The following is a 288358-nucleotide window of genomic DNA, read 5'->3' on the forward strand; positions in this document are numbered from 1 at the left end:
ATAGGTTTCTGGTTTATTGAACAAATACAATGAGATAAAGAACCCCTACCCCCCACCCCCCGTAGAGGAGCTAGCAGGCTGACTCTGGTCATCTCTTCTGTGCGTGAACAGTCACACATGTTTATTGTTCACATGGATCAACAGGTAGCTTTTCAGACATCCAAACTTCCACTAACTGTCGGATGCACACACTGGCCACCTGTCAGATCTGTGTTGACACTAAACATGCTCGTGTGTCTGCTGTGTGTCAGATGCCTGCTGGGACTCTTGCTTCGTCAGCAGTGCTGCTCCCGCTCTGTGAGTCCACGTCATGACTCTGGGCAGTTAGATAACACATCATGCCAATTCAACAGATGAACCTAGTACAACCTTAGTCCTCATTTCTGCCCTTTTTTTTTTTTTTACAATGGAATCTGAATATGTTACAGTCCACATTGTTATCTTGAAATATACAACATGAGGTCCCTATTATAACTAAATTGTGTTTACCATAACTTGACCTGCACTGGTAGAAAGGTTGCTCTTTGGGGGTTAATTTTTGCTTCCAGCTGGATGATCACTCTGTGATAAATTGCTGACTTACAGATGTGAAATTGTGGTTGTTTTCCAGCTGTTGTCAAATCAGTTTGACTTCCATGTGTGATACCAGCAGGTTATTTGAAGTTGTGATACTGTGAAATGAGTCATTTGTTACATTAACATACTGTTTTATGTTCTAGCATTATGGTAGGTGTTATGTTACAGCAACTGCTTATATATTTTATTTCCAGCGCAGTATATTCTTTTGTAATTTAGGCCAGTGTGTGCTGCTTAATATGTTCAGAGCAGTGATGATCAGGGCTGGACTTTTATCTCTCAGATTATCCTTAACAATCGTGTCCTTCTGAAAGTGGTCCTGATGCTTCCACTAAGACCAGGAGTACAGGACTATATGGAACACAGTATCAGTAGGACCGCCTCTGTCAGTAGCACAGTCTCTGTTCAAGTCACTGGTGAATATACCACTGTTTTGCTAACAGGCCACTGTTTGGTTTACATACCACTACGATTATGTGGTCTATTGTAAAGAATGGACAATCAGTTTCCATACTGACTTCACACCCACTACACAGCTGCACCTGCATATCTGAATCTAGTATGGAGGGTACAGTGTAGGGTATAGTGTTGCAAATGCATGTCAACTCCTTAAGGCCTTTTGCTACCAAAGCTGGGGCTGCGTCCAAGATATCTAAAAGTGCAGTTGAGACTTTTAACCTTTCTATCCTCCCCTTTTTTCTTTTTACTTTAGAAGCACTTTGAATGCAGCTCTGGTCTGTTCAGGATGATGGTTGCTAGTAGAGGTAGACCGATATTTTGATTTTTATTCTATATTGACAAGGTATGGAGGCTGAAGTCTTCAGAGGACAGGTGCGTAGGAGCATGAGGTACGAGTGAAAGAGAAAAAAGGTATCCCGCACACTGTCCAATCAACTTGCAGGAAACTTTAAGGTTTTTTGCAAGTTTACTGGATAGTGTGCGGGATACCTTTTTTCTTTTTTTTTTTTTTTTTCAATATTGGCCATCAGCCTTAATTTTTGTTTTAAAGCCGATATTTGATCAGTAGTAAAAATGTGTGGGCAGCATTTGAAGTTCAATAAAAGAGTTTTATGTGTACATATGTGTATTAATAATTTCATTTATATTGCTGCACAAAAATCTTAATTATCTGAGTGTTTTGATTGTATTTTACAGCTAATGTGCTTTTAAAAAAAAAAAAAAATTAAAAATCGGCCTTAAATATCAGCCACAAAAATCAGCTGTATATATCGTCCATCAGCTGACCAAATTTTTAAAAATTGGCATCGGCCTTAGAAAAAAAACATATCGGTCGACCTCTAGTTGCTAGGCTACTGAGGGAAATGGTTCAATTTTTGTCCCTTAAATGTGATTTAAGAAATTATGACATAAATTAGAATTGAAATATCACTCAGTTCCTGTAAAGGATTAATGACCAGTATGCTCCGTGATGGTTGTATAATATAATAGAAAGACTAAAGAAAAATGATTAACCTTTTATTTGGTATGCAATAAATCATCATGGGCATTAATGCAAGTCTGGTAAAATGGCATGGCGAGCCTTTTCTACAGCTTTGTGCATAAGAGCTTCTGACCAGAAATATGTCATATTTTCTTGTGCTGTCAGTCAGACTCTGCTGACGGGAGGACACATAAGCCAGTGATCGACACAGAGTCTGCAAAATGACACTGAGACATGACGTCAGCACATAAAAACACTTCAATAATGAAGAGGTTGCAGGTACTTTTAACACATTGTAAAACCTGGTGGGATTGTAAATGATGAGGTGCCCTCTGCTTAGACAGTGTAAATGGTTTTCTCCATGACTTTTACTCCGTGGTTCGAGTTGACTGAGTGCTTTACATGCTGCATGTTCTCTCCAATGAGCTTATTTGAGCTGGAATGGCACTAAAATACTAACTGAGGCTAAACTCAATCAAGTCAGGGCTAACAGCTCACCTGGAGCCCTGCAACGTCTTTCTCAGGTGCTTCACAGAGTGGAAATGAGGATCCATAGATGACAGACTACGGATTACACACAAACAAACATGGGATTCATATTTTTGTATCTTTGCTATTCATTTAATGGACATTCAAAATTAATCTGAAGTCATCTTAGGGGCTGTTTTTGCTACTAAAGTTACTGAAACTTATTGCAAAGAAAGCTATCTCTTGGCACCTCATCATTTTTGCCAGCGAGTTTGAATAGCTTATCACTGAAGACGGGCCACTGGTGGTCTATTACACTGTATGACCGCGCTATATGATGAAATCCTTACTAACACAACTTTGATACTGAAACGCTGTCATTCTTTCATTTCTTTTGTAAGTAAGAGATTGAATGTACCCATTATGTATGATAAAGGATCTTTTAAGGTTATGATGACAATGATTACATGTGGTTGGGTCATGCAAATTACCTTTTTTTGTGCTGAATGGTCTTATAATTGTGTAATCGTGCATGTGAAATTATGTTTAGAGTGATGGTTTGGTGGTGGGAGTGAAATGTGGTGTAACAACTGGAATTATGGGAAAGGATAATATCTCAGTTTGGATTTTAACACTTAGACTACAGGTGTCAAACATGTGGCTCGGGGGCCAAATCCAGCCCGCCAAAGGGTCCAATCTGGCCCCTGGGATGAATTTGTAAAATGCAAAAATTACACTGAAGATATTAATCATTTTAGTTCAGGTTCCCCATACAGACCAATTTAATCTTAAGTGGGTCGGATTAGTAAAATACTATCATAATAAGCCATAAATACTCACAACTCTAAATTTTTTTATTCATTTTACTGTATTTACACTAAAACAAACTAACATTTCACAAAAACATGAATAGCCTCAACAAATATAAACATTTTGAAATGTCTGAAGTGTAATTTTAACAATATTCTGCCTGTTATTAAATGTTTTGTGTATTTGTGGATCCGCTGTGATCTGTAAGTTGTAATTTACACATTTAAATGATAAACTGAGACATAATATTGTTAAAATTGCACTTAGTTTTCTTAAGACATTTCAGTTTGTTCATGTTATTCACATTGTTTTAAAGGATAGTTGGTAGATGGACACATTTTCATCACATAATTTTACTTTTTTTCCACTCTAAAACATAGAAGAAAGTTTAGAGTTGACATTATTTATATATTATTATGTTATTATTTCACTGGTCCGGCCCACTTCAGATCAAATTTGGCTTAATGTGGCCCCTGAACGAAAATGAGTTTGACACCCCTGACTTAGACCATGTCTGGTTTCTTATACAGGGTTTATTTTAACAGGCATCAATTCCTGTTCCAGAGGTTACTACACTTTAGATTTACTGCAGACTTCATTTACAATCAACAGCTCCATGCATATTTTCTATTTTGATCTGCTGTATCCCATTGTGCATGTGTAGAACGGTATTCTTTAACCTTAGAATCAAGCGGTACGTTGACATAAAGGCTGTTTGTTCAGAAACTCCATGCTGAGGTCACTTTACTTTGAAAGATGAAGATGTATTTTCATGTAAATAAAAAGTGCAACCTCAAAGACTGATGTAATGTGTGGGGTTTTTTTGTAGTCTTGTCATGTGTGATGCATTTCTAAATCAGAGTACAGTATATAATGTTTATTTGTTGAGAAATCCTTGTGTAGTGTGGGTTCTGCGCTCAAATATTCAGGTTGCTGGAAAAAAATCTTTGATGCTCATTGCAGCAGACATAAAAGTAAAATTGTCGCAGCGTGCTAAAGGTCCCTCAGCAGTGTGTGTGTGTGTGTGTGTGTGTGTGTATAAGCCTTATGTGAGAGGTACTGTAACTAAACTATGTATCCATCCATGCACACAACATAAGATGAGCCTCACTGAACAGACATTACTCTTCAGTTTTGTGCATAAGCAGCATCTGCTGGCCACGTCAAATGCACACCTTACTTCAATGGCTTGCAATAATGAAAGATGACCACAAGATGGCAGCACCATCAAGTAGTTTTTGTAAAGCATTTCCATTCCTGATTGGGAAAACTTGCATAGCTTGAATTGATTGTAATGTAAGTTTACATTTTGTTATTTTATTTGACACTATTTTAAATCTTGTCAAACCTTAAAAAAATCTAGACGTACTTTTGTGACAATTCCTGACTGAATTTCTCTCTCTATTTAACCTTTGCTAAGTGATTTCTTATCATTTTCTCACATTCTGATTATTTATTTATTTATTTTGCACACAACAAATCAAACATTGGGACAAGCAAAGAAATAGATTGTGCAGATGAGGTGAGAAAACCCCATTATAAAATGAATCTCACCTCATCACAACATTAGCATAAACAAGGACAATAAAAATAAAACAATAATAAACTAAGAACAAAAAACACTTCCTATTATCCTCTGCAGTTTCCATACCATGTAGAACATGAAAATGTAGATGTTCAGAAATGCTCAGAGTAAAGATGAGGGATATTATCAGAGGAAACAGTGAGGAAGAAGTGATTTATTCAGCAAAATATATCATAAACTGAAAATAAAAACAAGTGTCTGCAACCACTGGTATTTATTAAACTACATGGGTTTTACTGGGGAATCAGTGTTTTAAAAGATGATAGTGTTTCCACATTCACTGAACATTCAAATGAGTCTGGATCTGATGCTGCTAACAAGCACAGAGACTGTTTTTACCTGAATTTTTTCAGTGTATTGATAGGATTGGTGGATGAAAATGTATTAACCCATAAAGACCCAAACATCCACAACTGACCAGAACCATCTACTGATCTAAACTGTTTAATCAATGTTTATCCACTAATCCAATCAATCCATGTTAATAATTGTTGTAAAATGCAGTTTATCACCTTTTTTTTTGGTCATCAGATATGACCCATTTGGACGAGCAGAGGCTCTGTAGTTACCATGGAAACACCACTGTCTTCTATAACAATGATTCACCAGTAAAAGCCATGGAGTTGGATCAATGACAGGGGATGGACACATTGGGTTTATGTTCAGATTTTACTGAAAAAGTCATTTTTTTCTTCAGTTTTCTCTGTTTTTGACATAACCCTCAATTTTATTCTGAGTTTTGATGAACATCTACATGATCAGTGAATTAAATATGGCAAAAACACATGATGTACTCAGAAAAAATTCAAAATAAAGAGGATAATATGATAATAAATGTTGATAAATCACACCCCATGTGGGGTCGCCTGGAATTCAAATGGGGTCACCTGAAATTTCTAGTGATTGATAAAAGAAAAATAAACATAAAAACTTACTAATAAAAAATATATGGCGAGCTGAGAGAGACAATCACAATCCATAAAAGACCTGACAAACTGTGAAGCTGAAACTGAAGCACTGTGGTACTGTTTATCTTTCAAATGTTCATTGTGGTCAGTTTCAGATGCTGCAGCTCTTTCATAATTCATAGTTTGAGTTCTTGTTTGTTCAGTATTAATTGTCAGCCTTGTAAATCCAAGCTGGACTGACTGTACATATCCTGACCAAGGAAAATAAAATTCTCACTTTGTGCAGTAATCTACACCTGGCTTTTCTGCCTCTGTCCAAAATAATATACATTATATAGACTGTCATCTAAAATTAACGTTTATTTGCAACATAGTATAGCAAACTATTACATGATCAAAAACAAATTAATTTTAGCAAAAAAAATAAATAAAGTTTCTGTTTTGAATGTCTGGGATCACCAGAAATTTGTGATGTTAAAATGGGGTCACGAGCCAAAAAAGGTTGGGAACCACAGATATAGAGAGAAATTCATTTGGGAACTACCACAAAACTAGCACTGGGTCTTTATGGGTTAAACATTTCTGATCAGTAGATGCTTTTGGTTTGTGTCTTTGAGAGTTAATAGACTGTGTACTGTCCATCCTGATAATGAATGTTTTGTGGACGTGCAGTCATTTAAAACAGGTTATAATAATCTATTAGAATAAGGGTATTTTGTTAATTGACAGACTTAAGAAAAATGTGAAAGAACATGATTTTATTTTATTTTATTTTATTTTATTTTATTTTATTTTATTTTATTTTATTTTACACATGGAATATCTTTATTGTTGTAATGTTTATAGTACAGATGGACCAAAAAGACCATGGAAGACTATGTGGAGATCAGTTTTCTCTTTTTTTTTTTTTCTTTTTAACCCTTTCATGCATGCATTATGACATTTTTTTCTGACTATTTTTATTCCTCTTTAGGCATGAAAAAAAAAGACAAAACATGTGACTGAAAATTTCTTTTATGAACCTATTTTTCATGAAGTTACAAAAATGTCCACTCAGCTGGACACTATGTGTTTCATTTTTGAAGCGACATACTGTGTGAAAACTATGAAATAAAAACATTTTTAATGCTGCTAGTCTGATATTTTCTCACATTTTAACATACTATAATACTAGTTATTACACACTAATATGCAAAAAAAACAACAACATATATATATATATATTTTTTTTTTTATTTATTTAAACTGTTAATTACAGTCTAAACAATTAGCAGTTGATTTATACTCAAATATGTCACTGCAGATCAGGTTTATCAAGAACAGGAAAGTTACAGTAATGAGAAGAATTACAGTGTATGGGATGGTGTGTAAGCGTCCACTGTGTGTTGGCTGATATAGAACTAAAACAACAAATCCATGAAAATACAAGAGAACAGGTGTAGAATAACTGTCCACTGTAGTGACCGCTGTGCATGAGAGGGCTAAATTATAAAACTATCTATCTATCTATCTATCTATCTATCTATCTATCTATCTATCTATCTATCTATCTATCTATCTATCTATCTATCTATCTATCTATCTATCTATCTATCTATCTATCTATCTAAAACCTAGATGGACTGTTCTATCCATCATTGTCATTACATCTTTATTATTATTATTATTATTATTATTGTTGTTGTTGTTGTTGTTGTTAATATTATTATCATATATTATTATTATTATCATCATGTATGTGCTGCTTCTTTTGTGCATGTTGTGTCTGGTTGGTGGCTGGTTGTCCCCTGTCTGTGTTGGTACAGCTCAGGAGGAGGAGTCTGTTTACGTCATGGGTCTTGGGAACCTCACGCCAAGTGGCTCGCGTGCGCGCACACACCGCTCTGCGCCGCGGCCGGAGGATGACACCATACCGTCGGAGAGGTGACCACCGCCGGAAGCAAAGCACACTTCCCCCCTCGACAATGGAAAAATAAACAAATCAGCTCCATCTGATAAAAAACAAACAAACATGGCTGCTCTTCTTATTCCTCTGTGCGAACCGGTGAAGGGGAGGAGGAGGAGGAGGAGGTGAAGGCAGCGGTGGCTCAAGATAGAAGCGCTTTTCTGGGAGGTGTGGGGAAGGAGGAGGAGGGGGGAGCTCCGTTGTCTTGTAAGAGGATAAAGAAAAGGGAAATCGAGCTATTTTTAAGCGGACTCTTGGCCTGGGTTTGATGGCACCATGAGCGGCGCGCCGGATGAGAGCTCTGTGCGCGTGGCCCTGAGGTAAGGATGGAAGCAGGACCTTCCTCTGCAAAAAAGATGCTCCTGGAACACACCTGCACCCATACCCATATGCACATCATCCATATGCACCATGCACATTTAATGTTCTGCTTTCATGTGCTCTACATTATCTCCATACCCCTCCAAATCGACCCTTATTCTGCAAACCTGCCACTGAATCTATTGTTGCCATGAACATGTTATTTTCCATATGAAAGCCAGGAGGTGTTGTTTAATACGCTTTACATATTGAACACCTACCAACCCTGTGGCTTATGGTTACATGAGCTTCTTTTGTTAATACCTGCAGTGTCAGTACATGCTTTGTGTAGTGGATTTATGAATGAAGATCTATGTGCTAAGGAATTAGGCCAAGCAAAAGCCTGCTAGTCTTCTCCTCAGTGTGTTTTGTGAAGTTTTTTTTAACCGTTTACAAAAGATATAACGATTTTTGCAGTAGCAGGTGATAGCAAAACAGTAAAATGAATCAGGATTTGGTGCAGGGGTGTCAAGCTCATTTTAGTTCAGGGGCCACATTCAGCTAAATTTGATCTGCAGTGGGACGAAGCGGTAAAATAATAACATACTAATATATAAATGCTGTCAACTCCAAACTTTTCTCTGTTTTAGAGCAAAAAAAGTAAATTTACATCATGAAAAGGTTTACATCTACAAACTATCCTTTCAAAAGATGTGAAGAACATGAACAAACTGAAAAAATAAGTGTAATTTTAACAATATTCTGTCTCAGTTTATCATTTACACATGTACATTATACCTTACAGATCACAATGGATCTACAAATACACAAAACATTTAATAACAGGCAGAATCTTGTTAAAATTGTACTGATTTCTCTTAAGACATTTCAGGTTGTTCATATTTGTTCAGGTTATTCACATTTTTTGCGAAATTATACTTTGTTTTAGTGTAAATACATGAAAATATTTACATTTACAAAGAGAACAATTTGGAGTTGTCATTATGTATAGATTATTATGATAGTATTTTACTGGTCTGACCCATTTGAGATTGAATTGGTCTGAATGTGGAACCTGAACTATAAGAATTGTTAATTTCTTAGTGTAATTTTTGCATTTCACAAATTCATCCCAAGGGACTGGACCCTTTGGCAGGCCAGATTTGGCCCCCGGGCCGCATGTTTGTCACCTGTGATTTAATGCATTTGTATGGAGGTGTGTTGTATTTAGTATATTTTGGGTTGTAGTAGCCATGTTGATCTGACCTTTGTCCCTTATTCCAGTCTATGCTGTCACTTGAATAGCAAATGTGATGCAACAGACTGTGTCGTCACAGGTTTTATCGGTATCTTGCATGTGTTTATAATGAGATTATAGGGCACTGTGTGTGTGTTTAGAGCAGAAGGACAAGACAAAAAGAGGAAACCCAAACAATAAAACCCAAATCAATAAAGACATCAATAGAACAGTGTGATAGGGCTGCAGCAAAAACCAGGGCAGGTGGTTTTGTCTGTGTGTGTATATGTGTGTGTGTGTGTGTGTTTTGGAAAGACAATCTGATATGTCATGTGAACGGGATCAGTGGAAGACAGGGGACAAAAGCTTGTTCCTCTCATGTTTCTCTTCTCTCTCTCCTTCCAATCCTTGTTATTGTGCGTTTAGACTTTGACCCAGAACTCTGTTTGCTCAGCCAACTGGGTTTACTAGCCTGTCTCTCCTTCATAGATAATAAATAATCTGTCAGTATATCCCATCATGCACCCTGCTTATGCTGTACAGTCTCGTAGTCATATTGTACGCTTACATTTGTCAATTATGCAATAATGGTATAGAGTTACCTTTCTTTTATGTCAGACAAGATTTTAATCTTTGCCACACACTACAGTACACACATACATGAAGGTGACTAATAATGATCTATCACATTACACAAAGGTGTGTGTTTGAAAGGAAATTATTCTGGTATTGTATCTTCTTAGAAAGCACAGGCGTCATTATTTCGTAACAGCTCAGACCTTTTATTTGCTGCTCGAGCTTCCATATTTAGCCCTATTGGTGATCAGTCTCCTATGTACTGGTTTATCCACTCATCTATGTGTTGTGTTTTGTTTTTTTTTCCGAAATTTATTGATTGAATCAGCGTTTGATTGCAGTTGGAGTCAGTAACAGATGAGAGCCAGTCATGAGGTCAGCTGTGGGAGTTGAAAATGCTTTGTCATTTACCTCTTTTTTCCTTAAGTCATGCAGACGAGGCACATCTCCTGTCACTGAGGCTCTCCCTCCTTTAGCTCAACAATGGCATTCTGTCTCAAATATATGTTTAAAAAGCCTAAATGTACATGCAGACTTGTAATTCTAGCAAGGAGAACCAATAAAACAGTGAATCAGCTTCTTTTAACACGCCATATTGTCACAGACTGCAGGGCAAAACTGGGGAAATAAATAGGAAGCAAGTGTATTACTGTTATTCATTACACATATGCTGTTAAAAAAGTCTTCTGTGTTTTTTGTTGCATTTTTTTTTTACTTTAACATGTGCATATGCAGAAATAATGCCATGAACAATATTTCTGTGTCTGCATGAAACCCCAAAATAAAAAGTCATCCATGCTTTAAAAATATTGTCAACCATGCCTATTCAATCAATCAATCCATCAATCAATCATACTTATTTACATAACACTTTTCATGCAAACAGAGTGCAACAAACACACACATAAATGGGAAGACTTTGTAGTAGTAGGTGCTAAAATAAGAACAGCCTATATAAGAAAGGACGGGAGCTGAGGAAGCGCTAGCATAAGTGAGGAAACACCAGAGGCAGGATAAAAACTCAAAATAGAGCACAATTTTAAATCAGCCAATAAATAAGTAAATAAATAAGTTAAAATGAGATAAAATAAATAAGTAATAAAATAAAAGAATATGCCAGCTAGAAAGCAGATTACTAAAAGTAGACTAAATGAATAGATAAATACGCAATAATTGCAATAAGTACCGAATAAATAAAGAGGTAAAGTTTAATTGAAAGCCAGGCTTAAAAGGTATTATATTGACTTATCGACATATCAATTTTCCATGCACATTCCTAGTGGAAAACCAAGAATTAATTAGAGGTTGACCGATATATCGGTTGGCCGATGTATGGGGCCGTTACATTGATTTTTTTCGATATCGGCCATCGGCCTTAATTTTTTTTTTTTAATAAAGACAATATTTGATCAGTGATAAAAATGTTATCAGATATTTGATCAGGCACCTGTGTGGGCAGCACTTTAAGTTCAATGAATGTTAAAAGAGCACTATGTGTACGTGTATTAATAATTTCATTTATTTTGTTGCATCAAATCTTAATTATGTGAGGGTTTCAATTGTATTTTAGGGTCAATGTCCTTTAAAAAAAAAAAATTGGCCTTAAATATTGGTCTCAAAAATCGGCTGTAGATATCAGTCATTGGCTGACCAAATTTTTAAAAAAATTGCCATCGGCATTAGAAAAACCCTTATCGGTCGACCTCTAGAATTAATGCTAGTTTGATGTTATTCAGGTAGATACAGACATGTCTACAGATCATATTTCTCTAGCTGTCTGTTGCATAGGAAACAGCTACCACACCTCTTCAACATTGTATGTTGTGTATACTGTAGGCTTGTTGAAAGGCCCATGATTTATATTTCTGTCTCTGTAAGTCTGTCAAGAAGTCCCACGTCTAATATTTACAGTAAAAACAACATGAAGAGAAGCTAAAACGCACTCACACTGAGGAGAATGATGTATTAACAACCGGATTTTAGTTCAACAACAAACACATAGTTGGGGAAAGTTAAAATTAATAGGTGCACACATTATCTTAGGCTTGTTTTACCTCATGGTACTTGTGTTAAGGTGATCCGACAAAGACTGAAGAAAAGTCTGTTTCATCTTTTATTATAAGTGTAATTGTGATTTTCACTGAATAATTACTGGAAGTCAGCAGTTATCCTCCTTTTCATCTGCCTCTAAATCACTGACTTCATGCCTTTAAACATCAAACCGCAGTTTCATGTTGTTTTTTCAGCACCATTAATCGCCTTGGCAACAGTCTAATTATTTTGGAGCTGCAGCGTTGTGGGGAAGCTGAGCCTTAAAGCATCTGAAAGGCTTTGATAGAGCGACTCTCCAGGCTGTAACAGTTTAGTTAGCTGTGTATGTGTTTTGGGTAATCAGCTAGCAGGTTGCCATCCTGTACCTGCCTCAGCCTGTGACGCTAATGCCGTCTGTTAGCAACTTTCTAATCCTTCATCCCAGCATGTCCAGAGTGATGAAATGCTGCTTCATCATCCCGTTTCTGTCTCTTTTTTGAAGTAAAAAGCAGAAGAAGAAAAAAAAAAAAGAAGCTGGAGTCTGAATAGAGAAAAGTTGGAGTTGTTTTAGTCTTTTTGATTTATTGCTGGAAAGACGTACTTGGGCCTTGATGGAACTTCATTAGGGTTATTTAAACAGCAGATACTGTGTGGTGAGCTCTGCTGTTATCTTTTGAAGGTTTTTTACACGCTTGACAGCAAACAGATGGGGCACTTCGGTAGCACATTGCCGAATGATTTGACAAACACACACTGACTGACGCTCAGTGTTTTCTGTCCTGTGTGAAAGTGTGTGTGCACATCAAGCTCTGTGGTGCAGATCTCTGTTCTTATGTAACAGCCCATCTGTATATTAGTGAGCTGTCTTGGTTCATATTCCATGGAAAAGCAAAACAAGAAGTTAAACATTGATCCAAGAAGCAAGTCATGATGTTAGGAGCCAGTCAAGTGACTTATTAGTTTGTCAATATCCTTGAAGTACAGCTTTAATAATTTAGAGGTGACTGGCACAAGTAGCCAACAGCGTAGTTCACGTTTCAGATAGTTGAATATTGAAGTTTAAATACACTGTGAATTATGGTAACGCTATGATCATTTTTTTGACACTTAGTTTTTATTAATTATTTATCATTTTGTCATACAGAACATAACAAACAACAATCGGCAACAGATAATAGTCACGATCTAATAGTAATGATAATTTAGGTTACAGTTATGAAATAGCAATCAAGTTACCTAATTAATTAAATTTTAAGAGCAGCAGTTTATATAGTATTTCACAGGACTATGAGACAAACCACACATTTATTGTGTTTAAGTAAACTAATCCATTTTCCTCATGTTATTATGTAAAGTTCATCTTGCCGCCTCAGCATAAATGTTAATCTCTGCGTTATGTGAATTTCATCAACAATTTTCAACCAGTCTTCCAGATCAAGTTGAAGCCATTTACGAGTGACGCATTAGTAGATATTTATATATTTATATAGCAGGATAAGTGTTTTCACAAAATATGTATATATTTTTTTATGCTTTTAAATCTCATCGCCCAAAAGTAGATGGTCATGTACAGTGTTGACCATCAAGATGAAATAATTTCTCATGAACTGATTGTGACAACGGGATTTATTCTTGATAAAGTGCAACTGGGACTCATTGTAATCATTGTACCTGGTCAAAGGTGGTTACTGATGTGTAAAAATAGGAATAAAAAGAGGAATGTAACTGAAAACAAAATGATTCCAACTTTATGGGTAACAGTGTAGTTAGGTCATCAGTAGGACTGCATGATGTGGTGACAGTCATATTGAGGATAACATTGTGATTACAGTGTGTTTACATGGTTATAAAGGATAATGCACTTATTACTGATTGGTTTAAAATGTATATTCTCAAACCTGAAACATTAAACTAGTATGAACTATTCAAAACCATTAAAAAACATTGCAGGTGACTTTAATTTTGCATGTTTTACACAGTACCTCTCTGTTTAGCCAAAATATCCCCGTATACAATCTAGACCTTTAAATAGTGGATTCTTTTATGATTATATAATTGCACAGGGTGACATTATGAGTGCACTATGATTATTTGTGCAGCTAGTCTTCATTTTAGCCTGCAGCAGTTAAATAACTAAAACAAATTTTAAAAATGTAATATAAATACATCCCAAATGCTTTGCAAAATGATTCAGAGAATACAGCAAACCGTTCTGACTTCACTCTCTTACTAATACACATATGTCCTCTGCTCTTTGGGCTGTCTGTCTGACTTAAGCCCCTCCCCCTTGACCTCCATGGATTAGGTTTGAGGGTGAAGGGCTGTGTGCCTGCTGCTATGATACAACAGCTTTGTGTGTGTGTGTTCACATGTATGTGTGTGTGCAGTGCACGCATGCATAAACCTGTGTGCGTTCAGGCATATTCATGATAAATATTCATGAACCAACTCAAGTGAACTGCGACACAAAACAAAACAAGCTGAGAGCCATATGCCAGCTGCTGACATATGAGATTGCAGCTGCTGAAGTATTCAGTAACCTCTGTCTAACCAGCTTTGGCAAGCATCAGTTCACATTTGTAAGACAATGTGCTTTGAGATTGTTCCGCTTCAAAACCACTGATTTCCCTTCCAAAACTAGAACACCAACCTCAAGTGTAGTTCTTTGTGAGCCCTCCTATTTGAATTCATGCAAAACATGTTTTTACCTTTTATTTTTCCACATACGTCCCATGAGTGCCATCAATAGCTGGACTATCCTTGAAAAAGGAATGTTTCCATGAAGCTGGTATCAGATGTGGAGGACAGAGGTGTGTGTTTGATATCCTCATCCACCCCTCTGTAGCGCTCTGTGACAGTGACATCTCCATCCTGCGCCACCCTGTAGCCCACTTCCTGTCCAGAGACCTTTAACCCAGGAAGCAGTTAGAGCTGCAAACACTGATCCAGTTTTCCCTGTGGCAGCTTGTCAGAACCCTGTGCTTGCTGTCACCATGGTAACTGTGGGTCTTTTTGAGGCCTGGGGATGTGCAGTGACAGCCCTGTGAATGGACGGGGTTAGTGGGCCATGCAGAAAACAGGAGGGGCAAAGTCTGAGTCAGCAGAACATGCTCCCCTTTCCCGATCTTTGTCTCTGACTTGCTTTTTCTAGACATTATTCAGAAAGGACCAGAAATGAGTCTTGATGAACACTGATGGAAGGGAGGGGGGTCTTTGATATTTGATCCAGTGTTTGAGGATGTTGAGTGTTTCCACTTGTCAGAGGCATCAATCAGATGAAGTGCTCCAGTAGATTAAGTTGCACATTAATTTTTTATCTATTACTGGATTACGTCTTGGATGCAGCCTATTCAACCCTGAATTCATTAGCTTTCATAGCCTGTGCTGATGCTTTTCTGTGCCGTTAAACTGCAGTTTAAAGGGAGGTGTCCAGACCAGCTGACAATAGAGACACTGAGTGGCACTCCTACAGTGAGTTAAAACAGTAGAAGCTCTTTGTTTTCCTCATGGCACAAGGACCTCGACTGAAGTATAGCCACTAGATGCTGGTTCCACAAAGGCCAAGCTAGCAAACAATGAACATTCACTAAAGGGGCTGTTTGTTTCTAGTCAGAATCATCGAAATGCTACACAAAACAATGGATTAACCCATAGCAGAAGCTTCATTCATATAAAACATATTATGATCAGAAAACAGCAAATATAAGACAAAATTCATAATCCTTGCATCACAATGCAACCTTTTTTTTGCTCTTCCTCTGCTCATTCAGTGAGTTTTATCAGTAGAGAAACAATACTTGCAATCTTGAATGTGCTTAGTGTTAGCTTAGCGCTGCAAAGTTGGTGGCATTGGTCGTTTGTTTGATGAAATTATTCATGACATACGCTGGTCTCAGACTTTTAGCTTGTTTTAGATATTTGTCCTATTAAGTGCTTGTTGTTTAGACTGTGTTCTGTTGTCTGACAGTTGGTTTTGTTGAGCTTTTAGCTGATGGTATTATGCTAATTTGGATGTATAGCATGTGTAGCCTATAGTGGTACAAATGTCTTGAAGCATTACCGTGGATACTCATACAGAACTGGGTTGAAGAGGCTACAAAGTGTTCTAGTGGTTCACTTTAAAATGATTTTCTTATGATGGTGTTCAATGAAACATTTTGTTGGTGTTGTCAAAGGACGATTTGGGTCTTGGAACGATATGAGTCGTGCATGCATAGAAGCATTTATCTCTGTCCACCATCTTTTACAACTTGCTAAGGCAACATCACTAAGACAAATCATACCCTCCACTGCTCAGTTTCCCCCAGATTTAGATCACAAAGTTTGTCAGCTGTGAAAGAAACTAAAAGTAGGCATATAAATTGAGTCTCAAAATCACTTCTGATCGCTAGAAAGATACTCCTTGAAGCTAAAATCTCTGTACTTTAACAGTGATTTGTCCTAGCGAGTTTGTTGTAGCGAGTCATAAAAGATGGCGGACAGAGATAAATGCTTCTACGCATGCATGACTCACATTGTGCCGAGACTCAAATCATCCCTTGACAGGTGTCATTGCTAGGGAAAATAGCACTTAGCATTAGCTTGCCCATCATCCATGTGCTGCTTCACCTCCGCTTGTTTGTCTCCAAAAAGCCAACATAGCAAAAGCCAAAACCCATACTCCTGCCTTCAAATGTCAGCCCAAAACCCAATGATCGACATCACTGTATCTCGGTGTATCTTTATTTTTTGCATTTACGGAATCATACTTTTTACAGAAACACAGGCATTAAAGGGGTCATATTTTTCTAAACCCACTTTTATTAGACTTTGATACATTTATCTGTGTATTTGCATACCCTAATAATTCAAAAAGTTTGAATTTTAACCCTCCAGGTGCTGCAAAGCTATTTTTTTTTTACATCTATAACTAGTTATGTCACGACATTTGCACATATAAGGTCAAGACTTCGGATGAACATTTCTCCAAGTACGACATAATTATTTGTCAGCAGCAGCGGTTGTAGTCCATACTGAAAATATGTCCAAACTTGGAGACGATTACCTAAAATGTTTAGTTGTTGGTTGAACGGGACAGAGCAGCACAGCCAACAACCTGAAGGGGGCGTGGCCTGAAGTGGCTCATTTGCATTTAAAGGGCCAGCGCTCAAAATGACCTTTCTGGTGTCATTACTCAGAAATAGGGTTGAAGATGGACCTGTGGAGTTGAATTAATGAAGAATTCAAACCCAAGCATAGCATTTACAGTTTATGTAGACCACAGGGAAATGTTTTAAAATGTGTAATTCCATTAAAAAAAAAAAAGCTAAATATCACTGCTTTAAGGATGAAAAACACATATTTCACAGTTTGCGAGGTCTAATTTTTCTCATTTTATACATCCTTACATGACCTCACCTCTGTTTCTCAGCATGTCTTCTCATGCTCGGGGCAGCCATTAGACCTCATTCAACAAAACCATATTACACACACACACACACACACACACACACACACACACACACACACACACTATTGCAAACACACTTACACATGCACCTGCTTTCTGCTACGTCGGAAAAAGAGCCTTTTGATTCAGTGTGTGCACTTAAACAGAGGCTTTTGACTAGAGGAAAGACTGGGGCTGTAATAGGTCTGTGTGTGTCTGCTGAAATCTAAGTGCAGCCCTGTGGTCTCAGTTACACAAAAAACAGAGAACCAGTAGAGCGTGTGCATTCACATGAGTTTGCGGGCACCTGTGTGTTTGTGTGTAAATGTGTATGGAGCAGAGCGGTCGCTTATTAACTTCTGTTGGATAGCATTACTGTCATCAGTCCACATCTAAGGCATCTCAGAGGACTACAGTCCACCCACATCTTCATCAAAACACTCAGACATTCTTCAGCTGCTTAGTCTCATCTGTTCGTGTAGATTTGTATTCTGCATGTCCAACTCAGTATAATGCAATAATATTTGAAGATCTAAGTATAGAATAGAATAGAACTCTTGTCTTTGTTGTGAGACAGTGAGAAACAATTTAGCAACATCTACCTCGGCAGTCACAATAAAAAAATAAACATGCCTTACACTATGCTACATAATTTTTGGGCATGAACACATGTGTATGCTTACATGTACATATGTCTATAGGGGGATGTATATACGTCATGTTGCATGTTATATGTATGCGTGTATACATTTGTATTTGTATGTATGTATGTATACATGTTTTTTTTTTTCCTTTTTTTTCTCATTTGTCAGACTGATCTCATAAAATCGCGTTGTATGTGACACCAGTTCTTATGGCACTTGGTGTACTATACGTACGCATTTTCATCCTTTTGCGTGTCATTCAACGCCATTTGATCGTGTGTCTATGTACGCCAAGATCTCTGGTTTACATATCCATAACCGCTAACCCTAAGCCTAACCCTAACCCTAACTGCTAATCGTGCTAACTGCTAATTGCGCTAAATCACGTGTTGCGCTAAATATTACGTGGTGTGAACATACATGCGGAAAGCTTATCATGCATACAGATAACACGCCAATTAAAAGTGGTGTGTTATCTGTATGCAATTGTACCTATGTTGAAGTGTAACTTTGCGCCTTACAAACTCTGTTACATTTGTCCATGGGGATAGGTGGCTTGTTTTGTGGGTTTTTTTTGTGTGTGTGTGTGTGTGTGTGTGTGCATGTATGTTCTGTTCTGTATAAAAACAACAATTCCTATTGTTTAGACAATTTATTGCACCATTGCTGTTAAAAACTCAATTAAAAATAACCTTAGAAAAATAAATAAATAAGATTCATGTAAATGTCGTTGTATCTTTAAGACTTAACATTCTTTTATGCAAAGCAGAACGATCAATTGTATTTTCACTGTTACTGTGATATGACCATGTGCTATAAAAGCATCTTGAGATACTGTTTGTAATATAATTAATAATGATCATTTAATTTACAGTAATCATCCATTCACACTTGTGACCTCAGCTCCAAAATGAAGCCAATGCTGAAGTGTCTTAAAATTGTAATATCACTGACATTTTTTAAATTTTCATCTGTTTTATGTGGAATCTGTAATACATGATCTGATGCTCTATCTGTACAATTTCCTTTTTTTGTCCATGTCTCATGACAAATACTTAATATCATGGGGGCCTAGAAGATGCCTAACAAAGGACATGTGGATTTTTCTTCTGAAAGTCCAGTGATTACCTCAGCTATTATATTATGGTCTTTAACTGCATCATGCAAAAGGTATCTTCAGATATGATAAAATCCAAAAATACATGCAGTGAGGTCTGGTGATGAGTCAGTGTGCTCGTAGTGATGGGAGATGTAAAAAAAGGCCTGTTGTTGTCTGCTGCCTTTGGGCTCAGATGTTCCCTTCTGTCTGTTCTGGTTCTCTCAGTGCTGCCTGTGCTTGTGTGTGTTTTTAGTGCACCACAGCACCGACACGAAAATTAGATTGCTGTTTATTATCCCCAATAGGAAGGGATGATAAGTTGTGCTTTGCTGCTGTTTTCACTGATGACGCAGCGCTGTCAGCCGTATCCCAGCAGATTGGATTGATTGGCTGATTGTCAGGATGCGTGATGTCAGCATGTGAAGTGATTGGCTGTGTTTCAGGAAGGGTGATATCAGGATGTCGGTGACAGGCTGACTCATCCTCTTTTTATCACCGGTGTTTTGTCATTTCTCGTCTCTTCCAGTGTGTTTACTGGAGTCATTCAGTCAGCAGAGGGGTCATGCAGACCTGTTTTCCCAATGAACAAGGGGCCTGTTTGCTGAACTAACTTTGACCTCTGACAGTTTCAGTAAAGGTCTATAATATCTGGGTTTTCTGCAGCTTTGTGGTGTGTTCAATCCACCGCTTCTTTGGCTGTCACAGTAATCGCAGTAATGAGACCGAGAGCAAGAGCCAACCAGGACATGTCACATGGGGAGCGGCCGACAAAGCCCCTCTGTGTATGTTTTCATCTGTAAAGACTGTGTGTGTATTGGTGAAGGTATGTGTGCATGTGAACTGTATGTGTGTGATAATGTGTGCCTCCCTTTCATCTCAGAGGACTCAGTTAACTACAGTAAATTCCATCAGTCTCAAGTTTTCATATCACTCAAGTCATTCACACATTTCTCTTGCTTAAATGTTCATAACATGAGAACCATAAATAGTCTGTACAGTTCCATGAGATCTCTGGGTTACACTATTGTTTGCAAATGTGCTCATGAAGTGAAACAACAAAGCAAAACTCTGAGATTTATACACAGGGCAATTCACAGTGCTTTACAAAAATGGAAAAGAGATAGGTTAAAAACACACAATTACAATTAAAACATAATCAATAAAACATAAATAATAATCAATTAAAATAAAGTAAACGAGCAGAGTGCAGGTAGAACCCTTTCAGTTCTTCACACAGTTGAACAGAGGTGTTTTCAGCCTGGACTTAAACTCTGTCAGAGCAGACGCCTGTCTCACATCATCAGGAAGACTGTTCCAGAATTTAGCTGCATGGAACTGAAATGCAGCTTCACCCTGTTTAGTCCTGACTCTGGGCACCAGCAGAAGACCAGTCCCTGAGGTTCTCAGGGTCCCAGATGGTTCATATGGTACCGATATGTCAGAGGTGTACTTTGGTGCTAGACCATGGACAGACTTCTAGACCAGCAGAGCTGTTTAAAAGTCTATTCTCTGAGCTTGAAGTTGTGTGTGAGTGTGTGTGTGTGTGTGTGTGTGTGTGTGTGTGTGTGTGGGGGGGGTTACAGTGGTCTGGGGTCGGTCTGGCTTATATACGTTGCATAGGTAGTGCCCCCCGTGCCCAGACGTTACCACCGGAGGCGGGGGGGGGGGGGTGGGGGGGGAGTCCGTGACGTACCTGATTGTGTCACAAATTCACCACTGTCATAATAACATGCTACGTGATATTGATACTTATACAGACTAACAGCCCCTACTTCGGTCTCAGTGCCCCCCTCTCAGCTTTCTCAGCCCCCCAACGCTGTCCCAATGCCCCCTGGGAGAATCACTGCTTTAACTCTTTAAAACCTGACGTGTCATCGCTGACACACCCTGTGCATATGCAGTTTGGATGGTTGTAACTCTTTTACTGTTTGTGCAATTGGAAAACTTCCAATGGTTTCTGACACCTGAGATGTTGCGCTTTATAGGTTTTATTAGGTCATTACTGTAATTTTACTCACACCTGTACTAGAAGCTGGAGGAGAAGCTGTTTTAGCAGAATTATAACATGCAGAAAATTGTAAATGACTGCTAGATTTTGAAAGTTATAAGTGCTCTGGAAAAATGGGCAAAAGTACTCATTCACAACTTATTTTCTGACCTTTTTATCGTCATTATTAAAAAAAAAAAAAAACTCCAGACAGACCATTGTAGGCTTAGAGCTTAAAGGGTTAAAAACAAGAAAGTCTATAAAACACTAAAACTGAGGAACAGATTGTGTTCTTAAGGTTTTTCCCAACAATGAATACAAACATATCATCAGAATTTGATTTAAGTGAACATTAAATATCCTCTTGAGACCCTTTAAATAAAAGTTTTGGCTTTTTTATTTTAAATAATTGCCTTAATGGGAAACAGCATGATGCAACAGGTTTGTTCAGATTTTTTTTTTTTTTGGAATGTCCTTTGCAGTAGACAGGTTTTTTTTTTCCTCTTGGCCACTTCAGAGGACAAAAATGCATTGCTGGGTCTCAGGAGGATATTTGTTACATTTTCAGTTTTGCACAAAGCCAGCAAGCACAGTCAAAAATGTCCAAAGATTAAGACTTCAGTAGATGTACACTCTTTGCTCACAAATTATAATTTTTATTCCCTTCATCTGTCACATTAAGGACATTAGGACCTTTATTACCTCCGCCAGGTAGGTAGGAAATGTTGATACTGGTACAAGGAAGAAATGATTACAATTTGGTGGTGATTGGGGGGGAGTGGGGGGGCAGATCTGTCTTGGTGGAGGTCTGTGCTCTCTGAGTGCTTTTCTTGTTGTCATTACAGTTTCCCACAGCAAAATTATTTCCGTCTGTCTCACTGAAAAGATGCAGCATGTTACATAAATTAAAACAGCAAATAAAAACAGCAAACAGACATTAAAAAAACACAGTAGAAACAGTGGCAACAGCAGCGCAGCAAAGGAGCTACATGGCATTATTGTACAGTTCTTTGTAGAATCTGTTCTATATATTTAATAAATGGAAAAAAGAGTTAAGTGGTAAAGTCTGAAATCCCCTTTGTAAAAGTATCCACTTAATCCTGTCTCCTCCAAACATGTCAGTGTTTTTCTTTTAGTGTTCCCTTCAACAGACCGGCATTGTCATGGCAGATTAATGTGTCGAGCAGTTATTACACAAAGGTTTTCACATGGCACCTGATCTGAGAGTGCGAGTCTGACAATGGCCCGGTTCATCTTTGATACTGTACGTAACAGGTATTAAAGTTCTTTTACATTCTTGATCATATAAGATTAACAAATAATACTTAGACAGTAACAGTAAAGTTACTGAAAAGGGTTTTATAGAAAGCATTCAAAGTGTGCATTAAAGAAGCAGCAGGATTACGTTTCCTGGGGAAATAGTCTGCAAGGAGCCTGTGTGTGTCACTTGAGAAGGTGGATTAGTGCTGTAAGTCTCCGCAGCGCTGAAGGGCAGCCCTTATTCAGCCAGGAGAAAGAGTGTTTTGGGTTGAACCATAGAGTGAAGCCTGCCAGATGATAATCACAGTTAAAGTCAGTCTCACTAATAATACAGGACATGCTTCACACCTACCTTATCCCTCACCTGTTTCTGTTTAAATGAAATGTGTGAAGCCAGAACATGTATTAGTTGTGATAACACATAAAAGCACTTAGAACAGAGGTTCAGTGTACTGTTGTGCATGAGCAGTGAGGCTAAAACCATTGAGGCTAAAGCTAAACATGTGAACACAGTGTTACTATAGTAGGCCAAACCTTTAGTTAAACATGAAAAAGTAGACTAGTTTATATTTCATAGTATGTGCAATGTGTCAAAAGTTAAGAGCCTCAGAAAGATGATTCAATGTGTCTTTAACCCTAAAAGACCTGGAATTATTATAACTTCCAAATGAATTTTTCTCCACATTTAACCATTCCTAAGTGATTTATCACCGTTTAGTATATATATATATATATATATATATATATATATATATATATATATATATATATATATATATTTATTTTTTTTTGTTTTGTTTTGTTTTTTTCATTTCATTTATTTTGTTCATGGTTGTGCATTTCACCAGCAGATGTTCAATAATTGTCAGGTGAAAAAAACATATACACACCCATGCTCGAAAAGGAGCAGGATGAAGAAAATCTTATATCTCCTGCCCCCTTCTAAATAATAATTGCCTAATGGTTAGCTATACACAACTAGCTATAAAATCATACTGTATGAAGTCAGGCAAACCAAACAAAATACATCCAAAGATAATACAAAATGAATACAAAACCAAGTGCAAAACTACATGTCCAGGAAGTACAAAACAAACAAAACATAGGTAAATATATACCTGACGAAATGATGCAAAAAAAAAAAATTACAATACCAGACCAAAATAAGCAAATGAATATGTCACAAGATGCAAAACAAATACGAAGCAAAATGTAAAAGCTTATAACTGTTCATATAATCTCATTGTTCTGTCTTTGTACACTTTTTTCAGTTGGAATATGTTTTTACAGTCCTTCAGCTCATTATAAAGACAGTTCCAGACTTTAACATTATAATATATAGTATAGTTTAGTTTTATATTATCCCCTGCATTTTATATTTTTCCAGTGAAAACCAGGTGTTTTCCTTTATTTATTTTACTGATCATGTAGGTTTCATAACAGCTCACAGTGAATTCAAAGGTTATTATATCAAAACAGTTAATTGAATATAAAAACTAGTGTCTACAACCACTAATTTATCAAACTACATTGGTTTAATTGGTGACTCAGTTTTGGAGACCATAATGGTGTGTCCATGTTCACTACAGAGCCATTGAACATCCAAAAAAGATGCATCTGATGTGGCTGAAAAGCTAATAAACTGCATTTTAGAGCTGCACAATATATTGTTTGAGCATCATCATCGCAATGTACGTGTGCGCAATAGTCACATCACAGGTCCTGCAAATGTAGGAAGCAAATGCGCTCAACATGTTCTCATCTAATTTCAACCTGGGTACCTGACACACACTGTGCACAGCAATCCAGCAATCACAATCATTCTTAATCAGTTTGCTGAAGCAGACCACGCCCCTGCACATGGAGTGAGTCACTGGTAACAACATTGAAAAATATACAACGAAAACGAGAAAATCACAGAAAATGAAGACTTGGTGCCAGAAAAACCCCAATGTCAGTTATCTGGAATTATTTCAGCTACAAGAAGGATGATATTCAAACATGTGTTCTGTGTTGGTAGTGCCTTGCACCTGTTGCCTCAACGAGAGGAAACACAACTAATTTGTTTGACCATTTACATCAGCACCACACAGATATTATATCCTCCTGAGTATATCTTTATATCGCAATATATATCACAGTGTTAAGAAAAAATTGCGATGTCAGTTTTTCCAATATTGTGCAGCCGTACTTCATTTTACCTATAACCTTTACCTATAACACAGGTGTTAAACATGCGGCCCGGGGGCCAAATCTGGCCTGCCAAAGGGTCCAGTTCAGCCCCTGGGATGAATTTGTGAAATGCAAAAATTACACTGAAGATATTAATCATTTTAGTTCAGGTTCCACATGCAGACCAATTTAATCTGAAGTGCATTGGATCAGTAAAATACTATAATAATAACCTATAAATATTCACATCTCCAAATTTTTCTCTTTTTTAATGTAAACATTTTCGTGTCATTTTACTGTATTTACACTAAAACAAACTAACATTTCACAAAAACGCGAATAACCTCAACAAATATGGACATTTTGAAATGTCTGAAGTGTAAGTTTACCAATATTCTGCCTGTTATTACATGTTACGTGTGTTTGTTGATCCACTGTGATCTGTATATTGTAATTTACATGTTTAAATGATAAACTGAGACATAATATTGTTAAAATGGCACTTAGTTTCCTTAAGAAATTTCAGTTTGTTCATGTTATTCACATTGTTTTAAAAGATAGTTGGCAGATGTAAACATTTTCGTCACATAATTGAACTTTTTTCTCTCTAAAACATAGAGGAAAGTTTGGAGTTGACATTATTTATACATTATTTTGTTATTATTTCACTGGCCCACTTCAGATCAAATTTGACTTAATGTGGCCCCTGAACTAAAATGAGTTTGACACCCCTGACCTATAACCTAAAGCAAACTACTACAATAATACCATTCACATGCTATAGTTAATATTTTTCATCATCAGTTGCATGTGAAAACTGAAGGGGAAAAAGTACATTCAAGCCTTATTATTATTTTTTTTTATCTGTACACTGAGTCAGTTCAGTGCGATTGTCCTACAATGTGAAAGGCCGTCATTACACACACAGATAATAGGTCTGTGTGACTGGACTGGACTGAGGCCGCTCCCTAATGCCGCAGTTGTCATCAGTGTTTTGTCTGGACTGTAACCATTATGTTTAGTCTGTGTCTCCGTCTTTTTGTTTTCTTTATTTTTCTGTCTCATTATCTTCCTCTATCATTTCTTTATCTTTGTGGCGTTCTCTTTAGCCTATCCCGTGTCCTCTTTGCGTGGAAGCCACTGGGGATATCGTAGAATTGAACTAAATAGATGTCACTTGTTTTGTGGAAACAAAACCAAACCAGTCTGGACTTTTATGTTAAACTAAAACTTTATGATATGGACTTTTATATAATCTGCACTACAGTTAGGCTCCCTCATTTTCTCACAGAACAACTGATATTTTACTGTTACAGAAAAGTCTTTAGCTCCATATTTCATGTCACTTTTTTCCAGAAATGAGCAATGACTTAATGACTTAAATCCTTTGCTCAAAGCAGCAGTCTGTGCCTCTGCTGTTACACTGGGTTACAGTAATGGTTCTCTGTCAAGTTTTGGGAACGTGTCCAAGGAGATTAATGCAGATTCACCTCTGTAATGCCTCAGACTATTAAATCACAGTCTCCTTGGATGACCTAAACCCTGTGACTCTATGATAGTTAACACTAGTTTCACCTGGCTCAACATGTCTTTAAAGAGAATATTGCACTGCTTGTTATTGTGTCACATATCCTGGTGCTTTTTGTGTTTTTATGTTAAATAGAGTGTCTGTGAAATCTTCCTCTAGTAGACTGAAATTCAGTTTTACTAGATAAGTTGGTTAAACTGTATATTACTTTCATAATCATTAACATTTTTTAACAGGAAATTCACCAAAATGAAATGACTCTTGATATACTGTTGCCAATAAAGTTGGAATAATTCTGTTTTCAGACACAGTCCTCTTTTTATTCCTATTTATACACATCAGTAATCACCTTTGACCTGGTGTAATGATTACATACTGAGTTCCAGTTACACTTTATCTCTCAAGAATAAATCACATTGTCACAATCAATTCATATTTTATTCCAAATTTTTGGTTAATGGTGTATATCATTTTTTATTTTTCACTAATTACCTCCACCAAGTGTAACGGTGGAGGTTATGTTTTCATCGGGGTTTGTCTGTCTGTCTGTTAGCAAGATAACTCAAGAAGTTATGGGCAGATTTGGATGAAATTTTCAGGAAATGTTAATATTGGCACAAGGAACAAATGATTAAATTTTGGTGGTGATCGGGGGGGGGGGGGCTGATCTGCCTTGGCAGAGGTCTGCGTTTTCTGAGTGCTTTTCTATTTTTCTAATTTTTACTTTTTCATGGGTGGTTTAAAATTACATCAGTTCTTCCTGTGGAAGTCTTTCTTGCTAAATCAAAACTAAAAATGCAGCTGGTTTGTCTGCTGATATACAGTATATTCATTCACAATCTCTGTATATTAAAGTAGAAGTGGTTAGTTTACTGCGAAGGCACTGACTGTGATATCAGAACAACTTATTTTCAACTTGTAAAGACATTGCACAAAAGTATTTCTTATTCAAAATGTTTCTCTAATCATTGCCTACCAGTGGAGTTTGATTTTTATTTAAAAGTCTTAAAAAATTTTAACAAATGTTGTGCATTGGCATGCTTGGAAGTGTGGGTTTTTGTTAGTTGATTATTTTCTATAGATTTATTAAAGAAGACTACGTTTAAATCACATTTTATTCATTTTGGGTTCACAAAGGCAGGAAAAAAGGCTGATAAAATTGTGACTCCTCCATACCACTGAAAAAATTATTTTGTTTATACCATATGGCCCACATCTATGTGGATCCCCTTAATATAATTCTACAGTTCTATAGTTTTACATTAGTTTTTTTTTAAGTATTTCTACATGGTGGAATACCAGGCCATTGCATAATATTGCCATTAATGGTCAAAAGTGACTTAATTTTTCTGAGAAATGCGTGGCAATATTATTTTTTTGAGTCCAGTTCTCATGAAAATAGACCATAAACCATAGCATTATTGCTATTTTAAAACCCAAGTGGCCACTGTGTGCATATGTGTGTGTGTGTGTGTGTGTGTGTGTGTGTGTGTGTGTCCAGGGATTCACACAAAATCCATACAGAGCTGACTGCTGCAGTTTGTCATACTTACGTATTTTTGGTCAAAGAACAGATTAGCAAAAATGGCAAGTTGATAGGACCAATATTTTGGGAGATATTAATAATTGTGGAATACAATAGCCTTACAATCACGTTGCTATACCCAGATGCTTTGGCGGTGACTGCTGGACGAATGCGGTACAGCATGCACGAATACACAACAGCATAAAAACTAGCAAATCTAGAACCTGTGGATCCCCATGGGTCAATGCGCTAGTTACTATTATACAGCTAAAACAAACAAAAATATCCTAAATTTCAGAACTAAATATTCTGAATGGTCTAAGTATCTACAAAGGAAAATGATATTGTGGCATTCATAAAAACATTTCCTTTTGATGCCATGTGTTATATAATGTTTAAACTCCAGGTTTCAGTGACAAATTAGATTGACTCTGCCGTCCTCTGTCCAAACTGACAGTAACAATACCCGACAGGTGTCCAGTTGCAGCAGGTAGGACTGAGTGTCTGCTCCATCCGTCCTTTCCTGTCTCCGTCCTCTTTTCTCATCAGGGCTGTAATCCCAGAGAGAGTCCGCTAAATAGCTGGGATCTGATGTCACACACACAATGACACCTCTGTGGATGTCTGCTACTGTAGCCTCACTAGCCTCTACTTTCCTTTTCTGTGTGTTGCAATGGTGTAGCGGCTTTGTTTTCTTTCCACCCCCACCCCCTCTTTCTGTCTTTGAGGCCGCTCAGAGGTTCTATAGACATTTGCAGTGATAAATGGGAGAGACGCTTTTTTTAAGGCAGGCATTAGTTTGTATGGACACTGAATACAAAGTTGAATAGAAAGTTTATTCAGAGCTGACATAGACACAGTAAATGCCTGGCAGCAGAGAACAACAATAGCAGCCTTTAGTAATGATACAACTCTGTGATTCTCAAGTGTCTTAGTTACGTATCTTTCAGGTCCAAACCTCATTTATCTGACTTCATTCTGACACAGCGACAAGAAGCTGTTCTTTTCTGCATGTGAACATCTCATATTTCTGATATTTAAACGCTTCCAATATGTCCAAATATTTTCTTGCGCCTTCTCCAATATTTCCACTTCCTCTTCATGTGGACAGTGAGTTCAGTGATGAGGCAGCGAGGCATCATGGGAGGAAATGATGTCACGAAATGTGTTCATTTGACCAAGAGCAAACAGAGCGATTCCTTAATGAATCCAGGGTGGGACTGTTTACCCGGAGCTCTCTGACTCTGTGTCTGAACAGTCAGAGTACTGTGCACGGTGCCTGCTGGGGAGTGTCCTGGCACTGCATGGTCCTACACATACATACACAAATACACACACAAGGCATAGAAACAACACTGTGCCTCAGGCAACGTCTAAAAATATTACCTGTCCTGAGCTCTGCTGCATTTTACCAACAAACCTGGAATAATCAATAAGAGTCACAACTAGGGCTGTAATGATATGAAAATTTCATATCATGGTGATTGTGACCGAAATGATCACGGTTATCATTATTATCGCGATATTGTTGAAATTGTGCTCTAAATGTTCAAAAAGTACTAATACAAACACTGACATAATTTAACCAAGTTGTATTTTGAAATAATTAAATAAAATGTATAAATAAATAAAATTAAATAATAGCCACAATGTACTTTCTGTTGGCAGAGACATTAAAATATTAACATGTAAATGATCAAACATACAAATGTGCATTAAAGATGTCACTTTATGGCCATTGTTTGACCATTTTCCAGATCAAGTTTGAGTTGTTTTAGTTTCTTTTTCATAGATAGATAGATAGATAGTGCCTGGAATGCTGCTGCTTCTCCAGTAAATGTGCAGTTCCATTAGTTTTCAAAGTGCGGTAATCAAACACAGTTGTCATGATAATTCGAATTTAAACGGTAATACTAACCGTCAGGAATTTTACCACGATTTATCGTTATACCGGTAATCGTTACATCCCTAGTCACTACACAGTAATATCCCATCAGAGAGCAAATTTTAATTGATTGCCATTCCATCATTTATTTCAATATAAACTAGATCCTTGTTTTGGATAATCCCTTATGATCCACCTAAAGCAAAAATGATTTTAAAACTAAAAATGTGGGTCATTTAGCAACACTAATCTGTCAAATTGTCTCTAAAATGTCCCATCAGAGAGATTTCGAATACCGTGTTTTGACCCATAAATACTGTCTGGAATCTATCTATCTATCTATCTATCTATCTATCTATCTATCTATCTATCTATCTATCTATCTATCTATCTATCTATCTATCTATCTATCTATCTATCTATCTATCTGTCTGTCTGTCTGTCTGTCTGTCTGTCTGTCTGTCTGTCTGTCTGTCTGTCTGTCTATATCTATCTATCTATCATTAATTCTCTTTATTTGGCTTTCGATGTATACACAAATGGATGCACTGTTCCTGGAATAAACATCCGCATGATGTTATAAATGTGACTGAGGTTATAAAAGTCAAATGAAACCCATACAGTGTCTTCAGTTCAACCCATCACATGATCATAAAAAGTAACAAACAACCTTCAATAAAAGGAACAGTACTGGGATGTTAAAACACTAATGTTTTTTCTTTGTTTGTTCTTGTCTACTAGGATACGTCCTCAGCTGGCCAAAGAGAAGATTGAAGGCTGTCACATCTGTACATATGTGATGCCCGGGGAGCCCCAGGTGGTCCTGGGTAAGGACAAGGCCTTCACCTATGACTATGTGTTTGACATGGACACCCAGCAGGACGCCATCTACACCCACTGCACAGAGACACTGATCGAAGGCTGCTTCGAAGGCTACAACGCCACCATCTTCGCCTATGGGCAGGTCGGTCAACAGGCGTTACATTCAAACACAGAGTGTAAATGTGAAAAAAATACCTGATATGCATTTGTTTTTCTTTCTATTCTTTGTCTGAACACACATTGCTGCACAAACACACATTCACTGGCTTTTCTGAATTCCCCTGATTGAGTTGTTTGGGTCGAGTTTTTTCAGGCCTCATAAGATTTATGGTTCAGCGTGTGATATGAAGTTGATTTAATTTCATACCATCAGACGGCGATAAATGAGAGTGTACGGGCCTCACAGCTCTGTCAGTGCATCGGCTGACATGTTCGAACCTGCTCTCAGCTCAATATTGGCTTTGATAGATGGGCCTAAGAGTGAGTTTACTGCAGTTTGTGAACAGATTGCTTCACTTCATACCACAGAAGAAAAGTAAACCACAAAACCAAAACATCTAAAACACTTGACAAATGAAACATTTACCTGCCTCCTGTTGTATCTGCTGCAGTCGTTCTCTGTCCCTGCACTTACATTAAGTCAGACCCACCAGTTTTCAACATTATTAGATCAAATATCATTACATAACATTAGATCAGTTTACAGTCACATTGCTGATAAAACAGTTATATAATGTTTTATTTCTAACAGACCTTCCTGAAGTCTGACCATAGAACCCTGTTGGTCTCATGAGGCTTTGAAACTTCCAATTTATAACAAAAACTTGCACTAAAAGTTGTGAATTTGTGCTAAATTCCTATTCAAGAGCAGCTGAGTGAGTGTCCTACTGCCTCACCTGGAGGGTGCATACCATGGACCATGTACTACCACCGCCTTAGGTCCAAATCAGCCCAGGTCTTTTGCTGTAGATTTTCTCCTTTCTCTCCTATGTCTTTCATATTTGACTGTACTATCTGTCCAATCGGCTCGATAGCTAAATCTAGAATAGCAACTACTAAGCTGATGAATTTTGAAGGGCTAAAAGCAACAATTTCAGCCTCTCCATCCTGAGGTTAAAACATTATTTTGGTCTCTCATGAATGGTTTTCATGCTATTCGTTAAAATAATATATAGTTCAGGACATATCTGTATTAACTAAAAGTATCTAAACACATTAACTCCTTAAAACCTGACTTGTCATCACTGACACACCCTGTGCATATGCAGTTTGGATGGCTGTAACTCTTTCTCAGTTTGTGCAATTGGAAAAACTCCAATGGTTTCTGAAATCTGAGATGTTGTGCTTTGTAGGCTTTATTGGCTCAATACAGTAATTTCACTCATGCCTGTACTAGAAGCTGGAGAAGAAGCCATTTAAGCAGGAATATAACATGCAGTAATTTGTACATGATTGCTAGATTTTGAAAGATCTGGAAAAAAGTGCTCTGGAAAAATGGGCAAAAGGACTCACTCACAGCATATTTTCTAACCTATCTAAAGTTAAAATAAGAAAAAAAAGTTCAGGCGGACCATTTTAGGGTTAGGGTTTTAAGGGTTAAATGGAACTATATTAAATGGAACACTTAATCAGGCACAGATTCATCAGGAGCATCAGTATTTTTTAGTGTCTTTGGGCAAAAATTCCACAATGAACTTTCACCTCATTGTAATTGAAGTGGTCAGAGAGCAAATGAGACCTCAGCATTTACTGTTTGTCTGTGTTTTCAGGCTGTAGAAAATCTACTCTAGGGTACCCATACCTTATCACTCCTTTAGGGAACTTAAACACCTGACTTCTTTTAATGCATTACACTAGCTGAACACTGACTCTTGCACATCCAAAGAATACACACTCATAAAACCAAGAGACAAAAACCAAAGTAAAGAAAATCATAAACCCACAGGGTGGGTTGGTGGGGTGCCTGGGGTGAGGGTGCCTCATTAAGGGTGGGTTGGTGGGGTGCCTCAGGGCTCCATGGCATCGGTCATATCATGACCCACTCTTTCTGAGGCTGTGGATGCAAGACACATGCTAATAATCATTTAACTCAGAATGGTGATAACTATTATCATTGTTATTGTTATTATTTTTCTTGTTATTATTAGTATAGTATAGAAAGTATAGTATATTCCCAGATAACAACAGTATAATCCACACAGGGTAATTTAATGTGGTTTCAACAATGCTACTAATCTTGTCTTTGTCTGTGGTTATGGGGATCTCTAAGTATTGACACTGTTTTTTACATGTAAATATTTACACTTCTCAAAAAAAAAAACTTTCTGGGTATTTTCAGACAGGTAGGAAGGTTGAGTATGTGACTGACATCTGTAATTACTGATCACTGATCAGATCAGTCTACTGCTCTACAGTCATGACTGAATGTTTTGGCAATAACACAATTTTTGTCGCAAGCTGTGCAGCTTCAGTTTTTTTCCCCATATGTTTCTGAGGTGTACCGAACAACAATTGTAAGCATTTTATGTTAAGTTTAAAAAGACTTTTACTGGCAAATTAATTACATTTATGCAAAGAGTAAATTTGTGTCACTGCCATAAACTTTTGGCCATGACTCTGCACAGAATCTCAGAAAAGTGGCTTTACTTCTCCAATAACAGCAGGAAACAACATCAGATTTATCTATATTTGACTTTTAATTTGGACAGAGAAGAGATATCTGCAGAGGAATGGTGTATATTTACAAATTCTGGTGTTTTTTCCTCCTGATTTAGGCTTCTGTAGCTTCAACTGACTGCTGGTTTCCCTGTGAATTTCTGTCAGCCACTCAAACTCTGCTTTTGAAAGTTTGTATCATCTGGTGTCTTTATTCTTTTTTTTTTTTTTAAATATATTTTTTGGATTTCTAGAAGACTGGTCTCTGTTTTTCTGTGCAAATTAAAGTGTGCACAAGAATAGGTAAACAGAACCATATCTTCAGGGTTAAAGATGGATACTGAGGTTTCTGTGGCTGCTCTTGCAGCTGACATTCTGTTTAAACAACTGCACTTACTTTCCCTCCTCTTAACGTTTCCCACTGCTCCTCTTCTTTGTGTTCATTATTCTGTCCTTGCATTGTTGCTGCAGCCCTTGTATTCCTCTCAAAGAGTCTTTCACGGTACACAGTGGAAGCCGCACACAGCCAAGATATATGCATGTGCACACACCTAAATATCACACAGGTGCAGTCCCATAGAACGAAGCAAACACACTGTCTTTTGAACACACACTGGTACAATTTATCACTGAACTCCCACTCAGTCACACCAGCTCCTGTCAGAGTCTCTTTCAGGCTTTCTGGCGGGGAGGAGAGGGGTGACGCGTGAATTTGAACCCAGCATTGCATTCCTCTTTCAATCACCATGGTGACCACACAGCGGAGGAGTGGGGGGGTTCTGTCAGAGCAGCACCCCAACCCCTTCTCAACCCCTTAGAGGCGGTAGTCTGGTCTTCAAAGTTAGAACTGCAACACAAAAAGATAAAAAAAACAGGAAATAACACATGAACATGTCAGCAAAAGCCTGTATGTATTATTTATCATGTCTTACATTTGTGTCTTGTCCAGACGGGTTCAGGGAAGACCTACACCATGGGAACTGGCTTCGACGTTAACATTGGCGAGGATGAGCTGGGTATCATTCCCCGAGCTGTCAACCACCTGTTCAGAGGAATTGAAGAGCGTAGACAGGCCGCCACCGAGCAGGGCAGGCCTGTTCCTGAGTTCAAGATCAACGCACAGTTCTTGGAGGTGCAAACACACACACACACACACATACATACACACACATACACAGCCAGGGGTCGACAATAAATTTGGCAGGATTTAGTAAGACTTAACCCCACAGATAGCAAGTGTTAACTCTTTATATTTGTTTCCCTTATTCTAAACTTGCAGCTCAACTTAAAACCACTTTTAGTCCATTTGTCAGATATAGCTAGAACATGTAGACAGCAGGAGTCAGAGGTCAACAGAGGGTGAAGAGAGTTGAGGTCGTTATATAGACAGATGACCCTAGAGCCATTAAACTGTCATTAGCCTGTCTCCGAGTCCATCCCCTGGCTTTATTTTTAACGGCCAACAAGTGACTGCTAACAACTGGTGAAGAAGCAGCTGAGAGTACAAGAGGAAGGAAAAGTAGGAACAACGTCACTGATGATGGAATAAACATACAGGGACTACTCATGGAAAATGTCTTATTTTGGTTATTTTGTGTCATGTGTTCTAGCTGTATAATGAGGAGGTGCTGGATTTGTTTGACTCGACGCGAGACCTTGAGGCCAGGAAGCAGAAGTCCAACATTAAAATCCATGAGGACGCCAACGGAGGCATCTATACTGTGGGGGTGACAACACGCACCGTCACCTCTGCAGCTGAGGTCAGCGTTAAAACTAACTGTCCTGAAAGCACAACGTTAGCAGCACTAACTACACTGACAAGATGAATGTTCAGATGTTTTCCACCACTACTGTCACTATTTCAGGTTATTTTACTGCACTATTACTGAACACAAATGCCACTACTTACGCAGTTGTTTTTACATTAAATATGCTACACACGCAAACCTGCCGTGCCTTGAATTACCAGAAATAATCCTAAAACAAATGATTTAATCTATTGTAGATTTCCCTCTTTAATCGATTTAACTAAAGGTTCTCTGTTCCACTGGTAGTATGATTCCCTATATGAAATTAAAATCCTCTTCTCCCTTCCTCCCATCATCCCTTCCCTCCGTTTGCCTGTAACAGATGATGCAGTGTCTGAAGCTGGGCGCTCTGTCTCGTACCACTGCCAGCACCCAGATGAACGTCCAGAGTTCACGCTCTCATGCAATCTTCACCATCCACCTGTGCCAAGTTCGAGTCTGCTCTCCTGACAATAACAATGTATGTGCTGTAATACCCACACTATAAATGATACTGGTAACATCAGCAGATAAGATCACTGCAAAAAAGGTGTCCAAAAACAAGATCACTAAATCTGAGGGAAAAGGCACTCAAAACAAGTGAAATATCTGTCCATGCAGCAAGATCATTTCACTTGACAAGATTTCTTGAATTCAGATTGTTAAATCTAGAAATAAGCATGTCTACAGATGACTGAACCCTTCAAACAAGAAATTAGCACTTAAAACAAGATCAGTTATCTAAAACTTCTAAACTTCTAAATCTAAGTTTTTTTTTATCTTGGTAAGAACCAAATAATTTGCAGTGATATTTATTATCAGTAAGAGATTCTAAATAAATCCTGTTAACTGGCCGTTCTGTCTTTTCTCTTGCAGGATAATGCAACCGATAACCGCTTAGCTAACAACTCAGAGATAGATGAGTTTGAGACCCTGACAGCTAAATTCCACTTTGTGGATCTGGCTGGTTCCGAGAGACTGAAGAGAACCGGAGCTACAGGAGACAGAGCTAAGGAGGGAATCTCCATCAACTGTGGACTGGTGAGTAAGCTGAGAGCAGATTGTCTGCAATAGTTCAAGCTGAAGAAATATAATTGAATGGTCTATGGCAGTGGTTCTTAATCTTTTTCTCTCAGGCCCCCCTTTTGGGGACAAAAAATCTCCAGGCCCCCCTCAACCCCAAAAACATTATAACAGTGGTGCAATTATAACTTTTATTGAAAGAAACATCAATATTGTAACAATACTTTTTGCTTTTCTTTGAATAATTTGTTGTGCAGATTAAAAATAACTGAGATTTTAGCTTGAATAATACAAATGAACTCAACCAGGTTGCTCCCTGAGACAATATTTTTTTCAAATAAAAATAGGAAATGTGCAATTATTTTACAGCTATGACAATGAAGGTACTTTTTTAGAACAACAAACTAGTTTTGGTAACAAAGATGAACATTTTAACAATATCGGTGGCTGCAATTAGCCTGTTTCCATTGCACATCTCAGAACATTAAGGTACAGACTGTACAAACTGTGCAAAAACACAAACATGTCACATGTTTCTTTTCCAGTCCAATCCTTGTCTATTCTCCAAACCTAAACTCTCTGTCTAGTTTAGTGACAGATCACCAGTAGATTAGTTTGTTGTACGTCCCTAAAATGAGTCCAGGGTGCTCCATCACTAAAACATTATTTCCACCTGCTACATGTTCTAACCTGAATAAAAAAACACCCAGGAGTGATCCCATGACCCCCCTGAGGGGTCTGTCCCACAGTTTGAGGAACACTGATCTATGGGTTTCCTGCTCTCTTAAAAACTAATGTGTGATTATTCATCATATCCTCCACTGCAAAGGACATTCCATCAAAAAAAAAAATCTGAAAAAACTGTTGCATCATGCTCTTTTCAATCAAAACAATTATTTAATAGAAAAAGCCAAAACCTTTACTTTCCTGGGTCTCAGGAGGCTATACTAGGTGGACCCACCAGTGTCTGCAGGAACATTTGCTGGTATAAGATAGCCCCCTAGTGGATAAAACAAGAACAATCACTTGTCAATATGAAAAAGAATTGCCTCTTTCCCTTTTCACTGCTACTTCCTAGTATTTGTACCCACATATTTCCAGTTGTAATCACCTGTGTATCTCTTACCTCTTTTATGTCAGCTTGCTCTGGGAAATGTCATCAGCGCTCTTGGAGATCGGAGTAAACGCTCCACCCACGTGCCTTACAGAGACTCCAAACTGACACGGCTTTTACAGGACTCACTCGGTGGCAACAGGTTTGTAAAAATTAACGTAGCCCAGTTATGTTTGTAGATTAGTACAAGAAGTTAAAATCATTTTAAGAAAATCAAGAGACAATCTATTTACCTATGAAACCTGCTGTAAAATGTCAAATCTGTTGTTTCTGTCGATATGTTTATTTTTTTTTAGTCAAACCGTGATGATCGCCTGCATCAGTCCATCGGATCGGGACTTCATGGAGACCTTGAACACTTTGAAGTACGCCAACAGGGCCAGGAACATCAAGAACAAGGTGATGGTGAACCAGGACAGGGCGAGCCAACAGATCAGCGCTCTGCGGACGGAAATAGCACGACTGCAGATGGAGCTGATGGAATACAAAACGGTGAGAAAACAAAGCAAAGAGTATGAAATGGGAGTAGCTCAAACACTGTGGTGGCTATATAAATGTGACCTTCTGACCCCCAGGGGAAGCGCATGGTGGGTGAGGACGGCATGGAGGGCATCAACGACTTGGTCCATGAGAACTCTATGCTGCAGACGGAGAATAACAACCTGAGGGTGAGGGTGAAGGCCATGCAGGAGACCATTGACGCCCAGAGAGCCAGACTCACACAGATCCTCAGTGACCAGGCTAACACGGCCCTGGCTAAAGCAGGCGAGTGGGACAAGACTCATTCAACACAGAAAAATAGAAAAGCAATTTAGATGGACTTTAGGAATAAGTGTTTATATCTCACTGTTATTTGGATATAAACTATACTGTATTTATTTTACCAGTGTATACTATGCAATATGCACTAATAATGCATACTAATAATGTCTGGGATTAAATTACTGTTATTATGGTGTTTTCTCATAGATATATGGGTACACAGTGTTATTTTGTTGAAGTTTTAAATACAGAATAATAATGTTTTCAGCTGAGACAAAGATGTTTGAACAGTTCTGCTGCTCTGCTTATAGGTGAAGGGAATGAAGAAATTGGGACCATGATTCAGAACTACATCAAGGAAATTGAGGAGCTCAGGTATGAAATGTCCCCTTTTGTAATAATTTATTGAAGTATACATTTATTACAGTTATTATAGTTTCATGTAAATTAATTAAGGTACATACTCTTGTTTAATAACTGCATAAGACACACAATAAGTGTTTACCTGTACACATTAACCCTTTATAGTTCACTCATAAAAATACTCTGAAATTCAAAATTTCAACCTTAGTGTGTTATTGGAAGACCTAACAAGACTTTACTACTTTTGTGATACTTTAAAAAAAAATTTATTGTTATGTAGAAGATCAAGGTTAATGAAGTTACCATATTTGGTTCATTACCCATAAGTGACAAAAAAGTCTAAGAAGTAAATTTAAAAAAATACAAGAAAACCACATGAATATTACTTTTAGATCATTCCAATTGCTGATCCAGACCCCTGTCCGCATCCACATTAACCCTGTGAACATCATTCCTTACATTAGTACCATTACTTCATGGTACCTAACAAAGCAGGTACACTCACTGTTCATGCAGAGGTGGACTTTACGGACCCTGTAGACCACATTGGACCTGAGATTGGTGACTCACTGTCCTCACTGGAACTGCTGATGTCACTGTCTTGAAATGCATGTGGAAATTTTCAAAAACAGTCACTTGCCCAATAAAGGGTTAAGAGACCTGACATTGATGAAACTGCATATTCCTTTGAGCGTTCAGTAGGATTATGGATATCATCATTACTTCTCTTGTCAGTACTGCTTATTGATACAGTACTATAATGATACTGTTAACAGTTCACTTTTAATTTAGAAAGACTGTGCAACTACATTGTTTTTGAAATAATCACTATCATAGATTCAGATTTAATTCATAATTAATAAATAATTTATTACAACAAAAGAGTCTTTCATTCATTATTTTAAGCATGAAACTGTATGCAGGACTTTTTCTTCTTTACTATTTCAACAGAGCAACAAATCAGATGATGGTCTGATCATTTCAGATTAAATGTATGTGCTCCAGGCTGCTAGCACACATTCAGTATGTTAAACGTAGGGGAGCAGCCTTTGACACATAACCACGTAGTCAATCTGCTCTGCTCACACCATGCATTTCTCCACCTGTACTTGAGAGACATTCACTGGGTTTTGAGACCTGAACCCAGGTCTCCGATCTGGATCAAAAATCACAAAAAGGCATCATGAAGGTCTTACTGAGAAACCGAGTTAGTGTGAAAAGTTTTCATGATATCCATTATGCGGCTGTAATACATAAAGAATTTACTTTCTATTTTTCTTTCTCCAATACTGTTTGGAAAACCAATAAAGTCTGAGCTTATCGATACGTTGGTGTTTAATTTTGTAGCCCAGGAGCCTGTTTAGTACCAGGTATGTTGTCAGACTTTCATAAATTTTTATCAAATCTTCTTCCTCATTCAGAGCCAAACTTCTTGAGAGCGAGGCTGTGAATGAAAACCTCAGGAAGAACCTATCTCGTGCCTCCACCCGCTCCTCGCTGTACGGCGGCCCTGCCTCGTTCTCCTCCTCTCTCCTGGCACCAGAGAAGGAGGCCAGCGAGGTCATCGAGATGGCCAAGAAGGATCTGCAGAAACTGAAGAAGAAGGAGAAGAAGAAGAAAAAGAGGTATGGGTGGTATCATGTGTCACATTGTCTCAGAGGGGAAGACATTGAAAAAGGAGATGTTTGGCTGTTGCCAGGGTAACCACTTGTGGCATGCCATGTTACATAAGCAGTCTACACCCATTCTTTAACAGAGCAAAAGATGTAGCTTGTCCAGCCATCCGTCTTTCTCCATGAGAAATCCATTTGGAATTGCAGGGCTTGAATCCAAATATGAAGGTGGGACTAACAGGCACCAAGTAAACCAATCACAGATAAGACAGATGTGATGCTTTTGTCAGAGAAACTTGAGAATACAGGGTGTAATCTGTAATTCAATCCTTATTTCTGAATCAAGTAAACAACCGACAACAGTTGTAAAGAAATTGGTGGACTTGGAACTGACTTTGACTCACGACAAAAAGAAGTCCCTGCATTTGACATATTGCGAAACACCTGCCCCCCAGACACGTGATTGGTCCAGTATAGAATAGATTGCGCATATTTCACAGCGATTGGCCCAATTCCAGACTGTTTTGTCTGTACTGAATACACTGAGAAAACCAGATGGCTGGCCAAGGCTACAAAAGATGGATTTAGACGAGAAGATTTGCTTTTGAATGTGTCCTTGAACTTTTCTATACGTCGACCTGCACATTAGAAGGTTGTGGTTCCACAGTGATCACCTTTTATTCTGTTCTGTCTGTGTCAGAAGCATCTCCATATCAAGGATTCATCAGTTTAACTTACTGTCTTTGTGAAGGTCTTTGCTTACCTCATCTTTCTTGCTACTCTCTCTTACTCTCTGTCTTTCTGCTGTGTTGTAAACGACCCTCACTCACCCCCACTTCCACGGCCTGTCTCTTCTTTATCCTCCTCCTCCTCCTCTTCCTCCTCCACACCTCGCCACCTGCATCCTCATTTTTTTGTCTGAAGACTGAGGCAATTCGAAGAGAATCACCACCAAGAGGTTGAACACGCCAGGTTTGCCATGTCCGATCCAGGATTGGGTCAAATATAGACTCTGAAACTTGTTCAATTACTAAGTGGTCTGAAAATGCACAGTGTAATTGAAAAGATTTCAGCTAATTTTTGACTCATGTCTAAACCCATTCTTCCCTTTTTGAGATTTCCAAAGTAACTAACCTAACGTGGCTTCTTCTGCGCCTACAGGTGGTTTATACTCCTGGAGGGAAGCAGATCTTTTAACCCGCCCTCAGCTCTTCCTTTTAACCCTCTCTTTTTCCTCTTCACTGCACACTGCAAGATGTTGATCAGATCTCATCCTTGTTTGTGTTTCAACAAATTATACTGAATCAAAACTGTTGAAAAACTGAACAAAATCATCGTTATCATTTTATATGATAAGCTTTTGGTCAACAAATCTGAGTAGTGTGGCAGCCCATCATACATTTAAAGTGTTTATAATGTGGATGGTGATAAGTGTGAATCACAATAATTGACATTGTTTTGTCTTTCCCAGTATTATTAGTGTTGCTTCCAGTCAGTCATACTGAAATCATTCACTAACAAACTGAGTGATAATCAACTCTGATTCCATATCTGTTCCTGACCTTAAATTCATCATTTGCATGCACTTTGATGTTTGTTATGATTAAAATACTCATAATCCATATATGATATTCTACTCTTTTATGGTCATTATTTGAATAGGTGGTTTCTGTCTCTTTTAGTGTTGTCAGAGAGGAAGTCCCAGACAACGACCAGGAGCGAGGCAGCGAGGACGCAGATGTGGTAGGTGGAGAGTCACATGACTGAACTCAGAGATTATTTAAGTAGTTAATTAGATATGAGAAAGTGAGTCTATTATGTTTTTTATACGTATTTGTGTGTCAACAGGAGGGAAGTGATCATGAGGATGGTGAAGATGCTGATGGAGAGGAGGAAGACTTTGACATAGCAGGGGATGAATCATCTGAAGAGTCAGACTCTGAAGAACTGGATGAGAAAGGTTTAAGTCTTTCCTTGTTGAGTACAGGCTTTGCTTTGAGACCATTTGTTCTAAAGATGTTTGTGTGTTTGAGTAGAGAACGTCCAAGCAGATCTGGCCAACATCACCTGTGAGATCGCCATCAAGCAGAAGCTGATAGATGAGCTGGAGAACAGCCAGCGGCGTCTGCACACGCTCAAACAGCAATATGAACAGAAGCTGATGATGCTGCAGAACAAGATCAGAGACACACAGCTGGAGAGGGACAAGGTGCTCCACAATATGGGTAAGACACACATCATTCTGGTAAAATATATCACATTGCTCTTGACTGAATTTCTAAACAAAAAAAAAAGCATTTTCATATCATTCATATGACAACAACAACAAAAAAACAGACCAAGGGCCCTGTAGTCCAACGGCATATTTAAAGACCTTAATTGACATTCTTTTGACCATTCAAGATCATCTTAGGTCAAATGCTGTGTCTTCAATCAAGTCGTGATACTAGTATATTTCATCATATTGATTTTGAATTTAGACTTTGGACTTTAGAAAAAATTCTTGTAGAATTGACTGTTTTCATGTTTCTTTTCCTTTTGCTTGTACATGTTTTTAGCTGGATAGCCAAAATCTGTGGTCTGGGTTTGACCTTTCAAGGTCACTCAAAGTCAAAGGTCATGGCACCAAATGAAAGCCCATATGTGACTTCCTATCTATTGTCAATTGTAATTATCTCAATATCTTCAACTGTTTTCATGTTATAACACTTGGAAATCTGTCCCATTATAAACCAGTGGGGATTTAAAACGTTTCAAAAATTCATAAAAAAATTTAAAATCAATATTTCTCAACTGCTTGAACAAACTCGGTAGACTTTACCCTAAAGATGTTCCACAACAAATATCAAGTCATTGTGACTGATGGTTTTGGAGAAGAAGATTCTTGAAAAATTGTTTATGGACAACTGATACCAACAGTCTATCGGACCCTTCAGGCTGTTGGACTAAAACTAGGCTGCATGAGACCATGCCCAAAAAGTAAAATGACAGAAAAATAATTCTTTTTCCCAATTCTTGCTCCTCACCAGGGTCGGTGGAGTCATGTACAGAAGAAAAAGCCAAGAAGATCAAAGTAGAGTATGAGAGGAAGCTGAGCTCCATGAACAAAGAGCTGCAGAAGCTTCAGTCTGCTCAGAAGGAACACGCCCGTCTGCTGAAGAACCAGTCACAATACGAGAAACAGCTGAAGAAACTCCAGCAGGATGTGACTGAGATGAAGAAGACCAAGGTAAAGGGGTCTGAACAGTCTACTCAGAGTTTGGGAATAAGTAGCTTCACTTATCATGTTGGAGTACTGATGATCTCCTGCTCTGTGTTTGCGGTGACATCCACCAGGTGGCGCTGATGCGTCAGATGAAGGAGCAGCAGGAGAGGAACAGAGCCACTGAGTGCAGGAGGAACAGGGAGATCGCCTCGCTGAAGAAGGACCAGCGCCGAGCTGAGGTGAGAGGGACAAACACCTGAAAACAGCTATTACATACTATGTTTTGTTTCATCTTGTAGGTATTTGTCTTTTTAATACAAATTAATTCAATCTGAAATAGAACATTAACCCATAAAGACCCAGCGCTACTTTTATGTCAGTCCCCAAATGAAATTTTCTCCATGTCTAACCTTCCATAAGTGATTTATTACCCTTTATTTATAATATTATTGTAGCACATGTGTAATTACTATTGTAATGATTGTTACTACATGTAATAACACAAATAAGTATATAATAACAGGCTAGTGCTAAGAATCAGAAGACTAGGATCTGTTCAAGGAGAGAGAGACAGAGACTGAGGGTTGCGTTTAAATAGGTACCATGTATTGAAAATAATAAACAACAACACAACAACAACATATAACAGACAGTGTAGTAGTGAATAGACAATTGAAACAAGGCTGTGGGAGTTCAATTTGAACAGGAATTCAACACCAGAGTCTGTATTTTGTATTGTATCAGTATAAATCATGTATTTTCCTGTATTTAATTTACTGAACATGTAGATGTTCATAAAAATTCTAATTAAAGTTAAGAGTTATTGTATTAAAAACAGACAAAACTACAAAAAAAAGACTTTTTCAGTAAAATCTGCAATGAACTGATTATAAACTAAACATTTCCATCCACTGTCATTGATCCAACTCCACGGGTTTTGCTGGTGAATCAATGTTGTAGAAGGTGACAGTGTTTCCATGGTAACTACGGAGCCTCTGAACATCCAAGTGGTCATATCTGATGATCATGAAGAGATGATAAATTGCATTTTACACCAATTATTTACATATACTGATAGGATTAGTGGATCAACAGGTATTAGACAGTTTAAGTCAGTAGATGATTTTAGTCGGTGATGGATGTTTGGGTCTTTATGGGTTAACTTCACTGTTTTGAAGTGGAACTTATCTTTGTTCTAGAATTCAAATTGTAGACTACAGCACACAATATACATTCAAAGTTATTTAATCAATTACATTTCCTGCTAAACCAGATTAAATATGTTTTATGCTTAACATTTATCTCCTCTGTAGCATCAAGTGAGGCAGCTGGAGGCCCAAAAGAGACAACAGGAGATAATCCTACGCAGAAAGAATGAAGAGGTGAGACAATCAAAGACGCACAGGCTGTTTTGAGGCTGATTTTGTCATTTTCTTCACAAAACATTAATCATCCATTTTCCTGTCAGATTGACTCTTACGTTTTCTGAATCCTATTATAGGTGACAGCTCTTAGACGGCAGGTGAGGCCTGTTTCTGGGAAGGTGAACAAGAAGGTGAGCTTACCTGAATCTCTCCAGGAGCCTTCACATAGAGCTACACCCGGCAGGCTACAGTCGCCCATAGCAACCGCAGCCAACGGAGCCAGGTACTTCAGCAACTGTTTGTCTACTGTGCACATCTCTACAGGCTGTTGTCTGTTATAATTGAGTTCTAAACCTGTAATATCGCTGTGCAGGAGTTCCCCAGCACGAATGGGAAGTATCTACCTCACCAGGACGGCCAGAGCAAAATGGCAATCACTGGAGAGACGCATCAGTGACATTATTATGCAGAAGATGACCATCTCTAACATGGAGACGGATATGAACAGGCTGCTCAAGGTATCACAGGACACCTTTTTCACTCAAACCAGCTAGAAAATCTTTAGAAAAATCATATGCATATGCAAGAGTTAAATAGACTAATTTAATTGATATGTATAGTGTTTTTGTGTTTTGTACTTAGTCAGAATTTAGTCTGATATGTGTAGGATTGTTGAGTTACTTATGGGATCTGACATAGGAATTTAGGATAGGTAGAAGGATGGGGTAAGGGGGCAGGAGATTATAAGAAAGTCAAGTCCAAGACAAGACCGAGACCACAGAGAGTCGAGACCAAGACAAGACCAATACCAGAGAGAGCTGAGATTAGAAAGACTGAGACCAAAGAGAGCTGAGACCAAGACAAGACCAAGACCAAAAAGACTCGAGACCAAGACAAGACCGAAGAGAGTCGAGACCAAGACAAGACCGAGACCAAAGAGAGTCGAGACCAAGACAAGGCCAAGACCAAAGAGAGTCGAGACCAAGACAAGACCGAGACCAAAGAGAGTCGAGACCAAGACAAGGCCAAGACCAAAGAGAGTCGAGACCAAGACAAGGCCAAGACCAAAGAGAGTCGAGACCAAGACAAGACCGAGACCAAAGAGAGTCGAGACCAAGACAAGACCGAGACCAAAGAGAGTCGAGACCAAGACAAGGCCAAGACCAAAGAGAGTCGAGACCAAGACAAGACCGAGACCAAAGAGAGTCGAGACCAAGACAAGACCGAGACCGAAGAGAGTCGAGACCAAGACAAGACCGTGACCAAAGAAAGTCGAGATCAAGACAAGACCAAGACCAAACAGAGTCTGGACCAAGACAAGACAGAGACCAAAGAGAGTCAAGTTCGTGACAAGACCAAGATCACAAAAAATTGGTCACGAGACCTAGACCAGTCTCGAGAACTGCATCAGTAGATATTAGCAAACACTGGTTTATTCAATGTGTTTTAACTTTCATTCAAAGGCTTAATTTCACGTCATTTTCCTTTTCTCATCAGCAAAGGGAAGAGCTGACCAAGAGACGGGAGCGGGTGTCCAGGAAGAAGGAGAAGATGGCAGTGGAGGGCGCAGATGCCGATCGATCGCTAGCCTCTCTAAATGAGGAGCTGGAGTCTCTGAACGCCAACATCGACTACATCAATGACAGCATCGCAGACTGTCAGGCCAACATTATGCAGATGGAGGAGGCCAAGGTACTGAGATTCATTTTTAACATGATGATAAGAATACAGCACTTTCACTGTGTGTATTGACTGTTAAAGTTTAGAAGTGTTTTATTCATAGTAGGAATTTAGCAGTGAAAATACACACACACTTCTGTCTGACCTATAGGCATCTATTGGAAATTCAACTTTGGGTAAACAATCTGGAAATAATTGCACGTTTCAGCTCCGCAGGCAGCCCCAGGAGTATTTTGGATAGGTGATTATCTTTTAGAACAATAAGACAGGAGTGGTACTGCAGCCCAGTTTTACAGGCAACTTGGGAACAGCAGCCTAATGATGCAAACATAGTAAAATAACTAACTTTTCTGTCTTTGAACATTGTCTGTGCACCTCATTGGTTCAGCTTGTGTGTTCAAGGAATAAGATATTTTTAACACAAAAAGAATAAGAATATGAAAAATTCCAACGGTGTTAGGAAAGGTGCTAAATGGCAGAAAGTTATGGCTTGTGTCAGATACCTATTAAAGTGTGTGGGTGCTGTGATGCTAAACACTGCAATTATTTATCAAGTGTAAACGTCAGGGTTACTGCCGCTAATGAGATAGCAACGGCTACTACGGCTGTGTAGGTTCAAAAGTCTGGTTCACTGTTGAACTGTGTATGCAAAATAATACTTGTTTGTTTCAGACTCGTCATTTGCTGCATCAAATGGTATCATTAAAATGCTCTTTGCTACTTAAGAATCACTTCTGTTAAGAGGAAGCATCACCTTCAATATAATTTTATGGAATAGTAATACTAATGATAAGTGTACAGCATAACAGTCTGTGCATAGAGTGTGTTTCATATGTAGTCACTACTGTTCACTGATGCATGTGACATGTCTGCTGATGTTTTTTAGTTTGCATTCATTTCCTTCTTTTTCTTTTTCCTCATTTAGCCTAACATTTTTGACATAATGATCTATTTAGCATACACTGTCCAATAAAAAAAAAAGTCAGACATGCCCCAACATCACTACCTATTGGACAGAAACTTTACAGACATTGTCTAAGATTTTTAAGAGACAGCTCCCTCCAGACCCAATAATAACTAGAAAAGCACTCAGAGAGCAGAGACCTCCATCAAGGCAGACCAGTTTCTCAGCCGCCCCCCCCAATCACTACCAAAATTTAATTATTTGTTCCTCGTGCCAGTATCAACATTTCCTAAAGATTTCATCAAAATCCTTTCATAACTTTTTGAGTTAACTTGCTAAAAGACAGACAGACAAACCCTGATGAAAACATGATAAGGTAAGGTAATAATAATAATGTTGGGTGTGGAACCAACAGGAGTGAACCTTAGTACTAAACAGAGTATTGTTTTGAGGTTTGTGACACTACTGGCCAGACACCTTATTTTGTTAAACTGGAAGAACCAAAATCCTCCGACTCATCAGGCTCTGTTGAAGACATGATGCAACATTTACATTTGGAGGAAATCAAATTTTCACTCAAAGATAATATAAAGTTATTTTGCTCAATTTGACAGCCCTTTAGAGCAGTGTTTTTCAACCTTAGGGTCGGGACCCCACGTGGGGTCGCCTGAAATTTCTAGTAATTCATAAAAATAAAATAAAAACTTACTAATAGAAAATATATGGTGAGTTGAGAGAGACAATAACAATACATAAAAAACATGACAAACTGAAGCTGAAACTGAAGCACTGTGGTACTGTTTCTTTCAAATGTTCATTGTGGTCAGTTTCAGATGCTGCAGCTCTTTCATAATTCATGGTTTGAGTTCTTGTTTGTTCAGTATTAATTTGCAGCCTTTGGACTGACTGTACAAAATTCTCACTTTGTGCAGTAATCTCAACCTGGCTTTTCTGCCTCCGACCACAATAATATACATTATATAGCCTTAATGTCATGTAAAATTAACATTTATTTGCAACATAGTATAGCAAACTATTACATGATCAAAAACAAATACATTTTAGCAAAAAAAAAAAAAGTCTCCGTTTTGAATGTCTGGGGTCGCCAGAAATTTGTGATGTTAAAATGGGGTCACGAGCCAAAAAAGGTTGGGAACCACTGCTTTAGAGTTTACTGTAATATAAAGTAAGTAGATGCAGACACACACACCCCTTTTTTTTTTTTTAGGTGTGTATGTGTGTGTGTTCATGTTGAGTGCAGGTGTAGTGTTCTTGTTCTGACATCACATATATTAAATACTGTGTATGACTTTTATGTTGTCATCATTGTCCCTAATTTCAGTAAAAAGAGTTTTAAAAAAAGCCACCACCTTGATTTAACTGAGCTAATGTATAATAACTTTCCAATGGATAATTAATGCAGTTATTATTATGTTTCTCCTGCAACAAGTTCTTTAAGCCTTTAACTGATGCAGTTTCATTTCTTAAACAACCATCAGTTTGATAGAGAGCATAAAGATTGGACTGTGTTTCAATAGAAACAGGTCATGTGGTCTAATGAGTCCAGACTGACCCTGTTCCAGAGTGATGGATGCATCAGGGTGACAGAGCTGTAGATGAAGTGATTACCCATCATGCCTTGTGCCTACAGTACAAGTCTGTGGGGGCAGGAGCATGAGACATCATTTTCATACATGGTTTGGCCACCACAGAGTCCACACCTGAACCCCAATGAGATTAAATGGGATGAGCAGAAGACCGTATGCAGCGGTCCAACATCATCATGAACTCATAAAGACCCAGTGCTACTTCTGTGGCAGTTCCCAGATGAAATATTATCCCTGTGTAACCTTTCTTAAGTCATTTATTATAATATTACTCTCTGTATTTTGCATTTTTCACTGTAAATTATGTATTTCCCTATATAACATTTAGATATTCATGAAAACTCAGAGTTAATTCAAAGGTTTTATCAAAGCAAGGAAAAAAAATGAAGAGAAAGTGAGTTTTTCAGAAACGATATCATTAACTGAACATAACACAGTGTGTCCATCCACTGTCATTGATCCAACTCCATGGGTTTTACTGGTGAATCAATGTTTTTAGAAGAGGACGGTGTTTCCATGGTAACTACAGAACCTCTGAACATCCAAATGGGTCATATCTGATGACCATGAAAAGATGACAAACTGTATTTTGCACCACTTATTTACATGGATTAATAGGATCAGTGGATGAACAGGTATTAAACATTTTAGATCAGTGAATGCTTTTGATCACCTGTGGAGGTTTGGGTCTTTATGGGTTAATACATTATTTTAGCCAAAAATGAATTCACCTATGGATGTACATATAGGTTGTGACATTGCATAAGCATTGCCATAGTGAATGCATCCCATAATCAAAGCTTAAGGTGCTCCAATGAAATATTATGTGAAACTTTTTTTGCCTGCCAGTGTATTTTGTGTTGTTTTAGTAATACACTTGAATTGCATATAATAAATCTTAAGTCACTTACGCATTAATGAATGTCTTGTTATTGTGGTTTACAGGAGGAAGGAGACACAGGGGATGTTACTGCTGTGATCAGTTCCTGTAATCTGTCAGAGGCTCGCTTCCTTCTGGACCATTTTATGACTATGGCCATCAATAAGGTACCTGTCAACTTGACTTGATTTATTTTTGTTTTAATAATAGTGTGTGCTTTTGTGCTGAGATCTAGTCATGTGAAACACTCTTCCCTTTTTTATTTTCCATTCAGTATAAATGTACAAATTGTGTTTTTAGTGCATTTTTACCCCGCCCCCTGAAGTGAAGGCAAGGAGTATTGTTTTTGTTTCAGTTTGTTTGTTTGTTTGTTAACAGCAAAATTATTGGTTGAATTCATACCAAAATTGGGTTTCTAGATTGCCAGTGACCCAGAATACATGTTATTACAATTTGGGAAAAGTAGGTCAAAGTTTACATTTTTTATGAATTTTTTAAATCTTTTTTTTTTCCCCATATACTTATAATGGGCAAAATTTCACATCTCTCTAGCAGCAAAATTATTGCTTGAATTCATACCAAATTGAGTTTATAGATTGCCAGTGACCCAGAATAAATGTTATTACAATTTGGGAGAAGTAGGTCGAAGTTTAAATTTTTTTAGAAATTTTAAAATCTTTCCCCCCCCCCGCCATTTACTTATAATGGGCAAAATTTCACATGTCTGTTGCAGCAAAATTATTGGTTGAATTCATGCCAAATTGGGTTTATAGATTGCCAGTGACCCAGAATAGATGTTATTACAATTTGGGAAAGTAGGTCAAAGTTTAAATTTTTTAAGAATTTTTATTTTTTTTTAATTTTTTCCCCATTTACTTATAATGGGCAAAATTTCACATGTCTGTCGCAGCAAAATTATTGGTTGAATTCATACCAAATTGAGTTTATAGATTGCCAGTGACCCAGAATAGATGTGGTTACATTTTGGGAACAGTAGGCCAAAGTTCAATTTTTTATGAATTTTCAAAATCTTCCCATTTATTTATAATGGGTGAAATATGTGCAAGGGGTGGGGTTTGTTGTGCCTGGCACCACTTGTTTCTTTTGCATTTTGGTGCACCTTGTTTACACTTTGTCTGTTCATCTTGATCTTGCTTTGTTAGCCACGGCATTAAAGTTAATGAGGCTGTAAATGAAGCAATTAATTAAATTGCATTTCAGTTAGATTAGATAAAATTAGATGTGATTAAGCCTAATGGGAGCTGCATTCGTTGGTCCTGAACCTGTGTGATGGTAACCTGTCTGTGTGGACCACGTCAGGGTCTGCAGGCGGCTCAGAAGGAGTCCCAGCTGAAGGTGATGGAGGGCAGGCTGAAGCAGACGGAGATCAACAGCGCCACACAGAACCAGCTGCTCTTCCACATGTTAAAGGAGAAAGCCGAGATCAACCCGGAGCTGGACGCCCTGCTGGGCAGCGCTCTGCAAGGTACGAACCACCAGTCGGGTCAGGAAAAGCAGACTGGGCATGTCCAACAGAACCACCACCATTTAATTCATCTTTTCTTTTCACATAATGTTCCATTTATTTTGCAGGCTTCAGTTTCCTTATTAGAAGTATTATGGTTCTTCATTTACTTGTGAATATTCCAGAAACTGTCCTTCAAAAGACATCATTTTCCACTAAATATCTTATAAAACATAAATGAAGCCTGTAAAATAAAGAATAAGCCATTTTCTCATTTTGGGGTTTGACTCTGATTTGGTTTCTGTTTGTTCCTTTTTTTGTGTTGGTGTGAACTCAGAGTTAGGTTACCTGTCACCAGGTGAGTAAGAGATGTAGCAACGTAACTGTGTTTGACGAGAGTGGACAATGCACACTACACTACTTCAGAAACAAACCATGGAAGTAAACTGTACAATCAGAAAGAATGTTCGACTGTCCAACTGTGGGACCGAAAAGGTGTATTTTAATATTGACTTTGTGATGTTATTAACCTATAAAGACCCAGTGTTACTTCCCTGGTAGCTTTCCCTCATGGATTTTTCTCTCTATTTAACCTTTCTTGAGTGATTTATCAACATTTATTACAATGTTATCCTCTGCATTTTGCATTTTTCACTGTAAATTATGTATTTTCCTATATGACATTTGGATATTCATGAAAACTCTGTAAATTTAAAGGTTATTATATCAAAATTTTGCATCAAAAATTGAAGAAAAAGGGACTTTTTCAGCAAATATATCAATTACTGAACACAAACCCAGTGTCTCCATCCACTGTCATTAGTCGCTTTTCCATTGGACATCTTTGCAAAACTTTACCAATATTTACAAAATGTCGAAAAAACAGAAGTGCGTAATGTCGTTTTTTCCATTAAATCACAAATGCGATGATTTGTTTATTTATTATGGCAAGATGACATGACAAGTCATTCCATAAACATGGTGACAAACATAAATATGGTGTTGATTTACAAATATATTCATTATTATTATGATATATTACCCCTTTATCTCGTACTAAATTAAAAAATGATTCGGTTTCCTGGTGTGTCCACACATACCGTGACATGTTTCTTTTAAAACTCTTCTTCGCTTATTGTAACGTACGTCAACATCCGGATTTTTTATTCATGTGACTCTAGTTGCGGAAAAGGTCTTTCCATTGCAGTTTTGCGTGATATACCGTTTGCGCTACACCCAAAAAACCACCACTTGGCAGCACAAAAACTTTTAACAATAAAACAGGAGTTTTGGCAAAATTGTCGTTTTTCAATTAGGCAAATTTTTATGTGCAAGTTATATTTGTGCAATTTGAGGGTCAATGAAAAAGCGACTACTGATCCAACTCCATGGGTTTTACTGGTGAATCAATGTTGTAGAAGATAACGGTGTCTCCATGGTAACTACGGAGCCTCTGAACATCTGATAACTGTGAAAAGATGACAAACTGTATTTTACACCAGTTATTTACACGTATTGATAGGATTAGTGGATCAACCGGTATTAAACAGTTTAGATCAGTAGATGGTCTTAGTCACCAGTGGATCTTTGGGTCTTTACGGGTTGAAGTAGTAAAAGAAATGGTGTAGTGTGCATCAACCACAGCCCTTTTACAAACTAATCCAGCTGAAGTAACTCTACCATGACCTGCATGACGTCTTGTGTTGCGTCTCCCCAGTTCTGATCTGCTAGTCGTCCCACTCCATCAGGTCATTGTCACTAAAAGTTAACAGCAGTAAAAGTCTGAGCTGCATCATGAAAGCAGGTTTTTATGTACGCAGAAGTTTGTGTCTCTCTCCTTCTCCATGTGTTTGTATTTCTTTCGTGCTCCAACTCCCCTTTTTTTTTTTACACAGGACAAATATTCAGGCTGTTTAGCTTTCAGCTGCAATAAACTAATGACCCCTGACCCCTTCATCTGGAACTAAAGTGGCCCCAGTGTTATTTTGAACTGTCGGAGCTTGTCATTGTTGTTATACACAAGCACTTAAGCTTTTAAAGGGGTTGTATGTAGTATTAATATTCCACATTTTCAACAGCAGGGGGCAGTCACATACCAGAACACACTTACTCCTACCAAAACCACCAACAAATAATATACAGTATATATAATCAGCTGACAGTTTACATTATAGCTCTGTTAACACTGTTAAATCACTTCTGTTTTCTGTACGGTTTGTGTTGTTAATATCTGCACTAAACATCTGTTTGGAATCATCCAAACAAGGTCAGGACTGTCACAGTTTAGCAAAGGTAATAACGTCACATAATAACTGTATACCTTTATAATCAAACTCACCCATGTAAATGAAACACTGCCATTTCAGCATAAACCTTTTGTTTCATTTAGAGCTGTGTCCAGTGGCGAAAACAGCAGTGTGTGTAGATTTGATGACTTCTCCCACTTTTTTTTTTTTTACCTGTCCTGTTCAGCAATTTGGCCTCCAATTTAAGTATACTGGGTGCCACAAGTTGCTGGACAGTTTTGATCTAAGAGGGTTTTGAGCCTTAGATCAAGTCCCCCTATAGGTTGGATTTAATTATTACCCCGCCCCACGACGGGGAGGCAAGGGATGTTGTTTTTGATTCAGTTTGTTAACACTCTAGCAGCAAAACTATTGGTTGAATTTGCACCAGATTAGGTTTATAGATTGCCAGTGACCCAGAATAGATCTGATTATGTTTTGGGAAAAGTAGGTCAAAGTTCACATTTTTTATGAATTTTTAAAATATTTTTTCCTCTCCCATTTTCTTATAATAGGCGAAATTTCAAATGTCTACAAAAACATCAATTTTGGTTCAATTTACTTCAAACTTGGCACATATATAGAGGAAATTGTTATACTGACATCAGCACATGCATAGACATGATGACATCAGCTGGATCGATGCCAAAATAAGCTACAATATGTGCGAGGGGCGGGGTTTGTTTTATTATTGTTTTATTACACTTTCTTTGACTCTTCGAGTTGTGTCTTTGCAGTTTTCATCCCATCTTGTCACTTTCATGACATTTTGGTCAAAAGCCCTATGGGTTTTCCTCACTATGGCAGACAGACATGGTGACTCATTACTCCCTCTAGTGGTCACATATTTGACAGTTCATCAGTGTGAATAGATTCACTTCCTATCTCTACAATCCAATACACTGGCATCTTCAACATACCTTCATAGCTTTTCATTCTAAACACTAATTTTAGGTCATTTTTAATATTTCAAAGTAAAAATACTACATAATAACCCCTTTTAATGTTAACAGACACTCCTTTTTTTTTTTTTTTTTTTTTGTAAAGAGGATTAGAGTAATGTGGTGTAAATTCTGCTAAAAACAGTGCATATTAATTGTTATGTCTGTGTGAATTTCCCTGAAGCAGAGAATGGAGATGAGAGCAGCAGTGATGAATCCACCCCAAGCCCAGCCACAGAGGGAAGGTAAATAAATACACACATATTCCAACACTTAGCTCAGGTTTACAACTTGCATTAAAATTCTCAGTTAATGAGCTTAAAAAGTAGTCCATCGTTGTCCAATATTGCAATACAATTTGACAGTGGAGTCTTGACACATAATGTAGAAAAGTAATTATGTACCTATTAATTAAATTGATAATGTACTCTTCTATGCACATGTTTTTGTCCACTGGTTCACTGATTAATGTTATTAAATTCAGCCATATTTTCCCGACTGTGATCGTTCAGTTGCATTTACTTTACCTGAGTAGACATTTCCTTAGGCTGAATCCAAATGAACTACACATGGATAGATGATAAATGACTTTGTGTAGATGAAATAATAACTAGATGGACAAAAATACTGGGACAGATCACACCTACGGCTTGTAGGACTTCCCACTGCAGTTGATTTGAAACATCAAGATAAGAATTTGCATTTCCGTTATTGTTGAGAATCATGTCAATAAATGCCAAATTAATATTTCTTCCAAGTTTAACGACAGATTTTTCTTCCTGAGTGAGAGCTGAAGGAACCAGTCGATTACTTGGGGTTAAAATGACTATTTATGGTCAGAACATGACAAATATTTTAGAATATTTAAAACACAAATAATGATTTAAAAAAATCAAAGCAGAGCAAAATAAAGTAAAAAGGAAATCTGAAGCATTTTGTTACTATAGTTGACTATGCAAACAAAATAAAACATTAAGTGAAATAATATTTATTGCATCGTAAAATTATCTTATGATATCTGTCTTCATCATCTTAGGCCAGCCCCAGTAGCAATGAATTCACTGTGCATCAATACTTTTGTCCATGTAGAGTTTAAGAAACATGATACATAAATATAAACAAAAGAGTTCATATGTTTTCAGGGTTCCAACGGGGTCTTAAAAAGTCTTAAAAGTCTTGAATTTACAAATCTGAATTTAATACCTTAAAAAAGCCTTTAAAAGATATTAAATTTCAAATGGTAGGTCTTAATTTGTGTTACCATAAACTTGTTCAGTGTATTGTGTTTAAATATGTCTGTTAAATATCCACACTGCAAAGAAAGTAACATTAGTCGGTGAGAAATGATCACAGAACGTTCATTTCTGTGTACAGTATATATATAATATTCAGTCTCTGCTGATGTAAATAAATACATTTTCCTAAATTCTAGGAGTCATGAATTTTTGCCAGTATGGCTGTGAAATTAAATTCTGTTCTAAGTAGTCTTAAAAAGTCTTAAATTTAACTTGTAGAAACCTGTAACAACCCTGATTTTATAATATATGTACTATAATGTAAATTAATGTATATAATATTCAATCAGCCCTGCGATGAACTGGTGACATGTCCAGGGTGTACTCCGCCTTCACCCATAAGTAACTGGGATAGGCTCCAGTGACCCCCGTGACCCTAGTGAGGATAAAGCAGGTTCAGAAAATGAATGAATGAATGAGTAATGTAAATTAACACACAAAGTCATTAGATATACAGTATACACAGTGTATTAAAGTTTACAAATTGCCTTTACAGTTAATATTTTAATAGATCTGTTGATAAATGTGTTTGTTTTATTCTCATTTATTTTCAGCACACTTGCATCAGATCTAATGAAGTTATGTGGTGAATCCAGACCAAGAAGTAAGGTAAAGTACTGTGCATCATCACAGAATACATCACAGATAATAATATTCTGGAAAATAGTTCAGCAATGGTAAAAGCTGAGCTCTTTAATACACTGTTGCCCATAAAGTTGGAATACTTTTTTTTTTTTGCTTCTTTTCATGTATTTATTGTCACAATGTGATTTATTCTTGATAAATAAAGTGTAACTGGTATCACTATCTGATATCACAGTCAGTGCCTTTGCAGTAAACTAACCATTTTAGTTTAATATACAGAGATTCCAATCCAATCCAACTTTATTTGTAAAGCACTTTAAAACAACCACAGTGGACCAAAGTGCAGCACAGAAAAATAAATAAAAACCAAAATAACAGAGTAAAATACAAGAATAGATTAAAAGACATAGAACAACTGTAAAAATATTAAAAAAAAAAAAAAAAAAAAAGTTAAAATAATTAAATAAATAAATAAAAATACTGAAGAATAGATAAAACCTAAATAAAAGAATAAAATACAAGAATAGATTAAAACATAAAAAGCTGTACAATTAAAAATTGTGTGAGAGATTGTGAATGAATATACTGTTTATCAGCAGACAAACGGTTGCATTTTTACTTTTGATTTAGCAAGAGAGCTGTCTGCAGGAAGAACTGATCTAATTTTAACCCACCCATGAAAAAGTAAAAATTTGTGGAAAATAAAAAACGATATATACTGTTATCCAAAAAGTTGGAATAAAATATGAAATGAGGTGATTACTGATGTGTATAAATAGGAATAAAAAAAAGGAATGTGTCTGAAAACAAAATGATTCCAACTTAATGGGCAACAGTATTGTACAGGATAGTTTATTTTTGTTCTTGATATGCGTATTGTTGTCATGAAAAGGACAGAGTTTATTTTTGTTTTTTAATTATATGTATTATTGTTATGAAATGGACAGTTTATTATTGTTTTCAATGTGTGCACTATTACTGCTACGGAAGGGACAGAGTTTATTTTGATGTAAAATGCTGTTGCAAAATGGACAGAGTCTATCCTTGATATGTAGCATTTTTGTATTTTGTGCTTAGTCAGAATTGAGTCTGTTATGTGTAGGATGTTTGAGTTACTTATGGGATTTGACATAGAAATTTAGGGTTGGGGGGGGGGGGCAGGAATTTGTTAGTTAAACTTCATCCCGCTCCTTTTTGAATGTTTGACTTTCTTTTTATATAAATCCCTTTTGTTGTTTGGTTTTATTGTTATATTCAAAATAAACAGTAAATATTATAATTTTCTGTATCTCCAACATTTTGGTAGTTTATTTTTAGAAATTGGCTCAACTCTTACCTAGTTGATTGACTTGCGAGTCAGCTGATTAGTGAGAATACAATTGGGGTCTCTCAGGCTCGCAGGCGGACCACCACCCAGATGGAGCTGCTCTATGCCAGCAGCGGGGATCTGTCCTGTGAATCCCCGACCGGAGACTTCCCTGCCCCTCTGCTGCCGCTCACTGAACGCCAGGAAGGGCCGGCAGACACGCAGGGTCACATGACTGCTCTAACCCCTGACCGTGACCAAACTGTGTCCCCATCTGCACTGTCTGCACGGCCAGCTGCTCTGTAAGTGTCAAAGGCAACCGTTCTGTGCAGAAATAGACAGTCTTTTTCTGAGGGGGATGATTATTGCAAATTCTTGTCTCTCTTTTTTCATAACAATTTCTGATTCTTTTAGCCTCTGTAGCGGTGGGTCCAGATCTCCTACAGGAACGGAGAGGAAGCAACCGGAGCGCTCACCACTTATACGCAGGAAGATGCAGGAGAAAGGATCCACAGCCACACACATCCCCACGCCAACGCACACACCTCCAGTTAGTAAGGTGACCGGTGGTGACTACAAATCAATGTAAGTTAGACGTGCATCTACCGTTTCTTTTTTCAAGATTGCAGCAATGACTTGAGACCGCTACAGCTGTTACTGTTTCTGTGCAGGTTGGATGAGTCACCAGTGTTTGAAGGCCATCGGTAATTATCGCTTCTTGAAAATATACCTGATTTCTTCACAAATTCCAACATCTTTTTTTTTATTATTATTTATTTATTTGCACATACAAATATAAAATAAAGCAAATACATGTACAGGGTGGGGAAGCAAAATTTACAATATTTTGAGGCAGGGATTGAAAGACAGTGTATGACCAGTTAGTTTATTGAAAGTCGTGAGAATTTATTTGCCCCAAGAAAATTGACATAATAGAAAATGTTTTTATTCTATGTGTCCTCCTTCTTTCTCAGTAACTGCCTTCACACGCTTCCTGAAACTTGTGCAAGTGTTCCTCAAATATTCGGGTGACAACTTCTCCCATTCTTCTTTAATAGTATCTTCCAGACTTTCTCGTAATAGTTTTGCTCATAGTCATTCTCTTCTCTCCATTATAAACAGTCTTTATGGACACTCCAACTATTTTTGAAATCTCCTTTGGTGTGACGAGTGCATTCAGCAAATCACACACTCTTTGACGTTTGCTTTCCTGATTACTCATATGGGCAAAAGTTTCTGAAAAGGTATGGATAATAGTGTTAGGTATGATTATGGCATCAATATATGTTTGGTTTCAAAACAATTGACGTAGTGCCTGCTGAGAAAAAACAACTAAATATTCATTGTAAATTTTGCTTCCCCACCCTGTACATATCTCTCTTGGTAGAGAGGAGGGTACGAAAATGTGCAGGTGAGGTCAGAAATCCGAAAGGCTTATAGCACAGGTGTCAAACATGCGGCCCGGGGGCCAAATCTAGCCCACCAAAGGTTCCATTCCAGCCCGCGGGATGAAAGTGCAAAAATTAACCTGAACAGTCAAGGTTGTCCAAATCATTTTGATTCAGGTTCCACATACAGACCGATGTGATCTACAGTAAAAACACAATAACCCATAAATAATGACAAATACAAATTTTCTTTGTGAAAAATTATGTGGAAAAAATGTAAGCGAAAAAAATAACATTACACTGTGAAAATATTTACATTTACAAAACTATTCTTTCACAGTAAAATGCAAATGAATACATAAATAAAAACACAAATGAACAACCGGAAATGTGCAGTTTTAACAATATTCTGCCCGTTACCAAATGTTTTGTGCATTTATGGATCCACTGTGATCTGGAGTTGTGTTAATAATAAGAGATGGAATATTGTAGAAATTGTTCAAATTTTAGACCAAAATCCAAAATTTTAACAATATTCTGCCTGTTACCAAATGTTTATGTAACACTGTGTGTAATGTACATGTATAAATAATAAGTCAAGGCATAATATTCTTAAAATTTTACACATTTTTCAAATGAAATTTCTGTTTTTTCAGGTTATTCACATCTTTTTTGTAAAATGTAAATATTTTCATAATTTAATTGGGGGGGGTTTGTACTAAAACAAAAAGAAAAACTTGTATTTGTTATTATTTCTAGGTTGTTAAGTCATTATTTTACTGGTCTGGCCCGCTTGAGATCAAATTGGGCTAAATATGGCCCCTGAACTAAAATGAGTTTGACACCCCTGGCTTATAGAATGACCTCACCTTGACCTAGTTGTATTTTAAACAAAATAAAAGAATATCATTTGCATACCTTCCATGAAGTAGAGGGATAAATAAAAATGACATAAAAGTAACAGAAATGGTGATTATATATCTATAAACATTTCTTTCACAAACATAAAGAGTAAGAAGAAATGAATAATAATGATAATGCAATAATAGTAGTTGTAATAGAAACACTAAATATGTAGAAAAATAAATAAATAGATGTGAAAAATACAGCTAAATTAAATTCAAATAACACACAAAAAAGAGAAATTAAAACAAAACATGTGGCACTTAGGAAGATAAAATTGAACAGTCAAACCAAGTACATCTATTTTAATTTATAGAAAAAAGAAATTCAGGCACTCACTTGGTTGGAAAAACTGTAAAAAGGAGCATTTTTTAGCTCCTGCCTTAAAGAATTAATGTACAGGCCATCATGAAATAACGGCTTTTTACAATTTTTCCAACCAAGTGAGTGCCTGGATTTGTGTCTTTTTTCTAGTGTTCATGCCCTCTCTCTCTAATACCAGTAGCTCCCTGTGAAAATTGTTTTCTTATCTATTTTAATTGTCTTGACTTTGTGTGTCATTATAGTCACAGTAGTGGTACTGGCTGCAGTTTAGCACAAACACATAGACAGTGAATGGTAAAAAGGCTTCTACTGTGTATCGTAGAGGTGTGATCAACCCTGTGACGACCCCTAAGAACAGCCGTGGGGCCAAACTTCAGTGTGTGAGTGTAGCAGAGGGACACACCAAACCTGTTCTGTGTGTAGATGCCACTGATGACCTGCTCTTCACAGGATCCAAAGGTACAAACACACAATGGGTTCAGTTACGTAATAGTGCAGGTATGTGCTGTTCTTTCTTCTGTCCTTTAACTTGTACACGTGTGTCATTTCAGACCGAACATGTAAAGTTTGGAACTTGGTGACGGGTCAGGAGATCATGTCTCTAGCAGATCATCCCAGCAGCGTCGTCTCAGTCAGGTAATAGATGGACGGATGGTTGGTTGGTTGGTTGGTTGGTTAGTTGGTTGGTTGGTTGGTTAGTTGGTTGGTTGGTGGGTTAGTTCGTTCGTTAGTTAGTTAGTTAGTCAGTTGGTTGGTGGGTTGGTTAGTTTGTTAGTGGGTTAGTTAGTTAGTTAGTTAGTTAGTTGGTGGGTTGGTTAGTTAGTTAGCTAGTTGGTTGGTTGGTGGGTTAGTTGGTGGATTAGTTAGTTGGTTAGTTGGTTGGTTGGTTGGCGGGTTAGTTAGTGAGTTAGTTAGTTTGTTTGTTTGTTTGTTTGTTAGTTGGTTGGTGGGTTGGTTAGTTAGTTAGTTGGTTAGTTAGTTAGTTGGTTAGTTGGTTGGTGGGTTAGTTAGTGAGTTAGTTAGTTAGTTAGTTGGTTGGTGGGTTGGTTAGTTAGTTAGCTGGTTGGTTGGTTGGTTAGTTAGTTAGTTAGTTAGTTAGTTAGTTAGTTAGTTGGTTGGTGGGTTGGTTAGTTAGTTGGTTGGTGGGTTAGTTAGTTAGTTGGTTGGTTGGTTGGCGGGTTAGTTAGTTAGTGAGTTAGTTAGTTAGTTAGTTAGTTAGTTAGTTAGTTAGTTAGTTAGTTAGTTGGTGGGTTGGTTAGTTAGTTAGCTGGTTAGTTAGTTGGTTGGTTGGTGGGTTGGTTGGTTAGTTGGTTGGTTGGTTGGTGGGTTAGTTAGTTAGTGGGTTGGTTGGTGGGTTAGTTAGTTGGTTAGTGGATTTGTTGGTTGGTGGGTTGGTTGGTGGGTTAGTTGGTTGGTTGGTTGGTTGGTTGGTTGGTTGGTGGGTTAGTTAGTTAGTTGGTTGGTGGGTTGGTTAGTTAGTTAGCTGGTTGGTTGGTTAGTTAGTTGGTTGGTGGGTTGGTTAGTTAGTTAGTTGGTTGGTTGGTGGGTTAGTTAGTTAGTTAGTGGGTTGGTTGGTTGGTTGGTTAGTTTGTTCGTGGGTTAGTTGGTTAGTTAGTGGGTTAGTGAGTTAGTTGGTTGGTTAGTTAGTTAGTTGGTTAGTTGGTTGGTGGGTGGGTGGGTGAGTTAGTTAGTTAGTTAGTTAGTTAGTTGGTTAGTGGGTTGGTTAGTTAGTTAGTTGGTTGGTGGGTTAGTTAGTTAGTTAGTTGGTGGGTTGGTTGGTTGGTTAGTTAGTTAGTTGGTTAGTTGGTTAGTTAGTTAGTTAGTTAGCGGGTTAGTTTGTTAGTGGGTTGGTTGGTTGGTTAGTTAGTTTGTTAGTGGGTTAGTTTGTTAGTTAGTGGGTTAGTTAGTTTGTTAGTGGGTTAGTGGATTTGTTGGTTGGTTGGTTGGTGGGTTAGTTAGTTGGTGGGTTAGTTAGTTAGTTTGTAAGTGGGTTAGTTAGTTAGTTAGTTAGTGGGTTGGTTGGTTAGTTAGTTTGTTAGTGGGTTAGTTGGTTAGTTAGCGGGTTAGTTAGTTGGTTAGTGGGTTGGTTGGTTAGTTAGTTAGTTAGTGTAGTTAGTTAGTTGGTTAGTTGGTTGGTTAGTTAGTTAGTTAGTTATTAGTTAGTTGGTTGGTTGGTTAGTGGGTTGGTTGGATGGTTAGTTAGTTAGTTGGTGGGTTGGTTGGTTAGTTTGTTAGTGGGTTAGTTTGTTTGTTAGTTGGTTAGTTAGTTTGTTAGTTAGTTAGTGAGTTAGTTAGTTAGTTAGTGGGGTGGTGGGTTGGTTGGTTAGTTATTTAGTTAGTTGGTTGTTGGTGGGTTAGTTAGTTAGTTAGTTAGTTGGTTGGTGGGTTAGTTAGTTAGTTAGTTTGTTAGTTAGTTGGTTGGTTGTTGGGTTAGTTAGTTAGTTGGTGGGTTAGTTAGTTAGTTGGTTGGTGGGTTAGTTGGTTGGTTGGTGGGTTAGTTAGTTAGTTATTTAGTTAGTCGGTTGGTTGGTTGTAGGGTTGGATGGTTAGTTAGTTGGTGGGTTGGTTGGTTAGTTTGTTAGTGGGTTAGTTTGTTTGTTAGTTGGTTAGTTAGTTTGTTAGTTAGTTAGTGGGTTAGTTAGTTAGTTAGTTAGTGGGGTGGTGGGTTGGTTGGTTAGTTATTTAGTTAGTTAGTGGGTTGGTTAGTTAGTTTGTTAGTGGGTTAGTTGGTTAGTTAGCGGGTTAGTTAGTTAGTTGGTTAGTGGGTTGGTTGGTTAGTTAGTTAGTGTAGTTAGTTGGTTAGTTGGTTGGTTGTTTTTTAGTTGGTTGGTTGGTGGGTTGGTTAGTTAGTTAGCTGGTTGGTTAGTTAGTTAGTTAGTTAGTTAGTTAGTTAGTTAGTTAGTTGGGGGTTAGTTGGGGAGTTAGTTAGTTAGTTAGTTAGTTAGTTGGGGGGTTAGTTAGTTAGTTAGTTAGTTAGTTAGTTAGTTGGTTGGTGGGTTGGTTAGTTAGTTAGTTAGTTGGTTGGTTGGTGGGTTAGTTAGTTAGTTAGTTAGTTAGTTAGTTAGTTGGTTGGTGGGTTAGTTAGTTAGTTGGTTGGTGGGTTAGTTAGTTAGTTATTTAGTTAGTCGGTTGGTTGGTTAGTGGGTTGGTTGGTTGGTTGGTTAGTTAGTTAGTTAGTTGGTGGGTTGGTTGGTTAGTTTGTTAGTGGGTTAGTTTGTTTGTTAGTTGGTTAGTTAGTTTTTTAGTTAGTTAGTGGGTTAGTTAGTTAGTTAGTTAGTGGGGTGGTGGTTGGTTGGTTAGTTATTTAGTTAGTTAGTGGGTTGGTTAGTTTGTTAGTGGGTTAGTTGGTTAGTTAGCGGGTTAGTTGGTTAGTTGGTTGATTGGTTAGTTAGTTAGTGTAGTTAGTTGGTTAGTTAGTTGGTTGGTTGGTTAGTTAGTTAGTTGTTGGTGGGTTAGTTAGTTAGTTGGTTGGTGGTTAGTTAGTTTGTTTGTTGGTTGGTGGGTTAGTTAGTTAGTCAGTTAGTTAGTTGGTTGGGGGTTATTTAGTTAGTTAGTTAGTTAGTTGTTTGGTTGGTGGGTTAGTTAGTTAGTTGTTTGGTTGGTGGGTTAGTTAGTTAGTTGGTTGGTGGGTTAGTTAGTTGGTTAGTTAGTTAGTTAGTTGGTGGGTTAGTTAGTTAGTTGGTTAGTGGGTTGGTTGGTTAGTTAGTTAGTTAGTTGGTTAGTTATTTAGTTAGTTGGTTGTTGGTGGGTTAGTTAGTTAGTTGGTTGGTGGGTTAGTTAGTTTGTTTGTTAGTTAGTTAGTTAGTTGGTTGGTGGGTTAGTTGGTTGGTTGGTGGGTTAGTTAGTTAGTTAATTAGTTAGTTAGTTTTTTAGTCGGTTGGTTGGTTGGTTAGTTAGTTAGTTAGTTGGTTAGTTATTTAGTTAGTTGGTTGTTGGTGGGTTAGTTAGTTAGTTGGTTGGTGGGTTAGTTAGTTAGTTGGTTGGTTGTTGGGTTAGTTAGTTAGTTAGTTAGTTAGTTGGTTGGTGGGTTAGTTAGTTAGTTGGTTGGTGGGTTAGTTGGTTGGTGGGTTAGTTAGTTAGTTAGTTAGTTATTTAGTTAGTCGGTTGGTTGGTTGGTGGGTTGGATGGTTGGTTAGTTAGTTAGTTAGTTGGTGGGTTGGTTGGTTAGTTTGTTAGTGGGTTAGTTTGTTTGTTAGTTGGTTGTTGGTGGGTTAGTTAGTTAGTTGGTTGGTGGGTTAGTTAGTTAGTTGGTTGGTTGTTGGGTTAGTTAGTTAGTTAGTTAGTTAGTTAGTTGGTTGGTGGGTTAGTTAGTTAGTTGGTTGGTGGGTTAGTTGGTTGGTGGGTTAGTTAGTTAGTTAGTTATTTAGTTAGTCGGTTGGTTGGTTGGTGGGTTGGATGGTTGGTTAGTTAGTTAGTTGGTTGGTGGGTTAGTTAGTTTGTTTGTTGGTTGGTGGGTTAGTTAGTTAGTTAGTCAGTTAGTTAGTTGGCTGGGGGTTATTTAGTTAGTTAGCTAGTTAGTTGTTTGGTTGGTGGGTTAGTTAGTTGGTTGGTTGTTTGGTTGGTGGGTTAGTTAGTTAGTTAGTTAGTTAGTTAGTTGGTTGGTGGGTTAGTTAGTTGGTTAGTTAGTTGGTTGGTGGGTTAGTTAGTTAGTTAGTTGGTGGGTTGGTTAGTTAGTTAGTTGGTTAGTGGGTTGGTTGGTTAGTTAGTTAGTTAGTTGGTTGTTGGTGGGTTAGTTAGTTAGTTAGTTGGTGGGTGGGTGGGTTAGTTGGTTGGTTAGTTAGTTAGTTAGTTAGTTTTTTAGTCGGTTGGTGGGTTGGTTGGTTAGTTAGTTGGTTAGTTATTTAGTTAGTTGGTTGTTGGTGGGTTAGTTAGTTAGTTTGTTTGTTAGTTAGTTAGTTGGTTGGTGGGTTAGTTGGTTGGTTGGTGGTTAGTTAGTTAGTTTTTTAGGTCGGTTGGTTGGTGGGTTGGTTGGTTGGTTAGTTAGTTAGTTTGTTAGTTGGTGGGTTGGTTGGTTAGTTTGTTAGTGGGTTAGTTTGTTGGTTGGTTGGTTGGTGGGTTAGTTAGTTAGTTAGTTGGTTGGTGGGTTAGTTAGTTGGTTAGTTAGTTGGTTGGTGGGTTAGTTAGTTAGTTGGTGGGTTGGTTAGTTAGTTAGTTGGTTAGTGGGTTGGTTAGTTAGTTAGTTGGTTGTTAGTTAGTTAGTTAGTTAGTGGGTGGGTGGGTGGGTTAGTTGGTTGGTTAGTTAGTTAGTTAGTTAGTTTTTTAGTCGGTTGGTTGGTGGGTTGGTTGGTTAGTTAGTTAGTTAGTTGGTTAGTTATTTAGTTAGTTGGTTGTTGGTGGGTTAGTTAGTTAGTTAGTTAGTTAGTTAGTTAGTTAGTTAGTTAGTTAGTTAGTTGGTTGGTGGGTTAGTTAGTTAGTTAGTTAGTTGGTTGGTGGGTTAGTTGGTTGGTTGGTTGGTGGGTTAGTTAGTTAGTTTTTTAGGTCGGTTGGTTGGTGGGTTGGTTGGTTGGTTGGTTAGTTAGTTAGTTTGTTAGTTGGTGGGTTGGTTGGTTAGTTTGTTAGTGGGTTAGTTTTTTTGTTAGTTGGTTAGTTAGTTTTTTAGTTAGTGAGTTAGTTAGTTAGTTAGTGGGGTGGTGGGTTGGTTGGTTGGTTAGTTAGTTAGTTAGTTAGTTAGTTAGTTAGTGGGTTGGTTGGTTAGTTAGTTTGTTAGTGGGTTAGTTGGTTAGTTAGCGGGTTAGTTAGTTGGTTAGTGGGTTGGTTGGTTAGTTAGTTAGTTAGTTAGTGTAGTTAGTTAGTTGGTTAGTTGGTTGGTTGGTTAGTTAGTTAGTTATTGGTGGGTTGGTTAGTTAGTTAGTTAGTTAGTTAGTTGGTTGGTGGGTTAGTTAGTTAGTTAGTTAGTTAGTTGGTTGGTGGGTTAGTTAGTCAGTTAGTTAGTTAGTTGGTTGGGGGGTTATTTAGTTAGTTAGTTAGTTAGTTGGTTGGTTGGTGGGTTAGTTAGTTAGTTAGTTAGTTAGTTAGTTAGTTAGTTAGTTAGTTAGTTGGTTGGTTGGTGGGTTGGTGGGTTAGTTAGTTATTTTGTTAGTTGGTGTTGTGGGTTAGTTAGTTAGTTAGTTAGTTGGGGGGCTAGTTAGTTGGTTGGTTGGTTGGTTGGTGGGTTAGTTAGTTAGTTAGTTAGTTGGTTGGTTGGTTGGTTGGTGGGTTAGTTATTTAATTAGTTGGTGGGTTAGTTAGTTAGTTGGGGGGTTAGTTAGTTAGTTAGTTAGTGGGTTAGTGGGTTAGTTAGTTAGTTAGTTTGTTAGTTAGTGGGTTGGTTGGTTGGTTGGTTAGTTAGTTTGTTAGTGGGTTAGTTGGTTAGTTAGCGGGTTAGTTAGTTTGTTAGTTGGTTAGTGGTTTGGTTGGTTAGTTAGTTGGTTGGTTGGTGGGTTAGTTAGTTAGTTAGTTAGTTTGTTTGTTAGTTTGTTAGTTTGTTAGGTTGAGTTTGCGGCGAGGTATGGTTCATCGTCTTCGGAAACTTCAGTCGTACCACTTCCACACAACTGACTTTTTCTTGCTATTTTTAGCCACAAACTTATTACTCTCCTTAGCGAACACCATTTTTGTTCTGGTGTGTGGAGACCAAGGACTGTGGAGACCACTCTCACAGTTAAAAGGAGGAGCCTACGGTAGACACGAGAGATGAAATCCGATTTGATGATTACCCTTTTTTAAACATCGTTATAATTAAATAATCTGATTTCAATTTAAAATCTATTGATCGTGCAACCTTAATAAATAAATAACTTTATTTATCCCACAGTGTTCAGTTCAGTTTAACAGTCTCCAATATGGTTTCAGTGGATGATAGAACAATAAAACAAAGCACAGACACTGACATTTCAGACATCATCATACACACACATACACACACACACTGTCGGTATGAGCAGCTTAATGCGGTCAAAAACACAAAATAAATAAACAGGCACCTCCAACCTTAGCTCATTTATCAGCCTTATGGCAGAGGGAATAAATGAGTGTGTGTATCGGTTTGTTCTCTAAGGCTCGTAGTGTCGTCTCCCTGACAACATTAGGATGAATCTGTCTTTGAGGGCGTGGTCTGGTTGATCTAGGATCCTCCTGGCTTTCTGCACCACCTGCTTCTTCCATAAAGAGTTCAGGTCTTTTTGTTGAGCTTGTGTAATTTCCGAGCAGACCCTAATGATGCTGCTGACACTGTTTATGTCTTTCACAGACTGCCCATTAACAAAGCAAATAAAAGAAAGGGTTAAAAGACTTAAAAGACAGTAAAAACGACAAAAAATAGGTTTAGAGATGTTAAGAGTTCAGCTTCAGGTGGTGGCAGGTAATAATAAACTAGTACTGCAAAAATAGAGATATACAGAAGTAGTAACAGAAATGTTGTAGTAAATTGAGTGTGATGGATTTCCTGTTTGTGTTGGTGCATTCAGGTACACATCCAGCCTCGTCTTTACTGTTTCCACTGCTTACATCAAAGTGTGGGACATACGAGATTCAGCCAAGTGCATTCGTACCCTCACGTAAGTGTACAGCTCTGTTATGGATTGTCTAAGCATCACTTTAAGTATACTGGCCCTAAAATGGGGTATGTAATATCGTACTACATATGGCAGGTCATCAGGACAGGTGGGTTCAGGAGACACCTGTTCTTCTGCAAGGAGTTTATCCATCCCACCCGGAGAGAGTCAGATCAACCAAATCAGCCTCAATCCTTCAGGAACCTTCCTTTATGCTGCTGCGGGCAATGCTGTGCGCATGTGGGACCTCCGCAAGTAAGTTTTAGTTGTCGTAGCTACAGTTGTGGAAAAAATTATTAGACCACCCCTTGTTTTCTTCAATTTCTTGTTCATTTTAATGCCTGGTACAACTAAAGGTACATTTGTATGGAAAAATATAATGATGACAACAAAAATAGCTCATCAGAGTTTAATTTCAGAACTGATATCTATCCATTTTCCATGTTTTCTTGATTATAACCAAAATCACTTCAGTTCTTACATCAATATCTATGGCATTGTCATGCCAAAAACAGTGCTTTTAGACATTCCATGTTTTCATTTCTGTCTGTTTTAGTCACATGAAACGCACAGGAGTTAGTACTTGATTGCATAACCATTGTTTTTATTTAGTTTTGCTCATACAAATGTATAAGACATTTTACATTCATTAACATATCCAATCAAACATCCCCATATGGCACACATGAAAGAAAAAAAAGGGTATCTGCAGTAGATATTGATTACAGTTAATCACAAATGAGACATGAATGACAAAAAACACACATGTATACGACCACTTCTGAATGCTTATTGCATTAAAAACCTAATCATGGGACTCCATCTCTTTGTAAATAGCTCTCCCTGAACTCTAAGTACGTATGTAATTTGCTCCATCTGATAGACTTCCCTCACTTTCTCAATCCAAATGTTGTATGTGGGAGGTTCAGGTTTCAACCACTTGATAGTGATGCATTTAATTGCTGCCATTAGTAAAATTCGTAAGAGGTATTTTTGGTTATTTCCCTCCAAACCTTCTGGGATTACAGCTAAAATAGCAAACTTTAAATCTTAAGAAAATGTTTGGTTGAAAACTGAGTTCACAGCGGCAAATATATCATCCCAGAAAGGTCTTTTTTGATGACTTTTGATGGTCTAATAATTTTTTCCGCGACTGTATATGTATGTTGACGGAAGTAGATGATTAGCTTTGGCGACCACTACAAGGAGGAGCCAGAATTAGCAGTAGTATGTGTGCATGTATAGTTGTAACTATTTCTTTGAGATTGTGCAGAAGTTAATCAAAAAACGTTCAGATGAAAAATAATACAGTCCTTTCTTTCACTAGATTTGTTTCCACTGGGAAGCTGACCGGCCATTTGGGACCTGTCATGTGTCTGACTGTTGATAAATTGGGTAATGGACAGGACATTGTGCTCACTGGATCCAAAGACCGTCACATTAAAGTACGACACCTCACACACACTTACACAAACATGTCATATTATTGCTGTTGTTGTGTGGACACAGTTAGATTTGGATTTACCATGTGTTTGTATTTCCAGATGTTTGAGGTGACTGAAGGTGCTCAGGGCAGCATCACCTCCATCCACACATTTGACCCCACCCATCAGGACGGCGTGGAGTCCCTGGCTGTGCACGGAGATGTTTTCTACAGCGGGTCCAGAGACTATTACATCAAAAAGTGGGATTTGGCCAATAAACAGCTGCTGCAGGTATGAAACCATTCAACCAGGTATCCTCCAGTTTCCTCTTAATAAAAATAAAACTGTAAACGGTTTGTTTTGGTCACTGACGGTTGGTTTCTGCTGGCTGTAGCAGTCGGCCTGTTCCCAGTCGGACTGGGTCAGCGCTCTGGGCTTGGTGCCGGGTTCCCCTGTGCTGCTCAGCGGATGCAGAGGAGGGCTGTTACGCCTGTGGCATGCTGACTCACTAGCGCCGCTTGGTGAGATCCGAGGACACGACAGTCCCATCAACGGTTTGGCCATCAACAGCAGCCAACTGTTCACCGCCTCCGAGTGAGTCACAAAACATTCATTCATTCATTTTCTGAACCCGATTTATCCTCATTAGGGTCACAGGGGTCGCATGGAGCCTGTCCCAGCTACATAGGGGCGAAGGCGGGGTACACTCTGGACATTTCGCCAGCTCATCACAGGGCTGAACATATAGAGACAAGCAATCACTCTCACATTCACACCTATGGGCAATTTAGATTAACCAGTTAACCTATTAGCGCATGTCTTTGGATGGTGGGAGGAAGCCGGAGTACCGAGAGAGAACCCACGCAGACACTGGGAGAACATGCAAACTCCACACAGAAAGGTCCCACCCCCATCGACTGGTGTTGGAATCAAACCCAGGACCTTCTGTCTGTGAGGCATGAGTGCTAACCACTGCACCACCGTGTCGCCCACAAAACAAAACATGTTTATCACAGTTTTATTACCCCGCACCTCAAAGGGGAGGCAAGGGGTATTGTTTTTGGTTTGGTTTGTTTGTTAGCTTGTTTGTAAACACTTTAGCAGCAAAACTATTGGTTGAATTCATACCAAATTGGGTTTATAGATAACCAGTGACCCTGAATAGATGTGGTTACATTTTGGGAAACGTAGGTCACAGTTCAAATTTTTTATGAATTTTTATTTATTTTTTTTTTTTCCATTTTCCTATAATGGACAAAATTTGTTACGTTTATAAAAACATAAATTTTGGTTCAATTTACTTCAAACTTGGCACATATATAGAGGCAATTGATATGCTGACATCAGCACACGCATAGACATGATGACATCAGCTGGATCGATGCCAAAATAAGCTACAATGCGTGCAAGGGGCGGGGTTTGTTTTGCTTGGCACCACTTGTTCTCATTTTTATCAAGCCACTGTCACACATATGAAATGGAAAGATCATTTTGAGGCTGACATTGACAATTATGACCATCTGTTTTTTTGTTTGTTTGTTTGTTTGTTTTTACAGTGACCGCACTGTAAAGATTTGGGAAGCCAAAGGATCTCTGGAGGATGGCGTCCATTGACAACAAATTCCTGATAATCGAGAATTGTCAACTCACCATCACCCAGACAAATCTGAACCATATGTTAACAAGTACGTCACCCAAGATGTTCACCATGGATCCTTTAATGATGAGTGATGGGAAAAAAATGTGCTCAGTCTTAGAAGATGATTGCAGCTACTGTTATTTTAGGCCAAGATTTATTGCTGCACGCTCAGAGCAGCATCAGGTGTCAGATAAATGACCACTGAGTGCAGCTGCAATGGACTCTGCACATAATATCAATATGACAGTTCAAATATGAATTCATGGCTTTGCGCAAATTGATCCAACTGTGCGTACATTCAACACCCCCCCGGTTCAGCACATGACAACATGGATACCTTCTATGCATAGACTGAATTGTGTGTTAAGAAAAAAAAAACTTGCGGTGCAGTCTTTGTCTCCCTCAGTCTTACCGTCTCCCTCCACAGATTCTTCATTGAAACTTAAATTTGTGAAAGACTGCACCTCTCACAACAAACATTTTCAGTTCCTGCTTACAGATGTCTCCCTTCTACCAGCAATATCTGTGAGTCTGACCTGTGTGTTCACCTGATGGATGACATGTCAGTGTTTTTTTTATCTTCTTATCGTTGCTGTCAGGTTCATTTTCAGGTGTTTGTGTTCTTACTGTATGTATAACCAGGACCAAATAACTACTGAATCTGTATATCGTCTTATTCCTCAGCTGTTACTGCCAAACTGTCCAGAAAAAAAAAAAACATTAGTGGCCTCTGAAAAAACATGGTCCTTCATGTGATACGTATGATATTTAGTCCAGTATTTAAGTCAATGTTACGAGTGTTCTTCAAAACAACTTCTCCGTTGTGGCCCTAAAACTATTATCTGTCATTATTCAACAGCCACAGGTTCAAGCTTTTACATTTAGTTGCATATTCACAACTAAGATTCATGCATAAATCCTGCTTTTGCCTGCACGTTGACTTTGATATGTGACATTTTTTTAGGAATTACACTTATTTGTGTCTATACTACCTTGAAGCAAAAGAAACCTGCTAACATAGCTCTGTTTTTAAGAAAAGAAAAACAAAGAAAAGTGCCTCTGAGCAGTTTATTGAGACACCAGGACGACTCTGTAGGGCACGGGCCCAGGGGCCAAATCAGGCCCACCAAAGGATCCAGTCCGGTCCTTCGGATGAATCTGTGAAATGCTAACATAGCACTAAGATATTAATAATCATTTTAGTGCAGGTTCCACATACAGACCAATTTAATCTCAAGTGGGTCAGTTAGTAAAATACTATCATAATCACCTATAAATACTCATAACGCCAAATTTTTCTCTTTGTAAATGTAAACAACGTATTATTTTGGAAAAAATGCGAATAACCTGAATAAATATGAACCTGAAATGTCTTACAAGAATAAAAAGATTGTTTTTTGTCAGACAGATTTAAAATAAGTTGATTTTTCAGATTAAAAAAATCATTTTTTTTAATGTCTGACAAAAAAGAAAAGGTATCTTTATATTTTCAGCAGACAGTATGAACCTGATCAGACTATCTTACAAGAAGGAAATGCAATTTTAACAATATTCTACCTGTTACTAAATGTTTTATGTATTTGCAGATCCACTGTGATCTGTAAGTTATAATGCACATGTATAAATGATATTGTTGTTAAAATTGCACCTGTTTCTTTCAGTTTGTTGATGTTATTCACATTGTTTTAAAGGATAGTTTGTAGATGTAAAGATTTTCAAAGTTTAATTTAACTTTTTTTGCTCTAAAACATAGAGAAAAGTTTGGAGTTGACAGTATTTATATATTATTATGTTAGTATTTTACTGGTCCGGCCCACTTCAGATCAAATTTAGCTGAATGTGGCCCCTGAACTAAAATGAGTGTGACATCTCTGCTGTAGAGGAAAGCAGCCTAACTAGTTTTTCCAGTATTGAGTCACTGTCAAGCGATGCGAGGCAGCTCCTCAGAGCTCAGAGTAAGTGTTTTCCTATTTGTCGCCGATGTGTTGTCAGCAGACAGACCAGACACATGCACTGGTGTTAGTATTCCCTGACTGTTCCATTAAAACATCTGTAGCCTTAAGTAGAGGTTTTACTGTCCACTGACCTGCATCACTTTAGATTTCATTTTATGTGTTCTCACTTAAAGTCCATCCAGTTTGGACTTCTGTTAATATTTGTGTTGACCTTTAAAAAAAAAAAAAAAAAAAACATAAGTGCTGCTCAGGCTGCAAGTGCTTTTGGAAAACATCACCTTCAAGTATGTGAGCTTATATAATGAAAAACAAGTCATTCAGTGTGACTTTGTAAGAAATACTGTAAGGATAAGACAGCAGTTTATAATCCAAAATAATGTGAATGTAAATCGTTCATTGTGATGGAACTAAGCACCTTTAAATTCCTAAATTTGAGAAGCATTTTTGTCCTCAAAGTTGTGTGAATGTGTGTGTTTTTGTCAACACCCAGTGATGTGACATGTTCTCATTATGTCCCGTATACTTTGCAGTTCACGTCTGCTGTCTTAGTATCTTTAACTGCACACAGGAGCATTTCATTCACTCGTTTAAATTTGTGTGTGAAAAAAAAAAAAAAAAAGACTATTTATTTATATTTTTCTTAGATATTTGATTCTGCTGTCATGTCTTCCTTTTCAATCTGCATCAGAGATTCCAAACTTAATTTTATCTGAGGCCTCTGATATTTTAGCACCATTGATGATGGACTGCACAGGTATTATGGGATGCATTTCTCCATAATCAGGGGCGCATTACCAGTGCCTGAAATAAATCCTAAACGAAGGTAGTGAATGTAGAATCACTACCTGATAAATGTGAGTTAGTTCCCATTAAAAAGGATCGGGTAGCTAATTTATCATGAAATAATTAACCTTTATAGGAAAACACTGTAGCTGCTTTGGTTTAGACATTGGACATAGACATTAGCAATGCTAGAGTCAGTGGGACTAAAATAATTGCACTGAAAAATCACATTTTTGCAACTTCAAAATTTGTCATCGATCCAACATATTTTAGTGACACAGAACTTAAAATAGTTGTTACAGAAACTGGTTGCTGGTCCCACTGACTTGCACTTGAACCGCTAAATGAATGATCCAAAAAGTGTTAGTTGGCTGTAAGTATTCATGATAAATCAGACAAGACTCTTTAAAACTTTAATTATTCTCTTGATGTTTCTTGTACTTATTTGGATTCTACTGTAAATCTGCTCTTGTGTAAATATTGTTTTTTTTTTCTTCCTGCTGATGATCTTCTGCAAAAGTGATTAAAAATCTGTTGCAGTGTGATAACACCTTTTACAATAAAAACAGTTTTACAAGTAATACGTCTGTGATCTGTGCTTTTGTACCTTTCCTCTATGCATTAATGCTTCATTACCACATGGTGGTAGTATAATGACATAAAATACTGGAATAATACTCACTTTGATGACATGGTTGAGGTACAGTGCATTAATGCTAAAAGGTGATTTGTACAACATCAAACATTGTGAAATTAATTGGTAATCACAAGTCACTTAAAAGTGAGGAAAAATGCCAACATTTGAAAATAAAATTTGTAAATGGGTGCTTCTATGAAACTGGGTTTATTTTGGTACCTGGCACTTTTCCAGCTTTTTAGACCCAAAAATGAAAGAGAAATTTAGACATATTTCCCCTCTGGATGTACCTAATGATGACTTCAGATAAATGCAAAAAAAATTATACTCTTGCTCTGAGCCATCCCAAAATTAATGAATTTTTAATCAAGTATTGGGGCCAAAAATAGGACAAAAATTGGGACAGGAAAAACTACCCAGGAGTCAGTGCATCTGATCTGAAAACATGGCTGTAAATGGTCATATATAGACTATAAATAAAGACACACTGTTAAATGTGACAACCCTAGTGGTTTTTCTAACCCATACGTGTGGGTTTTTCATCAGTCTCATTCCAGGTTTTGTGATACAACCCATTGTGTCCAGTCACGTTACATGCAGAACCTGCCGCAAATGATTTTGCAACAGCGGTCATTTTTGTGAAACACTCTGCCTTGCATAATTAGTTCGTTTCCCTGGTACAACTAAAGGTACATTTGTTTGGACAAATATAATGATAACAACAAAAATAGCTCATAGTAGTTTAATTTCAGAGCTGATATCTATCCATTTTCCATGTTTTCTTGATAATAACCAAAATCACTTCAGTTCATACATCAATATCTATGGCATTGTACTGACAAAAACAGTGCTTTTAGGCATTCCATGTTTTCTTTTCTGTCTGTTTCAGTCACATGATACACACAGGAGTTAGTACTGGATTGCATAACCATTGTTTTTGATGACTTTTGATGGTCTAATATTTTTTCCCGTGACTGTACGTCTGTTATCCTGTAATTACCCTCTATTTTTGTTAATACATGTTTATACCTCTGTTACTATTTGACATTAGAAATGCCTCAAGATTGTTATTCAGTTATTAATTAACTGAATAACAATCTTTAATCAATCTATAATCTATAAATCTATTATCAATCTATAATCTATAAAACATCTATAATCTATAATAAAACAATCTATAATAAATGGCAACTGTTTATGGATTTTTTTTTTTGAGACAATGTAATTCCCTTCCCCCTCCCTTTTTTTTTTCTTTTTTTTTTTTGTCTTTATTATTTACTTATTTATTTATTTTCTTATGTTTATGCCACCAGTTTAATTATTTTATCCAGACTATGTCTTAGTATTCTTTTCATTGTATTGTTTGTCTGGTTTCCTTGTTATTTGTTCCTAAAAAAAAAAAAAAAGCAAATCTGAAAGTAATGGTGTTTACAAACCTGGTTAATGTTGACATCAGTGTGCCATGGTGTTAGCATGTACCTTTTGTTTTCTTGTATGCACATCAATAAAAATATGAAACAAAAAAAAGATTGTTATTCAGAGAAGCATCTTAACTCCAGTTGACCCTCATTTTAGGGAAATCAACTGACAAAAACCCAAAAAGATGGTTAGTAAAATATCTTCTGGTAATCTGCTTTATGTTTTTATACCCAGTAAATAAATAGAAATATTCTATGATAATTTTCATTTGTATTGAAATTTATGTTTGAAAGTTTGATGTGCAAAACCTTATTAAAATAGGAGAATCCTCCTCCCATATTGTGGCTGAACTTAACACACATTAGCTTGTATGTGATCCCACATTAACCTACATTGATGTTCAGTTCTGGTCGGCTTCACTTCGCTTCCTTTCAGTGCGTTTCATTCCTCCTTTAATTATAACTGCAGGTACTAATATTGTGTCCTGTAATTTACAGGAAAAGGAGACACGGCCAGAGAGGGAATGAAGTGAAACAGAGTAAGAAACTCCCCTGAAGACACAAATTAATGTGAACTGTGATGGAAAGATCAATATTTAATGTTCAGCTGTACTGAGAGCAGCAGAGTGTTAATTTGCCTCACAGGAGCAGAGCGTTGACTCACTGCTGCCTTATATGCACTGTGTTGAACTTTTATTCATCTGAGTGCTGTCAGATGATGTAAGACACCCACTCTAGACTTTTTTATTCTTACTTTGACTTAATATAACTTGTCTTTTATTGTCCTCAGCTGATACTGAATACTTTGTTGTTTTTAGTGACATACTACAGGGTGGCAGAGCTACAAACTCCTCAGTATGACCAGTATTGGGTCTGTTTTCACATAGACTATCGACACAGTATGAACCCTATAAGAGAAACAAAAGTCATCAAAATAGAAAAGAAAACCAGAGATAATGTATAAAACATCATCTGTGATTACATCAAGTAGATGGTAATAAAGAACAGATCAAATGTGCTCTCAAATTTGTTCACATTTACTTAATATTTCACAAAAATACAGTCTGATTTATCAAGTACCTGGGTATTTATGTATCTATCACTAGTTAAAACATACTGAGATTTACTTTAAGTCTGTTTGTTTTTTTAATTTTGGATAATTTTATACATTCATTATTAATCACTTCAGTCCTCAAGAGGGTTTCTTGGCGCTGGGTAGTCATTAACATTAATTGCAATACAAAGAAAATATTATGTAAAAGTGACTCACTTTAAATTTATATGTAATTATTCAAGTTTTCCTTTAATTAACCCATAAAGACCCAAACATCCATCCCCAACCAAAAACATCTACTGATGTAAACTGTTTAATACTTGTTGATCCACTAATCCTATCAATCCATGTCAATAATTGTTGTAAAATACAGTTTATCATCTTTTCATGGTCATCAGATATGACTCATTTGGACGCTCAGAGGCTCTGTAGTTACCGTGGAAACACTGTCATTTTCTACAACTTAATTCACCAGTAAAACCCATGGAGTTGGATCAATGACAGTGGATGGAGACACTTGGTTTATGTTCAGTTAATGATAGATTTTACTGAAAAAGTCACTTTTTCTGCGGTTTTCTCTGTTTTCCATAAAACAACCCTCAACTTTAATCTGAGCTTTTATGAACATCTTCATGATTAGTAAATTAAATACAAAAAAACGCAAAATACAGGAGATAAAATTATAATAAATGGTGATAAATCACTTAAGAAAGGTTAGATATAGAGAACATTTCACTTGGGAACTGACACAAAAGTAGCGCTGGGTCTTTATGGGTTAAATGTTACATTTATGGAATAAATGAATGATAAATAAGTTTACTTCAGCTTCAACTATTTATGAAAACTACTCCCCACAGCTTCCTAAAATACCTTCTTGAACATTACGTCTTTGTCTTCCTCTTGTTCTGGGGTGTGTATTGTTTACGGGAATCAAATGATACTCACCTTCCTGTTGTATTACAACACAAGCCAGATGATCAAGTTTCTGCAGGAATCAATAATGACTTCTGAGACTGAGTTAGTGAGCTAAGAGTTTCCACTTTCAGTTGAACTGTGGCGCAAACTATGCAGAGCTCGGATAATAAATCTCATTGTGCTTTGCTCACATTGATTGGTGATGTATTGGCCCTTTGGATGTTCTCATTTCACAGATAAATCTGCTGGGAAAAAAAAAAAAAGCATTTGCACAGCTGCAGGTGCTTTGTGTTTACTCTGGGATTTTAGTCAATACAGGTTAATTTCTCTGTGGACCGGACTTAGATGTGTTTTAACCCTGTGTTTTTCTGTGCAGTTGCTTCACCTCCACACAATGCATTTGTAAGATACAGGGTTTGACAACATACTGATATATCCAATATAGTGCTATACTCAACCACAGTCTTATTTTTATTGTTGTTTGCTTAGCATTAGTTGGTGCATTAGACTTTTTCATTCTGCCTTTCTTTCTGCATTACCTTTGAATGAAACCATTATGAGCACCATTAGCAGAAGGGATGGTGTTTTGTGACATCCATAGAGCTGCTGCTTAAACCTGTAGAATGAGAAATAAGTAAATAAATATATTATGCGTTTCATTTCTTTGCCAGCTGGATGGAATCAAACCCAAAGATAGACTCACACAGAGAAAATGCCACTTAAATAGCAGCTGAAACAAAGAGAAATGCAAAGGGATAAGGCACAGGGAAAATAGGGAGAGATAGCAAATGGTGGTTAAAGACGTTTTTCTGGGCGGCAATAAGGCTAAGGAGGACATGGTCAATAATCACCACCCTGGCTCCTACCTCTGAGCATCCACAGAGTGAATCCTCCAGCTAAAAATACCAGCGCTGCTGCTTTATGACCAGAACTGATGAGCCGTGATACTGCTGCTTGCTCTCTTAATGCAGCTACAGGAATCAACCTTGTCCCCTCTCAGCGGATCTCAATTATCAAGCAAAACAGATTGGAAAAAGCAACATTTTTATATGCCAGTAAAAGCGTTTTAGTATCAAATTAGAGGACGGAGTCTTTAAAGGAGCGGCATCTGCCTTTTAATGTACTGTATCAGAGCATGAGGCCGGGTGGTGATGATGGGGGTTCTGCTTTTCTCATATTCGTCAGTGTCTGTGCTGCTAAAGCCAACGCAATCAATGGGAATCAGCTCTCAGATATGGAGATTGGTACTTTACAGCCTTCAGGGGGTGAACACCACATAAGACCCTGATTGTAAGTGTGTAGCTGATAACAGTCGTCATACCACCTATGGGTCAACTGTATTTGGCCAAGGGGGGGGGGGGGGGGCTCTCTATGTATTCAATCATCTACTTCAGATCACTCCATGGAGTCTAAGAGCTCTTGTGTGTCTAATGGTGGAGTGCCATGCAATGTCAAGCCTCACCAGTTCTCTAGTAGAACCCTGTGAGGGGAGCAGGAAATTTACACATGGTTGAGCAGAAAAATTAGGAGGGCATTTCATACAATTTACAGTCAAATTAAATATCTGTGAGCCGGTCTTCAGGGTTTGAGTCAAGAGTCAAATAATTATACCTTATGAAACCTGGCGCTGTTTCTTCACCTACATGAGACTGCAGCATCTACACTGATTTATCTCCTTCTGAATGCATAGTATAAAAGCAGTCAAAGGCTTTTCAGCATTTTTTGTTTTTGCTCTTGTTTCCGAGTTTATAGTTTCTTTTCCCGACTATCTGTGTGACCCAAACATCCACTGGTGACCAACAGCATCTACTGATCTGAACTGTTCAATACCTGTTGATCCACTAATCCTATCAATACATGTAAAGAATTGGTGTAAAATGCAGTTTGTCATCTTTTCATGGTCATCAGATATGACCCATTTGGACGTTCAGAGGGTCCATAGTTACCGTGGAAACACCATCATCTTCTACAGCATTGATTCAGCAGTAAAACCCATGGAGTTGGATCAGTGACAGTGGATGAACACACTGGGTTTATTTTCAGTTAATGATAGATTTGCTGAAAACTCATTGCTTTTTTGACATAATAGCCTTTGAATTAACTCTGACTTTTCATGAACATCTAAATCAAATTATAGGAAAATATATGATTTACAGTGAAAAATGCTAAGTATAGAGGATGATATTATAATAAATGGTGATAAATCACTTAAGAAAGGTGATATAAAGAGAAACATTTATCTGGGAACTGACACAAAAGTAGCTCTGGGTCTTCATGGGTTAAACACTTATACTCTTTCTTGAAACTTGTGTAATTCACTCACAAATCTTTTTATTCATCAACATGATCTAAAGCTCCACAACATCAACTAAACGGATGCTGGATTGTTTAAATGAAACACACATTTGGATGTTTTGCAATGGTGTAAATGCAGCAATGCTCATTATATCTCATTTTAGATATAAGGATTAATAAAGACCCAAACACCTTCTGACAACCAAAAGCATCTACTGATCTAAACTGTTTAATACCTGTTGATCCACTAATCCTATCAATACATGTAAAGAACTGGTGTAAAATACAGTTTATCATCTTTTCATGGTCATCAGATATGACCAACTTGGATGTTCACAGGCTCTGTAGTTACCGTGGAAACACCGTCATCTTCTACAACATTGATTCACCAGTAAAACCCATGGAGTTGGATCAATGACAGTGGATGGAGACAGTTGTTTTTACATTCAGTTATTGATATTTTTGCTAAAAATGTGGCGTTTTCTTCAGTGTTCTCTGTTTTGATATATATGTATGCAAGTTTTCATGAATATCTAATTTAAATATAGGAAAATACATGATTTGCAGTGAAAAATGCAAAATACGGAGGACACTATTATAATAAATGGTGATAAATCGCTTAAGAAAGGTTAAATAGAGTGGAAAAAGTAACAAAAGTAGCACTGGGTCTTTATGGGTAAATAAGGAGGAACGTGTAAGGAACATTAATAAATATTGGCCATAAATCACAGTGACAATGGTTCCTGTGAAATGTCACATGAAAAACATGTAAAAAACACAATAATGTATATTTGTTAGTGGCTCTTCTAATAAACATGTATGAGATAGTCATTGTGGTTGGATGTTGTAATTATGCAGCAGTTTATTCATAACAAATGGCTTCATGTTTAATTCATGTTCAGGGCCTCAGTAGCTGGATTATGATTAATAGGTATTAGCATTCTTACAGTGTGGACTGAAAAGTTGTTTTTTTTCTTCACGTGTATGTGTGTTTAACTGTGTGGGCATCTGTGTGGGGTGCTACTGTCAGTCGGTGATGATGTGATGTTTGCTCACACAGATGGTTTTTTGCCTTTCTGTCTGGCCCCCTCATTTGTGTGTCTTCGTTTTTGTGAACCCGTCCACCCCATCCACCCACACGGACAGGGAAGTGGCATGCTATTCTGCCAGAGGTGCCATAATGGTTTTTACCACTACGCCAAATATTCGTCCTAGGGTGTGTCGGTGCAGTCGAACAAGTCCGTGCATGTGCGTGTGTGTAAGTCAGCTATATTTAGGTACATGTCTGGCCAGTAAACACACTGAGTAATGCTGAGATGCGTCATTTTAAGATCTTATGACTCTACTATCTAAACACCGTGCTCATACACACTATAAAATGAGTGGGCATTTTGTTTCACTTCTACAGGATAACTTGGTATCTGAGTACGTATGATGCATAACAATACTTTCATATATATAAAAAGGTATTACTGAGTATTTTTAAGCTTAGTATTTCAGATGCACATTCATCTTCATGTTTCTAGAAAATAAATATAACTAAGACAGCCCTTTAACACGTGGAACTATTCTTGTGGTGACTTCCAGATCAATATTTCTCCACATTTAACCATTTCTAAGTCATTTATTGTTATTTATTATATCATCCTCTGCATTTTTTTTTACTGAAAATCAGGAATTTTTCGATATTTAGTTTAACACATAAAGACTCAAACTTCCACCATCAACCAAAAGCATCTAATCTAAACTGTTGGTCCATTAATCCTATTAATCCATGTAAATAATTGGTGTAAAATGCAGTTTGTCATCTTTTCATGGTCATCAGATATGACCCATTTGGACATTCAGAGTTACCATGGAAACACTGTCATCTTCTACAACACTGAGTGACCAGTAAAACCAATGGAGTTGGATCAATGATAGTGGATGGACACACTAAGTTTAAGTTCAGTTTATGATATATTTTACCGAAAAAGTCACTGTTTCTTCATTTTTTTCCTGTTTTGATATAATAACCTTTGAATTTACTGTGAGGTGTTATGAACGTCTACATGATCAGACAATCAAACATAGGAAAATATGTGATTTCCACTGGAAAAATGCAAAATTCAGAGGATAATATTATAATAAATGGTGATAAATCACTTAAATCACTTCAATTGAGAGAAAAATTCATTTGGTAACTGCCACAAAAGTAGCACTGGGTCCTTATGGGTTAAGATTAAACATCTTTATTTGTCAGTACATTATACAATCACGGAAAAAAAATTATTAGACCACCCTTGTTTTCATCAATTTCTTGTTCATTTTAATGCCTGGTACAACTAAAGGTACATTTGTTTGGACAAATATAAAGATAACAAAAAAAAAAATAGCTCATAAGAGTTTGACCCTTAGGTGTCTGAGCCTATTTTAGCCATTTTTGAGTACTTTTGATTTTGCCTTTATATACTATATAAAGAAATGTTTATTAGACCCATGTTTTTCAGCACAACTTCATCTATCTCATCTGCCTATTATTTTTTCACTTTAACCTACTATATCAACATGAAAGGCCAAAAAACAAAAAAAATATAAAATCCGATTTGAAAAATTTATGCAATTTATTGCATAAATAACACAAAGATGCTTAACAAATCTTTTCAAAGACTTTAAAAGTGAATATTGGTTCCAAATATTAAGTAGATAAAATCAAAATTGTAATACATTAAAACTATACTCAAATATTTGACATAAAAGCATATCTTTACATAGGCATTTTCTCCAGTTTTCTCACCCCCACCACACCCAAGCAACTTCTCCAACTTTTACAGACCATGTAGATAATGTCCATAAAATCTCAGGTTATGATATAAAAACAGAGAAAACTAAAGAAAAGGTGACTTTTCAGTCAAATATATCATTAACTGAACATAAAAACAGTCACTGTCAGTGCATGGGCTTTACTGGTGAATCAGTGTTGCAGGAGTTGATAGTGTTTCATGTTCACTACTGAGCCTCTGAACGCTCAAATGGGTCATATGATACCTGGAAAAACTACATTTCACCTGCATTATTTGAATGTACTCATAGGTGTAGTGGCTCCAAAGTTATTAAACATGTTAGATCAGTAGATGCTTTTGAGTGTTAACCCATAAAGACCCAGTGCTACTTTTGCAACAGTTCCCAAATGATTTTTTTTATCTCTATTTTTAATGTTTCTTATGTGATTTATTCCAATATTATGCTCTGGATTTAGCCTTTTTAAGTAAAGTCACCTGCTTACCTATATTTATTTCACTGATCATGTAGATGTTCATGAAAGCTCAGACTGAAGTTGAGGGTTATTATATCAAAAATAGGGAAAACTGAAGAAAAATGAGCTTTTCAGTCAAATCTATCATTAACTGAACATAAACCCAGTATGTCCATCCACTGTCATTGATCCAACTCCACGGGGTTTTACTGGTGAATCAGTGTTGTAGAAGATGACAGTGTTTCCATGGTAACTACAGAGCCTTTGAACATCCAAATGGGTCATATCTGATGACCATGAAAAGATGAATTACTGCATTTTATACCAATTATTTACATGTATTGATATGGTTAGTGGATGAACAGGTATTTTATATTTCAGACCAGGAGATCCTTTGGTTGCTGATGTATGTTTGGGTCTTTATGGGTTAAATAAAAATAACAGCTCAGAGGGAATACATGACATATAAACTCAAAGAATCCAATCAGTGGATAATTTGTAGGATGGTGAAGTGTTTATGTCTTATAATGATGTATTGAGTAAATATAACCTAAAGGGAAAGGAACATTTCTGGAAATATCTTCAGATAAGGAACCCTGTCATGTCACTACACCGGCAAACTGAAGACAACCATATTTTGGACTATTTGGTTTTACCACCTCACCATCACAGAGCCTCCATATTCTACAGAAGAATGAACTCTGCACGCAGTATTGATCTAAACAGGTTGAAGGTCTTATGGGAAAAGAACACTGGGGTTTGTTTTTGAGAATGAGGAATGGATGAAATTTTTTAGGGGAACGTAAAGGCAAATTTACACAATATAAGATTGTACAAAGATATTATTGGACCCCTGGGAGACTGAATAGATTAGACCTTATGAATAACTTAGTGTGTTGGAAATGTCAAAATGATAATGGCACTCTGATCCACTGTTTGTGTGAATGTCCAATTATCAAATGCTTTTGGATGGTTGTTGTACGTATTCTAAGTGGTTTGTTAGAAAGAACGGTGCCACTCTGTCCTGGACTGGGTTTACTGGGGGATAAAGGACAGAAAACTAACATATCAAAAGGGAAATTCTCTGTTATCATGTTCAGGGTCTCAGTGGCAGCCAGGATTATTCTTAAACACTGGAAAACCCCCAAAGCCCCATAGTTTAAAGAATGGGTAAATATGATGATAAAGACTGCCTTGTGTGAATAAATGCTTTATAAGTTCAGTAACAGGGACGGTACCACAGCACCAGTACAGGAACCATTTGGGTTTTACATTACTATCACTGCCAGTCAGCAGGATGACAGCTGATTTACTTCCCTCTGCTATTTAGTTTATTTATTTTATGTATTTATTTATGTTTTCCTTCAAAGAACTTCCACACCTTGTAGTACTATTGATACTTTTCATTCATGTATGAAAGTCCTCATCACTAATTTTTCTTCAAATTTGAAAAAACCTGAGTGATAGCCTCCTTATCGCTAATCCATTTGTCCAGTGTTTTTCTTTCTTTTTTTTTTTCTTTTAATTTTATTTGTGGATTTTTAACAGCATTACACGGATGCATCATACAAGCTTTACATTTTTTTTGAACACAAGTTTCCACCACCAACTTAAATATAAACATAAACATGTAAATATATTTACCAGAAGACATCAAGATTATGAAAGCAAAAATAAATACATAAAATAAAATTGAATAGATAGCAATTATACACATATTAAAAAAAAAAAAAAAAGACAGAAATAAAATATGTACCATTCCTACAGTTATAATAATAATGGATTGGATTTATATAGCGCCTTTCTAGACACCCAAAGCGCTTCACATTATTGACCCATTATTCATTCGCGCTCACATTCTCCCTCTGGTGGTGGTAAACTACATCTGTAGCCACAGCTGCCCTGGGGTAGACTGACAGAAGCGTGGCTGCCATTTTGCGCCTACGGCCCCTCCGACCACCACCGAACATTCATACACCAGTGTGGGTGGCACTGGAGGCAAGGAGGGTGAAGTGTCGTGCCCAAGGACACAACAGACTGACTAGGACAGAGCGGGATTCGAACCGCCAACCCTTCGGTTATTGGACAACCCGCTCTACCAACTGAGCCATGGCCGCCCCCATGGCCACTCATTATCCAGGTGATGAGTGGTGATTTGGTGTTAAAGTCATGATACATTGCTCATTTTATAAGTTTCTGTGAATTTTAGAAAAGGCTGCCATGCTTTATAGAATTTTGCAGTTGATCCTGCTAACGTACATCTCATCTTCTCCATATGTAAAAACCGCATAATGTCTGCGATCCACTGATCATGTGTGGGAGGAGTTTCCTGTTTCCACCTCAAAAGTATAAGACGTCGTGCAAGTAGAGAAGCAAATGCAATAGCATTTAAATAATATTTAGAAATATAAATGTTTGGGGGAATCACTCCAAAAAGTGCTGTCAGGGCTGAAGGTGGAAAGTTAATGTCATAAATTTTTGAAAATGTTGTAAATATAGATGTCCAATAGTTATGAAGATTAGGACATGTCCAAAAAGTGTGGAAAAGTGAACCGGTATCTGCTTCACAACAATTGCAGTCCAGTGTTTTTCAACCTCGGGGTCGGGACCCCACATGGGGTCATCTGGAATTCAAATGGGGTTGCCTGAAATTTCTAGAAATTGATAAAAATGAAATAAAAGCTTAATAATAAAAAATATATATGTTGAGCTGACGGAGACAATCCCAATCCACAAAAGACAAACTGTGAGTCTGAAACTGAAGCACTGTGGTTCTGTTTATCTGTCAAATGTTCATTGTGGTCAGTTTCAGATGCTGCAGCTCTTTCATAATTCATAGTTTGAGTTCTTGTTTGTTCAGTATTAATTGTCAGCCTTGTAAATCCAAGCTGGACTGACTGTACATATCCTGACCAAGAAAAATCAAATTCTAACTTTGTGCAGTAATCTACACCTGGCTTTTCTGCCTCCGTCTATAATAATATACATTATATAGACTAAATGTCGTCTAAAATTAATGTTTATTTGCAACCTAGTATAGCAAACTATTACATCATCAAACAAATTAATTGTAGCAAAAAAAATGTCTCCGTTTTGAATGTCTGGGGTCGCCAGAATTTTGTGATGTTAAAATGGGGTCACGAGCCAAAAAAGTTTGAGAACCACTGGATTAGTCTTTCTGTGATTACGCACCTGAATCATTTCCCTCACGGTGAACAACTTCGAAGTGTACTCCATCACAAGCAGTCGGTTTGTTTACATACCAAACCGAAACAGAAACCAAGGCCAGTCCTTTCAGGCCTTTTTGGAATTCCCCATGGATGGCTGCAGCAGCAACAAACATGGAAAGGGCTTCATCGCGTCTTCCTGCTGTGGCTGTGTGGAATTCCAAAAAGGCCTGAGTGACGGTTTGGTTTTGGCTTGGTATGTAAACAAACAGAGGATTTGTGATAGAGTACACTTCAAAGTCATTCACTGTGAGGGAAGTGATTCAGGTGCGTTAACAGGGAAAGACTTATGAGTTAGTGATAAGGAGGCTATCACTTAGGTTTTACAAAACTGAAGAAAAATTAGTGATTAAAGTCATACGTTGCTTTAACATATAGACCCAAACAGCCTCTGGTGACCAAAACCATCTACTGATCAAGGTTATTATCGTTAACGAAAACTAATGAATGATGAAAGCTAGAACTGTCAAAACATTTTCGTTAACTGAAATAAATAAAAACTATAATTAAAAGAAAAAAACCATAACTAACTGAAACTGTATTGTGTGTTTACAAAACTAACTAAAACGTATAAAAATTATGGACAAAACTCCCTTCGTTTTCATCTTTGTCAGTGTTGGATTGATATGAAATGGATTTATTTCCCTCAAGCAATTTTAGCTGCTGGCACCATATGATATTAAATGGTCCGTCACTTCTCGTCACTTGTGGCTTAGAGTCGTCTTCTCATCCCCACTCTACCTGGAAACATGGAGACTAAAGGTGGGAGAAAGCAGCAGAGTCCTGTCTGGGATTTATTTGAATTTGACGGCGAGGAAGAGAAAAGATATGAAAAAAACTAAAACTAAAACTACACTAAAACTAAGCATTTAGAAAATAACAAAAACTAATAAAAACTAGCAAACCTGCTCTAAAAACTAATTAAAACGAACTGAATTAGATAAAAAAAAAAAAGTCAAAACTAAATAAAACTAAACTATATGGAAAAATCCAAAACTATTATAACCTTGCTACTGATCTAAACTGTTTAATACCTGTTGATCCACTAATCCTTTCAATATATGTAAATAATTGGTGTAAAATACATTAATTCATCTTTTCATGGTCATCAGATATGACCCATTTGGATGTTCAGAGGCTCTGTAGTTACCATGGAAACACTGTCATCTTCTACAACATTGATTCACCAGTAAAACCCATGGAGTTGGATCACTGACAGTGAATGGACACACTGGGTTTATGTTCAGTTAATGATAGATTTGCTATAAAAAAAAAAAAAAAATCCCTATTTCTTCATTTTTCTCTGTTTTTATTGTTGATATAATAACCCTCAACTTTAATCGGAGCTTTTGTGAAAATCTTCATGCACAGTAAATTAAATATATGAAAATACCTGATTTTCACTGACTGGCTGGCTAAATACAGAGGATAATGTTATAATGAATGGTGATAAATCACTTAAGAAAAGTTAAATAGAGGAGGAAAAAAAAATTGAGAACTAACACAAAAGTAGCTGTGGGTCTTTATGGGTTAAGCAACATTGTATGATTGTCATGTACCAAGAAAAAACTCTAATAACACCTTGAATTATGTAAAAAAGAAGAATCCAGTATCAAAACATATGCTTTTCTCACACACACACACACACACACACACACACACACACACACACACACACATAATGTGATTCTCCTCCTTATCCTCCTCCTGCATTCATCATGCTGTCGTATTCTTCGCCAGTGGAGGGTCTTCCTTTCAGTTAATTAAATCAGATGCTTATCCTCATAGCACAGCGAGGATCACATAGAAGAAGAGAGAGAAAGTTGTGAGTTATACACAGCCACTAATAACCCTCCAAATGTTCTGCCGGAGACTGGAACAGTTTGGCAGCAACACCGATTTTAATTAGTTTAATTTGTTTTTTTGAATCCGGTTTCCAAATCCGACACACACACCACTGTTTGCCCTTTTGCAGAGCCTCTGATTGTGTGTAGCCCTAAATAAATTTATTGTGGGTGGGTTCATTAGCTGCCCAACAGCCAATATTTGCCCTGGACCCTTGAACAGGTTATTCCGTCCATGCAAAAAGGACTGAGGAGTGTGTGATGACACCAACCCTGTGGTGAATTCAACTGAAGTGCATGGAACTGGGATGAAATGTAGTGAATGAGGGGCATTGAGGGAAAGGGAAATGCAGCAAAGACCTTTTTTTTTTTTTTTTTTTTTCAAAATGAGAAATGTCTTCTATTTTGTTGGTGATTGTGTGATTTTCATGATTTCCATGCCAGTAAATAGTGATTCTGTGGGGATTTGGAGATGAATTTAACAGGAGTCAGCTGAAGTGAAGTGAATTGAGGAGTGAGGAGGGAAGGATATGTCAGAGAGGCATAAAGAAAGAGGGAAGAGGAGTGAAAAGAGAGGAGTACACAGGGAGAGAGATAGAGAAATGACATCACATCTCCGCCAGCCTGTACTCCCTCTCTCCGGCACCTTTGCTCCACTTCTCGCCGAGGAGGCGCACGGACGCACGCACGCACGGTTCCTCTCTCCGGTCGCCGCTCGTACATAACAAAGGGGCTGGACCACAGACGAAAGGAAAAAGGAAAAGGAAAGGCAAAAACAAATTTAACAGGATGAACAACAGTTTCCTAAACATGGCGTCGATAGGCGACTTCGACCCGCTCAACGCGTCTATTCCTGCCACCAAAGTTGAAATCACAGTGTCCTGCAGGTAGGGGAATGTGTGTGTTTAACCTGCTTTTAGAGTCAATGTTAGGAGAAAAAAAAAACAGCAGACAGAAGTCACCTGAACTCAAGTTTAGGCTCAGGTGTGTTTTTCCTTCAGTGGAAATGCCGTGACTGTGACGCGTAAAAGCTCAGAAATGCCACTTGGACGCAGTTCGTCGCGGGTTGTAGGCTGTTAGCGCACAAAATAGCACAAAAACACACACTTTAGGTTGAGCACTGTTACAAACAATGTGTGATTTAGGACATGTCGAGAGTTAATCTAATGTTGTCATGTAATGTTCAGGTTTCCTCGAAGACATAAACAGCTGCAGGTGAAAAAAGGCATCAGCTGATCTCAAATGTTTGATAACTTTTTAACCACTGGTCATATCCAAATCAGGTAAAATGTTGTTTCTCAGCTTTTTATAGGCATCAGATATGATCCATTTAGACTTGGTAGTGGACGTGGAAACACCATTATGTTGTGTAAACACTGATTCACCAGTAAAAATCCAAGGAGTTTAACACATGACAGTGGCTGTAGATGGTTGTTTTATGCTCAGGTAGAATAATCATATAAAAATAAATAAATAGCTGAAAAAGTCCCTTTTCTCTGTTTTGATACGATAACCTGTGAATTCACTCTGAGCTTTTATGAACATCTATGTGATCTGTAAGTTACAAATAGGAAAATATCAGATCTTCACTGGAAATGCAAAATGCAGATGATAATATTGATTGATTTAGATATTCATTTTGAATATGAATGTCAAAACAGGAAGAAAAATAAATACACAAAATAGATAGATAGATAGATAGATAGATAGATAGATAGATAGATAGATAGATAGATAGATAGATAGATAGATAGATACTCTATTGGTCCTGGGGAAATTCAAGAATGTAAGAACACAAGAACCTAAGCTTAAACATTTGACATAAGACATTTAATACATATTCAAAAAGGAGTGAGAAGAAGCATAAGGTATAAACTCCCACCCCTTCTCCTTATATAATTAATAACAGTAATAATTTTCCTAGTTTAAGCATATCTATACTATATACCATAATATGCCTGATGCGTATTATTAAATATATAGTAATATAGTAAAAATAACCACTGGGAAGCTGCCATGAAAATAGTTCAAGGTCTTCAAGGGTTAAAGCACAGTGTGTTACAGGTGTAAAAAGTGAATATTATTGAGCATCTACAGCATGAGTCGGCAACCTTCACTATTTAGAACAGAAATAGAAAAACACAATTGTCTTGAGCCATAACATATCCCTTTATGTTTTCCCTCAAAGTGGTGACTGTTTAAGAAGCTCCTCAGGATTAGTTTGCATGGAATATGTTGAGAATAAATCCAAGTTTAGGTGCATTTATAGAACTACAAAGAAATTATAGAACTACACTAAAGAAAATGCCATTGTTGTGTTTTGTGGTATATGAATCCTTTCTTTGCAATGGAGAATACAGATGAATACCGTCAGTGTCATAAAATAAAAAGTACTCTATTACTACTTCTACTGCTTCATTTGGAGTATAGTCTACATTTTTACAGCTGCATATCATCAGATTGACTTTATGGTTTTGACAATAATATCAAAATATGGAAAAAAAAAAAAAGTCTTAGTGTTATTCATTTCTATATATTTAAGAAGTTCTTTAGGATTAGTTTGCATGGAATATGTTGAGAATAAATCCAAGTTTTGGTGCATTTACAGAACTACAAAGAAATTATAGAACTACACTAAAGAAAATGCCATTATTGTGTTTTGCAGCAAAAATGTATTGGTATGTGAATGCTTTCTTTGTAATGGAGAATACAGATGAATACCGTCAGGGTCATAAAATAAAAAGTCCTTGACTATTACTACTTCTACTGCTTCATTTGGCGTATAGTCTACATTTTTACAGCTGCATAACATCAAATTGACTTTATGGTTTTGACAATAATATCAAAATATGTTGGAAAAAAAAAAAAAGCCTCAATGTTATTCATTTCCATATGTTTTTTGACAAAGCTACATGCAAAGAGCCAAATGGTCGCCTACCCCTGATCTACACTAACTCCCTTGTGATAAATAGTTTCCATAATAAACTAATAAACTGCAATAAACCCTATTTCCTGATCTGTATATATTCAAGGACAGTCCTCATGTTACTTGTCATAGATGTTATAAGTGTTTAAATGGGAATCCAGTCACATTGAGGCGATCATTCCTGCTATTAAGATATTTCTGACTGTGTTACCCCTCCCCGTATTGTTTGTGGGGTGCTTTGACTGCACTATTTGGCAGCTGCCAGTGTCTGTGTTGTTGTTGTTGTTGGTTACATGTCTAATAGAGTGCATTATTTTGCTGTGGAACACATATATGGTGTTAAAATCATTAGCGTGTGCAGTGTTACTTGACATGATGCAAACAGTCAGTGGGAGCAGAGGACGAGGCTGTGCGGCGTGGATTTAACCTCTTTGACGGGGGTCTTTTCTCTGTCATTCAGGGAGGATTTTCCCCTTCTACATATAAGCCGCTGTGAAATGCAGAGAATGTGTGGTGTTTTTTTTTTTTTTTTTTGGGCTTTGTGACTTTCAGACTGTATGCCTCTCAGGTCAGCCACATGTTTGGAGATGCCTCCAGGTAGGGAATCCAGTTAAATGTGTCACCGCTGTGAAATCAAATAGGTCACACCTTACTGGGGTGTCACTCATCTCTTTCACCATGAAAAGGCTTTTTAAATGCACACAATCATGCATCACGGAAAAAAAAAAACAAAAAAACCCCCACTAAATATGGAATCAGTTGACGGTATGGAATCACTGTACGTTAATTCACTGGAGTCACTAGAGATATTAATAGTGTCAGATTTGTGTCACTTCTGAAAACACATTATTTACAGGAAAAAAATAGCACTATGATAGCATGTGTGACTGGTTTATTTTTATCATTTGTCATGGGAGGTGATGGGTAGTAAGCCATTATTTAAAAGCTGGGCCAGTAATTTGTTTTTGTAGAGTGACTGGTTTCTACTGGAATTCAACTAATATCGAAACTGAAAACGTCCTGGCATGTTTACATACTTGTGCGCTGACGAAATACTTTACCTTTATGTGTGTTTTTTTTCCCTCCAAACATACAATTTGTAGTGCTTTTGATCAGATTGTTTAAAAAACTTACACAGAGTTGGTTTTCATTCAGATCCAATTTGTAAGTCAACTGTATCATGTTCATAACTGTCCGTGCATGTTTCTATGGTAACCCAGAACAGACAAACCACTGGCTATACAGTGTTTTTTTCTTTTCTTGAGTTTACTGCTATCTTGCGTTCTCCACGCTGAGTGTTTAGAGGGGTATTCTAGTTGACTGCCGTTTTAAACCTCACCACTAGATGCCAATAAGTCATACACACCCCACCTTTAAATGTATCACTCCACACTGTAGTAAACTGTATGATAGCTACTAAATTCACTCATCTTTTGGTTGTATTATCTGGGTTAACCCTCAAAGACCTAAGCAGGTGCTGGGGACTAAAACCGTCTACCGATCTAAAATGTTTAATAACTATTGAACCACTAATCCTGTCAATAGATAGAAATAATTCAGGTAAAATGTAGTTTCTTTGCATTTCAGCAGCAGTAGATTTGACTCATTTCAACATTCAGACGCTCTGTAGTGAATGTGGAAACACTGTCACGTTCTGTAAAATTCATTTGACAATAAAACCCATGTAGTTTTACATGTGACTGTGGTTGTAGATCCTTGTTTTTGCATTTGGCTGAAGATATATTTTGCTGAAAAAGTGACTTTCTCTTGAATTTTCTCTGTTTTGATATAATAACCTTTTAAATTTTCTCTGTTTTCATGAATATCTACGTGATCATGTGAATTGAATTTAGGAAAATTAATGGTTTTCGCTGAAAAATGCGAAATGCAGAGCATAATATCATAACAAATGATGATAAATAATTTAGGAAAAGTTGAAAATAAAGAAAAAAAATTATTTGCTACAAAAATAGTTCTAGGAGTTCTGGGGTTAAGAGGGCTATAAGATAAAATGCTCATTACTTGAAACTTGGACATTTTTTTTAACACGATTAGCTAAAGTTTATAGACAACACTGGTCAACCTGTGGTGCAATAAAGATAACAATGGTCTACAAGTAAAATGCTTCCAGAATAAAGCTGTGTTTGCACTACATGGTATTGGCTCCACTCCACTCCACTCCACTCAGGTTCCAGGTACTTTTCCAGGAGACTGCTTTGATTACAGGATACTACCTACTTTATAGTACCTGGTTGTCATAGCGACACTGCACGTGGCTTCCTTGACGTCTGCTCAGAGGGTTGCTGATAAACTCGCTCTTTTCATCAGCCACCGAGGATAGAAATGTCTGAACCTCCTCGACCGACCAGTGTTGTTTTGCAGGCTGTCATCATGGATTAGCCTACCGCTATATTTACTGTAAACTTCAGAATCTGGATCGTGCATTGATGACGCAATGATGCAGAGAAAACTGTCTGACCAATCAGTGGTCTGCATTGTTTACACATCACATTTTAGTATCTCTTCACCTGTTTTGGAACCTCAGCTGAGCAAATACTAAAAAAAATAGTACCAGGTACCAGATTCCAGGTTCTTTTACGTAAAAAGGTCAAGTCGAGTCAAGCCGGTACCACATAGGGATGTAACATTTAATGGTATAACGATAAACCGCAGTAAAATTCTAGACAGTTAGTATTACAGTTTAAATTCTAATTATCATGATAACCGTGTTTGATTACTGCTCTTTCAACACAAACTTGATATGGAAAATGGTCAAACAATGGCCATAAGGTGCCATCTTTAATACACATCTGTATGTTTGATATTTACATGTTAATATTTGAATGTTTCTGCCAACAGAAAGTATATTGTGCCTATTATTTTATTTGAGGTTTTTTTTAGTTTCTTTTTTTTTTTTTTCAAAATACAACTTAGTTAAATTATTTCAGGTGTGTATAAGACAGATACTTTTTGATAATTTTGAGCACATTTCAACAATACCATTATTATAATGATAACCATGATAATTTTGGTCGCAATAACCATGATATGAAATTCTCACATCATTACATCCCTAGTACCACGGAATGGAAACACGGCATAAAGGTAGTGAAATTTTACCACGTGTGAGTCACTGATAAAGAAAAATCCAGTCATAAATGCTGGTTGGCTGAAGTTTACAATTTACAGTCTTGGGTCAAAATGGGAAATTTGAGAATTAATGATTGAGGTTGATGGGTTTAACTCCAAAGAATTATTTGTCTCAGAGCTACTAGATCTACTTCAAAACACTGTCTGTACATTACAGCACATTCACTTTACAGGTTCTATCAGTGGAATATTTATAAATCTATTATATAAATGTACATAAACCAATATATATGTGGAATAACACTTTATCATATACCTGGAAAACATCAGCAAAGCAGCACTTTGGTCATTTATTTTCCAATTAATCCGATTAAAATATGTAACATCAGCACATTTAATCTCTGAGGCCGATAATGGTAGACCAGTGTAACATGTTTAGACTTCTCTAAGGTACAGTAGGGGTGTGCGATATGACGATATTAGATCATGAAGGATTAGAATGTATCGATGATCCAACAAAGCAGAGAGATTGTGGAATCGGGGGGTTTATAAGGGGATGTGTTTTGTACTACACAAACCCCACAATGAGTACGCACAATGTTTTTTGAAAGCTACCTCAAAAACCAAGTGCAGTGTAGTTTTTATGTTCAACAGTTCACACTCAGTGTTGTTCACATTTTAGTATGTTTCTGCTCTTGGCACATGTTGGCAAAATTGCACAAATGATATTAAAAACATTCTGGAGTTTCTTTGGGCTACATTATATTTTTCTTTTAGGCCTATGTTTTATATAGAGAAATTGTTTGGTTGCACTGTTTAGAAACTTGCAAATTAGTCTCAAAGATCAGTGTAAAGAACTGTGATAAAATCAAGATCGTGATTAAAAATCTACCTGATGTCCTCTGGTTCTTTGCAGCAGGTTTAAATACAGTCTCCTTAGTTACAGAGTGGTGGTATCATTGTGCATGAGCCTATATAAGCATGTTGGACAGGGTCTGCTCATGTCTGAGTCACCCAGAGGGGGCGTCTGTTACGATGACCATCTTCTTCCCACCTGAAACATGAGGAAGGGTAGAATGCCATGGTTACGGCTGGGTGTGTTCGCCTGCTGAGTTTGTATCAGCATATACCTTCTGTCTCTGTGCATGCCTCTGTGTTAATGTGAGTGGACGCGATGGGAAATGTACAATATCACCATGGTTACTACTTTTTTAAAGTTTCTCCCTCTGTGTGTGTGGGGGGTGTTAGAGTGAGAAATTTCACTCAGGAGACAGTGGCTCTAGAGAGACTAATATAAATGAAAGGGACTTATATCAGACTGTTTTGATGCTAACGTGTCGTCTTTGACAGTCACTCATTACCGAAGTTCCCTTTATAATTAAGATGTTGATTCCTTTGCTTTTTTCATTCATAGGTGTGTACTTTGGCCTGGTAGAAAGTAGTGCAAAAATGAGTTCAGCACTGTTTTGGGTAAATCGGCTTGTTTCTTAACCCTTAAAGACTCTATTATTTTACTATGTTTGTGAGGATTTCCAAATAAATTATTCTTTTCATTAACCCTTTCCCAAACAATCATCATCATCATCATCATCAGTCAATCATTTACTATAATACTGTCTGCATTTTGCCTTTTTCAGTGAAAATATTATATTCTCCTGAGACCCAGCAATGCGTTTTTTGTCCTCTGTAGGGGACAAGAGTTTCACAGCTTTATTAAAAATAAATAAATAAATAAAACACTGTCCACAGCAAAGGACATTCCATAAAAATCTTAAAAATACATCTGAAAAAACTGTTACATTGTGCCATTTCCAATAAAGGCAATTATTCAATGTAAAAAAAAAAAGGCAAAACTTGTACTTTCCTGGGTTTCAGGAAGATATTTAATTTACTGATCATGTAGATGCTAGGGGTAAATTAAAAGTTTATTCTATCAAAACTGAAGAAAAACTTTTCACCAACATGTATCGTTAAGTGAACAGAAAATAAGTGTCTACAACCACTGCCGTTTGTTAGAGTACATGGGTTTTATTTGTGAATTAATATTACAGAAGATGACAGAGTTTTCACATTCACTACAGAGTCTCTTAATGTGTAAGTAAGACACATTTGATGCCACGGAAAAGCTGAGAAATTGCTTTTTGCCTCAATTATTTAAATGAATTCAGAAGTTATTACATGTTTGAATCAGTAGATGCTTTTGGTTGCTGGCGGATATTTTAAGATTTTTGAGGGTTTAATAGGCAATTTGCCAGGAAGTGATATAATAATCTCTCATTTTTATCTTTAATTTCATATTCATACTTATTAAGCTTTTTCAATAGACTGAATGACTTGTCCGATTCAGTGGTGGAAAGACATCCTCTCACCACACAAGCAGATGCTGATGCATATTCTGTAATTGTTGTATAGTAGGGCGGGGAATACCTCTGAGATTACGATATGATGTGATACGCAAAACATGGCTCACAGTCTCGATAATATCTCGATATGGCGATACTGCGATTATCGTTATATTGCTCTTAATAACCTACAATATATCCATGCATTTATAGGGGTAAACAAAAACAAAGAAACAAACAAAATAAATATGTTTATATTTTGCAGCATAATTTAACCAGAGTACAAACAGCAGTAGTGCAAAAACAATGACACTTTTTTAGTTCAACGGAACTAGAACAGGAGTTTTTTTTAGGTGTTTGACAAAGAATGACATTATTTTAAAGTCATTCAGAAAACACCACATCTCATGTCTCTCAGTTCTGCATGTTTGTTGTGCCGACTGTGTATTGTTTTTTTGTGAGACAGTTCGTACATACTTCAAAGTCCTTATCCAGCTTTGTCCCATCCACACCATAAAATCCAAAGTTAGTTAGTTTAGTTTTATTTTGAGCACATAGAATCATCAGATAACAAAGAACCATTCAACATGGTCAAATATTTTTTTTTTAATACAGACTATCATGATAAGGAGATAATATCACATTTATTAATGATTGCATTTGTTGTAAATACTTGTGTGCATATAAATATTATAGTTTGTATTAATAAAAGGTTGACTGGGCAAATCTGATTGTGTGAGCTGACTAAAAAAAAGTGTATGTGAATGGTTTTGTATGGATGCTTTGTGTTATTGTAACAACATACAGGGAAAAAAAGTGTGTTAACAAAGCAAAGGAAACGGAATTAATTTATTTATTAGTTTGTAAAAAGGGGGTGGGAGTCTATAAGTTATACTTCTTCCCACTCCTTTTCGAGTGCCGAAAATCCAAAGTGAGTCCACACTTTGGATTTCAACAATGTCAGTGCATGTTTCAGTTTAACTTCACTGCTCCAGTCCGCCATATTAGCGCCATTGTTTGTTTTTTCTTCTTCTATGACTTTGGCCCAATTTTCAGCCACTTGTGCAAGGAGCGCCCCCTGGATGACATGTAAAACTGTGATTTGACTCAATAAGGAGGAATGATGAAATTCATTCATTCATTCATTCATTTTCTGAACCAGCTTTATCCTCACTAGGGTCACAGGGGTCACTGGAGCCTATCCCAGTTACATAGGGGCAAAGGCGGAGTACACCCTGGACATGTCACCAGTTCATCACAGGGCTGACTTATAGAGACGAACAGTCAGTGTTACATTCACAACTACGGGCAATGTAGAGTAACCGATTAACCTAGCAGTGCATGTCTTTGGATGGAGGGAGGAAGCAGGAGTTGAAAGAAGTTTATAGCAGCTATATTTTAATAATAATAATAATTCTTAAACTAGAAAAGCACTCTGACCTCCGCCAAGGCCTCCTATTGTATAGTCAGTGGTGACCTCCGCCAAGGCAGATCAGTCCCCCCCCCCAATCACCACCAAAATTTAATCATTTGTTCCTTGTGCCAGTATCAACATTTCCTGAAAATTTCATCAAAGTCCGTCCATAACTTTTTGAGTTATCTTGCTAACAAACAGACGGACAGACCCCGATGAAAACGTAACCTCCGTCGTTACACTTGGCAGAGGTAAAAATGATACAAATAGAAATAGGAATAGAATAGTCCTGTGTTGTAATTCTAACATGAAAAAAAAGTGTCAAGCAGTCAGTGCATAGTAATAATACAAGAACAACACAAACACCACAGTAATAAATAAATACAGAAACAAGGAAAGCACTTGGAGAGCGTAGACTTCCACCAAGACAGATCTGCCGCCCCACCCCCCGTGTTTGTTTGTTTGTTTGTTTGTTTGTTAGCAAGATAACTCAAAACGTTATGGATGGATTTTCATGAAATTTTTAGGAAGTGTTGATACTCGGACAAGGAAGAAATGATTAAATTTTGGTGGTGATCGGGGGTGGGGGTGGTGGTGAGGCCACTGATCTGCCTTGGTGGAAGTCTGTGCTGTCTTTTCTAGAAAAGCATTCGCAGAGCGCAGACCTCCGCCAAGGCAGATCAGCCCCCCCCCCCATCACCACCTAAATGTAATCATTTGTTCCTTGTGCCAGTATCAACATTTCCTGAAAATTTCATCAAAATCCATCCATAACTTTTTGAGTTATCTTGCTAACAGACAAACAGACAGACAAACCCAGATGAAAACATAACCTCCGCCGTTTCACTTTGGTGGAGGTAACAAACATACACAGCCATTCATTCTGTCATTGCAGCGAGAGCACATCGATAATCCATCACAAGATTAAATATCGTGATAGTTCGCCATATCGATATTTTGTCACACTCTATTGTATAGTCAGTGGTGACATAACTTTTGCAGAAATATTTACAAATCCCTCTGCTCTGCATCTCCAGCTAATTCATACACAGTCATGTTCTGATACCAAGGGGATATGAAGTAGTGCTTGGCTTATCTCCAGAAGAGCTGGAGGCATTTTTACTAATCGATGGCAGAGCCTGTGGAATCAGCTGTGATCAATACGCCATCAAGTATCCCTGCTGTGGCGCACAAAGGCTCACATGCTTAAAAGAATGTTTGCACATGAGATATATTTATATATATATATGACCATTCACACAAAGTCCTGATAGCCTACCATTCCTCACCCGCACACATAGACGGTCACAGAAGAATAAATTATCCCCTGGTGCACTTTAGCATTGCCACCTACATGATGTACACCAGGGATTCTGCTCTAAGAAGGCTTCACGTCCAAATATTCCATCATGGTCATCGATCTTGCTGGCACAGTGGCTGATACTTGTCATTTTATTTTTCACTTCAGAACGTACAGTATAAAAAAAGAAAGTGTCATATCTGATATAAAATGTATTAGTCAATACACTTTGTGACTTGTGGAGCCTGAAGCTTGAAGTTTTATGTCCAAACTTCTCCTTCTACTTTTGGTGTTTTCTGAGTATGAGGCCCAACTGGGAAGATTTGTCTGCAGAGGAAAGTTTAAAGTGTTCTGTGATGGACAATCTGACATTATATTTTGCTTTTACCACACTAAGCATGCTCAGAATTCAAGTCCCCTGCTTATGAAAGGAAAGTGAGACGGTATATTCATAAAAAGAAAGAAAACACTCAGCCACAGAGGATTGGTTTGACTGAGCGGAAAATTAGTAGCTGTTGATGAGGACGTAAATAGATGATTTTTACCCACTTTTTCAGATATCTCTATCTTTCTCTCTCTCCTGTTTTTGTCTCATTTGTGCCATAAACAAAAGCTCTGACAGTACACATCATAACTGTTTACACTAATAACTCCGACTCTCAGTCCGGTGGTATTTTTGTGTTTTGTACAGATATGGTCATGGGTTTCAGGGAATGTTTGCATGACACGTTGGTTTCATACAGCTTTGTTTTTCATGGACATTGCTGGATTCTTTGTGCATGTCAGACCAAATTAAGGATTAATGAGAATACCGTTGCTGAAGATGTCAAATTTCTCTACATCTGGATGGTATTTTTAAACATTAGTTTTATTCATCATAGTATATCGAAAATATTCATCATGAACCAGCCCTGCCTATTTTCAGCAAAGGGAGGTTGTAAAATGTGAAGCCAAAATTGAAAACGAGGTCATATTTGTGCACGCCTGAAGGCTGAGACACGCGACTGCTGTGATACTAATGGATTCACTCAAAAAATGTGTCATCGTATCAGCTTCAAATCTCAGGACGTCCTGCGGCTTTAGGTATTTCTTTCAAATACAAGTAAAATTACCAATTGCATGAGAATATTTTGGGATGACTTCTTGTTTTTCACATTGTTTGTAAACATTTTCTGTGAGTGCTAGATTGCTAGGTACAGTATATTTATTCATTGGATAACCCAGTTCACCATAACCATATGTTGGAGAGTCATCATGTGTTTTGGTTGAATATAATCTGTGTTTAAGTGGGAACTTTACTGTAGACCAGGGGTACGTGTACCCCCAGGGGTACTTGGAAGAAGCCTAGGGGCTACTTGACATAAAAAAAAAAAAAACATTAAATAAGTCATCATGTACCAAATACAAAATTAATAATGAGAATTAATACTGAAATATAAAACACAATAAATATATTCATATAATACTTTTATTGTCAATCATCTTGTTGAAGCTTTGGTAACATTTTAAGAATGTTTCTATTTTATATTATTCAAAAGGAGTTTATTTGAGTAGCTAAGTAATTATTTTTTGTTGATGAAAGGTTCATTTATTAATTAATGACCAATTTATTTATTTTTCTTATCAATAAAAGAGAGCGCTTTTCAGTTTATACTTTGCAGACAAAATTTACTTTAAAAATGTGGGTTTTTTTTTTTATAAATTACAGTTAAATTTCTATTAATATATAATTTTTTTTCAATCACAAATGCTGAAGCGAGGGTTGGGGGTACTTGGCTAAAAAAGTATATTTCAGGGGTAGAGGTAGATCGATACGTCGGCCGACCGATATATTGATTTTTTTCAATATCGGCCTTAATTTTTTTTTTGAAAGCCGATATTTGATCAGTAGTAAAAATTGTTGTAAGATATTTGATCAGGCACCTGTGTGAGCAGCACTTGAAGTTCAATAAATGTTAAAAGAGTACAATGTGTACATGTATTAATAATTTCATTTATATTGCAGCTTAAAAATTGTAATTACCTAAGTGTTTCAATTTTATTTATTTAAAAAAAATCGGCCTTAAATATCGGCCTCAAAAATCTGCTGTAGCTATCGGCCACTGGCTGACCAAATTTTTAAAAATCAGCACTGTCCTTAGAAAAACCCATATCATTCGACCTCTATTCAGGGGGTATTCCACTGTAAATCGTTTGAGAACCACTGCTGTAGACAAACTGGTGTCATTTGACTGTGTGATGTGCATACCAGTGGCCAGACTTAGGGTTTAGATTTGCATATTTCTTCCCACCTGCTGCATTAGTTCTCCCTATTAGTTATGCCTGATGGATACTTAATGACCAGCTAGCATCTTCTCTAATTAGAATGTAAACCTATAATCCCAAGTGAAAGGAATTGACTGTGTTTAGGTTCAGAAACGCTGCAGTAGAGTCCAAGCCAACCAGTGTTAATGTCAAATATGGAGGAAAACTGCAACAATGGGCTTCTTTTACCTGTGCAGAAAAAAACAAAAACAAAAAACAGTAGCCTGATCTCTGGTCTGAGCTACTAATCTGCACACAGAGGAATGTTTATCCTGCTGTCATGTCAGTTGGACACGAAATGAACACAGACAGAAAGACAGAAATGTGACTTTTAAGAAGAGTATGTGTGTGATTTTCTGTTGGCTCTTGTGTTTACATCATTTGTAGATGTGTATTTTGGAGTTTGATGTGTTTGTGAGTTTTCCATGGCCTACACTGTGGTTTTGTGGTATTTCTAAATAGCTTTATTTGCTCTGGGAGTTTGTTTAGATGCAGCGTCTCAGCTCAATAAAGGCACTGTTTGTGGTGGTGAGAAAGAGAAGGGTTCATGTACCTTATCCCTGAAACTAGGGAAACTTGAGGGTTTTTGACTTCACAAAGTGTGTTCAATTTAACATTTAGTCAGTTGCTGCAATTTTTGCTGCAGGTCAAAAGCAGAGATTGTGTCTCCTGCTGTCTGAAGTGACTATCTGATACGCTGCTTCATTTTCTCATCCTTACATACAGTTTCCCAGTGCATCCACAGATACAGCCACGATTGACGAACACATCTGTTGGAATTTAGAAGAGGGATCACTTTCCATTTTAATACTCATTATTATTATTTCCCTGCCCCTCAAAGGGGAGGCAAAGGCTATTGCTTTCGTTTCAGTTTGTTTCTTTGTTTGTTTGTTAACACTTTAGCAGCAAAGCTATTGTTTAAATTCATATCAAATTGGGTTTATAGATTGCCAGTGACCTAAAATAAATGTATTACATTTTGGGAAAAGTAGGTCAAAGTTAAAATTTTTTATGAACTTTTAAAATCTTTTTTTTCCCCCCATTTACTTATAATGGGTGAAATGTGTCCATGCTGACATCAGCACACGCATAGACATGATGACATCAGCTGGATAAATGCCAAAATAAGCTACAATACGTGTGAGGGGCGGGGTTTGTTGAGCCTTGCACCACTTGTTTTTTTTTTTAATTTTGACTCAGTATTGTGCTTTGCTGCATTGATTGATTAGTCACGCTGAGCTCAGATGTGTGTTTTTAATTCTGTGCCATTTTTGTGAATTGATTTTTTTTTTTTTTTTTTTTTACATTTGTGCACATTCAAATAGCTGTCAGCGTGTCAGAAGCTACATTAGGGCTGCATGATATTGGAAAAAACTGACACTGCGATTTTTTTTTTTAACCCTGCGCTATATATTGTGATATGAAAAAATATTCAGGAGGATATAACAGCTGTGTGGCGCCGACGTAAGTGGTCAAACTAATTAGATGTGTTCCCTCTCATTGTGTCAACACAAATCACGTGTTTTTTTCCACATAGCCTAACCGACGTTGCTTTCCTTTTTGGCACCAAGTCTTTGTTTTCGGTTATTTTCTTGCTCATTTTTCAATGTTGTTACCAGCGACTCACTCCATGTGCAGGCGCATGGTCTGCTTCGGCAAACTGATTAAGAATGATTGTGATTGGTGGATCGCTGTGTGCAGTGTGTGTCAGGTACCCAGGTTGAAATTAGATGAAAACAGATTGAGTTTATTTACCTCCTACATCACAGGACCTGCGATATGACTACTGCGCACACGTACATCACGATGACAATACTCAAACGATATATTGTTCAGCTCTAACCTACATGGAAACTTTTAGTGAGCAAACTCTGAGTCTCTAATCTCTGTTACACTGATGGTGAACTGAGCAATTATATGCAAGATATTGTGAATATTTCAGAGGCAGCAATTGTTGCTGTTAGAATTGACTTGTAATTCAGTTAACAGGTCCACTTCATTGTCACTTAAATGAGATGCCATTTTAACTGCTGATTATTGAATTTATGTTTCCTGCTGCATGTGGTTTAATGAGTCTCCAAAGCCTATGGTGCCTCTGACATTTGGCTCTTGTCATGCTAGGCTATAGCTGTGCAATAAATACAGTCTGAACCATTAACGAAGTGAAAGGGAGAGAATGAATGAATAGCCATATTTTTATATAGATTTTTTTCACTTGCCTATACTTTTCTGGTCTCTGGCCCGTGTAATGGTTTTCCAAGACAAATGTGTATATAGTCCCCAAACTGTTGCATTTATGTTTTGCTCCACTGAATGAACACAGAGGTGCTGCTGTTTGATTTTTATACTGGATTTTTTCATTCATCACACATGAATCGTCTCAGAATTAAGAGAAGTCAATATCAGGAGTAGCATTATATTTGCTTTTATCAAAAATATTACAAACAAGATTGTAAGTTTGGGCAGTTTGATGAAATTATCATTACAGTAGAAAAGATTGTCACTGATTTAATGATCATGTTATAGGCCAGATCAAGCGAAAGAGAACATCAGTGTCAAAAATTTAAGTTTCACTGATCATTTGTAGGCTCATGTTTTAGCTTAAGAACTCTATTTTATGGAACTGTTCACAAAATTTCAGTATTACTTGGAGAAAAAATGATATAAAGATATAATCAATAAAAAACGAAACCTAAAAAGGACTAAATATGTAAATGCACTAATGATGTCCCAATCTGGAATTTTTTGCTTCTGATCTGATCCGATTTTTTTAGGATTAGTTTTGCCAATACCGATCCGATACCGATCTGATACCAACTTTTTACAATGAAATTTTGATTTAAATTTGGAGTCATTATTTATAGGTTATTACGCTATTATTTTACTTGAGATCACAGTTGAGCCGAATGTGGAACCTGAACTAAAACAACTACGACACCTTCGACTTTTAATAACTTTAGTATATTTTTTGCACTTTCCAAATTCATACTGTGGGACAAATTAGAACCTTTGGCAGGCCGGTTTTGGCCCACAGACTGTATGTTTGGCACTGCTGGAGCATGTCTATGGACAGGTCCGTCCAGGTATTATACGGGGGTGTGTTCTGCTGCTAATTTTCCTTTTCCCTACCTTCGGAAACTTTCATTTGAGGGGGCAGAACGTATGATCTCGTGACTAAATCCGATCCAATCTTCTGAAAAATGCCAGATCAGCAGCCACTACTGATCTTTAGATCAGATCGAGACATCCCTAAAATGCACTATTAACTTCAATAATTATATTTTTTCTTGCTTGTATAAGTGAAGTCTGTGAATGTGTAGGAACTAATTATCCAACAGTACAAAAATATAGAAAGGTTATGTACAATCCAATTATTTGTCAAATATGCTCTGCTATTAGCTGTATATCGCTTCAGCTGTAATATGTCTGTTCAATAAAAGTTCATGATCATATTTGTAGTGTTTTAATTCCAAAGTCTTTTATTGTGATACTGAACAAAGGTCCAAACTGCTGTCCCCATGTCACAACATATTTGTGTTCATCAAAACTGATCATTTCAACATTTTGATCCAATGTTGATCACAGTTGTAGTTTAACATCAGAGCTAAAGCCCCATGTTTCATTTCGGATCCATTAATGATGAGAACAGCATGTTTTGTACGTAGTTCATTTTGGGTCCCTGCGTCACGCAGCTGTAATTTAAGTGTTTTTACCACCAAATTTTATTTCTGTTAATTGTAATGTGTCACGTGAAGGTACTTACTGCGGTCTGTTTATACATGCATTAAACATGGAGATTAGTTATTTAGTTTTCAACGCAGAACTTTTTGAACTCGAAATGTGTCCCTGTGGCACTGCTTGATCTGACTCTTATGTGATTTGTTTGTTTGAATACAATAAACACAATGTACTTGGTACAGTGACATAGTATAAAGGATAGGGATTTAATGTCAGGGTCTAGGATCACTTCTTTTACTTAAGATACACTAAATTATCCACTGGCTGTGACTGGTTTATTTTATACTTTTTACAAGTATCACTGGTCCAAGTACAGATCAAGAGGAACACCAATGATCTCCATTTTAGGCTATTAGGTTTGGAGCAACATTTGGCCATATTTGTTCATGAAAAATAAAAACACCTGCAGGATAATACAGCTCAGTCACACGATGAGAGGATTCCATATCAAAACAGTGATTTGGTTAATTCATGGGAAGCAGATACAAGGAAGACACTTCAGGTTATTGGGCCACAGCCAAGAAAAGATACTAAGTAGGTTGGATAAATGTAGGCTGTGTAAGGCTGGATCTCAGAAAAACAGAAGCAGACATTGAGCTATTGAGCCAAGACTAAAGCAGCAGCTTGACATTTCAAACGTTATTTGGCCAGCAGGCTGTTGATGCAATTATAAATACATTCTTATTTATCTTTTTTTTTAACCTTGTCCTTAAAAATGTACGTTTCAGACATGATTATAAATATTCAGTAATTGTTGGTGTCCATTTCATGATGGGATAAGGTGGTCAAGCAGTTATCTGAAGATATGACTTCTCCTCAGTCACATAATCTGAGTTGTATTCTGCACCCCCAGTGGACCATTGATTATATTGATTGGCAATTTAAAACTTCTGTAATTGCTTTTTCTGTTCTAAAAATACAGGAACCCTACAGTCAACACGTCCACATGGAGTCTTGTCTTTTGGATTTGCAGTTTCTCAACACTTCTGCCTTTTAACATTATACATCATGAGCACACCACATCTATTTCCAGGTCCCTCGCTCACTCTCTGTGTAGGAAGTGATTGTGTTGACCTTTTCAGCCCCATAGAGTTAACAGAGTGTGCATCTTACTGAAGACAAAGTCATCACTTTAAAGGGAAAACAGGGTTTCCTGCTGTGCGCTCGTTCAATGGCAGCTAGAAACACAAAAGAATGTGTGTGTGACTGTCCAGATTGACATGATGAATGACTACTTTTTGTGTCTGTATACTTGTGGTTTTTAACAGCAGGGAACACAAATGATTTTAGATTGGAGTGCCGTGGTGCTTGCAATCAGTGAGACAAAGCTATATTGAAGAAACCCCTTTTCAGCTGCTATGAATTGGCCTCATTGTCTTGTCTGTCAGCTACCTCGGCCTCTATTTCTGGGTGTTTTGGGCATTAGTCAGAGTTACTTATGTGAGTCTGCAGGACGTATGTGTCTCTCATAGGCTACAGTCGTATTCCAGAATCAGGACTGGGGTTTTTCCTAGTCGTTTCAGTAAAGATTTATGCACGCTGAGGAAATTACTATCGACCTTCTTCCTCATGTTTTTCTCTTACTGCATGTGGTTTTTTCCATAAGTCAACAGGATAGCATACACACCATGCAACAACTTCTCTGTTTCTGTTTCTTTAATGGCACTATACTCTTCACTTAAGCAACCACACACTGATACAGTGCCTATGCTCCATACATCAAACTGTTTAGCCATGGAGAGAAAATGGATTGATAAAGATCCGACGGAGAGAGCGAGCCATTGCCAAAGGTCAAGGGCTGAATACACTGAACGGAGCGGTTGCATGCCACTCTACTAGTACATGCAGCAGTAATAAATGGAGGGGTAATAGATGTACACGCTGCCCTTACTCTCAAGGTTAGACAGCTATGGGGATAGCTTAAAATGCAGGTGATAAAACATGTACTCAAGGACACACACACCTTTCACAGAACCATCTAAAAGGCAGCCTAACCTAAAAGTTAGTGTGCAAACTGTGTATTTACTGTACTTAAGCAAAAAATCTTGTTCTTTGAAAGTTGTAGACCTTTGCATAATGCAGAATTACACAACTCCCTTACATTCATGTTGCATATAAGATTGTATAGTTGTGCCTTACTGAGGCTTCTTTGAGGTTTTTTTTTGAGCAGATGAGCCTTTTGACCCACGGGTCACAGAGGCGTTAAAAGCTCTGATCTGTGGGCCAACACTGAATGAGCTGCAGCCATAATAGAAGATGTATTCATCAATAAATACTGAAATGTATAGCAGAAAGCCCAAGGGAGCAATTCAGTTAAACAGGTGAACCAGAAGCTGTGACATGTACAGAAAAATATTTAGAGACTACGTGCACATTTAGAGACATTTAAACACGTATGTGCACGTGTAACACACGGATGTGCACAGGAACCTTTGAATTCATTTGTTTTGCATCTCGTCATCCAGAAAGCTTGTGACATTTTCAGCTGAAGACACACGCATAAAATACAACCTCATCTGATCCACTGACATTTTATTTTCTCATTTAGATTGGCTTCTGTGGCGCGTGACAATATCATAAGGAAACCCAAAACATCTCCAGTGAATTCTGCTTACCCAGTGTGTTTTTGAACATGTTGGGAGTGTTCAGGATGGAGTATCTGATGTTGTTTTCCCTCTGCCTTAGTATTGCAGTGCTACAGATTGGACCCACAGATTGTCTGTGGAGGACTGATTTAGACTATTTGACAAGTAAGATTACTTGACATACAGTAAATCACACTCACAGTCCTATTTACAGCCAGGGAGCGACAGTGACAGAGGAGGGAAGAAACTGGCCGGCCTAATGAAGTCATCTCCATCCCAGTCACATAGCACTGAGGCTGTTTGAATTCCTCCAGGGATGCACCCTCTCTCTCTCCCTCTCTCTCTCTCCCTCTCTCTCTCTCTCTCTCTGTCTGTCCATTTTCCTCTCTCTCATGTATAACCCCCTGGCCTCAGCCTGAACATCCATGCATGTAGTCTCTCTCCATTTCTCTTATCACTCAAACAAACACTTGCATTCTGTTGATAATGTTGTCTGAAGACCAGAAACAAACAGAAACAAAGAAAGACATTGAGGTTTATATGAGGGAGGGAGTCAGAGAGAGAGAGGAAAATGCCTCCTTCCTCTTCCATCCCTCATCCTTGCGCCCTGTTGTCGCCTATGGTCGCTCTGAGTAGCCTTATCACAACACTTACACAAACATGCGCATGCACTTGCACACTCACACATCCCATCAGTCTGTAACATGGTTATTCATACAGACAGAAATGGGCAGACAGAATTGCTAACCACCCATGCAGACATGCAGGCTTCCACATCAGAAATACTTGCACAGTTTTCATATATGATGTAATATATTAACTGAACTTATGTCTTGATGGTATTTTTACATACACTGTTAACACTGCATATTAGACAAATTACACTTCGTCATTATAGCCTTTATGTAAAGCAGCTTTTTGGCTTTATCAGTACTGAGCAGTTATAGACACACGTAGGCCAGTGACATGTGTTGATGGAGGAAACTGGGCACGCTGGACTAAACTGCCTTGAAAGCGGTGACAAAGGCAATTAAGGTAAAATGCCACTACCGCAGATGTGTGGCTGTGTGCTGAACATGACTGGTGTGTAGTCGGCTGCACATGTCTGTGTGTAAATGGAGATTGGCGTGGCATATTTCACTGTGTGTGTGTATTTGTGCAGAGATGTTCTCTTGGCTCTCCCAGCCCTTGTCAAGAAGAATTAGGACAGGCCTCTTAGAGGAGCAGAGTGAAAACACAAGCTGCTGATGCTCCTGTTCAGTGTGTTGAAGAGGGAGACACACACACACACACACACACACACACACACACACACAGAAATGGAGATTGGAGTTTTTGAGAGCATGAGCCCATCCTCATGCTCTATGACAAGTAGAATGGCTATCACTGCAGAAGGGATAGAACTGAAAGGATAAGGTGATGGAGAAAATATTAGAAACAGAGAGGGAGTGAGATGGAATGTAGCGCAGGCAAAGCAGAGCTGCAGATACCTGTAGCGTGGTGCTCAGCGACCTGTTGAGAACATCTGAGCATGCCCAGTGGTCTTCTCTCGCTCCACATGTTTCCAAGAATATTCTTGGTCTGTTGCTAAGCACGGCTACTTGTACAGAGGAGTCCTGCAGCAGTTAAGAAGTGCATGAAATGGTGAAGAGGATAGGACTTTGCAGGTCCTTCAAGACTGCATTAGTGAGATTAAAATACATGTTGTTCCAGAGGTCAGATTATGTAAGATGTGACACAGAATGATTATTATTTTTGTAAAGTTTCTTTTTTTTTCATAGGTATTTCTTTTAGTAGTGTTTCACTGGATTTTTTAAACAGTCAAAGTGACAAAAGCCTTGTGACATAGAGTTTATCTGCGGTAGAGGATGAGCATTAACAAGGCCTTTTACATTTAATGAGAGAAAGCAAATGTAAGTGTGATAAAAAGTGATGTCAGCATTTTTATTTTTTTTTTGCTGAATGTTTCAATAGTATTGTTACATTTCACTGCAGTGCTAAACAAGGTTATTCAATCACAATTCCACCACACTGAACTGTATAATTCTACCAAATTGTACAAGACAGTCACCTCTCCTATAATAATCTGTTTTTATTTCAGCATTACCCTCACAAGTAAAGAATACTTTGGTTGGTGTATTGTGAATTTATTAGAGCTTGGATGTCAGATCTACACATGAGGAAGTTTGTGTTTGTTTGTGATGTGATGGGCATCAGGTTTAGCTGAACTGGAAAACCATTAGACCATGCACAAATTCTCCGGGTGGCTCTGTGTGTATCTACATATGTGTGTGACTGTATCTAGTTCAGTGAGATGGTGTAGTCTCCACAGAGTCTATTCAGGTCACGGTCAAACTCTGAGAGAAACAGACAGAAAGAGAGAGAGTGAGAGAGTGAGGGAGAGAAGGGAATGAAGAAATCAAAGAGAAGAGTAAGCTGAAAACAAGAAAACCCCTGTTCCCCCTGAGATTAGAGCAAAGCAGTAGATGCATGTGCAAATATGTAAAAAGTGAGATGGAAACTCGTGCAAATAGGAGAGAGATTGGAAGAAGTAATGCCAATTTGTGAGATTGAATATTTGGATAAAAACCATCTGATAAAAGTATATGCTATCTGAAGTAGTGCTGCAACAACAAATTGATAAAGTTGATCCAAATCGATTCTTAAAGGAGTCAGCAATGAATTTGGCAGTCGATTCACTGAGCCTTGAGCACGTTAGTATTGAGGCATTCCCCCACGCTGTGTAGTGTAACAGAGGAAATCACAGAGGAGCATGGCTGAGGCTTTGAATGCTGGGACAGATTATTAAAGCTAGGTTTACATTATGTTCGCAGTAGCCACAGCAGCCCCGTTTGTCCCAAATGTAGTGCGCCATTTATCTAATAAAACTTGAACATGGAGAAAAAAAATTACAAAAATCCCAAGCGCAGTATGTTTCAGTTCAGTCGGGGCTGCTGTGGCCACGCAAACATAATTTAAACCTAGTTTAAAATAGCCTTCATGTCACGATTAATTTAGCCCGCTAGTTAGTTAGACACTATCGTCCTAATTATAATGTTTTCATCCATTTCTATTTATCAGGCCATCAGACTAACGTTACTTATCGTTGACTGGAACTAATACATACAACACTAGTTTGATACACTATAACCGGAGCTGGTTGAAGACTATATCTTGCTAGTTTCTACCCATAACAAGTCTAGGTAGTGGGCTAGTGCTCGCTAACCATACCCGAAGCCATTGTGGGGATGTAATCATTAGTGACTTGTCTGCAGCCTATATTGCTTTGGGTTAAATACCGATCTTTGAGAATTGAGTCTTTTGTATTTATCTGATGAATCGATTAGTTATTAAAATAATCTACAGATTAATTGATTGTTAGAATTATCATTAGTTGCAGCCCTAATCTGAAGACACACACGAGGAGTGTACTTTTGTGTTACCTTTATCAGCGACTTAAAAGAGAATGTCAACACAGTGACACATTGAATTTATTTTTTTCTGTTTAGAGGGTTCATCATCTGTCAACAGCATACAGTGGCAACAAGGGATGTAAACAATTACTCGACTGTCAATTAATTGTTGATAAGAATTTGCTTGATTAAATTACAATAATTGTCAGTTAATTGCCCTTTTCCACGGTCGTAATTGTGGCGTTGACAGGGGGCGCCACTGCCTAAACTGGGAGGGGGGCTGATCTACCTTGGCGGATGTCTGCACTTTCCGAGTGCTTTTCTAGTTTTATTTAATTTCTCTGCAGAATTTATTTGTTATACTACCCAAATGTCATTGCCTGTACTGTATCCCTAATGTACAATGAATCATTCATTAAGGAATATTACATATTTTTTTCAATAAGTATAGAAACAATGTTTAGTTTTCATACTTATAGACCAGGGGTCACCAACCCTGGTCCTGGAGGGCTACTATCCTGCATGTTTTAGTTGTATCCCTCTTCCAACACACATGATTCAAATGATAAACCTATCGTCAAGCTTTGCAGAAGCCTGATAATTACTGTCAGGTGTGCTGGAAGAGGGAGACATCTAAAACATGCAGGATAGTGGCTCTCAAGGACCAGGATTGGTGACCCCTGTTATAGACCCTTTTGAAAGAGAAATTCATTTTCTCAAGAAAATGGCCACTTATCAATTAATTGTTAATTGCTTGACAAGATCAACGAACTAATGATTAATGAATTGATAATTTGCATCCCTAGTAGCAACATAAAACTTTATATACAGTATAAACCTAAGCAACAGCAACACCAAACAAAAAGAAGCATGATACAGTTAGTCAATAATCAACTATATTTATGATTAGATTCTCATAAAAACTAGGTAGTTGCAGTTATTTTAGCTAGTGGTGGTAAAAACAGCATCTAGGTAGAGCACGTACACATATGTTAGGGATGGGCTAAGTATGCTGCAGTGTCACAACTTTGACAGCCTAACATACTGTACCTTTACATAACATGATAAACAGATAATAGAACAATGTACCATCACAAAATGAACATAACAGAGTCCGTAACTTGTTGCATGGACCCTGCACAGTCCCACAGTCATTCACAAGAATCTGCAACTTAGCCTAACAGAATCCAAATGTGTTAAGTCCAAAGTCATGAATTTACGACAGCTGCAAACACTAAAGTATTATTGGAAACAGACTGAAATAAGTGGCCCAGAATGCAACATAACATGAATAAAAATGACTTGGATAATGATGACTCTCCCATCGTTGGCTGTGTGACAGGATGGACTACTTCCTGTTCAACTTAAAAAACCAGTATGACCCAGATTGTCTAGTTTTGATTACTATGGTGATCTTATCACCACTGGGTGGTTAAAAAAAAGCAAATGTTTAATTATTAACATTTTCTGTCCACTGTGCATATTTGAGTATTTGTGTCAAGGTCATTCAATTTTGCTGTTTTGTTTTTTTGTTAAATCATTTCAGGATTACATGAAAAGTACTGTGCTAATTTTCATGACTCTTGGTGTAGGGGTAGTATTTCTTTGCCTGTCACTGACTTACTGAAGTTAAAGATCTTAGAGGAGGTATGTACAAGAGAATAGGAACACTACATGCACATATATGTTAACATACCACTAGCCTTGGATTGTAATGTTTGCCTGCATTTACATAGTTTTACTTTAGTATTTGGATTACATGAAGCTCTTCAGTACCTGTATCACCAGATGGCATAGTGCTGATTAACCTCTTACACTCTCAACTACAGTCCATGTGTATGTGCGAACAGAATAGGGCAAAACTTATTTACCTGTGACAGTTAATTAATTATGCTCCTGAAAATGTACCTGGCAACACAGACAAAACAAGAAAAGCACTCGGAGAGCGCAGACCTCCACCAAGACAGACCCCCCCCCCCCCCCCCCCGATCACCACCAAAATTTAATAATTTCTTCCTTGTGCCAGTATCAACATTTCCTGAAAATTTCATGAAAATCCCTCCATAACTTTTTGAGTTATCTTGCTAACAAACAAACAAACATGCACGCAGGCATGCACACAAAACAAAGTGAATAAGGATAATTCTTAAATCCTCCAATAAGAGCACAGCCTCAAGTCACATGTTCATCTATAGCTTTAGGACTGCCAACAACCATCTGTCTAGTGCTCTGAGACCAAGAAGTGAACATATTCGCACAGGAATTAAATAAATACAGTTAAAAACAACTTCAGTAAATGGTGAAATGAACTATATGACACAGAATGAGTACTGCAATACCCTGTGGGTGTGCCCCAGGGTCCTGTAAATGAAATGCAATCCCTTACTGTTCCACCTCGTTTCACCAACACTGGTGCAGTAGTTTTTGTGTAATCGTGCTAACACACATACTGACATTTTCTCCTTAGTGGAAGGAGTCACTTTTTAGTCCCTAAGTGCAGCCAGAAGTGTGCAAAGGTAAACTGAGTGTTTACAGGAGGAAGCTCAACCTCCTATTTTTTCACATTCTACGTCACAACTCTTGCTGTCCTCCCTATGGTTAGATCTGTCCATGTAGAATCCAAAGGGACAAAAATAGAGCGGCTTAAGACGTGGTCTCAAACACACACAAAAGCTTCATCTTGCTGCTCACCTACAGTTTGTGGTAACTAATTAGACTGAGTCACTTTTCACTCTGAACCTCTTTCACCCAAGACCTGTATTATTTCTTTCTTGTGTTTTTTCCTGTGTCTCTCCTCTCCTCTCCTCTCCTCTCCTCTCCTCTCCTCTCCTCTCCTCTCCTCTCCTCTCCTCTCCTCTCCTCTCCTCTCCTCTCCTCTCCTCTCCCCTCCCCTCCCCTCCCCTCCCCTCCCCTCCCCTCCCCTCCAGTGGGCTAAAAACCCAATTTATTTCTGTAACGTAGGAGAGGGTTGTGAGGGTCCTGGGGGTTTTTTGCTGTTGTGTTGTCAAGGTAACACACTGTCAGGGACACAGCCTCTCAAGCCAGTGCAAAAGGCAGTCCAGATATGTTCATAAATGTAAAAATAGGGGCAATTCTGATCACATCCGAGAAGAGAGTTGAGTATGACAGATAAACAAGGGGAAACAGAAACAAGCCGAGATGAAAAGAGAAAAGTAGATCAAGAGGAAAAGTTGGATGTCAGAGGAATAGAGAGGAGGGGTGAAGCAAGAGAGGAAAAAAAAAAGCTGCAAGTTACAGACACTATAGGGCTGATGGCATCTCTACATGTCAGTCAAACTGAAACGTGCACAACTGTCAGTCAAGTGGCCCCAACTGGCTATCAAGAGTAGTTGCTATGGTAACTGTCCCCATACTAATGTGAGCCTCTCCCTGTTGAGCAAACACACTAATATATGTCTACAGTTTTGTGTGTGGGAGTGGGAGACAGATAACCCCTCCCTGACCCCACAATGAAGGTCTATCAGACATTTCATATTATTGCTGCCCCCCCCATTCGTCTGGCTTTCCTTTTGTTGTTCCCTATTTAAATTTTTTTCATACCTTCATTCCCTTTATGTCAGTCCTCTTAATGCAAGATTGATGAAGAAAATGAACATGAGGTCTGAATGTCTACTGTTTTCCTGCCCGTCTAGTGTCAGATTTCACTTCCTGGTGCTGTGATTGACAGCTGTCAGAGGTGATGTGTCAGAGACGTGGCCTGGCTATGAGCGGTTGCCCTCCAGGGAAAAAGGAGCATGATTTGACAGTAATGCACACACTTTAATCAGATATGTCATATTTGCCCCTGTAGGTGTATGTGATGTTGGTGTTTTTGCCTGAGTAGTTTAGTTTGTCGCAAATTTTGTAAGAGTTATGTGGATTAAAATCAGATCACTACAATTAACTGAGATATCACAGGAGCATGTTGATGAAAAAGTCCCAACAAACTATAATAAATGAAGCATTGTGGTGGCACACAGAGAGCCCCTGTTTACTTATAATATTCTGAGGACATACCATGCATTATTATATATTATCCCATGTAGTGATGTCCTGATCTGGATTTTTTTGTCTCCGATCCATTCCGATTTTTTTATGATTAGTTTTTTCGATACCGATCCAATACCAATCCTTTTTACTGTTAAATTTTGATTAGGGCTGGGCAAGTTAACGTGTTATTACCGCATTAACGCATTCATTAAATAACGCCGACAATTTTTTTTGTCTCACGTTAATGCCGTTTTATCATAACTCATATTATTCTGCCCCTGCTTGTGTGCGTGTAGCAATTAGCTCGGCAGAAGACAACAGGTTTCCCAAGAAAAGCCGGATGCCGAAAACTTCTCTCCAAATCTTTTACTTGAGACTCACTGTAAAACTGCAACATACACGCAAAATATGTCTCAGTTCTGTTCATTGCCTTAGTACATTTACATGGCAATATACATTTAAATGAATGGGAAAAAAGATTGCTAGCTCGATGCTAACTTGAATGGGAAAATCCATAGACAAGCTAACGATTAGCATTTACAGATTAACTTAAGGTTTATCCAGCAACAAAGGTTCACATCAGAGATATTTTATACTATTCATTCTTACAACATCTGAACATAAAATACTCGCAGGCAAATGTTTTTCGGGCCATACTAACAGAGTGAAAGAAACGTGTCTGTTAGTTCCTTCTTATGTCCGAACTGACTACGGTAACACCGCAAGTACAAAACATACGTTAGTGCAATTTATTCCGACCACTAGAGGGCCCCCTTTGCTTGCTTTTAACAACTGAACATCACATATTATTGGGCTTATTAGTATTAGTACTTATTAGTGGGCTTAAGACTCCTGTCAATCACTCACAACCGGAAATAAACTGGTGTGGACGTAAACATGGAGAAAAGTACCGTTTTTTTACATGGACATTTTCATTTTAAATGTCTTCAGATGGTGGGGTTGAGAAGGACAAAGTTGTTTGTAAGCACTGCAATGTGGAATTATTTTTTATCACCGGAGTACTTCGAGTCTGAAATACTGGTATCACTGAAAGGCAGTGCACGGTGTTGATGCCCCCCCCATATAACTATGTGATTAATCATGATTGATCGAAGAAATCTACGCGATTAATTGTGATTAAAAAATTTAATCACTGCCCAGCACTAATTTTGATTTTATAGCAAACATGAATTTCTGGTATATGGTTATAACATAAAAATAGCTCTTCCCAGCATTAAAATTAAATGCAACCAAAGTATTACCCAAAGGTTTTTATTGTGTTTCATAACATAACTAACTTTTTTTTTTTTCAACAAACCTACACTAAGTCAGGTCATGTGAAGAGCCAAGTCCAATCCAGTATTTATGGTATATTAAACACCATACCAAATAAGATTTAAATATACAAAAATAAAAAATCAAGCAATTGGTTAACTTAGATTTTACATATAAAAAATCAGGTAAGAACTAAAACTTTTATTCTGTGGGCTTTACATTCAGTGTATATTCAGCTTTCATTCTACATTCAGCTTCACTGCTGCCTTGGAGTTCTAGTACTTGGTCGTGTGATACTTTTGTAAGTGGTGAATCAACGCTCCCTCCTCATGCAACCGCCAGTTTACACATCTTCCAAGTTGCTGCTTGACTTTTGTTGCTTTCCAGAGAAAAGTATTCCCACACAGCAGGCATGTCGCATGATGTTTCGTTTTTATTTACAGCAGCCATTAAGCGGAATGACGCTGAAAACTTGTGTGAAAACTGGATCGACCCGATACGGCTGCACAATTAATCGTTAAAAGATGGCGATCTTGATTCACACATGAATGCAATTTCATTTCTAAACACGGATGATTCTTAAGCATTTTATTTCACGGCTGCATTACAAACAAATGCCGACAAACGCAGAACCGCCGCCGCCTCTTCCTTCAACCAATGGTAAAGCGTCTTTACAGCATGTGAGCCTGCTGCTGTCGGCTGCAGTTGAGTGAAGAAAGAGTGAATGGACTCTATGAACAGCCCACTACTGCCTGAGCTTCAGGTGGGTCCTTTATTTCCTGTCTTTCATTATTGGACACACACTGATTAATCCAGGTGTGCCTAATTAATCAGTAGTCACAACAAGAAGTAGTAGACACACCTGGATTAATCAGTGTGTCAATAATGAAAGACAGGAAATAAAGGACCCACCTGAAGTTCAGGAAGTAGTGGAGCTGTGCATAGAGTCCATTATAGCGGAGGAACGTCTGTAAAGAGAGTGAAATGGACGAAAACCCCAGTGGTAGTGGTGAGTCGCCCAGCTGAAATCATGCCCAATTAAGGTTCACATTCGGTGATGTTAATCTCATGTTGGTCTTTTTTTTCTGCCGTCCAGATCCAAGTGTGTTTTCATTTTCACTTCTCTGACTTCTGTACTGTTCTTCTCCTTTTCTTTCTTTGCGGGTGAGGATAACTCAGCCTTTAACTAAGAATCAAAAGTCTCGCCCTCTAAAAATATTCCATTGTGCCAGCTGGGAAGTTTCTTTGCACTGCAAACTTTAACAGATCAGCTAATGTCGCTTAGCAACCGGGACCATAAGTGCAGGGAAAAGCTAAATGAACATAAACTTTCACTTTCACTTTTGCAGGGGCACGAACCGCACTGCCCCATACTCCCACTGTATAAGCAGGACGGTAACCGACACATGCACGGGTAACTGGCCGAACTGCCTGCGTGCAGCCGAGCCCCCCCCCGCCCCCCCCCCCCCCACACACACACACACACACACACACACACCCCACTACCGACCGAAACGCAGTCATGTGCACCCCCCACCGAACCGCGCACGTGCAACCCCCCCCCCCCCCCCCCCCCCCCCAACACACAGCCACACCAACAGATCAATTCAATAGCAAACACTGCACAAGTGACCTGATTACTTGCAGAGTGATATGAAAGACACGAAACAGAGGTAAAAGAACCAATTTTCCTTGACAGCAGTACAATAAACATTTTGTGAAAAAAAATTGTGCCAGAGAATCGTGATCTCAATTCTAAGCAAAAGAATTGTGATTCACATTTTTACCAGAATCATGCAGCCCTACGACCTGATCATGTGACTAAGCCCGATCAGATCTTCTAAAAAATGCCAGATTGGCAGCTGATATCAATCTTTAGATCAGATCGGGACATCCCTAATCCCACGCATATAGGGTGAGGACACACCAGTTAGCATGTCTGTTGTTTATGTTTATGTTTATGCATTTGGCAGACACTTACATGGCAGACATTTAGGGGTGTAATGGGACAGAAAAAATTCGGTTTGGTATGTTTTTGGTCCAGGGGTCTTTGGTTTGATACATTTTCAATACGATTTTGGTTACAGTGACAGAGACCAGTGAAGGGGGTGGGGGGTGTGGGGGTATGGGAGGGTGCGCTCCGTAACTACCAAAAACCGAAAGTGAAACTTAAAAACTTCAAATGTCTGACCGGGCTTCTGTGCTGCTGTTATACTCTCTGTTGTCATGTTTAAACACCCCCCACCACCATTGGCACCCCAGTCTCAGAATAAAATGGTTTGGGTTTTTTTGCAGTGGTGCTGAGATTTCAGTGGGTTCTGCTTGGTGCCACCCTGCTTCCAGAGTGTTTGCGTTCTTTACATACGCTACATGTATTCATTCAGTGCACCTTCGTATTGTATCGAAGGCCCTGAACCAAAACAGTTTGGTACAAACAAGTGCAATGTTACACTCCTACCGTTGTTTCATCTGTTATTATGTTTCTGTAGCATTACTGGAAAATCATGCAATATTTTTCTCTTAAATTTGCTATAATTTTGTATTTATATGTTGGAATGGTACCTTATGCTGTTTTGTCTGGTGTCTGTATGTCTTGTATGTTGCTGACTGATTCAGGGTTCTATTTTCTGGTCACTACTTCAGTGAAACTAAGCTAACATCAGTGACAAGTACCACTTCATATTTTTGTGTGGCATGGAGTATATGACATCCTCTAATTTCTGTTGTGTGTTACGGACTCCTGCAAAAATTGCATCATTCTTTTTTTCTGAGAAAATAACAAAAATGACCATTCCCATTAAATCATGAGCCACGTCGCAATTGTGGTGTCTGTCAAAATACTTTTTTTTGGCTTATTGTTCAGTCCTGGTTGTTTACCTGTCAGTTGTAATGTGAGGCACATTTGTGATCGCAGGTGAGACTGATGCAGACGTGAGCTGTGTATTGATTATACAAATGATTTTTTTTCATTAATTCTTTATTATCTCTCTCCTAGTCTACTGAAAGTTCATTATAGATAAGCACCAAAATGGTTTAAAGGGAGTACAGTGGAATGATATTTGAACACATCTATATGTGCATTGTTATCGAGAACAAAAAGCTGTGGTAACAAAGAAGCTACATCACAGCTTGATAAATGCTAACCTACTTGACGAACAGGTGAACAGTCAGTGGGCTGACATATACAGATGAACAACCAGTCACTTTCACATTTGCACCTACGGGTGATTTAGATTAACCAATTGACCTGGTCATGTGCATGCCTTTGGAATGTGGGAGGAAGCTGGAGTACCTGGAGATTAATATGATCAGTTATGTTAAAAAATATACATTATACTGTATACAGAGGAAATAGTTTTAGGAAAAATAATAAGAAGAATTATTTTATAATGTGTATGACAAATTTAGAAAAAAAAAAAAAAGTCATTGTGTACAGCAAAACAAAAAGTACAAAGTTATATGTATAAAAAAAGAATTATTATAAAAAGGAAGGAGTAGATCCAATATTTAATGGATTATATGTTTACATAGCGGTCATGAATACTAAACATAGAGTAGCCTGGCCAGCAATCTGGTTTTCTAAGTGTATTCAATACTGAGTAAACAGTCTGGAATTGGACCAATCACTGTGAAATATGCACAATTTATTCTATACCGAGCCAATCACAAGTCTGGAGGGGTGGGTGTTTCGCAATGCATCATATACAGCGACTTCTGTTTGTCGCGAGTCAAAGTCTGTTACAAGTCCGCAAATCTCTTTACAACTGTTGTCGGTTGTTTACGTGATGCAAAAATAACAATTGAATTACAGATTACACCCTGTATTCTCAAATTTCTCTGACAAAAGCGTCACGTCCGTTTTATCTGTGATCGGTTTACTCGGCGCCTGTTAGTCCCGCCTTCATATTTGGATTCAAGCCTTATGATTCCAGACGGATTTGTTATTGAGAAAGGCGGATGGCTGGCCAGGCTAGAACATATAGGCCATCTCTGTTTAGAGTAAGAAAAGTCTCTCTATTTTAGGTATATACCATGTCTTCTTCATGAAGGAATGCTTGCAGAATATGTTACAAAGATTGAGAGCCAGCAGAAATGCCAAAGGTGGTTGGTATTTTTGTGATTAAGGATGAGAGAGGCAGAGGCAGCATGTAATCAAAGGTAGAGAACTTCAGGGAAATCTATTAAAATATCAATATTTTGAAAGAGGGACAAGTGGTTCTCCCAAATACCAACAGCTGAATTCACTCAGTATAGTCCAGATGAAATACATCTGTTACAATTAATTAACTTACAATGGCCTGTAATTTATATGACAAAAAAGGGGCTTGAGAAGAGGGGATCTCTGCTAAATATACTGAAACTGTTTTAGTCTGGTACCTTTATTCTGCAGACCTCTCTGTGACTCGGATGGCAGCTTTTAGCTTTCCGCCGCTTGCCTCTGGATGAAAAGAGGGAAGGAGCGAGAGAGAGAGAGAGCGAGAGAGAGAGAGAGAGAGAGAGCCATGACTCATTCACATTATCCTCTGAAGTGGAAATTCTGAAAACGTGTCTTACACACACACAAAAACCTGCGCTTGTGCACAAAACACACACAAACACATGCAGGGGGAGCCCAGGAGCCCATTTGGAGTGGCACCATGTGAGATGTGCTCTGAGCAGCGGCCAGTCATACACTATGGGACCTCTCAAAAGGAGAAGGTGTATTTTAATTTGTGTCATAGCTTTATTCCCAGCGCAGAGCGGGGAACGTTACTCTAATCCATGAGCCGAAGAGTGGGACCACAGTTTGACATCCAGGATGTTTCATAGATAGTGTTCGCTGTGTTAGAAAGAAGCTTGTTAATATCACACTCTGTTTAAAATGCACCAATATCTATGTGTAGATTTTAATGCAATTAAAAGGGCTATGTAAATGTCTGAATGGGTAAGAATGTGTTTCCCTGTAACTATGTGTTTCAGCTGCTTGTAGGCCACAGTTTCTTCTAACTGTTGACTAGAAAAGTAATGCATTGTGGGATTTACTTGAGGTTTCATTGCTTCAATGGCAACAATAACATTGAGAGTGTGATGTAAGTGGGGATTCTTTGCCCACAATGAGAAAAGCTCTTAGATTGAGTCAAGCCTTGTGAGGTGAAAGGAGGGAAGTTATTAAAAAGTCAGAAAATCACTCTGGACAAGCTGTTTTTTTTCCCTTTTGGTGTTGGTCTCTTACAAGGAAAATAGTTTCAAAGGCACTAACTGTAGTCTATTTTTTTTTCTTTGTTAGAATTTTTGTGCCTCAGAGATTAGATGTGCTAAATCTTTCATACTTTAATAAGATAAAATGGTAAATAAACAACAAAAGTGTTGGTTAGCTGATGTTTTCATAAACTCTTATCACGTACACATATTGGTTTATATACAATTATACAACTGTTCCACTAGAAAGAACCTGTAAAGTATTGTAATGTGCAGACAGTGTTTTGAAGTAGATGTGGCAGCTCTGAGACAAATATTCCTTCTGAGTAAATCCCATTCATTTGGTGATTCTCAGAATTTCCCATTTTCCCCAAGACTGTGTAGGAAACTACAGCAAGCCAGCATTTTTTTCTTTATTTGTAACTCAAACTTGGGAAAATTTCACTACTTTTATTCCTGAGGTATTTCACTTGTAGACCAGTGCTATTATTGAGATGAACTAATGTAGCTTGGCTCTACGTGTTTGCTTACTGTAAGTCTTGAGCAGGAAGGCCACCTGTCATTTATTAACTCAGTATAACAGTGAACAGACATCAACATTGCAGTAACTTTAGTTCTTCTGAGGCTTATCAGGCTTATAATTTAATTGAAAGGAGAGCAAAGAGGATGTTATTTAATTAAACCCCCTTTACACAGGGGTGGCTATCATTGCAAAATTGTTAAGCGATGAAAAAATGTCCAGATCTTTCAATGATCTCTCAGTGAGCGCCCATCGATCACCAAGATCGCTCAGTGATCTCTCACTAATCTTCCAGTGATCTCCATGGTTGCCACAGTCTCCTCAAAGTTTTGACTCGGTCCAAAACAATCTGTCAACGATCGCCAAGGGAAGTGATCTCTCAATGAATGCTCAAAGCGCGCTCAAGGAGCCCTCAACAATCTCATTGATCTCCCAATGATCTCTCAGCAGTCTTTCAATGAACACCAAATTTTTCCACCCTGAAGGTAGAGATGGTTGAGAGATCAATGATGGAATGGGTACGACTATCTTGATGACCTGATCTGACTGACCGCACAGTTTAAAGTGGGGGGCCAAAGGCACAGCGAGTGCACAAGGGTCTCCCAAACATTTGGACAGAAATGGCTTTTTTGAGGCTTAAGAGATCATTGAGAGATCGGGTAATTTTTGATCGCTCAGTGGTTACCCAACAATCTCCGTGCTGTGTAAAGGGGCCCTTAATGGTTCCCATTTTCCAGAGGCAGTCATTTGAGTACAAGTCTGAGTACACCTTGGACAGTCAATGCAATGGGAAAACAATACCACCAACATATACTGTGGACCAGAAATGACCCACCCTTGTCTCTGGTTCATCCAGTGCATTTGCCCAGAAAAAGTGAAGTTGAATTTATAATGTTATGGTGCAAACACTTACTATTAATAGACTACCATGTAATAGCTTTTAGGTGTGTTTAAACATAGAAAAATGTTCCTTCCTGTATGCTGAAGTGCATGTCATCCATCTCATCATCTTGTATGGCTGTTCTGATGAATTTATGTTCAGCATCATAAATTTGCACCCAGACTGCTGTAAGAACTGTTATTTATAGTTTCTAATGCAGCGTCTGTGATTTTCAATGGAGAAAGAGACAGAAAACAGGTGCAGAAAAAACCAAAAACCTTATCCAAATACAGACATGTCAATTTCTGCAGGACTAATATTGTCGCCTCTATGACCTCTGTGTTTGGCAAATTATGGTGGGCAATTTGCAGGTGAATCTTTGCACAGGATTAGTATAACCTGTAGACCTCTGGTGATTTGAAAATGAACCCCCCACATCTGTGTTTCATGTGGTGCTTTCACATGGGATAAGGGAAATCTGGTTGTTACTCAAATTAATGACATTATTCCTCATCATTATGAACACTTACAGTAAACTGCTGAAAAAGAGAAAACATTCCTTATTGTTGTCTTACTTCTCATCCAGTTTCTCAGATATTGCTCTTATGAAAGATGTAGGTTTGGTCTTTCAGTGAACATTCCTGTTGTATTTTGACATAAGTCTCCTGGAGCCTCTTAAACACCAACATTTTCTGTTATCATCGCCAGTGCAGCCTTTATTATCCTTGACTGGGAAGTAGGCTGAATAAAAGAGCAGAGGAAGCAAAAATATTGCATATCCCACCAAATCACAGAGATGTCAATTCGCACAGGACCAGTATTATCCAAGGACCTCTGCATCTGCTGAAATAGGGTTGGTAATTTGTGATGGAATTTGTACTTTAGAAATTACAGGCATGGCTGATTCACATGGGATTAACATCATAGACAGCCTCCATAACTATCATAAATGACCTGAGGTTCACAGGTAACACCAGTCCCATGCCTATAGATCCTTAGTTGACAAATTAGAGAAGTGTCAGATTCCAGTGGGATTACTATCAGAGATAACCTCTGCAATTATTACATGTTGGTACAGATCCTGAGGTAATGTGGGAAATAATTTAAGTCTTTGAATTATGGGTGGAAAGTCAATTCCTGGAGCTAATGTATATGCAAACCTGAGCAATGTGATAATATCTGTAAAAAAAAAAAAAAAAAAAAAAGTTTCTTTAAGTAGTGATGCAAGTGTCTTTAAGTAATGCTGCAAATTAATGCTTGAGAGAGGAAGTGAAATTACAAGTTGAACTTCAAACAGGCAGGAAGGACTGAGTGATTTCCAAAGGTGTTTTTGATGCCAGAGGTGTTTTTGTTTTGAGAACAAATGCTCATGGGAGTGAGACTGAGAGAATATGCCATAAGTGGTGTTGATGAGTTGGCAAGTTCACAGAAAAGTGAGTGAAGCTCAGCCAGGAACATAGAGATAGAGACAACTGGGTGTGCCTAAAAAGGAAAAAAACACAGCTACAGTCACAGAGGCTTTTCCTGGAAATCAGCTCGCCTGGATAGACTCCAGCCTCTAATGGTTTCAAGGTTTTGTCTGACAACCTTTCAGCGTCCCTCAGCATCCTGTGGATTGAAAGGCAGGACTCATTAACCACATTTTGATGCTTTTCTTCAACTTGGATGTAAGAGTATTTATTATTGTCATAGAGTCACACATATTTAACCTTTTCAGCTTTGTTCTGCAGTGACCTCTCCTCTCCTCTCCTCTCCTCTCCTCTCCTCTCCTCTCCTCTCCTCTCCTCTCCTCTCCTCTCCTCTCCTCTCCTCTCCTCTCCTCTCCTCTCCTCTCCTCTCCTCTCCTCTCCTCTCCATCTTCCTCTTCCTCTTCCTCTTCCTCCTCCTCTCCTCTCCTCTCCTCTCCTCTCCTCTCCTCTCCTCTCCTCTCCTCTCCTCTCCTCTCCTCTCCTCTCCTCTCCTCTCCTCTCCTCTCCTCTCCTCTCCTCTCCTCTCCTCTCCTCTCCTCTCCATCTTCCTCTTCCTCTTCCTCTTCCTCCTCCTCTCCTCTCCTCTCCTCTCCTCTCCTCTCCTCTCCTCTCCTCTCCTCTCCTCAACCCATTAGATGCAATCACCATAATTCCTCTCATTATTCACAAATCAGAATTAATGATCAAGTCTCATACCACTTTCATATCAGGTCATTAGTTTTTGTTTTTTTTCCCCAGCACTTTCTCCTTCCTCTTTTGGGAAACATAAATTCTTCGCGATATTATTAATGGCCATCTTGGCTGAAACTCAGTGGTTCGGCAGAACACTTCACAATATATAAGTAGTCTGAGATCATTTAGAGCTAATGTTTTTCATGCATGAAATGGAGGTCCGTAAAATCTTCATGCTTCTAAATGCAGTAATCTTAGCGGCTAGGTCAAAACTACTTTGGTTGGTTGTATAATTTGAGAATTTTGTGTGGGTGGGTGTTTGTGGATATACAGTATATGTCAAGGATCCAGATGTGATAAGAGGAGACTATTAAATTTCCATCCACATAGAAAATGAGTGTGTAACTACGATTGCCCATTCAGCTCCCAGCTCTGTTTACATTGGTGGTGTTGTGAAAGAAGAAAACTGACACTATGTATATGTAAAACTATGTAAAACCAAGTTCACGGTCAAACATGTAGTGCAGTTTTGTGTTATGTTGTGGTTTATAAAGGATTCTATTCATAAACATTTAGGTATATATAAATACAGTCAAGCTATTTTCATTCAATGTTTTCACACCTTTGATGAGAGTTTCTTAGAGATCCTGTAAACAGAAAGTGTTGGTAATGTGCCAGTCTCAGTGTTAAAATGCATTCACTGCCACATTCAGACGACAAATGCTTTTCTTCATGCTCAGGAAACTTTCTAACTACTTTTCTCTCTCTTGTCTCTGCAGAAACCTGCTGGACAGGGACACCTTTTCGAAATCAGACCCAAGTAAGATCACTTACCTTCCTGTTTTGTCCCTCACTCATCATACATTATGACTAGTGTGTTCTGTCTGTGGTTCTATCAGGAGTAGAATGAAGGTCCTTTCTATTGCCCTACTGTAGTCGTGAGTCACTCCTCAAGTGTTATTTTTCTGCTAAATGTGTGAGCTTGGCTTAAGGCACGTCTGACTAATGCATATGAGACCAGCTGAGACTCTTCTCCCTATAGATTCACAGAATAGATGGTTAGATTCTCATCTTCTCTCCTTGTTAAAATCATCAGGACAGTACCTTTTTTTCCATTCTTTCTTTATTTGGAAAAGCAAATTATACAAAACTTCCCTTGTGGGTACAAGTCAATATCCACATGTCAAATTTGAAAGAAGATGCTAATCCAGGATTTTTAGTCAAATATAGAACAAATAAAAGAAAGAAAGAAAAGTGGGCTGGAGGAGAGGGCTTACTCCACTACTTCATCAACAAGATAAAACACATTAAGGCAGTGGTTCCCAACCTTTTTTGGCTCGTGACCCCATTTTAACATCACAAATTTTTGGTGACCCCAGACATTCAAAACAGAGACTTTTTTTTTTGCTCAAATTTATTTGTTTTTGATCATGTAATAGTTTGCTATCCTATGTTGCAAATACACATTCATTCTAGATGACATTTAGTCTATATAATGTATATTATTATGGATGGAGGCAGAAAAGCCAGGTGTAGATTACTGCACAAAGTGAGAATTTGATTTTCCTTGGTCAGGATATGTGCAGCTTGTCAGTCCAGCTTGGATTTACAAGGCTGACAATTAATACTGAATAAACAAGAACTCAAACTATGAATTATGAAAGAGCTGCAGCATCTGAAACTGACCACAATGAACATTTGAAAGATAAACAGTACCACAGTGCTTCAGTTTCAGCATCAGAGTTTGTCATGTCTTTTATGGATTGGGATTGTCTCTCTCAACTCACCGGATATTTTTTATTAGTAAGGTTTTTTTTTTTTGTTTTGTTTTGGTTTTTTTACATTTTTATCAATTACTAGAAATTTCAGGCGACCCCATTTGAATTCCAGGCGACCCCACATGGGGTCCTGACCCCAAGGCTGAAAAACACTGCATTAAGGTGTGTATGTTTACATTAACCTAAACAGAAATTTATATCATATAATATTTTCAAATCACCGGTGTATTCAATTCACATCCATTACAAATTTAACATACTGTGTCCATTTTGACCAAACAGTGAAAAAAGATTCCTTTTGACCCTTAAAACAAAATGTCAACTTCTCCAGAATGTAAATGTCCTGTATGATGTCGATCCATTCTTCCACTGTGGGTGCTTCAGGTTTTAACCATTTACCAGTGGAAGTCTTTTTACTCGCTGCCAAAAGCATTAACAACAGTTTTTTTTACAGAACAGTACTTTTAGTGCTGCCACAGTAAATGAAGGTAGAATATAGATACAGAAGGAGTCTCCCTTTAGTGCCTGCTGAATATGTTGTAAAAGTGTATGTTGCATGGGTGTAAGAGTTGTTCATCCCTAAAGAAAGAAAGAAACGCTCACTTAGTTTGGAAAACATACATGTCAGCACATTGAGTCGGGAATAATGACTCAAGGCGATGACGACAGTGATGTACATGATATTGAAGATGACATGAGGATGAAGGGGCTTTACCCATACATGCTCTTGTGCTGAGTAGCAGTTGAGATTATGCTGAGCAGAGGGCAACTCATCTCCCCTGATATGAAGGAGGGTGACAGGGGAGAAGAGCATGGAGGTAAAGCAGGGAGAGAGACAAGACAGTCTGGGATACTGGCAAATATACAGATACCTTAGATCTGTCACTTGGTGGTAAAAATAACTTTAATATGTAAAGAGCAGTGATCCACAAAGAAAACCAATATCCTCTGACGTTAAGGGGAAAAAAAAAAACAACCTTTAAGCACCCAGTAAAACAGTAATCCATAAGCTCATGATGAAGCCAACATTTACGTACTAATTTAATATACCCCCCCCCCCCCCCCCCCTTAAATTATCACCTGTCTGTTAATATTAGAATATATTTTGTTGCTTCCGCGTGGGTGTGTGCATGGATAATTTCTTTTCACATCTCAGAAGAACATTAAAGGCCTCCAGAAATGAAGCATGAATGAATGAGTTCAGCAATTTGCCTTTTAGAGAATTGTTTTGTTTTGGTAAATTGTATAATGGTATGAAAATGATGTTTTTCACAGTCAGACGAGGGGAAATGCATGTTTGGTGTGTGAATAAAACTATTAGGTGCTTTGATGTTGTGTGTAATTCATGCATTTATGGATTATTAGTCATATTCTGAAGGATTTTGGAATACCGTGACATTAGTTATTCATTCTGTTTGTCTGAGTTTTCCTTAAGTAGGTACTGAATATGTGTATTTCTCAAAACAGCCTGCAGCTTTAGCAAATATTATTATTATTATTATTAGCTTTAGTGCATATAGTTCACGATTTTTAAAAAATATTTACAACATGTGTTTTTGTTCTTCATAGTTTGTGTTCTCTACACACAAGGAATGGGCAACAAAGAGTGGAGAGAGGTAAGACCTGAACTATAGTTGCTTTTCCATTGGACATCTGTGCAAAACTTTACCAAAATTTACTAAATGTCGAAAAAACACAAGTGCGTAATGTCGGTTTTTCCATTAAATCACAAATGCGATGATTTGTTTATTTATTATTGCGAGATGACACAAGAAGTCATTCCATAAACATGGTGACGGACATAAATATGGTGTTGATTTACAGATATATTCATTATTATTATACATTACCCCTCTGTCTTGTATTAAATTAAAAAGTGATTGGGTTTCCTGATGTGTCCACACATACCACGATGTGTTTCTTCTTCTTCGTCACTTGTTGTAACGTCCGTCAACATCCGTTTTTTTAATTCACCTGACTCTAGTTGCGAAAAAAGGTCTTTCCATTGCAGTTTTGCATAATATACCATTTGCGCTATGCCTGAAAAACCACCTCTTGCCAGCATAAAAGTTTTTAATTGAAAAATGAGACTTTTGGTGAAATTGTCATTTTCCATTTGGTGAATTTTTATGCACATGGAAAAGTGACTTGTGTCATGTACAACCAAAACAATACTACTACTAATAATAACAATACATCAGTTTTATATAGCACTTTTCTAAGTACTCAAAGACGTCCATCTAAGCTCTACTACTGTCTCATAATAATTCGCATTCCAAGATTTCTCCGTTTTTATAAGATGTCCTGTCTATTAGGCATACTAGTCTTGGTTTATTTTAGTTTCTGTTGAGGACTGTCCATGTTTAAATAGGTGCATTATAAAATAAAGACATTTTGCATTAAATTAGTCTGACTGTGTTAAACCCAACTCTGTGGATCCTTGTAAAACACAAATATTGGTCTTCTTCCACGCGACTGTACTGCAATAACCACACCTTCACAGAAATGAATATTAATGCATGTAAATAAGGGGGCAAATCTAGCAGCCCCAATCATTTCCAGTTATTCACAGCTCTGAGTAGCTCATCATCTACATGCATTATTAATAGACCAAGGTAAATGCCAAACTGGAACCTCACTGACCCCCATTGACTTGACACTTCAGCTGCTCTGCATTCATTACTCTCAAGCTGGACATAATCTTCTGTAGCCAGTTGATTGGTCTCCAGAGGAAAAAAAAAAAAGTTCATTAGTTATTTACATGAGTCACTATTACTCCATAGAGTGCTAGTGAAAACTGTGGCTTCAGTGGAAGGTTTGTTTACTCTTCACAGTATAAAGACAACAGGTGTTTTCTTTTGTAGGAGTGTGTTTGTTGGTTTGTTTCTCATGTGTAATTCTCTGTCACTTCTTTCTTTCTGGGTCTAGTTTGGGAGAACAGAAGTGATTGACAACACGTTAAACCCAGACTTTGTTAGAAAGTTCATTTTGGACTACTTCTTTGAAGAGCGGCAGAATCTCCGGTTTGACCTGTAAGTATGATCTGATCACTTCATATTTGCACCAATGTTGTAACAAGAGATTTTACTTTTGTTTCTGTAAAATTTGCATACCCCAATGTTTCCTACTTTAACTGCAAATGCTGCAAAGACAAGTGGCATTTGGTGAACATTAACCTGTGGCACCCTCTGTTTTTGGAGTATTATTGTTATTTCCAGTGATAGGTTTTTGTTGCATATCCCAAAACTTCTTCTAAGAGTTCATGGAAAAAGAAAATGGCTTTGACATGGTTTCAGTCACATGGCCCTCAGTTTTACACAGATGGACTTTAAGGAGTGATATTTTGCTTTTTTTTTTTTTAAATGGAATTATGCATTTTAAACCATTTCCCTGTGGTCTACATAAACTGTAAATCTATGCTTGGGTCTGAATTCTTCATTAATTCAACTCCACAGGTCCATCTTCAACCCTATTTCTGAGTAATGACACCAGAAAGGTCGTTTTGAGCGCTGGCCCTTTAAATACACATGAACCATTTTACGCCTCACCCCTTCCAGGTTATTGGCTGTGCTGCTCTGTCCCGTTCAACCAACAACTGAACATTTTAGGTATTCAGCTTGAAGTTTGGACATATATTCAGTATGGACTACAACCGCTGCTGCAGACAAACAATTATGTCATACTTGGAGAAATGTTTGTCGGAAGTCTTGACCTTATATGTGCAAATGTTGTGATGTAACTAGTTATAGATGCAACAAATTTAGCCGGAATTAAAACGGGTTGTAGAAATCCACTCCATTTTTACCAAAATGAATATAAAGATATCTTTGCAGCACCTGGAGGGTTCAAATTCAAACTTTTTGAACTATTAGGGCCCAAATACACAAATAAATGAACCAAAAACTAATAAAAGGAGGTTTAGCAAAATATGACCCATTTAAAGGCTGGTATCAAGTGGCTCAGTGCAGTGTAAGTGTGTTGACCTATGTAGAAAAATAAACATCAGAACTTAAACTGTTTTTTCCAACTGTCCTTTTTCCACAAACTTTTTGAAGCTGCCTCGTAGCTGATTTTTTTTTTTTTTTTTTTTTTTTTTTTTTTTTTTTTTTTTTTTTTAGCCCTAGGGTGATTCTAAATCATAAGTTATTAAAGCGTAGTCTAAATGTGTTGTGAGGAAATGTGAGATTTTTTTTAACCTTTCTTTCTTAATCTCATTTGACCTCATTTGGTGCAATATACACTGTTGTTTACTAGGAGAGCATTTTACACATCATTTTATTTACTTGTTATATTTAGGGGTGTAAGAAAATACCGGTTCTGCAATATATTACGATATTTCATTTCATGATACTATATTGATATTTAAATGTACTGTATCGATATTTTTAGGTATTTATTCAAATGCACATATTGTGGAGGTTAAATTTTTTTTTTTCTTTTTTGTTAATATTTTATGTTATTATTTAACACTCTTTTATTAAATAATGTTAGTTCCTTTGTTGGGATTGCACAAAAATAACGTTGTGACGTTAGTTATGAACTAATAGAATATGTACATTTAAACAGGATCTTAAACTGTAATGTCTGTATAATATAATTTAAGTTTTAACACAGGACAATTTTGTGATATAGCATTAGATCCTGTTGTGATCAAATAAAAATGTGTTTAGTATTTGTGCATATTTGTGGTGTAATTCAATTCTTCAAGGAAATAATCATTTGAAAAAAAGAAAAACAAAAAAATTACCTTTTTAACAGTATCATAATATATCGTGATATATCGTATCATGATCCTGGTATTGTGATTTGTCTTGTATTGCCAGATTCTTGCCAATACACTCCCCTAGTTATATTGTTATTGTATCAGGATGAATAAAGTTGTATATTATGTTATGTTATGTTATGTTATGTTATCTTATATTATTTTAAGTTATCTTATGTTGTGGTTTGGTATGGTCTCTTGTCTTGTCTTGTCTTGTCTTGTCTTGTCTTGTCTTGTCTTATCTTATCTTATCTTATCTTATCTTATCTTATCTTATCTTATCTTATCTTATCTTATCTTATCTTATCTTATCTTATCTTATCTTATCTTATCTTATCTTATCTTATCTTATCTTATCTTATCTTATCTTATCTTATCTTATCTTCATGCCAACCCAAGTATAAGGACCAAAGCTGGATTGTCTAATACCAGGAGTATCACTCTGTATTATTCATCATTCATTATGGGAAGTAGCTCTTGTTTGCCTGTTCAACCTCTGACATCAGCTGTAATACTGAGACATGTGGTATTTGCTCTTTGTCTTCATATCACCCACTGCATTGTGTTCTTTTGCATATAGAGATCTAAGATGCTATTAGTGAGACAGATGTATTAATAAGGCATCAGGCTCCCTGTAGGTGAGAAGATTCTCTGTCTCAATTTGCTCTCACATTGCATTTCTCATTGAATTATGTAGGGATTTCAGTGGCTTTATTTTATTAGATCCAGAGTAATTACATTATAATCTATGAACCAGGAAGCCATGCCGACAACTGGGAACTGAAAGTTGCTCAGTGAGGAGAAATGAGTGTTACTTTGTAGGTGTGTTGGTGTGTTGTGAAAGAAGGAAAAGTAAGCAACATTTTTTCCAGATGTCAGAGATGTAAAGTGACCAATGGTGATCTTCTACACATGCTATAGAAATGACCAGTGATAGAAGAATTTTGGAAACGTGGACACAAGCTCTTAAAGGTGGGGTATGAGATCTTAGAAAAATGGTTTGAGCTAGCTATACTCAGTGCCAATGAAAACGCAACACTTGAAGATTCTTATATTTTTTTAAATCGATGAGGATTTTTATTCCATAAGCTCTTTGGAATTAATCACAGGTCATTTCTATACAGTAAAAATAAAAAATCACATCCAAATTTGTTGACAAAAAATAAGGATAAAGAAAGAAACTCAAGGACCCCCAAAAGCAAAAGTCACAAAGCGGTCCCGGAGGTGCTGCAGCTCAATGTAGCAATCCTGCTGTGGCGTGGTCACACGTGCTCGTCCAGGGCGAGGTCTGTCTGCAGTTGAACCAGTTTCTTCATGCCTCTGTTGCATCCTGACTATGGTGGACACATTGCATCCAAAACGGCGCGCCACCTGCCGAGCAGAGATTCCGGCCTCCAGGAGCCCCATAGCATGGCATCTTTGGTCACGTGTCAGTCTAGGCATCGCTGAGTTATTGCAAAGGATTTTGGTGCTTTTCAGCTTGCCTTTATATACAGAGCATGACCACTCCTTAACTGATCACAATTCCTTAAGTTGAGCAGTTCATTGCTGAACAATGAGAAAAACAAGTCTTATGAATGCAGACAAGTTCATTCAAGCGTGACAATAGCTCAACCCGTCTCAGGTTGTTAAGAAATTGTCTGGGATTATCTTATACAGGTGAAACTTAAACATATTGATGCAGCTCAGGAACAATAAAACACATTCAAGTGTTGTGTTTTCATTGGCACTGAGTATACATTTTGAAAACACTCAATTCAAAAGTCCAAACCCCTTTCTTCAAACATCCCCCCGAAGCCACGCCTCCAGAGTACTGGCACGTGCAATACTTGTTCTCGAGGGTTCACGAGCGCTGCACAGCCAACAGTTCGCCCCGCCAACACCCCGACTTACAGAACAGCCCCAGTTCATACCTATCTGGCTAACGTTACATTTCCTAGTGATTTATGTTAGTGACAAAACAGTTTGAACTTTCCATCCTAATATAGCTAATATAGCCAAGCTCTGGCTCTGGCTTCATTTCATGAACAAGTTCTCCAAACCTCTGAGAACGCACAATTCATGCACGAAGAGGGGTACACGCAGAAGGGGGAGGGGGTAGGGACAAATGGCAGTTGAGTTTGATAGACAAATCACTGTTCAATCATTTCGATCGGGCGCTCAAAATGATTGGATGATGTTTTTTCAGTCCTGTTTGTTCCACAGGTGACAACATTTTTTTTTTTTTTTTTTTGTGTTAGAGCATTTAATTAATTGCTTCTAATTGGGGTGTGAAGGAGATTTTAAGCAATATAGTAAAAAATGCTCCAGGAAAACATCTCGCACACCACCTTTAACCCTTTCGTGCATAGCTGTTCTCTTGAATATTTATGGATTTTATTGTTTTAGTTCCACATCAGCCAACACAGTGGATGCTTAAATGCATCATCCCATACACTGCAATTCATACCATTGCTGTAACTTTGCTGTTCTAGATAAACTTGATCTGCAGGAACATGTGTGAGTGTAAATCAGTTCTTTGTTATTGTTATGAGACTGTATTTAACAGGTTTTTTTTTTAAACAAAACTTTTTTTTGCATATTATCTCCATAAAGTGAGTAATAACTAATATTAGAGTATGTTAAAATGTGACAAAACATCAGATTAGCAGCATTTAAATTTTTTTTTTTCATAGTTTTCACACAGTATATCAGTAAATACATGTTTCTTTGCTTCAAAAATTCAATGCATGGAGTTCAGCTGTGTGGATATTTTTGCAATTCCATGAAAAATCGGTTCTTAAAAAAATTCTATCGCAGTGTTTTTTTCATGCCTTAGGTGGAATAAAAACACCAAAACATTTTTGATTTATGCATGAAAGAGTTAATGTGACCTATTATAAGAAATACTTTATCTTACTTGCAAGCACTTCAGTGAAAAAATGTATTTTAATTAACTGGAAATCTGAAAACTCTCGATCAATAAGACACTGAATTAATGAACTTACATCTTACTGCACACCTGAAAAGATATTGGATAATGTGAGAGGGAAACCTGCATCCTTTGAAAAAATCTAGGGCCCCTTCATTGACATTCTGCCCTGTCTGGACTTGGCTGACCATGGTGATGTGAACCTTCTTGGACCAACTTTGAATGTACCCTCTGTAGGTTCCTCTTGTATAATTTCCCCACTGATGTGTTTGCTGTGAGTAATGTATTAATTTATATATAAATGTGTAAAGATGGGTGTAAGTATAAACTACGGTATGTATATAGACTGTGAAGGTATATAAATGTGGGTGGGATGGGGAAAGTTCATGTAATATTTTTGATTTTTATTATTTTTATTTATTTCTTCTTTTCTCTTCTGATGTCCAAAAATCATCCTTGTGTGGTGTATCTGTAAGTTTATACATTTAATCAATCAATCAATCAAATTTTATTTATATAGCACCAAATCATAACAAAAGTTATCTCATGACACTTTACATATCGAGCCAGTCCAAACCAGACTCTCAAGCCAATTAAATGGGTCTTTTCTCACTGTAACGAACTGTAGATGTTTATTAAACACCATAAACATCCTGTAAAAGCTTTCGTTAATATGAACAAATCTTTGAAAAAAGAAGGAGAAGTAATTAGATGTTTATTAAACACTATAAACATCCTGTAAAAGCTTTCATTAATATAAACAAATCTTTGAAAAAACAAAAAAAAGAAGGAGAAGTAAAGAAAAAGAGCTTGTGTGTTCGAAGGTAACTGGTCTTAAAATGTGGTCATTGTTCCAGTCCTGGTGGTAGAGTATGTCTCCTGCCTGCTTTGCATACATGAATTAGTGCTTCAGCTGCTGCTCTGTCACATTCGATCTGTATATTATCATGTCATAGTGGAAGTGTCATGGGGTCACATGGCCAGACCTACTCCAAGATAGAGCCACAGCTGATGGTGTGTGTCTGTGTTGTTATGTGCCTCCCCACATACTGCGCATGGTATGGTGAGAAAGATACATGTGTGGGGTTTAACAGTGGTAACCATAACAACGATATAAAATGATACAGGAATGGACAGATTTCCTTCTGGGAAAGTGAAGTATTTAACCTTTCATTTCAACTCTGCCCACGTGCATCATGCCACTTTACAAACCCATTTACTTTTTTCACTTTTTCACACATGTAGACTGTAAAACTTAATACTCTGCTTTCTGAATAATTTGGAAAAAATGATAAAATATTGAATCATTGAGTACATTTACACACACTACTATTATTTATTCTACTATTATTGTGAGTGTGACATTATTCTGAATTTGTCAGATGTCATGTAAATAGCATATTCCCGTTCGGATATTTTGGATTAGGGTTTTTTCCGAATGGAATGTTTCCTGACTCAGACATGTGAGATATGCCGACATTAGTCATATTTTATGAGGATTCTTGTGCACCCACGTTTGGAATCTAATTTGCACATTTTACTGCAGGTTGCAATAAAGCCCCAATTTACACTTAGCTGAAGAAGCATCCAGAATATCCTCTGTGGTAGAGATTGATGAATCTGAAGAAAACATTTGTGGTTAGAAGGAGAAACGCACTGTTAAACATTATTACAGAAGATTTCAACAGCTTTATTGCACATAGGTAACATTTAACTTTTCTTTTCCAGAAGGTGTTTGAGGGAACAAGAGGTTGGAAAACATTATTTTTAAAGGAGCATGCACAGCTGCATGTAAACAGGGGTCTTACTGGTTTGTTGTTTTTTGAGTCATATAAATAGTTTATTAAGAGTTGTGTCTTTTCAGAATAAAGGCAAAAAAAAAAAAAAAAAATTATGTATTTAAACACAGTCAATGTCAAAAAAATGTTTATGTGCATTTTGTAGTCTAAGTCTGGTTCAAGATTTCATCTTAATACTTCCACCTACCCACGTGGAATAAAAATACACGTTTGAAAATCCATTTTTAGCCGTGGTATTAAGTTTGGTCTTTAACCTTCCACTGAATCACTTCCCGTCGCTGCTACAGTTATAGAATATCTGTTTGGAGGCTGAAACTGGGATACACATGAGGTGGTTTTGTTTTTTTTTCACAGTAGGTGTCATAAGTCACATTTTATTAAATGGATGTCCTTTTTTAAGTAAAACTAGTTACATAAAATTCTGTGGTGACGTGAGTACTTACCCCGTGTGTCTTTCAAACAAGGCTTATGTATGATTTCTATACAGCTGTGAGTGCAGCATAAGACATGTTGAGTGTATTATGTACATGCCTTTTTATTTCTTCAGGCAGCTATTTCAACATATGAATGCCACTATATTTACTGCCTTCAGTGAATTTCTGAATGGAAATGGGGAACAAAAGTGCTGGCTTTTTGCTGGTCTGCCTCTACAGCGTGCGTGTGTGTGTGTGTGCGTGTGTGTGTGTGTGTGTGTGTGTGTGTGTGTGTGTATCACTGTGAGGGAAACATGCTTCATATAAAAATGTGTTTGCACGTGCTCTTGTGGCTTAACAGCTGCTGGTTGGCGCTGCACAGTCTGAAATGATAGTGAGTGAAATCATGTTATTCCCCTCAGGCACATAAAAATTGCGCTGGTGTGAAGGAAGCCCCTGACAGAGGATTGGCTTTCAAATACTATGCCATTTATAAGCTGTTTTTGTTGGAAAATGACAATTTAAGCAAAATTTGATGCGAAAACACCTCCTAGTGGAATATCCTATGAATCGGATCCATCCACTGTACAACGCCATTATTCTGAAGCTTTTGTAAAGCCACTCCTGATTTCTCTGCTGAATTATTACAGAGGTGAAGGGCAATCTGTTTTTAGTGGTGGGTGAAATGACATCAAATTTCAGAGTGAATGCTGTCAGATTGCTTCTTATTCCTTAGAGTGGCCTCTGCACTGGGGAAGGGGCCAAACTGGAACAATTTTTCCTCTCCGCAAGCATTATATTAAAGGTCTTCAGGTGGGATTAAGAGATAGAAGTGGGAATAGCAGTTAAACACCTCTTATGGCCAGTGCTAGCAAGCAGAGATTGAAATACAGCTCTGGAAAAAAATCAGAGACCACTGCAAAATTATCACTTTCTCTGATTTGACCATTTATAGGAATGTGTTTGAGTAAAATGAACATTTTTGTTTTATTCTCTAAACTACCAACAACATTTCTCCTAAATTCCAAATAAAAACATTGTTATTTAGAGCATGTATTTGCAGAACACGACACATGGTCAAAATAAGAAAAAGATGCAGTGTTTTCAGACCTCAAATAATGCAAAGAAAACCAGTTCATATTCATTTGTAAACAACACAATACTAATGTTGGAACTTGGTAAAAGTTCACACATCTGTATTTGGTGGAATAACTCTGATTTTCAGTGACAGCTTTCACATGTCTTGGCTCTCCACCGTTGCTGTTGGATGACTTTATGCAGCTCCTGGCAGAGAAGTTCAAGAAGCTCAGACATGTTCCATGGTTTATGACCATCCATGTTCCTCCAGAAGTTTTCAAAGTGGGTTCAGGTCTGCAGATTGGGCTGGCCATGACAGGGTCTTCATCTGGTGGTCCATCATCCACACCTTTATGGACCTAGCTGAGGCCAGGAGCATTGTCCTGATAGAAAAACCAGTCCTCAGAGTTTGGGAACATTGTCAGAGCAGAAGTCCAGTAGTTTTCAATAGTTATTTATGGATTCCAGTTACTTTTGTGGTACTAATAGCACTGTTTTTGTCTATTGGAAGAAGATAGTGATGGCCACAGTAGTGGTTTTCATACTTCTCCTTCTTAAATAAGACATGAATCGGGTGTTTATTCAGTAGAATAAGGTGTGATTGTGTTGGAATTCAACAGACACAGGAATGGAATGGCTGTCATACATGCACACATGAAATTGCAGTAGTTTCTTAATGTTTTCCAGAGCTGTATATTCTGTCAACCACATCTACAGTCGTGGAAAAAATTATTAGACCATCAAAAGTCATCAAAAACAATGGTTATGCAATCCAGTACTAACTCTTGTGTGTATCATGTGACTAAAACAGACAGAAAAGAAAACATGGAATGCCTAAAAGCACTGTTTTTGAGAAGTAAGAACTGTAAGAACTGAAGTGATTTTGGTTATTATCAAAAAAAACATGGAAAATGGATAGATATCAGCTCTGAAATTAAAGTCTTATGAGTTGTTTTTCTTGTTATCATAATATTTGTCCAAACAAATGTACCTTTAGTTGTACCAGGCATTAAAATAATCAAGGAATTGAAGAAAACAAGGGGTGGTCTAATAATTTTTTCCACAGCAATATATGTTTTGTAACTACCAAACATAGCTCAGTGTTATTTCTCCTGCAGAACTGCTTGCCTTTACAGTTATGTGCGACTGCCAATTAGTCCATTTAGCATCAGTTTCAGGGGGAGGCCTGTCACACTGGGAAATGAAATACTCTGAGCCTCTGGTGGGATCGTTGATGACGGGCTGCTTGGCCCTATTACTGGTTTATCCAATCTAAGATGCCTGTTGTGTTCCCAGCTGAGCTCCACAGCCTTCTCATGCACTGCCTCTCTACTCTCCATCTGTCTTTTTCTAGGTATGATGTTGACTCGAAGAGTGCCAACCTGTCAAAACACGTAAGTTCCGAAACTCATCTTGTTTACTTTTTTTTTTCCCCGCGTGTGTCTGTATTCACATGTACTGCTACACACTTTTTTTTTTTTCTGTTTTAAGAAGTGGGAGTGAATGAGTGTTTGTGTGAGTGTGATTGCTGCCCTTGTTATTACGTCCCATTAGCCTCATTTCAACCACATAATCGAGACTTGCTATTAAAATAAGTGTGTTTATCATCAGCCTGCAGATTATTTAGCACATCAAATAAACACCGATTTCCCTTGTCCACCCTGCTTTTTTTTTTTTATCGATAGCTGTGATTAGCATACTGGTAATTACTAAGAACAATGCACAATTCGGTGTTTGCATTCAGACAATAATAGCAGCGTCCTGCCTTCTGCATCATAAGGATTGTAGGTTAAAGAACAAACACACAAAGCTTGAAGTGCATTTTCAAAGATACTCCATGACTGATATTGAACTTGTATTTAGGCCGGTTGCTTTTGTTATATTTATGGCTTGTTTGCGATCACTGGACCTGGAAATTTGAGATAACACTGGGAACCTACTGTACTTACCTGCTTTGATGACTCATATTCATTCCCTCAGGACAGGGTTCAAGTACAGTAGCAGAATAATGGTCATATATTTGCCTTGAAATCTGGTATCCATTAATTGTAGCCTTTTTAGATATAAAAAGCTTGTTTTTGGGTGCTTCTATGAAAGTGGGGTTTTTTTGGTACCTGGCACTTTGCCAGCTTTTTAGACCCAATAATAAACGAGAAATTTAGACATATTTCCCTCCAGGATGTACCTAATGACGACCTCAGATAAATGCAAAAAACATTATACTCTAGCTTTGAGCCATCTCAAAATTAATGATTTTTTTTTTTTTTTTTTTAATTTTGTGGCCAAAAATAGGACCCAAATTGGGACATGAAAAGCTTCCTAGGTGTCAGTGCATTTTATCTTGAAAACATGGCTGTTAATGGTCTTATATAGACTATAAATAAAAACATGTTAAATTTGATGATCCTGGTGATTTTTTTATCCAGACGTGGATTTTTCATGAATCTCAGTCTCATTACAGGTTTTGTGTGTAACCCATCGTGTCTGCTGGTGTTACATACAGAATCTGTCCATTTAAACACAAATAAATTGTGAATGATTTTGCAACATCGGACATTTTTGTGAAACACTCTGCCTTGCATAATTAGTTTAATTCCCAAAATGTACCTGTGAGAGAATAAAGAGATTAAAAAAAAAAAAATAGTGGCGTGTAATTTTTGTGTCCTTTTTACTGTGTTACATGCAGATTTTATTATTAAATAGAATGTAAAATAATATAAAAATATATTTTATCTGAATTGTAGTTTCTCTTTTATCTCAGTAAATATTTATTTTTAGAATGGACCAAAAGTGCTTCCAAACTTGCTTCATAACATTAGTCTCCATCTGGTTTGAATTTTTAGCCCCTCTGTCCTGTTTTTAGGGACCAGCATCCTTTTGTATTTAAATATGTGTGGCAGCCCTTGTATCAAATGTTATCTGAAAGCTGTTCACACAACTGAACTGTTTTATGTGAACATGTGAAAATCTGTCTGACTGTAATCTTATGTGCACATGTTTATTTGCAGAAAACCAGCTTTTCAGTGGTATCTGAGACATGTTTATGCAGGTGTTTGCTGTGTAATGGCCAGCTCTGACCTGACTCATCTCTGGTCTGGATTATATGGACAGTTTTATAGTTTTTTTGCAGGCTTATCTCACTACGACACGGAAAATTAAATGTGTAACCTCATATTTTCCCTTTGTCCGGAAGTTTCACCACTTACAGAGACATGCTGCTAAATATATTAGAGGATTCGTATCTGTGTGTCTCTGTGACATGGAGTGAAATGCAGCTATCCCAGGGCGACGGTCATATCTCTTATCTTTGTTTTGCTTTTATGGCCCGGCCTGACAGGTTTACCTACATAGATTACATGACAAACACACATTTACGTCATCACACGTCACAAGCAAAGTTTGTTGTCAGGAGTAAAACAATAAGATAGGGAACCAGGTACTTAGAGTTTATAATATATGGTCAAAATCAGGATTTAATAATTATCACGTAGTTAAAAGACATTTGATTTTCTGTGGTCTGTGACCACAACATGTAAGGTGGATAATTATAGTACAGCACTGCAAAAGATTACTGTCTTTTTCCTTTTTTGTGAATCTTTTTTTTGCATGTTTGTAAGCTTTGACATCAAAACTTTAGGTATTTAAAGGAGTGATATTTAACTTTTTTAAATGGAATTCTGCATTTTATAACATTTCCCTGTGGTCTGCATAAACTGTAAATGCTATGCTTGGGTCTTCATTAATTCAACTCCACAGGTCCATCTTCAACCCTATTTTTGAATAATGACATGAAAAATGTAGTTTTGAGCGCTGGCCCTTTAAATGCACATGACCCCACCCCCTTCTGGGTTGTGGGCTGTGCTGCTCTGTCCCATTCAGCCACTTGTGTTTGTTAATACAACCAACAACTGAACATTTTAGTTAATCAGCTCGAAGTTTGGACATATTTTCAGTATGGACTACTACCGCTGCTGCTCATAAACAGTTGTGTCATACTCAGAGAAATGTTCGTCGGAAGTCTTGACCTTATATGTGCAAATGTCGTGATGTAACTAGTTTTAGATTATTAAGCAGGAATTCAAATGGGTATTAGAAATCCACTCGATTTTTCCCAAAATGTATATAAAGACATCTTTGCAGCACCTGGAGGGTTCAAATTCAAACTTCATGAACTATTAGGGTCCAAATACACAAATAAATGAACCAAAGACTAATAAAAGTGGGTTTACCAAAATATGACCCCTTTAAGTATCATCTGCATCTATAAAACATGAGGAATCTAAGTGAGAGTTCATACAAAAAAGTATAGAAGTATAGTTCATTTCATCCCCTCTTGAATATAAAACAAAACTATGCTTTTTTTTTTAAATAAAAAGTGAGAGAACATCAATATTGAAAATAACTGGATTAGAAAAAGTGAGAGAATGTCTTGATGTGAAGAAGAAACAGTAAGATAGACAATAAAATCTTATTAAAGGTGAATATTGAAAACATATTAAAGCTTAATTTTATACAAGATTTTGTTATTTTAACAGTTTATTGTCTTTGTAAATCTGTAACTGTACCAGTAAAATTTGTTTGTCAGCAACTACATGAAATTAAGTGAAGTAACATTAAACCAGTGGTTCTTAACCTGGGTTCGATCGAACCCTAAGGGTTCGGTGGGTCAGTCTCAGGGGTTCGGCGGAGGTCCAGACACACACTCGACTCATTAGTGGGGTGTGTGTGTCGGGCTAGGTCCGTGTATGTAAACAAACGGCTTCGGAGACTCTTTCTCTGATTGACATCCAATATACGCGGTGTATTGTTGTTGCTTATAGCACTACAACGCATCCGGAAGTGTTTATAATCTCTTCCACTCGTCTGACGATGAATTATTTGAGTATTTTCCACATTGTTATGACTTTTGCTACTTCCTGTTAACCACGGAGGCAGCCATGTGTAGCGTTTGTTTACATTTTTCGGTCACCGCACTGGTCAGTTCCAATCATGTGACAATCGACGCAAAGGCAACAGCAGAAGTCACACTGATTTGCAGTAAATATTCATTATTATTGTAGCCTGATGGAAATTAGGTGATGGGTGTGTGTTAAAATGTTAAAAATAATAAATAGCATAAATACAATAAGTTCATTATTGGAATACATAAGGTTAAAAATTAAATTAAAACCATTTCAGTGTGGTAGTATTAAAAAAGGTCATGTCTTTGTGAAAAGGTATGTAATTTGTTGTGAGTTCATGCACTGTATTGGTTTTGTTCTTTGAGCACAGTGATGTTAATGCACGGTTCATTTTGTGCACCAGTAAAACATATACCTGTGTCTTGAATTTGAAAAAAATCATATTTTATGTTTTAATAAAGAAGGGTTCGGTGAATGCGCATATGAAACTGGTGGGGTTCAGTACCTCCAACAAGGTTAAGAACCACTGCATTAAACATAACAGTAAACATTCAGCACATTTACCCATAAATACATCATCCTCTCTGCGTTTTTTATCAATGTGTCACCTTTTTTAAATTTTCCTTGTCTATTTTTAGTCTGTTCTTCACATCAAGGCCTTTTATATTGTACTAATGTTCTTTCACTTTCTATACATCTTCATTTCAGTTTCCTTTCACACTTTACCCCACCCCCCCCACCCTGCCTCACTTTCTTAAAATCAATAATCTCATACAAGAAGAGACTGAGATGTTTGCTCAGAGGCAGAATGCCTTGATGCAGGTCTCTGGGGGGAAAAGCCAGAAGCCCAATCCATTAGATGGTGTTTTAACATGGGAACTGCAGGCTGCAGGAACACCTGGGAACAGGCTGAGTACCAGTGTGGAAGAACGAGCAAAAGGTAGAGTGGTTCTGTACAGGCAGGGTGGGTTTGTCGCTTTAGATAGATGCTGAGCTAATCCCACATCCAGTAAATGTATTTTTATACATCCTAGAATTACATCACAAATAAAAGGTCACTGAGCAACATTCAGGAATCTACACTTTAATTTATGACTCTTAACATGAAAACACCCCCTAATTCCAGTGAATATCATAATAAGGGTGTCCACGGGTCATTAAAAAGCATTAAAAGTCATTAAATAGATTTTCTGAAAATTAAGGCCTTAAATGGGATTAAAAAGCATTAAATTCGATGTCCAGAGCCATTGAAAAATTAAATACTCTTGATGGGGAAAAACAAACATTGTCATTCTTGATTTATTTGAATTATATAAGCATTTAATAATTTTGATTGGAAGTATATTATGATGATTGACAGGCGGAACCCTTTAATTGTCTGTTGTTTATGGCCGGTATACAAAGTCACAACACTGGATGTTTGGAATGCAACGTGCTGTGAGCGTGTTCATGCTGTGGTGAAAGAGCGGAGGGAATATTAGCAAATGTGGGAAAAATGGGAAAATGCAGGTTTCAGCAGAAGTGGTTGGAGGAGGAACGATTCAGAACCTGATTAAAGCCTGTGGATGGTAAACTGTGTGTGTATTTGTAGGTAGGTAGAGAGACAGACAGACAGACAGACAGACAGACATAGATAGATAGATGCAGTTGGACATGGGCTTTAAATTTGTTTAAAGTGGCATTAAAAAGCATTAAATTAGATTTGCTGGTACCGGCAGAAACCCTGAAAATGCAAAGATACATATGTGTGGAGACATGTGAGACTTATATTAACCTGTTAGTGGGCACAATATGAGCCATGTAAAGACCTTAGATTTGGAGCAGAAAGTGAGAAAACGCTCACAAAGAACGAGTAATTTTAGGTGTTTTTGTCTTCTTCAACATAAAATTAATCTGCAGCACAATTAGGGCTTTATCGTTATCAGCCTCCATTATTTTTATAATGTCCTCTTAAGATCAACTGCAATTATGGAAAAATGCTTCTAAGTAATGTTACGGGCAACACCATGAATGTGTACTCTGCACTTGTGGTTATTGCATTTAGCGAGCATTATGTTTTTACTGGAGTTTGTCTGTTTGTGTTCTCAGTTTTGGACAAATCGTCCTGATATGCAGTGTATATATATATACACACACATATATATACATATATATATATATATATATATATATATATATATATATATATATATATATATATATATATATATATATATATATAGTTTTTTTTGTTTGTTTGTTTGTTTTTTTTCCTGAAATTTCCATTTGTAAAATTTTAAAAATATATCTTGGTCAAAACTCATCTGATCTGATTCTCACTCTATTCCCTAGAGGTAGACCAATATATCGTCCGGGCGATATATCGGGCAGATATGTTGATTTTTTTTTTTCAATATCTGCTATTGGCCTTCATTTTTTTTTTTTTTTTTTTTTTTTTTTTTTGAAAGCTGATATTTGATCAGTTGTAAAAATGTTATAAGATATTTGATCGGGCACCTGTGCGGGCAGCACTTGAAGTTCAATAAATGTTAAAAGACTACTATGTGTACGTGTATTAATAATTTCATTTATATTGCTGCATAAAACTCTTAATTATCTGAGTGTTTCAGTTGTATTTTATGGTCAATGTGCTTTAAAAAAATTAAATAAAAAAATCAACCTTAAATATCAGCCTCAAAAATCAGCTGTAGATATCGGCCATCAGCTGACCAAACTTTTTAAAATCGGCATCAACATTGGCCTTAGAAAAACCAATATCAGTTGACCTCTACTATTCTCATTCTTCACTCTGCAAACATACAATTTTCATTTGATGCTTTTAATATGAAAACACCTCCAAATCCCCTACAGTTACATACTCTAAAGATACCTCATTTAAAATAGGAAAGAGATGTGTCCAAAATCACTCAGTAATAATAGTTGTAACCCCAAGCACAGAGTGCATGTTCATTAGTCAGAAACCTTTTGCCATAATTGCAGCTACTCTGAAGACTACATCATAAACTAATGGAGGCTGATAATGTTAAGGTCCTCCGAGTAGTTCATTCCTAAACAACTGTAGAAACATCTGTAATTGCTTTACTTTGCAGGAGCTTTTTTTTTCCAGTCAAATATCCTTAACCTCCTAAGACCCAGGAAATGTCAGCAGAGTACAAGCTTTTTTTTGTTTTTTTTATTAAATAACTGCCTATATTGGAAACATCATGATGTAACAGTTTTTCAGATGCAGTTTTTAAATTTTTATGGAATGTCCTTTGTGGTGGACAGTTTTCTTGTCTTTTTTTTTTGTATAAAGTTGTGAAACTCTTGTCCACAAATGTAAACAGAAAACCCATAGCTGGGTCTTAGGAGGTTAAAGGAGTCATGCTGTGTCTCTTTAACATGTTAATGTAAGTCTGACGTCTCCACGGTGGGTATTTTAAGTACATGTACACTCCTGGTTCAGTCGTTTTTCCATTCAGGCTGTTTTTTGTGCATGTTTCTTTAAATATAAATGAGTTACTGCTGACCGTTGAGCTTTCCTGTTAGTGTCATCATGGAGAAACCTTGTCAGAGTGTTAGAGCAGTGTGTTGGAATGGTTCTGGTGTTTCTGGACGACTGACTGACTGAGGATGGTGACTGTTTAGTTGTGAATTTACAAATATAGAGATTTGCAAATGGGTTGTTTTAAGGATCTGACGGGGCTGTGTTTTTTCTCCATGGAGCCTTTTTTTTTTTTTTTTACACTTCAAACATTATTATTATTAGAGCTGTAGAAGTTTTTACAATGGAAAAAGAAACAAAAAAACCTACTTTCCATAATCTATACCTATCATTTATAGAGTATTTAATGTGTATTGTGTCTGCTTACTGCTTACTTTCATGCTGAACTCCATGTTTATTTATAAAACCTAACTGAATAGAGCTAAATCCTCACGCAATCCACTGGACACAGCCTTCTCTCCGATGGACCTCCTGCTGGCAACAGTCAGAGTTGCTAGGAGATTTGTAAGTTAACTGCATAGGCTTTATATCACAGACGGGAAGAAAATCATGAAAAGAATTGCAACACGTCTGCAAAACCATGGCCAGTGAAATACACATCATTCTGTAGACTTGGTAAACACAAAGAGGTGCATTTGATCAATTTGAGCAATGGAGCAAAAAGAATCTATATCATAATACTGGAGGGTCTCAGAACGTCTGCATATGTGTGTGTGTGTGTGTGTGTGTGTGTGTGTGTGTGTGTGTGTGTGTGTGTGTGTGTGTGTGTGTCTGCACAGTTCTGAGAAATTGATTTGTTTTTTAACTGGCCAGTCTGGTACCTACAGTTGAGGAAGATGAAGAAAGTAGAATATTGCAGTGTCCAGTATTCCCATTTTAAACATGACATGACATATGACCACTTGCTATGAACATGTCAAGCTTGTTTTTTCCTTCACTGTCCACAAAATGATGAGTCAGAGATATTAGGGCCAAAAATAGGACCAAAATTGGGACGTGAAAAGCTACCTAGGTGTCAGTGCATTTGATCTGAAAACATGACTGATTGGTTGATTGATGGATGTATTTATTTCGAACGTGAATGTCAAACAGAAGAAAATAAATAAACAAAACACTTAAACAAAAGACATATAATGCATATTCGAAAAGGAGTGAGAAGAAGTACAACTTATAAACTCCCACCCCTTCTCCTTATATAATTAATAACAATAATAACCTTCCTCGTCTAATCATATCTATACACTATGCCATAATATGACTGATACTTACTAGTAAATAATTAGGTTTCTGGCCTTATATTATTATGAACAAATATAATATGATTTACATAAACACATAATACAATAACACATATATGTAAATACATATTCATACACAGATCTATAAACACATATACACCTACATACATACATACACACACACACCTATACATACATTTACACACACTTACCACGTACTTGTACATCTTTAGAACACCCAGTGATCCCCAAGCCCTCCCTCATCCCTGTACCTCTGAAAAATTGTGTCTTTGTACCTCTTTCTAAATTCTTTCATGCTTGGACATTGCTTTAACTCTATATTGAATCTGTTCCACAGTCTCACCCCGCTGACAGAAACACAAATACCCTTCCTAGTCGTGCGTATTAAGGGAATTTTAAATGACTATAAATGGTCTTATATACCGCTATAATTAAAGACACTGTGTTAAATTTGAGGATCCTAGTGGTTTTTTCTAATCCAGACCTGTGGGTTTTTCATGAATCTCAAGTCTCATTCCAAGATTTTGTGTGTAACCCATTGTGTCCACTGATGTTACATGCGGAACCTGCCCAGTTAAACACAAATAAATCATGAATGATTTTGCAGCAGTGGTCATTTTTCTGAAACACTCCGCCTTGCACAATGAGTCCGATTCCCAAAATGTATCTGTGAGAGAATAAAGACATACTCCAAAAAATATTAGTGCATAATCTGTGTCCTTTTGATCGTGTTACATGCAGATTTTTGTATTAAATTTAATGTAAAATAATATAAAAATGTGTTTTATCTGAAAAATAGTTTCTCTTTTATCTCAGTAAATATTTATTTTTAGAATAGACCCAAAGTGCTTCTAAACTTACTTCATAACATTAGTCTACATCTGGTTTAAATTTTTATATGACTGACTGTCTACCTTCTCTTTAAGGAATACTTTGTCCAAGTAGCCTCCTTTTTACTGTTTAAGGTAAAATGTGTATACAGGAGGAGTTGGGACGAAGCCAATCAATTCGTTAGTTAGTTAACCTAACATGAGGAAAGACTAAAGTTATATAAGCTTTGAGAATTCTTCTGTTGGTCAGACAGCAGGGGGTAAGGCTTTGGACGATTACGGTCTGTTGTCTCAATATTTCTTGCATATGTAAACTAGAAAAGCACTCACGCAGACCTCCCCCACCAAAATTTATCACCACCAAAATTGAATAATTTGTTCCTTATACCATTATCAGCAGTTCCTGAGAATTTCATCTAAAACCGTCTTTAACTTTTTGAGTTACCTTGCTAACAGACAGACAGACAAAACATTACCTCAGCCGTTACACTTGGTGGAGGTAAAAATATATCTGCTTAACCCCAGTTCAGTGACTTTTTGTGTTCGTTTCAAAATTGTGTCCAGAATGCTAGAATCTTCCATGATGAGGAATAGTCCCATCTCCACATTAGATGACTCGGCAAATTGATAGGACCAATATTTTGAGAGATATTAGTCATTTTGGAATACAATAGCCGTACAATCACTTTGCGTTGCCCATGACAGTTGATGGGAAGCGCAGTACCATGCTGCATGATGGGAAATGAAATGAAAAACAGGATGCATTTACTCACTTCAGTCCCTAGATATCGTATTAATGACCTGTGGTTCCCCATGGGTCAATGCGCTGGTCCATTACATGATGTTTAATTGTGAAGAGAAGGATGAGGATGCCTGCTTGTTCATTATTTCAGTTGTGCATTTCTGCAGATCACACAAGTCAGTGTTTATTTTGTTACAAAGACATGCATTTAATTGGTTAGTCTAAATTGCCCATAGGTGTGAATGGTAATTGGTGATTGGTTGTTTGTTACCTCTGCCTCTGTACTGAGATCACTTTGCTTTGTGTGTTTGCGTGCGTGTGTGTTTGCATGTTTGTTTGTTAGCGAGATAACTCAAAAAGTTATGGAGGGATTTTCATGAAATTTTCAGGAAATGTTGATACTGGCACAAGGAAGAAATTATTAAATTTTGGTGGTGATCGGGGTGGGGGTGGGGGGGCTTGCTCTCTTTCTTGTGCCAGTATCAACATTTCCTGAAAATTTCATGAAAATCCCTCCATAACTTTTTGAGTTATCTTGCTAACAAACAAACAAACACACATGCACGCACAGGAGGCAGATCTGTCTTGGCGGAGGTCTGCGCTCTCCGAGTGCTTTTCTTGTTTCTGTATGTTGGCCCTGTGATGAACTGGTGACACATCCAAGGTGAACTCCGCTTTCACCCACTGGTAGCTGAGATAGGTTCCAGCACCCCTGTGACTCTCAAGGACAAAGTGGTTCAGAAGACAAATGAAAGATTTTAGATGATCACAAATAAAAGAGTCAAACTCTGCTGTACATACATGATTGTGTACAGTGGAGATCGGATATGCAAGTGAAGTAACAATTACCTAAACATGATTCTGATAGAGACGGACATCACATTATTGCCCTTTCTTTCAATATGCCATGTCCCACCTCCTGCCTTTCTGTCAGTATAACCTGAAAGTTGAATTATATAGTCGGCAAAAGATGGAAATTTAATTTACCCACAAAATGCCTAGGGAGCTGAGTGAGGCAGGTGTTAGGGCTGGTGGGAGGAAGGCTCAATACTCGTGCCAGAAAGATCTGTCAGGAGGGACTGTGGAGGTGTTTGAAAGGTTTTGGTCTATAGGGTGACACTGTAGGGATCAGGGAGGGGCTTCTTATTAGTGCTTTATGGCTGTGAGTAATTATATATCCACTATCTAATTGTTTGTAATTCATGTGTGTTTTATTTTGTATGCTCTGCTGCCTGAGATATTCTAAAATGCTTCCTCCTATTTCTGCAGGATTTTCTGGGCCAGGCCTACTGCACCCTTGGAGAAGTGGTTGGATCTTTGGGCAGTCGCTTAGAGAAATCTCTAGGGTGAGTAGACGTCCTCAAAAAGGAGAATTTTGAGATTTCAGCAATTGTCTCAACAGTGGTGACAGTTGGCACAGTTAGAATCAAATGGTACAGCTGTCAGGGATGATTTCCCTTGTGTATCAGGGCAGAGCGTTTCTGCATGTTCACAGCTGCAGTTGCTCACAAAGACTGTTCTCTCTCTGCCATAGTTGTAGTGTTTACAGTGGGGGTAATAAGAGTTGACTATAACTAAACCAAGACCAAAGCTAGAGTGTAATAAGAGGGACACTGGATAGACACTCAAGGCAACCAAGTGTCTGATAATTACACAAGAAATACACCTGATTATATTTCTATTTTTTTTTTTTATATCTGAATATATATCAATATTTGAAATTCAACTGAAACTAGTACCCTGAAACATATAATTTGTGCAAAGGTACTATATTTATATTTACAGCTATTATGTGAAAAATGTGGTCTGATACTTTACAAGCTTCACTTAAGACCCATTCATACAGAAATAGTGTCACCTGTGGACCTTGGGTAATTTTTAGTGTAGTTACAATTTATAAATAATAAATATATCATATAATAATCTCTATTATAAAAGCCACGTGGCCTTTGTGTGCTGTGTGTGTGTGTCTGGGGATTCACACAAAATCTGCACAGAGCTGACTGCTGCAGATTGGCATACTTATGTATTTTTGGTCAATGAACAGACTAGCAAAAACAGCAAGTTGATAGGACCAATATTTTGGGAGATATTAGTAATTTTGGAATACAATAGCCTTACAATTATGTTGCTATGGCCAGAACACTTTGGCAGTGACTGCTGGACAACTGTGGTACAGCATGCACGAATACACAACAGCATAAGAACTACCACATCTAGAACCCGTGGATCCCCGCGGGTCAACGAGCTAGTTTTTATATGATGATTAAATAATCATTTTAAGAATATTTGATAGAATGAATAAATGAAGAAAATAATACATTAATCGTTTATAATATAACAGGTCAACTGTAGTCTTAATCACATGCAAATCTGTCTGTAATCTGTAAATTAAAAATTCCATCCCAAATGATCACAGATAGTATTAGTCCTGTGTGAACTAGAACTTCTGCAATTTGGAACCTTTTTTATCTGTGCATTCATTCTGTCTCGTTGAGGCCTATGGAGCCTGGTGATGATAAATTAACATTTTAAAAGTGTTCTGGGTGGAATTCAGTATGAATATCCATGAATAGACCAAACTTAAATCTTTAAGGAAAACAACATGTTTGAAGATGAGATGGATGACATGCATGACAGTGGATTATAAGGAATATAGTTTTGAATTATTCAGTTATCTGTATGTGGTGATCCTGTCCTTAACATCAGACCTGGGGTCGATAAAGTAAAAAACTGTAGTTATCCCATGCCAATGTGGCACATGAAACACACACACATAAGGGGGTCATTTCTAAATTGCCAAATGTCCATAGGTTGTACTAGTCCTGTATAAACTTACTGCACCCTTCCTTCATTCCTTCATTCCATGCTCCCAGTTATCTCAGTCACCTTTGCATTGAATAACTGACACTTGTTTCCTTTTGCTCACCTTTATGAAGGATAAGCTCCTTGTTATTTAGGTTGGAAAATAATATTACAGAGAAGTTGTTAATGTTGATAGTTTAGATGGCACACAGTCAATTTGGGAACATCCCCACAGTCCTGAGCAGTCCACTTTATCTGAGACTGACATTTATTGATTCCATGAGGTCTTCAGACTGATCTCTATGACTTCAACACTAGTTCAACATGTCAACACATTATTTTTTATCTATTATTTTTATTTTGATTCCATTGTACCATTTCACATGCCATTTTCAGCAGACATTGGTATAACTCCAAGGGTTCACACAGGTGAAGACAGCTGAACCTTCCAGTGCACACAGGACTGCAGTGACAGGATGTGTACCGCTGCATTGGAACTGAGTTGAATAGAATACGTGCTGACATGTCTAAAACTTGTTTTCCTCCACTACACGGTGGAGGTTTACCACATGTGAGTTTTGTCAGCAGAAAACAGGTCAACGAGGAAAAAGTCAGTTGCTTACAAACAACTGAAAAGGGGCATTCTGTGGGGAACCATTTATGGTTTTCTGCAGAAACAGCTTTGTGTTACTACACACTTTTTTACACTTGTACAGTGTACGGTATTTGTCACTATTTCTTGTAAATAATAACTTATTGTGTCTGTGAAGACTATTGACTGCACTCATTAGTTGTTTTGTTTTTGTCTTTTCTTTGTCTTTTCGATCACTCTGATAAATATCCACTTTGTCACAAGAGAAAAGGGCAATATACAGTTCTTGATTTGTAATTCCTGTTTATTTACAATGCGTATACACTTTTGCTTGTGAGTTTGTGACATTTGCTTTAGATTGAACGATAAATCTCCCTGACATACTGTACAGTAATAAGCAATTAAGAGGAGGTGTGAAAAAAACCTGACGATCAAATCAACCGCATCCACAGCTGTTTTAAGCACAAGGTAAATGGATATATTTACACTGTATAGAACAAACCCTGTTGCCGGTTGGCTTGACTGGAGTTATATAAATGATACACACATGTTTTCTGTTTCTGGGGAAACTTTTATCAACACTTACAGACTCAGTATTCATTGACCCAGCTCATCAAGTTCAGTAGCCTGCTCTTTTCAATAGGAACCAGCACGTACAGTACACCGAATGTAGACTTCAGTACTTGTATTATAAAAGTAAATGTTTCAGCATGCTCATTTATTCACAAGGCCATTTTGAAGTAAATTAAAATAATTACACATTTTTTATACTTGATTAACTCATAGACCTAAACAATCATCGGAAACATAAAGCATCTACTGATCTAAAATGTTGAATATCTTTTAACCACATCTACATGGTCAGTGAATTGATTACAGAAAAATTTAATAATATATAGTGACAAATCCCTTTGGAAATGTTATATGCTGAGAAGAATTCATTGGGAAGTCACCGATGAAACTCGTTCAAGGTCTTTAAGAGTTGAATGTATTATAGGATTATTATTGGTTCAAAATGTATTTAACATTTTAGATTAGAACATTCTTTTAGTTGAGTTCAGCTGTTTAGGTGTCTAATGGTTAAATTAGCCAGATGCTTATGAGAATATAAAAGTGCTGGCATGCAAGCAAAATGCTACACTTTATTTAGGATACGTTTTTGGTTATGTATGTAGATTTTATATGAAACACTGAAAAAATCCATCACTACACATCAACAGCAATACTGTCAAAAGGTTCTATTTAACATTATTGAACTTGGAATAAAAATACAAAACAGTTAGTCTTCACTGGTATTGGAAAAAGTATGTTTTGCTCCTGAAGTGTAGTATCTGTTTTTGACCCACATGACTAAACATGATCACTTTACCATATTCTGTTCAGCTGATTCTCTGAAATGTTATGCGAGTTCTAAACTACATGGTGTTTATAAAGATTCTGATATTACAAAGACATGTTAAAATCCAGCTATGGTGAAATGTAACTTGACTTCCATTCTGAGCCACCCACCGCAAGATCTTGAAAAGGGCTAAAATGTTATCAAGAGGCTGAGTGGGGAGGTGTGATGTGTGAGACAGGAGTTGTTCAGGGACATTCCAAGGGCAGACAATTACAGGACACCTATTCAGAATCATATGAGGGTCTGACAGGTTTAGTTTTGGTCTTTGTACTGGTTTTAGACCAAAAAAGGCTGACCTGAAACAGCAATATCACTTTAACTTTATACTGTAACTCCAATATGCAGCCTGTCAGTCACTCTTTCAATGGAAAACTAAGGCCTGTCCACATGAAGACAATTTCAGTCGTATCCGCAAAAGTTTTGTATCAGATAGGCCTTTCGTCCACACGAAACTGGTGTTTTCAGTCACTGAAACGGCAACTTTTTGAAACCAGGTCCCAGAGTGGATAAATCTGAAAATGCCAGTTTCGCGTCTTCATCTGTGTGAGCAAACCACAACTTTTCTAACACGATGATGTCATAGCCCCACCTCTCTAACCTTTCACCCCTTAAGCAAGATGCCACTTCACAACAACAACAACAATGACAACAATGGCGGACTACTGAGTATGTGCTTGTGCGACGGAGGCAGAAAAGCAGGTGTAGATTACTGCACAAAGTAAGAATTTAATTTTCCTCGGTTTCAGACTCACAGTTTGTCATGTCTGTTATGTATTTGATTGTCTCTCTCAACTTACCATATATTTTTTAGCACTAAGTTTTGTGTTTTATTTTATCAATTACTAGAAATTTCAGGCGACCCCATTTGAATTCCAGGCGACCCCACGTGGGGTCCCGACCCCAAGGTTTAAAAACACTGCACTACATGCCCTTGGATCTACTGCAGAGAGGGGAAACCAGAAGGGCAACCAGAGGGGCAACCAGGAGAACATATTGGATCAGACTGGGGTGTCAAACTCCGGTCCTAGAGAGCCGGTATCCTGCATGTTTTAGATACTTCCCTCTTCCAGCCACACCTGGTTCAATTAATGATCAGCTCATCATTAAGCTCTGCTGAAGCCTGATAACGATGTAATGGCTTCCAGATGTGATGGAAGAGGGAAATATCTAAAACATGCAGGATACTGGCCCTTGAGGACTGGAGTTTGACACCCCGCAGTACAACCAAGCAAGCTTTATGCACATGCTTCACGTTTCCTTCTCTGTTTTTTACAAGAGCATTACAACGCCACATACAGGTCTGGTATTTGTTCTACATCGTTTTCAGGCATTTTCAGTGGTTTTGTGTGGACGCAGATATTTCCTGAAACGTTTTTGAAAACGACAAAGAAAAAATCAGATAGGAAAAGATGCAGTTTCTTAAGCCTTGATGCATCTTCATAGCCAAAAAGGCTGGAGTTCAGACCCAAATCCACAGTTTTTGTCAAAGGAATCTGGTCATTCCCAATAAAGAAATATAATGGTTTCATTTGCATATATATTACAATGAGCTTGTTTTGCTAACTCCCCCTGAGATTTGATGTCTACAAAGCTCTAACAGCCATGCATAGATTGGATTAGATTAGCCTTTATTGTTTCCCTCAGGAGGAATTTGTCTTGAATGCATTACCTTACCTATTATCTCCACACACGTACACCTCAGTATTCAGCATAACATACACTGAATCCATACAAACAAAAACAATCACACTAATAACACTGGAAAAACACCTGATTTGGTCTTATATGAAGACAGCAAACATTCTCCTGTTAAAATACAGTCGCGGAAAAAATTATTAGACCATCAAAAGTCATCAAAAACAATGGTTATGCAATCAAGTATTAACTCCTGTGTGTATCATGTGACTAAAACAGACAGAAAAGAAAACATGGAATGCCTAAAAGCACTGTTTTTGTCAGTACAATGCCATAGATATTGATGTAAGAACTGAAATGATTTTAGTTATTATCAAGAAAACATGGAAAATACATAGATATCAGCTCTGAAATTAAACTCTTATGAGCTATTTTTATTGTTATCATTATATTTGTTCAAACAAATGTACCTTTAGTTCTACCAGAAATTAAAATGAACAAGAAACTGAAGAAAACTAGGGTAGTCTAGTAATTTTTCCCGCGACTGTAGTTAGGTTAAATCTTGCATATATGCTCTTTTCATTGCACACACCCACCACTAAATGTTAGCACTAAACATTACTGCCTTTTTTTTTTTTCCACAAGTCAGATCAACATTGGACCAGACAGTGGGATGTAACTTTCTTAGTTAAATTCTCCACATGTATTTTTTCTTTACTTAGGTAATGGACTCATTTGCATACAGCAGGTGCAGTTGCCATCCTCTAGTTTGCCATTTTCAACAGTCAGACCCTGTATACTGATGCATTGTATGCAAGGTTATCATCGTTAACGAAAACTAACAAAATGACAAAAACTAGAATTGAAAAACATTTTCGTTAACTGAAATAAATAAAAACTATAATTAAAAGAAAAAAGCATAACTAACGGAAACTTTATTGTGTGCTTACAAAACCAACTAAAACGGATAAAAATTTATGGATAAAATTCCCTTTGTTTTAATCTTCATTGATGTCAGATTGATATAAAATCGATTTATTTCACTCAGGCAATTTTAGCTAGCGGCACCATACAGACACTTCGCGATCCGTGACTTCTCATCACTTGTCATTTAGACTTGGCTTCTCGTCCTCACTCTACCTGGAAACATGGAGACCAAAGTTGGGAGAAAGCAGCAGTGTCCTGTATGTGAATATGACAGCGAGGAAGATAAAAAATATGAAAAAACTAAAACTACACTAAACTGAACTAGAACTAATCATTTAGAAAAAAAAACAAAAACTAATAAAAATTAGCAAACCTGCTCTAAAAACTAATTAAAACTAACTGAATTAGAGGGGAAAAAAAGTCAAAACTTAGTAAAACTAAACTGTAATGAAAGATCCAAAACTATTATAACCTTGATTGTATGTAATATCCAGCATCATAATGTTACACATTAGTTGCTTTTCCACTGGACATCTGCACAAAACTTTATCGATATTTACTAAATGTCGAAAAAACAGAAGTGGATAATGTCGGTTTTTCCATTATATCACAAATGCAATGATTTGTTTATTTATTATCGCGAGATGACACGAGAAGTCATTCCATAAACATGAATTTAAATATGGTGTTGATTTACAGATATATTCATTCTTATTATATTTTACCCCTCTATCTCGAATTAAATTAAAAAATAATTGGGTTTCCTGGTGTGTCTTCTTCTTCACTTGTTGTAATGTACGTCAGCATCCGTTTTTTCAATTCACCTGACTCTAGTTGTGTAAAAAGGTCTTTCCATTGCAGTTTTGTGTGATAAAACATTTGCGCTACACCCCAAAAAACCACCTCTTGCCAGCGCAAAAACTTTTAATTGAAAAGTGAGACTTTTGGCGAAATTGTCGTTTTTCCATTAGGCAAATTTTTATGCGCAAGTTATATTTGCGCAATTTGAGGGTCAATGGAAAAGTGACTAGTGTCTCAAAAGAAACCATAACCCTAACAAAAATAAATAAAAGCACACACACACGTATCTCTTTTTGCTCAGTAGTTTGATGGATTATGGAACTAAATAAAATGTATACCTGTTCAACTTTGCCTTCTGTCTGAAACTATGGTCTCATATAAATTGTGAAGGGTATGACTGGATGACTTGTATTAGTGTTTTTCATCACTGTCTTTTCATATTTATCTTGGACAGAAGATTGATGCAGCCTGCCAATTATTTTTCTGGCTCTTTTGATCTGATTTTGTAGTTGTTTTTGAAGTTTAATGGACAGGTCAACAAACAATGGAAAGATACTCTAACAGATAATAGATTCACTGATTACCCAGTTGATCAGTAACATGATGCTGGTCCTGACCCTGATCCTTCTCACAGGAATCGGTGCAGACACTGACTGATTCACAAATCCTTTTTTTTCTACATAACCCCCTGAAACCTTAGACGGAAGAGTTAATTTTTACATTTTTATTTATCACATTTATCCCCCTTCACATGACTGCGCCACCCCAGCTGGAATTCAAGTCGGATGTAACGCAACAGAATCCAATCCTACAGAATACAGACCATGCCTCAAATGAAAATGTAGCATTTTAAGAAAAAAAAAAAAAAATCTGGTTGTTTTGAGTTTGATGGCAGCAGCACAGGGTTTTTGAAACAGAAATACATGAATCTGTGGTCAGCATTCTGTCACAGAACATTGCCATTAGTTTGGAATGGCAACGAATGCTGTATGAGTGTGTTTGTGTGTGTGTTTGTGTGTTTGTGTGCAGTTCTGTTCCTCTTCATCTCAAAGGAACCCTGTCATCCACTTGAGCACCAATTGCCATGGTGATTTCAGTTTCCCACTCAGAAAGAGGGAGCACCTGTGTGTGCATGTAGGGTTTTGTTGTTTTTTTTGGCTGTATTGTAGACCCCCGGAAATACAAAATGACACTTTTTCTTCTGAAGGCCCTCCCCCTCCCTCTTCATTTCCTCGTCCCCCCTCCACCGTACACAGTCATTTGTAAGTGACACTAAAGGGAAACCCACCAGTGATGCTCCTCTTTGCAGAAAAAAAACACCAATTATTTTTACTGCCTTTTTTTTTTTTTTTCCTTTTTTTTTTTTTTTTCTCAAGTCGTGTCAACATTGGACCAGGCAGTGTGATGTAAATTTCTTAGTTAAATGCTCCACATGTTTGTTTCCTTTAATTAGGTAATGGACTCATTTGCATACAGCAGGTGCAGTTGCCATCCTCTAATTTGCCATTTTCCACAGTCAGACCCTGTTGTTGACACTGTATATCGATGCATAACTCTCCTCTGGTTTGTGCGTGATAGATGCCTACCACTCCAAATTATCTTTGGTGCTTCAAGTGCAAAAAAAAAAAACATATGATTTTTTTCAATGTGCAGTTTTTGATGACATTACAATAGATGGGTTTCCATTACAATCAGAAATTCACAATAGAAAACTGGTAATGGAAACACAGAAATGTCACAAAAACTGTCAAAGGTTGTAAAAAAGTTTTTATGCTCTCATGAGTTTGTTTTTGACACGTTTCGATATAGAAGTACAGCGCAAAAGTGTAATGGAAACACATTTTGGTCTTTTCCCCCATCTGTGCACGGTGGTTTTGCTCAGACCAAACATCTCCCCTATGACCCTGGACTCAGAACAGGTGGTTGTAGTTTGTTCAGGCCAGTAGACACTGGCTTTAGTGGAGGAACTGCTTCCAGAGGGCAGGACAAGTCTGGGGACACCAGAGGTTCAAGAACATCACACTGTTCATTAAACGTTGCCCGGGTCAATTGGAAATTCTGGATCCACAACTCATTGGTGAATTCCTGATGTACAGTTCTATCCCAGAAATCCATTCTGTGTGGCCCCTGCCATAAATAAGGACTTTACCTTGGGACGATTGGAGTGTTTTCACCTGGATACGCTCACACCTTTCCTGCAGATGTTGCGTTGTTACGCCCCAGCCTAGGGGTTCACCAGGGCGAATATAAAATGCTCAATTTTGTCCCCTCCCAGCTCCCAAACACACACGTCAGTCCAAACTAAAAATTCACAATGTTTATTATTATTATTATTTTTTTAAGCAACTAAAGGAGGGTTAGGGTAGGTCGCAGCTTAAACAATAAACAAAATCTCTTCTCTGCGGTTCAAACTAAATTACCTAACCAAAATAAATTGAAGAAATAAAATACAGAAAACTCACCTAAACTTCCTAACCAAAAAACAGGAGAAAACGGGAAAATAAAAGAGCCGGCCTCCCCTACCAGGAAAAGGTTCAATTTACAAAAAAAACTATTCACAACTATATACAATCGAATTATGACAAGAACCCACGGAGACTGACGGTCACACACACAGAACACAGGGTTGAGAGCTGGCAGGAGGCAAGAGAGAGGACGAACGGAAGCTCCTGGGCCATTTTTAAAGGGGCTGGGCACTCACCCTCCACCAATCCGCTTCCTGCAACACAAACAGACACAAAAGGGTGCAGCACACCTACAGGACGGGGGGAGAACACACACACTAAACAGGAAACATATATACATATACATATAAATAGACAAATTATGACCCAGGGTCATAACAGCGTTCACAAGCACGTACTGTGGCCCGTGCCCGAGTATGAGTGGGTGTTAAAGGGTCATAACAGTAGGTGGTGGTGTGGAAGGAATTCTGTCGCTATCCAACAAACGCAGAAGTGACAAACCCGTACATCATGAACTGAGCGACTGTTCTGTTCACTTGTCTACAATGGCGGCAATACTTTTCTATGTTATCCTGTTTGAGGCAAAGTGCAGAAGAGCGACCTTCATTGTCTCTGATATATCCCAGAGTTGTTTGGTTGGCAAGGCAAGCCTGTGCTGCGTGGATGCAAGGCTTTTTCAGGAGACAATAGAAGCACCAGCTATGGTCTCATGGTGATTAAGTCATTTCCGTTGTCAGGCACAGATTGCTTTCACACGGCAATGTACTCCACACAGTCCGTACCCAGGACTACCTTCTCAGCTGGACTTGAGCACGGAACGTTTGCATTCACACTGATAAAATGAGGCGAACTCTGGGGTCAAACATACGTGGATACAGACTTGGGCACGCAGTGTGAAAACGCCCTCATACGTTCCCTTCTTCTTTAGTTTCAGACAGTCAGTGCAATAGCAGTAGATGAACAGACTCTACAGTGGCAACACTGTGGAGGTTTGGATCAAACTCAGTGCAAACATCTTCCTTAAACCAGCATCTGGCAAGAACTATACAGTATTTTATGAGAATTACGACATGTCGTGAGACGGGACTTTACTAGAATCACGCATCAGAAGCCAAACACTCTTAAATGGAAACACCTACAAGTGTACTTTGTCGAAACTGTAGAAATATCACTTTTATTTTGTGGTAAACTGTAATGGAAACCCAGTTTATGGTGTCAGTGGAGTAAGTTGTGCAAAGAGCATTCACACCTTGAATGTGAAATTTTTGTCCTGCAAACAAGGTCAAATTAACCAATTGGAATTGATTCGTGAGATTCATATATTACACGTTAATCGTTTATAGAATCTGTTTTCGTAGAATTTATAAATGATCGGGGGCAGAAATAGAAACACTGTCAACATGTATCAAAAGTCCAGGTAGTGAGTCTGCAGCTGTTGAAGTCATTGTGTTGTGAAGGCTGTGTGTGTTTTAGGCTCAGGCAGACACACACCTGCAGCCTACACAACGGGGGAGGGGGGGGGGCTTTAACAATTTTAACGAATGCAAATGAAAGATAATTACATTGTTCAATCATACTCCAGTGGGCATTTACACAGACACAGACAGAAACCAGCATCAGCCTGACAAGTGCAGTATTTAAAGACTCTTGACTGACATGGATTATCCCTGTGTATTTCCCCATTATATTCATTTACATGTGTCTCTGTTTGATTACTCTCAGTCCAGCAGCTTTGTTTTCCTTCTTGGTTTTTATACATTTGGTTGCTGTTGAATGAACCAAAATTAGTAGATCAAATGAGAAGTTCAGCTGTGATAGTTGATCAAAAACCATGTTGGAAATTATTCGTAAATATTGACAAAATAAAAATGTCAAAAATAATTGTAATATCATGTAAAATCCAGGGTTTTTTGATAAATGTATATCTGTTAAAGGGTTAAACTTGGAAATGTGATGATTTACACATTTAACAAGTATTTATAATAAAGGTTATGAACAAATATAAAAGTGATGCCAAAAAAAAGGATTTTTGTGTAAAATATTTTTATTATTTTTTCTGTCTCTTTTAGTAATTTTTATTTTTTACACATAACTACCCGACTATTAATGAAACTGTAGGGAGAGATAGTTTTTTTCAGGTTTGTTTTAACTTAAAGAGCTGTTTGCTTTAATAATTAAAGTACAAAGGATCGGTGTAATAATCTGTAACTTCAGCCTACACCTTTTCAGTCAATAATGTTTTATTTTCCCATGTAATTTAGTGACTTGTCGTCGATCCCTGTATTAATTCTGCAAAATAGAGATTGAAACTGACTAAACTGAACAAATGCATACACGTGTTTTGCAATTGAATCTTAATTTGCATAGATGTTGCCGTGTTGAAATGTTTGACAATGAATGACAACTTTCCCTCATCATCCTCCACTAACAAACCCTTACAGTTGAGATTTTAAAAAAGCTCCGTTCAGCAGACAATATCTGCATTTCAGTCGGGGTCTGATAAATGTATTTGTTTCAACAGAGTCATTTGATGTTAGATTACTTAACCTCATCTTTAATCTGCTGGTGCCGTTTTAACAAATGTTAAATTGAGTCAGTCGCCGCGGGGCTCATTTTTACTTTTTGCTTTGTGTGTTCCATTAATTCACGGTTTGATTAAATTTGCATGAGAACACTCAGTTTTAGTGAATATCACCTTAGATATTTTTTGCAGAGAATTAGCATTTTATGATTAATAACACTTTCATTTGTAACACAGATGCTAATGTTCATTTTGATGATCTCTTGAATATTCACTGAGCTCTTTATGATGAGGGTCTATGACTTTATAATTTTCTGTCTGACTATTTTTTTCCTCTTTGTTTCTCTTACATTTTCCAGTGAAGGTAGAAATTCTGATCACACTATTTTTCCCACCATATTGGTCAGTAACTATATTTATTACAGCATCTGATTTGATATTGTGGAACCAAACTTTAGAAAATTAACACAAAAAAGCATTTTCAAACTCACAGGGTAATGAAAGATGTAAGTTTATGTATTTAAATAAGGACAAATAAGAAAAAAAAAAGATTTTAAACAAATTTCCAGGTCATTTGCGTGAAGTTATAATTCCGTCAAGTCTGTCAATGCTCATACATTTGTCCGTCTACAAATCGTAGAGATTAACAAAGTGGCCTGAATGCACCATTAAGTCCCTGTTCCTGCCCTTGTGTCCAGGTTAACTCGTACAGTAGCATTAACTATGTTTGGATAAATGACACTGACATGCAGCACAGATTCTCAGCAGAGTTTTTTTTACCACATGACTACTTTAGCATTATTTATGTCATGCTGCCCTTGAGACAGAAAATGGACATGCCACATTATATACTACATTCATGCCTTCTATTCTTCTTTGTATTTTGTATCTAGCAAAAATGTCAAATCCTATCATTGCTATTGTCATAAATGTAATGCAGCCCTGTTTTGAGACCGTTTCATTGCCCAGACCTACTTACCAGGGTGTTTGATATCTCGGCTATTTTTTCTTTATTACAGACAAGATCTTTCGCTGTTCATTTTAAAAGGGTCATGGAATCCACCTTGTGAACTATGGAAGAGCCAAATGGGATGAAATTGCAAGTGCAAATGTACGAAGAAGGCACACACAAAGGCTGATCGCTGTGAATACAAGGCTGATTGTGCAGAGAATATAAAAGAAACTCTCTAGCTGCCCCCAGAGTGACAGATTTGATGTCAGTGATCCTTTTGTGGATGAGAATCATGGTTATGAGTTTCTTCCAGAGGGGAAGTGTGCATGAGTTTGTGCGCGTGTGCTCGAGGGCACAGTGTCGAATAGACAGATTGTCATGGTCTGTGATTTAATGATAATTGACATCTCCATATTTTTCTTTTATTGGAACTATGCTTGGTGAATGTGTGTGTTACATATGCATGTATGCATAGAGCTGTCATGGTGTATGTGTGTTACTGCGAAGCCCAGAAGTGGCCCAGACTTAATTACCCATCTCTTGCCAGACGCTGATTGCAAATCCATGTGTCTTGATTAGAGGATTCAAACTTTCCTTGTTCACACACAAAAAGCCTCAGACGCACTCACACACGCCTGAGATATTCCTGAAGCACTTCTCAACTTCGCTTTTATATATTTCATGAATAAAGTACAAGGAGGAAAGCAATTACCTGCCTTTTAGATTGGGGTAACATTTTTTTTTTCCTTTTCATTTTGAAGTTTTTTGTTACAGTAAAGTGAATCATAATCAGAAAAAAAGAGTTAAATGCAGCATTATTAGTTTTTTTTATCATGAGAATTATGTTACTATGTATTTTCATTCACAAGTGTCAGTTATGAATGCATGCCTTAGCATAAATTACTGTAAATCTACTTTTCTCCAGTTGAAAAATACAAGTAAACATAAACTTGTAGTGTACATTTTAGATTGCAGTATTGCGGACATCAATTTTTATTCAGCACAGTAATGGGTGTGCCTGAATGCATGCATTAACCAAACAGTGACATACATAATTCATCCACTAACTGTGCTTTCCCAGCGGTTGCCACTGTCATATCATTTTATGGCATGTCTCTCAGCCAGAATAATGACCACAGAGCAGTGGAAAAACAATGGGAGCAAAAACAAGTATTTGAGGAAATAACGAGCAGACGAATCCCAGTCGATGCGTCGCCACAGGGGCCCCGGCATGGCAAAGTTCTCAAAGCGACACACATTCTGGGCAGTCGTGTCTTAGATGTTGTATTCATCTTCCACCATTTGTGAGCAATGACATAATTGAGAGTGAGAAGTTAGAAGAAAAGGCAGGGACAGAGTTTCATTAAGTCTTTATTGTGTTTTGAGGTGATACAGACGTACAAACCAAGTGGAGAATAAATCAGGTGAGAGCTGCTAAGTCTATCTTCTGTTTTCACACACGTGGCACTAGTGTCTTTTTATTGCTGCTCATTATCTCCCTATTGGAAAAATCAGCATGTGTATTCATTATGTGTGTTCATTCTCACTTTCAAAACCAGACTGTTTTCTGCACTGTAGACTCAACCAAGTAATTAAAGGCAGCTTTTTTTTTTTTTTTTTTTTGTACTTCTGTAGGAAAATCAAAGAGAAACCAACTGCAACTGTATTTGGAAACAAAGTCAGCATGTTATGAACATTAGACCCAAACAGTATTTATAGTCATGTACATTCACAGCATTTAGCTGTTTAGCTTTACATGTGTGGTGAATGTGATAGTGCTAACATACTGTATACAGGGTGTATAAAAAAAAAAAAAAACTATGCATTTTGAAAAATTGCCCCCAGTTTCGCGTTTGATAATTTTTGGAATTTTCTTTTATGGACGTCGGTAGGTAGTTGATTGGTGGATATTTGTCCAAATTTACAGACCCAGGTTTTCATGCATGAGTGAGCAAGGGACAAATCGTGCAATCCAAGTTAAAACGATTTGCGTGAAGTAGCGGTGGGATTTAAATCCAATCAAAGGCCATGGGAGGGGACAATGGGCATCCATCTTGTTTTCCACAAATTTGCCAGGTTACAGCATTAACACTTTGGCCACCATGTCAAGTTCATTTATTTACCCATGACAGCTGTTCCTGCCTTTCAAAGTTAATTCAACTTGTTTAGGCCTGAAAATGTCGCTGAGGACAGGCCAAGTTAGGGTTAGGGTAGGACTGGATGACATATCCTACTAATTTGATTAAAGGGGTCATATTTAGTTAAACCCACTTTTGTTAGTCTGTGGGTCATTTATTTGTGTATTTGGACCCTAATAGTTCCAGAAGTTTGAAGTTGAACCCTCCAGGTGCTGCAAAGCTATCTTTATATTCATTACGGCAAAAATCGAGTGGATTTCTATAACCTGCATTAATTCCTTTTTAATTTGTTATGTCTATAACTAGTTACATCACGACATTTGCACATACTATATATTATTAATATTTTATGGAGAAGGGGTAGGATTAAAAAAGTTGCACTTCTTCCCTCCCCTTTTTGGGCATGTACATGAAACTATGGTGCCGTTCTTCTATCTAAGATAGTCTTGATTGTTGATTTTCATATTATTATTTATATCTTACTTGTTCACATTAATTCATTCATTCATTCATTCATTCATTCATTCATCCATCCACAAGGTCACCACAAGGTAGACAGCGCAACAACAGAGACTCCTACTCAGCGAAGGTCCTTCAGTCATTTACATAAAACTACATCATCAGATTTCACTGTTCCAATGTCCAGGATACTCCCTAAGGACTCAATCCTTCATTTGGAGATATTTCAAGGATGCATCTGTGGATCCTCAGCATCCTCTACACTGTTCAACTACCCATAATCCTCTGTTTGAGACTTTTAAAAATGTCGTGAACAACCATGAATAAATCCCTCAAGGAGAGAAATATGCAGGCACTTCCTTCTCCAGTAGAAAATGCTTCTGAATCTAATTATCAGGTGATTGTACTAGGCATAGCCAGGCAGATTTATTTCCATTCTAAATTATACAGCTCATTTCATACACAAAGGCAGTTAAATGTGCTTAAAAATGAAACAATGGAAAGTCTAGAGGGAAAAAAAGATAGTCATAAAAGATAGACATATTGAGGAAATCATAATGGTGAAAGTAAATGACCGAGCAATATAGTTAAAGCAGCTTTACAGTACTCCTGTATTTACCAACAGCAACACATACACATAGATTTATTTATTTATTTACCTTTATTTAACCAGGAAAACCTCCTTGAGGTTAAAAATCTCTTTTCCAAGAGTGTCCTGGCCCAGACAACAGCAATACATTAAATAGTTACAGACACAAACTTTCGTACATAAAAACAAAAACAAGTTTTCAATACTTAAAAAAACACAAAATCAAGTCAAACCTTCCAAAGTCAACTTTGCTAAAAGTGCCCACGAGATGAAGATAAAGTGCGTCAGACAAAATGTGCAGCCAGATGTCTCCCTCTCCAAGTCATACAACACCCTCTTAAAAGTGTCAAGCGAAACCAGATCTTCAAGTTTCAGGTCTTTTGTAGTTCGTTCCAGGTGAATGGAGCTGCAAATCTGAAGGCCTTTTTCCCCTGTTCAGTTCTAACTTTAGGAACAGACAAAAAGAAAAGATCCTGAGAATGAAGATTATAAATGTCTGTGGTTCTCCGACTGTAGGTCAGAAGGTAGGATGGAAGCAGACCTAGAATAGACTTGTAAATTAAAATACGCCGGTGACTAAGTCTGCGAGCCGATAAAGAAGGCCATCCAACACAAGCATAAAGCAAACAATGATGAGTGAGAGATTTAAAATTGGTGATGAACCTCAGAGCTCCATGATACACAGTGTCCACTGACTGTAAACTGTGGGAGGAGGCATGCATGTAAGAATTTATTGATGAGCATAGATATGAAAAGATAATTTGTTAGAATATAGAAATATCTACATTTGGGGTACAGTGTCTTTCATGCTGCAGCAAAACACTACATAACCTCCATTGTAATAATAATGTAATAATGGATTAGATTCATATAGGGCTCTTCTATGAACTTCATTCACTCTTACATTCTCCCTCTGGTGGTGGTAAACTACATATGTAACCACAGCTGCCCTGGGGCGGACTGACAGAAGTGTGGCTGCCAGTCCATGCCAACAGCCCCTCCGACCACCACCGAACATTTATACGCATTCATACACCAGTGCGAGTAACGACACTGGAGGCAAGGAGGATGAAATGTCTTGCCCAAGGACACAACAGCACATGACTAGGACAGAGCAGCAGTTATTGGATGACCCGCTCTACCTCCTGAGCCATGGCCGCCCCCTATTATTGTCATTGTAAATGTATTTCTCAGTTTTGTATTAAATACTACTGTCATGTATTGTGAATGTGTTATTGCACTGCTGAACTGGGATCTGAGACCTTCTGTGCTCTTGTCGACTGTTCCGTTCATGAGCGTATTGATCTGTAGAACGGACTCTTGTCTGGTGTATGAAGGAAGTGAAGTCAAGTGAAGGATCCTTGACTGAAGAAACAGCCACATCTAAAGGAGGGGATCATTACAGTACAGACTCTTCCTCCTGTGATGTTAGACCTTTATACACACCTTTATTCTATCTTTGAGTTTCATACAAAAGATCATTGCTCTGCTTTTAAGTTAGCAACAGGGGCATAGTCACTGAGCAGAATTAACTATCAGTGGGTTCAGTGTGAATAGTCAAGGTCAGGAAATTGAGTCTGCTAAATAGATCGCTGAGTAAAAAGAGCTTTTTAGGAGTAAAGAGTAATGTTTCCTACCAACACACTGGAGGTCACTTTACTCGTGACCTGTAACTGCATATATTGCCAGTTTATTGACATCAATATGCCACGCTCGTTTCAGCAGAAAGTGCATCAATATTTTCCTATTGATTCTTTCCTTATCTCATTCTCTGACCACAGCTGCTCCAGCGATTCCAACAAGAAAGAGGTTTCTATAGTTGGTCTTGAGAGTGGTGATGTATCACGAGTATTTGCTTAGTCAGTTTGCAGCAAGAGCAGCTAATTGGTGTATAGTAGTGTGATGATGTAACTCCAAGGTAATAGCATTATATTTGTTTCCCTTTTGACTCACAAAAGCCCATCTTAACTGTGGATGTACTTGGAAATAAACAGGTGTATCTAATAAGCCCAGGTCTGACTGTCTTTCACTAACCTTGTAAACGTATTTAATTTGATGCGGCTATCAATAAGTTAGAGGTGACACCAGCCTGATCAGTTTAACGTTTAAAACAATGTTTTCTAGGAGTTATATAATTGAATACAGTAATAATAGCAGTAAAATAGCTTGTTTGTACTGTTATTTTATCAGTGAAACACTTCACTAAGCAAAATCTGAAAATAAATGGCAAAAATATGGTCATTCTATCTGTCATTCCCTGTAATTTAGTAATTACCCCACCCCCTGGAGGAGAGGCAAGGGCTATTATTTTTGGTTTGGTTTGTTGTTTGCTACAACTTTAGCAGAAAAATACTGGTTTTATGAATTGGGTTTATAGATTGCCAGTGACCCAGAATAGATGTGATTACATTTTGGGAAAAATTCAAATTTTTTTGTGAATTTTTAACATCTTGTTTTTTTTTCCCCATTTACTTACAATGGGTGAAATTTGTCTATGCTGTCTATGTCTATGCTGCTATCAACACATGATGAAATCAGCTGGATCGATGCCATAATAATCTACAATACGTGTTAGGGGTGGAGTTTGTTGTGCCTGGCACCACTTGTTTAGACTTGTTTCTAAGAACAACCTGATCTTCTCACTTATCTTCATCCAAGCAAAACCTAAACTTGATGATATCTCTAAACCAAAAGAGGGAGCTACAGGATTGTTGCGTTTTTAGCCAGTTGTAGCAATCTTGTGTCACTACTTAGAAATGACACCTGTTTGGGGTTTGTCAAGTTGTATGTGGCATGAAATTTGATAGAATTGTCCACCTCATAATTCTCTATGCAGGGAAAAACTGATATAAATTCATTCTTCCGACCCCACCATGTCATCTGCAAAAAAAAAAAACTCAAGTTGCCTCGTTCCGTAGATGCTTCTCTTTTCCTCCCATCTTCTGTCTTTAAACAGAGGCTATTGCTTTTGCAAGTAAAATATGAAAGAATGGGAAAAAAAGGCTCTCAGCTTCTCATTTCCACATATCACTGCCAGGATCTATTTCATTTTGATAAGTCTGCCATTTCAAAAGCGCTTTCCCTCCCATTCGTGGTGTTGGAGTTAAAGGAGACTTGAATCACATTCATGCAGAGGTTCTCGACCCCAATTCTCAGTTGTCTAAATGACTGTCTGAGCCCATTCCCGTCAGGTGGGTCTCTCAGAGCAGAGCTCATCAGATGACAGGCTCTTTGTCAGACTGCAAGGCCTCTCAAAAGTTCAGTCAAATTATGTTGTCCTGCTTCTCCTCCCACACACAGGAGCACCTCTCATACTCACAGATAGTTCTGTATCACTATCAGTGTGTCAAAAGCAATGAAGTAATTATGTCACATGTATAAAAATGACCTGACAAATGTAAAATACAGCAGGTGTTTTATGCAGTTATGATACATGCAGCTTTTATTTTAGCGTTGTAAATTTTACCTCACTCTTATGAAGCAGAGTAATATTGTTATTAGAGGTAGACCGACATATCTGGCCGATATATTGACTTGTGTCAACATCGGCCATCTGCCTTGATTTTTTTTTTTAAGCTGATATTTGATCAGTAGTAAAGATGTTATCAGATATTTGATCAGGCACCTGTGTGGGCAGCACTTGAAGTTCAATAAATGTCAAAAGACTACTATGTGTACGTATATTAATAATTTCATTTATGTTGCTGCATAAAAATCTTAATTATCTGAGTATGTCAATTGTATTTTACAGCCGCTGTGCTTTAAAGTATCTTTTAAAATTGGCCTTAAATATCGGCCTCAAAGATCTGCTGTAGATGTCGGCCATCGGCTAACCAAATTTTAAAATATCGGCATCGGCCTTTGAAAAACCCATATCGGTCGACCTCTAATTGTAATAATGAAAAACATTTAGATTTAATAACAACAAATTTTACAGTATTTTGAATGAATAACATCAGTCTGAAAAGTTGAACCACACAACCTCATTCATTTTATAATTATTGTATTGACTTATGCATGTGTGGTGATGTTTTATTTAGTGAGGGCAGGTGTGTGTGTGTGTGTGTGTGTGTGTGTGTGTGTGAGATTATGGGAGGAAACGTTGTAAATGATGACATGGATCATGGTGTTTATTCAGAGAAATTCCACACACCTCCCACTTTTTCTGCAGCTACTATGGTCTAAAACACACCCAGACACACACTGATATGAGTGTGGACAAACAACAAACATACACACCCTGACCAACAACAGAAAGGACCGCTCAAACACACAACTGTGTACACAGTGTTCCAAACATACACAGTGCTCCTTTTGTATCATAGAAATGTTTAGAGGTGGTGTGAAGGTGTAAAACTTTCCATGAGGTCTTTGACTACCCAAACAGACCTACTGAACAGGAATGAGAGACTGCTCTGAAATGTTCTCTGAATGTGCTTTTATATTTTAGCGTGGCTTATTCAGCAGTAGTCAGCTGCATTAATCAGTATGTAGTATGTGCTTACAAACCGCAGCAGTAATAGTGTACAAAGTGAAGCTATAATATTTATCAGGTTTATAAGAAACAGACTAAAACCAGTCAAATCAGCTACAGCGTGATCCTTCTAACCCCTTACACCCCCTCCTTATTCATAAGTAATCAGCCACAATTAATGAAAATGTCACCGTCACTTTAAGGAGACTGACGCGTGTTTGTTTTGGAGAAAGAACCGTACGTTTTGATTCATTTGACATCTCATCCAGCAGCACCAGTATGGTGCATCTGTGTGTAAACAAAACAGGCAGAAAGACAGTTGAAGAGAATCTGATTGTGGATGATTTGTCAGAATGCACATGTACAAGATCAGCTGTGACATGGGTTCCCATCTGGCCTGTAATCTAAAATGTGTGTGTCTTTATTTGATCATGTACACTTTCCATATGTCTTGTTGTGATTTCTTAGCCTATTTCTCTTTTGTGATGTTTTGTCTGCAGTGGCATTCCAGGGAAGAAATGTGGGACCATAATTGTGAAAGCTGAGGAGCTGAACAATTGCAGAGTAAGTGTGGATTTTTGGCAGTGCTCGTTTCTGGAAGGCCTCTGTTTGTTTTGTTATCAGAAAATCAAACAGATTTTACAATTTAACTGTGTCTCTCTCCATCTCTGCTCATTAGGAATCGGTGATGATGCAGTTTTGCGGAAACAAATTGGACAAAAAGGATTTCTTTGGCAAGTCCGACCCCTTCCTGGTCTTCTACAGAAGCAATGAAGATGGCACGTGAGTAGCCCCCCCCCCCCCCCCCCCCCCCCCCCCCCCCCCCCCCCCCCTTCCTTCACTCTCCTGCCATCTTTCCATTTCCCCTTTCATCTTTGATTATATTGCTCCCTGCACTTTCATTGATTTGCCTCAGATCAAATCCCTGCTGCCTGTGCATGTGTGTGAATTACATGTGGAAATTGTATGCGTGAATGGCAATGAATATGCAGCGTGTGGTAGTATATGCACCTTGGATTTATGTGTGTTCATGAATGTTTTGCAGATGTAAGTGTGTGAGTGAGTGTTCACACTGCAGGCCTTTTTCTGCCCTGCAGTGTTTGACATGTTAGATAACACATTGTGGTCTGAGACTGGAAGATACTAGGTTCACCTGAAGCGCATGGACTGATGGAATTACCCGTGTGAATGTGTGTGGATGTGTTACTACAGCGCCATGTGAGGCTAAAGCAAGACCCAACGCAAGGTTAATGTGTCTTTTCCTTTAACCTCCTGAGACCCAGGAAAGTGAAAATTTTAGCTTTTTTACATTAAACAATTGTCTTGATTGGAAACTGCGTAATGCAACGCCTTTTTTTTTTCAGATACATTTTTAAATTTTTTTTTTTATTATTTTTTAATGGAATGTCCTTTGCAATGGACATCATTTGTTAAGTAAAACTGTCAAACTTTTGTCCCCTACAGAGGACAAAAATGCATTGCTAGGTCTCAGGAGGTTAAGTGTGTCACTAGTCGCTTTTCCATTGGACATCTGCGCAAAACTTTACCGATATTTACTAAATGTTGAAAAAACAGAAGTGCGTCATATCGGTTTTTCCATTAAATAACAAATGCGATGATTTGTTTATTTATTATTGTGAGAAGACACGAGAAGTCATTCCATAAACATGGCGATGAACGAAACTATGGTGTTGATTTGCAGATATATGCATTATTATTATATATTAATATATATTGGGTTTCCTGGTGTGTCCACACATACGGCGACATGTTTCTTCTTCTTCTTCGCTTGTTGTAACGTCCGTCAACACCCGTTTTTTTAATTCACCTGACTCTAGTTGCAAAAAAAGGTCTTTCCATTGCAGTTTTGTATGATATACCATTTGCGCTGAAAAACCACCTCTTGCCAGTGCAAAAACTTTTAATCAAAAAATGAGACTTTTTCACAAAATTGTCGGTTTTCCATTAGGTACATTTTTATGCGCAAGTTATTTGAGGGTCAGTGGAAAAGCGACTATTGTTAAATACATGTCCTTCAACCACATTTCATTTTTTGTCTTTATTTTTCACATTTTTTCTGTTACTCTTGATCTTTTTCTGCAGGTTTACCATCTGCCACAAGACTGAGGTGATAAAGAACACACTAAACCCAGTGTGGCAGGCCTTTAAGATCCCTGTCCGGGCTCTTTGCAACGGCGATTACGACAGGTTAGTGTGACGCCTGTTTTGGGTGCCATATTTTGTGCCAAGTTATATGAAGTTGTCAATAGGTTTTGAGATCAAACACACAAAGAAAACATGCCATGTGGGGGGTTGGATTGGATATTTCCAGCAGGTGCAATTATATACAGGTTCAGGCACTCCACCTGTTTTTATCTAGTAAAAGCCCTGTTCTATTGATGAAAGCTGGCGACAGATGACATTTGGAATATCAAAGAAAACATTATGGGATACATCACATAATCTACATATGTGATGCCTTTGCTGTTGGAAATTTCATTTGTTAAAGGCAATTTTGTGCAAGTGCTTGCTCAAGGAGGAATTGTTGGGTTTTCTTTTGTATTATAAGGTTTTGATCTTACAAAGTAATGTGCCTCAATGTTATTTTGTTGTGAATTGGTGCAGTTGATTGACAGTGTATGTAGGCTAGACACAGACACTGTCAGGTGTTTCATTGCCAACACAAAACACACAAAATAGTGACAAATGTCAGAATAGAGTTTTTAATCCAATGAATGTCGTTGCAACTGGCAACACAGGATGGATGGATGGATGGATGGATGGATAGATAGATAGATAGATAGATAGATAGATAGATAGATAGATAGATAGATAGATAGATAGATAGATAGATAGATAGATAGATAGATAGATAGATAGATAGATAGATAGATAGATAGATAGATAGATAGATAGATAGATAGATAGATAGATAGGTAGGTAGGTAGGTAGGTAGGTAGGTAGGTAGGTAGGTAGGTAGGTTTTATTCTGAACAGGGAATGAAATTTCACGTATGTGAACAAGTAAAACATAAATAATAATATGAAAATCAACAATCAAGACTATCTTAGACAAAAAAAACAGCCCAATAGTTTCATTTACATGTCCAAAAAGGGGTGGGAAGAAGTGCAACTTTTTTAATTCTACCCCTTCTCCATAAAATATTAATATTATGCATTTATCTCCCTCTTCCTTTTTCATTACTCTTTTGTATTTATATATACATTGATGCACAACTGTAATTCTTTTCTAACTGCATGAACTCAAAACAAAACATAGTTTAAAATTACAGTTTTAATAAGTTTTAGTCATAAGTTTTAAGATGGATCGATGGAGGTAAATGCTGCAATAACTGTTTTCATGTAGTCTTTCGGGTTAATATAGATATTGCCATTAGCCTCTACAAAATAAGTTTTAAACATTCTTCCTCTAGATTTCTGAATTTTTTGTCATGTTCTGACCATAAGTAATCATTCTAAATAAAAATAGCCACGTGGTTTCTTCAACTGTCGGTCAGGAAGGAACATCTAAAACATTTGAGTCTTGACATGACTCGAACATTTTTATGATAATATTTCAGACAAACATAAATAGGAAGTTGTGATAGTTTTAGGTGTGATATGTCCCAGTATTTCTGTCCATATAGTGCATAAAATGAGGAATAATGTGTAGACTCAAGCCATTTCATTGTATGGATGACACGCAATGACAATAAAGTATTCTATTCTATTCTGGTCTGGTCTTCCTATGCACAGGGAAGTTTAAAGGTGGATTTATCAGTTCCTACATTTGAACTTATTGGAGCTTAAGTAAAGCAAACTCACGCCTCCCTCTGCTTCTCCTTCAGAGCCTTGAAATCAAATTCAAGTCAAGAAAATAAATATTTAATGTCAAGATTTAATTTAAGCGGTCACGTTGTACTGGAGGCAACATTTTATGCCTGCTCTGTGAATACAAATAATAAAAAGGTATTCACAAGTGATCTTCCTTTAAATGATGTGTACATGACAGGGTTCTGTGCGCACTGGCTGACCTTAACATAGTGCATGGATAAAAGCTCCTGTTAATGTGGCTTTATCTGTCAGTGAGGGTTTCCAGTCACAGCAGGTCTATGATGAATTGACCCATTTTGTTGAAATAAAACCCCATTCAGCTGTGAACAAGAACATGATTAGTGGTGCAGGGCTGCCAGTAGAGCGAGCCCCTGTCGATGGCGTGCTCCTTGTGTAGTACCTCAGGGTGGATCATCTGCGTTCAAGAGGGTCATGACCACTGCTCATGGCGCTGATCTTAGAACCCCAAGAGAAGAAGGAGCTGTTTATTATTATTGATTCACTGAAGGACTGTAGTTCTGCTGCTAAATCGATGCCTGTTGTCATTACATTTCTCAACATCAATTGTGTTTTAGGCACTTGGTGATAAATTCAACAGTTTTACCCCGTGCCCTGAAGGGGAAGCAAGGGGTATTATTTTTGGTTCGGTTTGTTTGTTAACACTCTAGCAGCAAAACTATTAGTTGGATTCATACCAAATTGGGTTTATAGATTGCTAGTGACCCGTAATATGTCTGATTACATTTTGGGAAAAGTTGTTTATTATTTATTTTATTTAATTTCATTTATTTCGTTCATGTTTGTGCATTTCATCAGCAGACATTCAATGATCATCAGGTGAACAAACATATACACACCCATGCTCGAAAAGGAACAGGGTGAAGAAAATCTTATATTTCCAGCCCCCCTCTAAATAATAATAGCCTTAATGGTTAGCTGTACACAACTAGCTTTAAAATCATACTGTATAAATTCAGACAAACCAAGCAAAAAACATCTAAGGATCATACAAAATGAATACAAAATGATTACAAAACCAAGTGCAAAACTACATATCCAGAAGGTACAAAATAAAAAACACACATGTAAATATATACCTGACCAAATGATGCAAAATAATTATGATACCAGACCAAAATAAGCAAATAAATATGTCACAAGATACAAAATAAATACAAAGCAAAATGTAAAAGCAAAAGTAGGTCAAAGTTCCAAAGTTTTGTGAATTTTTAAGATCTTTTTTTTCCGTTTACTTATAATGGGCAACATTTCCAATGTCTATAAAAACATCAATTTTGTGTCAATTCACTTCAAACTTGGCATATATAGAAAGGGAATTGATATGCTGACATCAGCACATGCATAAACATGATGACATCAGCCGAATCGATGCCAAAATAAGCTACAATACGTGCAAGGGGCGGGGTTTGTTGTGCCCAGAACCACTTGTTATAGCTTGTTTGGCAGCAGTTGTCTGCTTTTTGCGGCTCTTATATCAGGTTTTGGAGTGTGTAATAAACAAATAAACTGTTATAATCCCCTCAGATATATTTAGACTTGGCTGTATTTCATTATTTAGAGAATAGAATAGACTAGAATAGAAGCTTTATTGTCATTGCATAATGAATACAACGAAATTGCACATGCCCCCCACATAAAAAAACACAAATAACATTCAAACTACACTCTTCCCACTCATAAATACATTCAACAAACACACCTAACACATTGGTATTAAAATAATTCTATATAAAAGTGCCACTATATAAAGAAAGTGCATCTGTATAGGTACACAGTCGTAGTAGTGAGTGGTAATAAAAACAGGAAGTTCACCCTCAGAACATTAAAAAAAAAAAAAAAAAGTTCTAAAATTCAGATTTATTTTTCATTAGTAAATATAACCAGCATTATGAAAGCATACGTGTTTGCATTTTACTGGTTTGGAGCATTCACAACACCATGGAGTGAAGACATCAGCGGTGAGTGTAGAAAAGCAATTGTTGTTGCCGTTCAGTCTAGGAAAGGATTCAAGGCCATTTCCAAACAATTGGTGTCCATCATTCTACAGCGAGAGATTGACGATTGACATTGGTCATGAACTCCTCTGCACCAACAGAGGATTCCAGAGTCAAAAGTGAGGATATCAGCCAAAGTGTCTGGCTGAAATGAGGTCATGCAACAGGACAGTGATGGAAGGCACTGCAGGAAATCTACGACAGATGCTTGAAAAAGAAAAGATTCAAAGTGTTGCAGGGTCAGAGTCAAAGTCTAGACCCCAGCTGAGGGGGATAGGTGGAGCCATGAGAGAGCTGCACATAAACAAACACCTACAAACCTGAATGTACTGAAACAACAGTGTAAAAGTCAAAACACTATTCGAAATCTCTCCGATGGGACATTTTTGAGACAATTTGACAGATTAATGTTGCTAAATGACCCAAATTTTTACTTTTAAATTCAGTTTTGCTTTAATTGGACCATAAGGGATTATCCAAAACAAGGACCTACTTTATACTGAAAGAAATGTTGGAATGACAGTCAATAAAAGTTCGCTCTCTGATGGGACATTACTGTGTTTTGACCCGTAAACAAGAGGAGTACCGAACTCCACCATAACAATGTGAGAGACGTCCTCCACACCACGTGGGTTTCCTCCAGGTTCCCCCACCAACAAAAACATATATTATCTAGTAGTGCTGCAACAACAAATCAATTAAATCAATCCAAATCGATTCTTAAGAGTTGGCAACAAATTCGTCAGTCGATTCGTTGGGTCTTGAGCATGTTAGTATTGAGCCATGCCCACACACTGCGTAGTGTAACAGGAAAACACAGAGGAGCATGGCTGAGGCTTCGGTTGCTGGGCCAGATTATTAAAGCTAGGTTTACATTATATTTGCGGTGGCCACGGCAGCTCTGTTCAGCCGAAACGTAGGTCAGGTCTTATAAGCTCTATGGTGACCACCCCTACTCATTCTGTTTTAAAAAAACTAGAGTAAAATTCCTTGTATTCTTTTGAAGACACTTGGCAAATAAAGGCGATTCTGATTCTGAGACATGGGTTACTTTGTTCTTCTTAAACTATTAGAGTCAATAATTACTCTGAGTCTGAGTAAACATGTATATGGCAAAGTTATTATCGTTAACGAAAATTAATGAAATGACGAAAACTAGAATTGAAAAAACATTTTCTTTAACTGAAATAAATAAAAACTATAATTAAAAGAAAAAAATCATAACTAGCTGAAACTGTATTGTGTGCTTACAAAACTAACTAAAACGTATAAAAATTATGGATAAAATCCCCTTTGTTTTCGTCTTTGTCAGTGTCAGATTGATATGAAATCAATTTATTTTGCTCAAGCAATTTTAGCTGGCGGCACCATATGGCACTTCATGGTCCGTCACTTCTTGGTTCGTCTCGTCCCCACTCTATTTTCAACATGGAGACTAAAGTTAGGAGAAAGCAGCAGAGTCCTGTATGGGATTTATGTGAATACAATGGCGAGGAAGGTATAAGAAATGAAAATCTAAACTGAAACTAAGCATTTAGAAAAGAACGAAAGCTAAGAAAAACTATCAAACCTGCTCTAAAAACTAATTAAAACTAAATTAGAGAAAAAGAAAGTCAAAATTAAACTAAACTATAATGAAAAATCTAAAACTATTATAACCTTTGTATATGGCGGTCTACTTCCAAGAGGACACACTTTGTAAAGCACAGGTGTCAAACATGCGGCCCAGGGGCCAAATCCGGCCCGCCAAAGTGTTCAATCTGGCCTGCGGGATGAATTTGTGAAAAGCAAAAATTACACTGAAGATATTAACAATCAATGGTGTCAAAATCATTTTAATTCAGGTTCCATATACAGTCCAATTAGATTTCAAGTGGGTCAGTCCAGTAAAATATTATCATAATAACCTCTAAATAATGACAACCCCAAATTTTCTCTTTGTTTTTTTGGTGTAAAAATGTAAAATTACATGAAAATGGTTACATTACCAAACTATACTTTTACAAAAATGTGAATAACCTGAACAAATATGAACAAACAGAAATGTCTTAAGAGAAGTAAATGCAATTTTACCAACATTCTGCCTGTTACTAAATGTTTTGCACGATTGTAATGCACGTGTAAATGATAAACTGATAAACTGAGGCAGAATATTGTTAAAATTGCACTTAAGACAATGCAAGTTGTTCATGTTATTTGGATTTTTTTTTTTTTTTTTTTTATAGTTTTATCTTTATCAGGGAGGTCATACATAGTCCAACATTTTACAAGATCTCTGTGATACACACTAGAAAGAAAAAACACAAGACATGTTTCAACAGCGATGATCTTCCAACCCCTGCTCTCCCTTACATTTTCCAACATATTTTAAACAGGTTTATATACTACTGAACAGTTGAACAATGGCTGTCATTTCCACTCATCCACCCTTAAAGATCCATATACAATACAATCCACATGATATTTCACTAAGTTATAGCAAATCTGGTCTCCTAGGTCTAATGTATCTAATCCATTTAGCCCATAGTCTCGAAAACTTTTCCATTTGCATTTTTAATGAGAATGTTAGTCTTTCCATAAAATAAACATCATATATAATTTATACCAATCATCCAATGTTGGAGCATCCGGTTTTAACCATTTCCTGGTCAGGGCCCTCTTCCCTCCGACCAGTAATATTCTCATTAGGTGTTTGTCTGCTTCAGTTTGAACATTCATTTTCACCCCCAAATACATTGTCAAAAATACAAATGATACATTAGTATGAAAAATAGTTTCTAAACTCTTATGAATTTCTCGCCAAAAAAATATTATTTTGGAGCAGCTCCAGAATACATGGTGATGATTGGCTATGGTTGAGCCACATGACCTCCAACAATTCGCCCCCACACCTTGATGTTTTTTTTTGAACAGGGGTAATAAAAAAATCTCATTATACTTTTCCACCCAAATTCCCTCCAGCTGTGTGAATATGTTGTTTTCCATTGTATTGTACAGATATTCTCCCAGTCTTCATCAGATACCACCATTCCTCCTTCTCTTTCCCATTTATTTTTAATATGTAGGGTGTTTGAATTTTTGGAGTCTAGGAAACTTTTTTATATAATCTAGATATCAATCCACATCCACTTCCTGTTATTTGGATTTTTAACCCTTTCATGCATGAATTGTGAGAACCGTGGTCAAGATTTTTTTCTTCAGTGTTTTTATTCCTCCTTAGGCATGAAAAAAACAATGCGATCGTTTTTGTTTTTGTTTTTCTATGGAGTTCCAAAAATATCCATGCATTTAATTTTTGAAGTAAAGAAATGTGTTTAAAACCCAATATCAGAAAGTGATATGAAAACAATGAAATAAAAACATTTTTAATGCTGCTAATCTGATGTCTTCTCACATTTTAACATATTCTAATGCTAGTAATTACTCACTTCATGGAGATAATATGCAAAAAAAAAAACTTCTTGTCTAACAAATAACAATTGATTTACACTCAAACATGTTACTACAGATCAGGTTTATCAAGAACACCAAAGTTACAGTAATGCTCTGAATGTCAGTGTATAGGATGGTGCGTAAGTATGGAATTATATTTGTGTCAGTTTCTTGAGCGAGCAAGGATAGATTCTGAGCACACAATTAGAGATTTTGAGCACATAAAAATATATTTTGCAAGCACATCAATTATATTTCAAAAAGAAATTACGCTTGAGCAAACAAAAATCGATATTGTGCTCCATAAATGCGTTTGCATGTTAGTTTTACTCATAATGTTCTCTCACAAATTCTTTCCATGGCGCACAAACAGACCGCTGCGCCGCTCACTTTCCCCTTCCCTCTCTCGCTCAACCTCCCTCTCCCTGCGCGCTCAGGTTGTCATGTCCGCACGCTCAACTTGACACACACGTTACAATTGTGCCACAAAACCAACCAATCAGAGAGCTTGTGGAAGTACACTCTGATTGGCTGTTCACTCTCCAATTAGCTCGCTAGTTACATTTACCTGAAAAAAAAAGCGCTCGATGAGACAGACATGGACCGGAAGAGGAGGAATTGTGTCTACACAAACTTATACAAATAAATAGATATAATGTAAACCCAGACAACGCAGTCCTAACGTTACGGCACTATAGTACAAAAACTAAACAAAGTAGTGGTATGACATGAGACAATAATCATAATTATAATAAATACTGACCGAAGTTTGTGTAGAAACAATTCCTCCTCTTCTGGTCCATGTCTGTCTCATTTAGCGCTTTTTTTTTCAGGTAAATGTAACTGGCGAGCTAATTGGAGAGTGAACAGCCAATCAGAGTGTACTTCCACAAGCTCTCCGATTGGTTGGTTTTGTGGCACAATTGTAACGTGTGTCAAGTTGAGCGTGTGGACACGACAACCTGAGCGCGCAGGGAGAGGGAGGTTGAGCGAGAGAGGGAGGGGAAAGTGAGCGAGCGCAGTGGTCTGTTTGTGCGCCATGGAAAGAATTTGTGAGAGAACATTATGAGTAAAACTAACATGCAAACGCATTTATGGAGCACAATATCGATTTTTGTTTGCTCAAGCGTAATTTCTTTTTGAAATATAATTGATGTGCTCGCAAAATATATCTTTATGTGCTCAAAATCTCTAATTGTGTGCTCAGAATCTATCCTTGCTCGCTCAAGAAACTGGCACAAATATAATTCCATATGTAAGTGTCCATTGTGTTGGCTGATATGGAACTAAAACAACAAAACCCATTAATATACAAGAGAACAGCTGGAGAAGAACTGTCCACTGGAGTGGCCTATGCATGAAAGGGTTAAGGAAACTTTGTAGATGTAAACCTGATCATAATAAAATTTTTACTTTTTTCACTGTTATTATTTCACTGGTCCGGCCCACTTGAGATCAAATTGGGCTGAATTAAAATGAGTTTGACAGCCCTGATGTAAAGAGTGTGTCCTCTTGTGTTGGTAGCCATCGTCTAGTGGTCCAGCAGACAGCAGCAGCAGTGATCTGAAGTTTAGTCCAATAAGCTTATCAAGGGAGGTGAATCACAGCAGGTCTTATCAAGAGGAGACACAGGAAACTCTGAGCAGACTGCACATACAGTACAGATGCAAACACATCCACACAGTCTCTTCAGTCCGTCTCTTCTGCCACCTGGGAGAGCAGATAAGGAGCCGCTCAGTAAGCTGGCAAACAATGGGAAACAGCATCTTACTCCTGTCCTGTGTTCACTCACACACACACAGTGAGGCCAGAAGATTAGTGAAGTCATTGTCACTGTCCTGTCATATCATCAAAGCCTCGAGGGATAGTCTGTTTCCTGCTGAGATCTGGAAGAACACATGGTACTAAACACATAGAAACATGCATTTATGCCAACAGCTGACCGAGACGCACCTGCCAACTGGTTTCTCCTGAGGGAAAAAGTGTTATGCCAACCAGGACACCTCTCCCCCAGTGCAGCCTCTTTCCACTTCTTATCTTTATTACTGCTGCCTTTACTTCAATGTGCATCTGGCTCCCCAACGCTGCTCTGAGATTAATCTTTGTATTTCCACGCCCTCTCATATTGAAAGATGACAACGTTGACAAAGCCCTGTTTTTGACTCTAGTTGGCTCTAGATTACTTTTTACACTACAGTGTTTGAGAAAGCAGGGTTTTTAAAAAAAAAAGTGATTCCATAATGCCATGGGAGTTTCTAGCACTCTGGACACAGTTTGGATTAAAACACAAAAGACACTGAATCAGAGTTAAAGCAAGTATATTTTTACATATGCAAAGATATATTGAGACAACAGACCACACTTTCAGAGTCTCCTTGCTGCTGCCCTCCTAGTACAGAAGTACAAGGGTTTTTAAACACTGGGTTCTTTACTTTTCACTTATGCATGCATTATCTTTTTTTTTTTTTTTTTACATACAGTGAGGGGATATTGATCCCGACAGGCGGTATTTTAACCCTTTATGGTTCACTCATAGAAATAATCTGAAATTCAAAATTTCAACCTTAGTGTGTTACTGGAGGACATAGTAAGATTTCATTACTTTTGTGAAATTAAAAAAAAAAAAATGCTTATTATGTAGAAAATCAAGATCAGTGAAGTTACCATATTTGGTTCCTGACCCATAAGTGGCAATTACAGGATGTCCCACAAAATGTATACACACTTTAACCCTTTCATGCATAGTGGTCACTACAGTGGACAGTTATTCTCCAGCTGTTCTCTCGTATATTCACAGGTTTTGTTGTTTTAGTTCCATATCAGCCAACACAGTGTACGCTCATGCACCATCCCATAGACTGCAATTCATACAATTAGTGTAACTTTGCTTCTCATGATAAACCTCATCTGCATTAACATGTTTTAGTGTAAATCAATTGTTAATTGTTATTAGACTGTAATTAACAGTTTTCTGAAACAAAAAGTTTTTTTTTTTGCATGTCCTCCTGAGACCCAGCAATGCATTTTGTCCTCTGTAGGGGACAAAAGTTTGACAGTTTTAATTTAAAAATGCTGTCCATTGCAAAGGACATTCCATTAAAAAAGCAATCAATAAATAAAAATAATTTTTAAAATGTATCTGAAAAAACTGTTGCATCATGCAGTTTCCAATCCAGACAATTTTTTAACGTAAAAAAGCTAAAACTGTCAATTTCCTGGGTCTCAGGAGGATTTTATCTCCATGAAATGAGTAATAACTAATATTAAAGTATGATAAAATGTGAGAAAACATTAGTAATTTAGCAATTAGGGGCATTAAAAATGTTTTTGTTTCATAGTTTTCACACAGTGTATCACTTTCTGATGATGAGTTTTAAATACATGGTTATTTGCTTCAAAAATTAAACACATGTCCAGCTGAGTGGACATTTTTGTAACTCCACAAAAAATAGGTTCATAAAAAAAAATTCAGTTGCATTGTTTTTTAATTCCTAAAGAGGAATAAAAACACTCAAGAAAAAAATATTGACTAAGATTCTCATAAGTCGTGCATGAAAGGGTTAAATAATTGTCAAGTAGGTGTTTATTAAAATCCATTTAATTTTCAAAATGTAATAGAATTTACAAACATCATTTTATTTTTTTGTCACCGCCTGTTCTTGCCAAACTTCCCAAACAGGTGGATTGGATGGAGGAGTTTCACTGAATACCCTCCATGTTCACCAGACTTCACACCACTAGACTTTTTTTTATGTGGATACCTAAAAGACAAAGTCTCCGCTATGAGACCTGCAACAGTCACTAAACTGAGAGGAGCCACTGAACATGAATGCACGCAAATACCAAGGGAACTGTCTGGTGATGTGTGCGTCAGTTTGAGAACAGGCGCTGACAAAACAATAAAATGATGTTTGCAAATTCTATTACAGTTTGAAAATTTTAATAAACACCTACTTTACAATTATTTAAAGAGTGTATACATTTTTTTGGGACACCCTGTATATACTGTACAGGGTGGGGAAGCAAAATTTACAATGAACATTTAGTTGTTTTTTCTCAGCAGGCACTACGTCAATTGTTTTGAAACCAAACATATATTGATGTCATAATCATACCTAACACTATTATCCATACCTTTTCAGAAACTTTTGCCCATATGAGTAATCAGGAAAGCAAACGTCAAAGAGTGTGTGATTTGCTGAATGCACTCGTCACACCAAAGGAGATTTCAAAAATAGTTGGAGTGTCCATAAAGACTGTTTATAATGTAAAGAAGAGAATGACTATGAGCAAAACTATTACGAGAAAGTCTGGAAGATACTATTAAAGAAGAATGGGAGAAGTTGTCACCCGAATATTTGAGGAACACTTGCGCAAGTTTCAGGAAGCGTGTGAAGGCAGTTATTGAGACAGAAGGAGGACATATAGAATAAAAACATTTTCTATTATGTCAATTTTCTTGTGGCAAATAAATTCTCATGACTTTCAATAAAGTAATTGGACATACACTGTCTTTCAATCCCTGCCTCAAAATATTGTAAATTTTGCTTCCCCACCCTGTATATCTGGGCAGTGTCTCCTTCAGACTCAGGTCTTCTACCAGGGGCCTGGGAGCCTGAGGGTTCTATGCAGGATCTTAGCTGTTCCTAGGACTGCGCTCTTTTGGACCCAGATCTCTGATGTTGTTCCTAGTATCTGCTGGTTCCATCCACTCAGCTTGGGGGTCACTGCCCCTAGTGCCCCCATCACTACTGGTACCACTGTTGCCTTCACACCCCACATTTTCTTTAGCTCCTCTTTCAGCCATTGGCATTTAGAAGAAGTAAATACAGGGTGGGGAAGCAAAATTTACAATATTTTGAGGCAGGGATTGAAAGACAGTGTATGACCAGTTAGTTTATTGAAAGTCATGAGAATTTATTTGCCACAAGAAAATTGACATAATAGAAAATGTTTTTATTCTATGTGTCCTCCTTCTTTCTCAATAACTGCCTTCACACACTTCCTGAAACTTGCGCAAGTGTTCCTCAAATATTCGGGTGACAACTTCTCCCATTCTTCTTTAATAGTATCTTCCAGACTTTGTCGTAATAGTTTTGCTCATAGTCATTCTCTTCTTTCCATTATAAACAGTCTTTATGGACACTCCAACTATTTTTGAAATCTCCTTTGGTGTGACGAGTGCATTCGGCAAATCACACACTCTTTGACGTTTGCTTTCCTGATTACTCATATGGGCAAAAGTTTCTGAAAAGGTATGGATAATAGTGTTAGGTATGATTATGACATCAATATATGTTTGATTTCAAAACAACTGACGTAGTGCCTGCTGAGAAAAAAACAACTGAATGTTCATTGTAAATTTTGCTTCCCCACCCTGTATAAAAAATAATACAACAAAAGCACGTTAGGTGAAAGGAACATGTATTTTAGAACATCAGAACGTCACTTTTAGAACGTTACAACAACCTACATGCTGATCCAGACAGCTGTCAGCATCCACATTATCACTTTGAACATCATCAGTAACACTCACTGTTCATGCAGAGGTGGACCTTACAGACCCTGTAGACCACATTAGACCTGATTGTTGCCTCACTGTCCTTATTGTAACTGTTACTGTCACTGTCTCATTAACGTATGCTGAAATGACTAAAAAAATAGTCACTAAAGGGTTAAAATGACAAACTTAACATGTAAGATAACTTTTGTTTGGTTTAAAATGTCTTATCAGTTCGTAGGTCAGGTTACAGTTTTAGTTACAGAATGCAGTTTAAAGATCTGCTTCTACTGTAAAACTCACTGAATGATCTCGGCAGAATATATCTGGAATTTACTCCAAAAATATAAAGTAAGTAGGACTCTCAGCTCTATGAACGTGGGTCAGGTAGTGGACTCCAGAGTCCAAACTAAACTTGTTGAAGCAGCATTCACCTGTTCTCCTGCAAATAACTGGAACATTGGCAAGTGGCGCTTCGGGTTGTCCCACATGTACAGAGTGTCTCATTAAAAAAAAATTTAAAAAAATGGAACAGTGAATTGCAGGGCTACAGTTAGAATTCAACACACTATTTCAACTCACTACTAGGGCCAGATGAAGTGTGCTAACATTATGTTCTTTCAGTCCCTGCCCAGTAATATAAGACTGCTCCTGTTTATGGTCTTCTGTTGTAATGTGTGTAATGTGTAATCCATCTATCTATCTAAAATCTGAATTCTTATTATTTTGTTTTCTGTATTATGTTACGGATGAATTCCTGGCTGCATGAACTGAAGAGAAAGCTTGATTTAAGAATCCTACTATAATGGATGTTTCTGTGTCCGGCGTGTGTTTGTCCGCCGCGTGTTTATCTGACGCGTGTCCCGATGTTGCAGCACGGGAGGGCGGTATTGTACAATGGCACCACAAGTACAATGCCGTTAGTACTAACAATACGAACATGTGACTGGAGAAACACCTAGTTAAAGATAGATAGATAGATAGATAGATAGATAGATAGATAGATAGATAGATAGATAGATAGATAGATAGATAGATAGATAGATAGATAGATAGATAGATATAGGGTCATTGGCTGACGTTCTGTGACGCTGTGCTCTCATTGGCTGATGTTCTGTGACGCTGCGCTCTCATTGGTTGATGTTCTATGACACTACGCTGTTAATGGCTGACGTTCTGTGACACTGTGCTCTCCTTGGCTGACGTTCTGTGACACTGCGATGTTATTGGCTGGCGTTCTGTGACGCTTCGCTCTCATTGGCTGACATTCTGTGGTGCTGCGATGTTATTGGCTGACGTTCTGTGACGCTGCGCTCTCATTGGCTGATGTTTTGTGATGCTGTGGTCTCATTGGCTGACATTCTGTGACGCTGCGCTCTCATTGGCTGACATTCTGTGACGCTGCAATGTTATTTGCTGATGTTCTATGACGCTGCGTTGTTATTGGCTAACGTTCTGTGATGCTGCGCTCTCATTGGCTGATACTCTGGGTAGCTGCGCTGTCATTGGCTGGCATTTTGTCACAGTGCGCTCTCATTGGCTGATGTTCTGGGTAGCGCTCTCTCTCTCTCTCTCTCTCTCTCTCTCTCTCTCAGGTGCCATCTTTAATGCACATTTGTATGTTTGATGATTACATGTTAATATTTGAATGTTTCTGCCAACAGAAAGTACATTGTGCCTATTGTTATCCTTTTATTTATTTTTCAAAACACAACTTGGTTAAATTATTTCGGTGTGTGTATAAGTACTTTTTGAACATTTCTACCACAATTTCAACAATACCGCGTAATAATGATAACCATCATAATTTTGGTCACAATAACAGTGATATGAAATTTTCATATCATTACATCTCTATTTTCAAGTAGTACATTATTGTTTTGTTTTCCCACTTTTGTTCTTGTTTTCCTCTAGATGTTTCCTTGATATATGTAAAGCACATTGAATTACCTTTGTATTGCACCATATAAATGAACTTGTCTTTCCATAAAGTGTATACATTTGCTCATGCAGAGCGTGTTAACAGTGTGCATATATTTCTGAAGGAATCTCATTATTTTTTAACTTTTAAATGAGTTACATCCTTGTATTTTGTAGTAATCGACAGCTCAAAGATAATACATTTTCCTTGTAGGTAATTTACATAAGCTAAAAAAGAAAATCAGCCTGTGTCTGTCCTGTCATTACTCTCCATTTTTCTTTCTGATTCTTTTACATTATTTTCAGCGTCCCCTACTTATTCCGTTTCATGCTGTCCAGCAGCTCCTTCTGTTTTAATTCTGCTTCTGTTATATCATCTTTTGTACTCTTCTCTTGAAGCATTGATAGGTGGAGTGATATTGGAGCATACCTTCTTCTTGTATCCTATTCTGCTTTTTTCCCCATTTCCTTGTAAGATATAATAGGATGCAGAAATAGATGTATTTGGAGATGAGGCGAGTGCATTACCTGAGGCAAATATGGTGACAGACAGAGGGCTGGAATAAAGATAAGATGCTGAATGGATCTGCCTTTGCTAAAAGCTCCATGACAACGATGACAAAAGAAACTAGCATTCATCCAATCAAGTGTTAGACGCAACATGGATGTGTGCAATACCCAAGTGAAGATGGCATTTTAGCACTGACATTTGTTCTATAAGTACCCATATTTGCTCATTATGATTCAGAAATTAAAAAAACAAAATAAATGACTTATCACCCTGATCTTGATGCTTTTTTCCAACAGAACAATCAAGGTTGAGGTGTATGACTGGGACAGAGATGGCAGGTAAGTGCTCTCCATCACTCATGTAACTTAATATGCCAATGAACACACAATTATAATACTTTGTAGGTTCAGGTAATTTATAGCAAATACTCAAAATCCATTATGGCAAGTTGTTTTTTTGTCTACTCTGCTTTCACAACAATGATGTGTGGTGCTTAATCTGGCAAAAATAGCAATTAGTGAGACAAAGAAAATTAGGTGACTAAATAATAGTCAGCATATGTTCTGTTTAAAGCTGCAGGAGCTAAAATCACAGGGGAAGAAGTTTTGGCAGTGACACAGATATTTTTTTTTTATTTTTTTTTTGCTAGCATACATATATATATATATATATATATATATATATATATATATATATATATATATATATATATGTGTGTGTGTGTGTGTGTGCGTGTGTATATTTTCATTCCCCCATGTTTTTGTGAGGCATATGGAAGAACAATTATAAGAACTGTATAAGTTTCAAAGACTTTTATTGGCAATTTATGCAAAGAGCAGAACTTTGGCCATGGATGTCCCTTCTGCAGCTCTGTCTTCTAGGTCCAAATCAAAAGACTTGATATAAATGAAGGTGAACCTGGAGCCATTTCCTGCTGTTATCAAAATGTGAAACCACTTTTCCGAACTTTCAAGATGATACATGGAGTAGAGCAGTAGAACTGTGTTCCGGTGATGTCTGACTGAATGTAATCACAGCTGTCAATCATGTATTTAACCCCTCTCTATCTGAAAACACCACTAATTAGAGAAAACCTATTAGATTAGGTCAGACTTTATTGATCCCACAACAGGGAAATTCAACAGTCAAGGTAGCCACAGAATAAAGCGTGTATGCTTAAAGATAGTGCAAAAAACAAATAAATATTAAAATAATTAAAATAAAATAATCATTAAAATATTAAATAATAGTATTAAAAACAAGAAGCACTCGGAGAGCGCAGACCTCCGCCAAGGCAGATCAGTGGCCCCCCCCGTGTGTGAAACTTTTCGCATATTTATCTTTTCCCTATCTCCTGAAGCTTTGCAAATGCATTACATACCTGTGTCCTGAATCAGGAGCCTGGAGGATGTTTTCAACTTCTGTCTCACTGACCGTGGACTAGACCAACCTCCAGGGAAAATGCTCCGATCTGATACAGACCCCGCATTTGTGCGTGTATTTAGTCTGGAGTGCACCGCTCCCACAAACAGACGGGCCGGTCTGTGTTTTGCTCCATCATGTTCCTAAAGACATTCTAACTCATCAACGCCATGATCCGGTTCGATGACCGGCTATCCCAGCCATGGCATCGCAGCGTGGACAAACCGGCAGCCTTCGGACAGGTGTGGACAGGTGGACAAGGGCAATTAACCGACAATTAATAATTTAATCGAGCAAATTCTTATCGACAATTAATCATTAGTCGATTAATCAGGTTAATTAATCGTTAGTCGATTAATTGTTTACATCCCTAGTTTTTAATGATGTTAATAATGGTTATTATTTTTAGATTTGCATTGTTAATAATGTGAATTGTGATTGTCATGCATATCATGTATTGTTATGTTCTGTGTTTTGTGTTGTCCCTCTGTGTGGATCCCAGGAAGATTATCTTGTCACTTAGGTGGCAGCTAATGGGGATCCTTTTAAACATTAAACATTTCTGTCCTGGTAGCGTACAGGATAGCACAGAGTCATAGAATGTCCATAGCAGAGGCCTGTGCACTCAAAAGGACCTCAGTCTCCTCAAAAGGTGAAGACAACTTTGGCCCTTTATGTACAAGGCATCTTTATCATGTGTCCAGTCCAGTTTATCGTTAAGGTGAACACCCAGGTACCTGAAACTGTCCACCACCTCAGTGTACGAGCCCTGGATGCTCAGCGGTGCAGGGGTGTAGTGGTCTTCTCCAGAGGTCGATCACCATTTCCGTCATCTTGCTGGTGTTTAAGCACAAGTGGTTGCACTCACACCAGTCCACAGAGTCCCTGATGACCGACCTGTAGTCCAGCCCGCTCCCCTCAGACACACAGACAACAACAGCTGAGTCGTCTGTGGACTCCTGAAGGTGACAGCTGTTGGTGTTGTGTGTGAAGTCCGATGCGTACAGGGTGAAAAGGATCGGAGAGAGCCCTGTTCCTTGAGGGGTCCCCGTGCTGCAGACTACAGCCTCAGACACACAGTTACACAGTGACACACACTGTGGTCTGTTGGTCAGGTAGTCCATGGTCTATGCAGCAAGACGTCCATCCACACCAGCCCCCTCCAGCTTTCCTCATTGCATGGGTTTTGTTATGGTTTTCTCTAATTACACGGACATATGGATTTTTTCAAAGATTTTTTTTTAGTTATGAATTCATTAGATGGCAGGACATACAGAGGATTGAGATACTGTTTCTCTCTCGCCTTGCTATTTAAATGCCATGCAATTAAAAAAAGAGGTAAAAAAATAGAATAAGAATAAACGAAGTGGAATAAAAGATAAACTAAAATAGAATAGAAAAGATATAAATTAAACCGATTTGCAATAACGGTAGTAGTGCAATATAGTAACAGTGATGAAAAGTGGGGAGGTACATAATGGAACAAAATATCAACAGATATGACAAATGCACATTGTGTAATAAATTGCAGAAAAGAGTCCTTATGGGGGTGGGTTACAGTCCAGGGGCGGAGGGTGGTGGTGGGGGTACACAGTTCCGCATTCTGACTACCTGATGGACAAAGCTGTTCAACAGCCTTGTGAAGTGGGCCCAGGGGCACTGGTACCTTTGTCCTGAAAGCAGGAGGGGAGGGAGGGAAGTCACTGGGCAGGAGGCGGTGCAGCCTCTGTACCATACAGTGATGCAGACAGTGAGGACACTTTTAATGGTGACCCAGTAGAAGGAACACATGATGGGGGGTGGGACTTGTGCTCTCCTTAGTTTACAGAGGAAATAAAGGCATGTTTGAGCCTTCTTGGCCAGTGATGTGGTGTTGTCTGTTCAGGAGGTTTCCTCTGAGGTGTGCACCCCCAGGGACTTGGTGCTGCTCGTGTCTCCACAGCAGCACTGTTAATGGTAAGTGGGGGATGCTGTGAGTGTCTTCTCCTGAAGTCAACCACAATCTATTTGGTTTTCTCCACTTTCAGGAAGAGATTGTTGTACTTACACCACTGGATCAGTTGGCTCACCTCATTTCTGTAGTTGGCTTCATCATTGTTTGGTGATGATCATTCGCAAACTTGTTGATAGAGTTGGTGCACAGTCATGGGTCAGCAGGGTGGAGGGGCAAAGGGCTGAGCACACACCCTTTAGGGGCTCCAGTGCACAGTATGATGGTCTTGGAGGTATTACTACTGGCCCACAGGTTTTGTGACCTCCCTCTGAGAAAGACCAGCACCCACTTGCAGAGAGAGGTTTTGAGTCCCCGGTGTCCGAGTTTTTGTATCAGCTGCAGGAGGATGATTGTGTTGATGCTGAACTATAATCCTAAGAACAGCACTGTCCAGTGAAGAAAACAAAAACCAAAAAAACAAGCACTGCAGCTTTAAATAAGATGCTAACCATAGAGCTTGATTGTGTAATCGCTGACCAATACAGTCATGGCCAAAAATTTTGGCTGTAGCACAACTTTTGTTTTCACTAGCATCAGTTTTTTAGAGATGTTTTTCCACATTCCTGAGGTACATAAGCATTTTGTTAGCAAAATAATTACACTACCAGTCGAAAGCTTGGACTCATTTTCTCATTTAAATGACATGAGATGGACCGCAGATGGCCAACAAGTGTTCAACATCACTGGGAACTCCTTCAAGAGTGTTGGAAAACATTTCAGGTGACTACCTCATGAAGCTCATTGAGAGAATGCCAAGAAAATGCAAAGTAGAAATGAAAGCAAAATGTTGCTATTTTGAAGAATCTAAAATATAAAACATGCTTTGAGTTATGTCACACTTTTTTAACTACATAATTCCATATGTGTTCATTCATAGTTTTGATACCTTCAGAATCTACAATGTAAATAGTCCTGAAAATGAAGAAAAACCAGGTGTGTCCAAACTTTTGACTGGTGGTGTACCATTAATGCAAAGAGTGAATTTGTGTCACTGCCAACACCTTTGACCATGACTGTAGCAGCAGAGAATTTCCTTCTTTCTTCATGTTCAATACCTGTATGGTTCCTGTGTACGATTACACCTACACCTCATTAACACTAGTTTATGTCTTTAGTAGGTAAGGAGGCTGGGTGCAGGATCGTCACAGATTGACTACTTAATGATCAGTCTGGATTGTGGCTCGCTGACAGCCACAGAGAAAGAAAGAGGAGGAGATTTGCCAAGCTGTAGTTCATCAGGGAATCGTTTCTCTATTCTTTATACTTTGCTGTCTATTCAGTGTCAGTCTTTATGTGGTGAAGGGAACATGGTTGACATTTTGGTGCAGTGGTTTTAAATGGGGCTCAGGATTGATAATCACTTTCAACAAACTGGTTTGGGAGCCATGTTTTAGTTTCCAGTATCTTAACAGCATTGTCTTGTGTCATCTTTTTCCACAGTGGTGGTGCTTCAGTATTCACTAACAACAAACCTAATCATTACTCAGATTCATGAGTCTCTTTAGCAAAAAAATTATTAAAACTAATTCTAAAAGGTAACACAATGTTAGCAGACACTGATGTTTATACCTCACACTTTGTGAATGTTGCTCTATTGAGATTTTTACCATTTGCCTCTTCTTAAATAATCAAATGGGATGTTTTGCTCGTTGCTCTTTTGTTCTCTAACTGTATTTCTTTTGCTCTCCATTAATCTTACTGTCTGTCCTTTTCCTTGTCACATCTTTGTGCAGCCATGATTTCATTGGAGAGTTCAGCACCAGCTACAGAGAACTATCCAGAGGACAGAGCCAGTTCAATGTCTATGAGGTGAGCAGAAAGCCGATGAAAAATAAAGCCATATAAGAGTGTACCCATAGTCCGTGCGTTTACATGACAACTTTTATTCCTGGTTTAAGGTGATTAAAGTTTAGATCCTATTTCAGATGCCCATGTAAACACCTTATTCCAGTTGAAAAAGAATAGTTCGGATTAAATTTAAACCCGAATAAAGTCACTGGTTTAATCCCCTTTTAAATTCGATCTAAATTATTCCTCGGACATGTAAACCCTTTATTCCGTTTGGACTTTATTCCTGCCATTCTGCGCATGCTCGTTGTCTTGTCGCAATGACACACACATTCTGCGCTGGCAGAAGAATATGCACTGCAGTCTAGTCAATCCAAACCGTTCCAGTGGGCTATTCTGATGGAATCTACCAGCCTGGAAAACCCTGAAGGAATAGTTCACAACCTGTTTTTTTATTAATTCATTTGTCATGCACTAATGAGTTCGGTAAGTGGGCGAAACAGTTTGCACTGCAGTGCACCGATTGCCTTGTTCTCACAGCCCTTCCGTTAGCTTAGCTTAGCCTAGCTTAGCATAATTGCTTCATTCCTATGGTCAGACACAGCCAGGCTTTTATACATGATGTGTAGTATTTTATGAGTGATTTTGTGAAATTCAGTTCTCCCTAATCATTACTTTAGTCTGGTGGGGTCAATATGATCGCAAACTGAGGCTCAAATCATGGCCATGTGACTTACTGCAGTAATAAAATCTTGGGAAATAAAAACTAATGCAAAGCTAAAACGGTAAAGCAAAGCTAATTTAGAGCATGCATGCCTTCCAACAAAAAGATTTTCCAACATCCGTCAACACAACAGTCCCAAGATTGTATGAGAGTAGTAAGTCGTGGATCTAAAGAAATAATTAGGGAGACTCGGATTTCACAAAATCACTTTCAAAAGACAACAAATCACCTTTAAAAAACTGGCTACGTGTGACCATGGAAATGCAGTGACTATGCTAAGCTAAGCTAACAGAAGGGCTGCGAGAACCGAATAAACATTTCTCATGTAAACCTTTATTCAGGTTTAATATTTCTATGTAAACAGAAGAGAAAGTACTTTAGTTCCGGATTAATTTCTTCTTGAAAAATAAATCGGATTTAAAAAACGTCATGTAACCGTACCCAGTGACTGAAGATAGTTTCAGTTGGAGGTTGTGCTACTGATGCTACAAACACAGTTTAATCTCACAGAATAAATAGTATTAGAGCCCTTTTATCAAACTGAAGCTAATTTCACATGATGAGAACTTGCAAATGTTATGGTCAGAGCCGGAGTGGAACAAATAATCATGGATGCAACGGTAGATGACATGGGATGGGTATATCTGTGCTTATATTTTCTATACAGACATAAACCAGATGTTGAAATATCAGTGATAGCAGTTGTTTTATTTTAAGCACATCATATCAAATCAGGCCTGACAGTTTGCTATGTTACTGACGTTTACAAACTTTACATAGCCAACATCAGACAGGAAAGAATGCAAATGTGCTACAGAGACTGCAAGAAAAAGTTTGTGTTTGGAAGCAAGAGTAAACTGAACGGTGATGCATTTACATGAGCTAAATATTGAAAGTCTTGGAATATCCATGTCATTTTAATAAAACTGGTGACACACTGGCCCATGTCAGTATTGTCATAAACATTGTGTTCTGTGTGAACCTTGTGTGTGCAAATACAACTTATATTCAACCTCTATGACCAGAGTCCATTAAACAAGGTCTTATGGTTAGTGACATAGTTCTTGAGACCAAGACCAGTCTTGAGACCAATCTTTTGTGGTCTCGCTCTTGTTACGGACTCAACTCATTTGGTCCCGGTGTTGTCTTAGTCTCAACTCTTTTCGGTCTTGTCTTGGTCTCGGACATAAAGGTCTCAATGGGATTTGTACAAAACCCGCATCATCACAGAATAGTGTCATTATTTATTATGCGCCCTCATCAAATGCAACCTGTCAGATGCATCTATTTTAAAAACATGTTCCACTGTGTATATTTTCTCAACAGACAATGCCAGCCCTCCACAGTCCACTAATGATGTGGTTCTCAAGACCGATTTTTTGTGGTCTTTTTTTGTGTCTTGTCACTGACTCAACCCATTTGGTCAATTATCACTAACTTTACAGCCCCCTGTGAGAAATAATCACAGAATATTCAGCCCAATACATGTGCAACCGTTAGTCATGCTTCATCACCTGAGAAAGCTGACTTTGGGAACTTTCAGGGACGGTTCACAAGCGAAAAGTAAGCAAGAGGAAGTGTAAATGTAATAATGCCTGGTTGGAGAAAAGGTCATTCTTGACCTGGTTGACACGAGTGGATGGGAACGGCTGTGAAATGGGCATTAAATTCAGTTCTAAGTAGTCTTAAAAAGGTCTTAAATTTAACTTGTAGGAACCCTGATAAAAGCAGGATGCCACCACCCATAAATCATAGATAATAAATCAGAAATAAGAAGAATTCTGCTCTGAGCTTCTGTGGAAACATGGTAGACTCCATGTAGTAACTATGATAGTAACCCCTCCCTCTGCAGATATAAACATGTCAAATTAAGGTAAAGCAAAACCACTATTCCCATATTTACACAGTAATGTAAAGATAAGTGTGAATACTATAATTTTCTCTGCAGTAAGATGCCCCTAAATGTCACACACTGATCTTTGACAGACACACACGTTTCTCCATTTCTGTCCTCCAAACACACATACAGACCTGCTCATCTGACAGTTTTGATGGATAGCTGGCTTATCTTCTCGCAGGAAGAGTCAACACTTCTTGATTAACAGAGACTCACACAGAGAGGAAAGCACACAGGGGACTGTCATTTTAAACAGCTGCTGTTTGCCTAATAGCTCTCAGATGTGCACACACACATATGCACCAAGTTGCACTCACACTGTGTATTCATGAGGAACCGCATGCACAGTAATGCATTCAGACACAAAGAGATATACACACACACACACACACATATATACACACACACACATACACAAACACTGATTTGGGAACTCTTGACATGTTTCTTGACCACAATTTGTCGTGAACGTGAAGTGAGCAATAAGAGGCTTTGCATTGCACTGATAAGGACCCTCTGTGTGTGTGTGTGTGTGTGTGTGTGTGTGTGTGTGTGTGTGTGTGTGTGTGTGTGTGTGTGTGTGTGTGTGTGTGTGTGTTTGTGTGTTTCCACCATGTTTCAATCAATGCACCTCACCTCCACAGGCACATGTGTCCTTGTATGTACCTATTGCAATGTGACCCAAGGAGAAATGCATAAATCCAGCCATTTGTATGTTGTTTCCCAGTGGTCCTTTCTTCCTCTTTAACCTTGGCATAGTTTAATCAGACCTTAAAGCGCTGATTTAAAAGCCTGTTCTGTGTTTGGGATTCAAAAGGAGTTTCAGGTCTTTTTAAGGCTGATTCCAAGACTGAAATAGATGTAAGCTTATGGCTGAATATGGTTGTCTTCTCTAATCTGGTCTGACAGGCAATGAATAGAGATAGTTTGGATTGATTATTCTGGCTCTGTGTTGTAATATGTATTCATTTCATTACAGTCAAACCACAAAAATCACCTACAAATCACCTCTGAATGTCTTCTAAGTTCCTCTGGAAACTGGAGTATTTAATGTATTGGACTATGGAGAGAGATCAAGACAGATCTATATAAACTGCACTTCAAATTACCTCTTGTATCACACATATGGGTGCTTCTATGAAACTGGATTTATTTTGGTGTCTGGCACTTTGCCAGCTTTTTAGACCCAATAATAAAAGAGAAATTTAGACATATTTCCCCCCAGGATGTACCTAATGATAACCTAAGATATATGCAAAAAAAATTTTTTCTCTTGCTCTGAGCCATCCCAACATTAATACATTTTTTATCAAACATTTGGGCCATCAGGGACATGAAAAACTACCTAGGTGTCAGTGTATTTTATCTTGAAAACATGGCTGTAAATGGTCTTATAGAGACGATAAATAAAGACATTGTGTTAAATTTGATGATCCTAGTGGTTTTTCTAACCCAGACATGTGGGTTTTTCATGAATCTCAGTCTCATTCCAGGTTTTGTGTGTAACCCATCATGTCCACTTGTGTTACATGCAGAACCTGCCCAGTTAAACACAAATAAATCATGAATGATTTTGCAACATCAGCCATTTTTGTGAAACACTCTGCTTTGCATAATTAGTTCAATTCCCAAAATGTACCTGTGAGAGAATAAAGATATTTAAAAAAAATAGTAGCATGTAATTTTTGTGTCCTTTTCTCCGTGTTACATGCAGATTTTTGTATTAAATATAATGTAAAATAATGTAAACATGTGCTTTATCTGAAAAATTGTTTTTCTTTTATCTCAGTATTTATTTTTTAAAATAGACCCAAAGTGCTCCCAAACTTGCTTCATTACATTAGTCTACATCTGGTTAGAATTTTTAGGCCCTCTGTCCCCAATGCATGTGTAACCAGTAAAATAAGTGGAGGTGGAGCTGATTTAAGTTTCGTTTTCAGGAATCAATGGGATAAATTTAAAAAAAAAATGCTCTAATACCTTCAGATACCTTTTTAGCATGTTTCAATTCTGATTTAATACCATCCATTTACATCAAAATCGGGTTAGTGTTACTTTTGTGGTAGTTCCCAAATGAATTTTTCTCTCTATTTAACCTTTTTAAAGTGATTTATCGTAATATTATCCACTGTATTTTGCATTTTTCAGTGTAAATCATGTATTTTTTCCTATATTTAACCTCCCAAGACCCAGGAAATATCGACAAAGTACAAGCTTTTTTTTTGTTTTTTATTAAATAAGTGCCTATACTGGAAACATCATGATGCAACAGTTTTTTCAGATGCAGTTTTTAAAATTTTTATGTAACGTCCTTTGTGGTGGACAGTTTTCTTCTTTTTTTGTATAAAGTTGTGAAACTCATGTCCACAAATGTGGACAGAAAACCCATAGCTGGGTCTTAGGAGGTTAATTAGCGGATCATGTAGATGTTTGTGAAAATTCAGAGTAAATTCATAGATTATATCAAAACAGAGAAGACTGAAGAAAAAGTGACTGTTTCAGCAAATCTATTAATAACTGAACACAAACTCAGTGTGTCCATTCACTGTCATTGATCCAACTCTATGGGTTTCACTGGTGAACCAATAGTGTAGAAAATGATGGTGTTTCCACGGTAACTACAGGCCCTCTGAAAGTCCAAATGAGTCATATCTGATGACCATGAAAAGATGAACTGAATTTTACACCAATTATTTACATGTATTGATAAGATTATATCATCATTCATGTAACATTATCCTGTGTATTTTGCATTTTTCAGTGAAAACCAAGTATTTTAATTTTATTATTTAATTTGCTAATCATGTAGATGTTCACAAAAGCTCAGAGTAAATTCAAAGGTTATTGTATCAAAAGAGAGAAAACTGATGAAAAAGTGACTTTTACCTTTGTTTTTATTTGAATGTATTGATAGGATTATTGTTTCCAATGTTCTGTTAATGTTGAAATGTTCCTGTCCTTGTCAGGTTGTAAATCCAAAGAAGAAAGGGAAGAAGAAAAAATACCTCAACTCTGGAACGGTGAGCATATCTCTCCTCTTACACATGGGCTAAATTATAAGCAATTAATTGCCTTGACTCCAGTGCATCTAAACTGGTTCAATAGACAATGTAGTCTTTCTCTGACAACAATGTGCTGAGGGTGGGAGGCCTGAATTATTCAGTTTATGTCGCGGTATGTGTGGACACACTAAGAAACCCAGTCATTTTTTAAATTTAGCATGAGATAGAGGGGTAATATATAATAATAATAAATATATCTGTAAATCAACACCATATTTATGTTTGTCGCCATGTTTATGGAATGACTTCGCGTGTTATCTTGTGATAATAAATTTAAAAAATCATCGCATTTAGGATTTAAGGGAAAAACCGACATTACACACTTCTGTTTTTCAACATTTAGTAAATATTGGTAAAGTTTTGTGCAGGTGTCCAATGGAAAAGTGACTCATGTCTGTGGTAAGGTTATAATAGTTTTGGATTTTTCATTATAGTTTCATTATAGTTTAGTTTTATTTAGTTTAGTTAAATGCTTGGTTCTAGTTCAGTTTAGTGTCATTTTAGTTTTTTCATATTTTTTGTCGTCCTCGCTGTCGTATTCACATACAGGACGCTGCTACTTTCTCCCAACTTTAGTCTCCACGTTTTCAGGTAGAGCGGAGACGAGTAGCCGAGTTTAAACGACAAGTGACGAGTAGTGACGGACCGTGAAGTGTCGTATGGTGCCGCTAGCTAAAATTGCCCGAGCAAAATAAATCGATTTTATATCAGTCCGACATTGACAAAGATGAAAACAAAGGGAATGTTATCCATAATTTTTTATCCGTTTTACTTAGTTTTGTAAGCATACAATACAGTTTCAGTTAGTTATCTTTTTTTCTTTTAATTTTTGTTTTTACTTATTTCAGTTAACGAAAATGTTTTTTCAGTTCTAGTTTTCGTCATTTCGTTAACGATAAGAACCTTGGTCTGTGGTGATGATTTTTTTTTTTTACTGTACTGAAACTTATTCTGTCTTGCCAGGGACAGGACTTGTCATGAAGCAGATTGTGTTTTTCTGGCTTACAGGTAACACTGCTGTCATTCCTGGTGGACATTGAGGTCACCTTTCTTGACTACATCAAAGGAGGGTAGGTTAATGACCAAGCATTTATTTAGAGCACACCGAGAGAGGGGTTCTGTGGTCCTTTTAATGAGAAGTGTCATGCTGAGTGTGCTGGTCTGTGTCTCAGTAATAACCCCATGGTGACTGTGTGTCTTCACTGCCAAAGATAATGATCCCTCAGAGTGAATCAGATGGAAAAGTGAACATTTGCATGTGAGAGAAAAATGGAAGGTGAGGGTAGAGACTGGCAGATGGGCAGACCTGAAGTCAAGCACAGAGGGCTCAGACTCTGGAGAGTGTGTGTCTGTGTCCTTGTGTGGAGTTGCGTATTATGTTTCAGCACTTGCACGTGCCATGTACCTCTGTGTGTACTCGTATGTGTGTATATGTACATGTGTTTGCGTATGTATGTTCAGGAGGGTTGACCGTGTGCATCCATGCATGTCGTGAATGCTCGCCTACACATTCTGCCTTCATTAGATTCACAGAGGGGGAGACTGTCAACAGGGAGAATAGGAATGTGTGTGTGCATATGTGTGTCCTTTTAGAAAAATATCCACTTTCGTCCTCCTTCTGTACATGCTACACTTGTATTTATATCACTAAGGGCACCTGTTTTTCTTTATGTTTTGTTGCCTTTTTTTTTTTTTTTTTTAACAACATAGGAAGCTGAAGTTTATTGCCTTTGTGGCAAATAAATCACAAGATACGTTATTTGTTCTGCTTCTAGCTGAATGGCTTGCTGATTGTTTTAAAAGGAAGGACTTCATAACCATGAAGTTTGGGGAGGACAGTGCCCTGTTATTGCAACTGAAATGAAGAGAAAGTCATGGATTTTTTCTGAAGGCACATGTTTAGAATTTGGAGACAATCACAGACATATGCTGCATTTCCATTACGTGGAACCGGCTCGACTCAACTCAGGTACCTGGTACTATTCCTGGAGACCATTTCCATTACAGGATACTACCAACTTTAGAGTATGTAGACGTCATAGCGATGCGGCGCGTTACTTCCGTGTTGTCTGCTCAGAGAGTTTCTGATAAACTCGCTCGTTGCCTGTTGTCTCGTCAAGCTCATGTTGAATTTTTATGTCGGTCATCAAACACTGAATCTCCTTGACCGATTATGGTGTAGTTTTGCGGGCTGTCATCATGTGGATTAACCTACCGCTATATTTACTGTCAACTTCGGCATCTGTTTTTTGTAAAACGGTGGGTCACAGAGACAACTCTCTGACCAATCAGTGGTCTGTTGTGTTTATACATCATGTTTTAGTATCCGTTCCCCAGTCTTGGAACCACGGCGGAGGTGATACCAAAAAACAAGTACCAGGTACCAGATTCCAGGTCCTTTTTTGTAATGGAAATGCAAAAAGGCAGAGTCGAGTCAAGCTGAGCAGGTACCACGTAGAGGAAATGCAGCATTAGTTTGGGTCATGGTTACTTACGCTTTGTCGAAGTGTTTTTAGATATGTTTGTCCATGTTGTTAAGGTTAACCCTCTATCAGGCAAGTGACTATTTTCGGTCATTTCTACATACATTACAAGGCAGTGACAGCAACAGTTCTAGTGAGGACAGTGAGTCAACAATCTCTGGTCCAATGTGGTCTACAGGGTCTGTAAGGTCCACCTCTGCATGAACAGTGAGTGTACCTGCTTTGTTAGGTACCATGAAGTAATGGCACTAATGTAAGGAATGATGTTCAAAGGGAGAATGTGGATGTGGACAGGGGTCTGGATCAGCACTTATGTTGGTCTAATGTTCTAAAAGTGAAGTTCAAATGTTCTAAAATTCACATTACATACAGTTTTGCCACTTATGGGTAAGGAACCAAATATGGTAACATCATTAACCTTGATTTTTTTACATAACAATGAAAAATTTCCCAAAAGTAATAAAGTCTTGCAAGTCTTGTTGGGTGCAATAACACACTAAGGTTGAAATTTTAGAGTATTTCTGAGTGCCCTGTAAAGGGTTAATAAAGGTTAAGGCTAACTCACTTTATTATCCCTGTAGGGAAATTCGGTCTGAGCATTTTACCGATCCTTATATGTACTACACCCTGCATTAGCATAAGCATTAACACTTGGTACATTAAGAACAGTGAGCTGCTGTTGAACACACTCTTGGACCAACGACACTGATAGACGTATTAGCCAACCTTATTAACCTATATGTACCCGTTTTTAATGGTGACCTGGAAGAAACCCATGCAGCACAGAACAGGTGAACTTAACACTCACTGAACCTCTACGCCACTGCACAACATACCGTGAATATTGTGTGGACAGAGGCAGTACCAAAACGTATTTTGACCACCAAAAGTCAAGTTCATCTAAATGCATATGTAGTATATTTTCTCCATTTTTACCTCACAGCCCTTTACATGTTAGCTCTTGTTAAAGACACAAAACTCTGCAGACAAAAACAGTAATTTTCCCTTACTGTTTGACCGGCTAGTCTTAAAAAGAATCCAAACCAACCCTTTAACTTACACCAACAGGAAGAGTGTGCTTGACACAGTTGGATGAAATGTTATTTTTTTACTTTATAAGTGAGGACACTGATCAATATGCTAGCTGTACTTTGCTAGCGTATAGGTTCAAAAAAATGGAAATGAAGCAGTAGATTGGATTTGTATATGATGGTGCATGTTATAGCCATGTGCTAACTGAATCAAATAGTGAGATGGTCCAGTCACCTGATTGGTGAGTCCCAGTCTTGTCCCGCCTCCCTGTACACTAAACAGGTACAGAGGATGGCTTGATCAGTTCTTAACAATGACTCCCATCCTTTACGAGGCGAATTTCAGCTCCTTTCCTCTGGACGGAGGTTCTTAGTCCCAAGGTGCAGGACACAGCGTTATAAAAACAGCTTTGTTCCTGTCGCCATCACTGAGCTCAATAAGAAATAGTGACATTGCACTTTACTAACTTATTTTAGTTGTTTATCCCATTTCTTTGCTCTATTTATTATTATTGTGACTTCAAATTTTTTAATTTTTTTATTTTATGTTCTTATCCTGGTTTTTGTCCCAGATTGTTCTTATCTTTTCTGGTTTTTATTGTGTTCTATTGCATCTTGTTTTTATTTATTTGATCTTATTTATTTATTTTATTCTTTTACTTATCCATGCTGCTATACTGATGAATGGTGGAACACTGAGCACTTTTTGTCCTGTCTGTAAGCGTGATCATGTACCTGTCTTACATGTTCAACGTATGTATTGTTCTAATACCAAAGCAATCACCTGGACTGCAAAACAAATCTACCTACGGGTACAAATAAAGTGACCTTGACCTTAACTGTCATATATCTCAGATGTGTATATAGACCAGGGGTGTCCAATCCTAGTCCTCGAGGGCCGGTATCCTGCAAGTTTTTGATGTATCCCTCTTCCAACACACCCGATTCAGATGATAAGCCTATCATCAAGCTCTGCAGAAGACTGATAATGACCGTCAGGTGGACTGGAAGAGGAAAATATCTAAAACGTGCAGGATGCTGGCCCTAGAGGACCAGGGTTGGACACCCCTGATATAGACCATTTCGATGTTGGTAAACAGTGATGATGTATTTTGTGGGCGGGGCCTAACTGGTGGCAGAAAGTGACAGTTGTGGTGTCAACAGTATATGGTAGCTGGTGTCAGGAGCACAGAAATCAGGAGAGAAACAGAGTAATGGAAGACATGGGGGCTTCTTCAATTATTTTTATGGTCTGTCAACGAGAGCCAAGGTGTCTTCCAAAGATAAGTTGACCATTAGCAGCGAGGTGAAGTTTCCTGATCCATATTCTCTGTCGGCTCAGTGGGTCATGGAGCCAACCAAATGGCCGAAGCTACAGTGGCCTAACAACTGTTTATATCTTGTTGAAAAACCCAGCATTTACACAAAAGAAAAGCTTGAGGCATCCAAACCCCTCCATGCCTAGGACTTTGTTGCACTGGACATTTTAAGGGTAGGAATACCGTGGTAACTCGCACAATTCACAGGAGAAAAAATCACATACGTAGCCATCAATAACGTTGGACCAGAACTCAGTGAGGCCATGTCACTTTTTATTAGTGAACATCCTGTGTGACCCTTCAGTTTAAGAGCACAAAGAGCACAGAACAGGTTGGAATACATAACACCGACATTTGTCTGATGGTTTTCGTGTGTTAAGGACTGACGTGCTGCCTAGTCAGCAACAAGGACAGAAAACACACTTTTACAAGACATGGGTGATCATGGACAAGTGGACCAACTCTATATTGACGGCCAACTGCACTTGCAGGGCTGTGTCAGTGTTGTTTAATGTACATACTGATATGAAATGGGCACTGTAGACCCCAGAATTCTACATGATTTCATCAGTCCAGTCTGTCCTTTTAATGGCTTCAGCCATAAGCATCAAGAGTTTGCCTCCAAGGGCGTCTTTAACGATGGTGTTCAGTAAAAGTGAAGGTTGTTTTTTTTTTTAACATTTTTATTCTGACAACCTACAGCACAAGACATTTTTCCCCCACTTTTCTCTCTATTCTCTCCGATCTCTCCGTTGATATACTGTGTTTTTCTGCTACCAGATTGCATGCGCAGCTGCGGTAATGTAGACCGTAGACCGAATCGACTCTGAAGTGATCTATATTAAGTCATGTGTAAGACCATGTGTCTTGTTCTCTCGCAAATTGAGAACAATTATACTCTCGACTTTCCCTGCAAACACCATAAACAAACTGGCCCTGTTAAGGTGAGCTGTCAATCAGAGACAGTACAGTGAAAGTACTTTTTATTGGTGCTGTGTGAGTACGAGCTCATACTGTTATGTGCTTGTGTGGACAGATGAAGTGCCAAATGCTGTTTTGCTGTTTGAATGGTCTCTAATGGTCCAGTTGCACTTATATAATGGTCTTCCTCCCCCTTCTGCATACTTTTTCACTTCAGCATTCCCCTAAAATCCTTTCTTGGCCTCTCTACACACAGGTATTCTGCCAGTCATCTTCTGACATTTCCTTGCATCTCTTTTGTGTGCTTCACCCCACTGCTCTCTTATCTTCTGATTGACAGCTCTTTTTCAGGCTTCAGCCCAATCAGCTAATTGTTCATTTGGACTTACTCAGGAATATGATCTTCTGGCAGCATTAGCATGAATGACTGATTTGAGAGGGCTCCATCTCAATCCAGAGAATCTCTGCTCATTCTTTTCATTCTCTCATAATGCATTAGTACCACCCATGGTTTTGGACAAAAAAGCCCTCTATTCATGGGCATGAAGATAAAAATGAAGACTTGTTGGCTATATCTTCCATTATAAGTTGTGCATTTGAAGGCTGTCCTGTCACTCACAGTGACAGATATTGTTTCCACTTGTTTTGGTTTGTGAATCGAGTATTGAAACTAGAACAGAAGCAGGAGGGAACCCTGCTGAATTGAAATCAGCATCTGAGAGGTTATCATTAGCTGGAGGAGCAGACACTCAGAGCCAAGAAGAGGATTTAACAATTAAATCTTTGAAAGGAATCCAGACCATTTTCACTTGAGGTTATACCCCGCAAGTGAATCACAAAGCAACAGCACAGCTTATTCAGCTCAGATCAGGTATGAGCTCCTTTTGTCTTCTTTCCTCTCATCACATGGAAACAGTCCAACCAGAAACATCTGCTTGCATGTCATCAGGAGAGGTCGTACTGCATAACCTCTGCTGCCATTTTTAGGCCACTCAGTGCACTCATGCATGTGTATTCCCCCTGGCACGGAAACTTGACAGGAAAGGAGACTTTTTCTGAGCATTTAAAGACACGTATTGTCTTATAAAGAATGTGTTCACTCTTTAAAGCAAGTACTGTTGATGTACTGTGTTGCCAGACTAGATTTATGTCCATTCAAGTTATAAGAGGCACATCTTTACATGTTTTTTTCACATTACTCTAAACAAGTAGATATGATCAATTACTGATTAAAGGTCTTCTATGAAGGTATGAATATTAACAAACTGTCTTTCTCTCTGCAATTGCTTGTTGTATGTTGCTGCTGTTAACTGAAATTTCCTCATGGTGGGATACATGAAGTCTTGTCTTGTCTTATCTCATAATTAAATGTAGTTTGACTTGCCTTTTTACAGCTGTCTCTGCAGTTTTTAGTTTGTTTAGTTCAGTGGTTCCCAACCTTTTTTGGCTCGTGACCCCATTTTAACATCACACATTTCTGGCGACCCCAAACAGAGACATTTTTTTTTGCTAGAATTAATTTGTTGTTGATCATGTAATATTTTGCTATGTTGCAAATAAGCAATTTTAGTTGACATTTAGTCTATATAGTGAGTATTTTTATGGACAGAGGCAGAAAAGCCAGGTGTAGATTACTGCACAAAGTGAGAATTTGATTTTCTTTGGTCAGGATATGTACAGTCAGTCCAGCTTGGATTTACAAGGCTGACAATTAATACTGAACAAACAAGAACTCAAACTATGAATTATGAAAGAGCTGCAGCATCTGAAACCGACCACAATGAACATCTGACAGATAAACAGTACCACAGTGCTTCAATTTCAGCTTCACAGTTTGTCATGTCTTTTATGGATTGGTATTATCTCTGTCAAGCTTTTATTTTTATTTTTTTTTATAAATTACTAGAAATTTCAGGCGACCCCACATGGGGTCACGACCCCAAGGTTGAAAAACACTGGTTTAGTGTGTCACAGAGCAGCTTTGTCAGTAACACACTTGCTTTCAAATGACTAATTCATACTTTTATGTACAAAAAAATAATATTGTCCACTTGTTCTGGCTTCCTACCCTGAAAACCAAATTCAAAACTGGAAGATTTCACCCACTGAACACTATGAAAGCGGCTTACTGGTTGTTGAAAATATGAGTAGGATAAAGACACTTCCATTTGTCTCGACAGTTTCTGACAGTAAAATATGTTGTTCTTATTCTCAGAAAGACGCATTTTTCTATTTCACCATTTCTTCCCCTCCTCTGCTGCTACATGTGTTCTGGGCTGAAAATATTGTGCCAGTAAATAACGCTTTTGTTAAAATCATGCTTCCCAGAAGTCCCAGGTGCCTTTCATATCTAGACATGTAAAGAAAATCTTGGTACCGCCTTAAAAAAAAAAAGATGCTTTGAAGATTTAGGAGGTACATCAGCATCCAGTCTGCTCAGTCCACAGGAAAATGTATTTGGAAATAGTGCACCACCTCCTCTTCGCCCCCCCCCCTGCCGTGTGGTATTTTGTCATATTGGTTCCTGGCTGATTCACTGTGGGCTTTAACAGTGGGGGAGATCAGTGACTGATAGAAAACCAGCTGGTAAAGAAGTATAGCCCCTCACCCCAAACACATTACACACACACCAGTCCAAACAGACAAACATATCCACCCAACAGGCTTAATACTGTATATTTTATTGAAACTATGAGGCTTTTGTCCTGATGAAAGACACATTGTGGGGAGGTTGTTGTCATGGTTACATACTGTACCGTACATACACACAGCCTTATTAATGGGCAAACACACATAGAAACATGAATATACTGTATTAAACACTGACAAAGAAACACCAGGAGTCAGAATATGGAAAGTGAATGAAAGGAAAAGTGAAAAGCCACTGAGCCACGGGGAAGTGCTGGTAAAGGCTGCACCACCTAAATGAAACCCTTTACTGCCCAAAAAGAGGCTCGCAGAAAGGCCAGAGTTAAGGAGGAAATATGTATCTTTGCTGTATTTGATAAGTTTTAACACTCAGGGGGATATTTTTAGTATCTGATCATATCCGCCAGTTAACCTCTTGTTTGCGTGTTCTTTGCATAAAATCCACCTGAAGAGATGGTGAAATTTGAGATTGCACAAGTAGAAATATGTGTCTGAAGCAAAAGGTTTAGATAAACCCGCAGGTGTATCTCAGCCGTACAAGACTGGCAAACACACCTACACACATACACACGATTAAGCTGCTAACTGGCCTTAAAAAAGGCTTTGAAAAGTTTCCCTTTACCTGCAGGGCGCTGAACGATAAGGTGTGTTCTGTAAGCTCCATCACTCCCGTCTGCTGAACTGTTCAAGACCATCACCTCAGAAAATTCCTTATCAAACCTGCCAGAACACTCTACTTCCTTGAAGGTTTTTTTTAAACTGTTCTGCGCTGTTGCTTTACTGCACATCTCACTTTGCTGTTCAGGTATGTTTGTCTATGTGTGTTCAGTGCAGGAATACACTATATATCTTCAGGGCAGGAATACACTTATCTACAGCTAAAGAGCTTTAATCCATGGGTTTAGTTCAGTAGTGACCAGCACTGACTTCTGCTCACAGTCAGCGTAATTTAAAGTTCCATTATGGAGGATTTTTGCATGCTCATGCGCTTACATGAGGTTTTTCTTAAACCAACTCCGACACAGACACAAATATCACGTATTTAAAATGCAAGATTTCTAGATTTGTTTCCCTCATTTATGATGCTAAGTTTAGAAAAGGCGTTTATTTTACTAATCAGGTTCATGCTCTTTTTGAGACAAACATACTGTGTGTCTGAACCAGAAAATGGCATGTCAATAAATATGCTATATGGACAAAAATATTGAGACACATCACAACATTACAGGTTACAGGTTGTAGGACTTACATTGCAGTTATTTTGAACAATTATCATGATAAACTCATGTCAATTTTTGTTAATAATTATCCCTTAAATTCATCCTAAAGTCAATATTAAGCTGATTTTTTGTCCTCGGTGAGAGTTGAAGAAATCAAAGGGTTTCCTGTGGCGTAAACTGGTTATTTATAGTCAGAAACTGAGAATGACTTCAGAAATATTGAGGTAGAATACTTAAAATATACAAACATACATAAACATAATAATAACAAATCATATTTAGATAAAAATCAATAACAATGAAATGAGCTAAAATCATATTATAAGCATAGATGACAATGTAAACCAGGGGTGTTAAACTCATTGTCTTCCAGGGGCCACATTCAGCCCAATTTAATCTGAAGTGGGCCGGACCAGTACAATAATAGCATGACAGCCAATAAATGACAACTCCAAATTATTTTAGCGCAGAAAATAACATTCAGTTTTGCCAATATTTACGTTTACAAACTATCCAAACAAAAAAGATGTGAATAACCTGAAAAAAATGAAATTTGTTTAGAAATGTGATTACAATTTTATCAATAATCTGCCTTGACTTAGCATTTCTACATATGCATTACAGATCAGATTTTACAAAGGCACAAAACATTCAGTAACAGGCAGAATATTGTTAAAATTGCACTTAATTTACTGCAGACATTTTAGGTTATTCACATTTTATTGTAAAAGGATAGTTTGTTTATGCGAACATTTTCATAATTTAATGTTTTTTTGCACTAAATCAAAGAGATAAAATTGGTGTTGTCATTATTTATAGGTTATTATGATATTATTTTTGAGTTTGATGCCCTAACTTGCACCTTGCAAATTCATCCAGCGGGCCAGATTGGAACCTTTGGCGGGCCGGTTTTGGCCCTCGGGCCGCATGTTTGACACCTATGATGTAAACTATAAAGACAAAAAGACATTTGTCACAATATAAAACCATATTAAGACATTTGTCATGATCCTTTTGTATTTCTCTTTTTATTTATTTATTGGTTTATTTAACAGGGACATTGTACATTAGTTCACATTGCTGTAAATGTACCAGAGTTGGCCTAATAGCTATTTTTCTTCTGCAGTCCCTGGACAGATGATCGCCCCGCGGCCGAGCTCCGTTAGCAGTGAAACGCCTGAATCCAGTGTGCCCCAGTACTTTAGTCCATATGGTGCACATTACCTCAGGACCTTTTTGGCAAAGTTATTTACCTTTTTATAACAAAGTGACTGTTATGCAGTGTGCACATATGAAAAAGAATAAAGAGACAGCAATCAATAAATATATGTACTTCCTGAAAGTGCATGAGTATGATGCACCATTAGTCAAGTGTCAGTGACATCCAGGAAAAATCCAGAGAGACGACAAACTGATGTCTTTGTCAGATTCTTGTCTGATTAATGCAGAGGAAATAGCTGACCTTTTGGAGACTGTCCTTTGTTCTGGTCTGAATATTAATATTCTCTCCATTTGTTGATGTCAGACACGAGGGGTGATACTCATTTTTGTTAAAACCACAAACTCTGAGTTTGACAGTGTCTTGTTGATTAACGGTACATAATAATTAATCGTCTTCCTGCAGAGGTCTGATATTATCATTAATCTATAGAAATCACATCACATTTACAACAACGTGCAGGGATTTTAAGGACTATTCCCCCTGTAGACTCTGTTTTGGGATCACATCTTTCTATTGTTGTTAGAGCTTACATGAAGACTTTTAAATTATACATAATGGCAGTGACGCATCTTGCTGATGTGATGCTATTAGTATTGTTTTGCATGGTGACGCATTCAAAGAAACTGTGGTTACTCAGCCAGTCTTCTGTTTTTTTTTTTTTTTTAATCATGCTGTGTTCTTTGCCATTTATCAGTCATCTCCAATTTCACCTTGTCTTTCACAAACACAGACACGACACAGATTGAATCCCTCTTTCAAACTTTTTTTTTTCAGTCAGAGGGATGTGGAGTGGGAGAAAGAGAGGGCATGCATAATTTATTCTTCTTTGCTGAATTGTGTCTGTGCCAGCGTAGGGAGCTGGACCAGAATTTGCTCACATTTCCTTTCTCTGCCCCTCTGTCCTTGCAGCTGTCCCCTGGCAAGACTCACAACTGGAACTTCTTAATGTTTTCATGATGTTTCAGAAATAAGTCACATCACAGCTGTGTACTTTCTGTTACGCTAGAGCAAGACAGTTAAGGTTGAGGTTCATGTCATTGATTTGTGACTAAGGAAAATAATAAGTGATTTCCAGGGGGGGTAAAAGTTGTTCGTTATTGTCACATGCAGACAGGTGATTCGTCCAAATATATGAAGAGTTAGCAAGGGATTTTCACCATTTTTAAGAATTTGTACAAAAAAGATCAAATGATCAAGAACATAATCTGCAGATTTATCACTATAAAACTAATGATTATGGAGGAGATTTTGTAGCTTTCCCTCTGTAACAGTGTTCAAAATGCTATCATATGACTTTAATATGACAGAAAGATATATTTTCTTCACTATTAAGAAGTTATGTACATGATGAGGGTAAATGGAATCTCTGAGATGGAAATTAGCATTTTTGCTCTGTATCCATAGACCACATACTTCCTCAAAACGTCATAAAGCAGTGTTTTTCAACCTTGGGGTTGTCTGAAATATCTATTAATTGATTTAAAAAAAAATACTAACAAAAAATATTTTTAATGATTCAATTGATATTTCATCATATTTCATCACTTTTGCTAATAAAAATCAAGTTCAAATAAAATGCAGGATATAATATCTGAGAGGGCATATCTTGATTGATCTGATCATGTGGCCACGTGCATTAGCTACTACGCTTCAACCTGCCTGGACACAGTTGAAACCGGACTGAACAGATAATGGAAAGATTTCTTCACCTGCCTGGCCCCGCTAAGACGTCTCCAAGAGGAAAATGTCACTGTTTTGAAGGTCTGGGGTCGCTAGAAATTTTTTATGTTAAAATGGGGTCACAAGCAAAAAACAGTTGGAAACCACTGTCATAAGAAACATTAAGCTGTATAAATATGTCTTAAATGTGTATAGTTTTATAATTAAACTGTATAAATTTATCTTAGATATCAGCGGTCTACAATTTTTCAGAAGTTATTGGCTTCAGAGATTAAATGTGCTAAATGTTACATATTTTAATAAGACTAATTGTTAAACAAATGACCAAAGTGCTGCTTTGCTGATGATTTCAAGATATAATGTAAAGTGTTACTACACATATATAGTGGTTTATGTACATTTATACAGTAGATTTATAAATCTTCCACTAGACAGAGCCTTTAAAATGAATGTATTGTAATGTTCACATGTGTACATGTGTTTACTGTACAGTGTCCTTGAGTGCCAAGAAAGGCATAGATAGATAGATAGATAGATAGATAGATAGATAGATAGATAGATAGATAGATAGATAGATAGATAGATAGATAGGCTTTATTTCAGACTCATGGTCCACATTAAAAAGCAAACAGATAAATACAAACACAATGAAAAACACAAAAAAAACTCTATACTTTCAAGAGGCAGTCATACCAGTGTTTCCAGAACAGACGTGTAACGTACAGCACTATATGCAAGATTTGTCAGCAATAAAATTACAGTATTTTCTGAGTGATTCAGGCGACACATAAATTGAAACATCAGATTTCTCAACACAGCACGCAATGAATTTACATGATTAGACATAAACAATTCACTGGCACTAGTCCATCTGGGCTTTTTCAATAAGAGTCTTAGATCATCATTGTATGCCACTGTCAGTCTGTGGAAGCTGGCCTTTTGATAGTAATATAAAGAAAATGTATTATTATTATTATTATTATTATTATTATTATTATTATTATTTATTTTGAAGTAGACCTGGTAGCTCTGAGACAAATATTCCTTTGGAGTTAAACCCATTCTCTGGTTAAGTCTTGAGTTTCACATTTTGACCCCAGACTGCATCTTGGAAACTTTAGCCAACCAGCGTTTCTGACTGGATTTTCCTTGACTCACACATGGTACTGTTATTCTGGAAGTATTTTACTTGTAGACCAGTGTATCTCAGAACTGTCTCTTAAATATTGCAGTGGTTAACAGTGTCGCCTCACAGCGAGAAGGTTCTGTGTTTGATCTGAAAACTTTAACTGGTTAACCTCAGGCTACGTTCACACCGTAGGTCTTAATGCTCAATTCATATTTTTGGCTGAAATCCCAGTTTGTTCATATTATAGTTCAAGTGCGACTGTCATCAGACTCATGTGTGAACAGTCTACTACCCTGAAGTGACTCACTTGAGCTGAAGAAGACGTGATGTCACATGCGGCACACTGTGTTTATGGAAGTAAATATGGATCTTGCTTGGCTCATCCTCCTACAGGGCTGTCACATTTCACTGGTATAAAATGTGAATGAAATGTGCCATGACTGTTCAGACTGAAGTCACATTGCAAAACATCAGATATGTGTCCAGTTTAGGACCACATGTGAAACTGGCCTGGGTCTGATTTGAAAAAAAAAAAAAAAAAAAAAAGTCAGATTTGTGCAATTTTTTGGGGCAGCAGTGGCCTGGATGGCTGGAGAGTCAGCTTGTGACTGATGGGTCACCGGTTCAATTCCCTGGACCGGCAGAGAATTTTTGGCTGATGTACCCTTGAGCTAGGCACTTAAACCCCTGTTTGCTCCCCGGGCACCTGATATGGCAAGCCCACCTCTCCTAGAATACAGTGTGTAATACAGGATGTAGAGATGGGTTAAAGGCAGAGGACACATTTCAGTGTGGAGCAGGTTTCCATGTGTGGACCTGCTGACAGAAGAAAGACTCTCCTTCTCCTCCTCCCTCCCCTTTTTCTTCTTTTTCTCCTTCTCCTCCTTCTTCTTCTCCTCCTCCCCCTTCTCTTTTTTCTTCTTCTTCTCCTCCTTCTCCTCCTCCTCCTTCTTCTCCTTCTTCCCCTTCCCCTTCTTCTTCTCCTCCTCCTTCTCCTTCTCCTTCTCCCTCTTCCCCTTCTTCTTCTTCTTCTTCTCCTCCTCCTCCTTTTTCTCCTTCTCCTTCTTCCACCTTCTCCTTCTTCGTCTTCTTCTCCTCCTTCTCCTTCTTCTTCTTCTCCTTCTTCTCCTCCTCCACCTCCTCCTTCTTCTCCTTCTTCTCCTCCTTCTTCTTCCACTTTTTCTCCTCCTCCTCCTTCTTCCCCTTCTTCTTCTTCTTCTTCTCCTTCTCCTTCTTCTTCTTCCCCTTTCTTCTTTTTCTCCTTCTTCTACTTCTCCTTCTCCTCCCCCTTCTCCTTTTTTTCTTCTTCTCCTCCTCCCCCTTCTTCTCCTTCCTCTCCTTCTCCTCCCCCTTCTCCTTCTTCCCCTTCTTCTTCCTTTTCTGTCTTCTCCTCCTCCTTCTCCTCCCTCTTCTCCTCCTTTTTCTCCTTCTTCTTCTTCGCTTTCTCCTTCTTCCCCTTTTTCTCCTTCTCCTCCCCCTTCTCCTCCTTTTTCTCCACCTTCTTCTCCTCCTTCTTCTTCTTCTTGTCCTTCTCCTTCTCCTCCCCCTTCTCCTTCTTCTCCTCCTCCTCTTTCTCCTCCTCTTTCTCCTCCCCCTTCTTCTTCTCCTCCTTCTCCTCCTTCTCCTCCTCCTCTTTCTTCTTCTCCTTCTTCTCCTTCTCCTCCCCCTCCTCCTTCTCCTCCTCTTTCTTCTCCTCCTCTTTCTTCTCCTCCTTCTCCTCCTCCTCCTCTTTCTTCTTCTCCTTCTTCTCCTTCTCCTCCCCCTCCTCCTTCTCCTCCTCTTTCTTCTCCTCCTTCTTCTCCTTCTCTGTATATCAGCCCTGTAATACACTGGCTGCATGTCCAGGCTGTACCATGTCTTAGCGTTTTGGATATCTGGGATAGGCTCCAGCATCCCCGTGGATTAAGCGGTTTGGAAAATGAATGAATATTAAACAAACTCCAGAGGCCAAGACTTTAATTTAGCTCATTTATTTAAACGGTATGACTTACTCTCTGCTCCTCCACATCCTCTCATCATCCAGTTCTGAAACCTCACTGAGCGGATGTGACTGTTGATTGCCAGCCATATCAAACTGGAGAAAAAATTTACATAACGGACGGAACCACTTACTTTTCCAGCTAAAGTACAATAGTAATACTTCTATGGCACAGAAATGATTACTTTGTAGAATCAGAAAACCTACAACTATGAGCCAGAGCATTCAATGATTCCTACACTGTTTCCTCTGTCCACTCTGCACTAAGTCGTAAAGCCTGCCGATGTGACACAGATGAGGAGGTGCTGGCGGCTTAACACAGGCTAAAGGCATGAAATGTGTGTAAGGTAGACGTGGATGTTTTGTGTGTGTGTGTGTGTGTGTGTGTGTGGCAGCGGGTGTGGATTGGTGTGAGAAAGCCGTGACAAGCCAGCAGAGCGCTTAACCACATCCTGTTCCTGCAGGTTTACAAGTTAGAAAATGTTGTGATGGAGAGGGATGTGACACACTTCCGTGCTGGGTGCTGTGGTGTGTGTTATTCGTCTAGTTTGATCTGTTTATCTATTTTTTTTTTTTTTTGACTGAGCTTCTTTTTCTTTGGTGTTTGTCTTTGCTCTCAGTAGCCACAAAGCGCAATGTTTGTGTGAGGCAAAGCGTAAGCACTTGAAATCAGGAAGTCATATGTAAGTAGTTTTCAGGGTTTATGCAGGTCATTAAAAAGCATCAAAAGTCATTAAATAAATTTTGTGAAAATTAAAATTAAGGCCTTAAATGACATCAAAAAGTATTAAATTCCATGTCTAGAGGCATTAAAAAATTAAATACACCTGATGGACAAAAAAAAAAGCATTGTTATTCACGATTTATTTTGATTATATAAACATTAAATAATTTTGATTGGAAGTATAGTGGGATGATTGACAGGCGGAACCCTTTAATTAGCTATTGTTTATGGCCGATACATGAAGTCACAACACTGTATGCTTGGAATGCAACGTGCTGTGGTGAAAGAGCAGAAGGAATATGAGCAAATGTCGAAAAAATGGGAAAATGCAAGTTTTAGCCGAAGTGATTGGAGGAGGAACTCTTCAGAACCTAAATTAAACCCTGTCGACGGTAAACAGTCATAAAACTATATATAAAACTGTATCTGCAGTTGGGCATGGGCATTAAATTTGTTTAAAGTGGCATTAAAAAGGCATTAAAAAACATATTATTAGATTTGCTGATACCTGCAGAAACCCAAGTTGTGTTGCAGGTGTTTTCAGCTTTTATGTGTGAATGTGTGAGTGAATGAATAATGTATATGCTTTGAGTATGCGTTCATAGAAAAGCGCTATATAAATCTAATCCATTATTATTATTATTATTATTATTATTAATATTATTATTATTATTATCAAACAGAGCACTTTGTAAAAGCCAGTGTGTTTGGGCGGTATTGCTGAATCACATCAAAATTACATAGAACTTTGCAGCGAGCCAAGACAGCACATGTAGCTTCCACTTGTGGAGTTGTTAAGAGGAGTGTAGCTGTGTTCACCATTAAAAACAACCTTCCTCTGAGCTATGCTATACTTGCATGCTTGGTGTGAAAGCCCAGTAACTCCCTGTCAACTCATTACTGTCACAGCTAAAGGGCAGAAGGAACTCTGTTTGCACTCTCAGACATTGATCACTTTAACTTGATTATGTCTGCAGTTCATTTAGTCGGATTGTGTCTAGTTGGAAGCACAGGTTTTTGTGTGTGTGTGTGAATGTGTGGGAGAGTTAGAGAAAAGAGAGCAAATGATTGTTGATTAATGAATCCTGTCTCTGTTTTTTTTCCCTCAAGGACCCAGATTAACTTCACCGTGGCCATTGATTTCACTGCGTCCAATGGTGAGCCTCCCAGTGAATGCACATATATGCACAAACACATGTCCACTAGAGATGTAACGATATGAACATTTTATATCACGGTTATCATAAATTTTGCGGTATTGTTGAAATGTGCTCAAAATGTTCAAAAAGTACTTATACACACACTGAAATACTTTAACCAAGTTTTATTTTGAAACAAACAAATGAAATAATAGGCATAGTGTACTTTCTTATGGCAGAAACATTAAAATATTAACATGCAAACATCAAACATACAAATGTGCATTAAAGATGGCACCTTATGGTCATAAGAGATATCTGCACTAGGGGTGGGAATTAATAGAATTTGATCAATATCAATCATTGATCAATATCAATGCCATTGTCGATTACACATCCACAACACTCACTCTTCACACTCCTACCATCAGGCAGATGTTACAGGAGTTTGAAGTCTAAGACCACAAGGCTGGCAAACAGTTTTTACCCACAGGCCATCAGGCTTCTTAATGAATCACTTAAACATGCCCCATGCAACACAAGCACATACTGATGCACTGAACACTTTACTGCTGGCTGCACTGAACACTTTACTGCTGGTTTTAATTGTTTTATTGTTTTTAATTTTTATTTTTTTATAGTTGATTTTATTATTGCTATTGTTTCCCCTATTCTTATTCATTTTTAGTGTGTTGTGTTTTTTTAGGGAGATGAGCAGAATAAGAATTTCATTGCATAGTATAACTACCTGTTTTTGCTGTGCATATGACAATAAAAACTCTTGAATCTTGAATCTCTTGAATCTTGATTCTGCTTACCAATCCAATTCCTTATCAATTCTCCCATCGATTCCTGAGTGTTTTTTTGTATGGGGAAAAAAGTAGTTGGACAGGTCATAGTGGAGGTTATTTGACCATTTTCCATAGCAAATCAGTCTGAATGTCACAATGAGAGAGGGAGAGAGAGAGAGAGAGATGTGTGTACAGTGGCCAACAAGGGCCAAACACATTGCACCAGCCTATTGTGCCTCAGTTAGAGAAAACAGCCACAAGTACAGAAATGATTCAAATTCGCGAGCTCAAACACAGTCTAAACGAGGTATAAAAAGAAAAACGTGGTGCAAATGAAAAAATGCGCAACACAAAAACAAATGCGTAATCATCAAATGCTCTGCAAGTAGAGAAACGATGCAAAGCACAAAACGATTCAAACCAAGAAAACTGCAAACGAAAAACACTGCATATCCAGTCAGTCCAACAGAAGTGCTCCAAACCTGTAGGGGGTGCTGTCAGCAGAACAGCTCAATGCAGAGACATACAGGATGGAGAGAGACACAGAGAACAGCTGACTGACAGGGTTTCAAACTACAGTGGGAACAAATAGAAGTTACAACATAGCATGGTCATGTGACTTTTATTAGATTCTGTTTGACACTAGTCTGTTGTCTGTAAACGCTGCCCCCTACAGGTGTGGAGCACTTCTATTGGACTGACTGGTTATGCAGCATTTTTTTGTTTGCAGAAGTTTTCTTGGTTTGCATTGTTTCTTTATTTACAGAGCGTTTGATGATTATGCATTTATTTTTGTTTCTTGCCACACATTTTTTCATTTGCACCACATTCCTCTTTTTGTACCTCGTTTAGACTGTGTTTGAGTTTGTGAATTTGCATCGTTTCTGTACTTGCACCTGTTTTCTCTATCTGAGACGCACTGAGCTGTTGCAATTGTGTTTGGCCCTTGTCAGCCACCGTATGTATGGGACGGAGGTGTGCTTGGACTGAGTGAGCGAACTATCCCCAGATCTCCAGAGCACTGTCTGTGCTGGTGTCTTCCACCATGTTTTCAGAGGTTAAACACTCTGCAAACTGTGCATGCACACCTGGAGTGTTGCTGCTTCTCCAGGAAATAAGCAGTATTACCATGAGTTTTCAAAGTGTGGTAATCAAACACAGTTTTAATGATAATTTAAACTGTAATACTAACCGTCGTGAATTTTACCGCGCTTTATCATTATACCGGAAATCATTAAATCCCTAATGTCCACCCTGCATAAAAACACACAAGCCAAGGGAGAATTTATTCAAAACCGTGCAGATGGGGAATCAAGTGTTTCCTAATAGACCTCTTCATCACACCTGCTGTAAAATCTGAGTGCAGTAACATGTGATGATGGGTGTGATTAAGGACTGGGTTATCCATCTATCCTTGAGCTCAATCCTAGCAGGACAGACAGCAGCAAAAGAGCCAATTCTTGTTATATTAAATGAGAGCTTTCAGCCTGTGGATGTAAAAATGTGTTTGAGGTTTGAAGCGTACTTGATCTTGTCTGGCTTTCACTCCAGCGTGACAGATAGTGCAGACCTGCTGTTTATTAAAAGGCAACTAGAATAGTGACACAGAAAAATAAAAGAAGACATTTCATCTGACTAAGGTACTTCAGTGCCATTAGACTCATTAGTTGTTTTGTGACAGAATAATTCACTAACCACATTTCAGGTAAACAGTTTATAATTACTAGCGCCACATTGGACAACTGAACTACAAATGCTGAACACCTCTCACGGAGAAATTCAAGAAGCTTTTTAAGTGGACATTATGATTTTAACAAAACAGCACAAAGCCCTCACATAAACTCCAAAAATCTATCTAATTTACATCAGGATATCTAAATGTTGTTCCATCTATTAATTTCTGTTGGAGTATTGTTCCTTCTGTTAATCAGTTTAAAGCTTTGTTAAATATTTTTGTGTTTTTGTTATTTTATCTATGCAGTGCTTTTTTTTCCTCAATATTTCTGTCTTTTATTATGTATTGCATTGATGTAGATTTATTTATTTATGGGTGCTTCTATGAAACTGGTCCCTAAAAAAAAGGACAGAGGGGCTAAAAATTCAAACCAGATGTAGACTAATGCTATGAAGCAAGTTTGGAAGCACTTTGCGTGTATTTTTAAAATAAATATTTACTGAGATAAAAGAGAAACTATTTTTCAGATAAAACACATTTTTGTATTATTTTAATACAAAAATCCACATGTAACACGGTAAAAAAGACAGAAATTACGTGCTACTATTTTTTGGAATATCTTTTTTATTCTCTCACAGGTACATTTTGGGAATCGAACTAATTATACAAGGCAGAGTTTCACAAAAATGACCGCTGTCGCAAAATCACTCACGATTTATTTGTGTTTAAATGGGCAGGTTCTGCATGTAACACCAGTGGACACGATGGTTTACATACAAAGCCTGAAATGAGTCTGAGATTCATGAAAAACCCACATGTCTGGATTAGAAAAACCACTAGGATTGTCACATTTAACACAGTGTCTTTATTTATAGTGGTATATAAGACCATTTACACCCGTGTTTTCAGATCAAATGCACTGACTCCTAGGTAGCTTTTCATGTTCCAATTTTGGTCCTATTTTTGACCCCAATATTTGATTAAAAATTAAATAATTTTGGGATGGCTCAGAGCAAGAGTACAATTTTTTGCATTTATCTGAGGTCATCATTAGGTACATCCTGGGGGGATTTATGTCAACATTTCTCTTTTATTATTGAGTCTAAAAAAGATACCAAATAAACCCAGTTTCATGGAAAGACCCATATCTAAAAGAAGACTGAATGACCTTTTTTGTGTCTAATGTGCTGAATGTAAATTAACGTCATCCAATAAAGTCATAAAATTATATTTAAATGCATTTTGTACCACCAAAATGAAGGGCTCTTTATTCTTCTTCAGTGAGGTTTTATTTTAAGTTCATTTAGCATCTTTATTAAGACTCACTAGAGGATTATGGGTACAGAGGATCCAGCCCTCAGTCCTGTACAGTGAAACTGTCGTCTAGCAAAATTTGACGGAATAGCTCTGGATTGTTAATTAACAGTCATTAATAGTTAATTAACAGTCCAACAATCTAGCCTGTAAATGAACGCTTAAAGGACTCTGTGGCATTTTGAACTGAGGATGAAAATTGAAACATATGTCAAAATGTCAGAAAATTAATCACATCAAATCTGAAGCTTCGTTATTACTAACCGTATTATCTTGACTGCAGATGACTCTAATGAAGCTGAGGGACATAATGAATTATTATGCAAATCTAGTTATGTGTAAACCACACAACACATGACAATAATAGGAGACTAATAAAACAGACTGTCATAACAGTGCTACTGTTATTGTTACGCATGGATTGATGCTTCTCTCACCTCTGACGACTGTAAATTGGCACCTTACAGTGCGTATGTATATATTAGGGCACAAATCCTGTTAAACTATATGAAAGCCTATGGGAAGAGAGACAGTATGATTTATAGTGTAGACTTGCTGTTCATTAAAAGGTAACTGGAACAATGACAACAAAATGAAAAAAGAAGTTTCATTTTAATACAGTGTTTATTTGCCATTATCTGTTGGCTGTGTCTTAGAGGAGTAATGGTTGTTTCTGATGTCACATTAAAGTACAAACAGCAACAGAATTAGTTCTCACTGTCTGTGGAATTGCGAGTGCATGATTGAAAAACTAAATGACAAATGCTGAAAACTCTTATTTAAGAATTCAAGAAGTTTTTCAAGCGTTTGGTAAGCACCACTTGACCCCACACAACCTCTGCCATTCTATCGAATTTCAGCCCTGAAAATAAAATGTAATACTATCAGATGAAACGTATTTTTATTTCTTTTAGATTTTTACATCGGCTAGGATTTTTACTAATATTGCTGAACCCATTGAAAAAAAGAACATTACTGAATTAAAATAAAAATAATCTATTTGCTATGTTTGCCCTTGAATGTGCAATAACAGATTTTAGTTAGATTTTTATTCAAGGAGTAAAAATTATGAAGAAAAAAACCATCCAAATAGTTAAAGATTAATCACATCATGCAAATGTGGAGTGTATTACGAGTTTATTGACAGTGAGTGTGTGTTTCGGTCTGTAAACACAGGTAACCCCGCCCAGCCCACCTCACTCCACTACATGAGTCCCTACCAACTCAATGCCTACGCCATGGCCCTGAAAGCAGTTGGAGAGATCATCCAAGACTATGACAGCGACAAAATGTTCCCCGCGCTGGGTTTTGGAGCAAAGCTGCCGCCCGATGGACGAGTGTCCCATGAGTTTGCCTTGGTAAGAGCGAGGGTGGGAGTAAGAAAGGATAGAAAGGCTGATCTGGTTTTTGATTCACATATTTACACCTAAAGGACAGGTGATCCATCCAGCAATAATTAGTGTTGAAGACAGACACGGGGAGGACTTGAATGCATGACAGGTTAATTCATCAAACGAATCCTCTCCTCTCCTTCCTTCACTTAAATTTAGAACGGAAACCCTCAGAACCCATACTGTGCAGGTATCGACGGAGTGATGGAAGCCTATTATCAGAGTCTGAAGTCCGTTCAGCTCTACGGACCCACTAACTTCTCCCCCGTCATCAACCATGTTGCAAGGTAAAACTTATTTTACTCCTTTTTCTCATTTTACCTTCCTCTTTTTTTTGGCTTTATGATTTTAACTAGTGATGTCCTGATCTGGATTTTTTTGCTTCTGATCCGATCTGATTTTTTTAGGATTAGTTTTGCCGATACCGATCTTACACCGATCTGGTACAGTCTTTTTTCAATGAAATTTTCATTTAAATTTGGAGTCATTATTTATTCATTCATTCATTCATTTTCTGAACCCGCTTTATCCTCACTAGGGTCACGGGGGTCGCTTGGAGCCTATCCCAGCTACATATTTATACATTATTTATAGGTTATTATATTATTATTTTACATGAGATCACAGTTGGGCTGAATGTGGAACTTGAACGAAAACAAGTATGACATCTTTGACTCTTAAAAAGTTTAGTATAAATTTTGCACTTTCCACATTGGTACTGTGGGACATATTAGGCCCACATGTTTGTATGTATGTATGTTTGCCACTGCTGTGGTGCGTCTATGTACAGGTCCGTTCTGTGCCATACATTACTGATACGCACATCAGCGGGTTACTTGTAGGTCGGGTCAAAAGAATGTCAGTTTATTTGCAGGGTGGGTTGGGTCAAGTCAAATATTTCCACAAAAAAAAACAACTCGTGCATCACTAGCAGACGTAGGCCTACCTCAGAATGAGTGCGCACAGAGTGAAAATGAAACTTATAGACGCTTTACTAATTCCTCTAAGTCTCCCGCTGATGTGCAACTCATTTTCCTTTTCCCTACCAATGGAAACTTTAATTTTTGGGGGCAGAACATCCCCACCCCCAGAACGGGGCCCAGATCAGCCCAATCTCGTGACTAAATCCAATCCGATCCGGTCTTCTAAAAAATGCCTGATCAGTTGCCGATACTGATCTCTAGATCGGATAGGGACATCCCTGATTTTAACCCTTTACTGGGCCAGTGACTATTTTTGGTCATTTCCACATACATTATAAGACAGTGACAGCAACAGTTCCAGTGAGGACAGTGAGTCACTAATCTCAGGTCCAATGTGGTCTACAGGGTCTGTAATATCCACCTCTGCATGAACAGTGAGTGGACCTACTTTGTTAGGTACCATGAAGTAATGGTACTAATGTAAGGAATGATGTTCAAAGGGAGAATGTGGATGTGGACAGGGGTCTGGATCAGCACTGGTATGGTCTAATGTTCTAAAATACATGTTCCTTTTACATTATATGTGTTTTTGTTGTATTTTTTTTATATTTACCTCTTGGATTTTTTTGTTTTGTTTTGGCACTTATGGGCAAGGAACCAAATATGGTAACTTCATTGACCTTGGTTTTCTACATGACAATTAAAAAATTTGAAAAATTTCACAAAAGTAATAAAGTCTTGTTAAGTCTTCCAGTAACACTAAGGGCCTGATTTACTAAAGGTTTGCACATGTAAAAACGTGCACAAACTTGAGTGCACACGCAAAAACACGTTGAAGCTTATCTAATAACAGGGCGTACCGAGGTTTGCACCTCTCAAATGGGCAAAATAACTTCCGCAACCCATTTAGCGTGTTTGCCCTGATGAATATGCAATATAGGCGTTTCTGCCAGAACACGGAAAATTATTGGGAGGAGTAAATGCAAATATTTAATTAGTGCATGCAATGTGATTTACCAAACCTGAAACTGATTGCGGTGGCTGATTTTGCATCTATATTTAGCGCGTCTGAAAGGCAGGTTTTAACTTCGCGCAAATTTGGCTGCAGTTCTGGCGAGGAGGAGGCATAGACACAATTCAGAGAACCAATCTGTTCTGATCACATCAACATTTTTGGAATGACGGAAGAAAAAATAATAATAATTTGAGACATATGGGCCTGCCCCCCACACTCGGTTCCACCAGTGGTACAAGGCCAGGACTGACTCAGGACGTCTCTCTCTCTCTCTCTCTCTCTCTCTCTCTCTCTCTCTCTCTCTCTCTCTCTCTCTCGCTCTCTCTCTCCCCCTCCCCCTCTCTCTCGCGCTGCGCACGCACACACACAAGGCAGACCGAACAGGACGGGTTCTAGCGCTGCACAACACACACACGCACACAAACAGCGGTGTTGTGACTGGGCTCCTGAACCGCCTATATAATCACTGATGTGGAAGGTTTTTTCTCATGCCCACGGACTTAAAAGTTTTCGTTCACCATGCAGAGCGACATAAAGAGAGAAGGTATTTATTTCACTAATAACACACTTCACCACTGATAAACAACAACAGAGAAATTCCCATTCACCCCTCTGTGTGGAAAAACAGCAACTTCATATTTATGAGTGCGGGCATATCCCAGAGCAGTTTTTATAGCGCACTGTCTCCATGACGACAACCAGTAGCGCACGCAAAATCCTAATTTATTTGGGCAGTCTCCAAGACTTTGCGCCTGTTGTCATTTGCGCAGGCAATCTTAGTTGATCACCCCTGACACGTAAATCAATAGCACACGCATATTTTAGCGCGAGCAAGCACATTTGTGCCCGTTATTTGCAATCTTAGTAAATCAGGCCCTAAGAATAAATTTTTTAATTTCAGATTACTTCTATGAGTGAACTATAAACAGTTAATTTTACCACTGTGATGCTGTTTCACACTTTTTTTTTTTAGCTATCAGCGCTTATATAATGAACCTCAAATGATATGAGTATGCGTGAAAGAACACAGAGTACATTTCATTCTCCGACTGACACTCAACATGTGTTCTCGGATTTTCCGTAATAAGCTCTGTGCAGCTAGTGTTGCAAGGTACCTAACAAGTGGAGAAGGGAAGATGCTGTCACAGCTGATTGCATGTTTGTGTCCAGTTGGTATAATCAATGCTGCAGGGAAGAGCACATGACTTTGACAAAATTCTCATCTTAAAAGACATTTAGAAACTATTCATGCAAGCATGTAATTAAACAGATAAACTTCAATGAAGGCTCTCATTAGGTTACTTCACATATTTAGCAGATAATTTACCTAAACCTTAATTGCGTAGTTACACATGAAGAGGCAAAGGCAGTCTGGGGCGAAATGGGGACACCAGTATCAACACTCCTGTCCTCTTTTTCTTCTTCTTTTCAGATTGTCATTATTTGCCAGCAAAAACCAAAAAAAATGTCATATAAAGCTGCAAATGATAGGAAGTAACATCTGCAAGTCTGTGTAAACAAGTCTATGAGTCTTTGGAGTTGAAGTGTTTAGACCTTAGAACTACATTTAACCCTCCACACTACATCTCATTAACTCCATTTTTGCTACAGGATTTAACTTTAAAAATTAGTTCAGTACCAGGCTAATCAACACACATCATTCTCCAGACTTCTTCAGCCCAAAACCTCATTAAAAACTTGGAAAACTTGGAGTTGTAGTGGTAGGAGTAGAGGATGTTTTCCACAACTTCATTGCCTATTTATCTTCTTCCTGCTCTCTCCTCCATCTCTACCATTTGCTGACTGACCCCAAATTCCATTAATGACCATTACTGCCATCCTTGACTCACACATGCAGCTCAGTAGCTCTTTTCCTCACTTCTGCTCTCCTGCTGTACTTGTCTACTATTCATTACCTGTTTCACTCAGCCTCCATCTCCATCCGTCTGTGGTGTTATGATCACCAAAAGTGTGGCTCTTAAGTACAAGAAGTCATAAATGTGACATTCACCTAACCTGCCAAGTGCGGAAAGGTGAAGCATTGCTAAAGCAATAGCAACCAAAATCATCTCAGTGTGTAAATACCACTAACATCCAGTCCATGACTCACATGGCTGCAAAAGGTCACATTCCATATCAACTGAAAAACTGAAAGCTGTAGCTAAGGATCTGTGGTACTGACATAAGGACAGAAGTAGAGAGAAGAGAGGCTGACAGAGTACCATCCTCCAGAGCGGAGGAAAGTGACAGTCAGTGTAACCTCTTACCATTTACAACCCCAGTTCCAAAAAAGGTGGGACGCTGTGCAGAATGTTAATAAAAACAGAGTGCAATGATTCGCAAATCTTAGAAACTTATATTTTATTCACAATAGAACATAGAAAACATCTCAAATACTTCAACTGTGAAAATGCACCATAAACACAAATAAAAAACAAGTGGTGCCAGGCACAACAAACCCTGCCCCTTGCTCATATTGTAGCTTATTTTGGCATCAATCCAGCCTATGTCGTCATGTTTATGCGTGTGCTGATGTCAGCATAGACATAGACAGTATAGACAAATTTTGCATTTCCCATTATAAGTAAATGGGAAAAAAAAGATTTAAAAAGTTTGAACTTTGATGTAAACTCTCAGAGTACTCTCGCTTCGTCCCGTCGTCCACCTTTATAAGTTAATTGGTCTTTCTAAATGGCCTGTAAGTGTGAAAGTGACGGTGACTGGTTGTCTGTCTGTATATGTCAGCCCTGTGGTGAACTGGTGACACATCCACCGTGGGGTACTGTAGGTAGGTGGGATAGGCTTCAGCACTCCCATGACCCTGTCAAGGACTAGACGGTGCAGAAAAGGATGAATGAATGAATGAATGAATGAATGCATTTTGTTGTTCTTCACATTGAACACAGTGTCTCAACATTATTGGAACTGGGGTTGTAGATTGTGTAAACACAGTTGTAGTTTGGAGAAGCACGACATCAGGAGGACAGCAGAGAAAAAACATTTAAATCTGTGTTTTGATTTTTTTAACAGGTATGCTGCCTCGGTGAAGGATGGCTCTCAGTACTTTGTGCTGCTCATCATCACAGATGGTGTCATCTCAGACATGGCCCAGACCAAGGAGTCTATTGTCAATGTAAGGACTTTATCTGCCTCTTGTATGATTGTCACAATGAAAAGAGAACACATGGTTTCATAGTTTTAGTCATGAAATGTCTGATATCTCACTAAATGGCTATATATATATAAATGATTTGCTCAGGTCCCTATTTTGCATATGTTGCTCATGAGATGAGTAACACAGTTAACAGTTTTTCATTCTCGACACGCGTGATGTCGGTGTTTGGACTAATCCCTTGATGTTGGACATTGACTCGAATCTCTTCTACAGAGTCACTCTTGACTGGTAACTTTAGGTGTGGTCAATAGTCAATATAAAGGCACCAAAGAAAACGCCAAAATGTTTGTGTTCAAAATGACACGACTTACAATACAAAAGAGAGAACGTGCCATTGGCATGTTACGAGTAGGTCTGAGCCATGATGAAGTCGCTTGCCGTCTGCGCTGTCATCGCAGTACAACCAGTCGTCTGAGTGATCGGATCCCTCAGGACAGGACCATCAGACTTGTCCATGCGTCGTCGCTGCACTGTTTGTTTGGAAGCCAGAGGTGGACACACCTGATACTGAATGATGACACTTTAAATTTCTGAGTACCTGTATTCAGTGACTGAATAAACATGTTAAGTTGATCACAATTTGTCCACAATTCATTTTATAATGACCAGTGGTTCCCTCTATAATATGAAGGTAACCCCAGTTCATTTAATATATCTACAAATATACATATTATTCTGACCTGCACATTTTTAATGACACTAAGAACATATATATATATATATATAGATATATATATATAGATATATATATATAGATATATATATATATATATATATAGATATATAGATATATAGATATATATATACACACACACATATGGATGGGTGAAGCCATACCTGTGTCTCCTTCCTTTGACCATATATTATGATGCTATTTTTGTTTTTCTCTTTGCAAATTGGTAGATGAATGAGAAGAATACTGGGATTCATGTATTATTTATAGTATTTATAATTATAACAGACTGTGCCATAGTGTTTCAGTACTGTGAGTAAGAAAATCACGAGGATAGAAAAAGGAATCAAACCTGCAATTTTGTTAAAAAACAGATAATAAATTATCACCAAAACATTTAAAATACATGCAGAAATTATGCAGATTTATGCGTGTGATGACTGCATTATGCAAAATTAAGTAATTGCTGAAATATTGAAATGAATGAAACAAGAGACAAATGGACCAAGTTATCAGGAAAAACAATAACATATCAGCAGAAATATGACTGTTAAATGCTTGCTCTTGCATGTGGATCGTCTATACGCAAACATTGGCCTGTTTGTTCCCAGAGATGGAAAACAGCTGTGCTGGTATTTTCCTAATTATGCTCTTTAAGTTAATCAGCCGTGGAAAGAGCTGCCAATCTGTTTTAATGATGGAATTACTGTAATGAGAAGGACAAGTACATAATAGTAACCTGCCAAAAATGTGAAGTGCACAGCTCTCATGGTAAATATGAACATCCTAGGTTGTCAGATAAAATAACAATTGTACTTACTGTCTTGACAGTGGCATATTTATAGTCATGGCTTTTCAGCCATCATCCGTAGCCACGCTGGCTGAAGCATGATGTGACTGGGGAGCCTTTACTTCTGTTATTTTTTAGTGTTTGCTGTGCTGCTCTCACTTTTGACAGCATGCTATACACCCTCCGTCTACACTCTCCATCACTGTCAAGTCATAGTATGCTCTAGAGGCAATGCAGCAACAGAACGCAACCAGAAAAAAATGAGCAGCGAGTGGCAGACATTTTTGTGGAAGTAGTGATCCATCTCAGGGTTTTGAAACCAAAGAGGAAAGGAGAGGGTGAGAGAAGTGAAATGCTAAGGAGAGAGGACGGTTGATAGAGTGAAGGAGGCAGCAGGGTTAAGGAAATGACAGCGTTCATAGGAAGGAGAAACAGAGGGAACACAAAAGCAAGGAGGCTTTCACCTAAAGGGAACAAAACATAGATGAGATGTTTTGATCGTCTATCCCCCTGCTGCCTGGGGTCAACACATTACTCAGATACACTGAGGATACACACACACACCCACACACACACACCGCTGGAGCGGTTTTTCAGATACACACTGACGTTTACGCATACACACACCATCAAAAAACAAACACATGTCATTTGTAAGCTGTCAGTGGGTTCAGGCCACGTTGTTGATTCTCTCGTCTCTAATATTATTCACTGTGATGTTTCGACCCACGCAGCGCTCCAGGAGGTCCTGCACAAAACCCACACACACCACACAGTCACACACATGTTTACACATATGTATTATACATGTAGGCTGCCATCAACACTGGATAGAAGAGCTCACATGCAATTCAACTTTGTCTCCTCTCCTCTCTCCTCCTCTCCTCTCCTCTCTCCTCCTCTCCTCTCTCCTCCTCTCTTCTTTCCTCTCCTCTCCTCTCCCCCTCTCCTCTCTTCTCCTCTCTTCTCTTCTCCTCTCTTCTTTCCTCTCCTCTCCTCTCCCCCTCTCCTCTCTTCTCCTCTCCTCTCTCCTCCTCTTCTCTCTTCTTCTCTCTCCTGCTCTCCTCTCTTCTCTTCTCCTCTCTCCTCCTCTCCTCCTCTTCTCCTCTCCTCTCTTCTCCTCTCCTCCTCCTCTCTCCTCCTCTCTCCTCTCCTCCTCCTCTCCTCTCTCCCTCTCTTCTCCTCTCTTCTTTCTTCTCCTCTCCTCCTCCTCTCCTCTCCTCCTCCTCACTTCTCTTCTCCTCTCTTCTCCTCTCCTCCTCCTCTCCTCTCCTCCTCCTTTCTCCTCTCCTCCTCCTCGCTTCTCTTCTCCTCTCTTCTCCTCTACTCTCTCCTCCTCCTCTCTCCTCCTTTCCTCCAGGCCTCCTGTCTTCCCATGTCAATCATCATCGTGGGGGTGGGACCTGCAGAATTCGATGGTAAGACAATAACTGGTGTAAACTCGTTAGTAATTGTTAAATGCAATGAATGTTTTTGAATATTGTTTCCTTTTTTTTTTGAAAGATTATTTTGTCATTCATAGATTTGTACCTGATGATCTAATTCCATTCCGTGGTTATTCTCTGTTCCACTGATTTTTGCTACAGGATGTAGTTTTCTCTTGAATTTGAAACAGTGAAACAGTAACACCACTGAACCCTTTCTGATTTTAAACAATTAAAAAACAATATAGTTTTTGCTGCTAAAACTTGCAAAATGGCCAAATTACATCAAAACACATATGAAGCATCACTGTAGCATTTTAAGTTTAAGGTTTATATACTTATTTTAATGCTTGCAGGGAAATTCTCCCTCTGCATTTTACCCATCGTAAGACATTCAACACCTAATAGAAGCATCAGCATGAGCACATTAAGAGCAGTGAGCTGCCATTGAAGGTGCTCATGGACCGACTCCAGATATTCATCAGAACCACAGCCAAGGGCACTGATTAGCGTATTAAGCTACATACACCTATTATTGATGGGGGAGGAAACAGGGAGTTTGAGTCATTACCACATTCAGAGTAATTGTAAAATTTGTATGTAGAGCCTCTGCTGACTTAAAACTGTACAGAAATGTCACAAATCTGTTCTTTCTACAGTTTTTAATTAACAGCAAAACTGATACAAAGAGGTTATCCAGAAAAAAAGAAAATCATTACTTGATGACTATGTGATTAACTGTACCTCATACTGATGTAATGTTCCAAGGATGGCTATTTAATCATTTATTCATTTAATCATGAATCATTCAGCTTTACAAAAGATGTGAGCAGGGTTTTAATATGGTTTCTTACTTCTGAAAGAGAAACCTGCTGTTCTGGTTTGACTTTGACTCTACTGCAGGACTCTCTGGGCTTTTCCAGGATTTAACAGCACCAGAAATAACAAGTGGTGCCAGGCACTACAAAGCCGGCCCTTCACACATATTGTAGCTTATTTTGGGGTCGATCCAGCTGATGTCATCACGTCGATGTGTGTGCTGATGTCAGCATATCGGTTGCCTCTATATATGTGCCGAGTTTGAAGTAAATTGAAACAAAATGGATGTTTTTATCGACATATGAAATTTCTCCCATTAAAAGTAAATGAGGAAAAAAAAATTCATAAAAAATCTGAACTTTGACTTACTTTTCCCAAAATGTAACCACATCTATTCTGGGTGACTGGCAGTCTGTAAACCCAATTTGGTATGAATTCAACCAACAGTTTTGCCGCTACAGACATGTGAAATTTTGCCCATTGTAAGTAAATGGGAGAAAAAAGATTTTAAAAATTCATTTTAAATTTTTTTTACTATGACCTACTTTTCCCAAAATGTAATCAGATTGATTCTAGATTACTGGCAGTCTATGAACCCAATTTGGTATGAATTCAACCTATAGTTTTGCTGCTAGAGTGTTAACAATCAAAGAAACAAACAAACCAAACCAAACTGTCCTTGCCCCCTCTCTGGGGGGCAGGGTAATGAACACATAACATATTGCCTTTTATATTCCTTCTGTTCTTCTCAGCCTTTTGTCTTCCTTTTACTTTATTCAGCCATGATCGAGTTGGATGGTGATGAAGTCAGAATCTCATCCAGAGGAAGATACGCTGAGAGAGACATTGTTCAGGTACACATTTCAGTTTTCAAACTAAGGCTCTCATCCTGCTGAACTTAACAGAAAATCACACCTCATCCTACATCCTTGTTATTCTGACTTTAGCCCCATTAATGGAGTTGATTTTTTTTTTTTGCACTGAGTCATCATCATTGTTTGGAGGCAAATTGATTCTTTTAATACTCCTAAGAGTGTTAGTAGAGTTTTCCTTTGTAAAAGCATGTGTTTTGGGAGTGTGTTTTTTGTTTTTTTCTAAAGATGAGTAGAAATTCTACCACCTGAGCCTCTGTAGACAGACAGGTTCCTGGTCACCTCGACCCTGTGGTACAACAGACATGACACAAAGCCCAGCATACGTATAACAGATAATACCTTTCTCTGTAGAGTCTGAGGTCTATGTTCCCCTGAATTTACGTTTTTGGTTGTTTTTTTTTTGTTTTTTTTATCATTAAAATGGATGCACCTCATAGCCTCTAACCACGCTGACTTGTTTATAAAAAAAAATATTCTAAACACATAAACAGAAAACATAAACAGAAAAATACTCTAAAATTCAAAATTTCAAACATACTGCGTTATTGGAGGACATAACAAGACATTACTACTACGACTTTACTTTTTATTTACATTTAGAAAATCAAGGTCAGTGATGTTACCATAGTTGGTTTCTTACCTGTAGATGGCAAAAAAATAAATAAAAATCTAAGAAGTATACGTATGTATAAAAAAACACATAAAAACACATGTAAGGTGAAGGAACATGTATTTTAGAACATTAGAACATCACTTTTAGAATATTAGTCCAACATAAGTGCTGATCCAGACCCCTGTCCACATCCACATTCTCCCTTTGAACATCATTCCTTACATTAGTACCATTACTTCATGGTACCTAACAAAGCAGGTACACTCACTGTTCATGCAGAGGTGGACCTTACAGACCCTGTAGACCACATTGGACCTGAGATTGTTTACTCACTGTCCTCACTGGAACCGTTGATGTCACTGTCTTGTAATGTATGCGGAAATGACCAAAAATAGTCACTTGCCTGATAAAGGGTTAAGACAGTGGTTCCCAACCTTTTTTGGCTCATGACCCCATTTTAACATCACAAATTTCTGACAACCCCAGACATTCAAAACAGAGAGGGGTTGTTTTGGGTTTTTTTGCTAAAATTAATTTGCTTTTGATCATGTAATAGTTTGCTACTATGTTGCAAATAAACCATTTTAGACAACATTTAGTCTATATAATGTATATTATTATGGACGGAGGCAGAAAAGCCAGGTGTAGATTACTGCACAAAGTGAGAATTTGATTTTCCTTGGTCAGGATATGTACAGTCAGTCCAGCTTGGATTTACAAGGCTGACAATTAATACTGAACAAACAAGAACTCAAACTATGAATTATGAAAGAGCTGCAGCATCTGAAACTGACCACAATGAACATTTGAAAGATAAACAGTACCACAGTGCTTCAGTTTCAGCTTCACAGTTTGTCATGTCTTTTATGGATTGGGATTGTTTCTGTCAACTCACCATATATTTTTTATTAATAATTTTTTTTTTTAAATCAAGTGCTAGAAATTTCAGGTGACCCCATTTGAATTCCAGGCGACCCCACATGAGGTCCCAACCCCAAGGCTGAAAAACACTGGGTTAAGAGCTTCCATGGTGGGGTACATGATCAGTCAGGAAGGACAGAAGGGAAAAGCTAAAATACCAAAGTCATATCCGAAGCCATGTGTCTTTGCCTTTCTCAGCAGTTCTTCCTTCCAGTGCTGGGTTTTGGATCCACTTCACTGCCTTTGGGGAAAATATCAATAGCTTGTTATTCATTCCATAATACCATCAATCACGCCCATTCATGCCTTTGTCATCCCTTTATTGGTATCCTTGTTTGTTGTACAAAACAGTATCAGAATGACAAGTATCACTTTTCAGACTTCACTCCCAGGCATCGAGTGAATAGAGGAAGTCTAAACACATAGAACGAGCAGTTAAAGTCACGTTTTTATCTTCCATGACCTTTATACCACAGCTGTCATATCCATCTCCCTCACACTCTCCCTCACCTCACATGTGCGAGGGAGGCACACTTGTTAGTTGGCTTTTTAACAAGCTGAAGTACACACACACACACACACACATCCATATAGCACACGCTCAGGCTCTTTGCAGAAAATACCAGTAAAGATCTAGAGATCATGTAAAACTAAGTTTCAGTGCTGGAGCATTATACCAGCTCTGCCTGCAGAATCTCATTATCAGCAAACTAATAACCCCTGCTGACACAGTGAGGTTTACATCTCACACTGTTTGCCTCCTTATAATGTCTGATCTTGTGATGCTAGGTGGCAACTCATTAGTGCATGAGATAAAGACATACTCATATTTATCTTTATTTACACCAGAAATGTTTATGTAATCATCTTTCATTATGTTAAAGCGTTGAGAGATGTGTTGCCATCGTATCAAGGGTTACATGAAGGTGGTCAGACGATGGAAGATGTGAACTATATGTGCGTCATCTCAGGAACAGGACCGTATAAATGTATACAGTCTGACCACAACTCCCAATAGGGTTCAGATCTGGACTCTGCGGTAGATAATCCATGTGTGAAAGTGACATCTCACCTTTCCTGAACCACTTTTTCACAATATGAGCCTGATGAAACCTGACTTTATTATGAGGAAAGAAAAAAAAATGCAGTGATCTGATCATTGGGTATGTTTAGGCTGAGCTGACCTCTTTTTTTAACACTTTCTTTTTACTTCTTTTGCTTTGTCTTTTATTCTTGATATAGTATTGTATTTTTTTATATGGAACTGTCTTCTCTCTGTTGCACTTAGAGATTCCACTAAATGAAAAGTGCTTTATAAATGCAACATATTATTATTACTGTTTCTTTTTTAAGAACATGTAACAGATATGGACATACAGAAGGAAGACAAAAAAAAAGAAGTATAAATCTCAAAAGAAAAAGAACATAGTGGATTTCCATGTCTCTACAGTTTGCTCCAGTGTTGTTATCAATAAGATCATCCTGCTGTCGTCGTGTAAACAGACTGTTTCTCCCACTTTTCTCAACATTGTTCTTTTTGAGTCCTTACCTTATGGGTCAACAGTCCCATTACATAGATCTCACTCACAATTTTTTGCCAGTCATGCTGTGTTGGCGGGTCTGCTTTGTACCATTTTCTTGTGACTGTTTTCTTGCAGGCTGCTAACAAAATTTTCAGTAAACACAGCTCTGGATAAAAAACACTGCAAAATGAACACTTTCTCTGATTTGACCATTTATAGGTATGTGTTTAAGTAAAATGAACATTTTTGTTTTATTCTCTAAACTACCGACAACATTCCTCCCAAATTCCAAATAAAAAAATATTGTTATTTAGAGCATGCATTTGCAGAACATGACACATGGTCAAAATAACAAAAAGCTGCAGATGTCAAATAATGCAAAGAAAACCAGTTCATATTCATTTCTAAACAACACAATACTAATGTTGGAACTTGGGAAAAGTTCAGACATCAATATTTGGTGGAATAACCCTGATTTTTGATGACAGCTTTCATGATAATAATAATAATAATAATAATAATAATAATAATAATAATAATAATAATAATAATAACTTTATTTATATAGCACCTTTAAAAACTGAGTGCTTTGACAGACAAAGCAAAAGTGCACAACAGCAGAGTAAAAACATAGCAAACAACGCAACACAATAAAAGAGATGAGTACAGCAAACATGAAAACATGACTAACTTTGAATGTATCATAGTGGAGAGGGCAGAAATAACATAACGTGATACTGTCAGATCAATGCAAAATGAAGGAGTGGAATAAGACAACATCATGTATGTCAATATACATGAATAACGAAAACAGGGTAAAATTAAATATTCACGAGGGATGTCCGATAATATCGGCCCACCGATATTATCGGCCCGATATTGGCATAAAAATGTAATATCGGTGAATATCGTTATCGTTTTTTTTTTTGCCTATCATTAAAACTGATAAAATAATGCCTTGATTTCGCCGGCATTTACCGACGTGTAAACGAAGCATTGTTTGTAGCTGAAAGAAATGTGCAGTTTTCAAAATTGTACAGTAGAGTTGCCACACTGTAATAGGCTCATGGAGGGAGGGAGAGAAAATAAATAAATATGGCATTTTTTCCACAACTTAAGTTGAAGTATGTATTCTTTGCACAGACAGCGTTGACATTTTGAAAGCCTTGTTGCATTTGAGAATGTATCCAATGGGGCATCACAATAAAATTAGGCATGATGTGTTAATTCCATGACAGGAGATATGGGATGTTACCTAAAATTAGTTTAATATCCCACATATATCAGCAGCGGTATCGGTAGATATCGGAATCGGAAATTAAGCGTTGGACAATATCAGCATATCGGTTTTTGGCAAAAAAAGCCAATATCGGACATCCCTAATATTCACCATTAAAAACATTAAAAAGAGACAATATCACATGTGTCTCGGCTCTCCACCGTTGCTGTTGGATGACTTTATGCAGCTCCTGGCAAAGAAATTTAAAAAGCTCAGACATGTATCAGTATCGGTAAGGGTTAAATAACTTATTGCAGCTGCAGCACAGTAATAATTACAGTAATTATCCATTGGAAGGCTTTTACCTATTTGATTATACCAGAGTTAAATCCTCGTGGGGACTTTTTTTTTGGGCCTGGCAGTGTGTTAAAAAATGATTCAAGTGCTAAGGACTGATAGCTGAATTTTATAATCAGACTAAGAAGTTATGGTGCATGTAACCATCATGGAAACCAATGCTATGCAGTTTACAGCTGTGATGGTTTGTCATAGTTGAATGAATGGAGTTCCTAGATCTTTGCCTCTTTGCTGTATTTTCAAGGGTTTGTCCACCATAGAAGAGTGCAAACATATCACCGCAAAACATATGACATTTGAACAAACAGCTGTGAAATAGGTTGTAAACTGAATTTCATGTTTGGAGGTAAACCTGAGATGACAGTAAACGTATTTGCAGAGAAAACTAGTACAGACCTGCTGCATGTCAAACTGGGTCAAGGATGAACCAGCAGGTCTGCAAACTGAGACAGACAGTTTAGGTAGTAATTCAATAAATGATCTTTGTTTTCTGATCATCTGGCTGCTTTGGCTTCCACTTTTGTTTGAGCAGTTGCATTGTTGGTGGTAGAAATACTGGTCCATGGTCAGTGTATAAAAGCAGCGTTATTCTTCAGCTAAAGTCATTTATGCTGTTTTATTGTTGTGTCTGTGTGTGTGGTAAGAGCAAATACCTCCATAATGTAATATTTCTTACTTTTGGGAAAATATATGTGTGTGTATATAGGTGTTTCTTATAATCTAGCTGCTGGTTCTGTTCTTCTTTGTTATTAAGCTCCAACTTGTAAAAGTTCACACATCAGGAGCCTCAGATAAGCACATTTTCCTATTTATGAGTGTTGGTAAAAATGTGAAATTCCTCATTAGGATGACATGGGTCAAAATTTCTAAAACAAACATGTTGTTCAGCAAATACCAGAATAGAATAGAATAGAATAGAATAGAATAGAATAGAATAGAATAGAATAGAATAGAATAGAATATAGGCCAGTGGTTCCCAACCTTTTGTGGCTTGTGACCACATTTTAACATCACAAATTTCTGGCAACCCCAGACATTCAAAAGAGAGACTTTTTTTTTTTTTTGGCAAAAATTAATTTGTTTTTGATCATATAATAGTTTGCTATACTATCTTGCAAATAAACGTTAATTTTAGATGACATTTAGCCTATATAATGTATATTATTATGGACGGAGGCAGTAAATCCAGGTGTAGATTACTGCACAAAGTGAGAATTTGATTTTCCTTGGTCAGGATATGTACAGTCAGTCCAGCTTGGATTTACAAGGCTGACAATTAATACTGAACAAACAAGAACTCAAACTATGAATTATGAAAGAGCTGCAGCATCTGAAACTGACCACAATGAACGTTTGAAAGATAAACAGTACCACAGTGCTTCAGTTTCAGCTTCACAGTTTGTCATGTCTGTAATGGACTGGGATTGTCTCTGTCAACTCACCATATATTTTTTATTAGTAAGTTGTTTTTTTATTATAAATTACTAGAAATTTCAGGTGACCCCATTTGAATTCCAGGCGACCCCACGTGGGGTCCTGACCCCAAGGTTGGAAAACACTGGAATAGGCTTTATTATCATTGCAAAATACCATTGTACATTGCAATGAAAACTGCGAAGAATAAAAATATAAGTATACAACAGTCAAGTAAAAAAAACACACACACACACACAAGTGAGTCCTGTGTCAAATGTGCAGAATATACAGGTGACAGTAATGACTCTAATGTTAAGTCTTTTGAAGTAAAGTGGGTGGAGCAATGTCCTGACCATGGGTTCTGTTACTGTTTACATAGAATAGGATAAATAGGACAAATGTGCAGCTCCTTCTTGAGCTCTTCTCTCTGAAGCAGTGCCAGAGTCTAATGGAGGCTGGTGAGATGATGTATTTTAATAAAAGTGATCTTGTGCTTCATTTGAATCTATTCGTTAGGAACATGGAGGAAAGTCAAGTTTTGTTGTATAATTTTTCTACTTTTTTGTGAATATTTATTTCAGTCCCTGCTTTTACAACCTCTTTTTCCACTCTTCTTCTTATTCCCTACTTCCCCCCATCCCTTTTAATTCTCATTCTTCATCTCTTCACCCCCCCATCTGCATCTCTCAGCGTCTGCTTCCTTCCTCCCTCTGCTCCTCTTCATCTGTTCCTGTCTCTTTTCCTTTTCAGCTGAACTCACATTTGTCCCCTCTCCTCCCTCCTTTCAGTTTGTCCCCTTTAGGGACTACATCGACCGGACGGGGAACCACATTCTCAGCATGGCCCGTCTTGCCAAAGACGTCTTGGCAGAGATCCCCGACCAGTTCCTCTCCTACATGAGGACCCGTGGGATAAAGCCATCGCCTGCACCGCCTCCGTACACGCCGCCAGGGCAACCCCTCCAAACCCAGATATGAGAACGGAGACGGGGAAAAGGTTTGCGAGTCTGGGGTTAGCAGAAGTGACTTAATGCTCGAAATACTTCCATTTCCTTAGAGCCACTCTCGATGCCTCGTTGTTGTGGATCACAGTGGTTTTTCTCGTGTTCAGGAAGCTGCATGTTGATCCGGGAGTGTAATGCTTTTGAGGACAGGAAAAGCCAATGAGAGTCTGTTTACTTCCACTGTCAAGCATTCCTATTAATGTCTGGATTTTTATTTCAATTTTAATTTTTTTTTTTTTTTTGGGTTGAGTAACTCGGACGCATATTGAATGAAGAAATTTGGGAGAGTCAGGATTTGACCTAGTTAATCCAGTGAATGAAGAAGAATAACCGGATGAAGGACTGTTCTCTGTTCTATGGGAGTATTGTAAAGAGAATGTCTCCAGACTATTAAGGAATCACTTGATTAAATGAACTCTTATGTAAATAACTGGACATAAATTCTCTCTCTCTCTCTCTCTCTCTCTCTCTCTCTCTCTCTCTCTTTCTCTTTCTCTCTCTCTCTCTCTCTTTCTCTCTCCAACTCAAACATTGTTTACAGTAAACGGTAACAAGGATTTTTACTGTTGATACTTTTATACACACATAGTTTCAATATGAAGCTTGTAATACTCTCTCTTCACTCTCTCTTTTTCTATCTCTCTCTTCTCTCTCTCTCTTTCTCTCTCTCCTGGCATGTGTGTCAGGTAGCAGCAGTGCAGGTCCTGGTAGCCCTTCTGTACTGTACTGTACCGTGCCGTACTGTACTGTACTGTATTCTGGTGTTTGTATTAACCTTTTGCATGAGTGTAGCCTAAGTCAAAGTGCATGCATATAGTGGCCCTGCACTACCTCTTCTCCAATCTGTCTGTCCGTCTGTCTGTGGGGGGTGAGTGTCTGTGTGTCTGTCTCTTTCACCCTGTCTGTCTGCACTGCTCTCAGGCCTGGAAAAAGGTCTCCCTGTTTTCCTCCTGTCTATCTGCCTCTCTTTCCTTCCTTTCTTTTACGTCTTTTTTACAAACTGTGTTTCCATCCAACCACCTTTTTTCGCAATTTTTACTACATGAGTTAAACAGAATATCCAACTTTTTCAACTTCAAGATTATTACATGTATATATATATATATATAAAATAAGTGTCCAGATTTGTCTGTTCAGAGACAGATGTTTTACACTTTCAGACTGTTGAATGGAAACATAGCGCTGTATCTGTCCCCATCTTTGCCTCTGTCCTCCAACCTGCCTTGGCAATAGGATGCCCACGTGCCCAGGGGTTTCGTCTCCTTGTGTCGTCTTACTCTACATCCCCGCCCATGTTGAAATCGACAGCAGCTGCTCTCAAACAAAATACTGTTTGAGCATAAAGAGCCCAGTGGTCAAAAATGCAGAGAAAAACACATTTTCCCTTAGGTTGCTTTCTTGGTTGAGTTTTAATTTTTAGTGTGTATTTTTTTTTATTGCTCCTTCAGCTTTGATATAGCTTTTTATATGTTTGTTTTTACAATGCATATTTATATGTGCCAATCATGTGCAGAAGGATGATTTGTGTAATTTTTGTCGGATGTTCACAGTCTTATTTTTAATTGTTTCTCAACGATGCTTTATGAAGAATGAGCGAATTGTTTTTTTTGTCACGAATGTGAAAAATTACAAGTGTCGGATCGAAAGAGTGTGTTAAGTGTGATTGAGCTTTAAGTGTATGTGTGACACTGTCAAAACAACATTCGATGGAATGTTTAAAAAGAAGGAAGTCAAAAAATGATAATGCGCAAAATACGTGCAACAACAAAATGTGAAGTGACATTTTTACCACCGTAGAGATGTGAAAGATTATAGTATTTCTGTTAAAGCTATGATTTTGCTCCAAGTGAAGCATATGTTTGCAGCGGAGCAGACGTTTCAGTTAATTTTTACACATCCAGATCTTACAAAAAAAAAAAAAAAAAAAAAAAGCAGATGGTGTCAAAGATGCTGTAAGAATACATAGTCTGCTATTTGTTTCAAGCAAAAGCAAAATGAAACGTACAGTCGTGAAAAAAATTATTAGACCATCAAAAGTCACCAAAAACAATGGTTATACAATCAAGTACTAACTCCTGTGTGTATCATGTGATTAAACAGACAGAAAAGAAAACATGGAATGCCTAAAAGCACTGTTTTTGTCAGTACAATGCCATAGATATTGATTTAAGAACTGGAGTGATTTTGGTTATTATCAAGAAAACATAGAAAATGGATAGATATCAGCTCTGAAATTAAACTATTATGAGCTATTTTTGTTGTTATCATTATATTTGTCCAAGCAAGTGTACCTTCAGGCGTTAAAATGACCAAAAAAATTGAAGAAAACAAGGGGTGGTCTAATAATTTTTTCTGCGACTGTATTAACGTGAATATTTCTAAATGATCACAAGCAGTAATATTTCAGTTGATTAACTTGAAGTGAACATAATATACAGACTGTTCAATTTTAATGCTTCATAATCCCCAGTTTTGTTTTTTTTGGCTCAGTTTTTTTCTGTTCAGAGTATATTACACTGCTGCCTTTTTTTATATTAAGATGTATCCTACCTTTGTTACAGCCACCTAATGTGTTGCCACAGCAGACTTGTTTTGAGTGTGTGAGTGTGTGTCTCATGCAGCCTCCGACAGTGTTCAAAGCGTAGCTGGACACATCATTAGGAGCAGGCAGGTCAAAGTAAGGAGCTCTTCACAGCCTCAGGAGATATCATGGACAGCTCACACTCTCCAAAGTGTCAGGAATCCAATACTGCAGGGGTCATCCATGGGTTTGTTGTAGCATTTGTTGACCAGAGAGGGAGGATTTTTGTTTAAAGGATGGACCTGTAAGTTTGGAATCAGCAGGTTTTTCAGTATGAGTGTTGTCTTTGGTGATTAAATATTACATAAAAGCAGGAAAACAAAACTTTGCTTAAGGTTATGACATTTTTCCACAAAGTAAACTAACATTTCATCCAATTATAAAGAGCAACTTTTTTGCCAAATTCAAGAGTATTTTTTCTTCATATTAACCTCCTAAGACTCAGCTAGGGGTTTTCTGTCCACATTTGTGGACAAGAGTCTCACAACTTTATACAAAAACAAAAAAGAAAAGAAAACTGTCCACCACAAAGGACATTCCATAAAATTTTAAAAAACTGCATCTGAAAAAACTGTTGCATTATGATGTTTTCAATATAGGCACTTATTTAATAAAAAACAAAAAAAAGCTTGTACTTTGCTGACATTTCCTGGGTCTTTGGAGGTTAAGATAATAATAATAGAATTGGCCCAATCGGTTCAGACCTGTTGTTGTCAAAAGTATGAACATGATAACCTTAATGTGATGCCAACGTCAAACTACCTCCTGTTTCTAGTCAGTTTCTTACTCGCTCATGATACCATCATCATGATCAACTTTGCAATCCAGTGCAGGATATACCATGGAAACAAAGGCCATAAGGATCTACATCTCCTAAAACAAAACAAAACAAACAAAAAAAAAGCAAGTGAATATAAAGTATTGAAATATGTGGCTGTCATCAGGATGAACTAATGCGTTTCATATGGGGATCTGAATGTAAGTTTAGCTTCTATTATGAATGATTTAAATCACCCTATTTCAGGCACTAGGGAATAGAAAATTATGAAAAAAAAAACTGACTTTCATAAAAGTAGAAATGAAGAATTTTAGTGATTTAAAAACCTGTGACATTTTATTAACTCAGACAAAGTAAAATGACAAAACTTGACCTTTATTAAATTATAAATAAGGGAAAAAATAAATGAAAATATTTTCCGAGAATCCAAGAAGTTACAGATTGAACAGTAACATAAAAGCGTTTCTCCTGGTGTTGAGGGCTAGAAATACTGAATATTTTATGTTCATTTAATTTGTACCGTAGGTAAGGTAAGGCAGTTCAATAAAACATGTTATTCACTTGGGTGTATCCGAAAATTACAGAGTATTTCATTCAATTGCACTAGTGGATCAGCAGGGCACAGCCATCTTAATCAAACTATCTGATGACACCAGAAAATACATGGACAATTTGTTCACAGTCAAAATGCATCACAACCATCTTTTTTTTTTTTAAACTAGTTTTATTGATCATCAAAGTAAAACATTGTCCACATACAATCACAACCATCCTTTTCATGTCCCAAATAGATATACAGGCTTTACAGCAGTCTTTCCCAAATGGATACATACATTAAATAAGTTAAACCATTACTGAATACAAAATCAATAATGAGAATTAATGCTGAAACATAAACCATAAAAAAATACATTCATGTAATAAAATTGACACTCCTAGTTTTATTGTCAATCATCTTGTTTAAGTTTTGGTAACATTTTAAGAACATTTCAATTTTATATTATTCAAAATTACTTTATTTGAGTAATTAAGTAATTATTTTTGTTGATGAAAGGTTCATTTATTAATTAATGACCAATTTATTTATTTTCTAATCAATGAAAGAGGGCACTTTTCAGTTGATATTTTGATCACAAAATTTACCTTAAAAAAAAAAAGGGTTATTTTTAATATTTTACGGTTAAATATATGTTTGTTTACAAAGTTTTGAAAATATAAGCAGACACCTCTGGCACAGGAACAAATTTTGCCTTTTTAAAAATAGTTTTAAAATAATATTTTTTTAGTAATGCTGAAGCAAGAGTTGGGGGTACTTGGCTAAAAAAAAGTATATTTCAGGGGTTACTCCACTGTAAAAGGTTTGAGAACCACTGAAGTACAGTAACAAACAGTATATATAGTATAAAGAGATATAAACAGACCAGTACATCTGTGTACACTGCAAAATTCAAAAATCTTACCAAGTGTATTTGTCTGATTTCTAGTCCAAATATCTCATCATACTAAAATAAGACATAATCACTTAAAGAGTAACTTTTCAGTGAGATGTAAGAACTTATTTTTAGACAATAGATCTGGAAAATCTTATTTCAAGAAAATTTACAAGAAAATTTTCACTTGTTCCATTAGCAGGGTTTTTTTTTTTTTTGCTTTAATTAAGCAAAAAAAATCTTGAATTAAGCAAAAAAAATCTGCTAATGGAACAAGTGAAAATTATCTTGTAAGATGTGTTGAAATAAGATTTTCCAGATCTATTGTCTAAAAATAAGTTCTTATATCTCTCTGAAAAGTTACTCTTTAGGTGATTATGTCTTATTTTAAGTGTGATTAAATATTTGGACGTGAAATGAGAAAAATACATTTGGTAAGATTTAGATTTTTGCAGTGTAGATGATGGATCCAGTTCATTTTCATTCCTGTCGTCTTCATTTGTTCTGTTTTATTCTCTCTAGTGCAGCAGCTCCTCTATACTCCAGTCTTCCCTCAGGATTTTTCTGTGCATCTCTATCACAGACTGCATTTATTTTACTCTCCTAAATAACTAAAACTAAATAATGTGATCAAACAATATTTAGTTCCTTTAGATAATCAGAACCTGATCTACTCAGACCTGTCACATCAACTATGATAATATTTAACATAGGATCGCTGTAATATTAAGAGCATGTTATAGAACTGTACAAAAAGTCTTCTGACTTCAGCTTTGATGTTTTGAGTCGAAATGAGCATATACATTGATTTCTCATTCTCTTTTTTTCAGATACAACAAGAAATACAGGGAATATGTGCACAGCCTTAAAAGACACAAAAAACTGAACTGAACTAAATGTGTTCTAAAGGTTAAAGTCAGTATTTAGTGTAACCTCTGACCCCATGACAAGAAGCAGCACAAACAGTTAAAAACATCTGACGTGTTAAAACATCAGAAAATTAATGCAAAAAAAAAATCTGATATTGTTTAAAAACATGTTAGATCACACTGAATACTACCTTTGGTTTATAGAAGCTGATTTTACTCCTGTACATACTACACACACTGGAAAAAATTAAAATCTTACCCAGTGTATTTTTCTCATTTCTAGTCAAAATATATAATCACACTTAAAATAAGACATAATCACCTAAAGAGTAACTTGAATTAAGCAAAAAAAAAAAAAAATCTTAAATTAAGCAAAAAAATCTGCCAATGAGATTTCTTGAGATTTTCCAGCTCTATTGTCTAAAAATAAGTTCTTATATCTTACTGAAAAGTTACTATTTTGGTGATTATGTCTTATTTTAAGTGTTAGGAGATATTTTGACTAGAAATTAGAAAAATACAAGATTTAGATTTTTCCAGTGCATAAATTCAGATGTATTTTGTGTGCGGTCATCAGAACATTACTAAACCAACAAATATGTTTGCCTTGTACTTTTACTCAGTCCTGTCATGTGTGAGCTGTGATCTACAGGTAGCCCACAGATCTTGTGTTTACTTCAGTGACTTCTAACTTGTCTCATGATGGCTGCCCCCCTGCTAGTGACAATGTGAAATACAATCCAATTTTCTGATGACTCTAAGGGAGTAACAAGTTTTATTACAGAGCCATACCTTACCTAAGGTCATATTTCCCAGTGTCCTCTTTACCGTGCTGCAGTGACATACAGGTGTAACACAATACAGTGGGTGTTTACAGACAAACAAATTACACTTCTCACCAAACCCACACTGCAAAAATCTAAATCTTACCAAGTGGATTTTTCTCATTTCTAGTCAAAGTATCTCATCACACTAAAATAAGACATAATCACCCAAAGAGTAATTTTTCAAAGAGATATAAGAACTTATTTTTAGACAATAGATCTGGAAAATCTTATTTCAAGAAATCTTACCAAGATAATTTTCACTTATTCCATTGGCAGATTTTTTTGCTTAATTCAAGATTTTTTTTTTTTGCTCAATTCAAACATCAAAAAAAGTGAAAATTATCTTGGTAAGATTTCTTGAAATAAGATTTTCCAGATCTATTGTCTAAAAATAAGTTCTTATATCTCACTGAAAAGTTGCTCTTTAGGTTAGGGGTGTCAAACTCATTTTAGTTCGGCTAAATTGGATCTGAAGTAGGCCGGACCAGTAAAATAATAACACAATAATATATAAATAATGTCGACTCCGAACTTTTCTCGATGTTTAAGAGCGAAAAAAGTAAATTTGCGTTATGAAAAGGTTTACATCTACAAACTATCCTTTCAAACAATGTGAATAACTTGAACAAACTGAAAAAAATGAATGTAATTTTAACAATATTCTGCCTCAGTTTATCATTTTACATATGTGCATTATAACGTACAGATCACAGTGGATCAACAAATACACAAAACATTTAAAATAACAGACAGAATCTTGTTAAAATTGTACTTACTTCTCTTAAGACATTTCAGGTTGCTCATATTTATTCAGGTTATTCACATTTTTTACGAAATTATTCTTTGTTTTAGTGGAAATACATGAAAATATTGACATTTACAAAGAGAAAAATGTGGAGTTGTAATTATTTATATGTTGTTATGATAGTATTTTACTGGTCTGACCCACTTAAGATTGAATTGGTCTGAATGTGGAACCTGTACTAAAATGATTGTTCATATCTTCAGTGTAATTTTTGCATTTCACAAATTCATCCCTTTGGCGGGCTGGATTTGGCCCCTGGTGCTGCACGTTTGACCCCCGTGTTTTAGGTGATTATGTCTTATTTTAGTGTGATGAGATATTTTGACTAAAAACGAGAAAAATACATTTCGTGAGATTTAGATTTTTGCAGTGCAGCACGAACGCTGATTTAGTTAGTCCCCAAATTTGACCTTTCAGTTATTTATAAAGATAAATTCTGTAAATTACTACAGCTCTTCTTTGTTTCAGACGTATTATCACTTGATATTCGTTGTTGCCCATTATTATGTGTTAATCTGCTTTGGGTGGACAAATCAGCACAGCTCATCATTATTCTCACTAACTTTGCCAACCCCATGAAGTCTGTTTGTATATGTGCGTGCGTGTGCATGCACGTGTTTGATATAAGTAAACTTTATATGTGAGTGTGCGTGAGTGTGAGTGTGTGTGCCTCTTTATAAGAGTGTTTTAATAGACTATGTGAGGTGATACTACACATAAGATCTTTGTTTACTAAAGCTATCCAAATAATATATTGTAAGCTCGTCATATCTTCTTAACAACGTGCACTATGTTTGCATGTACAGTTTTACAAAGGATGCACCAGTTCCTTTTGTTAAAAACTGAGTGTTTTGAAATATAAAAATCTATATGAAATTTAACTGTAAAATGGCCTTAAATCTTTCACTGATTTTCTTGGAATTGTGCGATGCCTTCTTCAGAAAAATGAATTGTTTGAGGAATTAATTGTTATCTATTTTGTGTCAGTGTTTCTATTGCTTTCTAGTGTATTTTCTTTGCTCAAGTTCAATAATGGAAAAAAAAATGATCTTGTACTTTTTTGAAACCGTGATTAATCAGAGAAAGCATGGCTGAAGTACAGATTGTCTGATAATACATATAATAGATGACTATTTCTGTATCAAAGTATGGATTTTTAAATAAATATTCATATGAAAAGCAAACTCTGTTGGAGTGTTGTGTCTTTTAAAGGAGGTTTTATACATTGTCTGTATAGTCTCTGAATAAATACCAATAAAAAAAGACTTTGTGCAAAAAAAAAAGGAGGTTTTCTATTTTCCCTCTTCGCTCCCCTCTCCTTTTTGTTTGCACGCTCTGCTCTGTGTTTTGCCTTCTCTTCCCGATCACTGCTGATTAAGAGTAATATCTGGTTTGCTGACAGGGTAATTGTAGTACAGAAAAGTCCTCCTACAAAGAAACAAAATTGAAAAAAATGTTCACAAACACACTAACCGTAGGCAAAGCTGCACTCCTGCAAACATGAAAATCATTTATTTTTGCAGTCTCTTTCTCAAGCAGTGTACAATCAAGGTACATTATTTTTCCTTTTACAAATGATAGGAAACGTTATCATGTGCAGCTGCGTATCTGCTGGGGGCTGATAGACACTCAGTAACTCAGCAATTGTTTGACAGGTGCTCCAATTTGTCATTTGAAGAGTCATGATCTAACGTGTTATTGAATAAACACCTTGTTTATCAGAATATGAGTTTCATATCTGCCTCAGAATGACAGTGCAGAAAGTGTACATTTATACCCTTTTCTCCCAGTAAGAAACGAGTAGTTTTACACCTAAATAAGTATTTATTACAGTATTAAATTAGAAAATGTCTTCTGTAGTTGCAAGTCATCCTGAGGGGCAATTTGATTTAAAGCCAGCAGTAAATTAAAAAAAAAAAAAAAAAAGCAACCAACATTATTTGTACAATAGCAATAAATATGAAAACAACAAAAAATCACAGAGCTACAACATGGCTGTGGTTCGGTTGTCTCTGGGATACAGGGAACATAGCGACTCAGAATTTTCCATTAACCAATAGATACAGCTATGTCAAGTTTTAAAGTATGTACGAGGGGGGGCTCAAAAGTTCATAGCCTGACTAAGAAGGAGTTATTCCACAGCAATGAAACTTGGCATACATTAAATTCAACCTTTCCCAACACTAACTGCATGGTTTCCTTCTAGATAAACCCACACTGGATAAATAATTTAGGACTTTGAAAAGTAATACTACAGACATGTCATGAAAATGCATGCTTTTCACCCCTCCCTCGTTCTCCCTACCCCTCTTGATTTCAGCTCCCCAGTTTTGCACAGTTGATAAAGCTGGAGCATCATCCCTTCCAGCAACCATGTCAGCATGAATGTCCTTGGGGCCTAACCCCTTTTTCTGCAGACATTTGATAAGAACACGGTGCCACGGATGGTTCACCAAATGTCTCTGATACTACTTTTCAAAGTCCTTAATTATTTATCCAGTGTGGGTTTATCTGGAAGGAAACCATGGAATTAGTATCAGGAGAGGTTGAATTTAATGTATGCCAAGTTTCATTGCTGTGGAATAACTCCTTCTTAGTCAGGCTATGAACTTTTCAGCCCCCCCTTGTAGTAAAAAATGTTTCAATGTAAAAATGTCAGTTTTTTAAGATGCAGCATAGGTTTAATACAGGTCAAGCTTGATTGTAGAAATAACGTAACATTACAGAACTATAGTAACTGATAGCATCTGGATGTAATGTTGCGTTCTATTATAAGGCAAACTGAAAGTACCTGTCCAGCAGAAACTCCACGAACATCTCGTCATTTTCCAGCTCCAGATGAAGCTGTTTTAGCCTCCGACATCGCTTGAAGGTAGACCCAATGTACAGGGTGGGGAAGCAAAATTTACAATGAACATTTAGTTGTTTTTTCTCAGCAGGCACTATGTCAACTGTTTTGAAACCAAACATATATTGATGTCATAATCATACCTAACACTATTATCCATACCTTTTCAGAAACTTTTGCCCATATGAGTAATCAGGAAAGCAAACGTCAAAGAGTGTGTGATTTGCTGAATGCACTCGTCACACCAAAGGAGATTTCAAAAATAGTTGGAGTGTCCATAAAGACTGTTTATAATGGAAAGAAGAGAATGACTATGAGCAAAACTATTACGAGAAAGTCTGGAAGATACTATTAAAGAAGAATGGGAGAAGTTGTCACCCGAATATTTGAGGAACACTTGCGCAAGTTTCAGGAAGCATGTGAAGGCAGTTATTGAGAAAGAAGGAGGACACATAGAATAAAAACATTTTCTATTATGTACATTTTCTTGTGGCAAATAAATTCTCATGACTTTCAATAAACTAATTGGTCATACACTGTCTTTCAATCCCTGCCTCAAAATATTGTAAATTTTGCTTCCCCACCCTGTATATACGTGTCTTGCCTGTTTGCTGCATCAAGAATCCTCTTTTGGGCAGCTTTTTCTGCTCCATTTTATTCAGACCGAATAAAATGATTGGTCAGACTTTTAATAGAAATATATGAGAATTAAAGATTTTTGAGTTTCAAAACCTGGTGGAGTTCTTTGACATGTTAGTTTGCCACACGCTTATCAGGACTGTTTTAAGATTAGAAAAAAAAAAGTGTAAACATGCCAGATTGTACAGTAGCTTTAATGCACTAATCAGCACCATATGTGTCTATTAGTATTCATTCATCCTATACCTGCCCCCTCATAACATCTGCTCTACTCTGTTGATGCTATTATCTCACCATGCAGTCGCGTAAATAAGAGTACACATATATTTCTGGACTTGGTGTGTCATTATGATCTACCTCTAAAACTGTCTTGACATCATCGTTTCACAGTTGAATCCTAGTGAATGCATGAATGTGTCTTGCCTTCCTCCTTGCTGAAATTCAGTGGGTGTAAACTCTAGTGGGACTGCACCTTTAAACTCTAAAACTTAGCTGTTAATCATGATAACTGGTTGAAAGATTCACCCTGAAAACAGGTCTATTGTAATTACTCAGAATATTAAACACACACTATAAGTGGACAGGTAGTTTGGTAGCCTCAGTTTAACCCATAATGACCCAGTGGAACTTTTGAGGTAGTTCCCAAATTAATTTTTCTCTCTAACCATTCTTAAGTCATTTATCACCATTTTTTGTAATTAATGGTATTTTGTGAATTTTCAGTGAGAATCAAAGATTTTCTTATATTCAAGTCACTGATCATGTAGATGTTCATAAAAGCTCAGATTAAAGTTGAAGGTTATTATATCCGAAACAGAGAAAACTGAAGAAAAACTGACTTTTTCAGGAAAGATATCAATAACGCAAAGGGGTCATATTTTGCTAAACCCACTTTTATTAGTCTTTGGTTCATTTAATTTGTGTATTTGGACTCTAATAGTTAAAAAAGGTTGAATTTGAACCCTCCAGGTGCTGCAAAGCTATATTTATATTCATTTTGGCAAAAATCAAGTGGATTTCTACAAACCATTTCAATTCCTGCTTAATTTGTTACGTTTTATAACTAGTTATATCACGACATTTGCACAAATAAGGACAAGACTTCTGACAAACATTTCTCTGAGTACGACATTATTGTTTGTCAGCAGCAGCAGTTGAAGTAAAAACTGAAAATATGTCCAAACTTTGAGCTGATTACCTAAAATGTTCAGTTGTTGGTTGTATCAGCGAACACAAGTGGTTGAACGGTACAGAGCAGCACAGCCAACAACCTGGAGGGGGTGGGGCCTGAAGTGGCTCATGTGCATTTAAAGGGCCAGCGCTCAAAACGACCTTTCTGGTGTCATTACTCAGAAATAGGGTTGAAGATGGACCTGTGGAGTTGAATTAATGAAGAATTCAGACCCAAATATAGCTTTTACAGTTTATGTAGACCACAGGGAAATGTTTTAAAATGTATAATTCCATTTAAAAAAAAAAAAAAAGCAAAATATCACTCCTTTAACATAGAACAAGTGTGTCCATCCACTGTCATTGATCCAACTCCATGGGTTTTACTGGTGAATCAATGTAGTAGAAGATGATGGTGTTTCCACGTTCACTGCGGAGCCTCAGAACGTCCAAATGGGTCATATCTGATGACCATGAAAGGAAGACAAACCACATTTTATGCCAATTATTTACATGGACTGAGAATTAGTGGCTCAGTGGTTATTTAACATTTTATATCAGGAAATGATTTTGGTCACTGGTGGGTGTTTGGGTCTTTATGGGTTAAAATAGATGAGAAATGCAATGTAATGACAAGACATTTATGAACATTCCCTTTTTTACTGATTCATTCGATGTGTAACAGTTTCTGCAGCCTGATGCGGTCAATAGTCAATTATTTGTTATCAGAATTGCAGACGAAAACTAAATGTTTCCTCCTTTTCTTTCAAGGTTTAAGCTGCTTTCACATTCAGTCAGTTTTGTTTAAAGAATACCCAGATAAGACCAAACAGACAAATCCATTCTCCTGCCTTCATTCTCTACAGCTGTTGATATTTTTCCTCGCCTGGCTCGTCCCAGTATCTGTAATAAATATCTGTCATCATTATGCTGATATTCAAGATGCCTGATAGTGGCATAGACAGATGCGATCAGCCATACACACAGCGTCCTGCTGTCAGCGGAGGCCCCTTCAATCATCATCAGCTCATTTGTGTGTATCGTACTGTTCACTGTAGATGTCAGGTGTTGACACTTCCATTTTTTCTCTTTGTAAATGCAACGATAACTTTGGAGTGCAGAAAAAATGGTCTGGGTTAGAATTTATTACTGTATTATTTGTTAATTTAGGGGCATATTTGCATATATTTGCTTGCTGCTAAAGGATGTCTCAAAATGTAGACGTGCCTGCCTGACGGGAAGCCAAGTTAGAGCTAAAATGAACTTTGACCACTGCAAAATTATTTGGTTCTTATGCTGCATTCCAGGACGGTTTTTGAGCCCGTAAGTCACGACTACAAACTACGACTTATGACTTTGTAACGTTCCAGGCAAGTCACGCCAAACTGTTTGAGCGCAAAGAATTGTGGTAGCTAGATGTAAACAAACCAGCATGGTGGACCGTACGTGATTCTCATTTCCAATCATTTCTATCACTAAAGGTGTTTGCTCCTTGTTATTTGAGGGAAACAGAGGAGTAAAAAAGGTGCATAAGGCAAGAGAAGCTGTTCTACCTTTCATGTTATGTTATTTGTATATTTGGATATGTATTTGATATTAATTTATTCTTGCACTCAATGGACTGAAAACTACCTAATGCTACCATAGTTGCTGATTATGCAGAACATTTGCAGATAGATAATGTCAGAGCAATACCTTGTTTTAATGAACAATTTGCATAAACACCGCATCCATAGGGGCCGCCACTGTTGTTTCACAGGCTACGTGACGTCAGAACTCGAAACTGGGAGTACATGGATCTAGTATGAGTTCACAGGTGGGAAGTCACAGGTTTGACTGCCATTCCAGTGCATTTTCAACGGTAGATGGTTGGAGAAACACAAGTTACGAGTTGCCTGGAATGCAGCATTAGCTAGATTTTTTTTTATTGTTATTTTTGATTTAGAAGTGATAGATAATTTATCTTGTTTTAAAAGTTAATTTCTTATTTTAAGTGTTCATACATCTGTAGACATGCTTATTTCTAGATTTAACAATCTTAATTCAAGAAGTCTTGTCAAGTTAAATTCTCTTGCTGCACGGACAGATATTTCACTTGTTTTAAGTACCTTTTTCCTCAGATTTAGTGTTTTTATCTTGTTTTTAGACACCCCTTTTTTGCAGTGACTGTCGCAGCTGAAATCAGGACATCACAAATGTTTACACACATACTTACATATGTTAATAAATTGTGTGCTAGATTAAAAATGGTTGATTATTAACCCATAAAGACCCAAACATCCACTGGTGACCAAAATCATTCACAGCTATAAACTGTTTAATACCTGTTGATCCACTAATCCAATCAATACGTGTAAATAATTGGTGTAAAATGCAGTTTGTCATCTTTTCATGGTCATCAGATATGACCCATTTGGACGTTCAGAGGCTCTGTAGTTACAGTGGAAACATCGTCATCTTCTACAACATTGATTCACCAGTAAAACCCATGGAGTTGGATCAATAACAGTAGTTGGAGACACTTATTTTGTGCTCAGTTAATGATATATTTAGCAGAAAAAAATCATTTTCTTCAATTTTCTCTGTTTTGGATATAATAACCCTCAATTTTAATCTGAGCTTTAATGAACTTCTACATAATTAGTACATGAAATATAGGAAAATACCAGATTTTTACTTAAAAATGCTAAATATAGAGTATAATAGTAAAGGAAATGATTATTGTTTAATCACTTAAGAAAGGTTAAAAACAGAAAAATTCATCTGGAAACCGACACAAAAATAGCCCTGGGTCTTTATGGGTTCATGTAATACTGTATGTATTCATATTGTCACAGATAATGCAGCCTACATGTGTTACACTCCATATCATATCATCAAAAACATCAGGTTTCACAGTAAAATCTTTTCCTGCAGGTCATCAGGTCTGACTGCATGCTTCTCTGCTGTTTGCATCAACTGTCCAGTTTCAGCTTTCCACTGTTTCACTGTTTTTGGACGTGCCATTTCTACCTCCCCACATCAAATCACTGAAAATCGCACATTTACGAAATAAAATATCAGTGTTAACGTTTGATAATTTACAAAATGTACAGTTTATAGGATTTAAAATACATGTGATGTAATGTGATGTGCTATTTTTGATGCATTAAGTGGTTGTAAAGTAAAGTTAATTTGTGTCTTTTCCTGCTCAGGTGGGTATGCCTCACATGCGCCTCGGGTTGCTATAAATAGCTCTATTTTCTCAGCATCCCATGAGGCCAAGAGAGGAGATAGATGAATTGATTGAGAGGCAGTGAGACGCAGAGTGAGGGAAGGGTGCAAATATCACTTTCAATCAACATCTTATGCAATATCAAGATAGCATATTGTCGTATAGTGGGTGTGACTGTGACAGTGAGAACACAAACCCAACATAACAGTTCGTGAGATTCACCCTGCGCTTTAACAGCAGTGTTATTTTATCAAGGTAATAAAAATAAGACAAGGTGCACTTTCGGTATGTAGCGCAGTGGTTCCCAACCTTTTTTGGCTCATGACCCCATTTTAACATCACACATTTCTGGCAAACCCAGACATTCAAAACAGAGACTTTTTTTTCTAAAATTAATTTGTTTTTGATCATGTAATAGTTTGCTATACTATGTGGCAAATAAACGTTAATTTTAGATGACATTTAGTCTATATAATGTATATTATTATGGACGGAGTCAGAAAAGCCAGGTGTAGATTACTGCACAAAGTGAGAATTTTATTTTCCTTGGTCAGGATATGTACAGTCAGTCCAGTTTGGATTTACAAGGCTGACAATTAATACTGAACAAACAAGAACTCAAACTATGAATTATGAAAGAGCTGCATCATCTGAAACTGACCACAATGAACATTTGAAAGATAAACAGAACCACAGTGCTTCAGTTTCATCTTCACACTTTGTCATGTCTTTTATGTATTGGGATTGTCTCTCTCAACTCAACATATATTTTTATTAGTATTTTTATCAATTAGAATTTCAGGAGACCCTACATGGGGTCCTGACCCCAAGGTTGAAAAACACTGATGTAGAGCAAATTGACCCTTTCATGCATAGTGGTCACTACAGTGGACAGTTACTCTACACCTTTACTCTTGTATATTCATGGGTTTTATTGTTTTAGTTCCATATCAACCAACACAGTGGACACTTATGCATCATCTCATAAACTGCAATTCATACCATTATTGTAACTTTGCTGTTCTTGGTGGGTTCTTGAGTGGAAATTAATTGTTAATATTTATTTTTTGCATATTATCTCCATGAAGTGAGTAATAACTAGTATTAGAATATGTTAAAATGTAAGAAAACATCAGATTAGCTGCATTAAACATGGTTTCATTTCACTGTTTTCATATCACTTTATGATATTGGGTTTTAAATACATATTTCTTTGCTTCAAGAATAAAATTCATGGTGTAGCTGAGTGGACATTTTTGTAACTCCATGAAAAACAGGTTGATTAAAAAAATAAAAAAAATTCAATCACATTGTTTTTTTTTTCATGCCTAAAGAGGAATAAAAACACTCAGGAAAAAAATTTTTGATTAAGTTTCTAATAATTCATGCATGAAAGGGTTAAGTTGTAATTCTGCTTTATTTACTTTGATGTAATTTGAGTTTCTAATTCCTATCAGAAGATGATGTTGTGGAGTAATGAAAAAAACTATGTCTGCTTCTGTAACGCTGTTTCAAGTAAATAGCATCACATTATACAGAACAACAGTCGCATATTAAATCATGCATCCATACAACACAGAAAGTAATTCAATTTCTTTAGTCTTTAATTGTTTAAATACTATTCACCAAATGATTATGTGGTAATTAGCTGATTCAAAGGGTTCCGTGAGGTTTTTGTCCCTTAAAAAGACTTGATGTCTTAATGCTTGAGTAAGTCTAATGAACACTGTCTGTGTCTGTCAACCAGGGCCGTAATTATGTTCGCTTGTCACTTCCTGACACAGTCTGTAGCTTAGCAACCTGCCTCAGACACAGTGCTAAAGTTGGATCTCATTTGAATAATCCACCGTGATTAAAAAAAAAAATTTAAAAAATTAAATAAAAGAAAGAAATTCAGGTGTTTCATGCTGTACCAATGCAGAACAGAGATCAGATAATTACATTAAGGTTAAGAGATGTAGATTCCCTTCAAACTCTTCAGATTCTTCTTGTGCCCACACATAAAATCCCTGCCTCCTTCTCGCACCATCAGACATTTACGGACACCATGTTCGATACAGTGAAATGAATGTGGGCAGGTTGCATAATTACTGTGTGCCGTTAATAAAACTAAACATATGTCTTGGCCACTCCACCCACTAATCTCCCACCATTCTTACATAAATAGAACATGTCCTCATGTGTTGAAATTGTTTTTTAAAGGTGCTAAAATATGGCATATGGCTGTTGTGTTCAGGTTCATTGGTGTAGTGTTTTTATACTTCAATTCAACACATTCTCACGCCCAAACAGCAGCATGGGTTGATTTCCACTCCCTCCAAAAATGACTGAAAATGCTGCTGATTCCGTTCAGGTTTAGGTACTAGTAGAGGCATGTGGCTAAGCTGAGTGGTGATACAGAAGGCTGATGCAAATTCACAAATGCTTCTAAGCTCAAACTTCACATCCTACATTCCCTGCACTCCAACTTAATTGTGTCTTTTTTTAGAATCTACCTGCCTCACACATGTATGTACCACAGACTTTAAGGCAAAGTCTGAAATCTGACGCTATTAATCCCCTGAGGATATTTTTCTATCTTATTTTTGGAGACTTAATATACTTAAAAGACATTGTTCTTCAAAAAATTTTCTAAGATTTATAGATATTTAGTGAGATCTAATTGCAGAAAATTATATTTTCATGTGGGTATACTGTAAGCCCATGAAAATGTGTTTTATTCTGTTTTCATGATTCCACAATGTTTCTACAGCAGCACAAACTGGACTTCCTAATTTTCTTTTTTACACTACAATAGTGTCTCCTATTATGTTAGAACATGAAATTAATTTCAGAATACAAAAATTATAATCTACTGAGGGACTTTTAATGTTTTTTTTTTCTTTTTAAAGCCACTGGAGGAGAGGGTGCGTAGTAATTACATGGTGCATCTCATCTGCAGAACCAGTTCAGTTATCACAGCCCACTTTGATGTTGTAAAAGAAAGCCAGTCAAGGAAAGTGGGTTTTTAGACCAGATTTAAAGCATCAACAACAGAGGGGACAGGTGAGTTCCATAGATGTAGGTCTAAGTAGCATCAGGCTCTGTCACCTATTGTCAGGGCAGGTGTGGTGGGTGTGGAACAGAGACACTGTGAACATTTGTGGAAGATAATGAGGCTGTGACCATTTCTTCTCTGAATCCTGTAAGTGACTGTGAGCCACTGAAGCTGGGTTTGTATATGGGTTATGTGGGCTGAGTGGAGAAAAGTGCACCACTGAAGAAAATGTAGTGAATGTGTGAAGCAGCTTTTTAGCATCATCAGAAGAAAGAGAGATGAGTGGAATCACTATGTTGCAAACTTCAACTTTAAAGGAGTGATATTTTGTTTTTGTTTTTTTAATGGAATTATACATTTTAAAACATTTCCCTGTGCTCTACATAAACTGTAAATGCTATGCTTGGGTCTGAATTTTTCATTAATTCAACTCCACAGGTCCATCTTCAACCCTGTTTCTGAGTACTGATGCCAGAAAGGTCGTTTTGAGCGCTGGCCCTTTAAATGCAAATGAACCACTTCAGGCCCCACCCTCTCCAGGTTGTTGAGTTTGTTGTTCTCTCCCATTCTACCAACAACTGAACATTTTAGGTAATCAGCTCGAACTTTGGACATATTTTTAGTATGGACTACAACCACTGCTGCTGACAAACAATGTCATACTTGGAGAAATGTTCGTCGGAAGTCTTGACCTTATATGTGCAAATGTCATGATGTAACTAGTTATAAAACGTAACAAATTATGAAGGAATTAAATGGGTTGTAGAAATCCATTCCATTTTAGCCAAAATGAGTATAAAGATAGCTTTGCAGCACCTGGAGGGTTGCAATTCAAACTTTTGGAACTATTAGGGTCCAAATACACAAATAAATGAACCCAAGACTAATAAAAGTGGGTTTAGCAAAATATGACCCTTTAAATACAGCACATTGAGTCTTTAAAGGTAAACTACATGTGAGTGTTGGTAGTGACATAAAATCAGTGAAATAGAAAATGTCCTGAAATACAATTCTAGCTCTTAACAGTCCTGCTGTGTTTTTCATTTCATACTGCACCAGATGTTTTGTTTCTTCTACAGTGAAACCATGCTGTTGGAGACTGCAGATGTAAATTAGCCAAAGGCTAACTCTGGTATGATGCATCAAATAGAAACATTTATGTTTAAAATTGTACATGATCTGTAATAAATCCAGTTTGTTTTTTTAATGTCATAGATGTGGTATAAGGTTTAGCACTGTCTTACTGAACTAAATGTACAAGGTCTTGTCTAGATAGGAGCATGTGCTGCTCTAAAACGTGTAAACCTTTCACCATCCAGGTTGTCTTTCCAGATGAAAGCTGCCCATTCCACAGGCACTAATGCACCCCCATACCATCACAGATGTGGGCTTTTAACTTAGTGCTGATGGTCCCTCTGATCTGAAGCCTGGAGAACACAGCATCCAAGGTTTTTAAAACAGAACTTCAAATGTTGATTCATCTGGCCACAGATCAGTTTTCCATTTTGCTTCGGTCTGTTTTAAATGAGTTTTGGCCCAAAGAAGACACCAGTGTTTCTGGATCATGTTCATCTATGGCTGTTTTGCATGACAGAGCTTTAACATGGATTTGTGGATGACATGATGAATTATCTTCATAAACAAAGTCTAGAAATGTTCCTGAGTCCATGCTGTGATTTCTACTACTGAATCATGTCAGCTTTTACTGCAGGGCCTCCTGAGTACCTTAAGATCATGGTCATCCAGTATTAATTTTTCAGTTTTCTCCTTTGATCATGAATATATTTCCTGATTCTCAGAATCTTATGGGTCACGTTATGTACTGGAGACGATCAGATATTCAATGTCTTTGTTGAGTTTACACTGAGAAACATTATTCTGATATTATTCCACAATTTGATGACACAAATTTATGGCAGATTGGTATACCTTAGATTCTGCCTCTTTATGATGTTTTTTTCTACCCAATCATGTCACTGACCTGTTGCCAATTCACCTCATTAGTTGCAAAATGTTCCATCAGCTGTTGCTATTCAGTACCACTTTTCTGACCTTTTGTCCCTGTCCAAACTTTTTAGATGTGATATTCTGTCGTACTTTCACCAAGACAGCATGAAACCAGTGGATCGTCTCAAAGAGGAAGGATTTATTTGGCACACACAGGGTAAACAGGCATAATGACAGAGTATCGCCATCTGAATACCAGTTGCATGTGGTGACAGGTGTTTTTATGGTTTCTTCAGAGTTACAGATGTATGCTATATAAGTTGCAGATAAGTCCATGGCTTGGTTGGCACCACTGTATCCCAAAAGGGCCTCAACCCAATTTACTCACTACATAGTGTTATGTACAGGGTGTCCCATAAGTCTCCATACAGGAAAATAGGAAAAATAAACGTTTCTTGACATAAACCATTTTTATTTATATAATATGCTCTATATGACTGCCATTTTGTCGGGAACACATTTCAATGCGTGTCCTCCACTGCTGAAGAACTATAAAGAAGAAATATAAAGAAATACATGTTAGAACCACATATGTATGGAATGTATTATGTCTCCTATGTATGGAGACTTATGGGACACCCTGTAGATTAGACTGTATGCAGAGCTCACAGCTTGTATAAACTTTATACAGAGTATAAGTGAGTCCAAAGGTCACATGTAACATAATATGGCTAAATAATGACATCATAAAAGTATAGATCCACAACTCCCATCAAATTCAAAATTACCTCTTTTTTCTTTTATAAAATGCTATGTATTCTCACTTCATAGATTACATGTTTTCTGTGATCTATTATGAATAAAATATGGACTTCCAAAAAACTGTGCTCACTTTTTATTTACATTTTATACAATGTCCCAATTTTGGGGGTTGTAAATTGGTTCACAACAATCATGTTCTAAAGTACAAATAAACACACCCACACCTGTGATCTGAGGGAATGTTGGAAATGGAAACACAACTGATACACCTGCTTCCACCTGTGTGTGTGTGTGTGTGTGTGTGTGTGTGTGTGTGTGTGTGTGCGTGCGTGTTGGTATTTGTGGTTTAGAGGGACATTTCACCTGACTACGCACCTGGGCTCCGAGGACCTATGTGGTTTAGCCGGACCATGCCAGAGTCCTCATAAAACAAAGAGTGTTACTGTGTTATTAAGTGTCTAAATAACACTTTTTCGCTTTTTCTTTGAAAGTCCTTATGTACCACTTGACCTGACTTTGAGTGTATCCCAGTGTATAGGACAGCACCGCCACTGGCCAGTGGTGGAACTGCACTTCCTTACACATTTTCGATACACACGTCAAATTTGGCGGGCAATTTGGCAGACTTTCTTCTGATTGGCTGGTTTTTGCCAGTGGGCGGTACCTACAATACGTCGACTCCAAGGTCCGCCCACACCGTCTCCAGACCTTCAGGACGTTTAAAAATGAAATACTGGAGGAGGACGTCGCTGCTTGGTGGACTAACTAACGGAGTAAACACATACAGGTAAGGGTTTTTAATCTAATTCAGCCTCTTTTTGCCGATTGTGTGTCAAGCCATCGATGTGTGTGTTCTTTGCACATGGTAAAGTTAGATGAGAGAGCTAACGCACATTAGCTAACGCTGCTATGGCTAAAAGCTTTGCTAATAAGAGGTCAAGGACAGCCGACAGCTCAGGTTTGGTTTTTGGATTCAATAGTTATAAACCAGTATATGTTATGGCACCATTGTTGGTATTTGTGTCCTGCAGCAAGCTATAGCTTGCTCATTAATTAAGCCTAATTAACATTACGTTGTGCAGTCTTTAACTGTAAGTGTACACAGAGAGTAGACAGCAGTCTGACAGCTCAGGTTTGGCCTTATGATTGAAAAGTAACAGCACTGTATATAATATGACACCGTTGTTAGTTTTCTGTATGTGCAGCAAGCTACGGTGGTTGTTAATTAAGCCTCGTTAACGTTCCGGTGTGCATGCGGGGCAGGGGGAGAGGAGGACAGACAGCAGCAGGACAGCTCAGGTTTGGCTTTTGGGGGAAAATATGAACCACAGCAGGATATTTTATACTGTAACGATTATGTGATGATAGGATACCACTTTAAAATGTTCATGGCCTGCTTTGTGTAACACATGAGGGGGAAACAAACCTGACCTGTACCTGGTGCATGTAGTTAACTGAGGAGGCCAGGGGCAGGTGTTCTGAGCAATCAGCACACAGCTGAGCCTGCTTTAAATGTTGGCCTTTACACTAGTTCTTACTACTCATCAGTTTGGGACTGACAGATTGAACAGGTAGAGGATCTGAATGTCTTTCTCCTGTTGTTGGTTCATAGTTTTTTGAAGCATGCGTCTAGCTGAACTCTCTCAGTAATTTGTCTCTTGTAGTTATGTTTTTAAATAAGAATCAATCAGAAATTAATCTGATGTCAAAATCACTATAGTGATAACCCCGGTTTGTGTTCATCTCACAAGGTTCTTGGACCCAAAATCATAATGTGGCTCCTATCACTGTCATATCACAAAATCAAAATGCTGCTGACCTACTTTTATTTTTATTAGTGTAATATTATTGCAGTAATAACCTATAGTGAATGAAGTAGAGTGAAAGAAGGAAGATGTGATTTAGAGACTGAGGATGGTGATGCAGAGAATCAGTCAGATTGAACACCATTTAATTTTTTTTATATGAAAACCATGGCTGCTAGTGGACTCAAGTTAAAATATTTCCCTTGCCATAGCCTTGTCAGTGTGGTTCTTTTGGAAGTTCACTGGAATTGGTTCTATAAGTGAAACTGTTTCATGTTGTGGGGGACATTGTGCACTATCAAAACATGTAACAACTAAAGCATTGGGTGGCAGAATGCAGTTCAGCCTTATGTAGTCAAGAACAGCTGCACATACAGCAACGGTCATCCTTCTCCTGTTAATGTCATGCAGACTCCAAACATTGCATTTCTATAGTGGAAAGGTGTTTCTCCACTTAGGGAGAGACACATGCACTATACAGCCAGGAAACGTAATGGGTTCTTCAAATGTGAACCTGTTTACCTACTGTTGAACAACATTTTATCTGAAGAGTAGCAAGGGCCATATTCCTCCTGTTGCATATGACAGCAGCCAGAGCCAGTCAGCTGTCAGCAACCAGAATCAGACAAGTCCAGTGGTCAGTCTGCCCAACACAGTCAGAAAGGTAAAATGAATCCAATTTATGGCTTAACTTTGGGCTAAATACTACAACTGCAAATGTGGTGCTGTGTGTGTGTGTACTGACATGAGTATGACATGGTTTGTATGGACAGTAGTAAGGTTGATATGGACATGGTTTGTGTGGATGATGATATATAAGGTAGGAGGTAGAAAGTGGCCTACTGTAAAGCCTAAATAGGTTGGGAACTGCTGACTTAGAAGATAGTAGTTTTTGGAATCTATAGACTGTAGTCATGTGATCGGATAAGTGACTTAAGAACTGTTTCAGAGTGGATTTGTGTCTGACAAGACTTTCAGTAGCACAGCCATAATACATTTCTTGTAATGTTACATAAGCAACATCCTATCTTCACATATTTAAGATATCCCTCTTTTTTCTTCTTTTTGCAGGGTCTTGATGAGGAAATGCATTCAACAGTTTGTGGAGCTTCAAATTCCCCATCCACAGTCAAAAATATTAATGAGGTATAGCTTCATAAGTGATAGATTTTAATCAGTATCTTACATTTATTGTATCTTGTAAAGCTATCTAGAGATTCAAAACAAAGTTTTCCTCTGTGTCCTTGTCAATAAGAGGATGGTTTCTTTTATTAAAGCCTCAAATGTCCTTTCTGGTGGTACATTTCCAGTACCTGTCTCTTTATTGTCCCTCTCCTATTTGTTTTATCCTTTACAGGTGCTGACCGACAGCAACCAGAGCCAGTCAGCTGTGAGCGACCAGAATCAGACAAGTCCAGTGGTCAGTCCACCTAACATGGTCAGAAAGGTAAATTAAATCCGATTTATGGCTTAACTGGGGCAAAATTTCACGACTGCAAACATGTTTCATTGATGCTGTGTGTGAATAGAATAGGCTTTATTATGATTACACCAGTTGTGCAATGAAATTGCAGATGGTCTCTGCCAGAGACAGTGCACATACATCTGATAACAAAACAATAAGATACAGACATATCTTAAAAAAAAAAAAAAACTTAAAATTATAAAAGTGTGCATTGAAAAATATATGCAAATTGGAGATATACAGTATGAAAGACTAAGATTTTAAAAAACGCAGTAGTAGTAGTGTAAGCAATGTAAACACATGTGTTACAGTGACATGTCGGTACACAGTGTGTGTACTGACATGAGTATGGCATAGTTTGTGTGGACAGTGTTATGGTTTATGTGGACATGGTTTGTGTGGACGATGGTATAGAAGGATTCTCTCATAACATTCTTTTCAAAGCTTCAGTCAGTATATCTGAGTGTATATGTGTGTCGAACTGTGGCCTAACCAAATGGGACTTACGAAGTCCTTATGGTTTTTATGGTCCTGCCACCATATGGAGTTGAAAGAAGCATCATATTGGTTTTTGAGAAATACTTGAATTACGATACTTGATTTTTTTTTTTTAATGTTGGTTAAGTATGCACGGTGGGTTGTTGACTTACATGTCTGCAGTAGATAAACAATGAAGTAATCCAGTGCTGATTTCATGAGTCTGTGTTACCTTAGAACATAGTAGTTTTTGGAATCTACAGACTGTAGTCATGTGGTCGGCTAAGTGACTTAAGAACTGTTTCAGAGTGGATTTGTGTCTTACAAAAGACTTTCAGAGGCACAGCCATAATACCTTTCTTGTAATGTTACATAAGCAACATCCTATCTTCACATACTTAAGATATCCCTCTTTTTTTTCTCTTCTTTTTGCAGGGTCTTGATGAGGAAATGCATTCAACAGTTTGTGGAGCTTCAAATTCCCCATCCACAGCCAAAAATATTAATGAGGTATAGCTTCATAAGTGAGATTTTAATCAGTATCTTACATTTATTGTATCTTGTAAAGTTATCTAGAGATACCAGAGATATCCTTTCTGGTGGAACATTCCCAGTACCTGTCTCTTTATTGTCCCTCTCCTATTTGTTTTATCCGTTATAGGTGCCAACTGACAGCAATCAGAACCAGTCAGCAGTGAGCGACCAGAATCAGACAAGTCCAGTGGTCAGTCCACCCAACACAGTCAGAAAGGTAAATTAAATCCAATTTCCTGCTTAGTAATGTCTGATGAAATATTGCATGAGTGTGACATGGTTTATATCAGATATTAAAGTTCTCCGTCACCATGACGGATTTCCGTCAAATGGAAAAATTGAGGGGGGAAAAAAGTCATATTGAAGTAACTTCCCCACGTGTTTCGTGGAGTCCAGTCGGCACCGCGATCCTGTCCTGGGTCTGCAGGTGTTTAACACAGGCACGCCACACACGGGGCTGATGGGTTTAACAGTGATGATAAGAAGATGACTTCTTTATTTTTATGTCGGGAGGAGAGATTGATGACTATTTATCTTTGGAAGGAAACGCTGCCCATGCTGTGCCTCAGAAACACATGGACAAGTTCAGCTTTACCGAAGTTCAGCCTCCAGACACGAACTTTAGTTTAGTGCTAACAAGTAGCTTTCATTATGAAAGAACCACAGTGAAAAGGGAAGAAGACAGAACTGATCTACATGTACCTTCATGTTTGGATTCATAGCTTATCTCCTCTTGCCGGTATATGACTAGTGTATGTGTTTGTGTGTATGTGCCCTTCCCGTGCGTGCGGCCTTACGCGGTTACGCGCCCGACTGCGTTAGTGCTTTATTTTGACCCGTTTAGCATCTTATTTCTATCTGTGTGGTACAGTCTGAAGATAAAATTGAATGAATGAGTAACACCCTTGGTATTTGCAAAGCCACTGTATTTTAAATACCCTCAGAGAGTATCTGGAACAGAATATAATTTCTGTTTCAGTTGACGTAATTTCTTCCAATCAAAAGAGAACATGATATTGGCGGGAGGGGGTTGTGGACGCAGGTTTGACGACGTACAGATTATTTTGGCTAGCATATACGACATCATGGACACGTTTGTAGAGGAAGGTGCTGAAGTGGTAACTATTGAGAGATGCATGAAAAATAGATGGAGGTGGGCGTGGCTTGATGAGAAGGGAGACGATGGAACTCCAATTGGATCATGGTGCAAAAAAAATGAAGCTGCCTGGTGCGTGCATGTGCGTAGTTTGCCACAAGAAAATTCTGTATGATTCCAGTGGTAAAAAAGTCCTGATCTGCCATCAATCTGAGAAACTGAAGATTAGTTGGTTAGGGTTACATTTACACAGACATTTTCCCCAAAATTCATGTGCTGTTGGAGTTGGAGTTATGTTTTAGGAGTTCCTAAATTGTTAAATAAAAAGTTTTTCACTCATTTTTTGCAGTAAGGTTTTCTTCTAGTTATTATTTTCACTTGCTTCAAAGGTTTTCATACCCTTTATAATTAACCAGAGAGCACCAAAATTGACCTGAAGCTTGAAAAATTTTCTGGGGGAGGACCCCCAGACCCCCCACCAATACCACTCATGACATTTTTTCTATCCATGTTACTAATCTTCTACACCTGTACACTCTCCCATTCAGTGTGTTTCACAGTATTGCCAAATTTGACTATATAAACTTGTATGCTATAGTAGTATTGTATTGCATCATTTTTAATAGTGGCCAATGATTTTGACCAGAAGAAAATTTTCAGTCAGATGAAAAATTTTTGCTTTAATCCCTGGTCTGAGAGGATCAAACATTTTGGGTGACAATCAGATTTTAGGGGCAATATGGATTGGAGGGCAATTATTAATTTTTAATCAGACATACATGGTACCTATGTACTGGATGCAGTTGTACACAGAATGACCACCAAGGATGGCATGGATCTATTAATGTGTACAATATTGAATGAAACGTGTTTTTTTTTTTTTTTTTTTTTTATCTCTCTCTGGCAGAAATATAAAGGAAGAATGGAAACTGATGGTGAGGGCTGCCAGTCAGTGATCCAAAAGGCTTGGCATGCTGTGGATCTAAGTCCTATGAGCTCTGTGAACGAGGACGCACAAGAGACGTGTGAGGAGTGGATTCTGTGAACAGTGGTTGAACTAAGGGGGGATGAACTGTTGAAACATGAGAGGTGCAATGTAATGCAGGTTAACCATAAGATCTCTGGCCAGGAGATTTTTTTTTTTCCTTTCAAGGGTGGCATGCCATTGAAAACAAAAATGTATGTGTAAAAAAAAAAAAAAAAAAAATGTCTGACAGTGAACACAACATTGGTTCAGTGAAATATACTTGGACTGTTTCACCACTGGCTACTTTAGAAAGGATGGGTTTGTCAGATAGTTTTCATCAGAGTAAAACCCCCTGTTCCCAATAAAACTAAACTTGTAGTTTCTAAATCTACCAAGAAGTTGTTTACCAAAAAAACCCCTAAAGATATCATTGACAACTGTTTAAAACATGTGAGTGTGTGTGTGTGTGCTTGGCGTAGGTGTGTGACGTCAGTGTAGACAGCTGATATGCAGACGAAGAATCTGGGTTAGTAAGCATGTGTATGACTTCTGCTGCAGGGGAGGGGAAGGAGAGGAGAGAGGTGCAGGTGTAGGTGTCTCACAGCCTAGTTGCTTTGGAACCGTTGTTGCCGGTATCCTCTTAGTTTCCTCATCTGGTATGTATTTGTGTAGTAAAACTGTATGTTTGTACTTTTTTTATGCAGGAATCAGTTTACTGTTAATACACAAAAATAAGATTCAACAGATGCAGAACATATGGTTTTACGTGTTAAAGTCTGATCAAACTGTCGTGACGGTGGTTTTCAGAAGGATTTGATGATGATGATCCAAAGCTTCAGTTGTAATCTGTAACTTTACGATCAGTTTCTGTATAAAACTAGGATTTTAGCAGATGTGTTTTTATGCAGCATCCTCTCCAGATGTTACATGTGGAGCTGAACTGGAACCTGCAGCTTTAGGCCTGAGGTCAGAGCGCTGCTTCAATCCTGTCTCTTTTCATGCTTTTACAATCTGATTTAATGTTACTTTTGTTTATTATACTTATTTTAATCTTTTTTGCTGACTTTTTCTTCTTTAAGTGCTTGGCTGTTAGGTTAAAGAAAATGAGAAATTAGAGAAGAATTTGTTTTTCTCTTTTTTTGTGAATACGACCGTAAATGCACAAGTATTTTGTTAAAGGGGCAGAAAACCGAATCGAAGCCTCATCTTCATGTCTTTTCCAGTTTTTTCCCGCAGGTTGTGAACGCAGCATCACAAAAAAAACGAAACAAAACATTGCCTCTTCTCTGATCACACAGTGTGGATGTTGTTGCCAGCTGTCGCCACAGTTACAGCATCATCCCAGACGGAGGCGGGGCTCCGCTGACGCCGACCTAGTGCAGGATCTTGTGGTAGGGGTGGAGCGGCAGCGACGCCGTGAAGGCTCTGATGTCGGTGATAAGCGCGGTGTCCTGCAGCTGTGGCGTCCAGGCCGGCAGGAAGCTCAGCTCGCTGACTTCGCCGTACACGGACGACAGGGGATTGTCGGCGCCGTCTGAGGGGCAGAGGACGCTCTGGTCTGAAGGGTCGTTCTCCTCCACGCCGAAACCAACCACCTGACGAGGGCCAGAAAACCAACGCGTTGAAACGTGGGTGAAACAAACACTAACGTTAAATCTAATGACACCGGTGAATATTACAGCAGAACATGGAAGTGTTGTAGTATAGATCATATTTTATATAAACTAATAGAGTTGTGGGACATGTAAAAAGATCATTGAAATAGTCATATATAGTGTAAATTAGAAGGAACAATGCATATAATTATGGATTATAGCCAACTGTATTTATATGGGTTTCTAAGTAGTGCACTGCAAAAATCTACATCTGTCCACATGTATTTGTCTCATTTCTAGTTCAAATATCTGATCCCACTGAAAATCAGGCAGAATCACCTGAAGAGGAACTTTTCAGTCAGATAGAAGAACTGATTTATAGACAATAGATCTGGAAAATCTGACTTCAAGAAATCTGAACAAGATAATTTTCACTTGGTCCATTGGCAGATTTTTTTTGCTTGAATTAAGCAAAAAAAAAATTATGTGTGTATGTATGTATATATATACACACACACACACACACACACATACATACATACATATATTTGTGTGTAGACTTCTTGTATTGATCTAATTAGTGTTGTATTAAAGGGGGTGGGATAAACAGTTTGTTCCTGTGAGCTACCACTAACCCTGCAGTCAGTCATCTTTTGTGTAACTGTATGAATGTGTCTTTGGTTTTGGTCGTCTTAGTTTCTTTTACTTTCGTGGACGCTGAGTTTTCTGCTGCTGTTTCTGTGTTCCAGGAACCAGGAAACCAGTTCAGCCTGAGAGAAGAGTTTCAGAGCCTCAATCTGGAGGAGAAACCACAGAGGACCAGGACCAGGTCACAGAGCACAGACTGGAACCCCACAACAGGACTACAGATCAGAATCAAAGGCCAGAACCACAGACCAGGACCCACGATCACTTCAAAACAATCACTTTCCCACTAGAGAATATTAATTATATATTAATTATCTCAGCCTTAAATTTAAAAGGAACACAAAGAAAGTAATTCTGTTATCAATTTCATTTACATTTAACCTTTCCTCAGTGATTCATCACCATTTATTAAAACATTATCCTCTGCATTTTTCAGTGTAAAGCAAGTATTTTCCTACATTTAATTCATGTAGATGTTCATAAAAGCTCAGAGTAAATTCAAACCTTATTAGATGAAATCAGAAAAAAAAAATAAGGAGAATGTGACTTTTCCAGCAAAATATATCATGAACTGAACATAAACCAAATGTCTCCATCCACTGTCACTGATCCAACTACTTCAGTTCCTCTACATGTATTGATAGATTAGTGCGCAGGTGTCAAACATGCGGCCCGGGGGCCAAACCTGGCCCGCTGAAGGGTCTAGTCTGGCCTCTGGGATCAATGTGTGAAATGTAAAAATTACACTGAAGATATGAACAATCAATGATATTGAAGTTGTTTTAAGTCAGTTCAATCTAAAGTGGGTCAGACCAGTAAAATACTATTATAAGAACCTGTAAATAATGAAAAACACTAATTTTCCTCTTTTGATTTAGTGTACAAACTGCTTCTGTATCTGAGCCATCAGAAACAAGTGACCGCTGCCAAGGTCCATCCAGGCTTTATGTTAACGGTGAGCACAAACCCAAAAATGTTTGTTTTTGTGGTTTGTTTTTTTTTTTTGACACTTTTATAAACATTTTAGTTTTACAAAACAAGAACATGAAATTGAGGTCTAGATATGGCGATTATAACATCAAACATGCATACAACATCAAATGCTTTTATTAACTAGTACTGTCACTGTTTGTAAAGTCTGTCCATTTTCTCCAGCGCCTTTTTCAGGGCTCCTCCTGGAGCCGCAGGGTAAAAGTCAGCTGTTCCATCAGCCAAATGTTTTCTGCGATAGAAATAAAAAAGCCTGTTGCGGGTGGCTCTTTCTGTAGCCAACATTTTGCTGTGACTCTTTTAGCTGATGTCAACAGAATCTTTAGGAGATAAACATTGTCTGAATCCAGTTTGTCTGGGAAGCAACCAAGATACAGTACAGTAGAGCAACTGATGTGAAACTGATGTTTTGCTGGTTTTGAAATGGACAGACAGATTAGAAACAGCCAGATGAACAAATAGAATAGAATAGAGTAGCCTTTATTGTCATTGTGTGTACAATGAAATTAGGAAAATTAATATCGTTAGACACTTACGGACTTTCTTTTTTGTTATTAGAAAGAAAATGAAAATCAATCCGTTTTTTTAAATTTGGTTTATCTGTTTTGACACTGAAAAAGAAAAACACCTTGAAATTCAATTTTAATTTGTCTATTTTAAAATGAAAATCAATTACCCACTAGTTTTCCTTTTGTTTCTGAAAAGAAAATCCAATTACCAAAAGATACACTGACTGGTTTTTCTTTCCTCATACATCACTCATATTTGATTTCTTTTTTTCTCTCTTGTTTGTGTTCAAAGCTTGAAGGGTCATTCTCCACCTGCCCCGTTCAGTGATGACGACGAAGACGATGATCTGGACTGGCTAAACTGACATGACATGCAACCACAATAGTGTCTGTTTTTTTTTTTTGAATGGTCAACACTGTAGTAAGTAAGTAAGTAAAGCTTTATTTATATAGCGCTTTTTAAAACAACATGTTACAAAGTGCTTCACATAAAGGAGACATAGATAAGAACAAATAGGAAAGACAAGAATAAGAAAACAGTTTCAACATGCAGATACAAACTTTCTGGCACAAGCAACGCGCACTGAACAAACACCATGGCCACAAATGTCACAAACAACCCCTAAGACAGACCCACAACCAACACTGAATACAGCAACACACAGACACAATATAGATGGAAACAAACCTCCATACACAAGTATATGCACACATGCACACACACACTGCACTGTCCTGATTTAATGAAATGCTTGTTTATAAAAGTGACTTTTTAGGAGTCCCTCGAAGGTGTATAAAGAGGAATGTGGTGCTTTCCCATCTGTCTGCGAGGAGAAGCTCATGCTGATGAACTGAAGGAAAAGTCAAACAGATGAACAACTTCTCTGCGGTTTCACATTGACTGAGCTGCTGCCACAGCTTCACGGAGGACAAAACTACAATCCCTGGCCTTTATTCTGGTTAAAATAACAAGCCTGTAATTCACAGAAACTGCTTTTCTTTAATTGTGTCATATCTTTTGGTGATACAATTTAATATCCAACTTTTTACACAGCACTGTAGCAGATTATTTAGTTGGATCAGCAGTTACCCTGTTGACGTCTGTGGTTTCAGACTGTATCGTGAAATGGTTTTTAATTATTAGCTCGCTGCTTTAAGAATAACTTTTACACAATTTTGCTAAAATGACATTGATTCCTGAATATAAATGAGATGAAATTGTGGCCTTCATTGCCCATCATAATGTTTTCATTCATTCATTTTCTGAACCTGCTTTATCCTCACTAGGGTCACTGGAGCCTATCCCAGCTACACAGGGGCGAAGGCGGGGTACACCCTGGACAAGTCTCCAGTTCATCTCAGGGCTGAACATATAGAGACAAACAATCACTGTCACATTCACACCTGTGGGCAATTTAGATTAACCAGTTAACCTATCGGTGCATGTCTTTGGATGGTGGGAGGAAGCCGGAGTACCTGGAGAGAACCCACGCAGACACGGGGAGAACAGGTAAACTCCACACAGAAAGGTCCCACCCCCCATCGACGGTGTTGGAATCCAACCCAGGACCTTCTGTCTGAGGCACCAGTGCAAACCACTGCACCACCGAGTTGCTCATCGTAATGTTTTGTTCATGTTAAATCTGTTTTTGTCTGCCATATTTTTAAGTCCTCTGAAGATGTTATTTTCTCTCCTCCATTTGCCTGTTAATTTATCTCTCTGAATATCCACTGCACATATATTCATGAAACCTGGATGAAGCGTAGAGCGTCGGCCATGGATGAACCCAGTAGTTTATGGAGCAGACATGTACAAATTGGATACAACTTTTTTTTTTTTTTTTTTTCTCTGCAAGATTTTGATTGAATTAAATGACTTTCTGCAGAGGTATGTCCTACCTTTTTGGTTTTTCACATTGTTTACATCTATTGTATATTTATTGTATAGTTAATTACTTTGGAATCAATGAGCCTGGTGCTTGTGGATCAAATATTTGCCACCAGATACCACTGATTTAATTATTGCCTTTGGAAGTTTTTGTTGAAATAGTAAACTAATTATGTTGGAGTTCAGTCTCATGTTAAACTTCAGAATATGGAAATGAACAATCATACCATTAGATTTAAGTGTCAAAACATGAATTCAAACCCAATCAGATGTTTGTTTTAAAAAGATGCAATAATATTTCAAATTTGGACTTAAATCTAATGCTGTTTATTGTAATGTACATAAAAGCCTGAATTATTTAGTTCAAGGCTGTTGTAAATGTGTTTTCCATTATTTTTTTTTATACTGAAAATGTTGAGTTGATGTTGTGACTCCTTTGAGCCAGCAATGAGAGCTTAAGGCCCTCGTAAACCATTATTGTAGCCAAACAGAAGCACCGCACTGGTCATAAACTTGGATCAAAGCCCAAACTAATATGAAATATTCGGTTACAGTCATGTAAAAGGTAGGTTTATTCCAGTGGCATTAGGTTTGATGTAGGGTTATTAGTTGACTGTTGATCTCAAAATGAAAGACACTTTTGTATATATATATATATTTTTTGAATTTTTAAATTTTTATTTTTTTCATTTTTCTCCTTTTTTTCATACTTTACTTACAAAATACCATATACACATAGGCCAGAACGTGGCATGGAGAAAAAATATATAATGCTTGAGGTGAGGCAGGAAGAAATTAAATACAATTACATAAATAGGTAAGTAAATTAAATAAAATGAAAGGAATAAACAAAAAGAGAAAAAAATAAATTACAACTTAAACTCTTCACATAAGGCTTTAGTCTTCACAGCTTTAAGGTTAGTGCAAAAGTTAAGTGTGTCAAGATAGGATTTCAAATAAGATTTAAAGACCACAGAGCTGGGTTTCTGATTGGCAGACTTGCTTGGATGTATATGAAATTTAGCTAATAAGGAAATGAGATTAAGAATAAACGATTTCCGAACAGGCAAATCAGTAATAAAGAAACCAAATAAAATATCTTCAATTTTGAAGTTAAAAGAAATATCCAGCTTTCTATTTAAAAAAAAAAAAGATATCACACCAAAAAGTTGAACAAAAGGCACAGTCCCAAAACAAATGAGTTAATGTTTCATCTGAATTATGACAAAATGAGTAAAAAGGGTCAACGCTGATCTTCTACTTAATCAGAGCTGAATTAGTTGGATAACACCTATGGAACAGTTTTAAAGACACCTCTGTCACTTTATTGGAAATGAAACACTTCCTTGGTAATAACCATACCTTTTCCCATTCCACATCAGAATATAAATGACTCCAAAAAAAGATGGAAGCTGGCTTACAAATTGTATCCCTTTGAATCACTTCTCTAATACATTTATTATTAGTTTTGGTTGTTTTTTTTTTACACAAGAATGGATGTAAATTTCCTGTGTATAATTCTGATTGTGCAGTTTGAGGGCTAATGGTTGTTGAAGGACTAACAGTAGAAGGTAGCAAAGGTTTTAAACCTGAAGGGATAGAATCAAACACAACTGCATATTCTCTAGGGAGTACCGGAGTTTTATATTCCAACCAAAATTCACTGTAAGTAAATAAGTGACCTTCCCTGTTAAACAACTGACAGACAAGCAGTGTTCAGTAATCAACCCAAATCTTTAAAAACAACGACCTACGTTTGAAACATATATTCCGGTTATTCCATACACAGGGAGACATAATCCATTCCATGGTTGTAACATGTATTTCTTTCTATTTCTTCTTCGTATTTCTTCAGCAGTGGAGGACACACATTGAAATGTGTTCCCGACAAAATGGCAGTCATATAGAGCATATTGTAGAAATCAAAATGGTTTATGTCAAGAAACGTTTATTTTTCCTATGTATGGAGACTTATGGGACACCCTGTATAAGATTTGTGAGGGGAAAAGTTATGGAGGACCAACATAAAAGTAAGTGTTGATGAAGTTTCTTTGGTCTAAATCCAGTATTTCCTCCCGTTCGCAGACATGAATTTGCACGTCCCCTTGCCTCTGATTGGCTAGAAAGGCTCTTCTGCGATTGGCTACTTCAATTTATTTATTTTATTTTATTTATTTTTATTAATTATTCTCTTTATTTGACTTGATTTGAGGGGTTTACTCATTTCCAAGGCAGGCTGTCAATAGTGTTGTTTTTTTTTTTTAGAACGTCTTTTTTTTTTTTTTTTTTTTAGAACGTTCTTTTAGAACACATTTTGGGGGTGGGAGGGGTGAGTGAGGTGAGGCGTGACGTAATTTGTATAAGGGTTAAATACAGTGTCGAGCTTCCAATGGGTGGGGCAGCACGTTGGTTCAGTGGTCTAAGCGCATGTCTCGCGAAGCGAATGTTGTGAGTACGAGTCCCGGTGGGAACCCCTATGGTCAGATGTACTGGCAGAGCTGTGGAGTGGGCAGCGCTGGTCACCTGGTCGGCATGGTGCTCAGGGTGCGAGCGGAAGGGCGTGGGGCCAACGGACTTATCGAGGGGGCTGGTAGGGTGATAAGCTCCGCCCACGTCTGGAAGAACGTAATCATCCCTGGTCCAGTGCTGTGCGGGCCGGGCTGGCTGGCGCTGCTAGTGAGGCGGTGGCGGGTGCGTGCCAGTACGTCCCCAGGAGCATACGCCGAAGGGGGCGGGGCCAATGGGTTCTGTTGAGGCTTGGTCGGTAGGGAGACAGAACTCACTCTCCCCTGGAGGCGTGTCGACTCCAAGTAGGGGTTGTGCGTGCGTGCGTGGGTGGGTGAGCATGGGTGAGGGTCGCTGCGCTGGCGTGTTGCCCTTTTGGGTGTGGCTTGGTTGACGTCAAATATACGTCATCCACATTCTAGAATAAAAGAGAGAATGCTTTTTTCCTTTTTTTTATGCTGTACAGACGCCTTAATAGGGGTGAATGGATGAATGCATGGGAGGTATTTTAAACCAAATAAATTATATTAAATTTGTAATTATATTAAATTTGTAATTATATTAAATTTATAATTATGTTACATTTATAATTATATTAAATTACATTTATAATTATATTAAATTTATAATTATATTATATTTATAATTACATTATATTACATTTATAATTATATTAAATTTATAATTATATTAAATCATTCTTTTCTATCTTTTTCCTTTTTTTTAAATAGACATATAAAAATATCAGGACACATCTACAGCTTGTAGAACTTGACATTTTGTTATTGTTATTGTATATAATTTTTAGGGTAAATATCAAAGCAATATTTCTTGTAAGTTTAAGGTTTGATTAATTGTGCAGCTCTAGTTTTAGCCTTCCTGGATGCACCGCCACAGGGATTCCCAGTCATTTGTACATGTTTTGTACAGGGATCCTCTGTTTTTCTGCCGGCGGAAAAACGGGCCGAACCTTCTAGAAGGACGGAAAAGGGTGTAGAAGCTTGTGGGCTCTTGTGGAGAACAGCCCGTGTGTTTACTGTGTGTACCCATGGAAAAGCTGCTGAACACGGCCTGACCCAACTCTGCTTTTTTCACTCCACCTGTGAGTTTTTGAACTTCTATTAGGAACAGGACTTAGTATTCAGTTCCAGTGAATTAGTTGAAGAATAGAGTGATTTGGTCTTCTGTTAACGGACGGGTTTTCCCGTCAGTTGGACCTCCAGAGGGAAGGAAACAGAAACAAATGGAAACGCACTGAAAAAAGGGCAAAGGGAGGGTGCTTCACTTTTCAAATATGTACTTGGCATATACAGCACAGTTTAATTCATAACATATACAACAGTTTAATTGTGTTCTTCCTCCTAACATATGTCGGTCAGGTTGACTTCTGAAACACTCCTGCTTTAGGAGGAAAAGCTCAGCTGCACTCGGACAGTTTTTCGCTGGGACTCAGAATAATGCTGCTTTGGACCACTCTGTACAAGGTAAGGATGAATTCAGTTTTATACTACGTTATTCAGAATGACTTTATGCACTGTTTTCACTGAGCCGAGCTGTTCTATGCTATTAGCACCGAGCAACATGAATCTGTCAGTGTAAATGCTAAGGTTAGCTTAAGCTACCACTTACGTGAGCTACACGACTGTTGGCGAGTAGTGTTTTATATGTGGTCATATTTATTGAAATGTACACACAGCGTATGTTTTGTGTCGACTTCAGTCTAAAGTGTGTGCTTTCAAGAGGGCTGTTGACAACTGGGCTTAGTTTAGTGGGTAGAGGCAGTTGGAAGAGGTGCAGAGCAGAGCTAACATGATGGTTGTGGGTAAACATCCTTCTGTACATTTACATTACGGCTCAAATGGTCTTAGGGGGTCAAAGGAGAGGCCATTTTTGGACAGACAGCAAGTGCATATTGAGGCACCGACACCGCCGGTGGCTCACTTCTGGTACCACGGCTCGGTGCCGCGGTGCCACTGCTCGGTGCTACTGCTAGGTGCCGTGGCACTGCGATACCAGGGCTCGGTGCCATGGGACCATGGCTCGGTACCACAGCTCAGCTCGGTACCAGGTGCCAAGGGTTCCTATCAATTGCATTGGACTGTGAGCTAAGGAAGCACCTTGTTCGGAGCGGTGTTTTGAACCATGTCAGTGCTACATAGAGGAGTTCCAACTCACTACCAGCAGAAGGTGTACCTGCACAAACAGATTCACATTTTGTAAACATTGACTTCGTTGTTGTGTTTGCATGGTAATTGTCATGTTCTTCCCACCATTTTTTGGCAACCCTTTAACGAAAACATGAATAATAAAACCTTTTGGGAAAACTGGGGCCGGTATAATTTTAATACAATCCAATGTCATAGATATGCAATGGAAAATGTTTGAGGGGGAAAAAGGAGCAGTTTGTCATGAAAAGAACAAGGTATGAGCAATGGCTGAGTGCGTGACAGGAAGAAGAAGACAGAAGGAACACAATAAATTTGAAATAATTGATACTGGTCAAATTCAATCAAATTTTATTTATAAAGCACCAGATCATAACAAAAGTTATCTCATGACACTTTACAAATAGAGCCGGTCGATTATTCAAAGCCCTGACTGTCGCAAAGAAAATAATTGTTCTCCACTGGAAAATCAGAAATCAGCTAAATATTCCACACTGGAAGAACCTGTTTATTTTTTATCATTAAAAGTGAGACAGTAAATACACAAAGCCCACAACTGAAAGGCAACAGCGTAAAGAAATATTAAATAAGCCTGCGTATTTTGCCAATGTAAATATCTGAATTGGTTAAGTAAGTCCAAATGTCTGTCGATATAATTTTTTATTGTGATCCAGGTGCAGGAGAGTCGAGAGAAACTGGAGGAAGTGTGAAAGGGAGAGCAGAGTCTACTGATGACAGAGGAGCAGCTCAGCAGCACAACCCTGAACCACTAGGCGCAAAGGAGACCGATGAAGATGAGTCTGTTGTTAGCTTTGATTACTTTGCTCACCCTCAGTCACAGGTTACACATACATTTTTTTGGTATCATCCTCGTCAAACCCCTAATATCACTGTACCAAAAGTTTTTTAATAGCAAAGTTGGAACAAACCGCAAGTGGCTGACTTACTGTGAAAAAAATCAGTGTCTCTACTGCTCTGTTTGTCTCAAGCTTTGCAGAACAGCGCATTGACCTAACATGTAAGGTTAGAATGACATGATTTTAATAATAATTGGTCGTGATCTAAAGTGGGCCGGTCTGAGGTATGAAACTCCAGGGCTGAAAATGAGTCTCACTCTGGCCCTGCCAGAAATAGTGAAGCACAGGCACCGGAAGTAAGCCACAGGCCACAGTGAGGTCTCGTCCCTACTGTTGAGCTGGCGGGTCAGTTCTCCGTTTTTCCGGAGGTTAGGTCGCTGTGCCGTGACGTAGACCAGGGGTCAGCAACCCTGGTCCAAGAGAGCCACTATCCTGCATGTTTTAGATGTGTCCCTCTTCCAACACAGCTGATTCAAATGATAAGCCTATCATCAAACTCTGCAGAAGCCTGATAACGACCGTCAGGTGTGCTGGAACAGGGAAACATTTAAAGCATGCAGGATAGTGGCTCTGTAGAACCAGGGTTGCTTGATGCTTATCCCTTCAGGTTTAAAAACTTTGCTATCTTCTACTATTAGTCCTTCAACAACCATTAGCCCTCAAATTGCACAATCAGAATTATACACAGGAAATCTAGATCCATTCTTGAGTAAAAAAACTAATAATAAATGCATTAGAGAAGGGATTCAAAGGGATACAATTTGTAAGCCACCTTCCATCTTTTTTTGGAGTAATTCATATTCTGATGCGGAATGGGAAAAGGTATGGTTATTACCCAAGGACGTTTTTTATTTCCAATAAAGTGAGAGAGGTATCTTTAAAACTGTTCCATAGGTGTTATCCTACTAATTTAACTCTGATTAAGTATAAGATCAATGTCGTCAATTAAGGTATAATTTTACCCAAAAATACAGCATAAATGAATGTTAATTCAAAAAATGTTTGGGAAGGAATGCTTCTCGGACCAAAAAGAGTTTGTTCGAGGTGCTCTTTGGAAAAAGGGATTCAAAAAGTATTTATCACACTGGAAGAAGAATCCAAGGCACTCTCTTTCAACATTCAAATGCCTTTATTATCATGGTGTAATGGAAATATTACTTATATTCATATATATTCATGTGTTTCATATATCATATGGGTTTCTAACTTTATTTCAGATAGTGTGACTTGTTCTGTGTTGTGTCCAGAGTAGAAGGCCAGGCCAACACCTGAGTAGAATAGAGACAATTTCTCACACAGGAGTATTATCTCTAAGTTCCTGACACTAGCCAAAACACTTTCTACATATCATAATTTTGTCATGGGAGACAGAAGACTACAGGGTGATTTGTATTTTTGGGTTCAGACCGTCTCAGTCTTTGTCTGAGTGATATCTCTTTCTATGGAGCTCCAAATAAAGTGATTTCTTTGACACTGAACGTTTGATCTTATCCTTCATTATTATAGACGAATTAGTAGAGTAACATTTTTTCCATAACAATTTGGTGTCAGAAGTGGGATAGCTGAAGATCCGCTGTGGGACACTCGACGAAGTCGGAAGGGTCGCGCCCAAGAACGGCAAGAAAGCAAGTTCTCCTCTACCTCGATTCTAGCTTTGAGAGACGAGAGGTTCCGACTGTCAGAGTGGAATACAGTTGACTTCACGTCTATTCCAACGAACCCAATGCTCTACTTCCTCGTCTGAAGGGTGAGATGTATTTTTACCAATTATTCAATTGAAGCATTTACTTATTAATCGGATTGGAAAAAAAAAAAAAAAAGGGAAAAAAAACATCAAAAAAACCCATAAAAATTCAATTTAATTAAATTAAATTTCATGTCTATCTACTGGGGCTGACTGTCATTAGGGGCCTGTGGTAAAGAAGTCTGGTATTAAAGTCAGACTTAACGTGGCTAGGTCCACGGGGTTTTTAATCCACTTGTACCTGAGAAACGAAGTGTGATAGGCACAGGGACGCCTGTGTTCAATATCGTTAAATCAGGAAACGTGGCAGTGCGGTGTCACGGCGTTTCATGGTTAGGCTGATTTAATCGATAAAAGGGTAAAGCGTTTGAGAACGCAGTCAACCAGTTGACATCACAACTAACACTTTTAACCTATTTAGCAACTCAGCACTCACTAGGGCCCTGGTGGGGAGGTTAACTGGTTACTTGTTCGGTGTCCTTTGTTTTGTACCCAACCTTGTGGCCGTGCTAGACAGCATCCGTGGGATCTTCCTACGGAGGGTCACCTGGATTAGTCAAACCAGGATTTGGCTATGGGCAATGAGCAAAGCAAAGGCGTACAGGTCCCGACAGGGCCTTTGGTAGAGGACATGACTAAAAAATATGGTCTTGAAAGCGTTCAGTGTCTGACGGTCTGGACAAATAAATTTGGTTTTCCTGAGGGGGGTTCTTTAAGTCAAAATCAGCTGAAACAATTAACACAGAAATTACAAGAAAAAGAAGCTCAATTAAAAAAGGGAAAAACAATTAAAGTGAAAGATTTAACAACTATGGAAAAACACAGGGAATGTTTGAAACTTTGGGAAAATGAAGCAGAACTTAGGGACAGGAAAAGATGATTAAAACACATGACAAAGCTTAAAGCAACAGAGGATTTAGAGAAGCACACACATGCTGACACACAAACTGAACACAACACCACGCCTACTACACCCGAATCATTCACGAAACCCGTCTCTTCTCTGTATCCCAGCCTTACAGGTCATAGAGGTCTTCTGCTTGATGACCCTCCTCCCTGTCCGCCCCCAGTTGCGGTGCCGCCTCCGCCTCTGCCTCAGGTCCAGGATCTGCCTCCTCCTCTGCCTCAGCCCCCTCCTCGCCTACGCCAGCCTCTACGACGTTGGCCTCCTCCAATCAAAGAAGAGGGCCATGACATCAGCAACCCGGCTGAAGGCGGTGCCCAAGGAGGGGAACAGCCAATCACGCAACAGCCAACCTCCCCTGCTACAGGGCATGGACCCGCCTACAACACCAGATCACACAGAGGAGGAAAGCCAGCCCCAAGCTTCATGTTGCCAATGATTCAATGTATTGGAGCGGATAATGTACCCCATTATGTTTACAGACCATGGACTGTAGCAGATATGGAAGAAAACCGCAAACATCTTCCTGACATTGACAATGACGGCCGACGGTTTGCTGACAGTTTACTTCTGTTCTGCCAGTCGTTCACACCCACTATGCCAGAACTAAACAAACTTGTGATGATGAAGCTGGGTCCGACCAGACACAGTCAGCTGCGTGATCGTCTTCAGGGTGACCAACGACCAGCCCACATTGACTGGACGCACGGTGATAACGACGAGTGCAGACTAGCTGTAGAACGACTCAATGCAGACATTGTCAGACTGTTTCCAGCCAAGATAAACATGTCAGCCATCACCAACTGTAAACAAAACGACAGTGAGAAAGTTGAAGATTACTATCATCGTCTTCACAAAGTGTTCAATGACAACAGTGGTCTCACGGAACCGAACCCGTTGGGGGACGTTCCTGGTCCATGGGAGACCCACCTCAGTCACGCCTTCTTTAAGGGGCTATGCCCGTCCCTTTCTGAAGCTGTGTCACGCTCCTGCATTGGAGTTGAGGAAGCCAGACTTGCTGAAATTCTTCGTCACGCCAAGCATGCTGAACATCACGAAAATGAGCAAATAGCCAAAGATGAACTGAAACGCAAAGAAACGAAACACAAGGCTCATCTTTCTATGGTCCAAGCTGTCACTCGGATGCACAATTCCCCACAACGACAACAACTGCCACCTGTCACTGCCCCCTCACCCAGAGGTCGCGGGTACTATGGGGGAAGGGGTCGTCGCTATCAACAACAACAAGGCCAGGATGATGGCTGTTTCATCTGCGGATCGAGAGACCATTGGGCTAAAGACTGTCCACAGTACCCTGGTTCACGGGCCTACTTTCCCAGGGGCCGTTCTGCGGTGAGGGGACGTGGACGGGGCTTCAGACAGACAGCTAGCGACTGAGGGCAGCAACTGGGAGGAGATGAGTCGTTGAGTGAGATGACCTGTCAGCCTGCGGCACCTGAACAGAGAAGTGACGCACCACAAACACAAACACATACACATACATATTCCATGTATTCTTCAGTTGCTTATGAAAACTTTCCAACCTTTACGTTAAATATTCAGGGACGGCCCATTTCCTTTTTAGTTGATTCGGGGGCAAACCCATTCAGTGTTGAAATTGTCAAACTTTCCAAATTGTAAGTTAAGTGGACGATTCATTCACTCAGTGGGAGCTGCGGGCGTCACAGTGAAGGAGCGTTTTACAATGCCACTGCCGTGCTCTGATGAGGGAGACATCACAAATTCGCCAATTACACTAAAACACAGTTTTCTGTTATCTCCAGTGTGTCCCGTAAATCTTATGGGCAGAGATTTAATGATTCGATTGGGCATTGTCCTCTCATCTACACCAGAGAGGATTCAAGTCTCTCGTTCTACATTTAATATGATGAAACACACTGTTGATGATTTATTGTACGTTTATCAATGGACAGTGCCATTTCCTGAAGCTGAGAATATGCTCGAATTGGCTAAACAACGTGTCTCACCCTGTGCAGACTTTATGCATGCACAGGCAGGGCTCAAAATTAACTTTTTGACCTAGGAGCACTGTGCTCCTAACCCTAAAAAGTTAGGAGCACAGGCTAAAATCTAGGCGCACCACTATTATATAAAAAATTTGGAGAACAAGCAAAACTCTTGGCCATACCAAGTAATATTCCTATATGTATTTAAGCAATGTTAACAACCTAGAATAAAGTATTTGAATAGAGTATGAAAGAAAAAGCTTACATTGACACAGGTGCAAAACAATTGTCAATGTGTGGTATATACTTTAGTTGGTTCTTGGAGAAGAAAGACGAATCACACCATTATTTGCAACAACCAACTTTTTATTTCATGGCCTAAAGGCCCTTAGTCACTGTGGTCTACACCACGCCTGAAGTCAGGTCTCCTTGACCTGGTGCCCCTTAGTCACTGTGGTCTGCACCACGACGCCTGAAGTCAGGCCTCCTTGACCTGGTGCCAGAGTGTAGGTACTTCCTGACCGCTGGCAGTGTATCGAAGTCATGCAGTGTTGGACCATCCGCAGAGATGCGCACGCGAGGGGGCGGGGACTAGATTTTCCGCTTCAGTCAGCGGGGCGTGGAGCTTGTTTATTTTCAGCTGACGAGTTACTTCTGCAGCCATTATTCTAGGCGCACGTATTAATTTTCGCTCATTTTTTTATTGGCGCACCGTGCGATCGTAATCTCAAAAACAGTCGCACTACCGAAATTCTCAGGCGCATGCGACCGTAATTCAGTCGCAGTCACGAGCCCTGACAGGAGTTAGACTGTGCCGCCCACGTGTCCCAGTCAGTTGATGACATGCACTCCACATTGTTTTTTGGTGACGTCACCGACTCACTAACCACATGTGCATTGTTTTGGAATTCCATGCGCAGCGCTATCTCTCTTTCTCTCTCTCCACATCAAACTCGTTCCTACACCATTCCACATGCTCATTCGCACATTTCTCTCTCTAAAAGTTCTTCGGATAAATGGTTTGACCTAGGTCCGTTTGTTAAAATGTGTGAGAATATTACTGATTGGACTTCCACTCATCAGGAAGGCGTTATGTTTTCTCCTTCTCATGATGTGTACAAAATGCCTTACACTGTTACCGTTGACAGTCTCAAGTTTCTTTCTCTGCTTAGGAGAGTAGATGAGCAAAACACCCACACATGCAATTCTTTTTTCACTGATAGCTCTGATCTTCCTGCTGCTCTTTCAGATGTGCCTGAATCCTTATGGGCAGTCCACAAGTATGATGTAGGTCTAATTAAATCTGCTGAACCAGTTACTATTACGCCAAAATCTGAGTTCAGGCCCAACCAGCCTCAGTATCCACTTAGACCAGAGGCCATTGAAGGCATCAGACCGGTTTTCAACTCTTTGCTGGAAGCTGGGGTTATTGTTCCTTGTCCGGACTCACCAGTCAGAACGCCCATGTATCCGATAAAAAAAATCCGTGACATTCCATCAGATGAATGGCGTTTTATCAATGATCTGAGAGCCGTAAATGCAGCTGTTCATTCCAGGGCACCTCTGGTTCCAAATCCATATACAATACTGGCTCAAATTCCGCCAGATGCTCAGTTTTTTTCTGTGATTGACCTTTCCAATGCTTTTTTCAGTGTTCCAGTTCACCCGGACAGTCAGTACTGGTTTGCATTTGAGTTTGATGGACAGCCATACACCTTCACCAGGCTGTGCCAAGGTTACTGTGAGTCACCAACCATTTACAATCAGGCTCTCCGTACCAGCCTTGCGCCTCTACAGCTCACGCCAGGTACTGCATTAGTGCAGTATGTGGATGACCTGTTGATTGCAGCGCCCTCTGCAGACCAATGCCAAACAGACACAATTCGTCTTCTGAAGCATTTGGCAGCAGACGGTCATAAGGCTTCGCTTGCAAAATTGCAATTTGTTCAACCCACAGTGACATTTTGGGGCCATATCATTTCAGGTGATGGTAAATCACTATCTCCAAAACGACTCAAGGCCATAGCCTCTCTTCCAAAACCAATTACAAAGAAACAAATGATGTCATTTATGGGAATCTGTTCTTATTGTCGTTCTTTTGTTCCCAATTATTCGCAGCTGGAACAACCGTTGCGAGAAATCACACATGCACCAGGACTGACTGCCTCAAGTCACGTGACATGGACCCCTGAAGCAGAAAAGGCTTTCACAGACATGAAAAAAGCTCTTCAGTCTCCACCTACTCTTGGTATCCCTGATCCGACTAAACCGTTCACTCAGGCTGTAGATGAACGTTCAGGTTGTATGACATCTGTCCTCCTGCAATCACATGGTGACATACTTTTCATCCAAATTAGACCCAGTAGCAGCAGGCCTTCCAAAATGTCTCAGAGCTGTTGCAGCTGCTGAAAAAGCTACAGCTTTACAGCTAAAGTAACACCCTTAATCCGGCCTCTCTCCTTCCTCTTCCCGAGGATGGAGAACCTCATGATTGTGTAGCTGAGTTAGCCATTGTGTGCACACCAAGACCTGACCTGACTGACGTTCCACTGACCAACCCCGACTTCATTTTGTATGTGGATGGGTCAGCGACTCGTGACCCGACGGGAACTAATCGTGTGGGTTTTTCTGTTGTTTCAGATTCGGAGATTCTCTCTTCTGGATCTCTTCCATGTCACCTCTCAGCGCAGGCAGCAGAGCTCATAGCCCTCACTGAAGCATGCAGAATTGCATCAGGCAAAACTGTTACCATCTACACTGACTCCAGATACGCCGTTGGTGTCGTACACGACTTTGGTGCACTCTGGAAATGCAGAAATTTCCTGAAATGAGACGGTAAACCAATTCTGCACCACACCTTAGTGGCTGACCTCTTAGATGCCATATTGCTCCCATCTGCCATTGCAGTCTGTAAGTGCTCCGCCCACACCGCTGCTTTTGATTCAGTTTCCATGGGGAATGCGTCTGCAGATGCAGCTGCAAAAGCTGCCTCTCTCCTTCCCCTCTCACATGCTCACGCATTCACACTTCTTTCTCAACAACCAGATAACACCCAGCTTGATTCTTCTGTGGTTGCTATGCAGTCTTTTGCTACACCTCAGGAGAAACAGCTGTGGAAATCCTCGGGTGCTCATTTTGATCCAAACTCCAAGATTTGGTTTGGTCCTAATGACAACCCTTGTTTGCCAAAACATTTCTTCCCTCATTTTGCTAAGTTGGCACATGGGTTAGACCACGTGTCAAATGGTGGGATGCTAGACGCAATAAACCAATGTTGGTTCACAAAAGGCTTTTCAGTCACAGCTCAAAAATATTGTGAATCCTGTCTCATCTGTGTAACACAGAACCCAGGACAGGCAATAAAAGTTCAACATTTAGCTGCACATCCACCACCCACCAGACCCTTTGAGCACATTATGATGGATTTCATTGAACTAACACCATCAGAGGGAAAGAAGTACTGTTTGGTCATAGTTGACATGTGGTCAAAATGGTTGAAGCCTTTCCATCATCTAATCAAACAGCAGAGACTGTAGCGAGAGCACTTCTAAGGGAAGTAATTCGCGATGGGGATTACCTGACAGAATCTCCAGTGACAATGGCAGACATTTCACCAATGAAGCAATTACACAATTAGGCAAATATTTGCACATAAACATCAAGAATCGCTGTGCTTACCGTCCAGCCAGTGGAGGGGCAATAGAAAGAGAAAATGGGACGCTCAAAAACAAACTGGCTAAATGTTGTGCTGAGACCAATCTTTCTTGGCCGCAGGCGTTGCCAATTGCGTTGATGTACATGAGAATGAGGAAAAGAAGGAGAACCAATTTGAGTCCCATTTTGAAATTTTGTTTGCAGCGCACCATATGTTGGAGTTGAAGCTCCAAAGGGATCCCTTCCATCCACATCTCTGTGTGAAGATTCTATGTTGTCTACTGTGCTAACCTGTCCTCAAATTTATCACAGATTAGGAAACAAGTGTCTGAGGCCCTTCCACTCCGGCTTCAGGTCCACTTCACAATCTTCAACCAGGTGACTTCGTGCTGGTTAAAAACTTCAAAAGGAAGAGCTGGAAATCCCAATGCTGGCAGGGTCCCTTCCAGGTTCTTCTCGTCACTCAGACTGCCGTCAAAGTAGCTGAACGGGCCACGTGGATTCACGCCAGTCACTGCAAGAAGGTCATCTCTGCAACGTCCGTCTAAGAGGTTCATGTGATTTACCACGTCACCACCCAACGAGGTAGACGAGGATGAGAAGTTGCTGACGTTGAAAGATGGTGAATTGAAACGCTCTGTTCCACCTCATCCGGCGTGAGAGCTTTCCCTGACGTCTCAACTTCTGCATATACACACACAAACCTGAGTGTAAGCCAAGCGCTGCTCAAAGGTCACATATGATCCACATTTCACAACCACTGCACAGTACATGTGAGTCTGGTTCACGGAAACCTCGCGGTGTTAACTGAAGTGAACCAGAGTGGGACATCATACACTGACTTCTGTTTATGAACTTTGAAAAACGACACAGAAACATCACATCTCCAACATCTGTGGCTGCAGAAGACCTGGGTTCGGCTGTGTGTCATCGCTCGCACTGAACGACGATCTCAACCGCAAAACCTGAGTGTATTTGGGTTTTTTTCTTTCTTACTGTTATTTTGTACTCATTTTTATACTAGATAAGGTTTGATAATAAAAAAAAAAAAAAAAAAAAAAAACCCACAAGTTACTAGTATGGATAGGCTTAGACCTTGGCATCCTTTTAGAACTTTATGCTGCCTTATTCTCCTGTCTGGTATAATAGTCATTCCACTTTTAATTTGGTATGACACTAAGCCTAGTACCCCTACATCAGCTCCCGACAATGTTACTATCTTACCGACGGAACAGACAATGACTACTGACCTACCGACTCTGACCGACCTCTTGCCCCAATCAACCTGTGCAGGAAGCCACGAGCAGCGCAGTCCTGGTACAAACCCGAGGACTATAATCTGACTACTGGTTGGCAGATAATGCATGGTACCATTGGGTTCTTTTTAATGCAAAAAACAAACATCCCCACACATCATGTATGGTATGTTTTCCTCCTGCTGTGAGTGCTGATACAGTTATGCCAGTGACCGCTACTCCGCAATCCGAAGACATGACTTGGTGTTTATTAACTGTTATAGACCACTTAATTGAGGTTGATATGACAGACGCCTGGGCCCGACTGACTCGTTCAGAATGTTTGAATCTAGTGACCGAGGATAGCAGTGGATTCAGGTAAAATGACTGCAACACAGGCAGCCTGTCGTTCTCTATGTTCTCTCTCCTTAATTTTCCCAGATAATTCCACTGATAAGAGTGTGCAGACTACAGCTAGTAAATTACTCATGTCAGTCACTTTCCACTTATGGTCTGTGCCGTGGTATGCATCAAGAGTGTGCAAACCCGTCCGATATTTCTAGTGGGTATTCCACTTCCAATGTGTTTCTAGGTAATTCATCATGTGAGAAGGTGCATGCTACACAAGGCCTCTCTCATGACACTGGATGGTGTATGACAGTGAATTTGACTGAACCTGATCTAAACCTATTACCTGTTCTAGAAACCACCCCAGGTTTAGGTATGATACGTGACTTGCATGGGTTTGTGGGGACCGGTATTACACTTTCATGCCTCCCAATTTTGCAGGATGTTATTATTTGGCTAAAATCACGATTCCTTTAACTATTGTTCCCCTGTCGACCTTTGTTAACCAAACTGTTTCACACCCTAGCAGACAGAGACGATCACTGGCTCAATTCTCCTCCAGAGATTACTATCACTGGAGAATCTCCTTAGGTGAAAAATGGGGTATTGGTATTTTTCCTTTTTATGGTGTTACCTTCCTGGCTGATCACATTGATAATATTACTGCAGATTTATTCCTTTACATGCAGGCAAACACAGAAGCCCTCTCTTTGTTGAGTAATGCGGCGAAAAAATTCAATCGTGCAGTTCTCACCAAACATGAAATAGTGCTAGATTATCTCTTTGCAGCTGAAGGTGGTATGTGTGCTGCTCTGAATCTCACTGGTTCTCAATGCTATGTGTTAGCCCCTGACCCCTATGACAATATACCAAACAGTTAGAATCTTAAAGACCATCACTACCCACTTCAGGGCATCTGGCAATGCTGGATGGTCTGTTGTGTCCTGGCTGCATGACACCTTTGGCCCTTGGGGAGCGTTGTTATTTCAGATTTTAGTCCCATTTTTGTCATGTCTGCGGTGCTGATATGCTTTTGCACGATCCTCTTAACCTGCATGAAAGCACTCATCCATAACTATGTTAATCAAACTGTTGGACAGTATGCAAACTCCCTCAGACTGTTGTTGAAATTTCATCTCCCGCCACACGGGTCCTACTCAACAATCTGAATGTTCAGACACAGACTCAGATGCCTCGGACTTGGACTCAGAGACGAACTTTTAGGCTGACTGACTTGACCTTTGACTTGGACCAACTGTGATGACTGATGGATTGAGCTGTTCAAACATGTCACCAGGGTACATCAGGGTATGTGTTTTTTTAATCATGTGTTTTTTTTAAGGTACTAATCTGTGTATCCTGGTAGTATATGTATATTTGCTTGTGATTTCAACCTGTTTCCTTTGTCTTTATTTTGCATTTATTACAGAGCCTGTCCTTTGGAAAGAAAAAAAAGTATCCTCTCCTATGCTATTTGATCTCCTTGCTCTCCCTTGAAATGGGGGGTGGGGGGGTGGAAATGTTTATGTTGCATTGGTCTTTCTGTTGTGATTTTTTTCTAAGTGATCAATGAATGATCAAAAGGGGGGAGTATGTAATGGAAATATTACTTATATTCATATATATTCATGTATTTCATATATCACATGGGTTTCTAACTTTATTTCAGATAGTGTGACTTGTTCTGTGTTGTGTCCAGAGTAGAAGGCCAGGCCAACACCTGAGTAGAATAGAGACAATTTCTCACAGGGGTATTATCTCTAAGTTCCTGACACTAGCCAAAACACTTTCTACATATCATAATTTTCTCATGGGAGACAGCAGACTACAGGGTGATTTGTATTTTTGGGTTCAGACCGTCTCAGTCTTTTGTCTGAGTGATATCTCTTTCTATGGAGCTCCAAATAAAGTGATTTCTTGACACTGAACGTTTGACCTTATCCTTCATTATTATAGAAGAATTAGTAGAGTAACATTTTTTCCATAACAATGGCTATGGTCATATCTAGACCTAAAAAACTTCAACGTGTTTCAGCTTCAAGCCTTCATCAGGAAGTCAAACAGGAGCCTGAAAAAGTGTAGGTTCCATATAGTAGGGTCTAACCAATAGGAACCTGCCAGCTGGGCATGAAGGGAATGGCCTGCA

The 288358-nt window shown here is 37.9% G+C and overlaps 3 protein-coding genes across 11 annotated transcripts in view; all 3 read left to right on the forward strand.

Annotated features, from left to right (window-relative positions):
- The first annotated feature begins 7652 nt into the window (after positions 1 to 7652).
- LOC115429367 (kinesin-like protein KIF21A) lies at positions 7653 to 71305 on the forward strand. Of its 8 annotated transcripts, none has more exons than XM_030148727.1 (37): positions 7653 to 8053; positions 30147 to 30369; positions 33832 to 34014; positions 34493 to 34642; positions 35013 to 35150; positions 35546 to 35710; positions 36833 to 36948; positions 37103 to 37298; positions 37382 to 37571; positions 37880 to 37943; positions 39353 to 39556; positions 40469 to 40516; positions 41227 to 41287; positions 41393 to 41504; positions 41581 to 41769; positions 42574 to 42773; positions 42881 to 42988; positions 44063 to 44131; positions 44251 to 44396; positions 44487 to 44631; positions 45611 to 45805; positions 49250 to 49351; positions 50505 to 50670; positions 50987 to 51007; positions 54060 to 54120; positions 55725 to 55779; positions 57149 to 57363; positions 57476 to 57646; positions 57733 to 57765; positions 59999 to 60135; positions 60228 to 60312; positions 67122 to 67211; positions 67305 to 67463; positions 68536 to 68653; positions 68753 to 68923; positions 69027 to 69226; positions 70189 to 71305. In XM_030148727.1, exons 1-37 carry the CDS (start codon positions 8010 to 8012, stop codon positions 70244 to 70246), a joined length of 4788 nt encoding a protein of 1595 aa, XP_030004587.1. In that variant the 5' UTR covers positions 7653 to 8009; the 3' UTR covers positions 70247 to 71305. The 8 variants fall into 8 exon arrangements, with proteins under 8 accessions (XP_030004587.1, XP_030004589.1, XP_030004593.1 ...); XM_030148729.1 differs by having other exon boundaries at positions 69030 to 69226; XM_030148733.1 differs by having other exon boundaries at positions 57497 to 57646.
- Positions 71306 to 88315: 17010 nt separating this feature from the next.
- LOC115430510 (copine-8) lies at positions 88316 to 239883 on the forward strand. Of its 2 annotated transcripts, XM_030150569.1 has the most exons (21): positions 88316 to 88521; positions 125510 to 125550; positions 128078 to 128124; positions 129437 to 129540; positions 138825 to 138864; positions 149956 to 150032; positions 170944 to 171007; positions 171123 to 171226; positions 172547 to 172651; positions 187951 to 187992; positions 192185 to 192187; positions 192803 to 192878; positions 198445 to 198498; positions 199549 to 199610; positions 216007 to 216053; positions 220992 to 221173; positions 221366 to 221493; positions 226175 to 226277; positions 229143 to 229200; positions 230806 to 230879; positions 237738 to 239883. In XM_030150569.1, exons 1-21 carry the CDS (start codon positions 88424 to 88426, stop codon positions 237924 to 237926), a joined length of 1698 nt encoding a protein of 565 aa, XP_030006429.1. In that variant the 5' UTR covers positions 88316 to 88423; the 3' UTR covers positions 237927 to 239883. The 2 variants fall into 2 exon arrangements, with proteins under 2 accessions (XP_030006429.1, XP_030006430.1); XM_030150570.1 differs by lacking the exon at positions 192185 to 192187.
- A 19745-nt stretch (positions 239884 to 259628) lies between these two features.
- The window catches only part of LOC115430655 (uncharacterized), a 407803-nt gene continuing 379073 nt past the window's right edge, over positions 259629 to 288358 (forward strand). Inside the window, exons 1-5 of the mRNA XM_030150793.1 lie at positions 259629 to 259646; positions 261736 to 261810; positions 262022 to 262111; positions 263042 to 263116; positions 263268 to 263357. Coding sequence (XP_030006653.1) covers positions 261751 to 261810; positions 262022 to 262111; positions 263042 to 263116; positions 263268 to 263357 — 315 coding nt within the window. The 5' untranslated portion in view covers positions 259629 to 259646; positions 261736 to 261750. The remainder of the gene's footprint in view (positions 259647 to 261735; positions 261811 to 262021; positions 262112 to 263041; positions 263117 to 263267; positions 263358 to 288358) is intronic.

This window comes from Sphaeramia orbicularis, chromosome 12 (genome assembly GCF_902148855.1).
Source record: "Sphaeramia orbicularis chromosome 12, fSphaOr1.1, whole genome shotgun sequence".
Lineage (NCBI taxonomy): Eukaryota > Metazoa > Chordata > Actinopteri > Kurtiformes > Apogonidae > Sphaeramia > Sphaeramia orbicularis.

What these genes read in the sequence shown, in the direction of transcription:
- LOC115429367 (XM_030148727.1), top strand. Translation starts at nt 8,010, where the DNA reads ATGAGCGGCGCGCCGGATGAGAGCTCTGTGCGCGTGGCCCTGAG. An exon ending in GACTCACTCGGTGGCAACAG is followed by an intron (nt 36,949 to 37,102) that starts GTTTGTAAAAAT and finishes ATTTTTTTTTAG; the next exon opens with TCAAACCGTGATGATCGCCT. An exon ending in GCAGCGAGGACGCAGATGTG is followed by an intron (nt 41,288 to 41,392) that starts GTAGGTGGAGAG and finishes GTGTGTCAACAG; the next exon opens with GAGGGAAGTGATCATGAGGA.
- LOC115430510 (XM_030150569.1), top strand. Translation starts at nt 88,424, where the DNA reads ATGAACAACAGTTTCCTAAACATGGCGTCGATAGGCGACTTCGACCCG. An exon ending in AGAAGCAATGAAGATGGCAC is followed by an intron (nt 171,227 to 172,546) that starts GTGAGTAGCCCC and finishes CTTTTTCTGCAG; the next exon opens with GTTTACCATCTGCCACAAGA. An exon ending in TGTCCCATGAGTTTGCCTTG is followed by an intron (nt 221,174 to 221,365) that starts GTAAGAGCGAGG and finishes ACTTAAATTTAG; the next exon opens with AACGGAAACCCTCAGAACCC.